The sequence below is a fragment of the Rhamphochromis longiceps genome, linkage group LG11 (assembly GCF_057381845.1).
Source record: "Rhamphochromis longiceps isolate RC_006_pf linkage group LG11, R_longiceps_female_GT1.1, whole genome shotgun sequence".
Taxonomy (NCBI): domain Eukaryota; kingdom Metazoa; phylum Chordata; class Actinopteri; order Cichliformes; family Cichlidae; genus Rhamphochromis; species Rhamphochromis longiceps.
Window position 1 is genome coordinate 26535462 of NC_140567.1, and position 207264 is coordinate 26742725.

At 39.2% G+C, this 207264-nt stretch overlaps 19 protein-coding genes and 1 long non-coding RNA gene across 27 annotated transcripts; 13 read left to right on the plus strand and 7 right to left on the minus strand.

Annotated features, from left to right (window-relative positions):
* The first annotated feature begins 10680 nt into the window (after nt 1-10680).
* Nucleotides 10681-27041, plus strand: LOC146659352 (cell adhesion molecule CEACAM1-like). Its single transcript, XM_085424188.1, has 10 exons — nt 10681-10726; nt 11054-11380; nt 11902-12180; nt 12362-12628; nt 23695-23967; nt 24103-24360; nt 24763-24868; nt 25057-25103; nt 25192-25217; nt 25632-27041. Exons 1-10 carry the CDS (start codon nt 10681-10683, stop codon nt 25857-25859), a joined length of 1857 nt encoding a protein of 618 aa, XP_085280314.1. The 3' UTR covers nt 25860-27041.
* Nucleotides 27042-43695: 16654 nt separating this feature from the next.
* LOC146659353 (uncharacterized) lies at nt 43696-45095 on the plus strand. The gene is made up of 3 exons (XR_014913689.1): nt 43696-43765; nt 44757-44875; nt 44958-45095. It is a non-coding gene; the product is annotated as an uncharacterized LOC146659353 (long non-coding RNA).
* Nucleotides 45096-52655: 7560 nt separating this feature from the next.
* On the plus strand, nt 52656-56891 carry LOC146659354 (uncharacterized). Its single transcript, XM_085421858.1, has 5 exons — nt 52656-52713; nt 54927-55184; nt 55709-55996; nt 56082-56357; nt 56439-56891. Exons 1-5 carry the CDS (start codon nt 52656-52658, stop codon nt 56558-56560), a joined length of 1002 nt encoding a protein of 333 aa, XP_085277984.1. The 3' UTR covers nt 56561-56891.
* An 8383-nt stretch (nt 56892-65274) lies between these two features.
* On the plus strand, nt 65275-74204 carry LOC146659355 (hemicentin-1-like). The gene is made up of 15 exons (XM_085423360.1): nt 65275-65484; nt 65701-65997; nt 66674-66955; nt 67060-67323; nt 67543-67815; nt 67943-68194; nt 68313-68588; nt 68703-68954; nt 69088-69372; nt 69704-69979; nt 70576-70851; nt 72156-72407; nt 72575-72859; nt 72982-73221; nt 73666-74204. The coding sequence occupies exons 1-15, from the start codon at nt 65433-65435 to the stop codon at nt 73752-73754; spliced, it is 3651 nt and encodes a 1216-aa protein (XP_085279486.1). The 5' UTR covers nt 65275-65432; the 3' UTR covers nt 73755-74204.
* A 150-nt stretch (nt 74205-74354) lies between these two features.
* Nucleotides 74355-75616, minus strand: LOC146659356 (uncharacterized). Its single transcript, XM_085423365.1, has 5 exons — nt 75249-75616; nt 75105-75155; nt 74886-74963; nt 74703-74756; nt 74355-74484 (listed from the first exon to the last, which is right to left on the minus strand). The coding sequence occupies exons 1-5, from the start codon at nt 75451-75453 to the stop codon at nt 74396-74398; spliced, it is 477 nt and encodes a 158-aa protein (XP_085279491.1). The 5' UTR covers nt 75454-75616; the 3' UTR covers nt 74355-74395.
* Nucleotides 75617-76144: 528 nt separating this feature from the next.
* On the minus strand, nt 76145-81782 carry pafah1b3 (platelet-activating factor acetylhydrolase, isoform Ib, gamma subunit). 2 transcript variants are annotated; one of them, XM_085423364.1, is made up of 6 exons: nt 81727-81782; nt 80693-80783; nt 79880-79969; nt 79628-79744; nt 79341-79463; nt 76145-78007 (listed from the first exon to the last, which is right to left on the minus strand). In XM_085423364.1, the coding sequence occupies exons 2-6, from the start codon at nt 80771-80773 to the stop codon at nt 77747-77749; spliced, it is 672 nt and encodes a 223-aa protein (XP_085279490.1). In that variant the 5' UTR covers nt 80774-80783; nt 81727-81782; the 3' UTR covers nt 76145-77746. The 2 variants fall into 2 exon arrangements, with proteins under 2 accessions (XP_085279490.1, XP_085279489.1); XM_085423363.1 differs by lacking the exon at nt 81727-81782 and adding an exon at nt 81061-81159.
* Nucleotides 81783-83152: 1370 nt separating this feature from the next.
* On the plus strand, nt 83153-87266 carry prr19 (proline rich 19). The gene is given in 4 exon segments (XM_085423362.1): nt 83153-83206; nt 83208-84462; nt 86165-86241; nt 86344-87266. Coding segments are annotated over 4 exon segments (2010 nt in total). The 3' UTR covers nt 86968-87266.
* Nucleotides 87267-87492: 226 nt separating this feature from the next.
* On the minus strand, nt 87493-91073 carry tlr21 (toll-like receptor 21). The gene has a single exon (XM_085423361.1). The coding sequence runs from the start codon at nt 90441-90443 to the stop codon at nt 87516-87518; it is 2928 nt and encodes a 975-aa protein (XP_085279487.1). The 5' UTR covers nt 90444-91073; the 3' UTR covers nt 87493-87515.
* A 9-nt stretch (nt 91074-91082) lies between these two features.
* cnfn (cornifelin) lies at nt 91083-94073 on the minus strand. The gene is made up of 4 exons (XM_085423366.1): nt 93659-94073; nt 93277-93402; nt 93049-93185; nt 91083-92834 (listed from the first exon to the last, which is right to left on the minus strand). Exons 2-4 carry the CDS (start codon nt 93398-93400, stop codon nt 92742-92744), a joined length of 354 nt encoding a protein of 117 aa, XP_085279492.1. The 5' UTR covers nt 93401-93402; nt 93659-94073; the 3' UTR covers nt 91083-92741.
* Nucleotides 94074-103571: 9498 nt separating this feature from the next.
* On the plus strand, nt 103572-105481 carry cxcr3.2 (chemokine (C-X-C motif) receptor 3, tandem duplicate 2). Its single transcript, XM_085421859.1, has 2 exons — nt 103572-103692; nt 103875-105481. Exons 1-2 carry the CDS (start codon nt 103669-103671, stop codon nt 104955-104957), a joined length of 1107 nt encoding a protein of 368 aa, XP_085277985.1. The 5' UTR covers nt 103572-103668; the 3' UTR covers nt 104958-105481.
* Nucleotides 105482-112422: 6941 nt separating this feature from the next.
* LOC146659362 (C-X-C chemokine receptor type 3-like) lies at nt 112423-113710 on the plus strand. Its single transcript, XM_085421861.1, has 2 exons — nt 112423-112661; nt 112958-113710. The coding sequence occupies exons 1-2, from the start codon at nt 112554-112556 to the stop codon at nt 113708-113710; spliced, it is 861 nt and encodes a 286-aa protein (XP_085277987.1). The 5' UTR covers nt 112423-112553.
* A 3919-nt stretch (nt 113711-117629) lies between these two features.
* On the plus strand, nt 117630-120071 carry LOC146659363 (C-X-C chemokine receptor type 3-like). Its single transcript, XM_085421862.1, has 3 exons — nt 117630-117731; nt 118400-118753; nt 119098-120071. The coding sequence occupies exons 2-3, from the start codon at nt 118403-118405 to the stop codon at nt 119845-119847; spliced, it is 1101 nt and encodes a 366-aa protein (XP_085277988.1). The 5' UTR covers nt 117630-117731; nt 118400-118402; the 3' UTR covers nt 119848-120071.
* Nucleotides 120072-126229: 6158 nt separating this feature from the next.
* On the plus strand, nt 126230-130106 carry LOC146659364 (C-X-C chemokine receptor type 3-like). 2 transcript variants are annotated; one of them, XM_085421864.1, is made up of 3 exons: nt 126230-126532; nt 127169-127603; nt 127868-130106. In XM_085421864.1, exons 2-3 carry the CDS (start codon nt 127172-127174, stop codon nt 128618-128620), a joined length of 1185 nt encoding a protein of 394 aa, XP_085277990.1. In that variant the 5' UTR covers nt 126230-126532; nt 127169-127171; the 3' UTR covers nt 128621-130106. The 2 variants fall into 2 exon arrangements, with proteins under 2 accessions (XP_085277990.1, XP_085277989.1); XM_085421863.1 differs by having other exon boundaries at nt 126253-126278.
* A 3286-nt stretch (nt 130107-133392) lies between these two features.
* On the plus strand, nt 133393-139116 carry LOC146659365 (C-X-C chemokine receptor type 3-like). 4 transcript variants are annotated; one of them, XM_085423369.1, is made up of 4 exons: nt 133397-133610; nt 133779-133975; nt 134510-134878; nt 135209-139116. In XM_085423369.1, exons 3-4 carry the CDS (start codon nt 134519-134521, stop codon nt 135953-135955), a joined length of 1107 nt encoding a protein of 368 aa, XP_085279495.1. In that variant the 5' UTR covers nt 133397-133610; nt 133779-133975; nt 134510-134518; the 3' UTR covers nt 135956-139116. The 4 variants fall into 4 exon arrangements, with proteins under 4 accessions (XP_085279496.1, XP_085279495.1, XP_085279493.1 ...); XM_085423370.1 differs by lacking the exon at nt 133779-133975 and having other exon boundaries at nt 133393-133610; XM_085423367.1 differs by having other exon boundaries at nt 133397-133975.
* Nucleotides 139117-139618: 502 nt separating this feature from the next.
* LOC146659366 (C-X-C chemokine receptor type 3-like) lies at nt 139619-140771 on the minus strand. Its single transcript, XM_085424189.1, has 2 exons — nt 140389-140771; nt 139619-140296 (listed from the first exon to the last, which is right to left on the minus strand). The coding sequence occupies exons 1-2, from the start codon at nt 140767-140769 to the stop codon at nt 139619-139621; spliced, it is 1059 nt and encodes a 352-aa protein (XP_085280315.1). The 5' UTR covers nt 140770-140771.
* A 5848-nt stretch (nt 140772-146619) lies between these two features.
* On the minus strand, nt 146620-150820 carry LOC146659367 (C-X-C chemokine receptor type 3-like). The gene is made up of 3 exons (XM_085421865.1): nt 150737-150820; nt 147868-148878; nt 146620-147761 (listed from the first exon to the last, which is right to left on the minus strand). Exons 2-3 carry the CDS (start codon nt 148246-148248, stop codon nt 147027-147029), a joined length of 1116 nt encoding a protein of 371 aa, XP_085277991.1. The 5' UTR covers nt 148249-148878; nt 150737-150820; the 3' UTR covers nt 146620-147026.
* Nucleotides 150821-151680: 860 nt separating this feature from the next.
* LOC146659368 (C-X-C chemokine receptor type 3-like) lies at nt 151681-156381 on the minus strand. Of its 3 annotated transcripts, none has more exons than XM_085423372.1 (3): nt 156269-156381; nt 152896-153282; nt 151681-152789 (listed from the first exon to the last, which is right to left on the minus strand). In XM_085423372.1, the coding sequence occupies exons 1-3, from the start codon at nt 156269-156271 to the stop codon at nt 152055-152057; spliced, it is 1125 nt and encodes a 374-aa protein (XP_085279498.1). In that variant the 5' UTR covers nt 156272-156381; the 3' UTR covers nt 151681-152054. The 3 variants fall into 3 exon arrangements, with proteins under 3 accessions (XP_085279498.1, XP_085279500.1, XP_085279499.1); XM_085423374.1 differs by lacking the exon at nt 156269-156381 and adding an exon at nt 154105-154310; XM_085423373.1 differs by lacking the exon at nt 156269-156381 and having other exon boundaries at nt 152896-154310.
* A 10070-nt stretch (nt 156382-166451) lies between these two features.
* On the plus strand, nt 166452-172075 carry trim35-28 (tripartite motif containing 35-28). Its single transcript, XM_085423375.1, has 6 exons — nt 166452-167104; nt 168193-168288; nt 168946-169176; nt 169284-169306; nt 169526-169644; nt 170180-172075. Exons 1-6 carry the CDS (start codon nt 166691-166693, stop codon nt 170752-170754), a joined length of 1458 nt encoding a protein of 485 aa, XP_085279501.1. The 5' UTR covers nt 166452-166690; the 3' UTR covers nt 170755-172075.
* A 337-nt stretch (nt 172076-172412) lies between these two features.
* Nucleotides 172413-197194, plus strand: megf8 (multiple EGF-like-domains 8). Its single transcript, XM_085423376.1, has 44 exons — nt 172413-172849; nt 173538-173727; nt 173814-173977; nt 174083-174292; nt 174449-174629; nt 174897-174985; nt 176270-176483; nt 176582-176765; nt 177226-177371; nt 177449-177553; nt 178048-178199; nt 178335-178436; nt 178604-178751; nt 179141-179304; nt 179635-179838; nt 180109-180306; nt 180584-180844; nt 180947-181065; nt 181159-181290; nt 185683-185796; nt 185951-186034; nt 186146-186385; nt 186490-186674; nt 186816-187029; nt 187131-187371; nt 187456-187588; nt 187694-187941; nt 188231-188341; nt 188440-188558; nt 189349-189574; nt 189661-189832; nt 190002-190165; nt 190261-190396; nt 190479-190710; nt 190809-190935; nt 191026-191236; nt 191349-191563; nt 192596-192791; nt 192912-193080; nt 193167-193359; nt 193462-193632; nt 193744-193874; nt 194069-194201; nt 194330-197194. The coding sequence occupies exons 1-44, from the start codon at nt 172826-172828 to the stop codon at nt 195818-195820; spliced, it is 8643 nt and encodes a 2880-aa protein (XP_085279502.1). The 5' UTR covers nt 172413-172825; the 3' UTR covers nt 195821-197194.
* Nucleotides 197195-198746: 1552 nt separating this feature from the next.
* Nucleotides 198747-204313, plus strand: LOC146659371 (uncharacterized). Its single transcript, XM_085423377.1, has 3 exons — nt 198747-198862; nt 199114-199574; nt 201788-204313. The coding sequence occupies exons 2-3, from the start codon at nt 199151-199153 to the stop codon at nt 203170-203172; spliced, it is 1809 nt and encodes a 602-aa protein (XP_085279503.1). The 5' UTR covers nt 198747-198862; nt 199114-199150; the 3' UTR covers nt 203173-204313.
* Nucleotides 204314-207264: the final 2951 nt, after the last annotated feature.

Consider the following 207264-nt stretch of genomic DNA (forward strand, 5'->3'; position numbering starts at 1 on the left):
CTCATGTGGTGTAACTGTGTTAGTGCAAGATATAAACTTTTTGAAGTTAATATAAAGATGTTGACGTGGAGTCACAGGATGTTTTTCCGAGTAATACAATTACTGTATGTGATCAGCACTTAATAACGGCCCAGCAGACTGTTACTGTTGTTCGCAGAATCCCAGATGAGCCATCAGGCTTTTCTGAAATGCTTATCCAACTAAGAGTCACACACATAAGAGGCTCAATAACAAGTTACACTAGTTCAGACTAGAAGTAATAAATAAAAATTCTAAATAAAAATACAAAGCTGCCTCTGGCTGCATCAGCTACAGAGGCCTGGCTAGCTATGGGTTGTTTTTTTTTTTTTAAATACTCTATAGAGTATTTAAAAGTAGAACGGGAGGGAGAGCCTTCAGCTTTCAGGCTCCTCTTCTATAGAACCAGCTTCCATAGAAGGGATTTGTTTACTTTTAAGATTAGGCTTAAAACTTTCCTTTTTGCTAAAGCATATAGTTAGGGCTGGATCAGGTTATCCAGAATCCTCCCTTAGTTATGCTGCAATAGGTTCAGGCTTCTAGGGGATTCCTACGATGCATTGAGTATTTCTTCTTCAGTCACCTTTCTTACTGACTATGTGTTAATAGACCTCTCTGCACTGAATCATTACTGGTTATTAATCTCTGGCTCTCTTCCACAGCATGTCTTTTATCCTGTCTTCCTTTTCTCACCCCAACCAGTCACAGCAGATTGCCACCCCTCTCTAAGCTTGGTTCTGCTGGAGGTTTCTTCCTTCCCACTGTCGCCAAGGTGCTTGCTTAAAGGGGTCATATGAGTGTTGGGGTTTACTGTAGGGTCTACCTTATAATATAAAGCGTCTTGAGGCTACTGTATAAATAAAATTGAGTAAAACTGAATTGAATTGAACTGAATTGAATTGAAGTTTTTATAAGGATTGTGGCTCAGAGTTTAAGTATACCATCAGTCTACAAACTGACTTCTTATCAAACTGATCCATGTTATCTGAGCAGGAAAAACGTATTCCTGTGTGCAATTTTCAGGTTACACATAGTTAAACATGAACTAGAAGTATTCAACAGATATATCAAAGACTGCAATATAATGTTATTCAAACAAATTATTTGAGGACATATTAAAAGTAAAAATTAGGAAGTAAAACTTTAAAGTAATATGAGCAGACAGAGTTTTTTCTGCTTCATCGAGCACTGAAAGCTCACCTGAGATGGAACCGAAAATGAAGAAGTATATCAGAAGTATATCAGAAAATGTTTCCATTTCTAAAGCAGTCCTTCACTCTTTGCCTTTCCCTTTGCTGATACCAGTACATGAATGTTCATTCAGTATATAGTGTCATAAGGAAGTAATGTTGTTATTCTGAAAGGTTAAACTTCCTGAACTTGTTAATCATTAACATAGCTTTCTACCAAATGTTTGTTGTTTGCTTCTGTACTGTAACAGCAGTCCAATATGGAGGTGTCACTTGGAAGAATTCAACATGATTTATTGTCAGACAGAATTTGCAAGAATGAAATCTATTTGCCAATTAGGCTCCAATGACCCATCATGGCAGAACAGAATCCCAGTAGTGATAGAATTCAAGACAGAGTCTAGACGCTGTTCGTGGTGAAGATCAACCAATATCATGGCAAAAAATACAATAGACACGCCGGTGCGCTGTGTCCATTCATGCTATGCCTCTTGTTGAGAACAATAGATTAATGAATATACATTAGAGTTAAAGAGACTATAGTTTGGGATTGCATGTAATATTGCAATATGGCAATTACTGTGTGAAATAATACAAGTAGAGGAGATTCCTGGAATTGGAACAAAGAACTGGGTTGCAGAACAGCCAACCCCCACCACCAGGACAGGAAGCCACAGGTACAAGCCTGGGGGAGGACAACCCCAGGGTGAAGCGCAGTGAGAGTAGTGGAAGACTACTGAGGAGGGCTGCCAAAGGGCAACACCCCCCCTTACTCTATAAAGGTGTGTGAGGAATAGGGCTGCCACAAACGATTATTTTGATAGTCGACTAGTCACCGATTATTTTTGCGATTAGTCGACTAATCAGATCATGCATCCATTGGACGTACAACGTACAGCTTATTGCACCAGCATGCATCTGCTCTTATATAACTATCATTAGCTTAAAGATTTAAGTGTTTAAGGTATGTGCTAACTAAAAATAAAGACAAGATGATAGTTTATTGAATTTAAATGAAATTTGCAGATTGTTTCAGTGCAGTTTAATAAATGCAGCTGTCTGCTCCTTGCTATCTAAAATATAACAGGACACCGGAGTATATTCTCAAGCATCTCACACTTCTGATAATCAGTTGTCTGCTTGACATTTATTCAGCTGTGTAAAAACCAGGGGCGATTCTAGGATCAGAGCTTTGGGGGTGCTGAGCACCCAGAGAGCTGCCCAGCCAGGCAAGATAAACTTTACACGTCACAATGAGACTTCTTCCCTGTCTCTGTTAGTCCCTGCATCCTTAAATGTCTCCAGTTGTCCCAAGTTCTCTCTGACTGTCTCCTTGGTGCATTTAAACCCCTGCATCCTCCCTGTCCTCATCGTCTGTTGTCTTCGTCTCCGTTATGAGTCATCATAATTTTACCATCTCTGTGCAAGTCTGCAAATTTCTTTCTTAAATCATGAGATTCTTAAATTCATCAAGTCTCTCTGTGCCTGGGTCCTCGTCACAAAACATGACATCACTGTTTTGTGCATTTTAACACAATTTAATCCCCACATTTGAGAAAGAAAGGCAAAACACTTTTTTGAAAAGTCTGTAACAAAACCATCAAATCTGATAAAGGTTATTTAAATGCTGCAAAAGAAGAATGGATTGGAATAAAAAAAAAATACTTATCCTAACCTTAATTACTGGGGGAGAATAATGAATGATGCTCATGGTAAAAAGTAAACTGACTGCATTTTTTGGACAGAGATTCACTTTTAATGTGTATGTATAATATAATACAGATGCATAAAAATACACTCCCAAAACGGAATAAATTGTTACAAATAAATTATTACAAAATATTAATAAAAACTATAAAAATGGAGGCAACTTTGCCTGTGGTAGAATGTATACAATGTATGAAAAAATCTTTAGTGCAGATACTAATTTTACTAATTTAATAAGACTAATTTTGTGTTGTAAGATTTATGAGTTTCATGCTTTCATAGTGGTACTTGGGAGAGCTTGACATTTTTTATCAGGTGGTACACACTGTAAAAAGTTTGAGAAACACTGATAAGCGTATGTGTGCTTTTGGAAAACATTTAAAGCTGCAGTACAGAATCTTTGAAACAAGCTTAAAACATTTTTAGAATATAAACAGAGCACTCTGCTTCTCTTTACAGCTCCTCACTCCACCAGGGCTGTTTGGCACTTTCTGATAGTGTGCAAATGTGATGTACGTACTGCAGCAGTCATACAGACAACTGGATGGTCCAAAAGTTGGCCTACCTATTACTGGCTGAGGTTTTAGTAGAGTTGTGGCTGAACCACATAAAAATATATCATTAATTTTAATCTCCCCAATAAATGATAATGTTATGTTGGAATGTTGTTAAAGAGGGTCAAAAATGTTTCAACCCAGTTTGTTTTGCAGATTCTGTATAGCAGCTTTAATATAGTGAGAACACAACTTCCAGATTGTGTGAGTAAGATCAGGTTTTTATTCTCTTTGTCAGTTTAATAGTTTCTGTTGTGCCTGTCACTGTTTCCTGTCTGTTTTCTTACCTGGTTCTTCCTGACCTTGCCCTTTCTCCTCACATTCCCCTCTTTCCTCTCTCCTTCTTTGGACTGACAGTCATACAGAAATAGATTGTATTCAATTAGATGAAAAATTACATTAATATGAAAAAATACTGTTAAGATCACTAACAAAAAGTCCTCTCTGTCTACTTTCAACCAAAAGACAAATAACCAAACCACATGAACATCTAATAAAAGATATAAATATTGAAACGCTGATCCAACATTATTCTTGATTGACGGATCATTTGATTTTACACTTTTACCTGAATGTGGTTCCTTTTTTGAAAAAACTTCCTTATATCCATTATGAACCTGGCTGTCTCTCTGTACACAAACACACACACACACACACACACACAACAGGAGTTATAAGGTTAATGGGCATTCAGTCAGTTAGCTAGTCCATTTCAAACAGGACAGTGGTAACAACAGTAGGCTATGGACAATTTTAAGTTTTAGATTTTAAATTGGCTATATACATTTCAATGGGAGCAACAGGACTGTCAAATGTTGCTGATTCTACTACAGAGTAGGACGGATTGTAGGGTAGCAAACCTCGTCAGAAAACATGTTTTCAACACTGCAGGTTACCTGGTGTAATGTTTTTCAGCTAAAAAGAAACATGGTCTGACTCCTACCTAACTATATAAAGATTAACTGAAGGTTAAATGCAGCTGATATGTCCTGTTTTAAGCCAGGCACTCACACCTCCCCTCTGCTGCGTCTCAGCCACTATCGCTCTGGCAGCAACAGCACTAGAGCCAGAGCAGGGGAGAGATGGAACTAACCATTTTGGGAGGGGGGGGTATCTATACTTTTGCTGTTAAAATATTACGTCTCAACCAAGTACTGTATGGTTTTTATATTTTTAGCAGTGTTTCACACAAACAGCAAATATTGTCCAAAAAAAGGAAGAAATCTTTGGGGGTGCGTTGATTCATTTTGGGGGTGCTTCAACCCCCAAAAATGGGCTAAAATCGCCCCTGGTAAAAACTATAACTTTAATCTTAGCCAAACCGATTTACTCAGGAACAAATAAAATACTGAAAAAAGCGAAACAATAACATTTTTAAGTTATCTAAGTGACTTATATATCATGTTTAACCTGAGTAGCGAAAGACGGCGGTGGGTTTGAAAACAATTTGCCGGGAGTCCGGTGTTCTCACCGGCTCTGGCTAGCTATCGAGCTGGTGGGCAACTATGGGCTCAAAATGTGGTCATAAATATTTTGTACTTGTAAAAAAGATTTGTATGTGTAAAAAAGATTTGTGTGTGCGTAAAAAAGATTTGTATGTGTAAAAAGAATTTGTGTGTGCGTAAAAAAGATTTGCATGTGTAAAAAAGATTTGTGTTTGCGTAAAAAAGATTTGTATGTGTAAAAAAGATTTGTGTGTGGGTTGTTAGATTTTGTATTGTTGATTGTCATGCATGTGTAAAAAAGATTTGTGTGTGCGTAAAAAAAGATTTGTATGTGTAAAAAAGATTTGTGTGTGGACTTAGAAAAAAAGACCCCTGCAAGTTACAAGTGCGAATTTTGACCCTATTTTTCTTCCTTTCATCTGATTGGTCAATGTCATGTCAATCACAAATGTAACAATCCAATCAGAGAACAGATGGGTTTGGCTATCGGAGGGGCGCTTTTTTTGAACTGCAGGTCTTTGAAGGGAATAAATGCCCTTTTACATGCCAACTCAGCGTTTTCCTTCATCACCACGAAGGAAAACAGTCTGTGGTCGTCCGAGTTTGGTGATTTTTGTGTCACAGGTCTACGTGTTTAATACAGGGACTTCCACAGCCTTTTCAACAGCGCTGCGGACTGCGGGGTGGGGGCGGGCAGTGTTTTGGAAATGACAGTCTTCATTACAAAGCTTTCTTCGTTATGAATTAGCATACATGTTTTTATTGAACATTTGAAGAACCAGCAAAAAAAAACAGAAACTCTTGTAGAGGACATAAAGTCAGAGATAGAAAAGACAAGGAGCAGGTGCATCTAGTACAGGTAGAGCTGCTGCAAAAACCCACAGAGCCCAGCAGCCAGCGTAACAAATTCTGGATCCTTTGCTTTTAGTTAGCAGTTAGCATTAGCAGCACATCCTGCGTCCGATGTGAAAGATAAGATAAGATAAGAGATAAGATAGAACTTTATTAATCCCTCGGGTGGGTTCCTCTGGGAAATTCGGTTTCCAAAAGCACAGCACCGACAGAAGTTACAGTAACAGAATGTTATATATATATATATATATATATATATATATATACACACACACACACACACACACACACACACACACAAAGGAGTTTTATGCTGCGCACTGTGACTCACAGCAATGGTCCTGGGTCAGCCCTGACTTTGTGTTAAACTAATCCTAAAGTAATAATGGTATTTCTAACCACTGATATACCACAACTTTTTCCTTTCAACAGCTACTGAAAGTTAGGGGACCTAGCTGCTATCGATTATTTATATAGAGATCCTCCAGCTTCAAACTGTATCATTTCATTTCATTTCATTTAAGTATTTATTGTCATTGTCACCCTTCAAGGACCTGCAGTTCAAAAAAAAGCGCCCCTCCGACAGCCAAACCCATCTGTTCTCTGATTGGATTGTTACATTTGTGATTGACATGACATTGACCAATCAGATGAAAGGAAGAAAAATAGGGTCAAAATTCGCACTTGTAACTTGCAGGGTTTTTTTTCTAAGTCAACACACAAATCTTTTTTACGCACACACAAATCTTTTTTACACATACAAATCTTTTTTATGCACACACAAATTCTTTTTACACATACAAATCTTTTTTTACACATACAAATCTTTTTTACGCACACACAAATTCTTTTTACACACACACAAATCTTTTTTACAAGTACAAAATATTTATGACCACATTTTGAGCCCATAGGCAACAGACGTTTCCAAAAATGTAGGGGGGCTTTTGAAAATATGTGGTGTCTTGATGAACTGAGCAGATATTTGAGGTTTACACAGCTACATTCTCGCCTGAAAATATGTTAAACGTTTATTTTGTGACCCAGTAAGAATAATAAGAGTAATTATAAAACTAACTAGCGGCCGCCATTGTTGGAAACTGAGCAGGGCCACGCAGTGTTGCCAACTCCTCAGTAAGGAAAATCGCTATTGCTAGAAGTAGCTAAATGACGTCATCGCCTAATTTGCGTTGTTGGAGAGAGAAATAACATCGTAGAAGAGACATAAAGTGAGTAAAAAACGTCCTAAATGCATTTCGTTTATTTAGAACAACAAATTAAATTTCTTTTAGCATTTTTTTTTAACTTCTCAAGTACAGCCCTGCTCCTTTATCCGGGCTGACCCAAAATAGGCACTCTGGTGGAATTACTTTGTGTGTGTGTGTGTGTGTGATTAAAAGTAGTTTTAAACCTTGTGATCCACAAAACAGCATAAGAGTAAAAGAAGAACTGACTGCGTTACAGTCAGTGCGGGAGCAGCGGCTTCGCTCATGCGCGATTCATTTGCAATTTGGACACATACAGTGGGGCAAAAAAGTATTTAGTCAGCCACCGATTGTGCAAGTTCCCCCACCTAAAATGATGACAGAGGTCAGTAATTTGCACCAGAGGTACACTTCAACTGTGAGAGACAGAATGTGAAAAAAAAAATCCATGAATTCACATGGTAGGATTTGTAAAGAATTTATTCGTAAATTAGGGTGGAAAATAAGTATTTGGTCACCTCAAACAAGGAAAATCTCTGGCTCTCACAGACCTGTAACGTCCTCTGTAAGAAGCTTTTCTGTCCCCCACTCGTTACCTGTATGAATGGCACCTGTTTGAACTCATCATCTGTATAAAAGACACCTGTCCACAGCCTCAAACAGTCAGACTCCAAACTCCGCCATGGCCAAGACCAAAGAGCTTTCGAAGGACACCAGGAAAAGTATTGTAGACCTGCACCAGACTGGGAAGAGTGAATCTACAATAGGCAAGCAGCTTGGTGTGAAAAAATCAACTGTGGGAGCAATCATCAGAAAATGGAAGACATACAATACCACTGATAATCTCCCTCGATCTGGGGCTCCACGCAAGATCTCATCCCGTGGGGTCAAAATGATCATGAGAACGGTGAGCAAAGATCCCAGAACCACACGGGGGGACCTGGTGAATGACCTGCAGAGAGCTGGGACCAAAGTAACAAAGGTCACCATCAGTAACACACTACAACGGCAGGGAATCAAATCCCGCAGTGCCAGACGTGTTCCGCTGCTGAAGCCAGTGCATGTCCAGGCCCGTCTGAAGTTTGCCAGAGAGCACATGGATGATACAGCAGAGGATTGGGAGAATGTCATGTGGTCAGATGAAACCAAAGTAGAACTTTTTGGTATAAACTCAACTCGTCGTGTTTGGAGGAAGAAGAATACTGAGTTGCATCCCAAGAACACCATACCTACTGTGAAGCATGGGGGTGGAAACATCATGCTATGGGGCTGTTTTTCTGCCAAGGGGACAGGACGACTGATCCGTGTTAAGGACAGAATGAATGGGGCCATGTATCGTGAGATTTTGAGCCAGAACCTCCTTCCATCAGTGAGAACTTTGAAGATGAAACGAGGCTGGGTCTTCCAACATGACAATGATCCAAAACACACCGCCCGGGCAACAAAGGAGTGGCTCCGTAAGAAGCATTTGAAAGTCCTGGAGTGGCCTAGCCAGTCTCCAGACCTCAACCCCATAGAAAATCTGTGGCGGGAGTTGAAAGTCCGTGTTGCTCTGCGACAGCCCCAAAACATCACTGCTCTCGAGAAGATCTGCATGGAGGAATGGGCCAAAATACCAGCTACTGTGTGTGCAAACCTGGTAAAGACCTATAGTAAACGTTTGACCTCTGTTATTGCCAACAAAGGTTATGTTACAAAGTATTGAGTTGTATTTTTGTTATTGACCAAATACTTATTTTCCACCCTGATTTACGAATAAATTCTTTACAAATCCTACCATGTGGATTCATGGATTTTTTTTCACATTCTGTCTCTCACAGTTGAAGTGTACCTCTGGTGCAAATTACTGACCTCTGTCATCATTTTAAGTGGGGGAACTTGCACAATCGGTGGCTGACTAAATACTTTTTTACCCCACTGTAGGTGTGAACATCTTCTGCCCTGATAGCAGCTGGGGGAGGACTATCCTCCGCCTGTGAGCGCTTTGGCACGGGCGAGGTGCCCATTCCAGCATCCGCTGCTTGATAAGAGTAGGAGCAATACGTGCTTTCACGTCAAAAAGTCGTCATAAATAAGGCTCCAATAACACCAGAAAAAGTCGCTAAGAGAGTCTGAAAACTTGCTAAATATAACGAAAAAGTCGCTAACTTGGCAACACAGCGACAACCACGATGGGCCGCTATGAATTCTGGGACACAGCTTCTTCTTCTTGGGGGTTTAACGGCAGCTGGCATCCTTGTACATGCAGTGCTGCCATCTTCTGTTTCAGTCAGTTATTACACTCTTAAATCCTACTACTTATTCCTGCGTGTTTTGGGATCTTACAAAGCTTCAAACGACGCGTCGACTATTGAATTAGCACCCACAGGCAGCTAATGGGTGCTAAGCTAAGCAGGCACACATCACATACTTACTTCGATCATTAACGCACACTTCTCAAGGAATGACCAACTCTCTGCAGGTAATCTGGAGCAGTAAAGCTCAAGTGCCGTGACCACGTTCCTCCCTCCCCATTGTCTCTGGCATACAAAGCGGTGGGGTGACCTCTACTTTCATTTATCTGTGTAGCCAATTTAATTAAAAACTTTTCCATAACATTTTGTTTCATAGTATAATCTTCACATCCTTTACCTAAAGCAGACTCTCTGTTGATTCATCTGCTAATTATATTCACAGTATTCATTCACTGTCTTTAGGGATTAACTTGCTCAGGATAGCTCAACGCACTAATACAATGGCCTCTTCACCAGTCCCTCCTGTACTTTCTTGCTCAGTGTGTCAGATGTTTAGTTACTCCTCAAACCCTTTAGTGATAACTATACTTGTAATAAATGTTTAGAGTCTGGAGGCTAGGATCACTGAATTGGAGACCCAGCTCCGCTCCCTTGAAAAACCCATAGCTAGCCAGGCCTCTGTAGCTGATGCAGCCAGAGGCAGCTTTGTATTTTTATTTAGAATTTTAATTTATTACTTCTAGTCTGAACTAGTGTAACTTGTTATTGTCACGATGTCCTCAAAACTCCCAGAACAACGTTCAGTTTATCCAAAATGCTGCAGTGAAAGTACCAACAGGGACTAGGAAAGAGAGAGCATATTTCACCTATATTGGCTTCCTTTCACTGGCTCCCTGTTAAATCCAGAATCAAATTTAAAATCCTTCTGCTCATGTACAAGGTCTTTAAAGTGTCAGTTGTGAAATAATGTTTCTGATCTTGTCTTCTGTAATAGTGTCTTGTTTTTGTTTCTCTGTCATATCACAACTTAGATTATTACACTTTTGAGCCTCTTATGTGTGTGACTCTTAGTTGGATAAGCATTTCAGAAAAGCCTGATGGCTCATCTGGGATTCTGCGAACAACAGTAACAGTCTGCTGGGCCGTTATTAAGTGCTGATCACATACAGTAATTGTATTACTCGGAAAAACATCCTGTGACTCCACGTCAACATCTTTATATTAACTTCAAAAAGTTTATATCTTGCACTAACACAGTTACACCACATGAGGGAGGCATCGTGCAAGTTTTCTAGTGGATCAGCTTATAAAAAAGTCTATGACTCTACTTGCATGTGAAACTGACACTGCACCTTGTTAATACTTAAGGGTTTAAAGGGTTAAGTAGAGTTTCATTTACCATATTGAGTCAGTAGGTTCGTGGTCAGTTTGATAGTTGAACATTCCTAGCTGCACTCTTCACAGATATTTAATTAATGGCTTTGTTACTACAGCTTCTTATTGTCTTAGTGGCATTTGCAGGTAAGTCTCAAAAATTATGATGTTCAGTAGAACTTATTGTCTCTTTACAAAAGGTTATATTTTCCTTTGGATGTTTGCCAAAGACTTAGAGCAGCAGCAATTCACTGAAAGCAACAGCTGGTTAACTGTTTTAATAACCACACGTTTACTGTGTGAGTTCCTGAAACTCGATCAGAAATATGTGCGGTATTATCTGGAAAAGCTCAACCTCTAATGAAAATAAGGTGAACTCCGCAGCTTTGCTGTATTTCATTGCATTTATTCCACAATTGTTTTATTTGTTTGACTGACATATGTTTTATGTACTTTTCTATTTGTCTCCTGCAGTTTTCACTGAAGGAGCTGGTGTGTTGCCTGATGGTCCACTGAATGCAGCTGTAGGAGAAAAGGTGATGTTCACCACAACACTGACTCCAACAGAAACACAGTTTCTAACTGTGGACTGGAAGTTAAATCTCTCTAAGCTTATAATCATCTCAACTAACTTAGCAAACAATACTGGACCAGAGTATGAAGGCAGGATCACCTTCTTCCCATCTACTGGGTCTCTGGAGCTCAGGAGTCTCACTCTGAATGACATTGGAGAATACAGTGTTAGCATTACACAAGCTGATGGCACAAACCATGTTGGACATACAACTTTGGAGATACACGGTGAGCAGATATTGAAATCCAACAGTGTAATTTTTTTCTGCAATATTTAAACAAGTTTACATTATATTAAACGTGCAAAAATACCTGGAATTATTAGTACATTTTTGTTATGTGTTGTTCTGCTTTCTTGCAATAATTTGTGATATTATTCAGATTGTGATATTACAAACTTTACAAAGTGGCTGTAAGAAACTGAATGGCTTATTTAAATGTAGTATTGACCAGCATATTGTAAAGATTAGTCTGAGGACTCCATTTGTCTAATTTACTCTGTGCAGAATAGTCACTTAAAGGCAGCAGATATTTAAATTATGAGAATGAAAGTATTTCAAGGTTTTGACAGTACTTCTTTAAATGTTTTAATGATAATTTTATTATTGCTATTCTGTCTTTTTCGGTTGGTTTTTATAGTATATACTCCTTGTCTTGACATGGTTTAGCTGGAGTCAGATTTTAATCACTTTAATGCTTATTTTCTATTGTTGATGCCAACAATGAAACTATTTTATTTTCTTTCACAGAGAAAGTCTCCAATGTGTTGGTAACTTCCAGCAGCACAGACTTGGTTGAGTTCAGTGGTTCTGTCTCTCTGTCCTGCTCTGCCTCTGGATCCTCTCTCTCTTTCCTCTGGTTGAACGGCAGCTCTGAGGTTACAGCAAGTGACAGAGTTCAGCTCACTGATGGAGACTCTAATCTGACTATAATCAATGTGACCCGCTTTGACCAGGGACCATTCAGGTGTAATGTGTCCAATCCTGTCAGTTTTGGTACCAGTGATCCAGTAAACCTCTCCATCAGCTGTGAGTTACTAAAGAAAATGCTCAGTCTGAAAACGTCTGCATCAGAGTTTTTTTCTGGTGACATGATGTGGAGTAATGTAGCTGTGTTAAATAATTTTACAAGTACACAAGAAAAACTGAATGTAATATACTTATACATTTTTTATACAATAAAATTTTTCTCTGTTCCTTCTATATTTAGATGGTCCAGAAAATATAAATTTTATATTATTTCCATCACAAGAATACTTTGCTGTGGGGTCAGACATCAGCCTCACCTGCTCAGTTGGATCCAGACCTCCTGCCCAGTTCAAGTGGTTTCTGAATGGAGATCAGCTGCCTGATATTGGATCAGATCTCAGACTGATGAACATTCAGATGAACCAGAGTGGAAACTACAGCTGCCAGGCCTTTAACAGCAAAACTCTGAGATATCAAGCATCTCAGCCTTCAGCCATCACTGTACTGGGTAAGTCTGTTTTTAAATAATTTATTATTTAAAATTTTATGATTCAAATTCATATTTCTCAAATTTTCTATACTCAGATAATACTTTCATATATATATATATATATATATATATATATATATATATATATATATATATATATATATATATATATATATATATATATGTATATATATATATATATATGTACATATATATATATATATATATATATATATATATATATATATACACCTACATACATACATTTGTGGAGAAAATAAAATACAAAAATCCAGTTTTTAAACACAAATGGTCTCTCAGATACTTTTGACTTTGGACATTTTTCCTTACGCAGAAGAGAAATGAAGCTGATAGAGAAAGCTTAAACAGAATGAAGATTTTAAAATACAGGCAAAGAAGTACCCTTTAAAAGAAAGAGTAATGCTTGTTGTTTGTTGACCATGTGGCTGTTATGATAACAAGGTTGGTTAGAATCTTATATTGTGAACTATAATGAGAAGCCTAACATCACTGGATGTTTTCATAGATTCTCTTTGTTTGAGTTTGTAAAGTATGAAAGTCTCCTTTCAAGATGGAAGGAAGGGATTTTATTTAGGCTATTTTGTAGAAACGATAAAGTGATGCACAAGTAAACTATTAAGCACTTCACCGTAAAACAAATTTGAACACATTTTCACTGTAGGACAAGTCCACATTAACTGTGATGATTTTACTATTTCATGTAAAGGTGGACGTTTGCCTATCAATTAACAAGTCAAGTAAGCTACTGACTTAAGAATTGGGGAAAGTGGCATTTTGTTGAGTTAACTTTGTGATTCAGGATTTTACAATTGTTGCTAAAACAGCAAAGCTAAAGTATCAACATGTTTATCGTAAATAATGACAGTTTGTTTGTTGTTTGAGTTGCCCTTCATAGCTCCCTGCTCATAATATGTTGACAGTTTGGGAATCATAAGTTGACCATATGGTGGCTAGTGGTCTTCAGTTTGAATAAATATTACCATAAAATGTAATAGAACCCTGTAACTGACTAGCGACCTGACCAGGGTTTACCCCCTTTAACCCTATGACAGCTAATATAGGCTACAGTCCCCCCTGTAACGCTGAACTAGATACCGTATTTTTCGGATTATAAGGCACACTTAAAATCCTTTAATTTTCTCAAAAATCGACAGTGCGCCTTGGGTATGAATTCTGGTTGTGCTGACTGACTTCGAACCGATTTTATGTGGTACATGGCTCTTAAAAATCTGTCAAAAAATGTTTTACTACAACTTTGGTAAGCTATGAAGCTGCACTGCTTGATAGATTGTCGGAGTTTTACAGCTACCATAGTCAGGAGCCTCCCCGAGAAATCTGGGCCCAAAACTCCATCCACTTCAGGTCCCAAAGTCAAACGAACACTGTGGCATCACTGAGAGTTTAAAACTGTCTAAATTCTTTCATCTTTAATAAAATGATCAGCGTTGCTGCTTTACCCGGTGTAACAATTAAGTTTAACATCCAGGCATCTATGAAAACAGAATTTATGAAATTTATGAGTTACAAGTTAGCAGGAAGTTAGCTCGCTAGTTTCCACCTAATCATGATGTACCATGTTCTGACTCAGGGATTTCTGAAAAATTAAAACGTACAGCTCTGCCATCGCTTCCAACATAAATGAAGACAGAAAACTAAACAACAGTGACTTTTGTAGGGTTACTGAAGTTGGACTAGCTGGTATATAAAGATGTGCTACGTGATCGCTAGCGACACAGCTATGTTAGCATAATATAAACACAGTGACGTTGGAGGATGAACGCTAACTTTTTTCCACTCGATAAATGTTAACGTGAGGGTTTCCGATGGTTAGGGACAAATGCAATCGCATGGCAGGATGCTGTAAATGGACCAAACTCCAGTCAGGAGAACAACGGAGATAATCCAGCAACAATATGAGGTTAGTCATTAATATACTGCAACAACATGAAAATAGTGCAGCTGTGAGATAATTCAACATTAATGAATCAATGGTACGGAAGTGGAGGAAGCAAGAAGAATGAGTTGAGTAAAGTTTGACTTATCTGACTGTTTTGTTTTGCTTAGTGCACCTTATAGTCCGGTGCGCCTTATGCATGAAAACAGACCCGTTCATCGTCAGTGCGCTTTATAATCCAGTGCGCCTTGTGGTCTGAAAAATACGGTAAGTGAAAGAGAATGGATGGATTGATAATTTGTTTTTGGCTTGTATGTGAATTTGGTTTTTAATTGTGTGAACCATAGATTCCATGGAATCTGATCTTTTCACAGGTCCCAAAGTAAATCAAAGATTTGATTTACTTTCATGGTATTACTGCTAGTCCTCTTCGTCCCATATGAGACATAGGGATGTCCATGGTCTGTCATCTTGCTTTTTGCTGCACTGCGTGGAGGGCCATGGGTGCCAAAATGAATTAAATAAGTACACAATTAAATAATTAATTAAATTATTTATTAATTATTTAAAATCTGAGTTATTTAATTAATTAAATATATACATGATTAGTTAAACTTCCATTCATTTCATTTATAACATTTAATAAATTATTTATTTATGTATTTCGTATTTTAATTTAGTTTAGTTTATTTATTTATATAGCACTTTTAATTACAACAGTGGTGCTGACTAAAGTGCTGTGCAAACATACAAATTTTATAATAAAATAACACAATAAAATAACAATATCAATTAACATCAATGCCAAATAGCTAATAACAAATAAATAAGTAAATAACTCTCATGCAGTATTAAAAGACAGTGAGTAGTGTTTTAAGATAGGATTTAAAAAGATTGAGGGTAGGAGCCTGTCTGATTTGGAGAGGCAAATCATTCCATAATTTAGGCACCACGACCACAAACGCATGATCACCTCTAAGAACCAGCGTCGATCTTGTGTGGCCAAGAGCAAAAGATCACCCGATTTAAGAGCTCTAGGGGGCATATAAGGCTGCAGTAGGTCTGACACATACCCTGGGGCCTGTCCATTCCGCACTTTATAAGTCACCAATAAGATTTTATAGTTGATTCTAAAACGTACAGGGAGCCACTGAAGCGAGGCAAGCACCGGGAAGATGTGTTCATTTCTCTTCATTCATGTCAAAAGACGAGCAGCAGCATTCTGGACCAGCTGGAGCCTTGCAAGAAAAAGTCTGACTTATGCCTACATATAAAGAAATACAGTAGTCCAGTTGGGATAGAATGAAAGCATGAATTGCCCGTTCTAGTTTTTTAAAAGACAAAAAAAATCTCACCTTGGATAAAAGCCTCGGTTTAAAGAAAGACTGCTGTACAAATAAACTAATCTGTTTCTAAAAGGCGAACTTATTGTCAAATATAACCCCCAAATGTTTAGCATGCAATTTGATAAAAGGTTTTAAACTGCGCAAATTAAAATGGTTCTGGAGGTTCTGGAATTGCAATTTGGTCCAAAAACAATCACCTCGGTTTTATTTTCATTGAAATTAAGGAAACTAGCAGCCATCCAGGCCTTAACTTCGCAGAGAAACTGAAATAAAGGTTCCAGCGAGGCAGAACTATTTCAGTGGCTAGTAAAAGACCGTTAAGAACTTTTAAAAGTGCAGTTTCGGTGTTATGAAAAGCTTTAAAACCAGACTGAAACCTCTCAAGAACATTGCGACCATATACAGGGAGTGCAGAATTATTAGGCAAATGAGTATTTTGTCCACATCATGCTCTTCATGCATGTTGTCTTACTCCAAGCTGTATAGGCTTGAAAGCCTACTACCAATTAAGCATATTAGGTGATGTGCATCTCTGTAATGAGAAGGGGTGTGGTCTAATGACATCAACACCCTATATCAGGTGTGGATAATTATTAGGCAACTTCCTTTCCTTTGGCAAAATGGGTCAAAAGAAGGACTTGGCAGGCTCAGAAAAGTCAAAAATAGTGAGATATCTTGCAGAGGGATGCAGCAGTCTCAAAATTGCAAAGCTTCTGAAGCGTGATCATCGAACAATCAAGCGTTTCATTCAAAATAGTCAACAGGGTCGCAAGAAGTGTGTGGAAAAACCAAGGTGCAAAATAACTGCCCATGAACTGAGAAAAGTCAAGCGTGCAGCTGCCAAGATGCCACTTGCCACCAGTTTGGCCATATTTCAGAGCTGCAACATCACTGGAGTGCCCAAAAGCACAAGGTGTGCAATACTCAGAGACATGGCCAAGGTAAGAAAGGCTGAAAGACGACCACCACTGAACAAGACACACAAGCTGAAGCGTCAAGACTGGGCCAAGAAATATCTCAAAACTGATTTTTCTAAGGTTTTATGGACTGATGAAATGAGAGTGAGCCTTGATGGGCCAGATGGATGGGCCCGTGGCTGGATTGGTAAAGGGCAGAGAGCTCCAGTCCGACTCAGACGCCAGCAAGGTGGAGGTGGAGTACTGGTTTGGGCTGGTATCATCAAAGATGAGCTTGTGGGGCCTTTTCGGGTTGAGGATGGAGTCAAGCTCAACTCCCAGTCCTACTGCCAGTTTCTGGAAGACACCTTCTTCAAGCAGTGGTACAGGAAGAAGTCTGCATCCTTCAAGAAAAACAGGATTTTCATGCAGGACAATGCTCCATCACACGCGTCCAAGTACTCCACAGCGTGGCTGGCAAGAAAGGGTATAAAAGAAGAAGAACTAATGACATGGCCTCCTTGTTCACCTGATCTGAACCCCATTGAGAACCTGTGGTCCATCATCAAATGTGAGATTTACAAGGAGGGAAAACAGTACACCTCTCTGAACAGTGTCTGGGAGGCTGTGGTTGCTGCTGCATGCAATGTTGATGGTGAACAGATCAAAACACTGACAGAATCCATGGATGGCAGGCTTTTGAGTGTCCTTGCAAAGAAAGGTGGCTATATTGGTCGCTGATTTGTTTTTGTTTTGTTTTTGAATGTCAGAAATGTATATTTGTGAATGTGGAGATGTTATATTGGTTTCACTGGTAAAAATAAATAATTGAAATGGGTATATATTGGTTTTTTGTTAAGTTGCCTAATAATTATGCACAGTAATAGTCACCTTCACACACAGATATCCCCCTAAAATAGCTAAAACTAAAAACAAACTAAAAACTACTTCCAAAAACATTCAGCTTTGATATTAATGAGTTTTTTGGGTTCATTGAGAACATGGTTGTTGTTCAATAATAAAATTATTCCTCAAAAATACAACTTGCCTAATAATTCTGCACTCCCTGTAGAAAAGATTGCAGCTGAACAAATACAATCTTTTCTAAAATTTTTGACAGAAAGGGAAGCTTTGAGATATGTTGTGTTATTTTTGTGCCACTATTCTGAGTGCACGTAAAAAAAAATTTAGCGCACATAAAAAAAACCAAACAACTGCATTTTGAGGAGAATTTTATTTTGAGCGAAGAAAAGCTAAATTGAAGTGAACAAAATTCATTGCTGCATGCAAAAAATGTATTTTAGTGTTTCCTATTATCCATATACATACACAATAGCAGCCCCTGTCGCTGAGTTGTTGCATTTGCGTTTGCTCGCAATGTGTTGCTTGCGCTCTCAACATTTCTGTCTGTGTGCGTTCAACTCTTTCTGTACACCGTTATATTTGCTCCACAAAACCAACCAATCAAACTTGGATGCAAAAAAATCTGATTGGCTATTTTGGTTTCCAATCAGCTCGAAATTAAGAAATGTAATATCCCAGATTGCATTTCGTCCAAAACTCAAACGAGGCAGTAGCGGAGGAGCGCAGAGTGGCGGAGTTTGAAATATTACTCTTTCTGGATCACAAAATAGACTTTTAAGATATTTTCAGGCGAGAATGGGGCTGTGTAAACTTCAAATATCTGCTCGATTTATCAAGACATCACATGTTTGCAAAAGTGCTCTATCGTTTTCGGAGATGCCTGTTACCCACCAGCTGACCGCACAGCTGGACTGGCCATTGGGCATACCGGGCATTTACCCGGTGGGCCAATGGTGATTTTTCATTTTTATGTTTGTTTGTTTGTTTTTGTAACGGCATAAACAATGAAAGGTGGTGGATTAGCCAATTGGTCATGATCAACTTTGGGCTGGACCAATTACAATACATCTGTATTTAGGTGAAAAGGAACGCGATTTGTTTATCGCCCATTTTGCGGCAGAAAGAACATCAGCTGATACTAGAAAGTAATATTAAATAAATTCTAACAACAGCTTAGCAAGCTTAAACGTGCTGGTGTTGTTTAGCGCAACATCTGCGCTAAACAACAGTTCCATGATTGAAGTAGCAACAGGAGAGAGAGGGGGATAGAATGAGAGAAGAAAAGGCAGCTGAGCAACATAAAGACACAGAATAACTCCAGCTCCAGCCAAAGTAGGAGCCCCACCTATCCCCACAATCCTATCTTTTTCAAAATATTTATTCAACTGTATTCCAAACACCATTGTTATGGAAATTTAATCAGCAAATATACAGATACAGTGAGCAGTAGTTAACACCTTTAATCCCGGGAGAGAGATGTTCAGCAGGGCACTGACGGCCATCGCTAAAAAATGAACAGCACAGCCCTCTTCTTTAACTACAGGGCCCCAAAGGGAGAGAGAGTTTAACAACCTTTATCTCCTCTTGCAGTGTTACAGTGGGGTAAAAAAGTATTTAGTCAGCCACCGATTGTGCAAGTTCCCCCACCTAAAATGATGACAGAGGTCAGTAATTTGCACCAGAGGTACACTTCAACTGTGAGAGACAGAATGTGAAAAAAAATCCATGAATCCACATGGTAGGATTTGTAAAGAATTTATTCGTAAATCAGGGTGGAAAATAAGTATTTGGTCAATAACAAAAATACAACTCAATACTTTGTAACATAACCTTTGTTGGCAATAACAGAGGTCAAACGTTTACTATAGGTCTTTACCAGGTTTGCACACACAGTAGCTGGTATTTTGGCCCATTCCTCCATGCAGATCTTCTCGAGAGCAGTGATGTTTTGGGGCTGTCGCCGAGCAACACGGACTTTCAACTCCCGCCACAGATTTTCTATGGGGTTGAGGTCTGGAGACTGGCTAGGCTACTCCAGGACTTTCAAATGCTTCTTACGGAGCCACTCCTTTGTTGCCCGGGCGGTGTGTTTTAGATCATTGTCATGTTGGAAGACCCAGCCTCGTTTCATCTTCAAAGTTCTCACTGATGGAAGGAGGTTTTGGCTCAAAATCTCACGATACATGGCCCCATTCATTCTGTCCTTAACACGGATCAGTCGTCCTGTCCCCTTGGCAGAAAAACAGCCCCATAGCATGATGTTTCCACCCCCATGCTTCACAGTAGGTATGGTGTTCTTGGGATGCAACTCAGTATTCTTCTTCCTCCAAACACGACGAGTTGAGTTTATACCAAAAAGTTCTACTTTGGTTTCATCTGACCACATGACATTCTCCCAATCCTCTGCTGTATCATTCATGTGCTCTCTGGCAAACTTCAGACGGGCCTGGACATGCACTGGCTTCAGCAGCGGAACACGTCTGGCACTGCGGGATTTGATTCCCTGCCGTTGTAGTGTGTTACTGATGGTGACCTTTGTTACTTTGGTCCCAGCTCTCTGCAGGTCATTCACCAGGTCCCCCCGTGTGGTTCTGGGATCTTTGCTCACCGTTCTCATGATCATTTTGACCCCACGGGATGAGATCTTGCGTGGAGCCCCAGATCGAGGGAGATTATCAGTGGTCTTGTATGTCTTCCATTTTCTGATGATTGCTCCCACAGTTGATTTTTTCACACCAAGCTGCTTGCCTATTGTAGATTCACTCTTCCCAGTCTGGTGCAGGTCTACAATACTTTTCCTGGTGTCCTTCGAAAGCTCTTTGGTCTTGGCCATGGCGGCGTTTGGAGTCTGACTGTTTGAGGCTGTGGACAGGTGTCTTTTATACAGATGATGAGTTCAAACAGGTGCCATTCATACAGGTAACGAGTGGGGGACAGAAAAGCTTCTTACAGGAGACGTTACAGGTCTGTGAGAGCCAGAGATTTTCCTTGTTTGAGGTGACCAAATACTTATTTTCCACCCTAATTTACGAATAAATTCTTTACAAATCCTACCATGTGGATTCATGGATTTTTTTTTCACATTCTGTCTCTCACAGTTGAAGTGTACCTCTGGTGCAAATTACTGACCTCTGTCATCATTTTAGGTGGGGGAACTTGCACAATCGGTGGCTGACTAAATACTTTTTTGCCCCACTGTAAGTAAAGAGTTCTCCCCTCTCTGAGAGATGTAAGAACTGGGTGTCTCTGCCCAACTGTGTGTGTGCAATGAAGTTGAAACTTTTGTGTCACTATTACCGTATTTTTTGGAGCATAAGGCGCACTAAGCGAAACAAAACAGTCAGGTCAAATTTTACTCAACTCATTCTTCTTGCTTCCTCCACTTCTGTACCATTGATTCATTAATGTTGAATTCTCTCGTAGCTGCTCTATTTCCATGTTGTTGCAGTATATTAATGACTGACCTCGTATTGTTGATTGGTTCTTCTCAGTTGTTCTCCTGACTGAAGTTTAATCCTCACGTTAACTTTTATTGAGAGGGAAAAAAGTTAGCATTCATTCTCCTGCTTCACTGTGTTTATGTTATGCTAACATAGCCACAAGGCCCACCACACTACCTGCCGGTGGCTGATGCCCTCAGCAGTTGACAAATAGGCTGTATTTTAACAAACTGACCAGATATGTGAATATTCTAGAACAACATTAAAAGTGTAGCTGGTGATAGACAAACAGGGTATTTTAAAACTTTACTTAGTTTAGAGCACCGCCACCATTGCCACGTGTGATTTGAAATGCATTCTTGGATATCTTGGCTGCCCCAGGTCCACACTACCACCAGTTCATAGAAATCAATTATCTGGGATTGACCTGTCTTGACTTACTGTGCATCGATACTGAATTTGATGGGTAATGAATTTGATGTAAGAAGGTAGACCATGCTCACCCCAACTAAGGAGTCGGCAACGAGTTAACCCCTTCCCGTAAAACAACACTGTGTTACAGAAATTGTTCTGTTTTCATATGTTGTCCTAAATAACATACTCTCTTATTTATTTCATATTTTGTAATGTGACCTCAGACTAAACTCTCAAATTAAAAATCATACAAACTTTATGTCACTTAAACACCTGTACATAGTTAAAACTTGCCATTCAGATCCCGATACTTTAGATGGGATCTTTTTCTCTAAAATCATTTATGTCATAATACCATAACACATGGGTAGGGATGGGTATCGAAAACCGGTTCTTGTTGAGAACCGGTTCCCACTGTTTCAATTCCTTGGAATCGTTTGCCACTTTTAAAAACGATTCCCTTATCGATTCCAGTCGCCCCGAATGACGTCATCACGTTGAGTGGCGTCTTTTACCCAGTAGGAAACACGGCGCCTGAGCGGCACAAACGCTCAAAAGTTTGGTTACACTTTATGAGAAAGGATGACAACAGGGCAACGTGCAATACTTGCAAAGTAGAGATTTCATCAAAGGGAGGAAACACTACGAACATGCAAAAGCATTTGCTCAAATAACACGCGATTGCTTTCAACGAATGTCGTGTTTTTGATCCGCTCCGGACTAGCGAAGCTCAACCCAGCAGCAGCGGTAGCGTTTCCACGTCCTCTCCCGTTAATACTGCAGGTAACTAATCAATTAGCATTGCATATTATGTTAGCGCGATCTGCCTTATTACAAAACCTGCTATTACTGTGCGTTGCATTTAGATAACCATGATGAGAGAGACAGAGTCTGGCTGGCTCAGATGCTGGCAGTTCTCGCTGCAGTCTACCGGTAGCGTCTCCTTTCAGGCCAGGATAGACAAATGTCACCGAGCAGTGTCTAAGTTTGTGGTCAAAGGCTTGCACCTATTTGCCACAGCAGATGCCCCCGATTTCACTTTGGTAAGTGAATGTGTTTAATTGTAGGCAGGACATTACTGGATATTCTTGTGTAATTGCTACAGAATAATTTATGTTAAACTTTGTTATTGCTACAGGAGAATATTTATTTTATTATTTTACATATACATTTTTTTTCCTGGGGACCCTGTGACACCCCATTGAAGAGCCGTAGGCTGGATCTCTTAAGATCTCACTGTTGGGTTTGTAAGGCCATGTTACTCCTAAATTTCTATCTTGTTCAAAGAGAAGATATAAAACACAGTTCTAAGCTAATCGACCTTAGTGTTCTCCTTTTAAAAAAAAAAAGAATCGATAAGAGAATCGATAAGGAATCGAATCGTTAAACAGAATCGAAAATGGAATCGGAATCGTTAAAATCTTATCAATACCCATCCCTACACATGGGTCCAAATTTGCATTTGCATTAACCTCCACATAGAAGTAGCACCACAAAAAGTTGTAAATAAACAAAAGTCAAAAATGAAAATCATCTTCTTGGAAATTTTTAGGTTATTGGTTGTATTCAAAAAATGTAGAAACGAAAAAATCAATTCAGCTTAAGTGTCTGCGTTATACTTGAGTCTTGAACTGGTAAACTGTTTCCACAAATTAATATCAGACACCTTTAAATATCATATCTTGACCTTAAAAGTCAATTGTGTGAAAATGTCATATATGTATATGCCTTACATTACTTTTAGTGTTGGCCATTAATCCTTTTGTTAGTCCAGAGAGAATTAACCCACATGTGAAGAGTTGAATTCAACTCTTAGGTTTTATTTGGTGTTTTTAATCTCATTATCTGCTGCGCAGATAGCTGCCCCTCCCTGAGCCTGGTTCTGCCGGAGGTTTCTTCCTGTTAAAAGGGAGTTTTTCCTTCCCACTGTCGCCAAAGTGCTTGCTCATATGATTGTTGGGTTTTTCTCTGGATGTACTGTACAATATAAAGCGCCTTGAGGCGACTTTTGTTGTGATTTGGTGCTATATAAATAAAATTGAATTGAATTATTTTATTTTTTTCAGCACTTTTTTTTAATCTCACCATCACTAAACTTAGTTTATGATTTTGGCCCTTAGTCACTTGTATATTTTTGTTTATATAAATATTATTTTTTCTTTTCAATCATTTATCTTTTGGCAAACAGAGAAAATATCAGACCCTTCTGTCAAACCATCACCAAACCTGCCAGTCGAGGGGATCTCTGTCAGCTTAACCTGTGAAGCTATTGGCTCAGCCTTTACAAGGAACTGGATGAAGAATAACTCTGAACTGACCCCGACTGACAACATGATCCTTTCTGACAATAACAGAGTGTTGACCTTTAACTCTGTGAATAGGAAAGACAATGGAGAATATTTTTGTAATATCAGCAACCCTGTCAACAGTGAAGGAGCTAAATACATCATGATTGTTAATTGTAAGTAATATGCTGTTCAGGCATACAGTTACAAAATATTGAAGAACAAATGACAGTACTGATATGTTTTCTTAGAAGCCATTTAATACCCATTTGATATTTTTATCATTTACTTTACAAATACCTGTTTTTCAGATGGACCAGAAAAAGTTCAGCTCAAAGGTCCAAATGAGATAAATTTCAAAAGCACCTTAAAACTGACCTGTTCTGCTGAATCCACACCATCTGCCAGATTTAGCTGGTTGCGTAATGGTGTAGAAATCCTCAGTAATTCTGCTGAGTACGTTAGAGAAGAGGTTGAACTTTCTGATAGTGGCAACTACACCTGTCAAGCATGGAATAATATAACTGAGAGAAACTCATCATCAGTGGTGCATGAATTGACTGTAACAGGTACCTGCATGTGTTGATTCTCTTGGATTTTCTAGTCAGCTGATAGACTTCTGGAGGTTTTTCCTTAAAGATCTTTTATACTTATAAATTGAAGATTAATTTCAAGCTCATGAGACAATTGTGTTTTAAATACAGGACTCCATTTAAAGATAGAAAGATGTTTGCCAAAGCCACATGGTGCCTTGATAGTTTTGCCATAACATTTAAACATTACAAAATATTCTCCATTCAATGATTTCTGCACCTCTTCTGTGTAATAAATTGTCCAATAAATTGACACTGAAACCTGTCCAATGACAAATCAAGCAAAGGAGGACGTTTTTACATGACTATGAGATGATGGAGAAAATCTATTCAAAACAATTGATATGGAAATATTTTTTCGTATTTATACAGTCCCAGAACCATCATCAGGATTATCTGCTGGTGCCATCGCTGGAATAGTAATCGCATGTTTTGTCCTCGTGGCTGCAGCTGCTGGTGGTGGATACTTCTTTTATAAGAAAAAGTATGTTGGATATTTTTCTCATTTGTGAATGTGTGCTATCTGTGTATTTCTAGCCATGACACTAGTGGTTATTTAACAAGTCTTTGTTGTTGTTTTCCAGGGGAACATTACCTTGTATTACGTTATTACATTATTGTTTTTATGTGGACATTAAATGCAAACTAATGACTCATTATCCCTCTCAACAGAGGACCTCTGAAGAAATCTACAAATAGAGACACTTCCACTACAACAGGTTTGTGTGTTTGTGTGTGTGAGTGCACATCTGCATGTTTATATTTACTCCCTAAATTCAATTACAAATCTTCTTTTTATTTTTTAAGGAGGCAATGCAGCTTCCTCGAGTCAGGTAAATTTTTTTAGTCCTTTGCAATGATCATAGATTCATAATCTTTGAGTTTTATACATGCAAGATACTTTTATAACTGTTGATATGTATTAGTGGCTACATGGTTTGTGAAAAGGACAGTTTGGGCTGATATACAGAGCCTTCCTCCCCCATCTTTCTATCTCAGCTAACACTTACTTACCATAGTGCTCAAATTCAGACTTTGAACCTTGTCAGACTCTAACTTAAATGTCATGTAATGGATTGATATCAGTAATGTTTTTTGATAATATTAACCAAAATACTGTATATGTTTAATAAATACATTTCATTTATTGTGATGTAACTGAATAAATGTTTGAACCTAAAGTATATAAAACAAAAAGATAAGATACCCTGTATTTCACAGTTTTCTACTCTCTGTTTTTTCTGTAGGAATTAAACTATGCAGATGTCCGTTTTTCCCCAAAGAGAAATGACGAAAGAGTTCAGATGGGGTTACAGAATGAATCCTCAAATCATGCCCAGGTTCAGGCAAACAACAGGGCTCCTGCAGCATCCTCCCTTCCTACATATGACGCTCATGTGCACCGAGTGAGGAGGCCCGCCCCTCAGCCTGATCCTAATGCTTCAGAAACCTATGCTCAGGTTCGTGTACGCTGAGTGTACTGGATCTGATAGATTCATATCCAAGCAGGCCAGAAGCAGTCAAACGTGCATGTTGCTCTCACTCCATTTATTGCGGGCTAGCTTGGACTTGAACTCCTGAGTCAAAGCACTTTAAAAGTAGTCAATAATCAACCAGCTCTGAAATTTATTGCCATGGGAACAATGTTTCCTTATTACTTTGAGTAAACAGCATATCATAGCTTCCCGTCCTTATGTTCAGGATTTTCTTTGTACAGTGCAAAGTTTAGTTATCTGAGCAGTGATATTCTTTTTATTTGATTCAGATATTTATCTGTAACAGGTTTGTTGTAATATATTATCATGTGATTTCATACAAGATTCTTATATGTGGCTAAAAGTAGTAGTGAAGTAGTAGTTCCAGCAGCACTCCTGGATGCTACTTAATGATCAGTTTGACAATTCATTAATATGTCAATGTGTGTTACCTTAGTTAGACTTAAGATTACTTACATAGATTGAAATAAAATCCACTTTCTCATCCCTGCAAATGAAAGGTCAGGAGTGACAATAACCAAAAATATTTCTGTTTTAAAATAATTGAAAAAGAGTTTGAATGATTCCAGACTTTCAAACTTTTTCTGGTGCTATTGAGCAGGTTTAGGGAAACCATCCATTGCACACTAGACAACAGCCTGGATCACATTTCAGAATGCTACTACGTCTTTGTTTAGTTACTCTGATAAATAATAATAAGTGCTTCAACATACTTCCATATCATTTATTATAAATGTCATGACTTTGGTACAAAATATAGGCACATTTTAAACACAATATTATCTTTATCAGGGGACTGTAGATATTTTCCTGGCACAAGTGAACGTGTGTGATGAGTATAGTTATTGATATGTATAATAAGAATGAGCTACTTCATCATTTGAATTCCTTCAAAGTGCCTAGATGACTTGTATCATCTTCAAAATCGTTCCCATGTTTCTCTTGTATAAAAAACAATAACAGATATAATAGATAACTCTGCCTAAATGCACAAAAACAGACAATCAACATTAGCTGTAACACAACAAGATTTAAATACATCATCTCTTTGATAAAAAACAAACAAACAAACAGCTTATTATTCTACAGTGGTCTTCCAAAAAACAAACAAACAAAAAAAACCTGAATGAATAAATAAAATCTAGAAGCAGGTCATACAAACTGCAATGTATATCTCATATTATTTCTAATGGGTAGCCAGTCTGTTCTCGTGTAATTATTCTTGCACTATTTCCCACTTGAGTTAAAAGTGTTAAGTGCAAATAAAGTACAAAAATAAAAAAAACTGTACTGTAACTGTTTGGAAACATGCTTTCACTTGCTTTTTTTTGCTGCTTAGCTGGAGTTATTTTTATTTTTTTAATAGAGAAGAAATGTATTATCTTAAAAGCTGCATATTAAGAGGTTTGCTAAATTCTTAAAAAATGAAAATGTAATGTATAATGTGCTATGTGGGAATTGCAGGGATTTTTTTTCTGTTCCTTTTGTTCCTGTTTTCCATTCTTTTCTGTCCGTGTATTTCCATTTGTGTCTGAAGTGTTCCTGCCATTTAATTCTGAAAAACCCAGGAAGTAATTTTCTACACAAAATTGTCTACTAGTTGTTCCTCGCTAATTGCTTCCTCTGCCAATATATATATCTCAAAAGTGCAAACATAAACAGTGCTTAATGATACTATAGCGTGTAATGTGACAGTAAAGGCATTAGATGCAGTAGAATTGCACTGACACATTTTAAAGTGTCTTTTTAATAAAGCAGAATATCCCACTTGAGAGTAATATATGATTAGAGAGTTTTACTACAGATTTAAAGTTCTTTCCTGTTTTTTAATGTTGAATGAATTGAAAACAACAGTCAACAACTAGACTTCAGGTTTAGGAATTGTAAATGAAGTGACGAAATCATATAACAGAACATATTTTACTTTGTGCTGTGGCTGCTGTGGAAATATATAATAATTTTTTCCTAATAGTGTGTTTCATACACTAAACTGAGTCATTTGCAAGTAGGCACTGGATCCTAGCAGGTGTTGATAAGGATTTTGTTTGAAATCATGCAAGCAATAAACGTGTGACGGAGATGACATTTGTCCTTTTCTTTAGTTAACAAATAAGAGTAGTTTGCCTTAACTCTGGCCTTAAACTCATTCATTTTTTAACTCTGGACCAACAGAGTTTTTCACCTTTTCTATTCAATTCAGTTAAAATCAAATGTATTAATTCTGACTGTATGTGCAATCTGTCATTGTTGGTCCTCTGTGTGAAATAATAACTTAAGTTTAGAGGACATGAAATCATGAGAGAAGACCCCCCTCCTATCTTGAGTGTTTGTCTAGTGGTTAACTGAGTTAGCCCTCCCCCCATTAGTTACCCATTACTGAAGATCAAGCTACATTTGCATTTTCCCTGTAAGCGTTTTACATCCATTGAAAGCTTATGTCTTTTTTTTTCTGCCCCATGCTGAAATTAAAGTGTAATAAATGTGTGACCAGTTTGCACCTGTTCACTAAGCAGTGCAATGATGATAGCTGCAGGTTATTTTTTTATGTATCTGTAATAATATATTTGCTTCTTCAACTGAATAAAATACTTTTTCAATTACTGAAGTTTACAGAGCATGTTCTGCTTTAGTGACCCTTTTGCTTCTTTCTTAAAATTCATGCATAAGTCACATGTGTCTCTTTGTTTGTTTTTGTTTTTCCAGAGATGAAATGACACAGTAGTTGTGGATATCTGTTGTTTAAAATTTCACAAGAAAGGAACTGTAACTGAAAAAATAAAGAAGTTCAGAACAGGAACATAAATATCTTCTTGTTCGCAAGACCCAAAGAGGGCTGCAAATGAAGAGCCAAGTTAAAAGCGTGACTATACTGTTTCTCTGATGTTTGTGTACTTAGTTAAAAGTTATAAAACAAAAGACAGAGAATATATTAGAAGTGTAACTGAAGGAGGAAGTAGTTGTAGCCTAATTATACAAAATTACAGTTCCAGGAATGACACTTTGTTTTTCCTGCAGCAATAAATTCAAAGGTCATTCTGTGTAAAATACGTTGCCTTGCCAACTAATGTCATTACAGCAATAAAATCAAATAACAGTGCAGTAAAAGTACCTGTTAATGAACACATGATGTTGGTTACATATTACACATGTACACATGTGTTTTTACTTAAATTTGAAAGTTGAATTATACCACAAACTGACAGATTACTGAGTATTTCATGGTTAGCCCTTTGTGTTTTCTGAAAAGTGCTACCTATTTGAACACATATGATATTTAACAACTTATCTTAGTGTCTGACAGCTGGGAAAACTTCTCTACTAGCAACAGAGAACTTTTACTTTTAATTAGATGAGTTTCCTAGTTTGTAGTTTATTTTTTTTGTAATTAGACTTAAAATTTAAAGTCATGGAGGGAAATGATACCTCACACATACGGACACACACAGTGAGGTTCAGAGAAGAAAAAATTGAGCAAGATTTGCAAAAAGAGGATATACAATGTGGAGTTGCTTCATTAACGTATCATCACCAGTGTCGGGCTTACTGATAACTCTTTATAGCCAGAAATTCAGGTCATTTTCTGGTCATACATTTTATGAAGACCTTATTTAGAACTAGAGGGAACCAAAAGTAATAAAAGACTCATGTGAGACAGTGCCATCTGGTGTTTTGAGGAATGTGAATAGCAATTGTGCGCTTTTTGCTGGTTCATACTATCCTTTTAATAATATTGGCAAATCCATACATTCATAGAACAACAATGAGCACAGCATCATCTCAAAACTAACTGTAACTAACTCAATGAAATATGCACATTTGCTCTATCTCATCATCAAGGACATTAGGTAGAAAAATAAAAACATTTGGGAAATGTGGGTGTGACTGTAATGTGCACTGTGTTAAAAACTTTATATGAGAACATTAATAACTGATAAACACATTAATGTGCTGCTATCATTGTGGAAATATTTAACACATTCAGCTCATATTAAACAAATAAATAATAAATAAACATTAATAACAAATAAGCTGACAGGAGGATTAAAATGCAACATAAATAATAATGCTGCACGCAAGAAGACGGAATGCGCTGTAAATTTTATCTGTTAATTAATAACCCGGCCAAAAGAAAGAATATAGATACTTCCCTGTTTCTATTAATTATTTAAAAACCACAGGTATTTATTTACTTATTTTTCCTGCAATTTTATACTTCATATATTTTTGCACGATCAAGTAAAGTAACAAGTTTGTGGACAGTTAAAAATCATATTAGACGTAATGGTTTAGTTTTACAATTTAAGTCAAATCAGTGTCATTAGGTGCTGATAGTGTCTCAGTAGAGCCAAAATGCTAAGGCTATAATAAAACAAGCTTTAACAAAATAGCCTGTTGTTTTCATTTTGTATGTTAAATGAACTTCTCAGTTTATATCACAGAGGTTACAGTATCAGAATCCAAGTCAGGACCCCTCAAACCCTCCCAAGAGGAGGACATTCAGTGCTGCATTTGTGGTGGCCATTGTGCTCAACTTAACTTTGTCTAAGTAAATTAGCTTATATGCCACAAATGTTTGTTTAACTAAATATGGTTTCTACTGTAAATAATTTACTAACAGGAACAAGAACTGAAGGAGCCAATGAGCATGGACAATCCAGCAGCAGCACATGAGGAAGTATCAGTGGAATATGGAAGGTAACATTAACTGAATGACTTTGGCCACAAACTTTTGACCAATTTAATAATGAGTGAATGTGTTTTGTCAGTGAAGTCTTCTGGTGCTTCCTCCACATGAGGTGAAAATAAACAGAGTGAGTGATAATGGTACAGATGAACACTGTGCTCATGTCTCTTGTTTTTCCTACAGACGCTTTATAACACAGAGAACCGTGGCAGCAAGTGTCGCTTTTGCTGTGGCTGCTGCACCCCTGTATCTGCAGAATTTGCTGCAAATTCTGAGGCTTCCTCCTCCAACAACCAATAAATATTAACTTGTTAAGCTTTTTCTTATTATCAACATACTGTATTTATGGAACAAAGTCTAAGACCGTATATCTGGATCTGGTGACAAATTCATGGTACTGCTTAGCATTGCAATGTTATAATAAGTAGTGATAATATTGAAGGAACAGAGGATACTCTGTTTATTTAAAAATAAATACTTGTGGATTCTAAAGTTTAAAACTTTATTTCTTTGCCTGCATCGATGTTGTTGTCATTTCAATTCAGTTTTATTTATAGCTCACCAATACACAATAACAGCTGCCTCGAGGCACTTTATATTGTAAGGTAAAGATCCTATAACAATACATAGATAACCTCCAGAATCACACGACTCCTTTGAGTAAGCACTTGGTGACAGTGGGAATCAAAAACTCCAGCAGAACCAGCCTCAAGACCACTACTATGTCATAGTAAGACATATTAGTGGTGGACAAGCCGAGGAAGACGGCCATACTGATATATGTAGCGATACCGAATGACGATCATAACATCAGGAAGAAGGAAGACGAAAAGCTGGAGAAGTACCAAGGGCTCAATGAAGAGCTTAAAAAGATGTGGAGGGTGAAGGTAACAGAGTGGTAATCAGAGCACTGGGTGCAGTTACCCCCAAATTAGGCGAGTGGCCCCAGCAGATCCCAGGAACAACATCCGAGATCTCTGTCGAGAAGAGTGCATCTACCAAGGTGATGCTCTGTCCCCACTGCTGTTCTGCATAGGCCTGAACCCCCTCAGTGAGATCATTAACAAGACTGGCTACGGATACCGACTACGGAACGGAGCAGTTGTCAGCCACCTCCTGTACATGGATGACATCAAGCTATATGCCAAGAGTGAACGAGACATCGATTCACTGATCCACACTACCAGGCTATACAGCAATGACATTGGAATGTCGTTCGGACTGGAGAAGTGTAGTCGGATGGTAACAAAGAGAGGGAAGGTAGTCAGAACTGAGGGGATTGAACTACCAGAAGGCAACATTGCAGACATAGAGGACAGTTACAAGTACCTGGGGATCCCGCAGGCGAATGGGAACCATGAAGAGGCCGCTAGAAAAGCTGCAACCACCAAGTACCTGCAGAGGGTCAGGCAAGTCCTAAGGAGTCAGCTGAATGGTAAGAACAAAATCTGGGCCATCAACACGTACGCCCTGCCCGTGATCAGGTACCCTGCTGGGGTAATAGGCTGGCCAAAGGAGGAGATAGAAGCCACTGACATAAAGACAAGAAAGCTCCTTACCATGCATGGAGGGTTTCACCCCAAGTCCAGCACCCTGAGGCTGTATGCTAAGTGGAAGGAAGGGGGCCGGGGACTGGTGAGTGTCAGCACCACAGTCCAGGATGAGACAACGAACATCCAAGAATACATTGGGAAGATGGCCCCAACTGACCGAGTGCTCAGTGAATACCTCAGGCAGCAGAAACCCAAGAAAGAGGAGGGAGACGAGGAACCATCATGGAAGGACAGGCCCCTGCACGGTATGTACCACCGGCAGATAGAGGAGGTGGCTGATATCCAGAAATCCTACCAGTGGCTGGACAAAGCTGGACTGAAAGACAGCACAGAGGCACTAATCATGGCAGCACAAGAACAAGCTCTGAGCACAAGATCCATAGAGGCTGGGGTCTATCACACCAGGCAAGATCCCAGGTGCAGGCTGTGTAAAGATGCCCCAGAGACAATCCAGCACATAACAGCAGGGTGCAAGATGGTAGCAGGCAAGGCATACATGGAACGCCATAACCAAGTGGCCGGCATAGTGTACAGGAACATCTGTGCCGAGTATAACCTGGAAGTCCCGAGGTCAAAATGGGAGATGCCCCCAAGGGTGGTGGAGAATGACCGAGCTAAGATCCTGTGGGACTTCCAGATACAGACGGACAAAATGGTGGTGGCTAACCAACCGGACATAGTGGTGGTAGACAAACAGAAGAAGACGGCCGTAGTGATCGATGTAGCGGTTCCGAATGACAGCAATATCAGGAAGAAGGAACACGAGAAGCTGGAGAAATACCAAGGGCTCAGAGAAGAGCTCGAGAGGATGTGGAGGGTGAAGGTAACGGTGGTCCCCGTGGTAATCGGAGCACTAGGTGCGGTGACTCCCAAGCTAGGCGAGTGGCTCCAGCAGATCCCGGGAATAACATCGGAGATCTCTGTCCAGAAGAGCGCAGTCCTGGGAACAGCTAAGATACTGCGCAGGACCCTCAAGCTCCCAGGCCTCTGGTAGAGGACCCGAGCTTGAAGGATAAAACCGCCCGCATGGGCGTGCTGGGTGTTTTTTATATATATATAATAGTTCACTTGAAATAATTGAACGTGATGAATTGCAATAGAGAAATTAGTTTATCATGTGAGCTCAGTTAATTAGTAAAATTTCAATTTTCTTTGAGAGTGTTTGTACAAACACATTTTCACCACAGGAGGGACACCTGTTCCAGGTTTTCAGGGGAAAACTGTGGCCTGCAGTAGGCTTGTAAATATTCACTTATGATAGGGAGTGTCAGGTTAGGGGTCAGTCTGACCTTTGAAAATTCATCTTCTGTGCACCTCATGAAACTTTTTTAACTTTTTATCTATTAAAGTTTTCATCATTTTCATCATCACTTTATCCTGTTGTTGGCCAACAGACCTTCAGTCTGGAGCACATACTGTGTCACTTCAACCCACAGTTATTTATTGTCTTTTGAAACATTTTTATTTTAAATACTTTAAATTTATCTGCCTCAAAGGTGAAGACGAAGACTGATGCTTTGATGATTTTTATTAAAAGAAGCTGGTGTGTTGTGATGGTCCTCTGAATCCAGGAGTAGGAGACACAGTGACACCATTTGTGTGTGTGACCTGAAGATTATAGATACTGTAAACATAATTAAATAAGACCATCAAGGCAGGATCACCCTTTTAACATCTGTTGGCTCTCTGGAGCTAAGTCTCTTAATAACACTGGAGAACAAACTGTTTGCATTTTACCTGCTCGTAAACAAGATAAGACAATTAAGTGCTTTGCCACTTTCTAAGATCATCAGCAAATCAGTTGATTGTTTACTGCAGCCTTTACATTACTTTCTGCATTTTTTTTATAGTTAAGCATTTTGCCAAAGTGCTTATAAATTTTCAGTAGCCTATTTTTTAAGAATATTGGTAATTGGTAATATTAAGCACATGCTTGAGTTGAGCTTAGCCATGATGTCAACAAGTACACAATGGTGTCTGCTGCATCCTCCTGTCCTCCGAAAGCTGTAATCTAGTTACTTTGCAAACTGTGAACTAACAATTTTGCAAGAACAACCTTGTTGTGGTTGTGTATGGGATTCAATGAGTCCTCTTTTTATCAAGACTATTCAAACAGCAGATTTAAAGCAAATCAACACAGCTGTTATTCACTGTGAGAATAACACCCCCGTTACCTTACAAGCAATACATTGTAATACAAATGTTATGGTGATGACTGACAGGCATCATGGGAAGTTTGTTAGACTTGCTACTGTAACAAAAAAAAGGTGACCTATTTGATTAAAAGTGTAATGTTTTGTTAAATGTTGCTTCGAAAGTATCGTTGTAAAAGATTGTGCTCTCAGCTTGAGATTTTTTTAATGCAAGTTTCTATAAAATATAGATGAAAATGAATGAATAGGCTTCTTTCAGTGCTTGTTGGACCGGTGTACAACGGGCCTTCAATTGACTTCAATAGATCTGTCCAAAACTTTGTCGGTCCACTGAGCAAATGCCCGCCATGCCAGATGTCCAGCCCTGGAACAGAATGATCCCTGCTGGACACATGACTTTCGAAATGCACTACACTGTTATATATTATTTACTCCAGGTGTAATGTAGTGACCACTAAGCTTTTGGACACAATGATCCCCAACTTCAATTCAGGTCTGCAACTTTTATTTTCTGCTGTATTGTTTTGCCAGCTTAAAATAAGATAGTCGGTGGTAACTGATAAGGATGTGTTGAAATTTCATTTGAATGGTAAGAGAAGTGAACTTTAATTTTGTATATTTCTTATATTTTCTCCAATATTAGTAAACAGACCCTTTTCATTTTAAATAGTCTGTCTGTTTAAGAGCATTTGCTTGGTGTAGTTTGGTTACAGGTTTGTCATTAACCCTAATTTATTCTCAATTTGTGTTGATTGTCTGGGGGTACTTTGGTGGAAATAGTGGAAATTTTCACTATTATCTGTTATTTGCTTGTAGTGCTATTCCTCAGTGAAATATGATACTGACTTTACATGTCTGTTTTTCCAGACATGTGGAGGACCCACCCTCTCCAACGGTCAATTTGAGGTGATTCAAGTTCAAGATTCAGCTTGGCACTATGTTCATATTTTTGGTTTGTTTATTTATTTATTTTTTATGATGTGTTCTACAATATGTGTCAATTTATTCACTTCTGCAGTAAAATATTTTATACAAGAATTAATTTCATATATGAGAGACCTTAGAGAATGTGAAATAAACCCCAAACAGTTGTACTTTTTTTCTACCACCGAAGTGGTATCTCCTGGACAAAAACATTTTTATAGGGTCATCCCTATATAGCCTATTTCTCCCTTCTTGACACTGTTTGTTTGTCTTTAATTTTTTGAGAATAAAATGACACAAGTAAATGCACTGAGGAATAAAGGAGATCAGAGCAGGAGTTCGAATATGTCTTTGTTAGTTTCTTAGAAATGCAGCAGTCACACAGAATATCTTATTTGTGGGAAGAGCAGAGGGAACAAAAGTACATAGGGCTGTCAACGTTAACAAGTTAACACTGCACGCTCTCATCAAGATTAAAGCGATTAAATAATTTAACGCAATTAACCCATCTGGAGTGCAGAATGGACAAACTTTGGACAAACTGCACAAAATGCGTTGACAGAGACATTTCAGATATTTTGAGTCATTCTGCGATCCAGATGGGTTAATTGCGTAAAAACTTTTAATCGCGTTATATGTGATTCCTGACCATGATTCTGGTCATGATCAGGTGCTTCCTGAACATGCATGGAAGGTTGTCCCAGCAAATAAAAACACTGGGTCAAATGACCCAGAACCTTGATGGGTATGTGTCCGTTTCTTTACACGGTAAATGTATAAAAAGAAGTGTATCAAAAGTTCTGCTGCTCAATGGCCAAACTATCCTGTATTTATAAAACAATACAGTTTTTGTTAATTCAAGGACTTTGTTTTTAACTTTGGACCTACTATAATAAAAATACTTTCCATAGGAAATAGTGGACAAACAAGATCTTTTCTGTCTTTTAATTGTTTATATATTATGTCACTACTTTGGTGCAGTATGAATGGCAATCCAGGGAAGTCTTTATCAATAGAAAAAGCTGCAAAACTTGCATGTCTGAAAACACAGCTAAAAGTTCAAACTCTTTGCACTCCTTCACATTTTCCAGAGCTTTCCAGTGGACCAGATTGGTCACTATCTTTATGTGGGAAATTTGCAATACACCTTGTAGGTAGAGCTTTAGTTTAGGGCTCTTGATCACCTTCTGAACAACTCAATAAACAAATGTCTGTGTTACTGTTGATTGTCATCTGTGCGACTTTTACAGGTAAAAATCTTAAAATTAAGCTGTTCGTTCAAAACTTTGTGTCATAATCGTTGTGAAATTCACTTCACATGACTGTTTCTTTGTTGGCCAACGGGAGTCATTAATAAAAGTAAAAAGCCACAGAAATCACAGTTGGTTAACAGTTATTATGATCACCAATCATTTATTCAGTGCTGTTTGCCAAAAACAGACATTAAGTCTTGAGTACAGACTTCATGTGATTTTCCTACCACTAAGGCAGACAGTATGAGGTCATCTTCATGTCAGAGTTATTTTGACTACCACATGTTCATGACCCCCTCCTCCAGGTTTTATAGGGGGAAATGATGCGGTCTCACCAGATGAACCAACTATGGCAGGACATACAAGTGTGAACATAAACGGTGAGCAGGTGTTGAAGTATAATATCATCATTTTGTTTTGTATGTGACTCTTTTTGAATTTTTTTTTTAACAATTTTATATTACATTTTTTATTATGTCAGCAATCAAACCATTTTGTTTTTCTTTCACAGAGTCAGTCTCAAATATATTGATAACCAGCAGCAAGACAGACTTGGTTGAGTTCAACAGTTCTGTCACTCTGTCCTGCGCCTCCTCTGGATCTCCCACCTCTTTTCTCTGGTACAACGGCAGCTCTGAGGTTACAGCAAATGACAGAGTTCAGTTCACTGATGGAGGCTCCAATCTGACTATAATCAATGTGACCCAGTTTGACCAGGGGCTGTTCAGGTGTCTTGTGTCCAATCTTCTCAGTAATGGCACCAGTGATCCACTGAAGCTCTCCATCAGCTGTGAGTTACTAATCAGTAACTTATCTGAAAGCATCTGGATGCAAACAACAGAGAGAGTTTAGAAAGTAGTTTAGATTTCAGAACATTAGATATTCCAAAACACATTTCTCAGTTTAATGGGAATACATTTAAAAATGGCTTCTCTAACAACACCAACTAGAGCCACCCCATGACTGTGGTTAAGAAACTGGATGGCTTGATGGGACATTATCACAAGTTACATCAGAGTGCCAGCTAAACTGCATGGCAAAGTTTAATTTATAAGGTTTTCTTTGAATGTATTAAATTGTACAGAGATTTGTTTTCCTGGTAACTTGATATGAAGTATTATTATTTACTAATGATCTTACACCAAACTGAATACAACATACTGGCAAACTTTTCTATTTTCCCCTTTACATTTAGATGGTCCTGAAAATATAAAATTGAGAGTAAACCCATCAAAGGAATATTATACAGTAGGGTCAGACATCTTCTTCAGTTGCAAAGCTGATTCCAAACCTCCTGCAAGGTATCACTGGCTTGTGAATGGAGCCCCGGGGTTTACAGGTGGAATAGGTTTTGGTGTGATTGATGCTCGCACAAGTCAGAGTGGAAACTACATTTGTCAGGCCTTTAACAGCAGAACTCTGAGATATGAAACATCTCCACCTTTATCCATCACTATAGTGGCTATAGACCCAGTGGGTAAGTTGGTATATACATTATAATTACATTTATGAAAATGGATGTAATTTCTGACCAGTTGATGCAATTATTGGTTCAGAATTAAAGCTGAATGTTTACATTTTTCTACACATTTCAGTTGTTTGATTTAAAATCTGCTTCTCTGCATCACCACAGTCGAACTACAAAAACTGTGTCTTGGATGCAAAAATCAAATAAATCTTTTTTGCATATATCTTGTTTAATGATATATATCTTGCATATATCTTGTTTATGTTGTTTAATGATACACCCCACAGAACCTAAGCTTTTCAGTTGTTATTCAGTAAACTTTTATTGTACAACCTGATTTAAAAAAAAAAAAAAAGGTTATACTCTGTGTAAAACGAGAATATTTCTGTATGTGTTGTTAACTGTGAGTTTCACAATATTCAGCTTACACTACCTGTTTACATGGACGTAGCACTATGCAGAATACATACATTTATTTTTTGTTTATTTTCAGATTATATATTTATATTGTCAGTGCCTATGCTGAAAGCTGAGTCACCCTCTGACCTCTGTATGACCTCTGTAGGATCCTGGGCACACATGGGTTTACAGTTTCACAGTTTCAAGACTCCCTGACCCAACTTTCTTTGACTTGACTCACACTGGTGAATCTCGTAGCCATCTGAACAGATAACTGTCTAATTTGACTCTGAAGGTTTAAAATTTAGAATCAGCTGTACAACAGTATAATATATAGAGTCACCAAATTACAATTACAGGGTAAAAGTCAGGTATTTAGGGTATTTTTACTGGTATCAACCTTTAAAATGCATCTAATATGACCCGAACAGTATGTAAAGGTTAAAAGCGTTGATTTATCTGACTGTGGTCAGATTCAATGATTGTGGTTGTATTATTTATTTTGTAAAAACATTGAGGCTCTATAGCTGTTTTTATTATGTGACAAAAGGTCAGAGAATGCTTGTGTTGTAATGAATAGTAATGACCTTTTAACTCTCTCAGCAGAAGACATCTGAACCAGTCCACACACACAGAAACTACCACTGCAACAGGTAAGATTCAAATAAATAAATAAATAACATGTGATCATATAAATACCAGTACGGTTTTTGGTGGAGCTGCTTTAATTTAAATGCAAAGGAAAACACAAAATCAGATGGTGTGTAATACAGGTAGCGTCCCATTTGTTCTGTGATGTTTCCACATAATTCCTCTCCAATTTTCACTGTTAGTATGTCTGACAGCCAAGATTTACTTTTCTGGCCTGTTTGTTATGTTTGGCTGCTGAGAGAGAACGTGTAGCAAGTTGACAGCTTTGCTTTTTTGTGTTTCTGTGCGTGTTAGTATTGTTTCCCTAAATTATTTGTTTATTTTTAAAGCCGCTGAAGGCCAGGATAATCCAGCTTCCTCCATTCAGGTAAAAGTTTTCACTTCTTTTATGTTCACCTATGTTTGCAAACTGTTTGGCAAAATCATGGTCTTTATAGTTTTGTGTGAGTGGCTACAGGGTATTTGACCAGGACTGCATGGGCTGATTAATGATTATGCTAACTCCATATCAGTTCAATATTTTATCCAATACGATGGAACAAAATAGAAGTTATCCCCATATGTTAGTTCTGTTCATCTGGACGTAGCGTTTTCAGTGGGAGAAACATTATGTCACCCACTCAAAACGCTATGTCCAGATGAACAGAATCAACTCTTGGGGATTTACTTACCTGGATGATTGAGGATGCATCAAGACATAAATGGAAGTTACATCTTATAAAATCTAACACAAAGACAATAAAATCCTGTGTACTTTACATCTGTAATGTTTCTGTCGTCTCTTTTTCATTTGTAGGAGCTGAACTTTACAAATTTGAGGTTTTTCCCAAACAAAAATATACATAGTGACTCTGCACATTATGCATCCTCCCCTCCTTCTTATGATGAAGTCATGCAGGAAGTGAATAGATTCAAATAATACCAAAAGCAGTGAAACCTGAACTTCTCTCGTAGTTCATTCATTGTGAGCTTGTCTGAACATGGCTTTCCGACTTTCCTTTAAAATGTGATTAACAACCAACCAGCTCTGAAATTTACTGTCACTGGAAAACTGTTTCTATTTATTACTTTGATATTTCTTTAAATAACTGTATATCGTGTTTTACAGCCCATGTAAAATGCAGTTATCTAAGCAGTAATATTCTTTATATTTGATTCAAATGTTAATCTAGCTAATGTTTGTCACAGGTGTGACATAATGTAATATCATGGGATTTCATATGAGATTCTAGTGTTTATTTGTTAAAGGTAACACTCCTGGATACTACTTAATTATCAGTTTGATGAATGATTAATGTGCCATTACCTTAGTGAACTGTAAAGGCGCTGCACTGTTTGAAAATTTTGAATTAAATGAAATGTCACAACAAAGAAAATGCTAATGGTGAGTTTTTAAACTTTCAAAAATTCTCAGTTATTAGGTTGTCAAGTTTAGAGCGAACATGCATTGCTCACTAGATAATACCCTGCACTGCATTTCAAGGTGTTACATCTCCATTTACTAAAAATCTGTATTCAGATTTTTTGCTGCTTAAAACTGCTTAAAAATACCATTTGTCATTTTAGGGTGGGGGGAATATTATTAGTTTGTTTTAAAATATATATATATATAGTCACACAAAAACCTTTGATTTTTTTTTTCCTGGGAGAAATAATTTCCACACACAAAGTAATTAGTAAAGTTATAGTTTTATTATCCCTTCAAAATGCTTATTGAAATGAATTATAAATATATTTTTAGGCCATTCTGGATTAACTTTTCTACAGTAAAGAACAGACATTGCACTTACAAAATAACAACATGCTCCCTTCCCTCTGTCAGCATATTTCAGTAGTGTAACTAGAAGGTATCAGTACGCAGTCTGTGTCTGTGTAATACAACCGAATACAAGTTGTCAAGCCTGGAATTCTGTAACAATATCAATTCATTAAATTGCAACACTTTTTGTACCAATAAAGGTATTAATTACATCGAATCCATTTATCGAATCCCGTATATACATTAGTATCAAAGAATGGTCTTTGAACATCCTGATTGAGAGAGTCGTTCATTATAATTATTTATAATTCACTAAAATGTATTTTTCTTAATGTTGAGCAAATTGAAGTGTTGACAACCAACAACCCAGAAAACCCTCGAAGGCTCTGAAGGGAAGTGGATAAACTTTTGCCCTCTGTGTAAAGTAATAACTTTAGTTTATAGCACATGAAGCTCTGGGAAACGACTTTCCTATCTCATGCACTTGAGTGCTCGTCTACATGCTGAGATGAATGTGTCATAAGTGTGTCACCAGTTTACATTGTTCTTCTAAGGAGTGCAAAGAATGCAACCTCAGAAACTGTGTTTGTAATAATATGCATCATTTTTCTAATCAACTTTTTGTTTCTTCTGCTTATTGACATTTCTGACTTCTTCACACCTGATAAATCACATGGGCCCTTTTTTTAAATACAGACTTACACATTTATTTGTCTTTGATTTTTCTGAGAATTAGATGTTGCAAAGAGGAAACGTAAATGCACTGGGGAATAAGGAAGAGGAATAAATATAAGAAATATCAATATATTTCTGTCACTCCATGTTTCTCAGAAATGCAGCAATCATAAAGCATATCTGTGGTAACACCCAGAGAGGAGGAAATGAAAGAAAACATGTTACTCCTCCTCTTGCAAAAAGAACTTAGAAGGATGTAGTTCAGGTATATTGCTAAATTTTTATGCTTTTTTGTTTTTCTGATGTTAGTGTATTTGATATACACTCAACATAAGGTTATAGCCAAACAATGCAAGATTTAGAGGAATGACACAGCATGAAACTGCAGCAATAAATTCAAAGTTCAGCCAATAAATTATATTCCGGTTATCCAACCTGTTATCACAACAATGCAATAAGACAACACTGTACCAAAAGTACCGGTAATGTGTTGTGACAAAGCCTGCTAAATTTACTAACCACATTGCCAAATATATACTGTCAAGGCAAAAGTGACAGTTCACCAAGCAAACAGACTCAGAGATGTTCTTTTGGAAAGTTTTCTAAAATGGATGACTCAGCTTTTCTTGTGCTCTTCTGAATAGAGACCTCTGACGTTGTGCCTGGAATCTGCTGGAGCTAGTCCCTCGAGTTTAATGGTCACAGCTCACAGTATTCCTTTTACCTCTGGTACCACTGTGGACACACATCCCACTACAATGTGCTGGATAGTCTCCAGGACATCTTTGCACAGTCAGCCTATTTAGTTCTGTCAGTTGTGTTAGACTCCTGCCTCCATGGATCTGGTGCTTAGGGCCCATCATTGTGCTGCCGTGATTAGTGCCTCTGTGCTGTCCTTTAGGCCAACCTTTTTTAGCCACTGCTTGGATTTCCTGATGTCAGCTACATCCTATGTTATCATTGGTACATCATATCCAGGGACTTGATCATCCATGATTGTTTCTCCTCATGTTCCTCATCACCATTTGCCTTCAGCCACCTAAAGTACTTTTGGAGAAAAATTCTCAGGGAACCAGATGAACTTCTTTAAGAACATCATCCTGATCATAGAGCCTCAAGGTGCTGGACTTCAGCTGGACACCCCAGTTGTGTCCAGCCCCATTGTGAGGAGTTTTTGTTTGTTGACATAAGTGACATATATCCTCTTCTGTGCCCATCTCTGACCATTAGGATGTATGTATTCACTGTAAAAAATCAAACTTGCAGTTGTTGAGCTTACAGTCATTTCTTTCACAATTCAACAATAAAAGTTCAGTTGGCCCATAAACTCAAATACATTAAGGGTTTCAACTAATCATTTAACGTTTTGGAGCAAAAGTTGGTCTCAGATGAAATTTATTGCTGGCAAAATGAATGAATTCAAGTTTTACATGAGTTGAAGCTGTTGGCGCCTTTCTGTGCCTGAGTACGCATGCGCATCTCATATTTTTGGATGCTACGGGGTCTACTTTGCGCTTTTGCAAGGACTGAAAGCCACCTGCCCGTCTGCCTTAATGAGAACGTGAGGCTTTTTATACCAGGAGCTGGATAGATCGTTCGTCTCAAGTTTCTAAAGGCAAGTAATGTTTCTTTTATTATATCAGACAGTATATGTTTGAACAGTCTCAATTTGTCTTTTAGAAATATCACAACTGAAGTTCTTCGTATTTTTCCGAAACTTAGCATAGCATTACTTTCTTGGCTAAGAAGCCTTGTGGCTTATGGGTATGTGTTTACTATATCATTTAAGATTCCATGTCACAAACTACGTGCCATGTCACAAAACAATGAAAATCCGACAAACTTCGCTACTGAAGAGGTGCGCTCATATCTGACAAGCCTCCGCGACACCCCCTATGCGTATTTCATGAAGTGCAGTCTGTGGCCGCCATACCACCGAACGAAACAAAATAGGCTGGCTCACTCATGACCAACGGCAGCAACCTCCCGCCGCTATTTAAATAAAATAAAATAAAATAAAATAAAGTTCGGGGGCGCCTGCTGCCATGTCGTTTAATTTGTTCAAATCACATTTAGCCAATAAAATGTGTGCTTTAGTTTCTGTGTGAACGGGGTGGTGGAGTCCTCATGGCCAGCGAGCTCTACTAAATGAAATATGAGATGTGACAATATCGTTTATATCGATATAGTCTATGTTACATTATAATTATACTCGTGGAGCCGCAAGTTTGCCTCTCTTTCGTCCACTTTTGTCTCTACGCTGTGTTACTCCGCCTCTCTCCTTCACTGAACACAACTCCCCCTCCCCCATCGCTTCACCTGCAGGCAACGACAAGATGGACACGGCAGCTATCAAAGAGGAGCTGGTCGGTAAAAAGAAAACATTTGAAGATTACTATTTTAGTGCTGTCAGCGTAAAGTCAATGCCATAACTGCATTAACGGGGCACTAGTTACCGCGGATCACCCCGTGCGTGGGGCTGGGTGGCGTTAGTGAGCTAACCGGGCTAACGCGTTGACACACGGCCTAAAATCCTTTCATCTCAAAAATCGACAGTCTGCCTTATGTATGAATTCTGGTTGTGCTTACTGACCTCGAACCAATTTTATGTGGTACACAGCTTAAAAAAATATGTCAAAAAATGTTTTGGTACGACTTTGGTAAGCTATGAAGCTGCACTGCTTGATGGATTGTTGGAGCATTACGGCTACCGAGGAGCCTCGCAGAGTGATACTACTCTGCTTCAACGTAATATTACCATATTATGTGTGTAAGGACCATAAATGGCACCTGTAAGAGACATGGTTACAAAGAGGATTTCAAACTCCAGGCTGTCAGTTGCGCAGTAGAACTTGGAAACAGAGCAGCTGCAAAATCTGTCTTTGTTATTATGCTCAGCATCTTTTATTTTACATTTTGACTGCACAATTGTGAGCTTTTTGTTATGCACAAAACAACATTGTTTTGGTTTATTTATGGAGCACCATTAATAAATGCACTGATAATTTAAACAGATGCTTCAGGAGTTTTATCCCACTCATACTCTCAATCCAATGTTTGTCATTCTAAGTTGTAAAACCAATCACACAAAATTATCCTTGGCTTACATAATACATCCCAGTATACTGTTGGTGCATTCCATGTAGAATACAATTTGTTAATAATAAATTAAACATTTGATGTAATGTATGTTTTGTAAATTATTTGTTTTACTGTGTTTCACATGGCATTTTACAAGGCAGAATCATTTCACTTTAGTGAGCCAAAAAAATTAGGACAGGAGAAAAAAATTCTTAAGTAATGTCAGGAAGCTAGTATTTTATTTTAAAACTAATTGCTATTTTTTTATTTATTTAGAGAATTAAAAGCCAACTCCAGACCACTGCTTGTCCTGATTTATGAGGGACTGATGAGGAGTTGGTAAGGAGAGGAATCAGAACAGGAGTGCCTGCCCCCCGCCCCAAACACATTATCAGGTAATGTAACTTTGGTAATTTGAGATTAATTCAGGTTTCTTTTGAATTGTTGACACTGTCCTCTCCTCTCTTCTCATTATAGCTTTTGTATGCAGTGCCAGTTCTGCTCTTTTGTCTGTTCAAGCCAAGAAGTACTCTTAAGACATCACCAGCTACGACATAGAAGAGGATTTCATTTGCCCTGTGTTTACAGTGACTGCGTCTGTTCGTTTAGGACACGAGGGGCGTTGAAGTCTCACCTCAGCAGATCACACAACAGGGCTAAGAAAAGGCAGGAGATCTCAACATTTTTTTGTGAATTTAAGGAAAACTGCTCACAGCATACATTTATTTCACATATTTTAAGGCACTTAAAAAAAAAAAAATCAGACTGTATCCTGTCCTTTCCAAAAATGTGACTATGCTACCAACAATTTATCAACCTTTACGGCACACACAAGCAGAAAGAACAAAAACTCAAAAGATATAAAAAAACTGTATTAGACTGATTTCTCATGCAAATGCATGTCCTAGTGAAAGTAGCTCCCCTGATAAATCCTTAAATACCTCTCAGGAGCCAGAGACATTACCAAGTGGTTCAGGTGTAGCATCAAGTGATAAAGAGGACAATGAGTTTGTAGATTACCAATGTCTTGAACATAAAATAGCTAGACTTTTTCTATGCATGCAAACATTGTTACATGTTTCTAAAAGTGCTTTGCAGAGAATTATTGAGGAAATTAGTGACATTTTAAAATTTTCTCAGGTTCATTCATTTCAAAGAATCAAACAGGTGCTTGCTAGAAACCATTCAAACACCATTAGATTCCTCATCTTTTGGTCATTACTGCTTCTATTTTTCTCATTTTTAACATTTATATTTTTAATTTTATTCAACTTTTTTCAACAAAAATTTCCCATGTATTTCAATGGGGAGACCCTTCAAATTCTCATTCAATTTACTCATTTTTAAACTCTTACTACTTCCACATACATTGACATAGAGCCACCATTCAAACTTTAAAACGAAGACAAGACATTCAACTATTGAACTTGTATTTATCTTTTCAATATCTATTATACTTTTTCTTCAGTTCCAGTTTAAGTTTCATGATGTTTTTTCACCCGTTTCAGAGTTTATAATGGGTGTGTATGGGACGGAATGTTGGGGCTAGAGTGAGGCAGCTCAACTGCTAGAGTGAGAGGAGCAAAAAAATTAATCTTAAAATCTTTTTTAAAACTGCTGCTGTGTCCACAGCGTTTGCTCTACAGGTATGATTTTACCCTCAAAACGTAGCCATCGTTGTCCTCTTTCATCCAATGTGTTTACTATTGTACTAGGTGTTATGGTTCTTTCATAAATGTCACCAATGCACAGCCTCCTCCCTCCAACTCTTCCATAGACTCTAATGTTAAAATGGCTCAGAAGGTTCGTTTGAAAATCAGAAGAGCATGGTGTCTTTACACTGTCACCACGTCCATATAATAAACTCCACAGGCATGAAAACTGAGAATTTGGTAGACTGGACATTGCTGCCGCTCACGGTGAAAGAATTTTGTCAATACGACCTATACTTTTCATTTGGGAACGATTTGTTTAGGGCTGACTTTTCTGTTCATTTTAAGCAGCAAAAGTGAGGCGCATGTCTGTGTACGTGTGTATGGAGCCATTGGGTGCAGTCACTATAGCAACCAGGCTCACACCTGCCTGCTTAACGAGCTCTGCCTGCCACTGTGCCAAGATTCATCTTAAACACTTCTCTTTCAACTGCTGCTGTGTCCACAGTTTGCTCTACAGCCATCATTTTACCCTCAAAACGTATCCATCGTTCTTCTCCTTCCAACACCGTGTCTTTCAAAGCTCAGACATTTAAACTTTTTAAACTGTGTGGATCAAAGTGGAGGGATCAGATTTGAGTCATTTAGTGATTCAAAGAATATGAACTTTTAATATTAATTCAGATGTTTTATTTTTTGTTTTTCTTAGTCTAAATTTCTTTTCTCATTTCTTAGATTTTTCTAATTTACAATTAAAACATTTTCAGCTATTTTCCAACTTCTGTGTGGTTGTCAGCTTGTAGCAGTTCACCACTTTTGTTTTCAGGTGAAAATTTCTGTATTTTTCATCTCATTCAAAATTTTTAACTTAAATTCAGCAATTAATTCATTTCAGTGAATACATTCAGATTCAAGCATTCACACTGCAGTTTCTTCAGAAAATGCACTTTCTAGTTCTTACTTCATTCCTACATAACTATAAAATTAATGGAATTTTTTCAATGAATTTAAAATACAATTTATTGATTTATTTCTTTTCTGCAATGCATCCTGTAACAATTGAAACCATTATTTTGCCTTATCAACATTTGATTAGGTATTCTATAGACTTACTGTAAAATCTGCCGATCAGATTTTTCTTTTTGTTTTTTTTAATACGTCAGTTATAATTTGTACCACCACTACCACTAAAAGAAAAAAAAAAATCCAATCAAGGCCTGACCAATAGATCAACCGACGAACCATCAGTTTGGAAGGGTTACCGATATTTGTTCGCGACGACGAGACCAAACTCTTCTTAACATGTCTGGTGAGTATGCAAATCTACTCAATCTTCAGTTTTGGTTTTCAGAGACTTATATGTACTGTTGTTTTTTATTTTGCATAGGATACAGATCCAGTTGAGAGGGCAACCCGAGGTGTTACGGTGGGCATCCTCACTGTTCTGGAGGACTACGTGGGACCCAACTCGCAGTCCACAGTGGTCAACACTGCCATTGTTTTGGAAGAGGACATTATTCTTGATGATCTGCCAGACCTTCCCACTGCCTTTGCCTACTTGTTTGGCCTACTTTATGGGCTCAACATGGAGTTTCCCAAAGAACTCAAGTACACATTTGAAGCTGTGCAACACATTTTTATGGAGTTGACATCTACCTGTTCCCAGAGGATAAGAAGCTTCAAAACCAAGCTCTTAACCAAAGTCTAACCTATTTGACAACATGTTCAACTCAAATGCAACTTGTGTCAAACAGAATGGCAATTTGTTTTGATTTACAGTTTTTGGGTTTCGTGGCAAGTTGCTCTGAAAATTAATTTCTGTCTTTAAGAAAACGGTAAGGTGCAGAAAGTTCTGAATCAATGTCTTCTGTTCTAACTTTACTTAATGTAGCTTGCATGGCTGATTGCAGATTTCATGTATAACATGTTATTATAAAATGTTGAAAGGTTTTATTCTATTATTATTATTTTTTTTTTTTTGCCTGTCCCATTTGGTTCTTTAGCCATCAGAATTGTTGTCTGAAGACCAACAAGGATACCCAATGGATTTACTTTGCCAAATGGATCATCGTGGCATTGCCGTATTGGTCCATTTGGTCGATCTTTGTTTTTATTATTTATTATATTCTATTTTCAGATGTTACAGACGGGACAGACATGAGTGAGGGATAGGAAAGGGAGAAAGAAAGAGGAAGGAAAGGAAAAACAGAAGGGGAGAGGGACAGTGAGAAAGGGGGGGAGAAAAAAAATAAAAATCTCCTGGATCACCTGTTGAGAGAAAAATAGAAAACAAGCAAAAAAAACAAAGCAACATACTAAACACAACACCATCGCATTAATCTAGCTAAGTGTAAACAGCAGTAAATACTAAATATTCAATGTTGTTGTGCAGCACGCAGGACAGATGTGCTTCGAAGTAGCGGCCAAGAAAGGTGTAATTTTGGTCTACGAGCAGTGAACACCCGTGTGCATACCTGTGTGGATCAGCGCGCTTGTATTCCAAAGGTTTCTCCATGTAACGATCTGCTAGGGAGTGTGGGGGGGCCACAGCCCCGTCCTCCAGGGTGTGAAGCGGGTATGGAGGAGATCAAAACTCCAGACATCCAGAGGCCCCCAGAACACAAGAGACCATGGAAGACCAACAGAGGGGCAGCCGCGCCACTGTTCCAGTAAGAGCTGAGGAGAGTCCCAGATGAGGGCTCACTCAGCAGCCGCGGAGCAGAAGCCAGGGGGAGTTGCAGTGACGCGCCCATGAGCTCCGCCGGCCCCCAGCTGTGCCTGAGTGACCGAGCCCCAGGCCAAGAGGCCGGGGGCACCCCACCTCCGAAGGGGCCCGAGCGAGCCCCAGGCTCCAGGCCCCGATAAGCAGCCGCAAATTAGTGAGCCGGTGTGTACCCGGACGCCCACCCCCAGACACAAAGAACCACCAACGCACCGACACCTGAGGGAGTCCGCCACCGGCAGGGGAAGTGGTGGTGGGTGGAGATAGGCCTCCAAACCTTGGAGGGCCTGAGGTGTCCCCAGAGAGGTGGCGTCTGATACCCAACCTGACATATAGACACAGACATACAGGCACACACAGACACAAACATCCATTCCCACCCTCATGCTCTCATGTGCACATACTCCACACTCAACCAACGTGGAGACAGACATAAAGAGACGCTGTACACACGATCACACTCCCCAAGCGTACTCTACAAACCGGGTCTAGGTACCCTTGCCCCTGGAGGGGGGAACTGCACCCAGACCCAGGTGGTGTTACCCTTTTCCCTGCGGTGGGGAGAGGCAGACCACCCCGACTCCGTAGCAGCAGGGAGGCCCCACACCCCAGACCGCAGTCGGACGGCCAACTCCTCCTAGCCCTCCCGCTCCAGCAGGCCGCAGAGAACGGGGGTGGGAGAAGACTCCAAACCTCCCTCCACCCGCTCATTGTAGTGTTGATGCATGTGTGTTCTAAGGTGCAATTAAAACCCAGGAGGGCTTGGAGCTACCTGCCAAGGAGCAGCAGGTAAGCGCATAGTCCCTCCTGCTAGCCCTTAATGTCTAAGTGTATTTAAAATTGAGAGGTGGGCAACGACGCCAGGGGTGAGGTGTACACCCTGATGGTAATTTGGACTCCGTGATTGTGCCCACCCCCAAGATCCTATATGTATGTGTAATGAGAGTGTGAATAATGTGAAAGGTTTTATTCTAACTTGAGCTGTTTTAAACAATTTTTATAATCTGGTTTTAGGTACATTTGTACTAGTTTTATAACAAATGTGGCACGATACTGAACTTCACAGGAAATTGGAGTGTTGATACCATTACTATTAAAAGACAAGTGGTGGAAAAATTTGTTTGAAAGTTGTTTGCTGTATGGAAACCAGATAGAAGTTGTTCACATCCTGCCATCTGATGTTTTGAATCTGTTTGTTAGTGACTATCTATCAAGATAGGTTTGATATTCTGTCTGACAACACCACCTTTAAAATTGGATGAGTAACATTTGTTACAAAAATTTGACTTTTTTTGTGTTTTTGGAAGGACTTTATTTGTGGCTGAATGTTGTCAGTATGTTAAAAATGGCTAATCTCAAAAGTCAACATTGTCAGTGGTGCAGTTGTTGTCACGGCGAGTGAGGTGAGCCGTGTGGAGGCAATGAAGGAGGATCCAAACGCAGGCAGTCGTGAAGGTGGTTTATTGAGCATGAAAGTAAATACAAACGGCAAAGGGAGCTATGACTAACTAGACTGGGAACAAACTAACTACAGAACACGAACCTGAACATGAGCAGAAACACTTGGCGGTTGACAGCAGGGAAACACACAGATGACGCAGGGTGGAATACACAGACGGACCAGCAACTACAATGACGGCAGACATGACTTAAATACACAGAGAATCACAGGGGAATTACACACAGGTGGTGGACACAGCTGGGAATAATCAACAAGACGAGACAAAGGTAAAACTGAACACACTCACATGAGACGCAGACCATCACAATAAAACAGGAACAAGCAACCATCACACTAAGACACAAACTCGACATAGAGAGACAGACAGAAAATGGCACATGGAGCTAGACAAATACTAAGCAGACACAACTGAAGGACAAATCCTAAACACCACAGAAACATGAAACTCAAATAATAAACATCATCATAATCAACACTACAAGAGAACAAGAAAACAATCCCTGATGCAAACTAAAACCAAAACATAATAAAACTCAAACTACTGGGTCCGACGGACCCAGAACCGTGACAGTTGTGTTTGAACACAAAGTTATTTGAAAATCAACTGTGTAAACATTCATTGGTACAACAGGGAGCACCTCATGAAAACTATGAAAGATACTTTTTCTAAACTTGAGGAAATTGATTGGCAAAACAAAATATGTTGTGTAAACTTTAGGAAATACGTTGCAAAAACAATAAAATATGAGTTGAGAAAAAGGACAATTATTAATTTTGTCAACACAAAAACATTAGCTAAAGCAACTTATCTCCTAAACTTGAAATTATAAGTTATCCATCAGAACCTAAAAACGTAAATGCAGTCGGTTGCCTTGAGTTTTTAAGTTTTAGCAACTTTTTTTTTTTTTTTTTTTTACAGTGTTGAAGGCTTGCATCTTATCCCTACCATTCCACTGATTTTTGTGTATTTTATATACTGTATTTTGTTGTGGTGTTTTTCCAGACTTGTGCTGTCAGGCCTTCATTGAATAATATTACTGTAGCTTCTTCATGCCTGAAAGTCAGTGTTAGATATCTGCCTTTGTGATGTTGTGATTGTAAAACTTGTTATTTTTGACATTTTTCCTAGATTCAACTAAAGAAATGGGAAGAAATTATGGGTTTTTGACTAAGTGTCTAAAAATAGAATTTCTGATTGGTTCTTTGCTAAGTGTAGTCAGCACTGGGTCATCCTTTGAGTTAGGTGCTTCGTAATGCTGAATGGTTTTTAATTCGGTGGATTAAAAAGTAAACACTCCTTTTAAAAAAAAAAGGTCAGGTACAAGAATTGAAGAGCTCTAAAAGACTTTCAGAAAGCCTGGACCAAGACCACTTTTTAAAAAAGGACAAGACAGTTTGGCTTCTTTGGAAACAAACTATAAAGACGTGAGGGATGACTCAAGATATTGGCACAGTACTGTCTACATGGCATAGATTACAATGTTTTTTTTCTATTGTACTTATACCAGTAACAGACTGACAGCAACTTTTACTGCTTGTCTTTGCCCTTGTTTCAAAAGCCCCACCTCTCTGAGCAATGATAATTACTGAATTATCTTAGTGTGTGACAGCAGGGAAGACTCAACCCCTATGTCATCTGACATAATAAAAAGCTTATCGTTGTGCTGCCATCAGAAGTTAAATTAGGTATATTTCATAATTCATACTCTATCTTCTATGTAATCACATTCAAAGTGTCAATCACAGGACTAATGTTTTAGATTCACGAGGGCTAGAAAAGATAAGATAAATATAATATTAGCTGAGAACAGAAATATATAGTTGGATGTTGCATTATTACTGTGTTACTACCCATCTGCAGGCTTGTTGAGAGAAACCAAAAGGTCCAGGTAATTCTTGGTGAATATTTTTTAATACAGAGGTTATTTAGAGGCAGAAGGAACCAGAATTAAAAGACTCCTGTGAGACAGTGCCATTTAGTGCTTTGAGGAGTGCACTATAAACATCTTCAATTTCACGCAGCTTTTGACTAGTCCATGCATTAATACAAATAAAAACCAAACAAAAAAATAATACATGCAAACAACAACAACAAAATCTAACCCATTCTTTGAACTCTATTTGACCTCTTTCCTCACTTGTTTCAGGGAACTTCCACCTTCTGCTGATTTCATCATCACGGGAATTCCAGTATTAAACAACATCAGTTGTGAAATCAAAGTGTGACTGTAATCTGCACTGTTTTAACAGATTTAGTAAATGATTTAAAACTTCCTCCCAGTAACTCACAGCTGTTATAAAAACAAAGAAGGTAAAGCAACCCTACAGCAGAGTCAAACATGGCGAGTGTTACTGTGACATCCTGTTGGAAGAGTCTTCTGCTGGTGGCACTTATGGGTGAGAACATTTCATTTGTGTTCACTGTTATTATTCTTTTAAATGCTGACTATGAACATGAATGACAATAGTAACAAAGTAACTGATACATAAGGCCCAAGAATAAGGGTCTCTGTGCTTTGATTCATGTTTTATTTTAGCAGATGTTTATCACATTTATCCATACATAACGTCTTCTGAGTGTAAAGATTTTGGATATTGATTTAAAAATACATGGAATGAATTAACTGAGTAAGGACTGAAAAGTAGCTTTTTCTTCATATTATGTGATCCTGTTTTTGAGGTTGTTGTGCCCAAACTGTGCAACAGCCTTCCTCGGTCACTCAGGTCGGCTGACTACGTTAATTAAGTTAAGTGACTGCTGAAAGACAGTTGCTTCTTTAACTTCTGTTTTCATGTAAATTATCATTATTATTTGTATGTTAACAAAGTTTATATTTAACCATACATCTGTGGAAGCAGCAAAACCTTTTTTTTCAAATGTGCTCTTAGAAAAAACGTTTGAATACTGTCGTTCCTTCTATCACATACATGTAGGTTAAGAACTACACTTGACAGCTTTGAGTACCTGCTGATTCTAATATATGTCTTACATCATCTTTTTCTCGCACTTAAACCCACTGAGACCCTGGGACCATTTTTGTACATTTTAGTTTTTCAGTTACAAGCCATTTGCACTGTGCTGAATGGAATATAGCCAAATTCTCTAAAAACAAGTTTGGCATAATTTCATTTCAAAATTCAGGTCTGACTTCCTTAAATTAGCTTCAGTGGCTAAGCTAACAATACACATCCTCTTAAGGCCCTAGGGGCCGTTTGCGGCCCCATTGACTTCCATTATAAACGCTATTTTTCACTGCAGAATTATTACCGTTAACGTCTTGGTGATTACTTAAATTTCGGTTCCGTTTTGGACTAGGGGCCTTAGAATTGTAATTTTTTTATTTGTCCACCGGGTGGCGCCCTTGCTTCACATTTGACCCCTGCTGGAAAACAGCGGGCTGCTTAGACAGACCTGCGGGAAAGGAAGCCTCATTTCCGGCGTGCAGCAGCGGCTTCGCCCGCTGATCGAGCGGGACCATTTTCGGTCCCTAGGGCCGTGAGAGGGTGCATTTTTTTTTTAGTCAACAGGAAATGACGTATTTGTTGTCACGTGGTATCGGACGTGTGTGCTGTAGAAAGGAGTCCCCGGTGATCGTGCCCCGGTGATCGTCGCGACTTACCCCGGGAAGATGCACTTCTTTCGGCCTAGAGGAGCAGCATTGCCTGCCTGGGGACCATTTTCTGGTCCTGAAAAAAAAAAAAAAAGGCGATCGAAATGAATGTTGGTGCCAATCTTTAGTCCATCTAAAGGCCTAATTATAATAACAATTGAATATTACCTCAAATGTTTTTTTTGGAAAATATTCAAGTTTTTTGTTTTTTGGGGCAAAAAAAGCAGTGCGCTCATGTGACGAAACCGGGATATAAAGGGTTAAAATCCGCGAAATGTAATTAAAACTTTATATGAATATTTCAGGGAGAAGTGGTTTTAAAAGACTGACCAATTTAAAGTGGAAAAAAATATGAATATATAAAGTTTTTATAGCACTTTTTGGGGAATTGTCCTTAGGCATAAAGGTGGATGCATTTTTTAAAATCTGCTCCTGCAAAAAAAATAAAAGTGGATCGAAATGAATGTTGGTGCCAATCTTTGGTCCATCTAAAGGCCTAATTATAATAACAAACAAATATTACTTCAAATGGTTTTTTTTGGAAAATATTTAGTTTTTTGTTTTTTGGGGCTAAAAAAACAGGGCGCTCATGTAATAAAACTGGGATTTAAATGGTTAAAACAACGAAAATATAATTAAAACTTTATATGAATATTTCAGGGAGAAGTAGTTTTAAAAGACTGACCAATTTAAAGTGGAAAAAAATATGAATATATAATCTTTCTATTGCACTTTTGGGGCGGGACCATTTTTGGTCCCCAGGGCCTTAAAAGGATGCATTTTTAAGGGCCAGCCAAGTTTGTCTGGACACACGTCTGAACTCCTGTTTAGTTAACTGATACTTATGCAGATAGATATCCATTATGGAGTAATGAATTATATATTATTTAATTCTCAGATTGAGTTATTTTGTGCTTTTAACCAGTATTGTACCAGTATTGACACAGAGTGGCTTTTACTGGTATGTGTTACAGCCATCCTGACTGCTCTGTCCCTCAGGTTTACCAGGTTTGGGGACCAAGGTGCAGATTTCTTGGACTGGCAGGGTGACAGCTGGTTCCCCCACTACTTTCACATGCTCATCTAATTGTTTTCCAAACTGCATCTACACCTGGTCCTTTAAGGCCAGCACAGTCGACGGGAGCACATTAACTTGGACACCAGATGGACTGGATGATACAGTGAAACTGCACTGCACTGTCTTCAACCCACAAACAGGAGTCTACACAAGTACTGACACCATTGTAGAAATTACAAGTGAGTACATCAAGTTAAATGTCACATTAAATAGTGGAAAGTAACAAAGGTACCTTTTATTCTGTACTTCTAAAATGTTTGCCTTGATGACAGGAACAAGGTGAGTGTATGAGTTACACATAATTAGGACACACTACATGGACAAAACTACTTTGCTACCTACAGATTACACCTACCCTGTCATGAGGCCCTGGGCACGTGGTTTTTCAGCTGATGCTAATGCCAAAGGAGGTTTAAAACTCTGCAGCTATTGAGTCAGGAGGGAATATCTAAGAGGAAGGAAATTCCACATACTGATTTTTATCAATGGTGGCATGTTATTACATCTCATTCAAATTCAGTGATGTTTATAGAACAACAGATTCTTCCACAAATATTTGTAAAGGCAGACTGCATGGCTAGGTGCTTGACTTTACACACCTGGGACAACTGAATGCAAAGATTAAGAGGTGTGGCTTAACACTACTGTCCATATTTTTATTCTCACTTTATGAATTAAAAACGTATTTTTTCTTTTTGTACAGATCAAATATCTGTACAAGTCAGTCCGCTGAACACTGTACCATCTCTCAACCAGTCATTAAATCTCATCTGCCATGATGCCAGATTTGGTGATCCACAAGGTCTATCAGACCTGGTCTGGTATAAAGATGGACAAGAGGTGACCCTGCGTGAAAATATGTGGCTTCAGCAAAACAACCTCACACTTCATTTTGACTCCCTGCTGCCCTCTGATGCTGGTTTCTACCAGTGTCAAACGTATCTGCCTACATCACAGACAACAGTTGTCAGCCTGGGCTATCTACTCAGCTGTAAGTACAAGGATACAGAGGTTAAACCAGAACAAGAAAGGCTGTGTTTTGTCATAACTGCAACAAGCTTTCTAATCTTTTGCAGATGATCAGTGGAACGTCAGCATTAGCGGACCTGACACTGTGTTTCCTGGTCAGTTAAGTGAGTTCACCTGCCTGACTAGCTGCACCTTAAATGTGGAATGCACCGTCAGGTGGGAGTTCAGGGGAGGTTTCCCTGTTGGAACCTACTTTTCAGTTCATAAAAATGAGGTCAGGTGGACTCCTTCACTACCTGGGACTTTTCAAAATTTCACCTGCATTGCAGAGAATAAAGCTGCTGGACGTTCTGCTGAGGCCACCAAGATGGTAAAAGTTAAAGGTACGCACAACTTTTTAGCACTTGCTTGTTTCTATTCTTATTGCTAAATCAATTTCAATTACTTTCTTTTTCTCTCAACAGATATCCCAATCTCTGGATCGGAGGCGATGCAGCTTAGTGGACTTTTTGCAGGAATCCTCAGTCTGGGAATGTGGGTCCTCTTGGGTTGGGCTCTAGAAACAGTATACTTATATTCACTTTAAAGAGACAGTTCACCCCAGTATCAGCTTTATGCCCAAATAAACACATGACTACACCATGGATTATCATAGAATAGTTACTACAACTAAATGCAGCTGATATCTACAAAACTTTTCAACTCAGACTTACACTCCAGAGAAAAACAACATAAATTTGATTTGGGGGTTTTAGTGTGAATATTTTCCACGCTATTTATTTCTGCAGCAGCTTATTCTGTTTATTATTATTTGTGCAAAAGAAACATATGTGATGTCAAATGTTAGAAAAGTAGAAGCAGTGTTTTTTCTTATGAATTTTTGTAAAACATCTGAACTCGCATATGAAAAATAAATTATGTGCATTAAGTCACAGTTGGAGTTGATTCCTATTTAACAATTAAAGTTGACACATGATTTTCTTTATGCTCCTTTATAGTGTACGTTTTAATTACAAGCCATTTGTAATTAAAACGTACACTGTAATTAATTTAATTTAACCACAAGGTGTCACTAACAACACAGAAGAACTGGATTTCAAGGACAGTGGAACATAAAATGTAAAATATTTCTGTGAATGATATTGCAATAAGTACTCTGACTGTTTTGTCTTTTTCAAAAACAAACCTCAAGATTTATTAAAAATTCTTTCACTGGGATGTAACTCCTTCAGTGAAAAATTACTTTTGTAAAGTCAGCTTGATAAACAAATTGTGTGACGTCAATTCTGCGCATGTGGTCAGTGATTCAACAATCTGTTTCATGTTCCTTTGAAAGTGAACAATTAATGCAGAGAAGACAACCACACTAAGCAAACTGAGAGCGACTGAGGTTTTTACCTTTGTTTTTCTCTTTTCTTCTTTTGTCATATCTCAGTTGCTTTGTCAGGCGTAAGAATGGGTGGGAAAAATGAAACTAAAACATCTGCTTTCATTTTGTTGTAAAAGAAACCAACATTTGCATGTTAACCTCATTGTAGTTTCAGTTGAAATGCTGCAATCTCTGTAGTATATGTATATATATCCTGTGTTTAATTATAAACTAGAAAATGTAGGTTGGTGTTTTATGTTATGTCTGTTATGTACTTTCTCTTTTAAATTATTGAAACAAAAAGATATTCAAAAAAAGATTAATTCCAAAATGGACCAAAATGGAACTTTGTGGCCAAAATGCAAAACGCTATGTGTGGCGGAAAACTAACGCTGCACATCACTCTGAACACACCATCCCCACTGTCAAATATGGTGGTGGCAGCATCATGCTCTGGGGGTGCTTCTCTTCAGCAGGGACAGGGAAGCTGGTCAGAGTTGATGGGAAGATGGATGGAGCCAAATACAGGGCAGTCTTGGAAGAAAACCTCTTGGAGTCTGCAAAAGACTTGAGGCTGGGGCGGAGGTTCACCTTCCAGCAGGACAACGACCCTAAACATAAAGCCAGGGCAACAATGGAGTGGTTTAAAACAAAACATATCCATGTGTTAGACTGGCCCAGATCTAAATCCAATCGAGAATCTGTGGCAAGATCTGAAAACTGCTGTTCACAAACGCTGTCCATCTAATCTGACTGAGCTGGAGCTGTTTTGCAAAGAAGAACGAGCAAGGATTTCAGTCTGTAGATATGCAAAGCTGGTAGAGACATACCCTAAAAGACTGGCAGCTGTAATTGCAGCCAAAGGTGGTTCTACAAAGTATTGACTCAGGGGGCTGAATAATTACGCACACCCCACTTTGCAGTTATTGATTTGTAAAAAAATGTTTGGAATCATGTATGATTTTCGTTCCACTTCTCACGTGTACACCACTTTGTGTTGGTCTTTCACGTGGAATTCCAATAAAATTGATTCATGTTTGTGGCTGTAATGTGACAAAATGTGGAAAAGTTCAAGGGGGCTGAATACTTTTGCCCCACAGGGAACGGTTCTGGCTCTGTTTGTCTTCACCATCTACACTGCAGACTTCTCCCACAACTCCATCTTTTACGGTGTAGTCTGCTGAGGTGGCAAGATCTCTGCCGGGGACAGGAAGAGACTGAACAGGTTGATCCGCAGGGCCAGCTCTGTTCTAGGATGCCCTCTGGACCCAGTGGAGGTGGTGAGTGACAGGAGAATGGTGGCTAAGTTGTCATCCCTGTTGGACAACATCTCCCACCCCATGCAGCAGACTGTGACAGCACTGAGCAGCTCCTTCAGTGGGAGACTGCGGCACCCACGGTGTGGGACGGAGAGATTTCGCAGGTCTTTCTTCCCCACTGCTGTCAGACTCCACAATAAAGACTTTTGCAGCTGATCAAACACACAAACCCACACATGTGCAATAACACCAAGTGTAATACTCTTTTCTGACGAAGTTGTATTTTTACTCAGTTGTAGGGGAGACCGGGGATAGTTGTAACATTTTTGACATTTCTGTCTGTAAATTGGAGCTCGTTTAAGGTAGTGGATTCAAAATGTAATGCAAAGTATTTACATGTCTCTGCTATTAAATAGTGCAGCTATTTTCTCTGCAGCACAATTACCCATTGCATGGTATGGTCTCAAACACAAAGAGTGAAATGTTACAATTAACCCCATAGTCTGGGTTAGTTGTAACATATCCTGGGGTGAAATGTAACACAATGAAATAAGGGTACTGACAAAATATTAACATGTAATCTTTGTTTATTCAACACATGAATGCACTTAGAGCCATTTATGTAGCTGTGTGTGTGTGTGTGTGTGTGACAGAATGCAGAAATCTAGCTTTTGAACATATTCCAACCCCCCAAAAAAGACAAATTATGGAATTTTCTGCAACTGAATATTTCATTAATTTTGGTTGGTCTTCCTTGAGTTTGGCCTCATTGGCTCAGTGGGCATTATAACCTACAACTCTTGCACCAATTTTGAACATAACAATGAAGCTGAAAAAATGTAGTTGTTCACCAGCATCGCAATTCCATTACTTTTTATCATGGCTTACCTTGGTGTGGTTTGCAAAGTGCTTCAGAAAGATGAGGAAATCTGTTTCTTGCACCCATCCTGATTTATTTCCACTACCAGTACTTCCTACTGGTCCATCTCTGACACAGTGGTCTGCATAATGTATGTGTGGGAACACAAACAGTGGAGGAATTGTGTTGCCAATGGCATTAACCGCATATACAAAAGTGACCAGTGAACCTCTCTCTGCTGATGTCGTTGCCCCAACTTGTTTAATATAAGTTAAAGTAATAGTGTGGTAAGTTGTAACATCTGCATTATTGTTACAACTAACCCAGACTGTTGCTGTTACAACTGACCCAGACTCCTATAGCCATGAACTAGCTAACATTACAGCTAGTTCATGGCACAGAAGTCTGACAGGTAGTTCATACTTTATTCAAACCAAATAGTGAAACATGATTAAGTACCTAGCTTAGCTTTTAATTCCATTACATTTGATTGATTAGCTAGCTAACTATTGGCTATTGGTTATGTCAAAAATTTGTAGATTAAACTACAAAGTATTGCATTCACTGGCTGAAATTAGACCCACCATTTCACCCTTAGCATTAAAATGATGTGTACAAAAACCATTATCAAATGCAGGATGCAGCTATACTACATCATATTTGTTTGTAAAAAAAAAACATAAGGTTTTTTATAAAACTCTGCCATGGCTCATCAAATGTTGTTTTTTCTTTTCTAGGACTGTGAATAGTGATCAGCAATAGGGAACTAAAGAGTTAAGACTATAATTTCATGTCAACAGGGCCCCTCACACTTACCTTTAAAATCTACAAATGACCTATACATCAATCACATCTTCTGTTTGGCCAGTATACACAGCACAGGTTTGCTCAGATGCTGAACTTCGTCCCGTCATAGCTCAAACAATACACCCGCTGTTTACTCAGTGCTATTGAGAGGGGCATAATGGTTTGCCTGTGCTTCACATCCAACGTGGGAAAGAGTATTTCTTAGTGTGTGAAAACAATTGGTTGTCTGAAATAATACAGTTTTCTAAAAATTGTATCACCTTTCTGAGAAGTTTGACAAGCATGAAACCCAGATGATCTATACCACCTGCAGATAAGAAGCAAGTGGAAGCAAGCAGGAAAGTTCCTCATCCTTACTTGGCTTGGCCAGGTTGCGGTTTTTACAAATCACAGTAGGAGGGCGTCTGTCAACATCCTCATTGGAGCGCTCACCCTTAGATCCGTCACATCTGTCCCACAACTTAGGGTCAACACTACCCTTACAGTTTTAGGTGAGAACAGATAAGTAAGAGCTGATGTTCAAGGTTGGGAGAACCATTTTTGTAGAATTTCAACTTGTTTATTAATAATGGTTTGAAGTTGGTAGTTTCTCACCAAACATTATAACTGAAACACAAGCATTTAAGGTAAATGTGAAAGCATAAAGTCTCAGGGAAAGGTTGGGAAAAAATATAAGAGCTTTTCCTAAAGTGTTTTTTTATTTGTACTTTTTAGTATTAGCATAATTTAAAAAAAAAAAAGTTTATCATTTATTCTGAAACATTTCAGCAAGTCACTCTGACACTTGAACCCTTCACCCTGGCTTTCATGCATTATATTTATTACTCACTTTTTATTTTGGGAATGCTGAAGTATGCTTTGAATAAACTGTGATCAGTGTTGAGTAAATACTATGAGATGAAATGCATGTGGGTGTTTTACAAAAAATGAAATCATCTTTTGTGGAAGTCCAGTTTCTGATAATGTTACGTAAGGAAAAAAAAAAGAAAAGTTATCTAACCTTAAATGACTTTAAATGACGCAGCAAATTGTGTAATGTGAGGCAGAACAAAGATAAATCCCATGAGCAAATAAAGGCACCATAATGAATGACATATTCAAAAAGCCAAAGCAAACTTAAAAGAAACTGTGAACACTGGCCATAAATTCTTACAGTTCTGTAAGGTGACCAAAAACATTTCGACACACTGAGGGTAAGCGGGATGGAAAAACTTTAAAAATATGCTGATGAATTGTTTGCACTAAACACTTTACTGGAACAGGTTTCTGTTGTAATGAAAAATGATCCCAAAATAATATTGGAAAAGGTTTAATGGAATTCAGGAGGCCCCTGTCTCGTGGTATTTGGACTAACAACCAGCAAAGAGAAAAACAGCCTGTTCCTTACTGTATGTCTACGTGCTTTTGCCGTTTGTTGTTTTTGGTGTGCTGTTCGTCACGTTGCAGTGTCATCTAGTTTCTGCCTGCCCCCGTGTCTGTCCAAAGTAAGTAAGTATGTTAGTATGCTTCTTTTATCCCAATCGTCATTTCCAGTGTTGAGGAAGTTATATTGAAAAAATAATTAATTATAGTTACTAGTTATTTCTTCAAAAAAGTAACTGAGTTAGTAACTGAGTTACAAGATTCTAAAAGTAAGTAATTACTTGAAAAGTAACTATTGCTTTACTTTAAAAAATGTTTAACCCCCTGGGATCCAGGGTATAATTGGCCATTTTTAACCACATTTTACCTTTAAAAACTGTTTACTTTGCCTTGTTTGGTATCATCCTTTTCAGCACAACCTCACGTGTCTGAATTTACAGTTATGTTTTCATTTTGACATACTGTATTAACACAATTGATATGCAGTAAGCCGAACACAGCTTCAACCGTCTGTTTGTTGACAAATAGTAACGGACCGCATTTTCTTGTTAGCAACTGTAACGGCGTTGTAACGATACTCGTTACTGAAAAAAATAACGCCGTTGCTTGTAACGCATTCCCATCACTGGTCATTTCCATGCAACAAGGTTAATGATACGAATCTGCTCAGACCGCACCTTTTATTTGAATTTACATGTTGTTTGCATCTGGTTATTTGCAGGTGCTCTGGCTTCGTCCCTCAGTCCAAAGATGCCTATTTGGTTAATTGGTAATTTTAAGCATGGGAGGGTGTGGTTGTCTGCGTTGTTATGTTAGCTCTGTCATGACCGAGGGTGTAACCCACCTCTAAGTGAGCTGGGATAGGCACCAGCCAGAACATGGATGAATAAAGCAGAGAACTTCAGCTTGTCACATTGTTTCTGGCTTTTTGTCGTAGTTTAAATGTTCAGATAAAGCAATTTGAGAAACAATGTAGGGTATTTAGACCAAAATATTTTGATACTTATGGCAGGGATTATATATAATATTTTTTTATTAATTATTTTAAGGTAATTAAAGCACAAAAACAAATAATCAAATAATAAAAGAAATATGGCTAAATTCGTGCGTAAAGTTTTTGCTTTGTCTGTATTGTATACTGTCCTAAAACGTCATGGCTAATGATGGTATTAGTTTAGGAAACAATGATGGTGTAAAGCACAGTCATCGTTTAGTTATATTAGTTATATATTCAGATATATTCAGATATTTATAAGTACTGTTTGTAAGTACTGATGTATTTTATCATATTTAATAATTAAAATTAAGAATAACTAGAATTAATATTCATTACAATTAATACACTTTAACTGTATGCTTACTGCAAAAACTCATTGTTATGAAGTACATTTGTAAACATTTATTTTCATCTGTTTGGCTACCACAGAATGAATTATGTGCTGATCAGTGTGAACCTAAGAGTCTGAATGAATTCCGCAGCTCATCAATCATCAAGTGCTCAATTTTATTCTCCTTCCAATCTCTTTCTTTTGGATGAACAGCAGCTTTGAGGTTACTTCCAGTTACAGAGCTCAGCTCACTGATGAAAACGCTCTCTGTGATCAGTGTGACCTGCTGTGACCATGTAGTAAACTTTACCATCAGCTGTGAGTTGGGCAATAGCATATTCACTACTACTGCAGTTTTATATACTAATATAATCATTGAGCTTCAATACACAGTTCTTATTTTTCTGTATGTCTCTCGTCTGCCTAATTGTCATTGCTTTTCTGAGATGGACGAGATAACATAGCGCTCAAAATGAACGGACCGAACATTTTTCCTTTTTAGCTGGATCCAATCTGTCTGCGGTCTGTTCTGCATTCTCCAATCATCCAGCTCAGTTTTAGTGGGTTCAAAGCTGTTACATGTCAGCAAGTGGTCCATATTGCTGTCTGGCCTTCAACAATCACGCCAACATAAGAAACGACATCACCGCAAATGTGCTCATAGCAAGTGCATTTGTTACTATTACAACAGCAACATCAGTACTTCTTGGTTTTGTTCCAAACTAACTTTGTTTTGTTTTTTCTCAACACAAACTGTGTTCACTGTGGAGCACTGCCTCCCTTTGCTTTTCACAGATGATAGCACGTTCACTGTGATGGACCAAGCAGCGAAGGAAACTTAGGCACAGGTTAAAGGGGAAAAAAAAAAAAAAAAAGGATTTTTTTATTGAACCCCAATAAATAATTGGTTAAATCATGTAAAAAGAATCAAAAATCTTGGGCCCATAAAAGAGGTCAAAATAACAGAACTCTACTCAAAGTTGACAAACCATACTGATAACTGAAACAAACTGAACTAACTTAACGAGACAAAGGGGAAACTTAACAATGGCTGATCACCCACAAAAGCACAAAAAGGGGTAAAACACACAAAACCTAACTCCAATTACCCCACATGGTCCTAAATTATGAAATGAGCCAATTTGCAGCTTTCCATCAAGGCTTGTTCTGCCCCTTTTCCACCTGTTGGCTTCTCAATCAAGGGACGGGAGCAGCTCCAACTAAAGTAACTCAGAAAACAAAGATTAAATCATACATAACAGTGTAAACTAAAATGTGCACACTTATTTTAGAATACTGTGTTATGTGGATATGTGAACTAATTCTAAACCAAATCCAGTTATTCATTGTCCTGTAAATTAATTCCTATTTGAAGAAAGACAAATGTGAATGTGATGTTATGTATAAGCCTCTACACTAATATGGTGGCTATTACCACTGTGTGGCTGTAAGTGCAGCCATCACCATTATCTACTAGAAATACTGTCATACCTAAATTAGGATGTGACCTCAGCTAGTGAATGCAACACCCTTGTTTTTTATGTGTAGCGTGATCATGTCTTTGTTTGCCATTTCCTTGCTCTATCAACCCTATTATTGGTTTATTTTCGCTTAAAATCGATTCAATGTTTATAGCCTTTAACACCACATGTTATTAGGTGCTCCAAAAAAAGAAAAGCAGATATCGTGTATATTGAAAATAAAAAATTGAGCTGATTGTGAGAGGTATTTGTGAAACTTATTTATTTATTTATTTTTATTCTAGTCTTATGGGGGAAAGAAAATTGTAATTTTGTTTACAGATGAATAGTGCATTTATCCCGTGTCTCTTTGGTTACTGTAAACAAAGTAGGAGAAGGAGACGATCCAGTATAGTGGGACAGAGAGTCCATTGTCCTCTACAAATTCTTTAAGTTTTGATATTCTGGGTGCAACTCATAACCAAATAATCCAATAAGAAGGCATTTACAGATTTGGATGGATCATCATAGCTGAATCTGCAAATGCCTAACCCCAAATTTGTTTTTATTTTGTCCAATTCAGTGGTTTCCATCTCTATTGTGGGAGGAAGTGACTCATCTTTTTTATGAGAATACTAAAATGACGTTCAGAGACCAAGATTCCACAGATTTGGTTTGCATTCTAGGTACAGAGTCACGTGTTAAAATTATAAACGCTCTCCACATGTTTCCTTGGTTGGAAAAAGTTGCAGAACAACAGTATACAGTAAATGGACACTCATAGGTGTGCACCTGTAAAGCATCAATATAAAAGGGTAAAACAAGGTGTGGTCATGACTTTGAGGTGGTATGATGATGGTGAAGGCAGGGGAAGGCATTTGCATCAAGAACACAGAGAGCTGCAGTGTTACAGAGTAAATATTAGCTGATTTGAAGGCAGGTAGCAGAGAATATCACAGGATTTTATTCATCAAAGCCAGATTCAAGTTTAGGGAAAGGATACCAAGGAGCTTAATGGAGTCTCCAGTGGTGTTCATCCTATTCTTGGCTGCAGTAACTTTCACAGGTAAAACTGAATGATAAGTGAAGTTCAATGAGTTTTATTGCCTATTACAATAACTACAGGGTCAGAGAATTAGACAATTTATAGATCCTAATATCAATTAAAATTCTTTAAATATACTACTTTGACATATATCAGTACTTTTGTAACTACTTCTGTCCCAGTGTGTGGATGACAACTACGTGGCGACTGAATATTTTACTTGCTTTCTCTTTCTAGATGTGACATGCAGTCAGACATTATATGCCTCTGAGAACCCCGTCGCAGTGGGAAACAATGTTACCCTTAGCAGCAATTACACTGTCAGCTCAGGCGGATGGCTATTCAACACCCGCCAAATTGTGATAATACTAAATGGGGGTTTTGCTATTTCCAAAACTTGGCGTGACAGAGTATCTTTTAACCAAAGTACTTCATCACTGACCATACACTCAGTAAAATTGGAAGACTCTGGAAACTACGCACTACAGGATCTAATCAATGAAATTTCTTCTCAGTTAACACTTTCAGTTGAAGGTAAGCGCTCTCTCATTTTTCTTGTTTAGTCACCAGCACAGATTTCAAGAAGATTTCACTTCCTACATTATACTTCTTGCACGATTTCTGTATCATTGTCATTATTATTATTATTATTATTATTGTTGTTGTTGTTGTTGTTGTTGTTATAATTAATTAACTTTGTTATGATTTATGAAAAGAGGCATTGTCAGAGTCTCTTGGTTCCATTATGTTAAGGAGAAAAACAACTCACACTATCACATTGTAGACATATCTATCTAGAAAAAAAGGGAAAACAATTACACTATAAATTTAAATAACACTATCAAAAATATGTTGATCTTGATTTTCAACAATTGTTACAACAAAGGTTTTACATCAAACTGATAAAAGTCAGGGTAAATACCAACTCAGAACACGACATCACACCAAGTCATTGTTTAACAAAAATTTTAAGAGGTAAATGCAAATTAAAGTATATCCTTGATGAACCAAAGAATTGGACTGACAAATCAACAGACCAATACTGTCACCCAAGGAGGCCATTTTGTATAAGACTGTTTTGTTTTTATTTGTTTTTATCTTGAACCTGACTTTATTTCAACATATGGGTCACATTTTCATATATATTTGGTGGAGGACACATTTGCTTAAATAAAACATGACAAATGCCTTGCTGTTTTATTCTCCGCAGAGTCTGTTTCAAATGTGACCGTTCAGACAAGCACAACCAACCTGGTGGAGTTCAATGACACAGCAGTACTTATGTGCAGTGTGTCCAAAGGTACATCCCTGTCTTATCAGTGGTTCAATGGGAGCTCAATGATCACGGCCAATGAAAAAGTTCAACTCAGCAGTGGAAACACCATTCTCACTATCATGAACGTGACCCGCTATGATCAAGGACTATACAAGTGTAATGTGTCTAATAATGTCAGTAATGACATCAGCGCCCCTGTGAATCTGACTATCAGCTGTGAGTTCTAACCAAAAGACACCAATACATGCATACAATCTATAAAACAATCTGCTGTCCCAACAATAACCTCTAAAACAATTTATGCCCTGTTCTGTCACCAGACGGCCCAAGTAACACGGAGATGACAGTCATGCCCCTTATGAGTATATACAAAGGCGGATCTAATATCACACTGTCATGCTCAGCGGTGTCCAGTCCTCCAGCAATGTTCCAGTGGATGGTTAATGGAGTGTACCTAAACAAAATTGAACCAAAGCTTGAACTAGAGAAAGTTAACGAGAGCATGTCAGGAAATTACACATGCCTAATTCACAATAATGTCACGTTCAGATTCAGCAGCCACACAGCAACGATCCTGATTGTGGGTAAGTTTGGTTTGGTATCTGTTTAAAAATTTATTTTGTTTTATTTTTTACTTTGCTGCTTAGATCTGCTGAGCTGGTAGACCATTAAGACCAAAGAGAAAGAGTTGTGATTTGTGCCTTTTCCTTTGTACAGTGCAGAGGAATTATCTAGTTGAACATGCCATATTTTTTCAGGTCAAATATTTGAGTGAATTTAAATTACTTACTAAACTCCAACAGATCCTGTGACAGCAGTCGTGGTGAATCTTGCCAAACCAGCAATATTTGGTGAGACATTCTCTTTGAGCTGTGAAGTGATGGGACCTGTTGACATCATTCATTGGTGGAAAAACGATCAACTTATTTCTGCTGACAATAAAACAACGTTTGGCACGGGCAACAGGACACTGACTATTAGTTCAACCCAGCATTCAGATGGTGGAGATTATCAGTGTGAGGCTTTTAATTCTGTAAGCAACCAAACCAGCGACCCCTTCACAGTCACAGTTTACTGTAAGTATTTGTATCATTATTAACATAACGATTATCACTGTGATGTCAGTTCTGTATTATCTGAATGTTTGTAGTCACATAAGCATTTTTCAGTGAAAGTAATTTGTGGTGTTCTTTATGTGTTTAGATGGACCAGAGATAGCAAATGTCATGGGACCAAATTTGGCAAAGGCAGGAGACTACGTCACATTCACCTGCAATGCAACATCTAATCCTCCCAGCATCTATGAATGGTACCACGAAAATGTTCTGGTCTCCAACAAGTCAGAGTATGTCACACCATCTCTGACAACCAGCATGAGTGGAAAGTACCTCTGTGTGGCCTTCAACAGCATCAGTGGCAAAAACAGCACTGCAGACATAATGCTTACTGTTATCGGTAAGACTTACGTGACCATTTTTTTTGGTGTACACAAAATAACTTTTCATTCATAAAAAGGAGACAGGTGCCTCGGGGGAGAACTAAAGAGCTATTTTGTGATTTGCTTTGTTTGCAGAGCCGCTGCAAAACATAATAGTAGAAGCACCAATGATGCCTGCCAAAGAAGGTTACTCCTATAATTTAACATGCAACACAAATGTACCTGCTGATTACATTTACTGGATGAAGAAGGGGGAGCCACTGGATGAAAACAACAGAATAGTTTTCTACAATGATAACAAAACACTTCACATCAGAATGGTGCAGCGCTATGATAATGCCAATTATGAGTGTATGGCTATTAATGCCGTTTCAGAGAACATGAGCACTCCTTACATGCTCTTTGTCAACTGTGAGTATAATATTTAGAGATTTTATGCAGTTGAGTGTCATGTTTAAATGAACAATTTTTAAGTTTTACATTTATAGTTGTTTAGATATTCATCTATCTCCTCTTCTGTTACAGATGGACCAGAAACACCTTCTGTTTATGGGCCAGCTTTTGCTGAAACAGGACATCAAGCTGTCTTCAGCTGTTCTGCCGAGTCAGTGCCTCCCAGTACGTTCTGCTGGTGGTTCAATGGATCCATCGTGGCCAATACATCAGACTATACAACTGATGTGTTGTCATTAAGCATGAGCGGAGAGTACAAATGCATGGCCATTAATAATGTGACAGGAAAGAACAGCACAAACTCCACGACACTCACCGTGATTGGTATGAAAACTTTAGGATTCAGAGGAATTAGATGAAACATTTTTAACATATGACTCTGGCTGCTATTGTGTTCCAAGAATAAAGAACACTAAAGACATCTTACCCTCTCAACTCTCATGTTCTGTGTCTACAGAGGCCATAGAGTCAGTGATGATCAAAAGCACGACAATTCCAATCAACACTAAGAACTTTACTCTCACCTGTGATGTTACTGGGCCCTATGACACAATCTACTGGATGAAAGATAACGTGACGCTCAACATGGACCCCTCTAATGACTCACATATGTCCTATAACATTGAAAACAACATGCTGAACTTCATCCCAGTGACAACGTACAATGAAGGGATATATCAGTGTGTTGCTACCAATAAGGCTGGCCAGCGAAAAAGCCCCCAGTACAGACTACTGGTGAATTGTGAGCATGACAGAAAGCAATGAAATGTGTTTTTTCTATTTTTTTGAAAACTAGTTTTATTTAATTTTGTACTCATTTTCAAATGCTAGACACAAATTGTTTTAATATCTACATCCCTGAGAAAATGTTTGCTGTAAGGAAGATCCAAATGAAGAGTCATGATATGTTTTTTAGCAGTATTTAGACATTTTGGGGATTTAAATACTTAACAAAACAGCCAACATGTTTTTGGGTTGATGCAAAAAGTGTATTTAATTTATTTTCCTTCTTAGAAAGAGGAATGGCAGCTAAATAGAGAAATTAAGTGTTATGTGGTTTGCTTTGTTTGCAGATCCAATCCAAAATGTAAAACTAAATGCACCAGTGACCTTTGTCAAAGAAGGTTACGCCTATAATTTAACATGCAATGTAACTGGACCTGCTGACTACATTTACTGGATGAAGAATGGGCAGAGACTGCATGAAGACAACAGGACTTTTTTCCACAAGGATAACGAGACAGTTGAGATTAATCCAGTAAAGCGATATGACACTGGAAACTACTACTGTTTGGCTATTAATGCTGCTGGAAACATGCCCAGCGCTATTTACATGCTCGTTGTCATCTGTGAGTTTGATATTTTAAAGATTTACGCAACTGAGTGATATGATTTTAACATTTCAAGATAATTGTTGCAAGTCAATTATCTGGAGTTCAGATCATTTCAGTTATGTGAAATACCAAAAGTTCAGGCACAGAAAAATTAATTACAAATACATAAAACATATCAATATCGTATGAAACTTTACAGAAGGCAGTAAATAAAAGACAATGCACAGATGTTAAATTATACTTGCATATCTATGTGCATGTGTGTTGTGTGTTTGTCTCATTTCTTCATGCTTTGCGGGTTTTGGAAAAAAAAGAAAGTGTTCCATAGCGTGCCAGTGTGTGATTTATCAATGTTATGTCTATAACCAGAGGGCATCAGGGACAATAGGCTGTTGTGTGGCTGCCGTGGGCCATTTAAAACTCACCGAGATGCGCTAAAGGATGGTGTTGCCTTTGCTAGTGCGGTTAACATACCAGTTTTGGAGTATTTGAGGGCTCATACTAAAGGTTAAATGTGGGCACTGCTGGACCTTTTTAACAACAGCTTTGATGTAAGTTACCTTTGTCATGTCTTTCTGACTAAATGACTGTTGTGTTTGTTTTGTTTGCAGATCAAATAGAAAATGTGGAAGTAAAAGCACCAATGATGCCGGCCATAGAAGGTTATTCATATAACTTAACATGCAATGTAACTGGACCTGCTGAATACATTTACTGGATGAAGAATGGGGAGATACTGCATGATGAAAACAGAACTGTTTTCTACATGGAAAATAAGACGCTCCACCTCAGTATGGTGGAGCGCTATGATAATGGAAACTACTGCTGTATGGCTATTAATGCTTTTGGAAACAAGGCCAGCCCTGCTTATAACCTCATTATCAATTGTGAGTATATTAGAATGTATAGAATGTATGCTACTAAATGGTTCAATGTCAATGGTGCATCACCTTAAATTAGGTAAATCCATTGTATTTCGGTTCTTCAGTTGGGGTGGCTGTAGCTCAGGTGGCAGAGCCACTAATCAGAAGGTCGGTGGTTCGATCCCAGGCTGCCTCCTGGCTGCATGCCAAATATCCTTGGGCAAGATACTAACCCCATGTTTGCCTACTGGCGGTGGTCAGAGGGCCCGGTGGCGCCAGTGTCCGGCAGCCTCGCCTCTGTCAGTGCGCCCCAGGGCAGCTGTGGCTACAATGTAGCTTGCCATTGCCAGTGTTTGAATGGGTGAATGACTGAATGTAGTGTAAAGCGCTATACAAATGCAGGCCATTTACCATTCTAAAACATGGATTCTACAAAAAGGGTCATAATGTTCATAATGTGCAGACTTGCTTCTCATATGCCTAACTACTATTGCCTGATTGATCACTTTTACAAAAAGTGCACCTCAATTTGTATTAGCTTCACATTAATTATAGATTAGTAATTTACTTAATGCAGCAATTTTACAAAGTCAGCTTTCATTGAGAAAGCACTGGTGTTACATGCTCTGGTGTGGATAGCAATCACACTACATGCTGAACCGTACCCACACAGCTGTGAAAAACATGATGACTTGACACACAGGTGACCAATTTCATGATAAAACTATCAAAGAGTATTTTAGTGTTGCAACTACAATGTCTCTTAAGACACAGGAGTCAACACAATAAATATACAATGAACTGCACAGCTGACCAGAACCTATCCAAATTTGGATAATACTTTACCCAGCTCAAAAGACAAATTTGCATGCTATATAGTCAGGTAGGCTACTCTTTTGCATTAAAGGTAGGACTATGAAATTGCTTCATAATGTTAAATTGCTCGGTTGTAGCTCATACTAACTCAAAGTGTTATCTTTGCCTTATAATACTTATTACTTACTAAATTACTTACTTATTACTTACTTACTAAGTATTATACTTACTTATAATACTCCAGTGTTGCTTGTTGCTCAAAAGTTTAGACAATAAATTTCCTCAGGAGCGGCACAGATATTCAAAACGTCTGTAAGAACATTCATCAGGGACAGGTGTGTCAGTCTCTTTTGCATCATGCTGATCCATCACCACATTTTTAACCGCAAGTTGAAGAAGGATACTTGCACGAGTCCAACATGGGCACAATTTAAAGAACTTTGTAGTTAACAAAAAAGTTAACACTCTAGATTCTTACTGTTAGAGTCACCTATCCTCTTTTGCTGTTACAGATGGTCCAGAAAAGCCCATTATTTATGGGCCAGCTTTTGCTGAAACAGGACGTCAAGCCGCCTTCAGCTGTTCTGCCATGTCAGAGCCACTCAGCCAATTCTGCTGGTGGTTCAATGGATCAATTGTGTCCAACACGTCAGTGTATGCAACTAGCCTCTTGTCTTTCAACATGAGTGGAGAATACACATGTATGGCCATTAATAATGTGACAGGAAAGAACAGCACAAACTCCACTACGCTCACAGTTGTTGGTATGAACACTTTAAGATTTTTGGGAAATTTGTTGCACATGTGGCTCTGAAACTGATCAAATACAAATTCTTATTGTGTTCTTAAAGTCTAAATATTTCATGGGGATGTACTCCAGTCAAGATGTCATGCTCTTTTGTGTTTAACACCTTGTAATTTGTGTCTACAGAGGCCATAGAGTCAGTGATGATCAAAAACAAGACAATTCCAATCGACACTAAAAACTTTACTCTCACCTGTGAGGTTATTGGGCCCTATGACACGATCTACTGGATGAAAGACAACATGAAGCTTAACACTAATCCCTCTAATAACTCATATGCGTCCTATAATACTGAAAACAACATGCTGCATTTCACCCCAGTGACACTGGACAGTGAAGGGACATATCAGTGTGTTGCTACCAATAAGGCTGGTGATCATGTGAGCCCCCAGTACAGACTGTTGGTGAACTGTGAGTGTTTATTGAGAACTAGTTCTGAGTAATCTGCCCAATATTCTTTTGAATTGTGTGCCAAGGAAACACTATTCATAATTTTGCAGTACATTATTCAAACGAAATCTTTCTTTTTCCAGATGGCCCAGTCAGACTGACCATTTCCCGTGCAAGTATGTTCATGCACGTGTCCCTGATATGCCAGGCTGATTCTCGACCAGCGTGTGACTTCTCCTGGTTCTTCAACAATCTGTCAACACCTCTACAGAACACATCTACTATTGTATTCCCTGCAACCAGCCAGAATTTTGGGAATTACATATGCAAGGCATGGAACCCCGTGACTGATATCACAATGTACCAAAATCTTACAGTCACAGGTGAATAAACCACACATCTTATCTCTACTCATTTTTCTTTAACAAGTTCTTTAGTGTTGTTGAGCAACGGGTATGCAACGGGTATTTTACTATAACCTATGACCTCATAAGAAAATTACGGAAGCGTAGAGCTGCCACCCAGGCAAAAGAAAAATAGAAGTATGTCACGTTATAACGTGACATACTTCTATTTTTCTTTTGCCTGGGTGGCAGCTCTACGCTTCCGTAGAAAAATAGAGGTGAAATGTACAAAAGATTTTGAGACGTTAATGCCAAACGACGTCTTTGTAGTGTGGAGCATTTAAAGAAACTATGATGATCGCACCCATCTTTTAAAATTGGCCACAGGCAGTGCTATAAATTTGCAAATATGCTTTAAGCGTTTTTCTTTTTCAGTCCTAACCTCAAACGTGTCTCTTTGCTTGTCATATTTTCCACCCCCAGCTCACGCCCCTGCCATCCACTTCCCATACCAAGGCAGCCTGATGATGATGGTTCTGTTTGCCTTTTCTGCGCCTGTGTTGTTCAACTGAGTTCTCCACACTCTTAAGTCTTCTGAGAATGAAAGGCTTCTTTCTCGCTCCCTGTTTTTTGACAACAATCTTCCTGCACAATGATTAAGAAAACATAGCGCAGTCCATAATCCTAATGTTAGACATACACATTATTTAATTAGTGCAATGCCTATTTTTTTTTTATGTTCAATATTATATCTATTAACAGTAAAATGTAGTTTCGCTAGTTTTAATACTGTCATTGTAATCACTCCCCTGGAGCTAGTTCAGTGAGTACACTTGAATAGTTTCATAAAAGGAAAGCAGGGAAAGTGTACTCCTTACAAATTATAATCACTGTGAGCATTTAACCATGTTAATAATATATATACGTAGATGTTTTATTATACCTTGATTCACCTTATTTGATTGATTGATTACTTTTTTAAAAAATGAATAAAAAAAGACAACATAATATATTTTTTGGAGATTTTATTAAGTGGGATATTTAAAATAATAATGGTCCCATTCAGAAAGTTATAGTGAGTTCAAATTCCAGTGATAAAGTTTCTTTTACACTGCATTTGTAAAAAGTATCATGTGTATGCATAGAAAATATGATTGGCAATGAGTCTTACAAAAGCATGCATGTGTAAGAATAGAGGGCTTCTTTATATTGCTCATATGGGCACGGAGGGGTTGAAGGATTTATTAATCCTTTGGCATATCTTCATGTTCTTGAACTTTTCCTTCTTGCAGTGTTTTTTCCCTTGTGGTTTGAATGAATCCAGAAAGATAAAGCAATTGGACACAAAAAAGAAAATTAATGAAAAAATGAAATGAAAAAAAAATGTGTAACTTCTATCTGTAATCACTCTTCAAAGCCATGATAATAAAGAGAATACAATAATTGATTTTATCACTGATTTTTCTCATCATTTTATTCCTTCCCTATTCCAAAAATCTTAGAAGTTATAGGCAACTTACACTTTCCAGTATTCAAGCAGTGGCAGGCTTTGTTCATCACACCCATTTCCTTCCCTGAGTGACATATAATAAAAGAAGAAGAATAGGTTAGAAATACTGTATTTTTCTAAGAGAGAGGATGTACTTACATAAAAGCGATACATGTAAATATCTATACATTCTTTGGTAAAATTCTCATGTCACCTTTACAGGTGCAAGGTCTTTTGTCCTGTCTTTGGATGACTGGACGTGCAGTTGTAAGTAGTTCTTCAACAGCAGATCCTGTAGCACAGTTTATTGTAGAAATAACTTTAAAAGATTTATAATAACAATTTTAATAAAGTAAGTATTTAGATACAAACCTGTAACTATCATTAAGGAGCTGGTCTTGTCGAAATGTGTTTAGAAAATAATCTCACATACCGTCAGTGAATGCGCTGACAACCAGGCTCTGTTTCTTTGTCTCATGAACACCTTTAACAAATGAAAAGGAAAATAATAGAGAAGGAGACTTCAGAATAGGGTGCACAGGATACAAAAAGATTTTTACGAAGTATCATACTATACCTTGGATGCAATCAGTTAATATTACCAGCCCAAGAGCCAGCGGCAAAAGCACCCTGGGTCCCATGTTGGAGAAAAGGCAATTCAGTGAACTCGGGGAAAGAAATCCTGCTTGTACACTGACTTCAGTCCCAGAGAAGAAATGATGGGGTTGGTGTTCCGGCTCTTTATAAAGGATGATGGTGATGAAATCATGGCTGCAGCACATTAATCAACTGGCTGAAAAAACAATTTTACGATATGTGGCAGTGACTGACAGAATGATGTACACTTGCCAACAGATAGTGGTTTTGAGTAATGGCTTTTTGCTTTTAGAGAGATTCACAGGGTTACTGAGATGCGGTAAAAGAGCACTTGAATGTCAGATGTGCCCATTTGATAGCCTCTAGTTAAACTTTCCTGATGGGAACCTAATACATCAATAATCTTTTATATGCATTTTATCTTTTTGCTGCCTTTCACTAATTTGATAAAAATTGGGATCAAATTCTGTCTTCAGGATATATCTGTTACTCTCGTTAAAAAACTGGCTGGCGGTTATCACTTCTGTCAGCATGACTGCAACTGATACATCACTGTCAATATTAAATCGTGTTTGCTAATGTCAAGAAGAGCTGTAAGTGCTCTGCTTTTGTTTCATGTGTGATGACAGTTGGAGAAAGGATCAGATTCGTGGTAAAACTCACAAATGGGTGGTATGGACAAAGTTAGACTTGTTCACCTTCCTCAAGTTTCTGAAACGTGCCTCTGCTCACAAAATATGCGTGAGAGAGGAACAAAACCAGTCAAGCAAACGTAATAAATCTCTTTTACACATCTAACAATCTATATGTACTCTTGATGAACCCAAGGCCTAAACATGTAGCTCTGCATCAGTGGTACTCAACACACAGATCCAATCTTGTTTTGATATTTAATGCATATCTTTCATCACTTACACAGTTGGCCATCCAATTGTTCATGTAATGTAGCACAGTCGTCACACAAGAGGCCCAGAAGCAGGTTAGTGTGAAGTAAAGCCTTTAAATATTTGAAGGAGCCATTACAAAAGACTTATCTCAATTCACAGACATCTAGATATATCACCACAGCTTCTCGACCTACTCAAACACATCTATCCTTGCAACAAAACAGTCTCTCATATGAATACTCTGTTGCTGTTATGGATAAAGGAAAAGATACAAGGGCATTAATGAGATAACATGATATGCTGAAAAGCAAGTAAACTGTAACGGTCAATTGTTTGCAAGTGCAGACAAGCAAAAAAAAAAACAAAAAACAAAAAACCCCAAAACACTTTGGTCCTTCAAATGAACAGGTACAAAAAAAAAAAAAAAGAAACCAAACACATCAGACATCGCAATAAAGCTATTGCCAAATAAAGGTAACCTGAAGAACAGTGAAATCGAGATGATTTACAAGGATCTTCTAAGAAGGGCAGTTGTTCTATCTTGTATACAGGCATATTTTGGCTTAAACCTGATATATCCTGCATCCTTTTCCAACAAGCTCCTGTTCCTAAAGTTCAAGAAAGTGCAACCTGTTTTTGTGTGTGAAGGATTCATGAGCTATAGCCAAAGGGATAAGATCTGCAGCACAGCAAGCCTTTAACAAGGTGCTGCATTCAGCGGTTTGACCTACAGAATGTCTTCCTTAGAATATAAAGCTGCTGCCTACTTTTGAAATTTATTCATGACCACTGAACATCTGGACTGATGTGTGCTCTAACAGCCATCTCTTCACGTATCGTTAAAGGGTGCTTTATGGTCAGCGCATTAGTCGTGTCATTTGCAAACAGTGATATCACCACAGCAGTCACCATTAATACTGGTGCTTAGGGCTCAGTTACCCGCTACAGCATTTTCGAAAACAAACTGTCATCACTGAGATAAAACCTCCACATCAGCCCTCTTTAAGAGTAGAAGAAGCTCAAACCAGAAGCTGAGTTTTTAAGAAGTCTTTTTGTCAAGCTGTTGCAGCATCTCCCTCTGTATAATTTGGGAATTACCGGCCATGGTGCCAATGCCACCCACACACAGGTAAAAAAAATTGAGAGGTGTGCGACCGGCTAAAATGACACAAAAACTTGCACCGGTGGATATGACATCACTTTTAGTGAGCGGTGCCAATCATGAGGGTGATAATGGACAGTATAATTAGCTCATTATTATTCTCTTAAACCAGAGGGTCCCTGGATGACAAACAAAATTGTCCAATTGTATTGATTCTTTGTGTCAGAGAAGCTAATGGAACAGGTGCAATATTGGGAATGGAAGTAGGGATTTGTCAATTCATATAAACAAAAACCGTATGGTCACATTGTCTTTAACAGTGGTCACCAACCAAGGCCTTGAAGAGGTCTTCCACAAATAGTTTATGCAGCTCTTAGCCCTCAATAACTGATTCTATCCATCATTACACATCTTAATAATATAAGTGCAATGGTTTCTTGAAACAGGGACAAGGACCACTGTGGTAGTGTACTTTTGTGACCTAGATGCTCAGTTGTCAGTAGGTTCACCTAGCAGGGCCTTGAGATGGGCATGCAAAGGTTCACATACAGCTTGATATCCTTTCGGGGTCAGGTGAAGGTAGTCGTACATGTCCTGGTGGGAGATGCTACCATTGGAGTGAACAAAGCCGGGGTCTACATTGAAGAAGGAGGCACGGGGAAGGGATGTTAAGGTGTCCTTTACTAGCTCGTTCACCTTGGCATTTCTCTCCCGTAGAGGGTTTGGCATTTTTCCTCTGGGCAGTAAACTCTGGAAAACAAACATTAGCATACTTATTTTTAAATGTTTCATATTCCTTATTTCATATGCGTGTTAGCTGAATTTCCAATTAAGTTTCTGCCCCTAGTACATATACAGTAAATTAATACAGTTAAACTTCAGACCTGTCTGAAACAAGTACAGCTTTTTGGCCCCCTAACATTCACCTGACCAGGCAGAGACTCCTCTGGTTTACTTTTAACTACATATCATATAGCACAAAACCTTCTGATCCAAACAATCTAAGATATCCATTTACATACAATACAATATAGCATCAGTTGATTTTCAAGCAGATTTTCTAAGCCGTTGCCGTTTCAGTTTAGTTTTTATTGTCTGAAAATCTCAGTCTTTTTTTTAATTACCAGAGTTAACCAGGTTTGCAGCACTTTTTCTAATTCTTCTTTCTGTATTTAGTGGTGACTTGAACAAAATTCTACTGCGGATCCAATTTTCTTAAACCATTAACTTACATATAGGTGACATACATTGAAGATAGCACATGAAACAAACGAAAACTATTAAGTCTTTTTAAAAAAAAACCCATAGATGTTAGTGATCTGATGTTAGTTTTGTTCAGACTGGCCAACCCCGTTAAAGAGATCATTATAGCAAGATAAAAAATTCAAGAATTTTGGAATAGTTATTAGAATACATATAACATGTCCTAAATACACATAACTCATCCCAGTCTCAATAAACATATTCACCACAGGATCATCAGACAACTTGCATTGATAGATTCTACAAAATTGGCAAAGACTCAAGCTGAAGAGAGTTCCTCTGTATTTTCATTTGATATTAGTTTCCAAGGTTCACCAAAAAAGGTTGTTCCAGTTAGCATTAAATTTTCAAAAGTCTCGTTTTATTCTAAGTACCTAAAATATTTCAGTTTCAGTCTCTAACTTTAGTTGCAACAGCATCAGCAGCGATTGCAGCTTCTACACAGCTCCCATCAAGCTGCTATTCTCTGCAGACTCGTTGAAGAGCATGTCTGTAGAGTGTGTGCTGCACTGTTTTTCCAAATGGGCCTCAGAACAAAATACTTCCAAGCCCTTATTCTTATGAGCAATGTCTGCAGTGTATATTTAAAATCCTTGAATATACTACGTGAAATGGCTCACAGATAATCAAAGTTCCAGCCTATGAAGAAGCATCCATAACTTTACACTTCACCTCATTTCAGATAGCTAAGATGCTGCTAAAAGGGGTGACATCGCACTGTACTTTGATGGTTGAATTAACTTCATTAGTCATTTTCAAAAAACATGCGGGTGAGCAGATTAACACCTGATACAAGGAATGCTTTAGGAAAAACACGTACAAGTACAAGCGTGTGGGCATTGGGAAGCTTGTTCTTGATAACTTGGATAATAGCCAAGATGCCTCCACAGATCTGTTCAGGAGTGTGACCGTGATTGTTAGTTCCTACCCACAGCACTACGACCTGCAACAACAAACGACAAAGCAATGCATGACTGAACACATGTCGCTGATATTTTGACCCAATGTACCTGGAAGTGGGATTTTAACACAGAGTTGAGCACAATCAGTCTTTTGTGTGAATAAACAAGCATGATCATGTTATCTATTTCTGGCACTGTTTTGAACCTTTGGGCTGATGTTATCCAGTTCACCGTTGCTCAGTCGCCACAGCACATGTTGTGTTGCATCACCACCCACCCCAAAATTAAGGCAATGGAGAGGTGAGAACAACTGACGCCATATCTGCAGACAAACCACAATAATATTGCATTCACATGTTCCACAACAAGTTTTCACACTTTGAAAACATTTATGAGAAAACGTAAATCAGTTACATAATGGACAGAGGCACACATATCAATGCAATCTTTGTTTTACCCCAAACTCGTGCATGAGCTGAACAAGAGAGTCTCCAACAAACAGGACATCAGGTTCTTTGTCTTTGCTGTCGGACACAAACCGATTGTGCTACAAAAAGAAAATGTAAAAGATGTATATATATTTTTACTACAGTACCAACCATTGCACAACATCCGCACATATTGCAAGACAAACTTTTTAAAACCTTGTGTTTTTTTTAAGAATCAGCATGGTATGTTTCTTTTGGTTTTCTGGTGACTACTGACATTTGTGTTCATTTAGAGACATCCTTTAAAATAACTACCCAAATGAATGCCCGATGGCAACGCCAAAAGGCTAACGAGTGGCGAGTCTACTTTCTAGAAGCACTTTGATATCATCACAGTGCAGTATTGAATGTAACACCAGCAATTTCATTTTTACATGGCAAGTCCAGGTACAAAAATGTATTTAGAATGCGCTGTTATGTGGATAGAGAAAACATTTTCTAATGGGTTTTTTTTAATCAATTAATGAAATATCTATGCATATCCCCATGTGTCTGAAAAAATACTAATTTGCCAAGACTTTTCTCCTTTCTTTCACAATCAATTGCAAAACTGCACACCCCTCACAAGCCATTGCATTTTCATTTATTAGACAGGTTTAAATAATTTATGAAGGCCATTATTGCAACAATATGTACTACAATATGTTAGTAGCTGGCTCTTTTCAACTATGAAGCTTCCCTTTATCTTCACTGATTGCAGAACTAAACATCAGCAACGATGCAAACGGAATAATATAACACCGTACTTTATAAAACCTATAAATAATATAAAAGTCACACACCATAGACATCCATCGTCCATCTCCCTGCGTGTCTTCACAGGGAGTGGGTGTGGCGGCTGGGTTTGGTTCTCCTGCACTCATTCTGCTTTACCTGTGTTGGGAAAACAGTCGCATTGAGTTCTTCACACTTTCAGCAATGTATACAAACCAATTCATAAATAGCCCATAGCTCTGTTCGCTTGAGAGATCTGTGGAAGCTAACAAAGTTAGCTACAATAGCTAGCTCAACATGCTGGAACACATAAGAGATGTAGTTGAACAAAGATAAGAGAAATTGTGAAATGAAATAGGCCTGTGCTCTGCAGAATGGAAAAGGGTAGAGATTAACATAATGACTGCATTAAGAGGTATAACTTATCATAGCATACCACTAAATCAAAAACACTGTTGTCCCCCCGAATCACTTTCCGGAAGTGAGGTTCAGCACAGCAGAGCGTACCATTATCATGAGTAGTCAGCAACATGTATGGTTTTAGATATTTTAATTTTCCGACGTTTGAACATATAAAATTGTAGTGTGCAAAATATGATATGAGAATGTAAATAATAAAGGATTACATAAGTAGAGAAATGGAGCAGAGTTGATACTGTGTAACCCCTCGTTTTGTGAGGGTAGTTTCGTCCAACTCGTGGGCTTTCTTGGGCGTTATCACTGCGTGTAAAAAACGCAACGGCTGCGTGTTGCCGTGCAACGACACATTCGGTGTGCGATAAAATTAAGCGGTTGTTAACGACTTTGGTAAGTAGACACTATGTTTATTAACTATTTTTCCTTTTCATTTATTTTTTTCTCATGTATTTACGGTTTTAACTGATTTACAGTTTGCTAAAGTTGGAAATACTTTTCGCTTCTAAGCAGCTACAGCTTGGACTTCATGCACCGCGTGTCACCTTAACTTAAATTACACCTGGGGATAGTAGGTGCTTGCTAATCTCCAAGTTAGTTTGCTGACATAATTCAGTTAGTTTGCTCGTTTTAGTTAAGTTTTCATTAAGTTTCAGTATTAGTTCGAGCTGATTTGTGTTCAAAATACCTGGGGGTCAACCATCCAAAGCAACGAACAGTCCACACAGGAAGTGGTGAAGAGGTTGTGGACGAGGTGGAGTGAGTGGGCACTAGTGTCAGGTGTGATTGGCGACATAAGCATAGAAGAATGCAAAAGGAAAGTTAAGATGTTAGTAAGACTTGCGATGATGTATGGTTTGGAGACGGTGGCACTGACAAAAAGACGGGAGGTGGCGCTGAAGATTCTAAATTTTTAGTTGCGAGTGACTAGGAGGGACATTGAAGCAAAGTTGAAATGGCTTGGACATATGGTGAGGATGGATAGTGGACACAACGGGCAAAGCATGTTAAAGATAAAGCTGCCAGGCAGAAGGAAAAAGAGGATGATTGCAGAGGAGGTTTATGGATGTAATGAAAGTAGCAGGTTGGTGTTACAGAAGTGGGATGGGGTGAGATGGAGGCAGATGACAGACTGTAGGAATGCCCAACAGGGCAAACAGAAGTATAAGTTCTAACTTTTTTGTGTGCATACAGGATATTGTCCGGGGCTTTCCCCCCCCCCAGACATTCAGAGTAGAAATAAGTACATTCACATATATTATAAGCAGTACTTTTGACTTGCAGTCATCTCAATACTGCACATATTTTTATTATTATATTTTTTTAATGTTTTTATTTTTATTATTATTATTTTTTTACACAGGGTTAACAGCAGACCATATGAACTTGACAGGCAACTTTGATGGGTGTAGTCAGCTCAACTCACCTTACTATTCAGTATCTATACAATTACAAACGTTATAAATAATTACAACCATGCATGCACAGAGAAATGTAACCACAGCTATAAAACTGCAAAAATATCTGAAGGGGTACTTAAAGTGCTCAAAGTCTGACTGCAGTTGGCCCATCTGCTCAGTGTCTCTTTTTCGCCCATTTATGTGAAATGTTTTTCTCGAAACCTAGTTTTTAGTGTGTACAGCTGCACATATATGGTGAAACTCTTGTGATTGTGGAACAGGTCAAATAATACATTATATATTGGAATGATTTTGTGTCTGTAGTTTAATATGATTTTAAATGTCATGCAAATTAATTTCCTTACAATTTGTACTGTACATGAAATGATCCTCACTTCAGGGTTTAATTGCACAAATAATGTTAAGGTAAAGGAGACATTTTTCATACTTTATCTATCTCTGCTAAACTATGGCAAGTATGTTACATGCTTTCTTATTATTTTTATGAAGTGCTTAGAAAGTTGTATTATGTGTGGTCTACATGTTCAAGTCAAAGCCCACATTCAAATTTATATTTAGTCAGTTTCACTGAATCATTGGTAAGTTGCTCTTAATTTTAATACTAGAGTCGACCTCAATGAGGTACAACCACATCCTGTATTATCAAGCCTGCTTTACTAACTGTGGTTATTTTTCTACAGAATAGAATGCAGCATGAGCCATGTGTGTGGCAGGACCTCTATAAGAAGGAAAAGTCAACAATTTTCAACAAGAAACAAAAACAACAGATAAAAAGTGTTGCTTTGCAAAAAGATTCAGTGCTCTTCCCAGATATTCAACCCACTACAGTAAGGCAAATGAGGAGAAAAAAATGAAACGACTGAAGACCCGCAAGGAGAGGAGTCAAATAAGAGGTGGCTGGAAAGAGATTTCAAAGATCAAGTCAAATCACCATCATCATCACTATCGTCATTGCCAAAGCAACATAGACATGGCACATTTGCATAACTGCTGTTGTGCTAGTTGCCATTGTTCTTCGAGGAGAAATCCACCATTTCCAAGTGTTGTGCGCTCTGTGCAGGAGCCCAGTATCATCACAGACGGCCGCCTGACAGGACACCATGGCCTGTTTAACCATGAGGTGAAGTCTATTGATTTTGAACGCTTGCTAAGTGAACAGCCAAAACTGGAGGAACAAAGAAAAGAAAAGAACACTGTAATTTCACATTCATCTTCAGCATTGCACAATTCTGCTTCACTGTCCACTGATGCTTTGTTGGGAGCTGATACAGATGTTGGGAGCTGTGTGCCATTCAGAAAAAATACAGACCCTGCTTCAAAAGCCCACACTGACTGCCAAGAGAAGGAAAAGAACAACATCCAGTTTGAGTCAAAGCAGTCAGATGTCACAACAGAAGAGAAACCACAACAACAACTCCCTCTTTCATGTGAAAGTTTTCAAAGCAGCCACTGGTCTAAACACAGCTTCCTCGATGTACTAACAACAGAAACCAAGTGGGCATGTGTCATGTCTGAAAACAGCAGAGAATCACTGCTGACTCCGGTTGTTGACAGAGACAATATTAAGTCTTTCAACACAAATGTAAAGAAACGTGTGATTTCTACTCTTGTGCAAACCCCAAAGAACCAGGAGCCCCCTGTTCAGCAGATACAAACTCATGGTCTCACCTCAAGCCCACTTAAACTCTCCAGTTCAGCCACTACTAACAGCTGTGAGATACAGGACAGAACACAAGATCCAGAGTATGTAACGAAGTTTGTCAGTGCAGTAGCAGCACGTTTGTGTCAACGTTTGAAGCTTCCGTCGATCAGTAGGAGAAACCTGCTGTCAGAGAGCAGGGAGGTCCTGTTAAACTCTCTGAGGGAAACACATGGACCGTGGCTTCAAGAGAACCTCCTTAGACTTCAGCAACATCGTAGCTTTGCTGTGCATCCCACAAAGAAAGACCAAGATCATGATCAAGAGCCAACCAGGAAAAATGAAGAGAATCTCTTTGCCGCAGGTGAGCATTAACCTCTTGAGACTTGAACTCTTCCATGGCATGCATTTTTATTTCTTTTTGATATTTGGGCTCATTGGGACCTGATGAGTGTAAAAACAAAGAATTGCCAGATTTTCTTTACCTGATTTTTGTTTCTGACAAAAATGAGACGCACATATGAGGATATTCGTTTAAAATTTCAATTGAACTGTGGCACTATAATGTCATCGTAAGTGGATATCAGGCCCTTGTAGAGCAAAATTTAGTATTTTGGTCTAGAGCTTAAAATACATGTCCCCCATAATATAAAGGAAAGCGCAGATTTGTTCAAGCTCAACGTTTTGTTTTTTTTTAAAGTAACAACTACTTGTTATACTTTATCTATCACTATCATAGGGGAGATATTCTGGTGCAAGTTTTTAACTGATTATGTCTAATGATCTCTGTTTGACCACAGCCATGCTGGTTGACATGGTAATAATTTCAACTGTGTAACTTCCAGCTGATCAAACATCTGTTTGATAGATGTTATTACATTGTGATACAGATTATATGCTCAAAATTCGTTATTTTAAAAGTGTTTATGGACTATCTTTGCATTCATTGTTACTTATAAGTACTTAGTATAAAAGTGATTGTTAGTAATATATTGCCAAGCTGATTGGTAAGAAATATTTAAGTTCTTACATTTACTTTTGTTTGATAGCTTGAAACTTCTACACTGTCTTTTTATGTTGGTGTATTTTAACCATTTAGTCATTCAGATTAAATTGAACTAGTAATAGTGCATGCTGCATCCTGTAAGCTCACACACATTATTTTGTTCTTATGCACACAATACAAACACAACTTAAATACACTAATTGCGAATTCTGCACAAAGTGTTTCCCTTAGAGACTGACCATGACCTCCACCTACATCACGTTTACCTGTTGTCACTTTTTCTTCCCGTGTCTTTGTGCTGTCATGTACTATAGAATTTACCGTTGCAGTAATTGTTACTCCCCCTCAGCCTTGTAGACCTTGTGTATTTGGTTCAGATTTAACTTTGGCAGAGAGTTATTGGTACTCCAGCTAGGACCAGCTTCTCTACTATCAGACTTACAGATGTTTAGTGTAAATCTGCATCTGTCTATCTATGGTTTTAGAATAATTAACATTTCTTGCACTTCAATCAGTTGTCATTAACTCACCACTGTCCTCTCTTATACTTGTCTGTCTTTGCGCCACCTCTTCCTTCTGTCAAACACGTGCAAAAACAGTTACGGAAGAGAAGTGAAACACTGAAAAAAACCTTTTTCCTCTTAAAGAATGACTGGATAATGCCTTCTGTGCTAAAATAGTTTTAAAGGTTTATTTACTGTTAAATATCTTTAAACCAACATTTCTGCTGTTTTTTTGTTTTGTTTTGGGTTTTTTTAAAAAGAGAAAACATTGATCTTAACTCCATGTATTGCATGATGAGGAAGATTTTTTTTTTTTTAAAAAAAAATACTTTTTTTTTTAATAGGCATCCATTGTGTGAAGATAGGTTTGGATTTTTTGACCTATCCTAAAAAGTGTTTTGTGTTTGTTTTATGTCAGGAGATTAATTTGTGTAAAGAATACAGAAAAGACACAAACCATCAATTTGGTTTTACATCATTTTATGTGGTTATTTAAAAAAAAACAGAAGTAGGCATGACATACCTACATTTTTTCAGTTTTGTTTCCTTATTTTTAGATATCTCTTTTAATATGCCAGCAAATAGCCATTCCAGCTGGAAGACCAGTCTGCAGCAACACTGCAGTCAAAAACAGGTGAGGCCCTCAGTTTACATTGTCACTCTTAAGTTATTTTCAGATTTCTATAATATAAGATTCTCTGATAATAAATAATGATTCCTTATGTTAATTGTCAAGGTTACTGAGTGGCTGGCGAGCCCTGCGGATATGGCTGACAGTGTTTTGGATGATATCCTCAGACCAAGTCTCTCTCCTCCATTGTTCATGAACCTTCAGACCTGTGAAGCTCCAGAAAGCATTTTGTTTGCTCCTTCTACCACTTTATGCCAGAGAGAAGTGGCTTCTGTACCTGAGAACTGGCAAGATGGTTTAAACTGGTCAAAGAGCAAAAATTCAGCTACATTTGGTTCTTTTGAAAATGGCTTCATGGACCAATCCAGCTTACTTGGAAATCAGAGCCTACAGTACTCTGACAGCAACTCCCAGCCCTCTTTTCCTTACCAATCGCAGCTGCCAGATACATACGCAGGAGAGCCAATGCACTTTGCCCAGCAGGAAGACCCATTTGGAACTGATATGTACTCTTGTGTTCCCTCTTTTGCTGCCCCAGTTCACCATCAGAGCAGCCATTTCCAACCTTCAAACCAGTTCAGTCACGCTTCAGCTTGTTCTCTGAAGTCCCAGCACACTGATATTATGCACTACCCTCCGTCATTCATTCTTGAGAGAGACCCTTCACCTTCCCTTTCTGCTTTCCTTAGCCCTGAGCCGTGGTCCTTCCCTCCTATGAGACTGTACTAATGTGTGGTAAAGCTCTCCATACAAGCATGTGGATCAATATTTCTATGACTGATTAAAGTACAATTCTCCCTTAATTTATGCACTCCAAGGTTTTTGTTTAGTGAGTGATAAACATGTTATGTTCCCATATTAATATAACCATAGCATTAAGCATAGATGCAATAGCTATCCTCTGAAGAGTAACCTGTCTTTTTCTATTGTCCTGTTTTTGCTGAGTTAAGTAGCCTTTGATTATGCATCATTTTCAACCTTTTTAAGCATTTATGTTTATTTTGGACTTCTGTACAATTAAAAACACATGTCATAATGGAATATTATTTGTTTGTGAAAGTTGCGCATCCCTTTAAATGCAAAACAGTAATTTAAAAGACATTTTTAGAAATTGCATATATACATAAACACTGCAAAACATAAAATTAACAAAAGCTGCTCTTACATTTATTACACATTATATTGCATATTTACAACATAACTTCATCACAGATAAACACATTTAGACTGAAAGGTTAATTGAGTAAAACCACAAATCACACATTCTTATTTTCTTTCTAAGGTTGCAAGTAAAAGTTTTCATCAGATCTCTCATCCGTAAAGTCTTCAGCTTCTTTGCTCTCACGAGTTGCAGAATATTCTTCTGTCTCTAGTCTGGTCCCTGTTTTTATTCCTCTACGCAGCTGATTCCAGAACAGTTCCTGCGCCTGTGTTGGGTTAGTACAGTCTGAACCAGGCCACTGCAGGTAAGTCTTTTTTAACATAACTTTCCTCATGCGATGATACGAAGACAGCTGCCTCTCAGAGATTGGCTCCAGAAAAACGAGCAGGAGAACATCTCTGTGCTCATCAAAGAGTCTGTAACTGGCAAGCTGGATTTCCAGAGAACACCACTCACTTTGCAGAAAATTCCTGCTCACCACACAAATGGTTTTCCGGCTGCTGTATACAGCAGAAACAATATTGTCCACAATATCACGGCCCAACTCAAAGTCCCTGTGGTGCAGGCAAAGCTTAAAAGATGATCCGCCTCCCTCCAAGTTGGGTAACAATTGGTCCATGACCCATTGTTCATCAGATGAGTTATAGGAAATAAATGCATCATATTTACAATTCTCCTCCTCCTCATGGAATCTGCTCCACTGCTCACTAAACCAGGCCCGAAACACATAGTAGCTGTACTTCATTTTCCAGTAGAGTTTAACATAGAATAAGGGAATGATTGTAAACAAGAAGATTGCAGCTGATGTGCTAAAAAACAGGTACATTCCTATATCTCCGCGACAAACTTTAGTGTCAAAATTGTAAAATTTGAGTTTTGGATTGTGTTGGCATGACAGGTTGTACAGGTACACCACCTGAACATCTGTGTTATTCTTTGTATAATTTTGCAAAGGCCCGTTGTTGCAGGTGCAGCTTACAGGATTATCTCGTATGTCAAGGTAACGAAGCATAGGTAGACTCATTAATGCGTCTACAGAAAGAGTCTGCATGGCATTGCGGTTGAGCTGCAGTAAACGTAACTGTGTAAGATTCCCAAAAACCTCTTTAGAGAAGTTCTGAATGCCCATATTTTCTGCAGCCAATCTGGTCAAATTTCTTAAATTTTTAAAGACCCCTGGTTCTAATTTTTTCACCCCAACACAGCAGTTATCCAGTGTGAGGAAACTTAAGTCTGTTAGGTCATCAAAGGTATCAGGAGCAAGATGGTATATGTTATTGTTGGTGAGATACAAAGATTTCAGTGAGTAGAGGCCACGTAGTAAAGTGCGTGGTAAAACGGTGAGTCCGTTAGGTCGCTGCCGATCTAATTTCAGATCAGTCAGTCTGCTGAGATTCATGAATGGTGACTCATGAGTTTCTGTTATGAAGCAAATCTGATTACTCTGTAAATCTAGCACAGTGAGGGTGTCTTGAAATGCACGATATAAGAAAGGGTCAATTTGTTTTAGCTGGTTTCCATCTAGATAGAGCTTGGACAGGCTTTTTAGTCCATCAAGACCCGATCGCTGAAAATGGGTAATCTTATTACCTCCAAGATCCAGTGTATTTAAAAATGTCAGGTTGAAAAAAGTCCTATTGAAAATGACAGAAATGCGGTTGTTGCGAATGTTAAGAATTTGCAAACTGACCAGATCTTCAAATGTGACACTGAACAAATCAGTTAAGAGGTTATTGTCTAAACGAAGTGTCTCGAGCTTTTTTAGTCCCTTGAGAGCGTGTATATGGAGAAATGCAATACTGTTTATGTTAAGTTGTAGCGTCCTGATATTTGGTGTATGATAAAAAGCATGAGAGTCAACTTTTAAGATGCGATTGTAACGATAACTCAGATTTTCCATTTTTTTAAATTGAAACATTTTTTTACAGTATATTAGGGAGCTGAGATGGTTGTGCTCTGCTTTGAAGTCTTCTATGTATACATGTCTTCTAAGAAACTCAAGGCAATATGCACTCTTTAGGTTGTTGCGGGATAGATCCAAAGCCCCTGTGATATTAGGACAATAGGACAGTGTGTTATTTGTAAGTTGCCTAATTGCATTATTACCCAGGTTCATATTTTTAAGATTTTTCTCTTTCAGCCTTTTTTTCAACAGTATGCATAATTCTTTGAGCATGCTGTCATTGTTCAGTCCTGTACCAGAGAAATCAACATGACTTGGATTGATGTTGCTAATGTTTAAAAACTCCACTATTGTTACATTTGTTGAACGCAAATGCAAATAATTTATAGTGCTCAAATCAATTTGATCAAAGGCTTTTGTAGGCAGCTGAGAATTGTATGACAAATCTAAAATGTTGATAAAGCTGAGAAATGAAGGCTTACATCCCAGCGTTAATAGATTATTATGGCAAACATACAAAACAGTGAGGGACTGGGGCAGTGACACATTTGAGTGTCTGAGGGAGGTCAAATTGTTAAAGCAAAGATCCAGTGTCGTCAGATTTGTCAGATGTGCCACAGACTTAGCAATGCCTGAGAAATCTGACAGAAAGTTTTGTCTCAGGATTAAAGTGTGTAGCTTGAGAACAGATGAAAAAATATCCTCGGGCAGCCGCTCCAATGCATTGTTGGCCAAAAAGAGGGAGGTGAGATTCTGCAGGTCCTTAAACAGAGAAGGGTTGAGCGCTGATATTTTGTTTAATGACATGTTTAGATTCTTCAGTTGATACAAGCCTTGGAAAGCTAACTGACGGATGGTTGTCAAGGAATTATTATCAATTCTGAGGTGCTGAAGGTCTACTAGGTTACTAAAGCTGTTGTTAGGAAGGTCCGTCAGAGGAGTTCTTAAAATGGTGAGATTGATGGCAGATGGTGGCAGGTCACTGACAATATCAGAAATATGCATTGCATTCCGATGCATGCAGTTGAAAGTTTTCCCATCAGAATCTGCTTCTGCAATGCAGTTCCTGAAACTGTAACTACTGGTGAGTTGAACAGCTGCAAGAACAACTGTAACTGACAGCAGCTGATGGTTTCCCATTTTGTCTTCTTGCAGTGCAAAGAAATAGTCCTTTAAATAACTTCTGTCGGCTCCTTTTTTTTCGTTTCGTTTGTTTAAATATTAAGTTGAAAACGTCTAAAGGCCTCTGTGTTTTTTCATCAGGTGAATGCAGGGATCTGAAAAGAGAATACTTTCAAATCAGAAAAAAATTCTAATATCAGATTGCAAATTCTCGCTTTAGGTATATCATTGATGTTTTCAGCTGTCTCTTAAAATCTGACAATAATAATAATGTGCTTTTTAAGACCCTCAAAAGCGCTTTACAATTCCACTATTCATTTACACACTGGTGGAGGTAAGCTACAGTTGTAGCCACAGCTGCCCTGGGGCACACTGACAGAAGCGAGGCTGCCATATCGCACCATCAACCCCTCTGGCCATCGCCAGTAGGCGGTAGATGAAGTTGCCCAAGGACACAACGACCGGTTTGAGCTGACTGTCCGAGCTCAAACCGGCAACCTTACAATTCGAAGACAAACTACCAACTCTTGAGCCACGATCGCCCCAAGTACAAGTACATTTAAACATTATAAAGACGTAAATTGACAAACTAGCATTGTATATCTGATAGATTTTTAATCATTTTTAAAATATTGTAGAAACAGTATACAGGACTAAATATTTTTATAATTACTTTACTAACCCAAGCTCAGATTCTTACCTTTTCTTGTTGCTGTTACCGTTTCTTATTAGAAGCAGTTGCGAGTCTCTAGGAATAGTCTCAGCATAAAAGAATCTTCTAATCCTGAGGTGTGAGGAGCGTGTCCCCGAAGAAATTTATACGATGAGAAAAACTTTGTTCCTCTTTTCTTATGTTTTCACATCCACTTTCAATATAAATGAATGTTTGCCCTTCTCCTCCTCTTTAGGGTTTCTCACACGTCATTGCGGTCCACACAATGCACAATGTTGAAAAGCAACGAATTCCTAATTGAATACTACAGGAATACAATATATGGCAAAAATCACGATATCAATAATTTTAGAACGATAAAAGAAATGCATAGAAAGAGTTGAGAAATAATTTGGTTCTTTCCTATGTATAATGTTTAATTTTCACCCTTTACAAACATAAATTCTTATGATTTTGCAAATAAGATAACGTTTATTTCCTATCCTTAGACGATCCCAAGAAAACTGAAAATGTCATGATGTGTGAAGTTAATCTAATTTGTACTTACTTAAATTAATGCTGTTTATCCTGCCTTCTCAGACAGCTTTGTTTTTGGTGGCTGCAAAAACATTGAGTCAGAAAGAGGAAGCTGTCTATAAAAATAAAATGTATAGAAAGAGTTGCGAAATAGTTTTCAGAGAGTTTTTTATATAATACGTGCCACTTTTAAGATTCACCCTTTATGAGCATAACTTTATAATATTGATGTCATTCCTCAAACTTCCCCAGGAAAACTGAAAACATGTCCTGATAGTTTAAAGTTATAAGGTACCCTAATTTGTACTTACTCAGATTAATGCTTTTCGCCTCACCCTGTGCCTTTAGACAGCTCTGAAGTACATGGTCAGCCAAAAATAAAACAGTCAGTCAGAAAGGGGAAGATGTCTCCAACGTATTCTTCTTCTTTCATAATCCTTTACAGCTGTGTTCAACTATTTAATCACAACACATTAATTCCAATAGTTTTATTGAAATATTGTTTTTGAGTGGATATACAATTTGCATTCACACATCTATAACTCACGTATTTTTAACACAATTATGTTAAACATTAAAAAAAGAAAAATATAAAATTGTGAACATTATTGAATTGTATTGTAGGTAGTAAAAAAGTTCTCAGAAATGATGATGATAGTTATTTGAGTTTACCACCATAAACTGGTTGATTCTTTTTGTTTTGTTTTGTTTTGGGGGTTTTAAGGGTGGTTAAGAGTTACTCGTGCTGCAAATTCCCACATATCCGTCAGATTTTTTCGCTGATTTGTTGCACAAACTTGGTGTCAGCACAATGAGTCGCTGTTGAACTTCGAGTGAAAGATACGGGGGTTTTAAGCCTTATTCTAAGACTCAGAGCTCACATTTAAAATATAACAGATATACTATGTAATCCTATTAAACTATAGAATAAACAAGGAAAAACAAGAAGAAATTGTCAGTTTAGTCCAGTTATCTGACTTTATTTCTTATCAAATCCTTTAGCTTTACTACAATATGTCTATGCCATTTTTTTAACATTTTAATTTAAGATACAGAAACTGAAGAAATACACTTTCACATATTATATTACTTTGATACTTTGAGGATATCATATATTGTATAAATTTTCAGTTTCCTCTTATCTTCTGCTCACGTGCCATCTGACATAATCCACATGCTGGAATGCAGGCCATGACTAACCAGTCGTCACACACAGAGCCCTGAGGAAAAGCACAGTCACAGTAAACTGGTGACAAACATCATAGTTTGTTTTTTTTACAGAACCATATTTAGAGTGCTGGGATTTCAAAAATGTAATATAAAACACCATCTAGATTAGAATTCTAGAGAATTTTCTGACTTCATGATTGAATTCATGATTAGAATTCTAGTCTTCTTGTTTAATAAATGATTAGAAATCTGCACCACACTTACACCAATATTGTATCTGTTGCGTATGCTTGTCCGTAAAGCAATCAGGGCGCCGGGAAGGCAGGCCAGACAGCAGCTTTCATCGCTGTCCTGAGCCACCTGACAAGCCAGGATGCAGGGAACGAATGTTCCACAAAGACCTGGAGGTGAGAGATGTTTTATCATATTTCTGTTATGTTACACTGTTGGTAAACTTCAGCATGTTCCCATAGAACTTATATAGACACGTACAGATGCCGCAGTCTTCACAGCAGTCGCATGCATTTGTACTCCACTCTGACGACCCACGGGAGACCGTGTACTGTGTCACAGTCACCTGAGGTTGTGCATTTATCACATTTGTCTGGTATTCCATGGCTGCAAGAAGAAGAAAAATAACTTGGAGCAAATTAAACATGAAGGTCACTTACTTTACCAATTTACTTTCTTGTTTATAGAACCTTTGAGACACTTTTACACAGTTTCTTTATAGCAAATGTTATATATCCAAATCTGTGTTGTGAAAGCTTCTTAAGATTTTATTCCAACCAAAAATTATTAGATCTTTCTTGATTAAGAGTTTACCCCAAATCAGATATGAAGAAAATCAGTTAGTAGGATGAGTTTAAACTACCTTGATTTGTAGGAAAATTTGCAGTCCCTTTCAACTCTTGAAGTTAGTATCTGGCTCCTGAAAGCAAGGTCTGAAATTGAAGACTAGGATAGGGTTTACAACCACAGCTCTTATACCCAATGACACAGTATGCATAGGTTGTAGTTCAGTTTCTATGCTGATATGAGATGGCAAACAATGACCAAGTAAACAGGGCTGAATGCCTTGTAAAGGAAAAAAGGAAAAAATGTTTGGTTTTGGGGCGTATCACACACCTAAAATGGTGCACCTAGAATTATGTGTGTGTACATAACAGGGGACAAGCTGAAAAAATTTAATGAACTGTGACGCTCAAGCGCATACTCTGTTGACTTTATAAAGTGGCACTCCGTATGTAAATACCAGTGACTCAAGAAAATACTCAGCGCAGAAACATTATACTTGTTTAATACAATTTAGCAAAGTATTTCTGACTTCTAGGCCGTTCAAATACCACTTTTGTTGTTATTTATGGCTTTTTCAGTTAAAAAAAGGTAACAAATCATCAGTTCAAATGTATAGTGCATTACATTCAGTTTTAAATATGACTAACTTATCTCTGTTAATCAACTCTATACCACAGGCCTTCAATCTGGCAGTAATTAAACCACTACTTAAAAAGCCATCACTTGACCAGCTTTCTTGGCTACTTATCTCCAACCTTCCTTTTATCTCAATAATTCTTGAAAGAGTGGTTTAATGGTAATGCTAAATGGCTGATTTGAAGAGTTTCTGTCAGGTTTCATAACTTGGCAAAGTACAAAAATAGTGTTAGGGAAGGTTACAGAGGCGGAGGTGTAAGTGCCTGCCTCAAAACAGGACAATTTAGCTGCATTTAACCTTCAGTTAATCTTTATATAGTTAGGTAGGAGTCAGAACATGTTTCTTTTTAGCTGAAAAACATTACACCAGGTAACCTGCAGTTTTGAAAACGTGTTTTCCGACGATGTTTGCTACCCTACAATCCGTCCTACTCTGTAGTAAAATCAGTGACATTTGACAGTCCTGTTGCTCCCATTGAAATTTCTATAGCCTATTTAAAATCTAAAACTTAAAATTGTCCGTAGCCTACTGTTGTTACCACTGTCCTGGATGCCCATTAACCTTATAACTCCTGTTGTGTGTGTGTGTGTGTGTGTGTGTGTGTGTGTGTGTGTGTGTGTGTGTGTGTGTGTGTGTGTGTGTGTGTGTGTGTGTGTGTGTTGTGTACAGAGAGACAGCCAGGTTCATAATGGATATAAGGAGGTTTTTCAAAAAAAGGTGTAAGATCAAATGATCCGTCAATAAAGGATAATGTTGGATCAATGTTTCAATATTTATATCTTTTATTAGTGGTACATGTGGTTTGGTTATTTTCCTTTTAGTTGAAAGTACACTGAGAGAGGGCTTTTTTCATATTAATGTAATTTTTTCATCTAATTGAATACAATCTATTTGTGTATGATTGTCAGTCCAAAGAGGGAGAGAGGAAAGAGGGGAACGTGAGGAGAATGGTCAGGAAGAACCAGGTAAGAAAATGGACAGGGAATAGTGACAGGCAAAACTGAAACAGATAAACTGCTTGAGAGAGTTGATCACCAAAAAGTGACAGACAGATTTGCCAACCTCAAGGTGAGGTGACATCTGCAGAGCCATACTAGTATTTGCAGTAAAGATCGTCTTGATGCATTCTCAATCATCCAGGAAAGTAAATCTCCAAAAGTCGATTCTGTTCATCTGGACGTAGCGTTTTGTGGGAGAAACATTTCGTCACTCACCCAAGTGACTTCTTTAGTCTCAGCTGACTGCAGGTTTCCCCAATCTTATAAATTTGCAATTCATTATGCAAATGTACTATAAGATTGGGGAAACTTGCAGTCAGCTAAGACTAAAGAAGTCACTTGGGTGAGTGACAAAACCTTTCTTCCACAAAACGTTACGTCCAGATGAACAGAATCGACTTTTGGAGATGCAGTAAAGATCGTTTCATACATAGTATACATTGTACCATAGGCAAAGTTGCCTCCATTTTTAAGATTTAAGTTTGTTTTTTTTTATTAATATTTTGTACATTTGTACATGTGAAATGCACTTCACACACGTACACACACACACACAGTTGTTTGTCGCCAGATGGCACGTTTATTTCTAGTTTTCATTTGTTATGACCGTCCACAGTCTGACAGCTCCAGTCTCAGCTGATTTCCAGCTCTCCCTCTGCTCCTCTCCCGTCTCACTATAAAAGGGGAAGGAAACCATCATCAGTCCAAACGCCATCAGCTGTTCTCACCTGCGTCTCCAACACCGCCCCTTTGAGCTCACTGCACCACTCCTCCCCTGCAGCCGCGCCCGGGACCACACCTCCGCCACAGTACATTTCAAGGACTCTTCTATTTTTGGAGTGTATTTTTGTGTATCTGTAATATATTATACATACACATTAAAAGTGAATCTCTGTCCACTCAGTTTACTTCTTGCTCACTATGAACATCATTCATTTTTCTTCCCCAGTAATTAAGGTTAGGATATGTAATTTTTTTTTAAATTCCAATCCTTTCTTCTTTTGCAGCATTTAAATAACCTTTATCAGATTTGATGGTTTTGTTACAGACTTTTCAAAAAAGTATTTTCCTTTTTCACAAATGTGGGGATTAAATTGTGTTAAAATGTACAAAACAGTCATGTTTTGTGATGAGGACCCAGGCACAGAGAGACTTGATGAATTTAAGAATCTTATGATTTAATAAAGAAATTTGCAGACTTGCACAGAGATGGTAAAATTATGATGACTGATAACGGAGACGAAGACAACAGATGACGAGGACAGGGAGGAACAGAGGTATAAATGCACCAAGGAGACAGTCAGAGAGAACCTGGGATAACTGGAGACATTAAAGGATGCAGGGACTGACAGAGACAGGGAAGAAGTCTCATCGTGACGAGTAAAGTTTATCTTGTCTGGCTGGGCAGCTCTCTGGGTGCTCCACACCCCCAAAGCTCTGATCCTAGAATCCCCCCTGGTTAAAAATGATCTTCTTATGGCACCTGACAGTAACATCATCCTTTTGCTGTCAGAGGCTATACTTCAGTGCATCATTCATTGTTGACCACAATATTTTATTAGAGACATTGGGGCAAGCATTAGGTATTTAAGGCACTGCTATGCAGTGGTTTGAATTTTATCTAGACTCCAACAGATTTTATGCTAGGACCAGTTCTGTTTACTTTGTATATGCTATCATTAGAAGGCATAGCATACATTTTCACTGCTATGCAGATGATCCCCAGCTTTATCTAGCTCTGAAGCTAGATAACACACACCAGTTAGTTAAACTGAATGAATATCTTAAACACATAACTACCTGAATGACTTCTAACTTTCTGCTTCTAAATTCAGGTAAAACTGAGCATATTGTACTCAGCCCTAAAAATCCTAGAAATATGGTCTCTAACCAGACGCTTTCTCTGGATGACAGTGCCTTAGTCTCCTGTATTACTGTGAGGAATCTTGCAACTGTTCTTGGTGAGAATGTGTCCTTCAATGCGCATATTGAACAAATATGTAGGACTGCTTCCCTCTCCTTTTGTGCAATATCTTTCAAATTAGAAACGTCTGATCGTGATGCTAAAAAATGAGTTAGTTGAGAATTACTTTCTGGCTGGACTATTGGATATCATTATTATCAGGCTGTCCTAAAAACTTACTGAAAAGTCTTGAGTTTATCCAAAATTCAGCAAATAGAAAGAGAGAGTGTATTTTTCCTATATTATCTTCTCTTCATTGGCTCCCTGTTAAATCCAGAATCAAATTTAAACTCTGTCTCCTCACATACAAGGTCTTGAATAATCGGGGCCCATCTTACCTTAATGACCTCATTCATACACCACTCTGCATTTAATTATTAGCTGTTATTAATCTCAGGTTCTCTTCTACACTCTGTCTTTGGCCTGTTTTTCCCCTTCTCCCTCCCAGCCAGTCGAGGTAAGTGGTTGCCCCTCCATGAGCTTGGTTCTGCCAGTTGTTTCTTTCCATTAAAAGGACATTTTTCCTTCCCACCATGTGTAAGTGCTTGCTCATATGGGGCCATCAAATTCTTGGGGGTTTCCCTGTATTATCATACGGTCTTTGCTATCTTACAATATAAAGTGCCTTAAGGCAACTGTTTTTGTAATTTTGCACTATATACATACATTAAATTGAACTGAATACATTAGTTGACTTGATGATTCAATGTGGAAATACTGAAACAATATTGTCTCTTCATCACTGACAAGTTTATTTTTAGCACTTTGTAAAGTCATTGATCTGCACTTGGACCAAGAGGTTTTTGTCAAACCCCTCTCATCACATCAAATTTTTCCCCATACATCCTCATCCATTACACTGAACATTGAATCTCTTTGAGGTTGCTTCTTTACATAGCGCACACCAGTGACTGTACAGCTGTCCACTCATCCAACATCATTGTTTAATCTGCTGATGATGCAATTGTTGTTGAGCTAATATCAGGTGAAGGTAAGTCAGCATACAGAGATGAGATGTGCCCATCAGCAGTAGCGGTTTTTGATAGGGGCGACATGGGCGGTTGCCCAGGGTGGCATCGTGGTGGGAGCAGCATCACGGGCATCTCCAATAAAAAAAAAGTTGCTCGTACTCATGCTGCCAGACATCAGCCAGTGCATTTTGGAGATGGCATAGGCACCGGTCGGTTTTCTGCCGCCCATTTGCTGGGAGTAAAGGCGCCCTCCGTTTGCGACGTGCGCCTGCTGCTTGCGGCACATGGAGGAGAGGGCGGGGCGGCGGAGGATTCACTGCCTGGAGCAGCATCTAATAACCAGCTCGCAGAATATAACAAAATAAAAACAAACCAACAAACACGAAACACCAGACATTATGATACAGTCTTATAATTTGTTTGAAAAAGGTTTTTTTGGGTTTTTTTTTTCGAAATTCTATAAAGTGAACGTGAGAGCCCTCGGTGCGCCCGTTTGCTGCTGTGCTGAAATCAAAGTAAACTTTATTGTCATCTCCACTACATGCAGTACAGTATACAGAAAGACGAGACGACGAGGCTCCAGTTACAACAGTGCAAGTAAAAAAACAATAAATATAAAAAGAGTAAAATATATATATATACTTTAGGACTAGCAGTAAAGGGATCAATAACAATTTATAATTTACAGTTTGATGATTTAAAGTCTGGCACACAAAGTGTCGATAGGGGAGGGGGCGGCTGCTTCCAAATAGAGCACATTTCATTCATAATGTGGAAATCCAAGCCCATTTTGTATTCCTGGTCTGACTCCTGGGTTGTGCGAAATCCCAGAAATAAACCCTAGACAAAGCATATCTGTGAACTAAGGTGTAGGTCTATTAGGTTATGTTGTGGTGATCCTCGGGTTGGGGGGTGGATGTTCATACTGGAGTGCAAAATTAAAACCAATGGAAGGTGGACAAGAAAAGTTCAAAGCCATCAGGTGCTCAGTTTAGGAAAAAAGAGAAAAGAAGAGGAGGAGAAACGAGCAAAAGATACAGGTAAGCAGATGTGTCATTGGATAATGGCAGGTCATGTGTCCTGAAACAATCAGAATCAGAATACTTTATTAATCCCTATGGAAATTATGTGGGTTACAGTTGGTCCAAGAAGAAATTCTAAAAATAGTAACAGTAACAGACTAAACTCCAAACAATACATTGTGTTACAGATTTTACACATTTGGGAAATAGCACTAATATATACAGATCACTCAGTTATAAATATCAAGAATTAACAGAGGTGATTATAAATAAATATCAACAAAATTGACAAGAATATTCCAGAGTAAAAAAGAGCGTGTGTAAAAAGGGTGTAACTATTGCAGCATTTACAGTGTATTAGATGGAGGAGTTGTACAGGGAGATGGCCACGGGCAGGAATGATTTCCTGTGTCATTCAGTGGTGCATTTGGTAATCTCAGTCTCTCACTGAACGTGCTCCTGTAACTAGCCAGTACTTCATGGAGTGGGTGGGAGGTATTATTCATGATTGTCCTTATCTTGGACAACATCTGCCTCTCAGACACCACCCTGACAGAGTCCAGCTCCATCCCCACAACATTACTGGCCTTGTGGATCAGTTTATTTAGTCTGTGGGCATCTGTGACCCTCAACCTGCTGTCCCAGCATGCAACAGCATAGAAGATAGCACTGACCACAACAGAGATACGACAAGATAACATTAATTAGTAGGGATAGTGAAAATGTCTGTTTACGTTTGTTAGCCACTTGGCTATAGTAAACAGTAGACACTGATGTAGCTTACTGAATCTTTTGGATTGTGTTCAGCACAATATTAAGGTGCATTAGTCATCGTCAGTTATTGATTTGTTCCAATAACAGTAAAATATGTTATTGTACAATCTTTAATATATTGAATGTGTGATTGAGGGGTGTGGGGTGGGGCGGGGTGGAGGGTGCGGGGGGCGGGGTGGGCGGGTGCCAGAGGGGGTGTTCCAGGGCACCAAACAGGCTAAGACCGCCACTGCCCATCAGTGTGGTGTTCAGTGAACATAGTAGCTTAGAATACCTTTAGGACTAAAGAGTTGATACTGAAATACAGGAAAAGCTTGACTCAAACCAAGCGTCATTTTGTATTGACTGTGGAGAGCTTGTGAGTTCCTCAGTGAGACTCCACTTTCTGCTGTTATAACATAATTCACATCAGTGTGGTAGGCATGCTGCTCTGTGGCAGAAAAAAATGGTGCTGCAAGCACTGGTGGAGAAAAAACCAGCGGTTGCTATCTGTCAACCCTAGAGAACATTGCCACCTCAGACCACAAAACATCATCAGGGGACTGCTCTCTTTCCAGTTAGGGACTTATTCTTCGTCTAAAACATGCACCTCTAGATTGTGACACCCTTTCTTTCCAAAAGCTATCTGTGTTCTGAACACTTGCATCCACCAATAAATAAATGTGCCGATAACTGACTCATGCTGCAACTTTTTTATTTCAATAAAGCTACAAAATGCAAGTGTAAAATGTCACATTAATAAAACACTAGGGTTGAGTTTTTGTTCACATTGGGTAACATAAGAAAAAGTCTGAATTTAAACATGGGAGCATAGTGTTTGAGGGGCTGTCAGAAGACACAAAAACATGTATGATGTTACACAATAGCTTAATTTTCCAGGAGACCTTCGGTTGAGACAGATGTAACCACAACAGTATTCAGTTCCTCTCAAACGAACTGCTTTTCAAAAATAACACTTGTACCGTGAGGGGATATGGCTCACTCAGACTATCCAGCCTCTGTCTAGTTTATGACTCATTTTTTAACTGAATTTTTCAATTTGCATTTGAATGTTCTTGAACCTCACTATGCAATTATCTACTGCTTAAACATACCTTTTTTTTATGTGTTCACCTTAGTTTCAAACTTGTGGACTGACTGTCTTTTGGTGTCATTGGTGCCCAAACCTCATAAACTTTTAAAGTTTTTTAAAGTCTGCATAGAGACATCGTCTGCAGGAAATCCTATCTACCACATTTCAAGCAAACGATATATTCTGATGTCATCCTCTTAAACCTATGTTTAATTTAACCACAAAGATAAACGGAATTAATGTCATATCCTGTCTTCTTTAAAGCCTGCACAATCATAAAGCCTTCAGTATCTCTTTCACCAGCCTTCATCAGCTTGTATCCTGTTTTTATAAAAGTTCAGAAGGTAAGTCTTGTTTGCTCTATTTATACATATATATATATAATATTTTAGTGAGTTGACATGGCTCACTCAGTTAATCCAGCTTTAGTAGTTTTAACTGAGTGACTTTAATTAAGTCGCCCACTGCTTGCTAACACGCTTTTTAAAAATTTTTCATCTTACCTCAATTTAAAATTTAAAATCTTTTAGTATTTAGTACACTAATTTAGTAAAACAGTTTTAGCATTTACTTTTAATTCACTTCCGAGAGCCTTTGAAGTACCTCTAACATTGCTTCTGCACACAGCTTATATCCTGTTGTCATCCTTTAAACCAGGGGTGGGGGAACTCGAGGCCTTAATGGCCAGTGTCCTGCAGGTTTCAGATGTGTCCTTGATCCAACACAGCTGATTGTAATGGCTAAATTACTTCAACATGTCTTGAAGTTCTCCAGACTTCTGGTAATGAACTAATCATTTGATTCAGGTGTGTTGATCCAGGGTGATATCTAAAACCTGCAGTACGCCGCCCTTGAGTAATATGTAATGCATGTTTATAGAGAGATCTTTTGTTTTCAGTGAGGGATGTTTTTTTTTTTTCCCCCAGAAATCTTTTATGTATTTTTTCATTGCCTCCCTACAGGTTTACATTTTGCCAGGAATGTCATTGCTAAAATAAAAGAAAAAAAAAAGAGCACAATTATTAATCTCACTGAGGAAAACACTAAATGGATTTAACCTCTATAATCTAGCATGAAAATACTGAAAATACCACAAAGCTAATAAACTTTGTTTTATGCAAGAACGCACTCTTGGCTGAAAACCTGAAGGTTGACATAGCTCACTTCCAGGTGCAAAGTTCCAGGAAGACAGCTCTCTGTTTTTCTTGCTTATTTTTTTATTATAGAAAACTGCATGTGGCACCATGGTGAAGTGGTTCACACATACTGGTGGTGGTCAGAGGGCCCGGTGGCGCCAGTGTCCGGCAGCCTCGCCTCTGTCAATGCGCCCCAGGGCAGCTGTGGCTACAATGTAGCTTGCCATCACCAGTGTGTGAATGGGTGAATGACTGAATGTAGTGTAAAGCGCTTTGGGGTCCTTAAGGACTTGAAAAAGCGCTATACAAATGCAGGCCATTTACCATTTGCCTGACATGCAAAACCTGCTCAGTATGTGCCTAGATAAATGGTAGTGCATCAGGAAGGTTATTTGCCATAAAAAAAAAACCTCTGCCATATCAAATATCACATATGCAGACCCACTTTTTGTGATGAATCTTTCAGAAATAAGGGAGCAGCTGAAAGTCAGATCTGTTTTACAGGGAACTTCAGTGGCACACAGTTTGGAGCCAGGTGGTCCGAGTTTGACGACAGAAAGAATTTTCACAAATGAGTGACTCATTAGCTCTAAGCCATTGCAACACAGCTGCACTTGCAACATTTACTTGAGGCACACTGTCAAGTTTAACGCAAGATTATCTGTCAAGATAAGAACCTTAACCTTCTTAAACCTCACTGGTTGCTAAATGTAAAAATGCACTTAGAGGTAACCATGCATAAGTCAACAAATATAGAAACTGTAACTAAGACATCAACTCTGATATTTCATGAGCGAAATCCAAAGTCACCAATGTTTGAAATCACTTAATAAATCTTGTAATGCAGTCCTGCTGAGCTCTAAACTGTTTTATATTTTCACATTCTATAAATTGACAAAAACAGGAAAAAAAATACTCCTGAAGAAACAAACAAACAAGTTCCTACATTGTAGGTTGAGTGAAATGCTTGATATGTCAAAGCAAGTTGAACTTGCAGCAGTGGCGAGTGTAAAATTTGTGCCAACAAAGCACTTTCACTTCTCCTTAGTTGTGGAGGATTTCTTTGCAAAAACAACTTTCTGCTTTTTAAAACCTGACAACTTACAGTTTTTTACTTTATGATGTGTAATCAATTTGTGTTTTCAAAGAGGATGCATTTTCTTCTAAGTTTTCTTGCAATGGAATATTTTTCATTTTTCCGCACAGTAGTCATGCTCTGTCTGTCTGGCTGACGCTTACAACTAGGTGGAGACACAGATTAAAAATATGTGTAAAAAATTTCCTGAAACAGTCATCAATTCCCACTTTAGCTATGTTTTCATCTGTCTAAAACTGAAAAAAAAAACAATCAGTTCCTGAAATTCTTACTTCTTCTTTCTGATCCTCTGTCATCTGGCTAAGGCAAGATGTGAAAAGGGATGTTTGGCAAACGTGTTTATGAGAACAGTACTCTCATCTCCCTTGGAAGGTTTTAGGTCTTCTGCTGGCTCGCCGTCCAATCCCAGATTCAGCCATGTCAACCACAGACAATATCTGGGTGAGTGGATATTTTTAAAATTTAGTTATTAATTTAAATTAGTTATTTAGTTGTTATGCATAATTGTTCATTAGGAAACACAAAGTGTTACCTGAACCTTATCCAAAAGCAAGTCTTTTTTTTTTTTAATTACCCAGACATTGAAAGACATTGATGAGTTCTGTATCTCTGTCTTCTCACAGGACTATGATTATTATGGAAATATGACAGAAGCTGTTGCAGCCCCGTGCTTAGAGGAAGACATCTATGGTTTTGCAGAAAAGTACTCCCCTGTAGTATACAGCCTGGTGTTCGTCTTGGCAGTTGTTGGCAACGTGCTGGTGCTGTGTGTGATCAGACGCTACAGAATCTCTCAGAGTAGTGGAGCTTGTGCCTTTTCCTTAACAGACACCTTCCTCCTTCACCTGGCCATTTCAGACCTTCTTCTGGCCTTCACTCTGCCCCTGTTTGCAGTGCAATGGGCTCACCACTGGATGTTCGGCTTGGCTGTTTGTAAGATCTCTGGTGCTCTCTTCTCCCTAAACCGGTACAGTGGCATCCTCTTCCTGGCCTGCATCAGCTTTGACAGATACCTGGCAATCGTTCATGCCATCAGCTCAAGTTGGAAACGAAGCACATGCCATGCTCAGTTTGCATGTGCCATCATCTGGGCAGTCTGTCTGGGCTTGAGTGGAATTGACATTTACTTTAAACAAGTGGTGATGATAGACCTTGTCGGTCAGCAGAGGGGGCCCGTGTGCCAGGTGTGGTTCACTGAAAACACTTTACAGTGGCAGGTGGGGCTGAAGTTTGTCAGTGTAGTGCTGGGCTTTGGGGTTCCCCTCCTAGTTATGCTCTACTGCTACATCCGGATCTTCAGGTCTCTGTGCAATGCCTCTCGCCGCCAAAAGCGCAAGTCTCTCCGCCTCATCATCTCCTTAGTGTCTGTATTTGTAATCTGTTGGGCTCCATACACCTGCTTCCAGCTGGCAGATAGTCTGCTAAGGCTGGGTGTGTTAAGTGCATCCTGTGAGCTTGGCTATGTGCTTGACGTTGGAACTCTGATCACTGAAAGTCTGGGGCTGTCACACTGTGCCCTCAATCCTCTGCTGTACGGCTTTGTAGGAGTGAAATTCAGGCGGGAGCTAGTCAGAATGTGTAAGGGGCTACTGGGACAGAGGAGCTGGCTGGCAATGGAAGGGTGGCGAGAGCGAAGGCTTAGAAAAGCCACGGGATCGTTCAGTTCTGCAGAGAGTGAAAACACCTCGTATTCTGTCATGGTGTGATTTTAGTCAGAGATACATAAAGAGAAAGGAAGATGAAAATATATTTTTGTGGTTTTGGGTGTGAAGCTTGTATAGTAAAGTGAGGTGAAAACTGAAATAAAATGTTCTCAAAAATATTTGCTACATGTTATTGGTGCTTTTTTGGAAGTGTGCAGTTTGTATTCTTTTGATTTCTTTTGTGTGTGACACGAGCCATGGAGTAAAACGATTGCAAAATGCTGATGTTGTCACAAAATATTTCTTGCTAACTTACTGTGAAAATTTTTGATTTCCACATTTCTAAAAAGCTTGATCAGCAGTATTGGGTAACGTTTACGTAAGTACTCAGAGTCAGATCTCATGTATTTATTCCCAGTAGATTGTAAATTTTTAAAAGATTTTAAATCTGTATATGTTATAATTTATGTTGTAACATGTATAAATCAATCATCCTATTTGTGTCCTTTAAAATGTTTTGTGCTGCAAAAGATGAAATGGCTATAGTGCTTCTTAAATTTTCTATGTATCATTGAAACGCAACCTTTATTTTGACCGATACTGAATATTTTTGTATTAAATGTTTTAAAGAAAATGATTATTCAGTTGTCTTTTATGTATTTTTTCATTGCCTCCCTACAGGTTTACATTTTGCCAGGAATGTCATTGCTAAAAAAAAAGAAAAAAAAAAGAGCACAATTATTAATCTCACTGAGGAAAACACTAAATGGATTTAACCTCTATAATCTAGCATGAAAATACTGAAAATACCACAAAGCTGATAAACTTTGTTTTGTGCAAGAACGCACTCTTGGCTGGAAACCTGAAGGTTGACATAGCTCACTTCCAGGTGCAAAGTTCCAGGAAGACAGCTCTCTGTTTTTCTTGTTTATTTTTTTATTATAGAAAACTGCATGTGGCACCATGGTGAAGTGGTTCACACATTTGCCTGACATGCAAAACCTGCTCAGTATGTGCCTAGATAAATGGTAGTGCATCAGGAAGGTTATTTGCCATAAAAAAAACTCTGCCATATCACATATGCAGACCCACTTTTTGTGATGAGTCTTTCAGAAATAAGGGAGCAGCTGAAAGTCAGATCTGTTTTACAGGGAACTTCAGTGGCACACAGTTTGGAGCCAGGTGGTCCGAGTTTGACGACAGAAAGAATTTTCACAAATGAGTGACTCATTAGCTCTAAGCCATTGCAACACAGCTGCACTTGCAACATTTACTTGAGGCACACTGTCAAGTTTAACGCAAGATTATCTGTCAAGATTAGAACCTTAACCTTCATAAACCTCACTGGTTGCTAAATGTAAAAATGCACTTAGAGGTAACCATGCATAAGTCAACAAATATAGAAACTGTAACTAAGACATCAATTCTGATATTTCATGAGCGAAATCCAAAGAGCCGTTATTAGACCCAACATTTGTTTTTATAAGAAGCAAAAGTACCAAAAGGTTTGGAAGCTCATTATGTTTGATAACATCATTAATTAAAAAACCTATTTATGTCAAAAGTATTCATGTAGTTGAGGTTTAAATGTGGACAGATCTGACCTTAAAGTAGCTTACTGCAATGAAAATACTTTGAAGTAAATAAAAATTGGACAAAAAAACAAAAACATTAGAATCTACTTGAGAATTACACATTTCAAAGTCAGCAAACTTTATAGTGGTATTTAGTATACTGTCTTTATGTCTATTATTTGAAGTTAATTTAAATACTTAAAAAATAAGAGCTGAGTTGTGAGACCTGCTTGTTTCTACGAAGACAGGTGGGCTCATATTACATTACATTGATCAACTGAAATGAAACACAACACATGAGTGCTACATTAAGTTTAACTGTATGTTTACAATAGATGTCAGACATGTCAGACAATGTCTAATGTAAAATAATACAATAGAAAAAACACATGTAAAGTCTGATTACATGTAAGAGGATTGCCCTCTGGTGGAATCTGATTAAAAGACAGTGTAGATTAAAATAATTTGCCTGGAGATTCAATAATATAAACAGTGGTGATTATAGAGTCTTATGGAGACCTAAAAAAAAATCACAGCACGTCCTTTCATCACCTTTACATTACTGTGTAAAATTCTTGAGCCTTTGCTTCCAAGGAGTCAGATTTTGGACATGTTTACTCATTTTTCATTTTTCCGTACAGTCCTTGTACCTGTGTCATGGTCTCCTGGTCCTTCTCCAGGTGCAATGCAATGATTTGGCAATCTCTGTTGGGCTCACTATGGTGAGCAGGCTACTACTGAAGAGGTGATTTCAGATTTACCTGCGCTTTCTCTTTTCACATGCCCACTGCTGTCAACAGAAAGAGTTGTTTACGAGGGTGAAGTCAGGAATCAGCTGTTTCGATAGAATTTGGAAACAGAGTTTCAGAGGAGACAGACCCACCAAGAGAAGATCACTCACCTGCCCCACTGACAAAAGCCTGACGTATGCTAAATTACACAAGAACTGGACTGAAAATCAGTGGCAATAGGTCATATTGAGTAGGGAATCCAAATTTTAAAACTGTGGTTCAAATTACCATAAAGTAGCACAGTCCAGCTTTCAGGTAAGATGAAGCACATTTACTATCATATCACTCAGATTTGTTTTTCAAAATCAATGCCTTTTGAAATTTCCAATGTGAAAGCCTTCAAAAGTCTTCAGGTCTTTGAGTGTGGAAGAACTGCAATATTTACTGACTTTTATAAAGTATTTTAAACTTCTGTTAAAATACTTTATAAATGTTTTATTTGCAGCAAGGTAAGTCTTTTTGCAGTCTTTTTGTATCCGTTTGGATTCCTATGCGTGCACATTTACTGGAAACAGTTGCCCTGAACACTTCTGATTTTATAGAACCTTTGATAATTACTTCACAAAGAATAAATAGAAAACCTGTGAGACTGTTTTATAGATTATGAATGCCTATATTCTACCTAATCCTGCCTCACAGTGCCATCATCAACACATTCTGTTGGGTTTATCAAGAACTCACTTGTGTCATAGGACACACAATGTGATGTCAAAATTATAAAAATTGCATATGGTTGTAGGGATGAGCAATTAATGTCCCATGGGGCTACATGAGAAAATGGGGCTGCTATGAAGAGCTGCTTGAGTAAGCTGAACTCTGTTCTGCGCATTATTAAGTTTATCCTTTATAAGTTTATTCGTGTGGCCTTGCACAGCAGTTATGTAACACTTGGGGAAAATCAATTGCTGAGCCCTGTTGGCACTGCAGAAGTTACATTTTTACGTTTATATTTTACAGGCAATTATTGTATTTCTTGGATTATAAGGCGCACTTAAAATCCTTTAATTTTCTCGAAAATGACAGCGCACCTTATAATCTGGTGCGCCTTATATGAATTAATTCTGGTTAACGTGTTATCCGTGGATATCTGCATTTTAGCATTCCTCTTTCAGATGCTGCCTTTAGTAGTCACCACAGCAGAACATTTCCCTCCAGCTCACCCTGTCCTCTGCATCCTCCTCCGTCACACCAGGCCTCTGCATGTCCTTCTCACTACATCTATGAACCCCACATTTCTCTTTTCCTCCTGCCTGACAGCTCCATATTCACCATTGTTTGTCTAATACATCCACTGTCCTCCCCTTTTGTGGACCTTAGTTTGCCCACTGGTGTGCAGTCATGTTGGAACAGGAAGGGGCCATCTCCAAATTATTCCCAGAAGGTTGGGAGCAGGAAATTGTCAAAATGTCTTTGGATGCTGAATTATTAAGATTTCCTTTCACTCGACTTAAGTGGCTGAGCCCTGAAAAACAGCTCCACACCATAATCCTCCCTTTACCTAACTTTACACTTGGCACAACACAATCAGACAAGTACCACTGTCCTGGCAACCGCCAAATACATCCATTGGATTGCCAGGTGGAGAAGCGTGATTTATGATTCCAGAAAAGACATCCCCACTGCTCTAGAGTCCAGCGGTGGTGTGCTTTACTGTACTTTGCGTTCACTTTGCCTATGCTGAGTGTGTGAAGAGTTTTTAAAAAAAATTAATTATAAGAATTTTGTAGCAAGAAAAATCTAAGGGTGTTTTTTTTAAGAAGTTTTCTAGGAAAAAGGGTGTAGCCATGGGTAGGATCAACATCCTCAGGAAATCCTGTTATTTTCAAAAGCAGTCTGGATGTTTACATATTAACAAATCCAACTTAATACACTTGGATTACCACATAAGACAGATGGAGACATGTAGCATTCCTATTCAAACGATCACTTTCAGTCAGAAATCTCTGTAACTGTAACATTAAATTCTGTACCAATGACTTCCTGACTATGTTGTTTTCTGCTGACTCTGAGTTTGGTATTTATATTTCTTAATTTCTTGTTTTAGTATGTTAGGTCCATGTCCTCTTTCCATGTCACTGACATCTATCTTTGTGTGGACCTCCGCTCTTTTCTACAGTGTCTTTTTTCATGCCACTCTTCCATAAAAGCCAGATTTGTAGAGTGCATGAACAGAGTGCTCCCGCCATGAATAATTGTCCTGTGAACAGATTCTCCCACTGCTCAGGTGGATCTCTGCAGCTCCTCCACAGTCACCATGCTTCTTGACTTGTTCTCTTCGCCCTCCTGGCTGCCAAATTAGGTTGACAACCATGTGTCGGCAGGTTTGGAGATGTGTCACACTCTTCTTCAGATTAATAAAACAGTACTCAGTAAAATTTGGGATATGTTTCCATAACCTAACTCTGTTTTAAACTTTTCCACAACTTCATCTCTGTCCTGTCTGGTGCTTTCCTTGATCTTCACGATGCTGTTTGTTCACCAGTGATCTCTAACAAACCTCTGAGGGCTTCAAAGAGCAGCTGTACTTAAGCTGACATTAAAGTTCACACAAGTGGACTCTTATTTACTAATTACATGACTTCTGAAGGCAATTGGTAGCACTGGATTTTATTAAGGGATATCGGAATAAAGGGGGTATAAATAGTTTTTTAAGAAGCTGCTTACTCACCATTTCTTCTGCTTTCCATGTTTTCCTTGCTTGTTTGTTTGTTTCTCACTTTGAAACTCACTAGAATTGTACAAACTCTGTTTTTGCCTTGTATGCTGTATTTACATTGACATGTCTGCACAGGATTCAATTTATCGCTGTTTACCTTTACTTCAGCTCCTACATTGGTCTTTGACTGTGAACTTAATGTAATTAGGTTTACTTAAACAGCATCTTGCACCCCACTTGAAAAGGGATTGAGTGGAGTCAGGATTCTGCTTCAGTTTTAGGTTTGTCAGTCCTGACCCGCCTCCCCATCTCACAATTTTACAATATCAACAGCTCCCTCTAGTGTTAGCGGCTCTTATTGTAGTGCTTTGTCAGTTTTGTGCCCCTCAGTTTGCCAGGTACAGGTTGTTAGAAAGAAGCAACACTGAAGTGGGTTAACAATAAAGACATAGGTCTCAGAGACTGAGCCTGTATAGAGCCCTCTCTTTTTTCAGATTATCTTTAGTGTTTTTAGTTGAAGCTGTTGCAGCAAGATCTTTTCAGTGAAGCAGTGAAGTTGTTTTTGACTTTAAGTTAAGTTTGATTAAGATTAAGTTTGACTGTGCTCCAGTATTTCCGGTTGAATCCAGATCCTTGGCTGAACATGCAGAACAGGGTCATTGTATTTAATGGGACGATAGCAACATCCTCTGAGCATTAAGACACTCATAGGAAGACGAGGGGATAGCACAATATTTTATCTATAAAAATTAATTTAGTCTTTAAGATTGAAAGTAAAATCCTCGTCTAGGGGTCCTTTTGAAAGTATTATAAAATCAAGGCTATAGCCTCGTGTGGGAGAAAACCTGTTTTGGTTTTGTTTGGTTTTTTGTTTTCAAAAACAGCCTGGATGTCTAAACGGGAACAAACTTAACTTAGTTAACCTGGTTCGACACATAACTGGATGAATATAGCATTCCTACTCAAGGAACGGCTTTCAGTCAGTCAGAATTCTCTGTAAAAGCACCTGAAGCATGAAGTTTTTAACTGCTGTTCAAGTTAACTACTTAACTTGAACATTAAAAATTCTTCTGCAGCCCCCACCTCCTCCTTTGTTTTACTTCATCAATTTCTACTATGGATTTTGAGTTATGTTTTTCATTATGTTCATCTGTAGATATTGTCAAAGGTTTGTGTTTTATGCTTGTGTTTTCTTTTCTTGGTAAATTTAACATTATTTTCACCACAAAGATGATGACAAATCATTTTTCTGCCAACTCATGTCATCTTACCTCTATTACAACACTTTCCAGAAATCAGAAATATTATAACCTGCCAACAAATGCAGGTGTGAGCCCGAAATAGACAAAATTATTTTTGTCCTATCACGTTCAACTACTGATGCACTAGGAAGTACAGAAAACAACAAAATAAACGGTGCTTATTGCAGATTATCTCTAATACAAGCATACTTTGTATGTGTGGATGTTAATGTTTTTCTCTTCATGTCCATTTACATGCTATTTATTACAGCCATCCTCAGATAACAAGGGAGTTGCAAGTTTCTATGTTTGCTTGAGGCTCCCTGTCAAGCTTAATGGAAGAGTAATTGCCAAAAACCACTGATTGCTAAAATGTAAAAACACACAGCTGGGAAATAATGAACAGAAAGTTTTGGAAACACCGGGTTAATCTTGTGTTTAATAACTGCATTATTTTTATCTAAAACACTGATGTAGTGCCATGGTCCTTGGTCTTTGACCCAGTGTTTCGAGTTTGTTTTTCTTTGTCCTTAGTTAAGAGTAGTCTTATTTAAGATTTCCTGTGTTTTCCCAGGCTAATTCCTCTCTCCTTTTTTATTTCATGTGTTTTTAAGCTCTCGGATTTCCTCAGTACTTGGTTGGTTTTACTTCTGTCTCCCATGCTCTGCTCTAGTCCTGCTGCCAAACAACTGCATATTACATAAAGAAAACAAAGGATAACACAATGGAGAGCTGAAACTAAAATAAAATAAAGCTTCACTTTCTGTTTTGGACCTTGTTAGAAATTCCAGAATTTTGTGTCACTATGGCAATTTCTGACATAAAATAATGAATTACATGAATGACAAATAACAAATATTAATAATTGGCAATGAAGTGGCAATTTTGAGAAGAAGTTAAAGTGGTTATAACTCTTTCTGTGCCTGAGGGGCTTTAAGCTACCAATCTGCAAATGGGGTGTGTCTGTGTTAGGGGTTTCCTATGGGGAGATTTCAGCGAACTGGCTTCACTTTCTCATATACAGCTTCTGAGGCACTGATGTATTTTTGTTTGTTCTGTTTTTGTCTCCACAGTATATGGACATGGCACAGCTGCATGTGGATACTGGCGGAATCTTAAAGGAGTCGGATGACTATTTGGAATATGGCAGGAACAACACCCGTGATTATGATTACGATGCAGCAAATACAGTGAATAACACTACAGTGTTTACAGTGTTTAACAGCACAGTGGATAATGTTCCTGTGGAAAGAGGCAGTGAGGCAGTGTGGGTCCCTGCTCTGTATGCTGTAGTGTTTTTTGTTGGAATCCTGGGAAATATTATTCTCCTGAGAGTTCTGGTTCAAAAAAGGAGACAGTGGAGCCTATCGGACACCTTTATTCTCCACCTGAGTTTTATGGACATCCTCCTCCTGTTAATGCTGCCCTTCTGGGCTGCACAGACAACTCAGCTTTGTGACTGGTTCTTTGGCACTTTCAGCCATATGTTTGGGGTTGTTTTCAAGGTAAAAACCAGATGTTATGTGAAACAGAGACTGAAAGTGAAAACAAGACATTTTCAGTGAAGCTGTGAGAAAGCTGAACAGAGTCATTGTATTCAACAGTATGATAGTGACATCCACTGAGTATGAACAGAGTCATTGTACTCAATAGACAGTGAGTATTTAACATTTTCAAAGAGAACACGCTTAGAACAGCAGTTTAGAGTAGGACAGAAGTGAAAGGGAAGAAATGAAGTGTAATTTTTATAGATGTTAGAGGTTTGTGTCTTACACTAAAAGTTCTCCCTGTCTTCTTCTAGCTCAACTACTACTGTGGGATCTTTCTGCTGGTTTGCATCAGTCTTCAAAACTACCTCTCTGTCATCCGTGACATCCAGTTATATTCCCACGGGAGGCGCTGGTTAGTTCATATCAGCTGCCTGTCAGTCTGGCTTATCTCTGTCCTCCTCACTGCACCTGACTGGATTTTCCTGGTGGGTAAAAATAATTACACAGAAGTTAATACTTGTGTTAATATCTACCCTCAATCTGGAACTGACTGGCAGTTGTGGTCACGCCTGCTCCACCACATATTTGGCTTGGTGCTACCTGGACTCATGTTGATGATCTTTTGCTCACATATGCTACGGCGGCAGTGCAGCTGTAATGGCCTCCCAATCCCGAGAAATGTCACCATCATCCTGTCTCTGGTGGTCGTATTCTGTCTGTGTTGGATGCCGTACAACTTCATACTTGTTTTGGACACTCTCCAGAACAGACTTCGGGATCCTGCTAACGATTCACAGGAAGGTTCTGAAAGTTTATTAAAAACCTTTCTCATGGTCACCTCTGCGTTAGGCTGCCTTCACGCCAGCCTGAGGCCTCTGCTGTATCTCGGCCTGTGTGGAAACTTCAGGCAACACTTACTGGCCATGCTGAGATGTAGTAAAACTGAACCAAAAGGCTCACTCTGGGATCTTGGTGTAGGCCAGAGACAGCAGCCTGATCACGGTCAGGATCAACAGGAAGAGCTGGAACGGATGATGGCTGTAGAGAATCTGTTAGCTTGTTGAAGATGAACAGACATAAATACCCTCTTGTGACTCAGATGTGAGCAAAATATTGTTACACTCCTGACTATGGATTGACAATTAATGAATTAACACTTTAATGGCCACACCAAGAAAAACCATTGAAACTGTTTTTCTTTGTATTTTTTATTCCTTTGACCAAGAATAACAATAATTCAAACTGAATTTAAATAGACGCCTCTCCCAAATGGTTACCTCTAATCAACATAATCGATGTAACACATACTCACCCTATCTATGTTTTCATCTTCTTTTACTTTTCCTTTCAGCTGGGTCGCCAGAGCAGATTATCTGCTTTCATTTTCACCTATCCTCAGCATCCATCACTGTCACACCAACCCTCTTCATCGTCTTTTTCACTATATCCGTAAATCTCTTCTGTGGATTGCTCCTGATTGGCATCTCCACATTCAGCATCCTTTGTCCACTATATCTCCAATCTCTCCTCTGCATATGTCCAAAGCATGTCAGCCATGTCTCTCTAACTTTGTCTACAAACTGTTGAACCTGGGCCATCCCTCTGATGTACTCATTTCTAGTCTTGTTCACTCGAATGAAAATAGGAACATCTCCAGCTCCTTTCCTTTAGTCAGTGCTGCGGAGTAGCCTTCAGACTGAAAGTAAAATCACCATAAAGGAACATTTTGACTTATTTAATTGTTAATTTGTTATTTTAATTTTATTTTTGCTTTTAAGATTTTTGCTTAAAATGTGTGTTTATGTCTAAAACATTTTTTATAATGTTCCACATGTTCTTTATACAGCTAAAACTTTTACATCAGCAAAAGTGCCATTTATTATTCCCTCATCAACAATATACAGTATTTCCAAACTATGTACATTATTTTCCACCAATTATCCATATAGTTGAATTTTTTTAAGAGTTGGTTTTAAATGTGGCAATTTTAAGAAGTGTTTGAACATGCTAAATGAACTGTGTAAATCTCTGTAGATTGTAAATTTAAAACTTTCTTAAAAACTCTTTAAGAAATTTTGTGAGGAAAAAACTGCAATGAATTTAATTATTTCATTAATTAGCAAAAATGTATTTATCTCTTAAAATTGAAAGTAAAAATCCTCATTTAAGAGTGCTTTGGGATCCACATCGTCTGGAAATCCTGCTATTTCCAAAAGCAGCATGGATACAAACTCGGTGTAATACACTTGAGTCCCCGAATAAAACAGATGGAGTTGTATACCAGTCTTATTTAAAGGACTGCTTTTATTCAGTCACAGTTCTGTGTAACAGAAAGCATTACAACATTAAAACATTCAATTTTGTACCAGTCACTAGGAAACTGTTACTTACTCTGTACTCTACTCTAACTTTGTACTGTCCACTTTCTGTTGTAGCAAAACAAATTTCCCACACGTGGGACTAATAAAGGTTATCTTATCTTATCTTACTCTCATACTGATCAGTTGGCCAAACAATAATCAAGCCTGAAAGTTACAGTGTCTTGAAAAAGTATTCATACTCTTTGAACTTTTCCACATTTTCTCACATTACAATCACAAACCAAAATGTATTTTATTCAGATTTTATCTAATAGACCAACATAAAGTGGTGCAAAATTATGAAGTGGGAGTAAAATGATACATGGTGTTAAACATTTTTTACAAATTTGAAACACGTGGCATGTATTTGTATTCAGTCCCCTGAATCAATACTTTATCAAACCACCTTTACAGCTGCAAGTCTTTTCAGGTATGTCTCTACAGACTATATTTTTTGCTCATTCCTTTTTTCCAAAATAGCTTCAGTTCGGTCAGACTGCATGGAGAGCCTCTGTTAACGGCAATTTTCTAGTCTCACCAGAGATTCACAATAATGATTACATCTGGACCCCTGTTTGAGTCATAATCCTTTTGCAGCCTTGAACAGGTTGAACATCATGTGGCTGCCACCACCATGTTTGATGGTGGGGATGGGGTGCAGTGTTAGTTTTCCACCACACAGCATTTTGCAAGTAGGCATGTCAAGCCTGTCAGTTTAGGTGGATGAGCATGCCTTGGTAGTTTGCAGTTGTGCCACACTCTTTCCATTTTCAGATGAGGCATTAAACATTGCTTTGTGAGATGTTCAGAGTTTGGGAAATGTTTCTATAACCTATCCCTGCTTTAAACTTTTTCATAACTTCATCCCCGTCCTGTCTGGTGCATCCCTTAATCTTCATGATGCTTTTTATTCACTGATGATCACCAACAAATCTCTGAGACCTTCACAGAACACCTGTATTTAAAGTGAGATTAAAGTTCCTACACTCTTTTCATTGATTACAAAACTCCTGAAGGCAAGGATTTTATTAAGCAGTAACAGCATAACGGGGATATGAATGCTTTTTTATACCACTGCTTAGTCACCATTTGTTCTGCTTTCCTTGTTTTTACTTTTTGTTCTTAAATGTTTGTGCTGTTGATGTTGTTGTATAGATGTTTTTAATTATGTTTGTTTACATTCTTTGCCAGGTTTGAGTTTTAGGCTTTATGTTTTATCTTTATGCATGTAATAATAAGGCTCTCTTTTTTCAAATCTAAGAATTTTTTTCACTGCAAAGATAATTAAAGACTAATTTTTCTGTCAAAAGAAGAAAATTGAGCAAACCAGTAGACAGGCTTCAAGTTGCAACTGAAACCTGGAGACCAGTAGACCTCATCAACGAAATTTACCGGCTGTAAGATGTTTTAAATGGCTTGTTTCTAAAGCTCTTTGCGCATCTTTAACAACAAGTAAAGTAATTTAATTAAATACTTTTGGTCCTGTGGGTGTATTGTAATATTGGACACAGAATTTCTGATTATAATTAAAAATATTACTCTGGTCTCGGTGTGTCCCTAAAAAGCCTGAAGAAAGTGTACAAGAGAAGGCCTAAAAAAATCTAAATCAAATGAATATTATCCATGGAATTATATTTGTCATGATTTTTTTTTTTTTTTACGCCAGTGAAATTATTTCTGTTCTCGGCCGCAATTTAATTCCTCACGTGTAACTCAGTTTCCGCAGTACCCTGAAGTGGCCATTAAAGTGACCAATCACATTAGGACCCCGTCCTCCTTTGGGCTTCGCGTCCACACAGTCAAAAGTTGTTTTTTCGCGAAAGCAGGATTTCTCGCAGAGAGCTATGCGAAAGCATAAAACTGGCGTAGCGCATGCAAATCAGACAGTCTCCCGTGCGCAATGGCTTCTTTCTGCACGTGGCTGCTGAGTACTAAACGTTAAATTTACACGCAAGGGATTTAATTGCACCCGTGAAATGAAATTATTTGCTTGGTTTATTTGTTTTGGGATAAATATAATTCCATAGAAGGTCTGGAGAGAGAAACAACAGTGAATATCTACAGCCACCTGTAACATATATTTATCATATTGGTACATCAAACAGCTAGACAAATGATACGTGATATGGGAGAAAATCCGCAACGGATATCCATCATGTAATGTATTTTGTTGTTTTACTGTAGCTTTGTGTGACATATAGTGTTGTGGAAAAGTCTTCAACCACATCTCATTTCGTATATTTTGCTGCCAGGGAGCAACAGAATTGTGTTTTTTGAAATGTTCTTATCTCTTAGTTCTCGCATTTTGCAACATATTTCTCTTTGTATCGATCAAAGTTTGTCTTTGAAACTTTTTTCAAAGGAATGCATTTTTTTTAAAATTCAATTAATCCAAATTTGACAATCTTGATTAAAATTCAATTCCTGGAACGGGTGAAGTCAAGTGGCTGTTAAAACGACTGTGCCCTTGCCCTGCATCCCATCTCACAAAGTCATGTTGTCAACAGCTCCCTCTAGTGTTAGAAGCTCTTTATGTGCGGTTTTGACGGTTTTTTTGCCCTGCATTCTACGTCAACCCAGGCAAAGCGAGAAACATCCGACCAGTACTGATCCTTTAACACTGGTTTACTTGGAGTTGAAGCGGTAGGACATACTGAGGTCCTGCTTTTAGTATCATACGCGCAGAAAGCTTCTCAAACTCTGCAGCTGAAGCTCTTTATGTGAAGTAAGTGCATTTGTTTGCATATATCAGCCCTCCTACAATATGTCTTTTAACATTATGAACATTTTACTGGCAGCCAAAGAAGTTACTGATAATTCTGTCTACTTTCTGTTTGCAATAACTGTGTGCGCAAGCTTAGCTGGTTTTGTAGAAGCTTTATTTTAACAACGGTAAAAAGGAAAGCTGGGAGGCAGTTTTATAGATTAAAAATGTGTGTGTGTGTTTGTGTGTGTGTGTGTGTGTGTGTGTGAGAGAGAGAGAGAGAGAGAGAGAGAGAGAGTGTGTGAGAGTGTGAGAGACTAAGGAGAACTGTACTTTCTGTCTATGTCAGCCGCACAATTGCTAAATCACAACATGTGAGTTGTTGTATGTTTTGCATTCACTATAAGCTGGGCTTACCAAAGGGAAACGGAGTACTGTACTTTCCTTTTATGTCCACTCCACGATTGCTACATCACACCATATGAGTTGTGATGTGTTTGTGTATGTGTTATAAAGGCTCATCTGGGCTTCCCAAAGGGAAATGTCAGGGAACTGACTTCACTTTTACCCAGAGAGAAAGAAAGAGAGAGGAATCTATTCTGACATAGAGCTTCTGAGGCACTGCAGCACTTTTGTCTTCTCTCTGTGTTTCAACACATGTGTTTTAACTTTTTGTTTTGGTTCAACAGAACATGAATATGAGTACAGATGATCTGGATGTGTACAGTGGAATTGACTATGACCCTAACATCACCTATGACTATCCAGGGGATGAGTCTTTTGTGAAAAGAGGCAGTGAGGCAGTGTGGGTCCCTGCTCTGTACTCCATAGTGTTTTTTGTTGGAATCCTGGGAAATATTATTCTCCTGACAGTTCTGGTTCAAAAGAGGAGACTGTGGAGCATATCGGACACCTTTATTCTCCACCTGAGTATCGCGGACATCCTCCTCCTGTTAATGCTGCCCTTCTGGGCTGCACAGACAACTGAGCTTTGTGACTGGTTTTGGGGGATTTTCAGCTGGGTCTTTGGGGTCGTTTTCAAGGTAAGGACCAGATGTTGTGTGGAACAGATAGAGACTGAAAGTGAAAGTAATACATTTTCTGTGAAGCTGTGAGAAAGTTGTTTTGGCTTGGATTATATTTGGCTGCACTCTGTCATTTCCAGCTCTTTTGCAGATTCTTGGCAGAACATGCAGAACAGAATCATTATACTCAACAGGATGACACGTGACATCCTCTGAGTACTTAAAACATGTTTAAGATGAGAACAAGATTAGATACAGAGGTTTAGAGTAGGACAGAAGTGAAAGTGAAGAAGTCGAGTGTAATTTTTATAGATGTTAGAGGTTTGTGTCTTACACTAAAAGTTCTCCCTGTCTTCTTCTAGCTCAACTACTACTGTGGGGTCCTTCTGCTGGTTTGCATCAGTCTTCAAAACTATCTGTCATCCATCCGTGGAATCCAGTTATATTCCCACGGGAGGCACTGGTTAGTTCACATCAGCTGCCTGTTAGTCTGGCTTATCTCTGTCCTCCTCACTGCACCTGACTGGATTTTCCTGGTGGGTAAAAATAATTACACAGAAGATAATACTTGTGTTAATATCTACCCTCAATCTGGAACTGACTGGCAGTTGTGGTCACGCCTGCTCCACCACATATTTGGCTTGGTGGTACCTGCATTCATGCTGATGATCTTCTCACATATGCTATGGCGGCAGTGCAGCTCTAATGGGGCCCGAATCCAGAGAAATGTCACCGTCATCCTGTCTCTGGTGGTCGTATTCTGTCTGTGTTGGATGCCGTACAACTTCATACTTGTTTTGGACACTCTCCAGAACAGACTTCAGAAACATCCTAACAATTCACATGAAAGTTCTGAAAGTTCACTAAAAACCCTTCTCACGGTCACCTCTGCGTTAGGCTGCCTTCACGCCAGCCTGAGGCCTCTGCTGTATCTCGGCCTGTGTGGAAACTTCAGGCAACACTTACTGGCCATGCTGAGATGTAGTAAAACTGAACCAAAAGGCTCACTCTGGGATCTTGGTGTAGGCCAGAGACAGCAGCCTGACCACGGTCAGGATCAACAGCAAGAGCTGAAACAGGTGACGGTTGTAGAGAATCCGTTAGCTTATTGAAGATGAAAAGAGAAATATGCTCTCTTCTGACTCAGATGTGAGCAGCATGTTGTTTCACTCCTGAGAGGATATGAATTCAATCTCATGTCAACGCATGGAGGACTTTATTCTGTGTAACTGACAAGTAGATATTTATCTACAAAAACTACTTTCACATTTCACTATAATGCTAAGGTTTTGGAGATCCATCATGGTGACTCATACTAATCCAAAAGCACAAAATGTAGCTCTTTCTTATTATTTTAAATAAAAATATATAGTTTTTTTTTAATCAATAGTGAAATATCTGTGCTGTTAGTGAACTGATTTTAACACATTTATCATTAAGCTAACGCTGTATTCATTGAAAGTTGATATACTGCAAACTGTTATCTGTGATAGTATTACTGACTTCTTACATTAAACAACACATAAACACTTTTTGTAACTTTATTGCCATAAACATAGTTTCATGTTTCTTTTTATGTCATTGGTGGGCAACTCCAGGCGTCGAGGGCCGGTGTCCTGCAGGTTTTAGATATCATCCAGGGTCAACACACCTGAAATTAATGATTAGTTCATTACCAGGCCTGTGGAGAATTTAGCCATTTAAATCAGCTGTGTTGGATCAAGGACACATCTTAAACCTGCAGGACACCAGCCCCTCGAAGCCTGGAGTTGCCCATCCCTGTGCTCTGTTTTGACTCTGCTTGAAACGGTGAAGATGTCAATTACTTTTTATTCAGCAACATTATTTATTTACATTGTTTTTTTGCACCCAAACACACACAAATACTTTGGAACAGCCTTTTAACTAAAAGTAAACTTAGCATTTAAAACCATATTTACTCATTTAAATGTTAATTTTACATTTTTATCAGATTTTTTTTTTGTTTTTGCTGAAGTTTGTACAAGATGTGTGTTTTATATTTAAAACTGCATTGTTTTTATGATGTTACAGATGTGTCAACAAACGTTTTTCACTTTTTTCAAACTGCTAAATTTGTTAATACAGCTCATCAGAATTTAACAATTAAAAAATCACTAACATGCACCATAAACACTTTTTAGATCAGCATCAATGCTTTTTCAATAAGGAGAGATCACTTGTAAGGATTAAGCATGATTTATTGAGATGGAGAAAATAATGTATTTGGTGATTAGAGTCCAATGACTCATCATGGCAGAACCGAATCCCAGTGATTGAGTTTTTAACAGGATCCCCTCAGATTCTAGACACTGGTGGAGGTGGTGAAGATGAAAACTGAGGGTTGAGTAGAGCTCTGGCTAAGGTGTCTGAGGTGTAGCTGGGGAGGAGGTGAGTTGCATAAAAGAGAGTCTGAAAGGGAGAATGATGGAGTGGACAGATTTAAACCGAAGCAGAGGCTGATTGGCTCAAAGAAGGCAAGTGCGAAGATGATTGGACTAGAATAATGATGTCACTTGTGAGATTAGCAGTGTGGAAAAGCAGTAGACACACCCAGGAAAGCAGGCAAGTGTGTGATTACAGATCTTCTGTATTGAATTTACACATAAGCTTTATTACTACAGCCCTAATGGTGGTCTTCATTATCACCAGCAATACACAGCATTTCCAGAATACATGCATTTGTTATTATGCCACAAATTAAATAGAAAAGCTTTTACAGCTTTCAGCCCTGCAGCCTGTGTTTTTCAATTTTCATATTCATAAAAAACCCTAAAAATCTCTGGGAGATTAATAAAATAGAACTGTGCATATGTGCTTATTTACTACGCTGAGAGCTAAGGAGAAAAAACTGATCATGGTTAAAATACAGAATTCAGCTACTTGGTGAATACTTTGACCCAGGATGAGTGAATACAGATCTTCGTTATTGAACTTGCACATAAGCTTCATTTGTATAAACTAGTGACAGAGGAAAAAGTGGCCATAATTTCACCACACGTCATTTACTTTCTTGCAGTATGCACTGTAAAAAAAAATCTCTCTGCATGACTTATATACCTCTAATATATCTTCTGCAGATTTGTTTTGTTGTTGTTTCCATATATACCAAAATGTAGCAAATATCCATATTGCTTTTTTATCCATAGTTATTTTGTCGTAGTTTGTTTTAAATAAAGCATTTTTGAAGCACAATAGAGACATGTTAAAATGAACTGCGCATAGTAAATTTGAATTTTGAAAGATGTTTTCACTTTTACGATGCTGACTGTATGAAGAGTTTTTTTTAAGACAAAATTTAATTATATGAAAAATAAGCATTTTGTCTATGAAAATGAATTTAGCCTTTAGTATTGTAAGTAAAATCCTCACCTGATGACTATAAAGGGTATAGTCCAGGGTGGGATCGACATCCCCTGGAAATCCTGTTATTTTTAAAAGGATGTCTAAAAATGAACAGACCTTAACTGAACTCACCTAAATAACACAAGTGGAGATGTACACCTCCACTTGTGTTATTTGGAGACGTTCAAAGGCTTGCTTTCAGTCACTTAGAATTACAGCAAACCCCAATTTGTACTTTTCTTCATCAGTTTCTACTCTGGATTTTGTTATATGTTTTTAATTATGTTTGTTTGTACATATTTTTACAGGTTTGAGTTTTAGGTTCGATGTCTTACATATATGTGTATTATCAAGTTATTTTTTGTAAGTTTTAGGTTTTTTTCAACAAAAAGGTGAATGAAAGCTAATTCATCTGCCGTCATTCCTCCAAATAAAGTAAATCAAACAAACTAGAGGCTTCAAACGGGACCTGAATCATGGAGTACACAGAGGAATTTACCAACTGTTCTGTGTTTTTTCAACTGTTGTGCACTGTTTTGATAGCTGTTTCCAACGCAATGGTTTTATCAGCAAGTGAGTCCAATTTCATAGAATGATCACCAAAGATTCCTTTAATTAGTCTGTTGGCTGTGTGGGTGTACTTTAATGCTGCAAACAGACTTGATTGTGCTAGGTTTATGTTACACTGCTAATAAATGCAGTGTAACATACAGAAAACAAAGTAGCCACTTCTTTCAGGTTATATAACACAAAAAATATACAAACATACAATGGATGTGCTGATGTTTTTGGCTTCGTGTCCATTCATGTCCGTTTTGTAGACTTGATAAGATTTGTTTGACATCAAGGAAGGGGATGGGGGGTCAGATTGACCAGAACACAGAGACCTGGGAATGCTCAGGAGCCGATACCGGAATTCCACACCCACGAAGGCATACAGAATCAGATGCTGTGACTGAACAAGCTTTGTTGCTTGTGTCAAAATGAAATGTTTTCAGCGTGTGATATTGTACAGCTTCCAACAGAGGAAGAAAACCACAATGGCTGCCATAATAATCTTAAAAGCTTTCTGCTTTTTAAATCCCTGGGCACCACGCCACAGCTGATCCATGCTGCAGGAATAACAGAAGATCATGATGGCCGAAGAAAGCATTTAGACCACTATTTCATAAATCAATGTGATTCAAGCTTCCAAGAATCTACTGCCTGTTGGCCAAACTTGGGATAGCTGTGAACACACTCTTCTCTACCTCGTCTTTCATCCAACACATCTTCTAAAAAATCCAGTCAGAGAAAGGAAGAAGCATCGACTGGCCTGAATGACCCAAGGCTTCTTTGGAAATACATCTAGTGTGGATGATCGACAGGTAGCAGTCAGGACTGTTTCAAACCAGGAAACTCATAATAGAAACTGATCTAAATGTACCAAGAAATAAACGCACCCTCTGCTAAATGATACAGGTACAGATCCAGGCACTTTCAAAGCATCTTCACTCCAGCACAATACTTACTGTAAAAATTGTTCCAATGACATGTTTCCTATTGCTACCCTGCAAGTTTACTCCAGGAAACCCTCACACAGTACAGTATGCAGATGACAAGGTCATTTACCATAAAATGTCATTGACAGAAAAACACAATTATTCATTTCACTAATAAAATGTAGGAAGAAGCAGTAAGGTGTTGTTAGTGAATGGCATCTATTTTGCTGTTGTCTACTTGGGGGGAGGGGCAGCATCGGTGACAGAGATGCCATCAGGATCAAGAAACTAATCTGCAAGGCCGCAGTCATCATTGGTCTGAAATTGGAGGTGTTTGGAGTGAGGGACACGAGGTCACTGAACAAACTGCCCTCCATCATGGACAGCCCATCACAACAGCTCCACTCCTCACTTCTGAGGCAGCAGAGCTCCTTCCCCCTCAGACTGATTCAACCTCGTTGCCATAAAGAACTCTACAGGAAATCACTCCTACCGTTCTCTATGAAGCTCTTCATTCTGTGACACGTGATCACACCTGCCAGGCACAAAAGCCCAAACATATTTTATATTTTACTTTCATTCAGCTGTTCTTCTAATATTTACTGTATAAATATTTTTTATTAATGAAATTTGCACTTCTCTCTTACACTCTGTCAGTCTTACCTTCACTGTTTTTTACTAACTTAATTTTTACTGTTCTTTGGTTTTTATCTCTGTTGTAAATGTATTAATTCCTACTCTTATCTCACAGTATAAGCCTGTTACCAAGAGGCACTTTTCTATAACTGTGTTGTTTATTTCTTGTGAATTGTAGACTGTACTATTATTTACTTTTTATCATGTTGCTGTAACACAGCAAATTCCCGTGTGGGATCAAAAAAACATCTGTCTGTCTGTGCAAATAAAAAAACATTGTTTAAGCTGAAAACTGAGCTCACTTGCAGGTGTGACAATAAATCCCAGGTGTTGTTGGATTCTTTATTATAGATAACTGCATGTGTCGCCATACTGTAGTGGTTACCAATTTACCTGACATTCAAAAGATTTCCAGTTTTTTGTCTGTCCCCAGCCTGTATGGGACAGGAGCATCAGGAAAGGCATTTAGAATTTTATTAAAATAAATAAACCAAACAAAACTGCCATATCAAATATGCAGATGCACTCGTCGTGATGACCCTTAAGGAAATAAGACAGTGTGTGAAAGTACCGTCTATATTATAGAAAATTTCACTGACACATACACTGTAAAATTTCATTAGTTCCCAGAACTTAAAAAACTATGCAAACTCGTTGCCTCAAAAAATTTGAGTAAAACTTACTTAAGATGACTAAGTTAGGGCAACTAATTGGTTTTGAGCAGTTTGGCGCTGAGACGGTGTGGGTATAATGATGGAAAGAGAAACCTTTTAGTCAAGAGTGACTCATGACTAAGCCACTGCAACACAGCTGCACGCTTACTTGAAGCATCCTGTCAAGTGAAACGAAGGATTAACTGTCAAGATAAAAAAAAAAATCGTAACCGTCAAAAACAATACAATGATTGCTAAATGTGAAAACACAGACTTGGAGGTAACCATGCATGAATCAGCAAATAGGGGAATCTGTAACGTCTTTCTGCCTCACATAGTTCATGAAAGAAATGATTCAAACTCCAAAGAGCAGTTAATAGAAGAAGTAACAATCCAGAAAGGTTTAAAAAGACCTGGTTTATTCCGTTTAATAACATCGTAATTTGTATGGAAAATATTTATTTTAAAAAAATCTGCATGTAGTTGCTGTTACGATATTGCTTCAGGGAGCAGACATGACAGTCTTTTAGGTTTTGCCATCACTTTTTATTATGCGCTCAACACCACCCTCCTGTGGCTTCCACATGAACTGCACCTTAAACAACAACTTCACGCATATCATGACAGTTGTCAGGTCTAAAATATCTGACTTAAAAGTGTTTTAAACTAAATAAAAATACTTTGAAGTACATCAAAAAGTTCCAGAGACATTATAATGACTACCTAATAATTCCTGAAATGAAATCTATAAGAGAAGTTCAAAGGACAAAGTCTGCAGACTTTTTAAGGGGTCCCTAACATGCTTTTTTTGTCGATGGCCATTATTTAAGGTTGAATTTAAATAATACTTCAAGATAAGTGCCCAAATAAATCAAATGATAACTGATTTATGATAATTACTTTATTAACAGATGTCTTTGAGCCAGTGTTTCCTTAGGACTTTTCTTATTTATGATTTCTTGTGTCTAGTTAGATCTCCCAACTGCCCACCCCATCTCACAATATCACAATATCAACAGCTCCCTCTAGTTTAGTAGCTCTTTATTCGATTATCTTTGTTTGCTGAAATCTAGTGGATCAAGCCAGGCATATAAACTAGTAACACGGAAGTGACGTTACGTGGTTTTTCGAAACAAACCACCTGTTTTTTCTTATTAAAGCCGGATGTCACAGAGGCTGAGCCAGTGTAACGCGTCTGTATAAGCGCTACTAAACCGCAGAGCCTCGTCTTTTTGAAAACGCATCTTTCTTTGAGATTTTTAGTCGTAGGCCTATCTGTTGCAGTTAAATTGTTATAATGCAATATTTTATTGTGAAAAACAACGAGGTGAGGCGTGATGAACCACAATATCCCAGTGGAATAGAAGTTAAGGTGTTTATAAGTCCTTTCTGTGCATGAGAGGCTTTAAGGTACGAGTCCGCATCGTCTGCATGATTGTGAGTGAAGATTCTTTGCTGAGCTCAGCTTTTCTTATCGTCTCGTTTACCATGACCCTTGTTTTTTATAGATTGAGTACTCAGCACGTGCGAGTTTTCTGTATTACAGTTTTATGATTCCTAAATTTTGAGCGCAAACGCAGCTTCTTAAGAGATTTCAGAGAAATAATGTATCTCTTCACCTGAAAAAGCTTCCCAAACTCTGCAGCTGAAGCTCTTTATGTGACGTAAGTGCATTTGTTTGCATAGATTAGCCCTCATGCAATATGAATATATTTTGACTTTTGTGAAGTGTTTTAACGTTACGCACATTTTCTTGCAGCAATTGAAGCTGCTGATAATTATCAGGCATGTCCCTTTCAGTTTCTTTTTGTATCAGCTTGCAAAAACTGTGTTGGCTGGCTTAACGTTCCTAATCTTTAACTCCTGACTGTCCATTTCAACATCACTTAATAACAAAGCTGCGAGACTTTCTTGTAGATTTTAAGTGTGTGTGTGTGTGTGTGTGTGTGTGTGTGTGTGTGTGTGTGTGTGTGTGTGTGTGTGTGACAGAGAGAGAGAGAGAAAGGGGGGGAGCGACAACTGAGTACTGTACATCACACAGAACGAGAGACAGAGGAATCTATTCTGACATACAGCTTTTGAGGCACTGCAGCGCTTTTATCTTCTCTCTGTGTTTTGACTTTTTGTTTTGGTTCAACAGAACACGAATATGAGTACAGATGGTCTGGATGTGAACAGTGGAATTGACTATGACCCTAACATTAACTATCACTATCAGATGAGCCTTTTGTGAAAAGAGGCAGTGAGGCAGTGTGGGTGGCACTGATGTATTTTCTTCTGTCCTGTTTATGTCTCCACAGTATATGGACATGGCACAGCTGCATGTGGAAACCGACGGAATCTTAAAGTCTGATGACTATTTGGAATATGGCCAGAACAACACCCGTGATTATGATTATGATTACGATGCAGCAAATACAGTGAATAACACTACAGTGTTTACAGTGTTTAACAGCACAGTGGATAATGTTCCTGTGGAAAGAGGCAGTGAGGCAGTGTGGGTCCCTGCTCTGTATGCTGTAGTGTTTTTTGTTGGAATCCTGGGAAATATTATTCTCCTGAGAGTTCTGGTTCAAAAAAGGAGACAGTGGAGCCTATCGGACACCTTTATTCTCCACCTGAGTTTTATGGACATCCTCCTCCTGTTGATGCTGCCCTTCTGGGCTGCACAGACAACTCAGCTTTGTGACTCGTTTTGGGGGATTTTCAGCCGGGTCTTTGGAGTCGTTTTCAAGGTAAGGACCAGATGTTGTGTGAAACAGAGACTGAAAGTGAAAACAAGACATTTTCAGTGAAGCTGTGAGAAAGCTGAACAGAGTCATTGTACTCAACAGGATGACAGTGACATCCACTGAGTATTTAAAATTTATATGGAAGAGAACAAGCTTAGAACAGCAGTTTAGAGTAGGACAGATGTGAAAGGGAAGAAATGAAGTGTAATTTTTATAGATGTTAGAGGTTTGTGTCTTACACTAAAAGTTCTCCCTGTCTTCTTCTAGCTCAACTACTATTGTGGGATCTTTCTGCTGGTTTGCATCAGTCTTCAAAACTACCTCTCTGCCATCCGTGACATCCAGTTATATTCCCACGGGAGGCACTGGTTAGTTCACATCAGCTGCCTGTTAGTCTGGCTTATCTCTGTCCTCCTCACTGCACCTGACTGGATTTTCCTGGTGGGTAAAAATAATTACACAGAAGTTAATACTTGTGTTAATATCTACCCTCAATCTGGAACTGACTGGCAGTTGTGGTCACGCCTGCTCCACCACATATTTGGCTTGGTGCTACCTGGACTCATGTTGATGATCTTTTGCTCACATATGCTACGGCGGCAGTGCAGCTGTAATGGCCTCCCAATCCCGAGAAATGTCACCGTCATCCTGTCTCTGGTGGTCGTATTCTGTCTGTGTTGGATGCCGTACAACTTCATACTTGTTTTGGACACTCTCCAGAACAGACTTCGGGATCCTCCTAATGATTCACAGGAAGGTTCTGAAAGTTCACTAAAAACCCTTCTCACGGTCACCTCTGCGTTAGGCTGCCTTCACGCCAGCCTGAGGCCTCTGCTGTATCTCGGCCTGTGTGGAAACTTCAGGCAACACTTACTGGCCATGCTGAGATGTAGTAAAACTGAACCAAAAGGCTCACTCTGGGATCTTGGTGTAGGCCAGAGACAGCAGCCTGATCACGGTCAGGATCAACAGGAAGAGCTGGAACGGATGATGGCTGTAGAGAATCTGTTAGCTTGTTGAAGATGAACAGATTTTGACTCAGATGTAAGTAGAACAACTTTACACTCCTGAGAGGAAGTGAATTCAGTTTCATGTCATGAGTTCAAGGGCTGGAGGATGTTATTCTGTGTAACTGACAAACAGATGTTTATATATAAAAATGACTCTCACATTCCACACATGCATCATAGTGACATATGCTCACCCAAAAGGGTTAAAAGTAGATATCTGTAAGTATCTGTATGATGAAGACGACGAGCTGAAACAGATGATGGGTGTAGAGAACCAGTCAGTTTAGGGAAGATGAACAGAGAAACATACTCTTTCGTGAGAAAGCTCAGATGTGATCATGATGATGTTACTGTCATGGTACTGGTTCATTGACCCACAGCTTTGAGTTTATTTAGGTCCATGACGTATTTTGTAGAATGTGTTTTTGCAGTGTTTGGTCTTGTTCTTTCTTTATAGAGTTATTGCTATTCTTATGTTCAGTTTGAAGCCCTGATGTCTATTGATTTTTTTTTTTTCCTTTCGGGTCCTGTTTGCCTTGGTATTGCCTCTGCGTGTCCTCCTCAGTATCTCCTGCGTCATTTTGCCACCCAGTGGAGTCTGTCTTGTCTTGTTTATTTGCCCGTTTCCACAGGCATGTGGGCATCTGTGTGTGTGTCTGGTTTCCCTCACCCTCTCTGTCCCTCACTCTCTCACCCTCGTTCTGTGTCTCCCTAGTCGTGTCTCTGAGTTTCGTCTCCCTTTGCTTACATGTTCTTGCCTGGGTCTCTATGTGAGTGTCACTTGTTGTTTTATTTTGACAGTACCTTATCTCATGTGTGTTATGTTCAGTTTGGCTTCCCTTGTTTTGTCAGATTTGTTCCTGATGTCTTTCCACCTGTTGTCCATCCTCTCCTAATCTGGTGTATTTAAGTCCTCAGATTGTTTCTGTTTGTTGTCCGTCTTTGTGTTGGTCCTCCTGTCATGGAGCCTGAGGGGCAGCACTGATAGTCGCCAGTATTTTTACATCTTGATTTCACTGTTGTAGCATGAGTACTGGGAATGTCCAGACAGGAGACCGGATGACAACAGCATGTAGTGTTGTTTGTTTTTGTTGGCAGATTTTAATCCTGCTCTAAATGTGTCTTATGCTTAAAACTGATTCACAAATATTTTAAAAAGAATTATAGTGGAATAGTCTTTAACCTGACTAGCAATAAAATAAGTTTGCATTTAAAATGTTTACTTTTCTTTTGTTTACATAGCAGATTTTTGCTCAAAATGTGTGCTTATGTCTAAAACATTTTTTCTAATTTTGCACATATTACAGTGCACATTTCTAAGATTTTATATTTTTTTTAAAGTGTTAAGTCTTTTGTTTGTTTGGGGTTTTTTTTGTTTGTTTGTTTGTTTGTTTGTTTGTTTTGTTTTTTACAGCTCAGCAAATTAAGATTCAGAAACTCACTAACATACAACCAAAACACCTTTTAGATCAATAATGGCATTTTCAAATTACATGCATTATTATTATTATTATTATTATTATTATTATTATTATTATTATTATTATTATGTCACTTAAAGTAAGTGGAAACGCTGTTATGTGCTTTGTGTTTTACAACCCTACATTCTTGTTTAAGATAACCTCAGAGAAGCTATAAGTCAGGGAAGGTAGCTGTCGTAGCTGTGTTTGCACGCTGCAAAGTGGCTCTACTTTTAGCATCACACCTGCCACCATTTCCTTCAGAATGCACTGTCAAGATTCTTTCTGTGTCTCTAATATATCTCTTATATCTTCTGCAGATATGCTTTGATGTTAATTATTTTCTATATACCAAAATGTATCAAATAATAATAATTGTGAAATAAAAGGAAAAGGATACATAATGTTCAATGTGTAATGTGTATTTCTTTTCAGGGTCCACAACCAGCCTGATAAAACTGTGTTCTTTTAGCTGGAAACAAAGTAAAGCTCTTTGTTTTTCTTGGTGAATTTTTTATTTTAGAAAATTGCATGCGTGCAAAAGAGCCCCAGGTTGGTACTGTCCCATGCCTAGACACGATGGGACAAGTGCATCAGGGTATTTGGCATTTAAACAAAACAAACAAGTTTAAAAACAAAAACAAAAAACAGCCATATCAAATACGCAGATACACTTGCTGTTATGGCCCTTTAGGAAATAAGAGTGTGGGAAAATACCATATATAGTGTAAAAAAAACTCCCTGACACAAAGTTTGGAGCTGAGATGTTCTGGGTATGATGATGGAAAGAGAAACCTCAGAAGAGGTTGTTATTTTTTTTAAATCTTCTGTACCTTGTAGCTGACATCAGGTCTGGCTTGATTACAGAATTATGTCATTTTCTTACACCTCAAATTATTTTTGAGGGGATTTCCTTACTCTTTTACTTAGAATGGTGAAAGTGTAGTCATACAAACGAGGTGGAGGAGGGTCAAACATTACAGTAAGAAAGTAAAGGCTCAGACGAGGACGTACCAGCTTTTGAGCCTGAAAAGAGGGAACACGATGGCCTCCAAAGTCCATTGTGGGTAAGAAGTGGTGTACAAGCTAGGGCTCTGAAGTTGTGAAATTTGGTTTCTCAACTGGCATATACGCACTGACCTGTGCAGGGAGTCAATCCGGTTTAAGTGTTGTTGAAAGTTAACTGACAAAGACGGGAGGCTCACAATTCAAAGCATTTTTATCATATATCCTATTAATCAAAAAGGATAAAGAAAGCGTGTGTGTGTGTGTGTGTGTGTGCGCGCGCACGTGCCTGCGTATGCGTGCATGTGAGCCGTACAATTAATACTTGTTATTATGGATGGTATGGGTGGCAGCACATTGTTCATGCTAAGGCACCTTAAAAGCTTATATGTCTTCCTCTGAGCTTTCACCTTCCTGTTCTAATGTCTTGCCTTCCTCTACCTCATGACAGCAGTGAGTCTGACTTCCCTTCCACACTTTCAAGTAAGATCTGCTTCACCCTGCCCTCTGCTTTCTGAAGTGAGGACATATAGGTTGGAAATGGTGGTACATTTCTGAAATCCTACACATAACCACTAAGAGTTTCAAATTGAAACAATTTGAGTTTTGGCAATAGAATCATAATATCAGCAAAACAAGGTATCTGTTTCCATTCTGGACATAAAATGTGCATGCTGCAATTCCCATCCTTTTGAAAAGAAAGTCTATGTAGTCTGTTAGCTCAACCCCCACAAATGTGTTGTTAATTGAAAGCCCTAGATATCACATTGACAGTGCAGCAGGACTCATAAATCATATAAATGTCCCCAACAGAGGACAAAAATTAAATTCTGGGTTTCAGAGGATAATAAATGTGAGCATAATTTATTCTCAGAAGCCACTATAAAGTTAAGAAGACAAAGGACCACACATTGAACAACTGAGATGAAACACACTGAGTGCTGCATTGAGTTAAACTTAATATTTACAGTTAAGCTGGGATTCCTGTTTAGGACCTTTCTTTTAGAAAAAAAACAGACCTTTGTGTCAAAATAGCAAAGTCAGATATAAATCCTGTAAAGACCATGATACTACATACGTACTTACATGTATGGAACGCCACATGCACATCATCACGCATCGTTTGATTGCAATGGAGCGCCCTCTGCTGGATTTGGGTTAAACGGCAGACATCTAAACTTTTTGTTTTTAACCTTACACGTTGTATAAGTACGGAAGAGGATTAGGGCCACTGGGGGAAAAAAAAGAATTCTGACTTTAATCTCAGAATTCTGACTTTTTTCTCAGAATTCTGACTTTAATCTCAGAATTCTGACTTTTTTCTCAGAATTCTGACTTTAATCTCAGAATTCTGACTTTTTTCTCAGAATTCTGACTTTAATCTCAGAATTCTGACTTTAATCTCAGAATTCTGACTTTAATCTCAGAATTCTGACTTTTTTCTCAGAATTCTGACTTTAATCTCAGAATTCTGACTTTTTTCTCAGAATTCTGACTTTAATCTCAGAATTCTGACTTTAATCTCAGAATTCTGAGATTCTTCATATAAAAAAAGAATTCTGACTTTAATCTCAGAATTCTGACGAGATTAAAGTCAGAGTTCTTTTTTTCCCCCAGTGGCCCTAATCCTCTTCCGTATATAAGCATGTTTACACATTGACTTATTTCCTATTTTTCCAGAAAAAAAATTAAAAACGAAGGACGGCTTGAAACTTTTTCAAAGTATTGCATGTTATAAATATTCTGACACCTGCACCAACAAACAACAGCTGCATTCGTCTTGGCCACAGACTGCGGTAAACGACTTTTGAGCAGGTCATGTTAAAAATCAGTTTAATTAAAATAACTAATATGAAACTTACATTAGTGTCTCTTTCACAATTAAAGTTAGATTGGCATCATTTTGATATTTAGCTCTCTACTTCATTCTAATTATCTGCTACACTCTTAGGTTTGTTTAAATAGCAACATCATCACTTTATGAGTGGAGTTAGGTAACTCCAGCCGGCCAACCCATCTCACAATCTCAACAGCTCCCTCTAGTTTAGCAGCTATTTATGCGACGCTTTGTCTGTTTTGTTTCCTTCTTTTCAGAAGTCCGAATCAAGCCAGACGTCTAAAGGCGAGACACGGAAGTGAGTTGGGGGCCACCTTCAAAACAAACCACCTGTTTTTCCACATTAAACACGGAGGTCACAGAGAATTAGCCAGTGTCGCCACTGGAAGGTGTCTGTCTGAGCGCCGCAAAACCACAGAGCCTAGTCTTTTTCTTAAATTCTCTTTCTTTTGGATTTTCAGTCGTATCCGCTGTAGTGTAATTATTATGCAGTATTTTATTTTGAAAAATAAAATATTGTATTTTCGTGTATTGTATTATTTGACTGAAGTGGCAATTTGCGAGCGAGGTGACGTGTGATGAACCAAAACAAGTCAGTGGAGTAAAAATTAAAATGTTTATAATTCCTTTATGTGCGTGACACGTTTAAAGGTAGCAGTTTGTGTGCGGGGCGTGTCTCCGATAAGCGAACTACTGTGGTGAGCTCAGCTTTTTTTTTCACCGTCTCCTTCTAAGTTACGTCTGCTCGCCGGAGCGCTTATGTTTGTGGATCTACTTTCAGCGTATTGTTCTGTAATTACAGTTTCATGGTTCTATAATTTAACTGTGTTTGGTAGCTGTAAAGAACGCTATCGCACCTTTTTCAGTTGTACTTGACAGGCGTCGGACAGCTGCGGGAGTTCGTCTGTGCTCCCTCCAAAAACACCCGACCGGTAGTCACCCTATAAAACTGAGTGACCCGAGGTTGAAGCGGTAGGCTATGTGCGGGTCCTGTTTTTATTAACATCGACCTACAGCGCGCAGAAAGCTGCTCAAACTCTACAGCCGAAGCTCTTTATGTGAAGTACGTACATTTATTTGCATATATCAGCCCTCCTACAATATGTATTTTAACATATGAACATTTTACTGGCAGCCATGAAAGTTACTGATAATTCTGTCTACTTTCTGTTTGCAATAACTGTGTGCGCAAACTTAGCGTTCCCTATCCTTAACTCTTGACTCTTCTGGTTTTGTAGAAGCTTTATTTTAACAACGGTAAAAAGCAAAGCTGGGAGGCAGTTTTATAGATTAAAATGTGTGTGTGTGTGTGTGTGTGTGTGTGTGTGTGTGTGTGTGTGTGTGTGTGTGTGTGTGTGTGACTAAGGAGAACTGTACTTTCCGTTTGTCAGCCCCACAATTGCTACATCACAACATGTGAGTTGTTGTATGTTTGTGCATTTACTATAAGCTGGGTTTACCAACGGGAAATTTCAGGGAACTAACATGACTTTTACCCAGAGAGAAAGAAAGAGAGGAATCTATTCTGACATAGAGCTTCTGAGGCACTGCAGCATTTTTGTCTGGTCTCAGTGTTTCAACATTTTTGTCTTCACAGTTCACGAACATGGGTGATCTAGATGTGGATCTCGATGGAATATTTAAAGAGAATGACACATTTCCTGAGGAGGACTATGAGTATGAGTATCCAGGGGATGAGTCTTTTGTGAAAAGAGGCAGTGAGGCAGTGTGGGTCCCTGCTCTGTACTCCATAGTGTTTGTTGTTGGAATCCTGGGAAATATTATTCTCCTGACAGTTCTGGTTCAAAAGAGGAGACTGTGGAGCATATCGGACACCTTTATTCTCCACCTGAGTATCGCGGACATCCTCCTCCTGTTAATGCTGCCCTTCTGGGCTGCACAGACAAGTCAGCCTTGTGACTGGTCCTTGGGCATTTTCAGCCAGATCTTTGGAGTCGTTTTCAAGGTAAGGACTAGATGTTGTATGGATCAGATAGAGACTGAAAATAAAAGCAAGACATTTTCAGTGAAGCTGTGAGAAAGTTTTTTTTGTTTTGCTGTACTCCATCATTTTTCTGCTGAATTTAGTTTCTTGGCAGAACGTGCAGAACAGAGTCATTGTACTCAACAGGATGACAGTGACATCCACTGAGTATTTAACATTTTTAAGGAAGAGAACAAGCTTAGAACAGCAGTTTAGAGTAGGACAGATGTGAAAGGGAAGAAATGAAGTGTAATTTTTATAGAAGTTAGAGGTTTGTGTCTTACGCTAAAAGTTCTCCCTGTCTTCTTCTAGCTCAACTACTACTGTGGAATCTTTCTGCTGTTTTGCATCAGTCTTCAAAACTACCTCTCTGCCATCCATGGCATCCAGTTGTATTCCCACGAGAAGCCCTTCTTTGTTCACATCAGCTGCCTGTCAGTCTGGCTTATCTCTGTCATCCTCACCGTACCTGACTGGATTTCCCCAGGGGCTAAAAAGGACTCCACAGAAGAGAAAACATGTGTTCACATCTACCCTCAATCTGGAACTGACTGGCAGTTGTGGTCACGCCTGTTCCACCACATATTTGGCTTGGTGCTACCTGCATTCATGCTGATGATCTTCTCACATATGCTATGGTGGCAGTGCAGCTCTAATGGGGCCCGAAGGCAGAGAAATGTCACCGTCATCCTGCCTCTGGTGGTCGTATTCTGTGTGTGTTGGATGCCGTACAACTTCATATTTTTTTTGGACACTGTCCAGAACAGACTTCAGAAACATCCTGATGATTTACATAAAAGCTCTGAAGGTTCACTAAAAATACTTCTTATGGGCACCTCTGCGTTAGGCTGCCTTCACGCCAGCCTGAGGCCTCTGCTGTATCTCGGCCTGTGTGGAAACTTCAGGCAACACTTACTGGCCATGCTGAGATGTAGTAAAACTGAACCAAAAGGCTCACTCTGGGATCTTGGTGTAGGCCAGAGACAGCAGCCTGATCACGGTCAGGATCAACAGCAAGAGCTGGAACAGATGACGGATGCAGAGAATCCGTTAGCTTAGTGAAGATGAACATACTCTCTTGCGACTCAAGTGTGAGATGAGCAACTTTACACTCCTGAGACGAAGTGAATTCAGTTTCATGTCATGAGTTGATGGGGTGGAGGACTTGTTTCTGCGTAACTGACAAGCAGATTTTTATATATAAAAATGACTCTCACATTCCACACATGCATCATAGTGACATATGCTCACCCAAAAGGGTTAAAACGGATGTCTGTATTTTATTTTTGAATTATTTAAAATAAAGGTATTTAGTTTTTTATGATTAGTAAAACATTTGTGTTGCCAATTAACAGTTTTCAACACAGTTTTCGTAAAGCTAATATCATAATCTTTGAAATTCAGTGTAATGCAAGTTGTTACCTTTGGCAGTGTTATTGACATCGTATGTTAAACAGTCCCAAACAGTTTATAACTTTAACACCATTAAAACAATTCGGTGTTTAAGCTTTCTCTCTTGTGCTCTCTTTGACTTGTCTTGAAGCAGTAAATCCCGAGATTGCGTAATGACATGTCAGCGTGTGATTGCTTTGCAGTTAAGGGATTTTCCCTCAGGCCAGTTTACTTAACTTTAAAAATCGTTGTTTCTGGGAATGTACAAATGTGACACAGGAAGAAAAGAAAAAAGTGGTGATGTCATCAGTCAGGTGACAGAGCGCGGTGGAGGAGGGGTGCTGCACCCTTTTCGTAGCTTTCTATTTACAGTCATCTGAAGACGTGTCTGTGTTTAGTAGGAAGAACTGTGTGAGGCTTTGTGAACAGAGCCAGCTGACAGAAAACCAGCAGACCAGTATGTGGGAGAAGAACGCACGTTAGAGAAGATAAAAACTTATTGTGATGATAATAGTCTGTGTTGTGCTGCACACACACACAAAAGCCTGTGGTTTTATGCTTTCACACTGCTCAGCACGTCGTGACCTGCCATGCTTGCCTGGTTTCAAATCCTAACAATCTTGAGAAATGTAACTATGTTCAGAAATAAATGTACTTTCGGTACTGAGTGTTCTTCTGAAAACTCGCTGTGCAGTAATTTCACACTTGAAAATATTCAGTTTCCTCGTTTCGACGCACTCCTTCCTCTGTTTAGTGTTTTGTGACTCCAGAGAGTCTGTAAGAGCGCATGATGCAATAAAAGAAATGGTGGCTGTCGAAAGCAGCAGAAACATTCTTCGTGTTTAAGATGTGGTTTACAGTTTTCAGCTGCACCTCAAGCATTATTTCCTGCTTCAGCTTATCTGGCAACTAAGATAGAGAAAACCAGCTAATCAGGTCTTTTGTTTAATGAGTAACAAATCTGGTATGAGCAAAGAGAAAGTCTTTGTATACAACTCGATCAAATGTAAGCACATTTAGCAAAAATACTAAATGATTAACACAAATCCAGGGCTAGTTGACCCTGTTTGGCTGTGTTTGCAGACAGTGTCTTTAATCCACCTTACTCTCTGTTGCTTTACTGAAATGTTTATAGTGTAGACATCCTGACTGTGGTTGGGATGATCTAAGCACTGCTGTCATCAGCCTGCTATTGTCAGATATTTGCCTTTCACGTAATTATGAAAACAAAAGCAGTCATGTCATTGTCCACATGTTTTTCTGAATGTCGATCATGTGGATGTCATTTGTTTTGGAGAAGTGAGTCACATGTCATATTATATCTCATTGTTTCCATCTGTTACGTAAGATCTCTGTCACCGAGCCAGTGCGTCTACCTTTCATTTTTATGGTTTCAGTTTCCAGTTAAAAGCATGTAAGCTGTTTTTACAAAAACTGCTGGATGTGAGTTTAAAATTTTCTCTATCATTCTTACATCCATTCTTCATCTGTTTGCCAAAATCGGTCGTGAACTTAACTTCTGCTCGGTTTACACAGGCCATTATAAAAATTTTATATATACAGAAAAAAAGAGGGAAGAAATAGACCAAAATGTTGCGCTGTCTTCTGTCACGTCAGTCGACATGTACTGAGTAAAGACTTCATGAGCAGAAGACAAACAAGTCACACAGTGGTTTCATAACGTGATTTGAAAGCTGCTTTTTTTGTTTAGATAATGTTTAAAGCAGGTAGAAATAAGCAAATAATGCATGTAATAATGCAGCTTTTTTATCTTTGCAGGCTCCTCTCCTGCACTGAACTCTATACTGTAAACATTAAATATTGGGAGTCGTTATAATAAGTAGAGTTATGGTATGTTGTAAACAGGAAAGTTCCCTTCAGCTCAATAAGATTGTAGAGCAGCATCTATACTGACAACCAATAAACTAACCAAAACAATAACTTACTCATTTTTTTTGTTCTTTTAAAAAATGTTTTTTACACGTTTATTTTGTCAGCAATTGTAACAGTTATTTCTCTGGTTTTACTTTTTATTTATTTAGCAACAAAATTGTTATTACCACAAATATAAACTCTGGGAAATAAAATTCCTCAAAAAAGAGCCAAAAGCTTTTACTGAGGAGTAGAATTTTTGATTTAACTACCTATAAACTCACCAACAAACATGTTCACTCATTTAAGTGTTCATTTTACATTTTTATTTTACTTTTGCTTTTAAGTTTTGTTAAAAATGTGTGTTTTATGTCTAAAATTGCTTTTTAGAAACATGTTCTAACATACCTCAGATTTTGAATTTTCCAAACTGTTAAGTATTTTTTATACAGCTCAGAAAAACAGTTTGTTTAACATAAAAACATTAAAATAATAGAACGTTGTATAACAGTAAGAGTAATGGTGGCCTTCATTATGGTTTTAAAATCACCAGCGATAGACAACATTTCCAAACTGCATGCATTATAGGCCACAGAAATTATGCAATCCCACACACAAAAAAAGCTGAAGTAATTCTGGGAAGTAATTATAAACCTATGCATACATTAATTATACTTGTATAGGAGAGCCACAGAGAGTCAAGTCAGCAAAAGTAGCAGTGTCAATGCCTGTAATTTAAGCCTCACACCTCATCTTTCTTGCGGTGTGGACTGGAAAGAATCTCTCTGCATGTCTAATATATCTCTTTAAATCCACTACAGATTTGCTTTCTTATTAATTAATTCCATATATTTCAAAATGTAGTAAATATCCATATTGTTTACAGTAATTTTGTTGGTTGGTTTTAAAATGCCATTTTGAAGTAATGTAAATAAAGTGTGTGTAGTAAATTTGAATTTTGAAAGATGTGGTGGCTGAATATTCATTGGGTTGACTTTTGCTTTGTCAACTATGTGAAGTTTTTAAAACAAAATTTCATTACTTTAAACATTTTTTGCGCAAATTAAAAAAATATTTGTCTGTAAAAGTGAATTTAGCCTTTAATCCTGAGAGTAAAATCCTCATCTAATGGTGCTTTCCAGAAGTATTCCAAGAGAATATATATCCCTGGGTATAAATCCTGATATTTTCAAAAGCAGCCTATATAAACAGGAACAAACCCAGCTTAAAACGACTGGGCCCCCGCATAACACCAGTGGGTCCTTCCTATTTAAAGAACTGCTTTCAGTCAGTCAGAATTCTCTGTAACATCAACTAAAACTTTACACTTTGTACCAGAGAAGGTGGGGTGCTGCTGCCTTCAACTGAGGACATAGCCAGACTGTGGAAGAAATACTTAGAGGAGCTCCTTAATCTGGCTGACTGTTCTTTAGAGGAAGCACGGTCAGGGGGAAGAATTCACCTATGATTTGTTTGATGACTTGAAACATTTAAGTCTGACATGAACACTGTTTCCCTGCTCAGGAGCCGACGCCGGAACTTCTCACTCACAAAAGCATACAGGATGGGATTGAGGCAGCAGTGAAAGAAGCCCAGAGAGGTGGTCACTGTCTTTGCTTTCTCCAGAGATATTGTGTCTGAACAAGTTTGATTACTGATATCAAAATTAAACGTTTCCACTAACAGTGTGATGTTGTACGGGGTCCAGCAGATAAAGAAAACCACCACCACAGCCACAATGACTTTGAAAGCTCTCTGCTTTTGATGGCTCTGGGCACCACACCTCAGCTGATGCAAAATGCAGGAGTAGCAGAACATCATGATGGCGAAAGGAAGCACAAAACCCACTATGAGATAAATCATGCGTGATCCCAACCTCCAATAATATACTGCATTCTCACCAAATTTGCTATAGTTGTGAATACACTCTCTCCTGCCTCGTCTATCATCAAATATTTCTTCCAAAAAGATCCAGTCAGTGATAGAGAGAAGCAGTGAAAAGCACCACACCATCAGGCAGCTGGCCTGAACAACCCAAGGCTTCTTTCTTGAGTACATCTGTGTAGCATGGACGATGGACAGGTAGCGGTCCAGACTGATGCAGGCCAGGAGAAGGATCCCACTGTAGAAGTTAATCTAAAGAAATCAATGAGAGACAAGACACCTCTGCTAAATTAATTGAAAGTACAGATATTTTCACTGCATCTTTACTTCAGCACAATACTTACTGTAAAAACACTTCCAGCGATCTTGCAAAGGGGAGTACCAAATGTCCATCCATCACTTTTGGCATACTGTGCAGCCCAGATGGGCAGCGTCACCAGCATCAGGATATCTGCCACTCCCAGATGGAGGATGAAGGTATCTGTTACGCTCCAGGTCTTTCTACTCCGAGCCAGTATCCTCAACAGCAATCCGTTCCCAGTTAGACCAACAGCAAACACCACAGAGTACAGAACTGGTATGAACACAGCTTCAAAGTCCACAGTCTCAGTCAGGCTGCAAATATCACTCCCCTCATAAGAGATGTTCCCGTCTGAATAGTTATAGTTTTCATACAAATCAGACCAGTCAAGGTCCTCCCCTGTAAACTTTTTATATTCCATCATCTGTGGACAGAAAGAGGAATGGCCATTAATTTTATTTTCACTTAGACTCTGACTTGTGAAGTGGCTTTCAACCACATGGTCGCTCAGTCAGCCGGTCTGTAAAGTATTGGATGGATTGTTGGATTGTTCATGTTGAAATGCAAAAATAATGTTTTTTGTGTTCTGTATTTAGTCTTTTGTTTGTTTATTTGTTTGTTTGTTTGTTTTTAATGCATGCATTTTTTTTAAACTGCTGCATTAGATATTCAGTGCCTTCCAAGTATTTGGAAACACTACTATTATTTTCCAGGTAAAGAACACAGTGTTTATTATTATTTTTATTTTTTTTGTTAACTGAATTACTTGTACCAATCAACATAAGGCAGTGTCAACCATTTCAGTCATACTATTGGTTTATTTTTTAATTTCTTAATTTGTTTTAACTGTTTTGTATTCAATCTTCTTCTTCTTTTATTTATGTTGGTAAAATTTAGGGAAGAGAAACTGAAATACATCAACAAAGAGGAAGCATGTAAATTCACATTTTACAACAAATTAAGAGTCAGGAGGCTGTAGACATTAGTGTGTCATAAACATAATGTCATAAACTTAATGAATGTTAAAAAAAATATGTAACAGGAAAATATCACCCTTCACAACATCACAGTTTAATATACTGTAGTTTGTCACTGAGAGCTAAAGGTGTGTATACAAACAGAAAAACAAACAGTAAAGAAAACAACACAAAACATCCTTTCTGCATCAAAATTTCATTTGTGATTATTTAGTAAATTCTTAAACTCATAATTAATTAATGTATAAAGAGAGTGGTCAGTGTACTTCAAATACATAATATGATGTTAACCCAAATTTTACAATAATGACATACTCGAGAAAAATGAGAAATAGCCAGCATAGGATTATATATATATATATATATATATATATATATATATATATATATATATATATATATATATATATATATATATATATATATATATATATATATATAGGAATAACATAAAAACATACCAAACATACCAAAGAAGTCTCTGATATCGTAGATCATAAGAATCTGACCAGTAAAAGAGCTCTACCTCCAGAAGTGCTGATAAAAAGCATCCGATAAAAGCATGTAAAGCAGTTAAAGAGGAAGCTTGCACAAACACTAAAGACAAAAACAAAACATTACCTCCTCTACCTTGTGCTGTGTAAGAGGTTTGATGGGGTTTTTATTATAGAAAATTGTTCATGTTGTTTTGAAACAGTATTTTTGTGAAAAAATATAACAATAACTTTAAAATTTCAGCTTTACTTTTTAATTTACTCTTTTTTCCAAGACGCTGAGAATTAGGTTTCAGGCCTCATTTAAAAATGTAGCTTACATTTTTACAGAGCTATAAAATAATCCAAATATATGAAATGTAACTGCACTTCATATATTTAAATTGTGTGTTTAAGATGTCTGGAATTAACTACAGCAGAGATAACTGAACCCATTTATAAATTTGCTGTAAAACTACAATTTTCTTTCTCCTTGTTGACCTTCCATTTTTGTTAATAATGTGAAGATAAATATATGATATAAACTTTTATGGAATCTGTGTGCAAGTTGCGGTTCCACTTTAGATTTACACATTTCATAACCCTGTCAAATAAAGAAAAGTTAACAAATTACTCAACTGGTGTCAAATGGAAACTGAAACCTAGGAACCAGTAGTGCCAATCAAAGTAAAGTAGCAACTGTTTGATGGGGGTTTTTTCCTAATCTATCTTTCGGTTTTGATAGCTGCCCTTGTATAACTTTAACGATCATTAAGTCAGTGTCAGTAAGATTTCTTTACCTGGCTTTTTGGTCCTGTGAGTGTACTGTATTAAAATGGACTTGTTTGTATTAATTTTAATAATGCATGTTGTATGTTCTGATGTTTTTTTTTTACTTCATGTTTGTCTATTTTCATTTGTAAGCTCAGTCAAGATTTGTTATTTTTGTCTTTTTTAGAGACATATTGCCAAAAGTATTCCCTCACCCATCTAATTTATTGAATTCAGCTGTTCTGCTCACTTCCACGGTCACAGGTGTACGAAATCAGGCAGCTAGGCCTGCAGACTGCTTCTACAAATATTTGTGAGAGAATGGCTCGCTCTCAGGAGCTCAGTGGATATCAGTGTGGTATTGTGATAGGATGCCACCTGTGCAACTTGTACAGTTGTGAAATTTCCTCACTAATAAATATTCCACAGTCAGTTGTTAGTGGTATTATAACAAAGTGGATGTGTTTGGGAACAACAGCCACAAATAAGTAGCCAACCTAAAATCACAAAGTTGGCTCAGCGGTTGGGTATGGGGTTGTGAACCTTCTGCAGAGCCAGTCAGTATAGACCTCCAAACTTCATGTGGCCTTCAGATTAGCCCAAGAACAGTGTGTAGAAAGCTTCATGGAATGCATTTACACTAGTGTGAAAATATGTATATGATGAAAAACGTTACTGAATAAGCATGTAAGTAAGGTAGTCACACTTTCTGTAAATATTCCTGTGAAATCAAAGACTAAACCTGAAAATAATCATCAGTTTAATTTAGTTGTAAGTCGTGCTTCTGAATTTTTTAATCTTTTTTTTTTCAAAAAAACAAATATAGCATTTTTAACCCTAGAACACTATCGCTGGGTGATTTACACCCGAGAAAATACATTTACATGATTTCTCTCTCCTGAAGCTGTTTGCGTGTCGAGGAGCCTGTGCCATCACCAGGGAAGTCTCAAATGTCCCAGGAATGGGTGGACCAAAGACCAGCTTTCCAGAGTCATTATTTTGTTTTAGGAGTTTTATTTTTCATTTTGTTAGACATGGCACAGTTGAAAGTAAAAGAAGACCACTCTAATTTGTCATGTGTTGTCATATTTTGATATATTTGATTACTTTTCATTGGTTATATTATACCGGGTATAAATCACCCGGCATTAGTGATCGTGTTACTATTTATAGCGATAGTGTTCTAGGGTTAATATATGCCAGTGTCCCCTTATTATTTTAGTCCATTGCAATTAATGGGTAAACAAATAAATGAATGAGCCATAATCTTTCTGAGCTTAATGCTGAAAAACAGAAATAATCATTTTTGGTTCCAAAAATTAAAGTAAATGAAATTCAATACTACAGATCAATTTTTAAAAAAAATAGCATAGTTATGGATGCTGATTTAAATTTTAATAGTTATACAAAGACCATTACAAAATCCGTTTCCATCTTAAGGATATTAGAATTACAATTAAGAGATACTAAAATGCTTATTATGCATTTATTTTTTGTAAGCAAAATTACTGTAATTCAATGTATATCCAAAATCCTGTTGCTAGGACCGACACCAGGAAAAATTTATCATATTGAAATAAATTTAATCATTCTACTGGCTTCCTGTCTGTAAAGGGACTGATTGTAAAATACTGTTAATGGTTTATAAAGTATTGAGGGCACTGGACCTAAATATACTGGTGATCTACTTGAAGTCTGTGAGGCTCTTAGGTCTGTTAGGCTTACTTAATATCCTTAGCTTGCCTCCACCAGTGTATGAATGTGAGAGTGAATGAATAGTGGTATTGTAAAGCGCTTTGGGTGCCTTGAAAAGCGCTATATAAATCCAATCCATTATTATTATTATTATTATTATTAGGTCTAGAACCAAAACAGGTGAGGTAGCATTTAGTATTTATGTTTCTCAGTTGAGGAATAAACTTCCTGTGGTGTGCAGAATCTTTTTAAAATTTGGGTTAAACGTTGTTTTGTTTTCTGAAGCTTTTATATTGAATATTTACTTCATTTTCATTTAAATATTGTCTTCCTATTTTTTTTTTATATAATGTTTGCCTTTTTATGTCATTTTTTTGTCTTTGTAAACAATGTTGGATTCTTTTTGTATGAAAGATGCTATATGAATAAATTTGACTTGAAAAGAGGTTTTCGATTTTAGTCTAGACGTGTTTTCTGTGTGTCAGTAACTTTTGTAGTAACTTGTATTCATATTTTAAGTTTTTGTAGTTTCCGGCACAAAGTCAAATTTAAAACAAATTTTATGCCATTTCTATATAAAATAAAGTAAATTAAACTAATTAGTCACCAGGCTTCAAATGGAAACTGAAACTTGGAGACCAAACTCATCAAAGGAAGGTCTCAACTGTTTGATGAACTGCTTGTAGTTTTGACACGTTTCCAATTTTGCCTTCATAGTTTAGTGATTTTAGTGAATAATCATCAAAGTTCCATTGATTGGCATTTTGGTGCTGTGGGGATTGTTATATTGGAAACAGACTTTATTATGGTTTAAAATTATATAGTCTTCATTTTAATATTTTTTACAAAATATAAATCAAGATACAAAAAAATAGTATGAAATATAAGCTGTTGAAAACATGTTAATCTGTTTAAACTAATGATTCTCATGTTGTTGTGACTTATTTCTATTACAATACTGCCCGGCAATTAGAAAAAAGAAATATTATTAGCTGTCATGTTCAACTACAGAAGATACCAAAATAACCAATGCCCATTTCAGGTTATCTAACACAACAATATACAAAAGCACACTGTACATTCTGACGTTTATGTATTTCCCTGGTCTTGTCTTTGTCAGATAGCAAGGGAGTTGGAGGTCTCAGCAGATTCAAAAATGGTGCATCTGTTGCTGACAAAAGACTGGATTTTTGCACTAGTCACCTTGCAGGCAAGAGACCTGAGGATGCTCAGGAATTAACAGCAAAACTTCACACCCACAAAAGCATACAGGATGGGATTGAGGCAGCAGTGAATGAAACCCACACAGGTGGTCACTGTCTTTGCTTTCTCCAGAGATGTTGTGCCTGAACAAGTTTCTGTGTTGTTCTAAAAATGAAAGGCTTCCACCAAAATCATGATGTTGTACGGTGTCCAGCAAATAAAGAAAACCACCACCACAGCCACAATAAATTTAAAAGCTCTCTGCTTTTGAAGGCTCTGGGCACCACACCTCAGGATGCGGGAGTAGGAGAACATCATAATGACTGAAGGGAGCGCAAAGCCCACTATGAGATAAATCATGCGTGATGCCAACCTCCAATTATATACGGCATTCTCACCAAATTTATAATAGATGCGAACACATTCTCTTCTGCCTTGTCTATCATCATCCATTAAACCCTCATCTTTGAGAAAATGTCAACAACTTCTTGAGTGAAAAAAAAAATGCTAGCAAGCTATCACACTTCAAACCACAGCAGATTTTAACACACAGTGGTCTGCTACCTTCAATTAAAGGTGTGTCTACAAACTGGAAAAACAAATGATTAAATAATACAAAGTAAAGCAAGTGTTCATCCTCAAAAGTAGGGCTGGGTATCGTCACTGATTTCTAGAATCGATTTGATTCCAATTCACAAGGTCCCGAATCGATTCGATCCACGATTCGATTCAATTCGATTTGAATCTGGGAAATTTTGACAGTCAGAAATATTATAATTCAGATCAGTACATTTACATATTTTTGTATGTATAAAAAGGAAGCTGACACACGCAAGTCTTTATAAAAGGTGTGCGTCCACCATATGATGGGCCACACAGGGTTCTTAAGCCAGACGAAAAACATTTCATTTTGGACTTTGGCGGTCGGCAGGAGGTTGTCTCTGTTGACAGACTTGTGTCATGTGAGGAGAAAAGACACAGGCACACTATGCTGACAGAATGTGATGAGACGATGCTCGTCAAATATTATTATATAATATATTTGTTAAAAGCATATTTCTTTGTTGTGGAATAAGATAAATAAAAGGAATTGTAATAGCTAGAACTCCATGTATATAATAATCCAAAAATAAAATAAACAAATGCATTTCATTTAGCTGATGGTTTATTTGAACATTTTGCACAAAACATAAATCAATATACCCAAAGAATTTGTATAAAATACAAGCTATTGAAAACAGATTAATCTCAAACATATAAATCTCTTTACACTTATAATTCTCATGCTCTCGTGGCTTATTTCTATTACAATGCTGCCCGGCAATCAGAAAAAAGGAATAAATTTTAGCTGCTAACAAAAACGTATGAGTGGCGGATTGACAAAATCATTTCTGTCTTGTCACGTACAACTACAGAAAACAACACAATAACCACTGCCCATTTCAGCAATTAAACAAAACAATATACAAAAACATACTGTATGCTCTGATATTCATGTATTTGTCTTAATGTCCATTCAGCTTAGTTGGTCAGCTGGATCAGATTTGTTGTTTTTGTCTTTCTCAGATAGCAAGGGAGTGGGAAGTTTCAGCAGACTCGGACCACATGGAGCTTCTCCTGTTGCTGACAAAAGACTGGATTTTTGCACTTGCCACTTTGCAGCCCAGAGACCTGAGGATGCTCATGAGCTGACGGCGGAACTTCACACCCACAAAAGCATACAGGATGGGATTGAGGCAGCAGTGAATGAAACACACACACTTGGTCACTGTTTCAGCTTTTGCCACAGATTTTGTGACAGAACAAGTCACATTATTTTTGGAGCAATTTATTGTATCCACCAAAATCATAATGTTGTATGGCATCCAGCAGATAAAGAAAACCACCACCACAGCCACAATAACTTTAAAAGCTCTCTGCTTTTGAAGGCTCTGGGCACCATACCTCAGCTGATCCAGGATACGGGCGTAGCAGAAAATCATGCTGGCTGAAGGAAGCACAAAACCCACTATGAGATAAATCATGCGTGATGCCAACCTCCAATTATATACAGCCTTCTCACCAAATTTGTAATAATTGGGAACACACTCTCTCCTGCCTTGTCTAGCATCAAATAGTTCTTCTAAAAAAATCCAGTCAATGATAGAGAGAAGCAGGGAAAAGCACCACACCATCAGGCAGCTGGTCTGAGCAACCCAAGGCTTCTTTCTTGAGTACATCTGTGTAGCATGGACGATGGACAGGTAGCGGTCCAGACTGATGCAGGCCAGGAGAAGGATCCCACTGTAGAAGTTAATCTAAAGAGATAAACGAGAGATGAGAAAGGCATACTTTGAAACCTCTGCTAAATTAATTGAAAATACAGATATTTTCACTGCATTTTTACTTCAGGACAATACTTACTGTAAAAACACTTCCAATGATCTTGCAAAGGGGAGTACCAAATGTCCATCCATCACTTTGGGCATACTGTACTGCCCATATGGGCAGCGTCACCAGCATCAGGATATCTGCCACTCCCAGATGGAGGATGAAAATATCTGTCACACTCCAGGTCTTCCTACTCCGAGCCAGTATTCCCAACAGCACGCCATTCCCAAGCAGACCAACAACAAACACCACAGAGTACAGAACTGGTATGAACACAGCTTCAAAGTTCACAACCTTAGTCAGGTCATAAATATCACCCCCTTCATAAGAGCTGTTCCAGTATGAAACGTTTTCAAATAAATCAGACCAGTCAAGGTCCTCCCCTGTCACTGTAATCTTTCCATCTTCCATCATCTGTGGACAAACAGAGAAAAGGCCGTTAGTTTGGTTTTCACTTAGATTTAATTATCTGGCTTGTGAAGTGTCTTTGAACCACATGGTCAATCAGCCATCAGTCTAAGTACTGTGTTTTGAAGATTGTTTGCTTTTGTTGAAAAGCAAAAATGATGTTTTCCTTCAGGCCTTTTTTAAAAACATTTACATTATAAAAAGGTTGCATGTGAGCTAAGGGCTTTATAAAAAAAAAAAAAAAAGTAAAGCTGCTGCATTATCTATTTAGTGCCTTCCAACTAAAGTAGTAAACTTTTTCCAGGTAAAGAACACAGTGTTTTTTAATAGATAACATTTTAACTGTGAGAACAGAGTGAGATACCACAGAAACTGGATACATAACACTTCGCTTTGTAAGGTTTATAATTTTATTTTTGATGAACTGAATTATTTGTACCAATCAACATGAGGCAGTGTCAAGCATTTCAGTCATACTATTGGTTTATTTTTTAATTTATTAATTTATTTTAACTGTTTTGTATTCAATCTTCCTCTTCTTTTATTTTGTGGTACAACCTGAGTTAGGTCATATATATCACTCCCCTCATAAGAAATGTTGTCCCCTGTCCCTGTAATCTTTTCATCTTCCATCATCTGTGGACAGACAGAGAAAAGGACATTAATTTGGTTTGATCATCTGACGTGTCAAATGTTTTTCAACCACATGGTGGTGCCATCAAACTATACATCTGCAGTGCTTTTGCTTGGTTGTTTTTGGTGACACAAACTAAATGCAAAAAATAATGTACTATTTTTCTGTATTTAGCTTAATGAATTCAACAAAATTTTCACAGTAATTTTATTTATACACTGCCAAATTTACAACAATGGTTCCTATTAAGGCACTTTAAATTGTAAGGTAAAGACCCTACAATAATATAAAGAACCCAGAAGAATCAGACAATCTAACACGATGAAGCTTCTGGCAGAACCGGGCTTAGGTAGTGGCTGCCATCTGCTGCAAACAGGTGGAGGTGACGAGAGGAAGACAAGACAAAACACAGAACATTTAGGTTTTTTTAAAATCTCAGCTATCAGATTTATTGTATCAAGACAAAACTGCTCTATTAGACATCCAGTGCATTTCAGAGAACGTTAGAAACACTTTCCAAATGTTTTCCAGGTAAAGAACTAATACCAACTACAAACCATAAGGACAGCATGGAAAACCACAGAACCTGCATATATCACATTTGAATGTGTGGAAGCCAGATTGTAAACTCAAGAAGCAGGAGATAAGCACAAACATCAATTTTAATACTGTTAGTATTACAAAACACTTGCAGAGAATGGCACATGACATTAGGAACCTCCTAGGAAACCACGCAGCAAGGAGCACACAACCATGTGGGACAACACAACAAATGACAAAGGGAGACCGAAACAATATTTACACACACAGGCTAATGAAGGGAGAGGTAACAGGCGGGAGGAGTGCTGACACTGATCGGGAAAACAAGAAAATGTTTCTGATGTACAAACTTGACACAGAAAGACAAAACAACAAATACAGAGACATGACTGAAGGAACAGAATGGGTTCACAAAAGGGAACTAACAAACCTTTCGGCAACTTAAATCTAAGCAAGGAACTAAGAATGTAGATTTTAAAAAAACTCATCAGCACAGAGAATACAAAATTACTTAAGTAACAAAAGGCTAGAAAGCCTGTACATAAATCCCATCTCAAAACCAAAAAGAAATCATCAACACACACACACCATCATACCATCACAGGATCCATAATATTTTGCTCTGTAAAGTTTTCAGGCATCTGAAATGTTAATTTATTCTTTATGGTTTTTTTGTCCCTTTAATTTGTTTTACATTCATTTTTTTAAAAAAAATCTAGTGTTAAAATTTTGGGAGGACAAATTAATGTGCACATTCAAGAGGAAGCACATTTAAATTCAGTTTTCAAAAAATTAAGAGCCAGAAGGCTCTAAACATTAATCTGAATTTTAATTCTCTGTGACTCAATGGTATATCATGAAAAAATAATCATTCTTTTGTTAAAATAAAGGATCCAAAGAGTAGTATCACATCCATTAAACCCTCATGTTTGAGAAAATGTCAGCAACTTCTTGAATGCTAAAAAATATATATTGTAACAAACTATCACACTTCAAACCACAGCGCATTTTAACACGCCGTGGTCTGTTACTGTGAACTAAAGGTGTGTCTACAAACTGAAAAAGAAATAAGCAAATAATACAAATTAAAGCAAGTGTTCATCCTCAAAAGTCAATTTGTGCTCATTTTGTAAATTGATAACCACATTTATTTGTCCAGAGAGGAGAAAGTGCAATTTAATCCATAATGTGATGTGTGTAAAGAAAGGTGAACAAAAATTCTATAATAATGAACTGCAAGAGGAATCAAAACTAACTAGTATACAATGATAAAACAGTAAATACATTAAAAAAAAAGATAGGCATGAAATAAAAACATACCAAAGCAGAAGTCGTTGATATTTTAGATCACAGAAATATGCTCAGTGAAAAACACCTCTACCTCCAGCAGCACCGATAAAAGCATGTATTACCACTGAAGAGGAAGCTGACATAAGACAGACTCAGACAAAAGCCAAAAAACCCCTCCTCCACCTTGCAGAGCACATTATACATAAAAACTCCATCAAGATGTTTGGTAGTTTTACACAGTCTTAGAGACACCATAACTAAAGTGAAGATAATCTCACTATTAATATTTATTCTATTTCTTTTTTCTTTTTTTTTCAAGACAGTGAGAATAAATTTGATCCCTTATTTAAAATGTCATATGTATTTTTAACTATCTATAAAATAATCCCAATCTGTAATTGTTGCCCCTCTGTTTATGTTAGACCCTTTCACCAACATGAAGATTTGCATATGATAAGAACGTTTACGGGGTAAGTCTGTAAGTAAGGTGGTTACACTTTCTGCAAATGTTTCTGTCAAATCAGAGACTAAACCTGAAAACGCACATCAGTTTCATTTGTTTTAAGTTTTGTTTCAGATTCTTTTGACATTTAAAAGAGGTTTTGATTTTAGTCGATATGTGTAATCTGTATGTGAATAATATGTGTCCTTTTTTATTCATATTTTAGGTTGTTGTTTTAAGTACAAAGATGAAAGAAAATTATTTTTTTAATGCAATTTCTTTCATCAAATTAGTCACCAGGGCTCAAATAGAAACTGGAACCCGGAGACCAGTTCACCTCATCAAAGGACTGTACACACTGTCTGATGAACTGTCTTGTAGTTTTGATATGTTTCCAAAACTCCTCCCAAAGTTGTAACAATAAGTAAGTTTACTTCAGTGAAAATACATCCAATATTCCTTTAATAAACCTGTTGGTCCTAATATTGAAAACAGACTTTATTATGATAATAAAGATTTATTGTGCATTTGAACATTTTACACATAAAACATTAATCAATATACAAAAGCAAATGTCGCATAAAATACATTCTGTTCAAAACATTTTAAGATAAAATAGTAGCTCTTTACGTTAATAATTCTCGTGCTGTCATAACTTATTTCTATTACAATACTGCCCAGAAAACAGACAAAGGAAATCTCATACACTGCCAACAAATGCAGGTGTGAGTTATTTCTGTCCTGTCACATTCAACTACTGGTGCACTAAGAACTGTAGCAAATAACCAGTGCTGATTTCAGGTAATGTAACACAAAAAATATACAAACACAAGTTGTATGTGCTGATGTTCATGTATTTGTCTCCATGTTTGTTTAGGTCAGTCAGATTTGTTGTTTTTGTCTTTCTCAGATAGCAAGCGAGTGGGAGGTGTCTGCAGACTCGGACCACATGGAGCTTCTCCTGTTGCTGACAAAAGACTGGATTTTTGCACTTGCCACTTTGCAGCCCAGAGACCTGAGGATGCTCATGAGCTGACGGCGGAACTTCACACCCACAAAAGCATACAGGATGGGATTGAGGCAGCAGTGAATGAAACCCACACAGGTGGTCACTGTCTTAATTTTCTCCAGAGATGTTGTGCCTGAACAAGTTTCTGTTTTGTTGTCAAAATGAATTGTTTCCACTAAGAGTGTGAAGTTGTACGGAGTCCAGCAGATAAAGAAAACCACCACCACAGCCACAATAACTTTAAAAGCTCTCTGCTTTTGAAGGCTCTGGGCACCACACCTCAGCTGATCCAAGATGCGGGAGTAGCAGAAAATCATTACACCAGAAGGAAGTACAAAGCCCACTATGAGATAAATCATGCGTGATGCCAACCTCCAATTATATACAGCCTTCTCACCAAATTTGTAATAATTGGGAACACACTCTCTTCTGCCTCGTCTATCATCAAACACATCTTCTAAAAAGATCCAGTCAATGATAGAGAGAAGCAGGGAAAAGCACCACACCATCAGGCAGCTGGCCTGAACAACCCAAGGCTTCTTCCTTGAGTACATCTGTGTAGCATGGACGATGGACAGGTAGCGGTCCAGACTGATGCAGGCCAGGAGAAGGATCCCACTGTAGAAGTTAATCTAAAGAAATCAATGAGAGATGAGCAAGACATATTTTGAAACCTCTGCTAAATTAATTGAAAGTACAGATTTTTTCACTGCATCTTTACTTCAGCACAATACTTACTGTAAAAACACTTCCAGCGATCTTGCAAAGGGGAGTACCAAAAGTCCATCCATCACTTTGGGCATACTGTACTGCCCAGATGGGCAGCGTCACCAGCATCAGGATATCTGCCACTCCCAGATGGAGGATGAAGGTATCTGTTACGCTCCAGGTCTTCCTACTCCGAGCCAGTATTCCCAACAGCAATCCGTTCCCAAGTAGACCAACAACAAACACCACAGAGTACAGAACTGGTATGAACACAGCTTCAAAATTCACATTCTCAGTCAGGTCGCAAATATCACCCCCTTCATAAGAGCCATTCGAGTCTGAATAGTTATAGTTTTCATAGAAATCAGACCAGTCAAGGTCCTCCCCTGTCACTGTAATCTTTTCATCTTCCATCATCTGTGGACAGACAGAGAAAAGGCCGTTAATTTGGTTTCAGCACAAATGTTTTCTACCACATGGTGGTGCTATCTATCATCTATCTATCTATCTATCTATCTATCTATCTATCTATCTATCTATCTATCTATCTATCTATCTATCTATCTATCTATCTATCTATCTATCTATCTATCTAGCATTTAGTTTGGTCATTTAGATATTCTTGATGATCACATTATAAGCAGGTAAAAAACACCGTGTTTTGTAAATAATGTCATAACTGTAAGGACAGAGTAACACCACATGAACATACATACATATATACAAGTTTTGTGATATTTTTTTTTAATAAATGGAATTTATTATATCAATAAACATAAAAGTAAAGGATTCAAAAGAGCTCTATCACATCTCATCTTTACAAAACCTGGAAACTTACTCAGTGACAAAAATATAATAGCAAACTATAACACTTCACACCACATCAGAGTTTAATATGCTGTGGTCTGTCACTGTGAGCTAAAGGTGTGCGTACAAACAGAAAAACAAATGAGCACAATGAAAGCAATGCAAACATCAAAATTCAATCATACGCAAATTGAATTTTTATGCAGAATTCATCGTTTGCATTGTTTTCAATACAAACCGATTTTAATTATTTCTTAATTACATACTTAACTGCATGCATTTGTGCAGAGAGGGGAGAGTGCAGTTTAAATGTTCAATGTAATGTGTGTACTCTTATGTAAGCACAACTGAAATTTTACAACAAGGAATGACAAATGCATGAAATTTAACTAGTATAGCCTGATTGAAAACAGCATAAAATAAAAAACATACCAAACTAGGAGTCTCTGATATTGTAGATCACATAAATCTGCCCTGCGAAAAAGAGCTCTACCTCTAGCAGTCCCGATAAAAGCATCTAAAGCTACTACAAAGGAAGCTGACATAAGACAAAGGCTCAGGCACACAAACCAAAAAAAAAACCCTCCTCCACCTCACAGGGTACGTTATGACAGTATGAAAACTCTCATAAGCTGTAAATAAGAAGTCTGATGATTTACAGAAATTTAATGAAATAATTGCTAAGACAGTTTTAAGAAACGTCTTACTTTTAAAAAGTTTTATTTTTTATTTCCTCTTTTTTCCGAGACGCTAAGAATAAAGTTTTATCCTTTAATTTAAAAAAAAACAATTAACAAACTTAAAATGTTAAACTATGTGTTTCAGATGTCTGAAACAAGCCTACAATAGAAACAACTTAACATATTTATAAATTCTCAAAAAAATTGTAAAATTTTCTTTCTCCTTGTCGCCCTTCTGTTTATGTTAAAGTAGTAGTAAAGGGCCTTTACACCAATATGGAGATATGAATACGTAAAAACACTTTCGGGGTCACTGTGTGAGTAACGTAGTCGCACTTTCCGTGAACGTTTCTGTGAAATCAGAGACTAAAAATGAAAACACTCATCAGTTTCATTTGGTTTGGAAGTTGTGTTTCAGAATTTGTTGCCATTTAAGAGAAACACACGATTTAAAAGAAATGCATTGTGTTGAGTGCTGAATTTGTCATATGTATTTGACATATATTACATGCAAATATGCTCTGATCCTGGACAAGCTCGGGCACATTGTTTCTGGCCACTGATCACAAATGTTGATGGGGTTCTTTTTTTTAAGCTTTTTTGGGGGGGGGGGGTAGACATGAGCTTAAGCTCTCTGTCACCACCAAAGATCAACCATCATCATGCAGTTTGACCAGATTTATTTCAGTGAGTAGTGTCTGATTGTCTTATTTGTATATTTTGCAGTGTTTAACTTGTTATGTATTATTCATGCATGTGCACATGTCCTCACACATCAGTTGAAAGCTGTAAAACGCTCTCTGGAATATGTTAAATTTATAAACTGCAAATTTAGATTAGATGACAATGTCATAGCACACAAGTAATGGACTTTGCATACATCCATTTAGTTTTGCCACAAAATTGAAAGACAGTGTCATAAAAGTTGATCAAATATACGTTTCTGTATTGCTTTAACTGAATTGTGCACCAGTGTTTTGTTGCATTTGTTTGCTTCAGGCCTGAAAACTTAAAAACAATTCTAAAATGTGCTCAAGCAATCAAGAAAAACTGCAATAAGGACAAGAAATGCATATAAAATAAACAACATACATGAAATCCAAATTTTAAAACAGTTTTCACAGCAAGAAATTACAACACAAATATTGTTGTAAATGCACTCTTCTTGTTACTCATGTCAGGGCGACACATTCACACTTATTTCTAATTTAGAAAAGAAAAAGTTCTCTAAAGTGGCAACGGAAGATATGCACACATAGAAATGCCTTTGGAGACCACTGATGTTCAAACCAGAAACCTTCGTGCAGTGAGGTGACAGTGCTAACCACTGCCCTACAGCACCCTTTTATAGGTCTAATTTATGTTACTATCATATTTTTCAAAAGCAGACTCTATGCAGAGAACATAAAACTGACTGAACGTGCAGTGAAATAATAGTGTAGTCATGCTGTGCATCTTTTTGTCTTACATGTCTGTTTACACAAACAAATCACACTCTGGTTTTATTAGAACAGTAGTAGTGAAGAATATTGGTGCAGAATGCATGCCCAGAGACACAGCAGCAATTCACACCATTCATATAAAGCTCCTGGACTACACAGTCTCGTCAAAATGAATGAAAAAAACAAACTGAAATTATGAATGAACAGCTACATGTTGATAGATAAGCTCCTGGCATGTCTTAACAAACCAAAAAAAAAGATAGCGTTTTATGACACTCATATCAGTGTTAAATCTCACTTTATATCATTTTCAAGATCAGCATTTCAAAGATTTAGTTACCTTCCCCCAAAACCTCAAGATATTTCTCACACCTTTTTTTTTCACTGTATTGCTCATGCTTTGTATGCAGCCACCAAACATGCAAAGATGACACCTGTGACAGAACTTGGTTTCAAATGTCTGTTTCCCCTTACCATTTACAAAAGCTTCAGATCGTGTTCCTGTTGTTTTTCACACCTTTCCTCGGCTGGTTGTGCAGCTCTTATGCAATTCATCTTAGAGGCAAATGGAAATGTAGGTACCTGTCAGAGAAAGAGAGAAAAGCACAGCTAGAAAACAGTTCTGTTGTGACCCAGATTATACATTTTACAAAGCAGCATGCATGTCTGGCTTTTTGGTTCATTCTGCAGTGGGATGCAGCACGCTGGAAACAGTGGGATTTAAACACAAGTCATTCAAATCTAACATAACATGACAACATTCTGATACAAACAAAAATATATAATATAAACACACGAATACTACTTTTTTGTCTCTAAGAAACTAATTAAAACTTGTTTGTTCACCATAAAATCTGTGCTTCTAAACTGAGGTTTGTTTTTTTTAAGCTACAGTGAAACCATTGAGATGTTGTTTTGGGCAGTTTGAGGAACTGAGAGAAGAAAACTGGCAGTTTTAATTCCTAAAATCGTTTTTGTATTGCTAAGTTTTAGCAGTAGTGAATCATTTCCTATAGCACATAGGAATCACAGTTCCAGTTTACAGGTTCAATCACATCTGCTCACTGATGTAATACCATCGGCTTCGTGTGATGTTGATGGTGTGATTGGATGTAAGATAAGATTCACAGAAGATGAATAAGCCTCTTGGCAAGATTTTTCTTTAGCAACTGTTTGAACATTTGCAGAATGGCTTCAACTTGAACCACCTCTTCCTTTTGCTTAGGCGGTTAATTTGACCACATTGTAGGTTAGTGTGCCACTAACCTGTGCCACTTGCTGAAAAAGGTTTCCGTTGTAATGCATGACTATCTATGATTGACAGAAGGGTCGGGAAGGAAAGACATAGTTCATATTGGGAAATCTATTTGATAGCGTGCTTGTTTCGACACTTCATTGGTAAGGGGACAGGCTTAGGTACACACTCGCACTCTATACAACTTACATTTAACGATGAAAAGACTTCCTCGGATATAATTCGTCATAGGTGTGAATGCTACTTTGTTTTGTTTTTGCGAAACTGCTACCATTATATAATGCACCCAGAATAAACTATTAAAACAGTACTTGATTTTAAATCCCTGAGTGATGGCAAAACAAACAGCAACAACAACAAAAAAATGTCACTTGTGCAGGTTCAACTTGTAAACAGAAGGAACTCACAGCACCTCTGTGGATTTCCTGTGTGACATTCAGTCTCAAAAAATATATTCACCCTTTCAGCTGTAGTTAAGTAAAACAGAGCTCAACAACAGTGCTGATGTCACAACAAATATGTACAGTTTATTTTGCAGATGGAAGCGTGCAAAATCCACCACCCTGTCACAGTCATGATGTATTCAGAAGTGAATTATTAATGAATCTCATTGCTAAATGTGTGGTTTTAAAGCTGCACCCTTAAAAACGCCCAACATTACAGTTACCATCAAATCAGTGCCATACACCCTACGTGATTGTCCATGATCATATGAACCATCTGGGCTGGCTGTCAGGGAACAATCATTAAACCTTAGTACCATCAGTCTAAGACACAGTACTAGACAACAGACAAAAAGAGTTGTAATGACCAAACAGTTAAAACTGGTTTGGTGTGACAGATAAGCCTCTTCTGAGCATTAATCACTTAGTTCTTCCATGGTGCACACAGGAAAATCAGTCCATCACACTTTACTACTCTATTGTGAGCAGAGTAACAAAGCTAAGTTGAGGAACTCCTCCATAACCTGGTGTTTGGTAGAGCACAGCACATTACTCTTGCTGTCTGCTCTTACTGATAGTCAGGCTTCAGCCTAATTGAGGAAGGCATCCTTCACCTGTCTGTGAACTTGGGATTACACGGAAGACAAAGTTTTGCAATGTCTCAAAGTATCATTTTCACAGTGAATAGTGGGAGGAGGTGTTCTATGTGCAAGCTGCACGCTCAGCTCTGGGGCATCCCAGGCAGGAAATACAAGGCGCTGAAAGGTCAGGTTGAGCTGTTTTCCTCTTCCCGAGCAGCAGGCAGCAGATTGGCAGGATTTTATAAAATTGCAGTGATGTTTGTTCTATATTTGACCATAAGGGCCAAAATCCTCTCATCTGTCACTGCCGTGCTTTGAGAGCAGCACATAAGGATCAGATTTGGTGCATTAAGCTGTGTGGCTGCTTCACGGCCACAACAGATTTCTAAAGTCTCAATAAGCATGTGCATCAAAGCCTCATGAGGCAGAATGTGATATCAAATATTACCAAACTGGGGAGTGCTAAAAGTAAGAAGTTTTTCTCTTTATTTTTTGGTTTATTTTAGTTTTCCAAACAAACAAAATCATTTCAGGAGTTATAATTTTTTCCCTCAGAATCTATTTTTCATGTTTTTTCCTTAATTGACTGAAAAAACTAAATATTTCACATCTAGTTTTAATTCATGTTAAAAACCTTGCTGTCTATATAGTGTGCATTCCCAGTTCCTATTATTTCACCACATATTCAGTCAGCGCTAAAAGTTGGAAACTACTTTTGGTCTTTTCAAATTATGAGAGTTTTTATTAATACCAGCCAATCAGGACTGACACTGTGAGATTTAGGCTCAAACCCTTCAGGTTTAACTACTCTGAGGGCTTTCAAAAATGACAAACAACACTTTAGATAACAGTCTAAAAAAGTTGTTTAAAAACAGACAGACAGTAAAATTGCCTGTTTAAAAGTTAGATTTTCTCCAGTTCATCAAGTGATAAAGTAAAATGTTCTCTCTCAACTTACTCCCACACACTGATAGGGTGAACTTAGTTGCCACTAACTTGTGAAGGAGTTACTCAAGTGTGAGCTCAGGCTGGTATACTATCATGTGCATGTGCCAAAGGCGTGGTACCGTCAACTTCAGGTATCAGATGAGTCAGAATAGTTGCACGTCTCTCGTTGTCATTTCTTGTGGCAATGCTGTCCCGGTTGAGGCATTCCTTCTGATAGCACTTGAAACAGGTCATATCATCCTCATCCTCTGGAGTTCTGGCAAAGAGGCTGTAGCTTGAACTGATCGGTACAGGGTTTGGATCATCAGGTGGAGCACTTTGTCCATTTTCTCCTTTTTTCTTCTTCTGCTGGGTTTTGATGGTATTCTCAGTGTGAACGAGATGGTGTCTTGCATTACATGGCTGCTATGGCCTCCCTGTATGCCCTCTCTCAATGCCCTGCCCCGATCTCATCATCGCCTCAATCACAATCTTGATGTTTATGTAGGAAATTTGCTAGGACCTTTTGCAAGTGATGAGTCAAGACTTTTCTCTTGAGCTTCTCCTTTCCCTCTGTTCCAGCATTCTGCTTCATATTTCCACAGATGTAATGTCTTTTCAGTTTCTTTTCTTCTTTATTCTATGATCTATTTTTTTCCTTCCAAATAAATTAGCTCATGCTGAGTGTTCCTCTCTGTGGAGCCCCAAAGTTTTTTACCCAAACATACGTAACACTTATAGCACCATCACCATATTTTCCCCTCATATAAACAGCATCCACCTCTTCAGTCTTCAGTGGGATTTTCTTTACCAGACCTATCCCCATGCTCACAAATGCTTAATTGTATCTATCTGGCACATTAATTTCTATCAATGTCACCTCAAATCCAAACTGTCTTTCGCTACAACCAGGCAAAACAGTCACAACAGACTTAAACGTTCGGAAAACCCTTGTCCTCAATTTACTTTCCCATTGAGAAAGTACTCTTTGTTCCCTGAGCACTGAATTTACTCAGCCTTGTGATGACAAATCTCTAGACCAAAAGCGGGCAATCAGTTTTTGTGTGGGGGTTTTGTTTGTTTGTTGTCTTTTCCCCAAAGAATTATCACAATTTATTTCACATATCTGACCTCTGAGAACAACATTTCTGGATACACAATGGGAATACATCTAGGGTCTACACTGTTTGGCCTTTTTGTGTCTCAACTATGGAAGGTAAAGCTAAAAAAAATAGATTATTCCAGTATGATCTGTCTCTGTCCATCTCACACCCCTCATTCAATCAACCAAGGCGTCAATGCTGAAGCTTGTTATGGAAATCTGAAATAAACCTCAAACAGTCAGTTTGAGTTTGAATTTACTTTGCAAAGGGATCAGCCAACAGCACAGCATGCATAATCCTGTCATGCATACATGACAGGATTATGCATGCTATACAAAGAGGTATCGTAAGTCTAGATTATGTGTCTATCTGCCATGATCACAGTATAAAGTCAGTGTGCAAAAGATACTTTACAGCTCAACATGTGGTATATCTGAAAGATCACGCTGAGAAAGAATAAGACTGTAGGGAGCTTCTCACTGAGTAGGTTCAGCTTTACACAGGGAAAAAGAGAATCGTAAAATTTTCCATCACAGTATGCATTGGGGTATTAATAAAGTCTGTATGACTAAGCCCAGTAGCCCCTGGTTACAGTGGCTTAATATAACATACAGCAAACAAAACACTTTCTGAAGTTGCATCAGAAAGTGCTCGGACTCTTTCACTTTCTGCATAACTTGTCTTACAGTTTCTAAATGTCTCAAATGACTTGCATAAATGGCCTAAAATTCATGAACCATAAATAACAATGAGAATATTTTTTGTGTTTTTTATAGAATTGATTAAAAGTCAAAATATGAAATTGCTCACTTAATAAAAACTTAAGACCTTTAAATTCGCATATCTCAGAAATGCACACGTAGATTTGTGCAGTTTATCCCCACTCAGTGTGGTGCATGCTCTCGAGCCCTGTCAGAAATGTGTGAACTGGACTCTTCACAGATACTCTGGGGGGTGGAAACCTTATCTGAACCAAGTTCCTGAGGTTACTTCAGTAATATCTTTTGCTTTGGGTCATTAAAATGCTGAAAGCTAAACCATTGCCCTATTCTCAGATCACATGCACTGTGGGAAAGGTTTTCTTTGAGTACCTCTGTGTGGGACTACATTCATCTTTTCTTTAGTTCTGGGCAGCCTCCCTGTGCCTCTGCCGAGAAGCGCTGCCATACTACAGTGCTAAGGCTCGAGGATGGTGCTAGTCCAGGGGATTTTTTCCTTATGCGCTCACTTTACATTTAAGTCAAACCCTCACCACGGTCTCCAAGTAGCTGATTGCCAGAGGAAGCAGAGAAATACTGAACCTCTATTACAGCGATGCGTTGGGCTCTTGATCACCTCCCTGACTCAGGCCCTTCTTGCTTTATTTCCCATTTTAGCCAAATGGTCAACTCTAGATGGAGTCCAGTCCAGACACAGTGATTTGGTTATGCTTTTGTAAAATAATGTAATTTTCCACTGCATTCGGGTTCTGCCATCTGTTCACAGCTTTATTAACAGTAAAAAGTATTTTTTAATGTTGAGGTTGTCAGAAAAAGAGCATTAGTTTCACAGCAAATGCATGTTTGTTTGTTGGTTGGTTAAATGAGGACTTTCTGAAGCCTCTTTACAGTTTGTTGTCCAAAATACCAAACTTGCACTGAATTGTTGCTACTGGGAGCTTCACTGTTTTGGTTCCTTTTTAAAACGTTACCAAGATTGTTCAAAAGACACACATACAAACCAAACCACACATTTTCCACACGCTGTCACTGTCCTTCTAAAAGGAATTTTTCTCTTTTATTTGTTTTCTTTTACTTGTTGTTGCAGAATTCACAGTGTCTCTGAGTTTGGTAACTTTACCGTGCTCAGTGGTTTTCAAGTATTTTGAGGCAAAAACACACTAAAGGTTAAACTGGATTATTCACACCTGCCAAAAACAAAAAAACATATCTTACCCACAGAAGAACAGTGTCATCAGTTCTTCTCTTAACTGTAAACACTTTTCTTAAAGCAACACCATCATCATCACTCCATCATCAAATTTTCTACATTTCTGGTAACGGTCTCTTTGTCGCAAACAGATGTTAAAGGCTGAGTTTAATTCATTTACTGACAAAGAGAGAAAACACACATTAATAAAAGTCAAAGATGTTTTCATTGGAAAAACTCTCCTTGTTATTTTTATTCAAATTTCCAGTGGATAATGCAGGAATATTCATTTCACCATGATGGAAATGTAGTAAAAATCAGATAAAGTGAAAGCTTTTGTTCAGCTCAAGCCTTTCCTTTGAGAAGCCAAGTTTCTCTCAGAAAGGATGGGTTAGGTTTCCTTTTCAGCTTGCTTGGCACCATGTCAGCCAACTTCTCCCCACAGTGGAGGCATTTAGGCTGAAACTATGGCCAAGCTAAAAACTCTGTAGTTAGTAGATTGTGTTGGCTGCTTGTGTTTTGCTTTAAAACAAAAGCAGTCCCCCACCACCACCACCACCCTCGCAGATTTTTGTTTTCCTCATCGACACCAGTGAGGGCCTTTGATGTGCACTAATGGTAAATGCAACTGCAGTTAAAGGGAAAGTTTACAAGATGTTGGTGATGGTTTGGAGATGATGGCACACATAAAACAGAAAGGAGGCAGAGCTGGAGTTGACAACTCCTTTTAAGCATTTTGGAGACAAAGTAAGAAAAGCAAGACTGAGATGATTTGAACTTGTGCAGAGGAGGAATAGTGGATATATTGGGGAAATTATCTTAAATATGGAGCTGCCAGGCAGGAGGAAAAGAGGAAGACCACAGAGAAGATTCATGGATGTAGCAACCCCTAAGGGGACCAGCTGAAGAAAGAAAGGTTTATGGTCAGTTGCAACGACAATTTATGGTTGAAGCCACATTTCAAGGGGCACACCTTTGGGGAACCACTCTTTAACAATCACCACTCAGAGTACGTCACGCAGTAGTGCTGCAGTGCCATCTGTTGGATACCCCGCTATCATCTCTCAGAACAGTGTTTTGTAAAACAAATCTACTGTATGATTGCATCAGTGACTAAAGGATTGATGTTCCAAATAACGCAAAGACTGTTTAATAAACTAAGATAAACAGAGGAAACCAGATTAAGTGCAAAATCCTGCTCCAGCTCTTTTATAAACTCTAAGCAGCAAACAGGAAAATGTTTTAGATTCTTCACTGGCAAGTAAAAATAAAGAGAAAATATACAAAAACAATGTGCTTGTGTGCTGCAGTTATGTATCTTCATAGATTATGCTTGCCTGGTTTAAGAATTGGTTAAGTCACCTTAAGTTATTTCTACTGCACAATGACAGCTGCTGTGTTATCTGAGCTTCCAGGGAGACGTGTTGGTACTCCATGATGTACATCAAAATATGAGGCAAAAGTAAAGGAAACACAAAAAGTAATAAAACCATCTCAAATAATATTTATTCATTGTGACAGCCTCAAGCGGCCTAAATGTACAAAAACTGTCATTCATTTGGGAAATGCATAGTGGGCATGCCTTTTTATAAATCTATGCCGTAGTTCATAGGTTTCATTTCTCCTTTCACTGGGGTGAAAACACCTTCTGTTTTATATGGGACCGCAACACATTTTTGTCCTTTGCTCTCCCCATACTGAAAAAATGTTCTACATTTTGATTACCTTTAATTTTTGAAAATCAACACCCACCGTAAGGGAAGATAGTTTTCTAAAATCTGCCTGCAAAAGCACCAAAACGTTTCACTGTGGGTCTCCTGCAGGCTAAAGTGTTATTTAGTTTCCACGCTGCAGCAAAGTGGAAAAATGTTTGTCACTGCAGATTTCAAAGGTTGTGCAGATTTCTTTGGAATAGGCTTTAAAAAAAAAAATAACCACAAAGAGAAAGAAAGACAGCCACAAGAATTGCAAACATCCAGTGGGTGAAACTTGCTTGACAGTACCTGGCACAGGGTTTTCCCCTGTGGTGACACCTATCTGTCAGTGTCATGAGAAAGCTGTCGCTCTGAAAAAAATGTGCTAGCAGATGGATGGATGGCACCATCTCTGAAACCTGAACTGAAATAACAGCAAGGAGCTCATATAAATGTTACTGGGACAAAATGGAGAATGCATGAAAGTAAAACTATGATCGAAGGAAAAGAAGAAACCTCATGTTCCTTTAATCGCTGGTCTGTTTCAGACCACAAAAGGAACATCGAGTCCCACCTGTCCAGCAACAACACACGAGAGGTGTGGCAGGGAATGCAAGACATCATCAACCACAGAGGCAGCACTGCGAAAACAGAAAACCCGAATGGGCAGCTGGCAGAGGAAATAAACAGCTTCTTCGCCCGCTTTGAAACACCACAACAGCAACACTCATCTGCTTCAGCCCTGCTCCCATCCTCATCCTCACCTGGTTCCTGCACCGCTCCACTCACTGTAACGGAGCACGATGTCAGACGTGTGCTCCTAAAAGTGAACCCCAGGAAGGCGGCCGGTGCAGATGGAGTACCTAGCAAGGTACTAAGAGCATGCGCACACCAGCTCACCCTCATCTTCACCAGACTCTTCAACCTCTCACTGGATCAGGCAGCCATCCCATCCTGTCTAAAATCAGCCACAATCATCCCAGTGCCGAAGAAGTCTCCCATCTCCAGCCTGAATGATTACCGCCCTGTGGCCCTCACACCGGTAATCATGAAATGCTTTGAGAGACTAGTCCTTCAGCACATCAAGGAATACCTCCCCCCAGAATTCGACCCCCACCAGTTTGCATACCGTGCAAACAGATCCACAGAAGACGCCATCGCCACAGCCCTCCACGCTGTGCTGAGTCACCTACAGTAGAGCAGCGGCAATGCTACGTCCGAATGCTCTTTGTGGACTACAGCTCAGCCTTTAATACAATCATCCCGGACATCCTCATCACCAAACTGGTCACTCTTGGCCTCCCTCCTCTCACATGTGCCTGGATAAAGGATTTCCTCACAAACCGGCCCCAGACTGTAAGACTCGGCCCTCATCTCTCCTCCACTCGCACACTGAGCACCGGCTCCCCACAGGGCTGTGTGCTGAGCCCCCTCTTGTGTTCTCTCTACACCCACGACTGCAGTTCGACCCACAACAACACTCTCATCATCAAGTTTGCTGATGACACCACGGTAGTCGGACTCATCTCGAAGGGAGACAAGGCAGAGTACAGAGAGGAAGTCCTGAAGCTGGCAGCATGGTGTTCAAAAAACAACCTGGCACTGAACACTAAGAAAACCAAAGAGCTCATTGTTGACTTCAGGAGACACAGCACTGACTTGGCCCCCCTCTACATCAACGGGGAGTGTGTGGAGAGGGTCCACACTTTCCGGTTCCTTGGTGTCCTTATCTCTGCTGACATCTCCTGGACAGGAAACATCTCAGTGGTCATCAAGAAGGCTCAACAGCGGCTGCACTTCCTGAGAGTCCTCAGGAAGTACAAGCTGAACTCCAACCTGCTGCTGACCTTCTACCGCTCATTCAATGAGAGCCTGCTAACCTACTGCATCACGGTATGGTACGGCAGCTGCACCAAAGCAGATAGAGTGAGGCTTCAGAGTGTGGTCAAGACAGCACAAACGATCATCGGCTGCCCTCTCCCCTCCCTGATGGACATTTATTCCTCCCGCTGCCTCACCAAAGCAGCAAACATTATCAAGGACAGCTCCCACCCTGGCTTCAACATGTTCAGCCTGCTTCCCTCAGGGAAGCGCTACAGGTGCATCAGCACCAAAACCCACAGACTCAAAAACAGTTTCTTCCCCAAAGCGATAACCACCCTGAACTCACACATGCACAGATAACACAGCCCCCCACTCCCCACTTCCTCTATATGGACCACCACTGTGCAATACCAATTCTACGTGCAACAACTCAACTGTATATACAAAACACTATTTATACTATTTATACCAATTCCATGTGCAATACTCAACTGTATATACATAACGCTATTTATTACATATTACTTACATATTACCTATATATTGTACATTATATATATATATATATGGTTTTTTCCCTATGTTAATACTGTCCATATGTACATAATGCTGCAGAACTGTATCCCCCCCCCCCAGCATGTTTAGACTGAGTAGGAGATGCTCTATATCTCATTGTACAACTGTATAGTGACAATAAAGGCATTCTATTCTATTCTATTATGGAATTTTTGAATGTCAAATTTCAGAAAAAATAAATTTCTTCACATCCTTTTCAGCACTAGAAGCGTGTCCCTCATTTTCCCACAAACAAACTCTTTGTCCTATATTGGGTTTGTTGGGATCAGCTCATCCTGCTCCCCACCAGATATTTATTGTTCCCTCCAGGACCACTAGAGGGCAGTGCTTCAAAAAACAGTGAGTAGATCTGCTTCCTGTATCACAAACACGGAAAAGGAGTTGCGGGAAGAAGTTGTTGAACTTTGTCAACGCAATGATAGTAAATCTTCGTTATTTTTTGCTTTCTGTTCTAATCTAACCAACATTTCGCCAGTTGATTTCGCCTAACCCACGGAGGCGGGTGGATACGTGTCTGTCTGCCTTTATTTGTCGATTTTCGCTGTTTTTGAAAGCGAAAGCAAATTGAAGCGGGCCTGTGAAGCCATGTCTGACAACATGGAAGAGGATGAGCCTTTACCTCTCCAGCAGGAGCTGACCTGCCCTGTATGCCAGGGCATATTCCGGGACCCGATGCTGCTGCCCTGCACCCACAGCTTCTGTCGGCAGTGTCTGGAGGAAAATTTTAAGTACAGCAAAAAGTGTCCCGTCTGCAGGGAGGAGTGTGAGAAAGACAAGGCCATCGCCAATCGTGCGCTCAATAGCACCTGCGAGTCCTTCCTTAAACAGACGAACAAACGACCGAAAACCATTCAGCCCAGTGACGCAGTCTGCAACCTGCACCTGAAACCCCTGGAGCTGTACTGCGAGAAGGACGAGGAGCCGGTGTGCGTGGAATGCGTCACTCTGCACAGCACCCACAGGCTGTACACACTGAGCGATGGGGCGCCCATGTGCAAGGTAAGAGTTCCCCTAACCAGTTTGTCAGATTCTTCTTGAGAAAGAAAAAAAGTGCTATGCAATCCTGTTTCCACCAGCAGGAACTGGTTTGTTTGAGATTTCTTAAAAGCTGACAAACTGTAGTTGCAGCTGCTCATTTAGTAATATGTTATGTAAAGGTGTTAACAGTAAGTTTACCAAACTTGGTTTAAGGCCAGTGCCAGACTAAAAAAGAAAAACTGAATGTGGATTCAAATTGGGGGCAGGGATAGCTCAGTAGGTAAAGTGGTCGCCCCATGATCGGAAGGTCGGTGGTTCGAATCCACTTAACGGCTACCCTGAGGTACCCCTGAGCAAGGTACCGTCCCTACACACTGCTCCCCGGGCGCCTGCTTAGTGGGCTGCCCACTGCTTCACTGAGTGAATGGGTCAAATGCAGAGAAAAACAAGTAATTTCCCCATGGGGATCAATAAAGTATCCATTATTATTATTATTATTATTATTATTATTATTATTAAATTACAAATGCGTTTTTAGTTAGCGTTAATGTCCTTTCTATCAGCTATGTAGGCTCTGATATAATGTCATCAGCAGCAACGGTGGCAATTTTGGATCTTCTGTAAAAGGAGATAATCAAGAAGTATATCAGATGCCCGTTATCTGCCATCAAAGACAGAAAATTGTTCACAGGATTGTTATTGCAGTCTGTACAACCACCTGAAGCACCACAGTGAATGCTTGTGAATATCTTGGCCTGCAATAAACGTTGTCACCCTTTTTTGGTAACAGCTCTCTGGTAACTCTATCCCCCTACAACAATTGTTTTAAAGCACAATCTTTTGGGCAGCAGTGGCTCTGGTAGCAGAAAGGGTCAATCCCCAGATCCTACAGTCTGTTGAAGTATCCTTGAGCAAGATACTGATAGATGGATAGACATAGTAGGAAGAACTTTGAATGCTCATATTAAATAGAAGGCACTATATAAGTATCTCCTATAAGTACCAGACCATTTACAATTTGATATCCTGTTATCTGTCTAACATGTGTATATTTGTGTTGTGTGTGTAACCCTTGTCACTGGCCTAAAACATTTTGTGCTTTTTTGCAGAAGGAGCTGAGCGAGAGAGTCCACATTTTTGAAAAGAAAGTGGACTCGTACAAGAAAACATCTCGCAATCTCAAAAACGCAGTGACCTATATCAAGGTAAGGTGACTGACATGTCTCACGGTGTTCTTATTACACGAATAGTGATTAAGCTGGTTATTAATAGCAGCAGGACTGTTATTTTGAATTCAGACATCTTCAGTTTCTAAAGCGTGGCTTCCTGGGGCGATCTGTAAAGTACTTTGCCCCCTTATGTTAAACTGATCCGGTGCAGATTAAATAAATTAGAGAGAAATATGACTCAGAAACATCGCAAATACGTACAATGTTATCCACAGGCAAAAAGTAAGATACACAATTGTGTACAGTGATTCATGTGTAACTTCTGTGGACTCACAAATACATGCTTCAATCCACGCACTAATACAAAGCAATTTGACCACACGTGCACGGTTCTGTCTATTGAGAACAAGAAAAGACTTTTTCATTAAAAAAAAAAAGGTAATACATTAAAAAAAGACAAATACAGAGAGAAAGCCCAGATGTCTCCATTTCAGTCTGTGACATGAAACAAAAGTTACACACAAATCACTGTACACAATTGTACGCTTGTGGATCATATCGTTCATATTTGCAACGCTTTTAAAGCATATTTCTGTCCATAGGTTATGGGGTATTAATTTCACTGCTTCACGTTAATATTTTTCTGGCATACAGCACAAATGTACAGTACAAATCTGCTCTGTCTTAATACAGTATCAGGCTGAAGAAGCAGAAAAGCAGATCAAAGCAGAGTTTCAGAGGCTTCACGACGTGCTCACCGCAGAAGAAGCGATGCGTCTTAAAGCTCTGTCTGATGAGGAGGGGGAGAAGATCGCTGGCATACAGAAACAGATTGAAAGCACAGAAAAGGATGTTGTCGCTATGAAGGAGCTCATTGATACAATTAAGAAGGAGATGGGCAATGAGGATCTACCACTCCTCCGGGTAAAAAAAACAAAAAAAAAAGTCTGTTATCACAATGTCGTTTTGTGTCTCACGAGCGCTTTACATGACTTGAATCAAACTGATTTCGGTCACTTTTTTTGTTTCAGAATTTCCAGAATTTAAAAAGACAGTAAGTCCCTGCAAAACTTGCTGTAATCAGAAATAATCTTTGCAAAAACAATCTCTGTTATAGATTAAATACATCTAAAAAATTCATTACAATGATGTTTTTGATAAATATTTGCACAATCGTCACATTACAGTTTTTTCTTTTATTTAGCTCTCTGCTGTCTTTTGCTAAGTTACAACTGTCTCTCATTAACTTTCCACATTGCCGTCTCTTGTCTAGAGCTCACTGGTCTCGTTCAGAGCCTCGCCTTCCCTACGGATCCCTTTTGAACGTGGCCAAACACGTTGGTGGTCTGGGCTTCAACGTATGGAAGAAAATGCAGTCTCATGTGAAATATTGTGAGTACGTTACACGGTGGGATTTTGGAACAGTGGAACTGCCTTTATTGCCCGAAATATACACAAATTTTAGAAGACACACGTGCACTAGAGTGCATCTGATAGGCTAAACTTTATTATAAGAATTGTGAATGTAGATCAGTATTGCACTTCAGTCATTGCCTGAAAACCAGTGTTGTATGGACTGAGCTGTTCATCATGTATTTGTTATCATTTGACAGTGATCCAGATCCTCCATGAAAACTAAGCTTGAGCTTGAGGATGGCTATACTACAGTATTTCAGGACCGAATACAAAAATAACTAGTCTGTTTATTTATTTCAGACAGAAAAAAATGCCACTGAACCTTGGAATCAGTACATTTTAATACTAGTTAGTCTTTTCCTGCCAGCACTTAATAGTGGATGTTTGTAGTCTTGAGCTCTAGAACAGTACATGGAGATTGTACATGACTTTCCTACATTTAGTACATTTAGCATATCTCTTCACAAGAAATTTGACCCCCATTGTGGCTTTTCTCACCCTGTGTGTGCAGATCCAGTGCTGTTGAACCCGAACACAGCCTCGCCTTGGCTGTCTTTGAGTTCAGACCTGGTCAGTGTGAAGGAAAGCTCAGAGCGGCTGACCATCCCCGATAACCCACAGCGCTTTGATCCCTGCGTCTTTGTCCTAGGTGCTGAAGCTTACACCTCCGGGAAACACAAATGGGATGTCTTTGTAGGTGACAACCCCAAGTGGATAGTGGGAGTGTGCAGAGAGTCATTGCAGCGTAAAAAGAAGTTTACAGTTGCAACAAACCGCGGTGTGTGGGCCTTAGGACTGAGCAAAGGGGTGTATAATGTAATGACGACTAAGCGTGAAGAGCTGCAGCTTCAGCAGCGACCTGAAAAGATTCGAGTCAAGCTTAATATAGAAAAGGGAGAGGTGTCATTTTGGGATGGAGGGTTAGGGAAGCACCTGGTCACACTTACACACAAGTTTGAAGGTGCGATATTTCCTATTTTTGGTCCCGGCCTCCATAGCTCGCCCATGGCTCTGGTTCCAGGAAAAATAGCTATACACATGTCAACAACCCAAGATAAGGTTATTGACGTGAAGATGCAAGATTGAAAATCAATGATGAAAAACTTTTAAAAGCAAGAGAAACTCGACAAGCCTTTATCAGTCGATCAGGGGCAACGAGAACATCAAATAAAAGTTTAAAAGATTAAATCTGCCAGTAGATGAAACATCAGTTTAAGTATAAAGATGAAAATAATGACACTGACATAATGTTCGAAGCGTGTGATAAAACACAATGTCAGAAACACAATTTAGAGTGAAATGCCTAAACTTTAAAACATGCAAACCAGCCTGCAAAAGACAGTCAAGATGAAATGTGTTGACGGCGTGCAGAAGACAGAAACCAAGAAGTGATCAAAGGATGACACTTTGTGCCGTAGTGCCTTTGCTGAGGGAAACCGAATCCACTGATCTTTTGGCACCTTGCTAGTGACCGACCAAAGGAGGAAAAAGTAAACTGAATTTGGGATGTCACGCTATGTTGTATCGAAGATGATCGCCATGATCGAAAGGTTCTTGCTGTGTTAATATTACTGATATGATAGTCTCATAAATAATTAACAGTGACTGTGACATATGACACCACCAACATAGGTGGTGATATTACAGCTTAATGCGGGCTGCCGTTCAGGCTGTGATTTACAACCACAGTAAGGATGTGGTTATTTATATCAGAGCGATGAAATATCAGCCTGTGGTCCACACATAGACACTCACGCTTTCTGTCTCGTCTCTACTCATAGGTGTATTTTGTTATTTCTTTCTTTTTTCTTTGTTTTCACCTTGCATTGCAATGATGGAAGATTTCAGGCTGTATTGATTTGTTTATGAGTTCACAGCGTTGCCTTTACAGTGTTTATTTTGCACAACTGTTTTCTGGCCCTCTGCACCTCCCTACCCTCGTGTTTTGAGCGTAGTTAATGTGGCCAAACAGAAACAAAACACATGACAAAAACAAAGGATTGGACTGAGAGCTTTATTTTTTTTTAACCCTTCAATGAAATAAAGGCGATGATGGTGATTAAGTTTGAAACTTCACTGTTATAAAGTCACTTGCTTCTGGGTTTTAGGGGATGATATTGTAGTTGTTGTTAGCCTTTGATTCATTTGATTTCTGTGAGTAATAGGAATATTTCTTGAAATATACACTTAAATGCGCTTCAAATGTTTTTGGTAATGCTGATGTTTTGGATTAAAATGCAAAATGAAACTGCTGATTGTTGGGATAGTTAGACTGCTATGCTGGCTATCATTCACTATACTAAGTTCATGCTTAGCAACACTTTGTGATATAAAATATGCTACTACAGTGTGTGTAAACATTAACACTTGTGTGTAAGTCTTCAATTAAAAACTGTTTCAAATTAAATGTGTGTTGAGTTCTTTTCAAAACGTTTGCAAACAGTATGGGGAACTTTATTCGGCAGGGAGCAGATGAGTTCAGCAGTGGTGAAAATAATACTTTAACTTGTTAATTTGCAGAAAATCAATAAGTGCTTACAGATACCCAAACAAACAAAAAGCAAGAACATAAGAATGCAAATAGATGATCCGCTGCTGAACCTCTAAAGGCATTCACTTTATCCACAAATAAGTGATATAAATAATGAACAAAATATTTCATAAACAACCCTCCGTTTATGGCTTACACAAGATCCAAGTGTAAATCTTGATTGTCTCCGCTGGGTGGCAGTAGTGGGATGGGTCTTTGTGTTGGTCACCGTTGGTTATTGCTCGCCTGCCAAAAAGCACCAAAACACTGGCTTCTCACCACAACATGGTCCGCAGGAGTAGCGTCGATGCTTTTAAAACGTGTCGCTGATAGCTGCAAGCAGTTCCCCGAGGTGTACCATCATTTTGTTATTACATAATGAAGAATTACTCTCAAGAATGACTGATTCTTTTAGGGTCTGCAGCAACCAACGATTGCGCATCTGGATTTGGCCGAGCCGCTACCACTAGCTAGCGGACAGGCTAGCAGAGCAGAATGCTGTAGCGCTCTCCTCTGCAGTGAATCCAATTTAGTATCGACTGGATAGCCAGCTGTCAGTTTGCAGCCCTCACTAGTTAGCTCGTGCAGTAACTGACGTTTAAAGGCCTGCCGAAAATGTAAACCACCATGCGAACAAAGAGACGGGAAATGGTAAGTGTTATTTTGTATCCAGACCAACTGATGAGCTCAGATTAACTGTATTCCGTTTGCTACCTTAGCTTAGCTACCCTTTCGTTAGCTTTGTTGTGATAGCCTGCAGAGACCCTTGCTGCTAATTGTCGTAGGTTCATCCTTTGGCTAGTTTTTTGTAAGAAACCCAGATAATAAAAGTTAAACTGTGTTGTGTGCTATTCTAATGTAACACTGCAGATGTGGATTATCGTCGTTTCACCTTGACGTTTGTGTGGTATGATTTCTGGAGTCGTAATGTTTACGAGCTACTTCCCTGTACACGTTAGCAACATCAGCATAAGAATTTTTGCAATAGCTTTTCTTGAGTCTGGCAATTTGTAGTAATCCTTGTAATCTGATCATTAAGCCTGATTGGTTGTTGCTGCAGGGTTAATGGCATTGCAGTTGACATATGACTCATAGCGCTTTAAATTGGACCCTTTCAGTGGCATAAGACTGAACAGCGAGACCTGAGAACAACTAGGGGGACTTTGATGTCCATAAGGCGTTCCCTTGTATCCAGATCGGATCGTTCAGTTGTTATATGTAGTCGATAAACGAACCTTAAGAGATTGGTCTTCATATGTGCTGAAAATGTTCAAGGTTTGTTATTAGGACACCAACACCAATCGATTCCCACCTTGCTCTTTCCCTTTCCATCTTTCAGGCAGTGCCAGTGATGGCCTCCCCCCTCCCTGTCTCCTTCATACTGGTGGTTCTCCTGTTGGCCAAGTCGCCTTTGTGCCAGGCAGGGGACTGCAAGGGCCACAGGCAGGTTTTGAGGGGACCACCTGGCTATGTGACAGATGGAGCAGGAAACTACTCTGTCAATGGGAATTGCGAGTGGCTCATCAAAGGTGGAGAAAATGGTTTTTGTCATTATTTTTTGTTGTTTTCTGTGATTATTCAAAGTGATATTTATCGAATTCTTCATATTTTCCAGCTCCCAACAACAGTCACCGCATTGTCTTGAATTTCACCTTCATGAACACAGAGTGCACTTATGACTACCTTTTTGTGTATGATGGGGACTCCTACCAAAGCCCCCTGCTAGCCAGTCTGAGTGGCCACACGTTGCCCCAGCCCGTTGAAGCAAAGTCTGGCAAGGTAACCAAGAAAAGATACCACAGCTGAAAGGCCAGGATGATTCTTGAAACTTCATTAGCATTGAATTCTAACTTAATTTGTGTTCACTCTTAAACTGTGTTCCAGATGCTGCTTCACCTCTTCAGTGACGCTAATTACAACCTCCTGGGTTTCAATGCAACTTACACCTTCTCTTTGTGCCCTGGAGCGTGTGGCGGTCATGGTCGTTGTGATTCCTCTACATCAAAGTGCCATTGTCATCAGGGTTGGGGTGGGCCCTCATGTACAACCCCTCTGTGCACTCAAGCTTGTTCTGTGAACGGCCAGTGTGACAAGGTAAGAGTAGGGATAGGGACGATTAAATGAACACACACAAAAAATATATACTATAGTCGCACAGTAACGCGTTTCTCAACCTGATTAGGTTATTCATTTGTGTGCCGTGATGAAACTTTTCATATTTGCCTTCATTCATTTATTGATTTTTTTCAGAAAGGAGAGCGTTGTCTGTGTAAGCCAGGCTTTGTGGGTCAAAACTGCCAGCTTGGTCTCTATAATGACAGCGGTGCAGGGAAGTGGTGGCGTGTGAGTGAAGAAAACCCCTACACACCTCCCAGGACAGGTTCTGCAGGCGTGTACCTCTCCTCCACAGGAGCCATGTACCTGTTTGGCGGTAAGAGCAACACACAGTTAAATTCCACTGATACAATTTTTCTGCTTAGAAAAACATTTTTAACACACAAGACAACGGCAAGGTTTTTGACTTTGATTCTTTGGTATATGTTAATAATCATAACTCAACACAATTTGTTGCTGTGTTACATATTAACCATCAGTGATGTTGATGTCTTTGTTAGAGCTGAATGTCAATGTCTGAGTCATCAGTCTCATATCTCATTATTGGCTTGTTTGAATTATATTTTGCTTATCTTCTTTGCAGGATTTGATCTGAACAGAGCTCTTGGTGACTTGATCAAATACAATTTTACATCCAACCAATGGGAAAGCAGGTCTTATGGTCATTCACCTGTAAGTGAACATACACTCAAACATGTGCTGTTTTTCTTTCCTTCTGCTATTGCATTTGCTTTGTCATTCTCTATGCAAACAAGTGTCCAAGTTACTGTCAGCACTTTACAATAAATTGATCCTCAAAATGTCATGTAGGCAAGAAATGTAGTTTCCTTAATCAGGAGAATGGATTCAAAGATATCCATTCCAAGATTTTCTCTCAATGACTTGTCAGGCCCCAACTTATCCTCTGACAACCAGGAACTCAGGAACAACTCTGGAATCAGGATTTCTTTTTAAAATAACTTTAAAAGACAATATTAAAACTATAGAGAAGGATTAAAGCCAAAACATATTACTATTACTTATAACTTATACTAGTTTAACCATTTACTTATGGCCATTTATTGCAATAGCCTAAATGCAAAATCTTAAAAAACAGAAACATATTACTAGCTAATGCAGGACTATACCAGTCTCACAAAGTTGGTCTCTACAGCTGTTTAATATCATTTGTAAAATTTTAATACAAATGCTCAATTTTTTCACTCCAACAACTCAGTTAATGCAGTCCATTATTCACACTTTTTAAACATTTTATTTTATGCTTCTCTCTGGTTACTGTCCAAACGTACGATCTAATCTCAACATGGCACAGCTGTTTAACCAGTTTCTGACAGTTAGCACCTCTTACACTTATTTGAAGTGTGGCTGAAGGGCACATGGTAGCTAGTGCTCTGTGATGCAGTCATCCAGTAGCAAAAGACTGGCAGACATGCAGACATCTGCACAGATCCTTAAGGTCACCATCTAGTGTTAAAATTTCCATCACTTGAATTTAAGTAGATCCTAGCATACTTGTGGATATCAAAACTTTTAACATGCCTTTCTTGCTTTCATTTATTTATTTATTTATTTTTGTTGTTCAGTGCTGATTGACCGTATTTATTTAATGCCACTTTGTGGTGATAGAGTATTACATTCTACTGATTGCTTGTTAAAAACAAGGTAAATCGATAAAGTCAAGAATATTTGCTTATTTTTTTTGTAAATAATGTTGTAACTGTTTAAGAATTTATTTTTTAATTTATCGAACCTGTTTATGACAAATGTGCATTTTTAGTTTTTATAGAAATCAGTTTATTGCAGTGTATACTCTGCTCACTCATTTTTTTTTATATATCCTATTTGTTTGCACATGTAAACATAGTCGATGGGAATTCTAGCATTCTCATTTTTTGGTTTAACATCTCAATCGTATTCCTTTCCTTCGTGCTCTCTTTGGCTCTCCTACTCTGTCAGGTGGCTCGTCATTCCCACACAGCAGTAGAGTATATGGGTAAAATGGTTGTCTTTGGAGGAGAGCTAGCCAACGGCTCCCTGGCCAATGATGTGTGGATGTACCGGCCTCTCAATGATGACTGGCAACAGCTTGGCTTTTCCACTTCACGTGGTGCTCCTAAACTGGCTAATCACGCTGCGGCTATAGTAGACAGTTATCTCTATGTGTTTGGAGGTGGGTTCGCATGTATACTGTCACGTTGCACTTTGTCTTTTTTTATATCAGCATTTTTAATCCACTAAGAAACGAACAAACCCAAATTTGTTTCCCAGGTCGTACTGAGGAGGATATGTTTTCCTCGACTCTGTATCGGTTTGGCCTGCATGGCTCTGGACGGTGGGAGACGGTTCAGCCCACAGGTGGGAAGCCACCTGCCACTGCTGGGCACTCCATGGTCTTCCACGGCCCTTCCAGGACATTGCTTGTCTATGGAGGGCACAGGCCTACCACTGCCAGGTGTGTACCTTCTCATACATTAGAAGGTAGAGGTTGAGAGGAGAGTGGGAATCTGTCTTTTATGTAGAAGACCACATCACACTCACTTAAACATTGATTTCCTAAGTTTATTAATTATACTATTAGTTTAGTCTATGTTATTTTATCAATCCCTCCTGCTAGTGATGCACTAGCATCACTGACATTTGCTGACATTTTGTGTAAGCAACACACAATCTGTTCCCTAGACAGGCTCATTGTCATCGATGTCCACTTGAGCTTTTTAAGTCAGTATTGGACCAATATCTCACCAGTGGATCCCAACATAATAAGATATATTTTATCCCAAGATTTAATTCTTTTGTGATAACTTGCTACACAAAGTTAGTTAAGTGCTTCAGAAAAATCCAGGAAGTGGGGACTTTTAAAAAACGGCATCTTTATAGACAATAGAAATATACATACTGTATATGTTTCTTAGGTTTAGTGTCAGGGTGAACAAAACAGACGTGTTCCATGTGGATCGACGATTTTGGACATCCTTCCGTTCGCGTTTCGCAGCAACTGGCCCAAGAGAGCGAGCTTTCCATTCAGCCACTGTCATCGGAAACTACATGGTTGTCTACGGTGAGTCCTGAGATAATTAGCAGTTTGTTTCGTAATCAGTCCAGCCATGTTTATATTTATCTCTGTTTGTCTTGCAGGAGGAAATGTGCACATTCATTTCCATGAGGAAAAGTGCTATGATGAGGAAATCTTTTTCTACCATCTGGGTTGTCACCAGTGGGTCTCGGCAAAGGAGAAACTCAGTGAGTATGAAAGTGAACAAAACAGCCGACTTCTAGATTGCACCTTCCTTGTTTTATTTATTTTTCTAACACATTATATTTTATTTGGTCTTGAAATGGTTGTGATTAGACAGCCAAATAAAGTCCACTTTGTATATGTAGATGAAATAAGCACTAAATGTCTTTATGCTCCACTGTGAGTATATTTGTACAAACCTAAGGGACAATCAGAAGATTTGGGGCTAAAATCTGTTTGAGATCTGAGCAGGTTGCACAAATGCACACGTTTATTTTCACTTCTCCTTTTTACTTCAACTTTTTTTATTTTCACCATCTTCAGTTTTTTCCTGAGTGGGTAGCCTTATGCCAGAACTCTGAAATGCAAAGGCACATGCAGTTTTTTCTTGTTGTTTTACATTTGTTTTTTTATTTAAGGTCCATTTTAAACACCATCCATCTTAGTGATTGTTACCTCTGCATGTGAAGTGGTCACAGAGCTTTCATATTTTTCCAAGGTGGTGATGCTGTGAGGGGGCGTTACTCACATGTTGCTGCAGTGATGGAGGGACGAGTGTTGCTGGTTGCTGGAGGTTACAGTGGCATTGCGCGTGGAGACCTTGTGGCTTACAAAGTTCCCCTTTTTGTCAGTAGCGACCAAGGTGACAGGGTGAGTGAAAGCGCTGTAAACCAATAGTATTTGGAAGACTGTCTGTGGCTGGAAGAATCTCAGTGGTTGAAAATTATGTTGACTAAGAGCATCTAATGGTAATGAAATTGTTGTGTTTGTTTGTTTCATCATCAGGATGCTGTTTGTGCTGAGGCAGTAGATGAAAATATGTGCCTGAAGAACCCAGAGTGCAGCTGGTGTGAAGGCCGCTGTCGAGAGTACCAGCCCACTAACCCGGTAACGCTTCTCTCAGACTTTGTGTTAAATTGTAACAATGCCTGTTTTTTTTGTTTGTTTTTTTTGGGGGGGGGATCCATTTCTACGTTTTCAGAAATCTAATCCTTTCCTTTTCAGACTGTTTGTTTAGGTATAGCTAAAGTGCAAATTCTGTTTTCTGGTCGCAGTGTGGAAGTACTGGTTGCTTGGGCCTTGCTCGCTTCCTGTCTGACTGCCAGTCCTGTCTGGTGTTCAGTGGCACTCCAGCTTCTCTGGCCCGTGCCCCTGGTGAATTTGGCTGGTGTGTTCAGAATGAGTCCTGCCTACCAGTGTCAGGTGAGTCCCAGGGAGGGAGGAATGAGGGCAGACGAAAAGGGTCAAGACTGGAAAATGATGTTGGGAGTTGACATGGGAGGGACGTAATTGACTCGTGTTTGGTGTGTTTCAGAGGTGAAGTACAGTGACTTGGCTATACCCAGCTGAGACTGGACAGGTTCCTCAAACCACAGTTTGACTCGCCTGTCTAGTCACATACTTCTGGTGCAGTGAGGTCATTTTACTCCTTCAGAACACACGTCAAACAAGACTCACCAATTACATTCATTTCAGTACAGTAGTGCACAGTAGAAAGCTGCTGTAATATGAGATTTAAGAGGCCCGATGTGTGGGGGTATTTTAGGGTTTTTTTTTGTGCATGTGCTGACCTTTCCCTCTCGGTCTCACAGAGCGAAGTGCGTGCCGTGTGGACCAGATCTCAGGGGCGTACGGCTGGTGGGGGGAGCGTACCCTTTTCCTAACCTCCCTCCACTCCTGTCGCACCGAGAACTATGTCCCGGGACTGCACCTGCTCACCTTCCAGCACCCCCGCAACGACTCCCAGCCTGACCAGGTACGGAGTCCAAATGTTTTGACTTTACCAGTTGAGCCTGTAACTACTTCCCTCTCTGCTTATACTTACTCCTCCTTCCTGCCACCAATATTGCATTCGAGCTTGGATATAATGATTCTATTTTTGTTAGTTTTTCTTTGTGCTTTATGCTTTTTAACCTCGTCATGTCTCTTTTTCTTTTTCTCTGTTTGCTTTGGGTAGAAAGGATATTTTTGTTCAAGTTGTTTGTGAAACTTTGTGGAGCAGTTAGTAGAGAATAGTGCCTCTGTTGATGTGTTTCCACTTCCATCATCCTCCACTGTCCTCCATCCTCCTCACCCCTCACATTAGGTAACCATCCTCCGCAGCGCCACCATCATGCTTGGCCCCACCACAGAAATGGACGTAGCCTTACAGTTTAGGGGGTTTGTCCACCCATTGTGGGGCGGGCCTCCACCTGCACCCCCTCCTACAGAGACAGTCTCCATGTGGGCTCGCATCCAGAGGCTTCACTTTGAGGCTCGAATGGCAACAGGACCCAACTCCAGCCAGATGGTGAGGAGAAGTGCATGTCAGCTGGAATTTCTTTGTCTCTTTCTTTACAGCATAATTCTTTAGAGGATTATTTGTAGTAGATTTGATAATAAATTAAAATAATTTCAATTTCATATGGCCAAACATTGGAACTGTTGGAATGCTTAAGAATTGTCGGCGAAAGCCAATATCCTTGTCCCCAGGGCTCAATATTGTTATGAAACACTATTGTTTTATCCATATTTTCTTCATGTCCATATTTTGTGCATTGTGAACCCATTTGCTGATCAGGAGGTGGTGGGTCACTGGGCAGCTCAGCAGGAAAAGGAGCTGAAGCTCCTGACTCGACCAGATGGGAGTCGACTTTTCTCTAACCTCACTCGGGGAAACCATTACCTTGTTCAGGCGGAGGGCTACCTGAACAACTCGGGCTCAGGACAAACAAGTGAGATGGCCTTGATCTGGAACAGAACGTTGCCTGGAGGAAGTGTGAGTTTAACTTTAGCAGCAAAACTAATTTATGCAAAATTCTTTTGTGATTTTTCTTAGATCATGAAACAAAAGCATAGTTTTAATACCCTTTCCTTTATATCAGAATCAGAATACTTTATTGATCCCTGGGGGAAATTATTTTTTGTTACAGTGCTCCATTATAAACCAACATTAAGACAAGACAGACAATACACTAACTAAGAATAGTACAATATATACATATATATACATACATACATAAGTCACTCAAATATCTTGTGATATCTCCTTCTAGGAGATCTCCTTCCTATTCTCGGAGCCGTACCGCTCAGGTTCCTGCTCAGGGTACATGTCCTGTCTGGCCTGCCTGTCAGACCAGTCTTGTGGCTGGTGCCCGTCTTTGTCCCGCTGTCTGCTGCGTGACAGCCCAGACCTCGAACCCTGCCCTGAGGGGCTGAACAGTGAAGGGAAGATGGAAGGTCAGCTCCATCTGCTGTTAGCACCCCAGCACTGCACCATGTGTGAAGAATACAGAGACTGCTCTGCTTGTACTCAGGTATAACACAGATGCACATAAAAACTGACATTATCTGTCATTATTCTGACTTGTATACCATAACTGTATTCTTGACTCATGCTGTGCTAACTTTGATTGTAGGACCCTTATTGTGAGTGGCAGATAAACTCCAGCAAGAAAGGCGACTACCAGTGCAGTCGGCGAGGAAGAGTAGATGGATCCATACGTGATCCAAGGGGGTGTCCTAAAGTGTGCAACCAGTAAGTTGAAAAATAATATTCATTTTACATATTTTCGGTCATACAAACATCTCCAGCTCATCTTTTCTACTCTACTTTCACTTTCTTTTACAGGAGAAAGACATGTGGTGAATGCCTTTCCAACTCCAGCCAGTGTGCGTGGTGTGAATCTGCTCAAGCCTGCTTCTATTTTGCTGCCTACCTCACAAAGTACCCCTATGGAGAGTGTAGGGATTGGTATGACAGGTAAGATGAGAACATTGTTAAGATATTTTTGTTTTTTCCTTTTGTTTTATTTATAATCATTATAAATACTATAATAATATAGTCATCATGTCTATAATGCTGTAATGACTATAATCATTTTCTTTTTTACATTTTAAATGTAAAGTCATGCTTAACATAATCAAATGACTCATGAATACCTAAGAGTAAGTAAGTCAGTAAAGTCATCATATTAAATATTTTGTAAGATAAGATAACCGTTATTAGTCCCAGCAGAAAGTGGACAGTGCAAAGTTATATAGCAAAAATTAAAAACCCATAGTCATCAGCATTTAAGCGGTTTCCCTGGTTACGCGCTCTCATCTCTTTATTTGTCCAAAGGTTTCTTTGCCTTTTTCTGGGTGTTAGCAACTGCACAGTTGGACTGGCATTACATAATTGGCTCTGACATTTCAAGACTGTTCCTACTGTATTTTTATCCTGTGAAATGATGAAATGTGTTTGACTGCCTCTAAAAATTCAAGTTTTGTTCTTATGCTCATCCCTAAGACTACTGCTGGTCAGGGCTCCTGCTTGTACCTGTCTTATTTATAATTTACTTCTTACTATGTCTAATGGAAAATAAGTTCATATTGCTTTTTCTGAGCCTTATTATTATGATTTGTAGTACTACTACTAGTAGTAGTAGTATTTCCCTTGCATGGCCAGGTCAACACAGACTAACAACTCCACTTCAATTTAAATTGCAACTTTCACCTCATAATCAGCTGTGAGTGTAATTTCTGCTAATAGCAGCAAGCACCCTTTCATTTGGTCACTGTATTCATCCATCCATCCATCCATCCATCCATCTTCATCCGCTTTATCTGAGGCTGGGTCGCGGGGGCAGCAGCCTAAGCAAAGAGGCCCAGACCTCCCTCTCCCCAGCCACCTCCTCCAGCTTATCCAAGGGAACACCAAGGCTTTCCCAGGCCAGCCGAGAGATATAATCTCTCCAGCGTGTCCTGGGTCTGCCCCGGGGCCTCCTCCCGGTGGGACATGCCCGGAACACCTCACCCAGGAGGCGCCCAGGAGGTATCCTTGTCAGATGCCTGAACCACCTCAGCTGGCTCCTTTCGATGTGGAGCAGCAGCTGCTCTACTCTGAGCCCCTCCCGGATGGCCGAACTTCTCACCCTATCTCTAAGGGAGAGGCCAGCCACCCTTCGGAGGAAGCTCATTTCTGCCGCTTGTATCCGCGATCTCGTTCTTTCGGTCACTACCCACAGCTCATGGCCATAGGGTAGGGACGTAGATTGACCGGTAAATTGAGAGCTTCGCTTTTACACTCAGCTCCCTCTTCACCACGACGGACCGGTGCAGCGTCCACATCGCCTCTGTCAGTGTGCCCCAGGGCAGCTGTGGCTACAATGTAGCTTGCTATCGCCAGTGTGTGAATGTGTGTGTGAATGGGTGAATGACTGAATGTGGTGTAAAGCGCTTTGGGGTCCTATGGACTAGAAAAGCGCTATACAAATGCAGGCCATTTACCATTTACCATTTACATCACTGCAGCCGCAGCCCCAATCCGTCTGTCGATCTCCTGCTCCCTTCTCCCATCACTCGCGCACAAAACCCCGAGATATTTGAACTCCTCCACTTGGGGCAGGAACTCATCCCCGACCCGGAGTGGGCACTCCACCCTTTTCCAGCTGAGAACCATGGCCTCAGATTTGGAGGTGCTGATCCTCATTCCCGCTGCTTCACACTCGGCTGCGAACCGTTTCAGTGCGAGCTGGAGGCCCTCACCCGATGAAGTCAACAGAACCACATCATCCGCAAAAAGCAGAGATGAGATTCTGAGGCCACCAAAGTGAAAGCCCTCAGCCACTTGGCTGCGCCTAGAAATCCTGTCCATAAAAATTATGAACAGAACCGGTGACAAAGGGCAGCCACGGCAGAGCCCATCACCCACCGGGAACGAGTCCGACTTATTGCCGGCAATGCAAACCAAGCTCTTGCAACAGTTGTATAGGGATCGAATGGCCTGTAGCAATGGGCCAGACACCCCATACTCCTGCAACACCTCCCACAGGACACCCAGGGGGACACGGTCGAATGCCTTCTCCAAGTCCACAAAACACATGTAGACTGGTTTGGCAAACTCCCATGCACCCTCAAGTATCCTTGAGAGGATAAAGAGCTGGTCCTGTGTTCTGCGACCAGGACGAAAACCGCATTGTTCCTCCTGTATCCGAGGTTCGACTAGCGGACGAACTCTCCTTTCCAGCACCCTGGCATAGACTTTCCCAGGGAGGCTGAGGAGTGTGATTCCCCCTGTAGTTGGAACACACCCTCCGGTCTCCCTTCTTAAAGATGGGGACCACCACCCCGGTCTGCCAGTCCAGGGGTACGGCCCTGATCTCCACGCAACATTGTAGAGGCGTGTCAACCAGGACAGCCCTACAACGTCCAGAGCCTTCATGAATTCGGGGAGGACCTCATCAACACCAGGGGCTCTGCCACCAAGGAGTTGTTTAACTGCCTCACTGACCTCGCCCCTGGAAATTGGCAGGTCATTCCCCTCATCCCCAGACTCTGCTTCCTCCTCGGAAGACGTGTCAGTGGGATTAAAGAGGTCCTCGAAGTATTCCTTCCACCGCCTGACAATTTTCTCAGTCGACATCAGCAGCGCTCCGCCAGCACTATACACAGTGCAGGTAGAGCACCGCTTTCCCCTCCTGAGACGCCTGACAGTTTGCCAGAATCTCTTCGAGGCAGTCCGAAAGTCTTTTTCCATGGCCTCTCCGAGCTCCTCCCACACCCGAGTTTTTGCTTCAGCCACTGCCCGAGCCACATTCCGCTTGGCTTGTCGATAGCTGTCGGCTGCCTCCGGAGTCCCACAGGCTAACCAAGCCCGATAGGACTCCTTCTTCAGCCTGGTGGCTCCCTTCACCTCTGGTGTCCACCATTTGGTTCGGGGATTACCACCACGGCAGGCACCAACCACCTTGCGGCCGCAGCTCAGTGCAGCAGTTTCAGCAATGGAGACGCTGAACATGGTCCATTCGGACTCAATGTCCCCAGTCTCCCTCGGAATGCTGTTGAAGCTCTGCCGGAGGTGTGCGTTGAAGATCTCGCGGACTGGGGCCTCTGCTAGACGTTCCCAGCACACCCTCACTATGCGTTTAGGTGCACCGGGTCTGTCCAGCATCCTCCCCCGCCACATGATCCAACTCACCACCAGGTGGTGATCAGTTGACAGCTCAGCCCCTCTCTTTACCCGAGTGTCCAAAACATATGGTCGCAGGTCTGGTGATACGATTACAACGGCCTACGGCCTAGAGCGTCCTGGTGCCACGTGCACTTATGGACACTCTTATGTTCGAACAAGGTGTTCGTTATGGCCAAACTGTGATTTGCACAGAAGTCCAATAACAAAACACCGCTCAGGTTCAGATCAGGGAGGCCGTTCCTCCCAATCACACCCCTCCAGGTCTCGCTGTCGTTACCCACGTGAGCATTGAAGTCTCCCAGCAGGACAACAGAGACTCCAGGTGGAGCACCTTCCAGCACCCCGCCGCGTCTCACCAGGGGCAACTCCAGACTGAGACAGAGTCCAGCCCATCTCCAGGAGACTGGTTCCAGAGCCCAAGAGGTGAGCCCGACTATATCTAGCCGGTACCTCTCAACCTCACGCACTAACTCAGGCTCCTTCCCCACCAGAGAGGTGACATTCCATGTCCCTATTACCAATCTTGGTAGCCGGGGATCAGTCCGCCAGGGCCTCCGCTCCTGGCCGCCATCCGGCACACAATGCACCCGACCCCTATGGCGCCTGCGGGAGGATGGGCCCATGTCTCCTCTTCGGGCTGTGCCCGGCCGGGCCCCATGGACTAAGGCCCAGACGCTCGCCCTCGGGCACCCTCCCCGGGCCTGGCTCCAGGGCGGGGCCCCGGTAACCCTATCCCGGGCAGGGTAAACTGTTCCCTCGATGTTCTCTTCATAAGGGTCTTCTGAATCGCTCTTTGTCTGGTCCCTCACCCACAACCAATTTGCCATGGGAGACCCTACCAGGGGGCAAAAGCCCCCAGTCAACATAGCCCCTGGGATCCCTGGGACACACAAACCCCTCCACCACGATAAGGTAGCGATTCACGGAGAGGCTGTATTCATGTAAACTCAATTTAAAACAAGGATTTTGGATTTGGTATCAAAAGCAGTTGCCAGTATTTGATTAAAAGTGGAAGGTACTGAAGCGTCAGCCCTGAAGAGAGAATTTTTTTTCTTAACTTTCCAAATGCTTTCACATGCAGTAATATACTCGCATTAGATGAGCAAAAACACAAGAAACAACACATTTAGATTTTGCCAGACAGTTGAATTGACCCTTTAATGGCAATCAATAATAAAATATTATTTTTTTGCTTGTCAGTGTTCACTCAGTTCCCCAGTGTAAGCAGTGTTCAGCTTTAAACACATGTACAGAGTGCCTGAAGACTTTTCAGTGTGGCTGGTGTGGTGACTACAATAATCCCACAATTGGAAAGTAAGTACAGCAAACCCATAACAACACAAAAAAGTATACAGATTCCCAGAACTGCATATAAGGCAAATGCAATCTTTATAGTATCAGGTTGCTGATAAGTTAACACTCATTGTGATTTCTGTGTGTATTTCGTATTTTCTGCCCTTCTTTTCAGATGCTTGAGGGGAGACTGGGCAGGAATGGATGATCCATCAGTGTATAACTGTAGTGTGGCTGTGGCTGAAGCTCGGGCTGCAAAGTGAGATATCGCTCATCATGTTTCTTGTACATATATCCTGAACAAACTGATAGCCAGATGTGTGTGTAGTATATCAGTCCAAGTTTACATTTGTCTTTCTTGCTTCTCTAGCCCTGAACCCCAAACTTCAGCCCCACCTCGCCCCTTAGAAATGGAGATGGAGTTGGAGCATTTGAGTGATGAAGAGCAAGATGCAATCTGGGCCTATCCCACATGTCCTGATGTAGAGGAATGCAGGCTGGGCCTCCACAACTGTCACCCCTCTGCTACCTGCATCAACACTCCCACTTCATATGAGTGCCATTGTGAGAGAGGATTCACAGGGGATGGCACACTGCACTGCAACCAAACGTAAGTGCATTAAAATACAGTAATCCACGAATTCCTTCTTTAAATCTCTTAATAAAATCTTTTTATTCGTCTTGCTCATTGAGTTATCTTCCTTCGTCCCACAGCTGTTACAATGAGTGTCGTGAGGGCCAGTGTAGCGGCAGCCCACGGTTTGAGTGTGAATGCGCCCTGGGCTGGACATCTGATCCCGCTACTCTGGTTCTGAGTGGCGTAGAATGTGATGTTGACTGTGGCTGCAACTTCCACTCCACCTGTATTACTGCTCCAGGGATCTGTGATGAATGCCAAGGTCAGATTTTGATAAAGGGATTATAGTGATTTGATTTCAGTCACTATTCATAAAACTGAAACTGTGGGAGGCATTTTGGTGTTTGATAGATAAAGGCTGTCGTGTTGTTTATTGGTTAACATTCACTTGCTTCACTTTCAGACTGGACTACAGGGCCTCACTGTGAGCACTGCCGTCCAGGTAGCTTTGGCTCAGCCCTGGCTGGTGGCAGCGGCTGTGTTCCCTGTGAGTGTAACGGACACGGCGACTCTCTCCAGGGATACTGTCACAACCAGACAGGCCAGTGTTACTGCACCCACAACACTCAGGGACTACACTGCGAGTCCTGTCTGCCTGGCTACTATGGAGATCCCAGGTAAAGATCTTCACTATTTTGCTGAGTAGGAATAATTTCCTTGAATGATTTTCAGTGTATTCTGTGATCGTGACTTGTCTATGCTATCCTGTACCATCTAGGAACAATGGAACATGTTACCGCCAGTGCCAGGGCCGCTCTGTCCTGCTGTCCTCCACTTCCTCCACCACCATTCCCCTGTCCTCTTCTTTGGGGTGGCGGAGTGGCACAGAGGGGAAAGGTGGACTTTCTCATTGCCTGTGGGTCCTCTCTGTGACTGAAAACTTGGCACCCTGTCTGCCCAGACAGTTTTGTCCCCCAGTAGCTCTCACACTACACCCAGACTCTCATACCCATTGTAAAGTGAGTTCAAATAAACACAAATTACTTAACAGCTCACTGTACCTGAAATTGTGTTCATGACATTCAGGATGCTTTATTTTTCAGAGTTCGTATGTCTATGTGTTCGATGGCCTGCCTCGTTTTCTGGGTAACGGAGTCATACATTCTGATCACAATCTAATTGGAGCATTTTGTGGCACCACGAGGACTCAGCCTATCACAGTGGAGGCCACTTCAGGTTTATCTTTAACTCATTGATTAATAAATACACAGTTTAGACTACAAAACCAGTTTACATATACACAATCACTCAGCATCGTATAATCGTCTCTTCTACCTCCAGGTGTGATCTCAGTCTACTTTGAAGCCAACGTCACTTCAGACAGACCTCAAGGCTTCAATGCATCTTTCTGGGTACGACGGTGTCAGCAGAGCTCTGATGAGGATGAAGATGGATCTGTATGTCCAGGTGGAGCCCAGTGCCAGGGTGGGCTCTGCCAGTGCCCTCAGGGATATGGGGGACCACATTGTGACCGGCTAGTGTGCCCACAGGATTGTGGAATAGCAGAAGGAAGAGGAACTTGTAATATAGTAAGAGCTGTGAACTTTTTTTTTTTTTTAAGTTTGCTTTTCTTAAATTTCCAAGTGTCTCTTTTTTCAAAAGTAAAACTTAATTAAATATACTGTGACATTTTTATTTTTATTTTGTTTGTAACGCTCATAAAAACATATTTCTAGTTGTGTACTTGATAATTTTGGTGTTTTTCTTTTTTTGTTTGTTTGGTTGGTTTTTGAGGGTTTTTTTGTTTAGGAAGTCAGTTTTAAAAAAATTATAAAATAAAACACAGAACATTAACCAGCATAACTCTGTTTGTCTTAGTCTCTGGGAGTGTGCGTGTGCTCAGAGAGCTGGGTTGGGTCAGACTGCTCTATTCCTCGAGACTTCAACAGCTTGGTGTGGGAAACCTTACTGGACACACAGATGACTGTGGTAAGGACCAAAGAAAAACAAACGAGAACAATACTGAAGTGTGCATGGCTGACACAATGCAGCACACACAAATAAACATTGTGCTTTCCCCCCAACAGAACCAGGCCCACAGGTTCCTCCACAGGATGGGACACTCTCTGGTGTCTGGACCACAGGGCAACCTCTGGATGTATGGAGGGCTTTCTCTGACAGAAGGAATTCTGGGAAATGTCTATAGGTAAGAAAGTGCACCAACAGTCTATAAATGCTTAGACAAAGAGCTTGTAAGAATCAATTTTCAGTAGTATTCATGTTTCAGGTTGGGGCACATGTGACTCAGGAGCTAAAGTAGGTTGTCTATTGGAAGGTGAGAGGTTTGATACCTGGCTACTCTAGTCTTCATGTCAAAGTATCTTTGGGTAAAATACTGAAGCCCAAGTTGCACTTGATGAATCTATCAGAGTGAGTGTGTATGAATGCTAGGTTATATGCACTCAAATGCATGTGTGTTTGAATGGGTGAATGGGTATGGTAGTAGAAATGCATTTGGAGTGCTCAGAGTAGAAAAATGCCATTTCAGGCAACAAGCCCATCCATTTGTGAAAACTACTGAAAACCTTCTGTCTTATTACTGTGAAAGTGTCATGTGTTTAACTCCTTGAAGGAGTTTGTTCATATTTGGGACAAACCTTTGTTCAACTTGTAACTCCGAATAAGTTACATTTTGATTTTGGTTTTATGGAATTGGTAACACGAATGTTGAATCTTGAAATGCATTGCTTTCTTTGCAGCAGCATCTTAAACATTTTGAAATATAATCTTCAACATTTTAATCTATCACAATCACCTTTATTGGCATAATAATAATAATATTCTGAGACTGTAGCATAGGAACAATAAAACTTACATAACCCTTTTGCACATAGCTTGGCGTAGGCATCCAGCAACAAGTTGGTTAGGTAATCTCACAGTCACGTAGTGCAGTGTTGCCTCTGTATGTGTGTAATAATTCCTTCTGGTTGGTTTAGATATTCTGTGTTGGAACGTCGTTGGACACAAATGTTGACAAGCTCTGTGGAAGAAGGGTCGATGCCAAACCCTCGCTACCATCACGCCTCTGCAATGCTGAGTCATGAGTCTGGCGCTGGAGCCAATCATAACTTTATGTTGGTAGTAGGTGGGGTCACACAAGATGGCGTTTCCATGGATACCTGGACTCTCAATCTCAGCAGTTTAGTCTGGAGAGAGCACAAGGTTGGTATCTGACTTGATATGGAAATAAAGAATATGTGAAAAATCTTTTTTCTTTCTTTAACTAATGAATTTTGTTCTGCTGACAGAGCACAGTGCTTCCTCCAGTGGCAGGTCACACTTTAACTGTACGGCGAGACTGCTCTGTGCTGTTGATTGGCGGTTACTCTCCTGAAAATGGTTTCAATCACCATTTACTTGAGTTCAACCCTCAGTCTGGAAACTGGACCATTGCCCCCCACACTGGCACACCACCTACAGGTTTTTGAAGCCTTTCATAATGTCAATAACTCACTGATGCACCGCTTATTGTTATAACAATACAGAATCACATTGTGAAAAAAATTTTTTTTTTAAAGAGACAAATATAGCTCTAAACACTCTTTTCATTGCACATAAACCTATTTTACTTGCTTTGTTCTTGAATCAGGTTTGTATGGCCACACGGCAGTCTACCATGAACAGACTGATGCCATCTATGTCTTTGGAGGCTACCGCTTTCACGTGGAAAGTGTAGAGCCATCTGCTGAGCTCTACAGCCTGTATTACCCCAACCTCACCTGGTCTTTGCTGGCCACCTCTCAGGGTATTAAGGTAAGAAGTTGGAAAATCCAAGCAGTTGACATCCATCCATCCACTTTAGAAAGATAACTTCTGGATTCCTGCTGTGTCATCTCTCTCCTGTGTAGCCCCTGTCCCGTTTCTTCCATGCTGCTGCACTGATTAAAGACACTATGGTGATTGTGGGCGGCAGGACAGAAGCAGAAGACTACAGTAACTCTGTCTCTCTGTACCAGATCAACTGTAACACCTGGATACAACCAGGTAACTATACATTTCTAGCTGCAGGTTAATTTGTAAATCATAAAACATCATAGGCTAATCTCTTCTCGTGTTTTTGTTTTAGTGTCAGCTGTTGGAGATCCAGTTAATGGTTCGGTATCCCTTGCTATGACGAGCTGGGGCGGTCGTCTCTTCCTGTCAGGAGGCTTCAATGGCGTCACCCTTGGCAGACTCCTAACCCTGTCTGTGCCCTCTGACCCCTGCGCCCTTCTTCCCACACCAGAGGCTTGCAACACCACCACAGGCAGCTGCATATGGTGTAGAGGGAGCTGTGCTTCTTCTGACACTGCTGAGAGGTAACACGTTGTTTGACAGCAATTCTGAGCTTGAAGTTATGTGCAGCTATGAAATAAAATGCATATGACATTCACTTCTGTTCCTTGTTCTCCATCAGAATGGGATGCTTCACTGGACAGTCTCCCTGTTCTCCAACCCCTCGTGAGCCAGACCAATGTCGCAGACTCAAGACATGCAGTGAATGCCTTGCACGACACCCTAAAACATTTTCCAGTCAATCCCAGGTAACATGTAATGCCCCTTCTCAAACACAGTTAATCACTCAAAGAGAGACCGTTACTGTGAACTAAAGTCTGTTCTTAATAAATTCCCAGCCTGTTTTACAGTGTAAGTGGTGCACAAATTGTCCAGAGGGGGCTTGTATCAGCAGCTCTCTCAGCTGTACAGCTGTACATGACTGTCGAATCAACCAGAGAGAGATCTTCCTGTCCAGCAACTGCACTGAGACTAGCTGTGAGGCTTCTGACTGCCCCAAGTGTACAGCTTCTGGAAAATGCATGTGGACTCGCCAGTTCAAACGCACAGGTACCCAGGTTCAGATGATGTGTTGGTGTTACAGAAAATGAATTTTATGATTAATAAATATTTTCCAATAAGAAATGTCGACCCCCTTCTCTTCTTTTTTTCCCTTCTCCAGGCGAAACGAGGCGCATCTTGAGTGTGAATCCCACTTATGACTGGACATGTTTCAGCTACGCTCTGCTCAACGTCTCACCCATGCAGGTGGAGTCATCCCCTCCTCTGCCGTGCCCTCCGCCATGCCACAGTCTCCATAACTGCAGCCTTTGTCTGAGCTCCAATGGCTCTGATGGGGGCTGGCAGCACTGTGTGTGGAGCATGGCCCTGCAGCGGGTAAGATTGTCATCATCATATGATCATGTCACAATATCACAGCTATAGCAATGCAATTAAAGAATAACTTAAAAAAGAGCTACTTCAACAACCTCTAACAAAGCTCAATATGCAAGAAAATAGTTCCAACTGAAGGTGGAAACGACCAGTTGAAGCCAAAAAACCCACTAACAAGTGCAAACAGGATGTGAAGGGGGCAATATTAGCGATCGGTGTTGTGCTGTCAATGTGTGAAAGACCCGCTCTACCCAGTGTCGCCGTAGCACTCGCTAATTTCACTCGCAGGTTGTACATGACAGAAAGACCAAACAGTGGATGTAGTTGTCTTTTATTTGGCTAAAGATATGATGCAATACAGATTGTGGTGAAAGGGGCTTTGACCAGCTGGTTAAGACTTTACTCAAGAAATGATATCCCAGGTAGAAAACATTTTTCAGTTTCTCATGTAACAAAGTAGTGGTTTACATGTTCTCCTAACAAGTAGCAGATCTCTATCCCAATTCTGGGTGGATAGTTTTATGGTTGCATCAGGAAGAGTGTCTAATGTAAAAAATCTACCAGATCAAACATGATGAGCCACTGTGGCGACTCCTTGTAAGTGAGGGAGCAGTTGAAATTAGCTCTGATAATGCATTATTTAACAGTAGCTAAGCTAAATTTTTGTGCTTAGGTTTTACTTTACTCTCACTGGATGTGGTGCTGTGTCACTACTATTGTACTATGTTGCTGCTACCTCTGGCACCTTGTTTTAGTAGATTGCTAAGGTTAGCATCAGTGATAGTAGCTCATTGGAAGGAAGGATAGAAAATGCAGTTCATTTACTTACACTTATAAATGTTGCTGTGCGCAACCATCATTAAAATGTTCCTATATTTTTTATGTTGTAGTGTTATCATTAAAACATATGTTTTCTGAAAATATTGTGACATAACTTTGAGGCCGTATCACCCACCCCTGATTGGAATGTTGGACTTTAAGTTAATTTATTTTCTTTTTAATTTAACTGAGCAAATCTCTTTCCCCTTCCTGTAGTGCATGAGCCGATCTTTTCTGCCCCTCCGGTGTGAGGCAGGCCAGTGCGGTCGACTGCTTTCTAGGGGAGACTCCTGCTCTCCCCAGTGCTCCCAGCTCACTCAGTGCTCCCAGTGCATTGCTAGGCCTCAGTGTGGTTGGTGTTCTTCTCGCGGGGGCAATGGAGCTGGACGCTGCCTACAGGGAGGACTTGATGGTGAGAACAATGTTAAATTTATGGTTTTGAAGAAGCTGAGCATCTTGGCATGTTATGAGTGGATTGTTTTGTTATTTATCAGCATACCTCTGTGTCTTTCTCTCTCCCCCCCCTCCACAGGTGTGAGTGAGGGTGTCTGCCCTTTGACAAACAGCAGCTGGTCTTTTCTCCATTGTCCAGAGGAGGATGAATGCGCCAACGGTCATCACAACTGTAACAGCACTCAGGACTGCCACGATCTGCCACAAGGATACCACTGCACCTGCAAACAGGGTTACATACTTAGCAGGTAATATAAGAGGATAGTTTGAACTTTATTGTGTAGTGACTGAAGAAGTTCACTGAAATCTCCGCTTTTTGCGTCCTTCTGTGCAGTATTTCTGGTCAGTGTGAGCCAGTGTGTGCACAAGGCTGTGTGAATGGGACATGCACATCCCCTGGAGTTTGCCAGTGTCACTTTGGCTTTGTAGGGGATAACTGCTCCTCTCAGTGCAGCTGCAACAAACACAGCAACTGTGCTGGTGTTAACAAACCAGATGTTTGTTTGGAGTGTCACAATAACACCATGGTAAGTGCTTATAATAATCTACATTCACGTGCCTTAAACGTTTTTTTTTTTTTTTTTTCATATTCAGTAATCCACTTTGTTTCCTCTATGCCCCAAATCTAGGGTAAACATTGTGAGAAGTGTAAGCCTCTGTTTGTGGGCTCTGCCAAGGGGGGTGGCACTTGCCATCCATGTCGGGAATTTTGCAAGGGAAACAGCGCTGTGTGTCTATCCCGGGATGAACTTAAGAAGGCACAGGAAACTCTACAATTATATCCTCTTGACCCTAACAGTGTAAGTAACTGAAATCCGTGAGGGTTTGTGTATGTGAATATATTTATATTAAAAAAACAAACACAAACCACTTTAGTTTTAAAGTTCTGTCACTTTTTGTCCTCCTATTAGATTCAGTCCTGGGTGTCTGAGGGTCCAACAGAGGAGAATGCTGTATGTGTAAATTGTCAGAACAACAGCGTAGGGGATCGGTGTGAGAGCTGCCTTAGTGGCTACTTCCTGCTGCAGGGGAAGTGTGAGAAGTGAGTAAAATCTGCTGCTGAGCTGTCACTGGAGTGTTATTATATAAAGTTATTATATAAAGTTTTAATGTGTGATTTTGATTACTCAGTACCTGGTCTGTCAGTTATAATCAGCAGATGTGTCTTTTACTATTAAGAGAAATGCTTATACATGCACAGTTGTAGTGAATGTTAATTTCTCCTCTTCATCACAGGTGTCAGTGTAATGGCCACGCAGACACATGCAATGAACACGATGGCACAGGCTGCCCCTGCCAAAACAACACAGAGACCTCCTCCTGCCTCAGCAGCCCCCAGAGTGATCGCAAAGATTGCTACAGACAACAGGTATGTGCATGCTGGAGTTCACAGTTTCCACTTTTTACAGTTTTGACTTGTTGAAATCCACATTTTTCTTTTTTTTTTTGTCAGTGAATGAAACATGCTTAAATTCTGTGTTTTACTCTTTCATTTAGTGTGCAAAGTGCAAGGATTCTTTCAATGGTACACCAGTGAATGGGCGTCAGTGCTACCGTCAGTTTAATGTGGACACAGAGTGCTGCTTTGACCCCACATCGCAGACCAACTGCTTTCATGATCCCACCATTCGCAACCTGCCCAAGGGGCGCACTGTATTCTTTGCTGCCCAGCCAAAGTTCACCAATGTGGACATTCGGGTCACCATTGATGTCACTTTTGGTGAGGTGGAGGTGTACGTGTCCAACTCTCATGACACCTTCATTGTGGACGTAGATCGATACACGGGGATTCACACCATCAAGATCGAGGAGGAATCTGTAGTTCCAGGGAAAACTGCCGGGACAGAAAAGGATTCACCTCCATCCCCTATAAAGGTGTTTGCCAACACCTCATCCAACTTTGCAGGTTCTGTGCTTTCCCAAAGCCTGCAAGCAAAACCTCCAGGAGCGGAAAGGGAAATTAGAGAGGAACGTGCTGAAGGACTCATCACCTATATCACCGTGTGGAAACCCCAGACGGTGCTGATTGTCCGTGGTGTTCGAGATCGTGTGGTGATCACCTTCCCCCATGAGGTGCACTCCTTGAAATCTAGTCGCTTTTACATCGCTCTGAGAGGTGTTGGAACTGAAGAGAGACAAGGAGAGTCCCAGGGCCTGCTGTTTCTGCGACAGGACCAAGCCCACATTGACCTTTTTGTCTTCTTCTCTGTCTTCTTCTCCTGCTTTTTCCTCTTCCTGTCTGTCTGCGTCCTCCTGTGGAAGGTTAAGCAGTTCCTGGACTTCCGTCGGGAGCAGCGTCGCCACATTCAGGAGATGACAAAGATGGCATCAAGGCCTTTTGCTAAGCTCACTATATACCTTGAGCCGGAGGAGCCTCAGCTCATCTACTTGCCTTCATCTGGTGGAGGGGTAGGGGGCAGCACTGTGTCGCTTGCTCATGCCCGCACAAGCAAGTTAAGTGGAGTGGTGGTTGGCCAGAGGGGCAGAGCAGGACCTGTCTCCTATAAACATGACCCATCCTCCGGACCCACAGCCCATCACCACCATCACCTCACCTTGGGTGGAGGAGGCAACAGCGGCCAGCATTTACCACTGCACTACTTGAACACCCATCATTATGCCAGTACCACAGCTGGCAACCCAGCCTCACATCATCACCACCCATCCACATACAGCGCTTACCAGCACTTTTGCCGTCCTGACCCTTTCCTCTCTCAGCTTATGGGCTTTTCCTATTCCTCCTTCAAGGTGGGGCCCATTACCCTGGAGCCCACAGATGATGGTATGGCTGGAGTGGCTACAGTCCTCTTCCAGCTGCCGGGGGGTGTCTTGGCTCCGAACCGCGCCTGTCTGGGCTCCGCACTGGTTACTTTGCGACAGAACCTGCAGGAATACTGTGGCCACGGCAATGGAGGCGGGCATCCAGGAGCGGGTGCAGGCCGCAAGGGGCTGCTGGGGCATCAGCACCTGACCACTATGGCTATGTAGAGAAACAAGTAACATTTTTATGAGAGATAGAATAAGTCTTTAAAGGGTTTGGTATATAATAAATTAATTTTGAAAGAAACAGCCACAAGGCAATGACAATATCCAGAAGTAAGAGCAACTTGAGCATTTTGAAGAGATGTACATATACTGTATAATGAATTTAAAGTGTCTTTTATTCTATTATGTGTTGCTATACTGTATTTCAGTGCTTCACATGACCAAGCCAGCTGTCTCTAGAATACACTACAACTGCTATACGTATCAGCAAAATGCGTCACATCGTGTCTGTGATCACTAAAGAGGTATGAGTGCACTCGACAGATTATGCGACTGAAGACTGAAGCTGGACTCATTGACCAACAGAGGTGTAAAACCATGTGCTTGCTTTGAACCAACATGTGCTTTATACCCCCCTCCCCCAAAAAGTGACAATCAGAATTGCCATTGAGAACAAAAGACTTGATTTCGGCATAATGTGCAACATTTTGATTGTCAGCGCAGGAAAAAAGTCTGAGTTACTTGTGAGATGGTTTTTATATCATAGTCGATATGAATGATTTATTAATTGTAGCTAAGTATATGGCAGGCTTCTAAGCTACACGTTTATGTTAAACAGACTCAGTATGTTTCCGCATATGCATTCACCTGCTCTGTTACGTTATACATCTTTTTGCTCGTCTGCCTTCACTTCTTGCCTTGTCTGTGTGTCAGATGGCTTACACTGAATACTTGTGTTAATGGAAATGTGTTTGGTGCAGCTCCTGGAAGATGTTAAAGTGACATTTAGAGTTTTCTTTCATGAGTTGTTTTGAATTGAGAAGTTGTGAAGGATAATGTTTTCAGTATCGTTTTTGCACTCACGACACTACACTAACTTAACAGAACTCGTCCATTAAAATGAAGAAATTGTCCTTTTTTATGATTATTTTTTGTTCACATTAAATGTGTGTCGGTGTTGAGATGGTTCATTAAGCTGCCTTTTTTATGGCAGCTTGCCTTCTTAGGTGATTGTATGCACCAATCAAACTATGGTCTAACTAAAAATAAATAAATACAGTATGAACAGTTACATTTCATTAACAGTGGAAAGTGTTACATTAGAAAGTTCTCCTGGTGAGAGGTTTGTAAAGGTTTTGCAGCATTATTTTAATTGAATTACATGTTCACTGGTTTGTGTTAACGGGAGTATTTTGATTTACTTTTTTGCACTGCACAGAGCCATGGGGCTTTAAAATTCATGTGAAACACAAGAGCGGGGTGTCATCCATGCTCGGATGGCAAACATTGTCGTGGACGAACTCAGAATGGTGCTACTGGCGTTTTGTTTTTCTTTTCTTTTTTTTCCATTTTTTTTGGGTAGTTCAGCAAAATAAAGCTCATATGAATACTGTCACTATTTATAGCAGCCATGCCCAAATGAGCATTAAAATTGTTGTGTCTTGTATCTCTGTAATTTTTTTTAACATGCTTTATTTTTGTACATAACTTTTATTGTGTTTGTATTTTCGTTTTCAAAGAAGGGAACAGTGTTGTACAGAGGATTGTGTGAGGAGTCTGTCTTGAGTCAGCTGAAATAAAGTCTGTGGAACCTGATTATGCGCTTTTTTTTTCTGTTACAAGTAAAAATACTTTAATATTTAAAAGCTGTAAAATTCTGGTGTTTGTGGCTCAGACATTAATCTTGTCACGTTGACCACAAGAAACCTAGCAATGGCTTACAACTGAAGTTTTAGTAAAAATAAGCGTGCTGTAATGGTAACATTTTAATGTTGAGGTAAAAGTAATTTACAGTGATTTTAAATTTTTAAATCTGACAGTTAAGAGTTCAAAACTGCAAATGACTTGCCCAGAAGGTACTGCCTAATACATCGGTGTAACTTTGTGCTGAACATTGGGGGGTCAAGATCTGTCTAAATAAATAAATCTGGGTAAATTCCTAGATGATTAAACATGCAACTAATTTGCTGTTAAAACCTGAAAGGAGTAAAGAAAACAGCCTATTTATGCAAGATAATTCATAATTTTATTAGGGGGTTATATTGGTTGGGTCTTTTTATGGGGGGTCATAACACCCCCCCCCCCCCCCCCCCCCCCCCCTGGAAATTACCCCCCTGGCCCAATATGATATTTTGGAGGAGAGCTGGAAAACCCTACAACATATTTATACCTGGTACAGACTAATGTGCTTCTAATTGAGAAGCCTAAGTATTTCAAGTTCTTGCATACATTTTCTGATGCAACACATCAACAGTGATGCAATCTGGTTTCAGTGAGTGTTTCGGGTCGTTCAACGTCATACACCCTCACCCGTGCAACCCAGGCACTGACTGTCCAAGTAGCAATTGTCATCCATGGATTGGTCCGCTTGATCCATAGGCTGCTTGGCACCTTTTCTGCTGCATCTGTGTCGTTCTTGATTGCTCTATGGTTTTGGAGTCCTCTAGTGCCCAGACACTTTAGTGCCTGCAGAGACTGGCCTGCAAAGCCTCTGCATCTTTACCTCCCCTGGCCCTGCTTTGGCATTCAAGGCAACAGCAAATCAAATAACCACTTGCCATCAAGGATATGTATCTGACAAATCTACAGCAACTGTGTAATGCTCTCATGTCAATATGTAATGTTCCCAAAACTTTGTTGATTCTATACCATGAATAATTAGGACAAAGGAGGTTGTAACGCAGTATTATCAAGGTGAACTTAACGAATTGACCAGTGAGAATTTGTTAAAACTGAGGATATTTTTCTTTTTGTAGTTTTTCTTTTTCTTTTTTATCTTTCTTAACCCATCTACATCACGTATAGCATGACAGATAAGTTATGATGCAGGATGGCGTGATTTGTTGTGACGCTTGTTTTTTGTAGCTGTCACTTTAAAAGCGGGTTCAAGGTAAACAAGGCTGGTGTGCTCTGGTTGGCCAGCACCAGAGGAAGTGTACGGTGCTCTTCCTGTGTTTTTATCCATTTATAACTGATGCAGGCTGCCAGTAAATGGTCGCTTAAATGTGAAGAAGCTGCTGCGGCTTAAGCGCCCGATTTAACACTGTGAGTCTCTTCTTTGTGGCGGAATATAAGCGAAACGGTGACAGTTGCACAGCTGTAGGAAAGTAAACGGCGTTAGCCTATTGCTAGGCTAATGCTTCTTAGCTAATGTGAGCTAACAAAGATCAGATAACCAGAGTCAGGGAATATTTAGATGACGCTTGCTTCTGTTCCCTGTGTTTTTCGGACTGCCTTTTTAAATCTAAGTGTCCATCGAGATATTCGACATAACGGTGTTTTCCTCTGCTCCACAGCACGCCACGACGAAACCCTAATGGTGATTACGTGAAGATGAAATCCACAAAAGGGGAGGCAAAGACAGAAGAGACACAAAGCGATGCGGTCACTATTAAAGCTGAGCATAAATTAGAGCAGGGGAGTGATGGCGAGGAAGGCTTCAGTGAAGTATACACTAATGGGCACGGCCTCAATATCCAGATAAAGGAGGAGCCACATTCGCAGGAGATCAGCGAGGAGCACAGTGAAGGCACAGAAGACACTAAGCCTGACACTATTACAGATGCTTATATTTCACAAGGACACATAAAGGAGGAGTTTGACTCCTACCGTCCACCACATTATGAATTCACTGAAGCTGCTGTCAAGGAGGAGCCGGAGTCGTGGGTCAAAGAAGAGAGAGAGAGTGAAGAAGAGGTGGAGGATGCAAGCAGCGCCCGAGAGGGGTTTGAAGAGGGAGAGGAGGAGGCTTGCAGAGGTAGAGACCGGCCTTAAGTCTGGGTCTTTTTGCTTTTAGTTGTTATTCACCTTTTCCAAATTTTACAAATAGCCAGTTTTAGCTTGAAAAGTATGTATAAGAAACACATTAATGCAAGCTCTAGAGGTGTATCTGCATTTACATTTTTTTAATCAGCTGAGGGTTAAATACATATGTTTTAAAAAAAGTTAAGAAATAACAGGAGCACTGTTAGTGATCCTTAAGCTAGACACCCTCATTGAAGGGAATAGCAAGACAAGAAAATGGAAAGATTCTGACCAAAAACTACATTACATTAAAAAATCCAGATCCAGCCACTGAATATATACAGTGGGGCAAAAAAGTATTTAGTCAGCCACCGATTGTGCAAGTTCCCCCACTTAAAATGATGACAGAGGTCAGTAATTTGCACCAGAGGTACACTTCAACTGTGAGAGACAGAATGTGAAAAAAAAATCCATGAATTCACATGGTAGGATTTGTAAAGAATTTATTCGTAAATTAGGGTGGAAAATAAGTATTTGGTCACCTCAAACAAGGAAAATCTCTGGCTCTCACAGACCTGTAACATCTTCTGTAAGAAGCTTTTCTGTCCCCCACTCGTTACCTGTATGAATGGCACCTGTTTGAACCCATCATCTGTATAAATGACACCTGTCCACAGCCTCAAACAGTCAGACTCCAAACTCCGCCATGGCCAAGACCAAAGAGCTTTCGAAGGACACCAGGAAAAGTATTGTAGACCTGCACCAGACTGGGAAGAGTGAATCTACAATAGGCAAGCAGCTTGGTGTGAAAAAAATCAACTGTGGGAGCAATCATCAGAAAATGGAAGACATACAAGACCACTGATAATCTCCCACGATCTGGGGCTCCACGCAAGATCTCATCCCGTGGGGTCAAAATGATCATGAGAACGGTGAGCAAAGATCCCAGAACCACACGGGGGGACCTGGTGAATGACCTGCAGAGAGCTGGGACCAAAGTAACAAAGGTCACCATCAGTAACACACTACAACGGCAGGGAATCAAATCCCGCAGTGCCAGACGTGTTCCGCTGCTGAAGCCAGTGCGTGTCCAGGCCCGTCTGAAGTTTGCCAGAGAGCACATGGATGATACAGCAGAGGATTGGGAGAATGTCATGTGGTCAGATGAAACCAAAGTAGAACTTTTTGGTATAAACTCAACTCGTCGTGTTTGGAGGACGAAGAATACTGAGTTGCATCCCAAGAACACCATACCTACTGTGAAGCATGGGGGTGGAAACATCATGCTATGGGGCTGTTTTTCTGCCAAGGGGACAGGACGACTGATCCGTGTTAAGGACAGAATGAATGGGGCCATGTATCGTGAGATTTTGAGCCAAAACCTCCTTCCATCAGTGAGAACTTTGAAGATGAAACGAGGCTGGGTCTTCCAGCATGACAATGATCTAAAACACACCGCCCGGGCAACAAAGGAGTGGCTCCGTAAGAAGCATTTGAAAGTCCTGGAGTGGCCTAGCCAGTCTCCAGACCTCAACCCCATAGAAAATCTGCGGCGGGAGTTGAAAGTCTGTGTTGCTCGGCGACAGCCCCAAAACATCACTGCTCTCGAGAAGATCTGCATGGAGGAATGGGCCAAAATACCAGCTACTGTGTGTGCAAACCTGGTAAAGACCTATAGTAAACGTTTGACCTCTGTTATTGCCAACAAAGGTTATGTTACAAAGTATTGAGTTGTATTTTTGTTATTGACCAAATACTTATTTTCCACCCTGATTTACGAATAAATTCTTTACAAATCCTACCATGTGGATTCATGGATTTTTTTTTTCACATTCTGTCTCTCACAGTTGAAGTGTACCTCTGGTGCAAATTACTGACCTCTGTCATGATTTTAGGTGGGGGAACTTGCACAATCGGTGGCTGACTAAATACTTTTTTGCCCCACTGTAGTTATAGTCAGAAGTTTACATAGTCTCATCATGGGCATGAATTTAGGGCTTTAAATTATTTATTTGAACTGCTCTTTTTCAAGAGTGGAATTATCTTACAGCATACATCTTTAATAACTTTAAAAACAAAAATTGGGTGCAAATTGGGTGACACAGCTTAAATGTCTTTATTATAAATCAAGAGAGTTTCCTATTACTGTAACAGGAAAAGTCTAATCATACATTCTTACCTTTGCTTGATGTGACTCCTGTCTATTTTTTTGTCACTCCTATGTAGAGTCGTCATCTGAGTTTTTTCCATGTCCGCACTGCACTGTCTCCTTTACTGACTTGGACTTCCTGGAGAAGCATGTTAAGTGGGTCCATCAGAAACAGTACCTTGCGAAACTCAACACGTGCTTCTCAAGCCGCACACTAAATCTCATCCCCAAATACAGCTGCGGTGCATGCAGCAGTACCTTTAACTCTAAAGTACACCTCAGGGTCCACGTACGTGAAGTCCACCCTTCTGCCCCTCCCCGCAGGCTTCACCCTTGCCCAACCTGTGCTCGCAGCTTCCAGTACCTGAAGAACCTAAAAAATCACTGTCAGCGCTGGCACAACATGTCTGTGGTTACTAGAGGAGGATATCTCAGTTGTGCTGATTGTGGGAAGAGTTTCAAAACTACCTGGGGTCAAGGACCTCATTTGTGTCATGAACTAGATAGCACGGAGCCTGAAGATAAACCAATCTGTCTGGACACTGGTGTGGAGTGTCCAGAATGTGGTAAGAAAGTGCGCACACCTCAAAGCCTGGAAGACCACATGCGCACCCACACAGGCGACCGGCCGTTTGTCTGCAAGGATTGCGGCAGGAGGTTTGTAGAGCGCAGCGGCTGGCGACAACACATGAAAATACACACAGGGGAGAAGCCCTACAAATGTCAGGTGTGTGAGAAAGCCTTTTTAAGGTCCCACCATCTTAAGTGCCATTTAACCACACACTCTGGCAAGAAGGAATATTCCTGCTCGGAATGTGGAAAGGAGTTTGGATTGAAGTCTAGCCTGGATCTACACCTGAGGACACATTCAAGTGAAAGACCCTTCCACTGCAATGTGTGCGGGAAAAATTTTAACACTCAGAGAAACCTGAGGGTTCACACTAAACTTCATACCAACGAGAAAGCTCATCAGTGCGGAGACTGCGGGTTGAAGATCGGAGATCTTGGCGCTTTAAAAATACACTTACGAACACACACTGGTGAAAGGCCTTACCACTGCACTGTCTGTGGCAGTAGGTTCATTCGCCTTGCCCATTTAAGAAATCACCAACGCACCCACACTGGTGAGAGACCCTACAAATGTACTGAATGCGATAAGAGTTTCACACAGTCCGGTGACTTGGTGAAACACAAACGGATACACTCTGGGGAAAAGCCCTTTGAATGTCCCGAGTGCCACCGCTGTTACACTTCATCTGGTGATCTGGGGAAGCACAGGAGGAGTCACACTAACCTGCGCCCCTACACATGTCAAGAATGTGGGAAAAGCTTTCGCCTGTCGGGCCATTTGAAAACTCACATGTTAACTCACACGGGCGAGAAGCCGTATTCTTGCCCTAAATGCCTCCGCAGGTTTGCCCGCTCTCACCATCTTTCCGGTCACGTTGCCAAATGCCGCTAAGCTTTAAAGAGAAGATTGTAAATAGGACAGTGCTGACTTTAAGTTGCAAGTAAAAGTACACTACCCAGTCTGTTTTTGTTTGGTTTTTTTAAATGAATGTGTTAAAGCAAACTCTTACCTGTAAATGTAATGCATGACATTTTTTACCCATCAAAAGTAAAAGGCTGTTGTCACGCTGCTGGAGCGGCGTGGGGAACCAAGTTTGTGTAAAAACCTAAGTTCAAATCTCAGTGAGCTTGATGTAAAGGTCAGAGGTCAGCATTTCTGAAAATCATCTAGTATTTTCAAATGTATAGCATAGGTCCATCTACAAGGAGGCTGCTGGGTAGAACTGGTGGTTGCCAGTAGTTTTTCTTTTAACGGCACTGTCGCAACAATAATCTGTTTTTGCAAAACACTATAAAGATAGCTTGAACAAATCATATGAAATTCTGCTAATGGATTGTTTTTGTTCTTCCACTTGTTGATTACTAAATTATCTGTAATACATCAATGAAAGTTTGAAGTGCAAGGTGTATCCCTGTATTTATTGCTTTTATATATTTATTTTTAGTATTATATTTTATTGTCTATAATTTATATAATTAATGTTGTGAATGGTTTTAATGTCATTCTGTGTCGTTTTGGTTTTGCTGTGTGAAGCGCTTTAAGCTGCATGTTTGTCTGAATGTTTGTGTGTAAATAAAGTGAAGTTGAGTCAGTTTATGTGACGAATGCATTAACACTGAGTCACGTGTGAGATCTAGCATCAACCTAACACACGCAGAACAGATCATCTTACAAATGCAGAATTAGCTTATGATTGGTGTTTTTGCCCCCCCCCCCGACTTGGCAGTAAATGGGTTATGTTAGGTTGGTTTTTTTGCACTGAAAAAAGAAGGAATCTAATTACTTCACCACCTTAAAAATAATAAGCAGAAGTAGAAGTAAGAGTGTAGACTGTTATTTTTTTTTAGTAGCTGGCTAATTAATTGGCCAGAATTGTGTAATTATTTTGGGAGATGATTATATTCTTGAAAACTTATTGTGCATGTAGGACACATACAAAAATTCTGGATATTCTTCCTGTACAGTTGGATTATTATTAAATCAGTCTTGCATTTTAATGCCTTAATACAGTTTCTTTTATCCTTATACTGCAATGTTGTGTGGGCAGCCACTTGTCCCACCAATCTTAATAAAATTAAAAGAATTTTGAGAATAATTTGTTGTGCTAATACTTTTTAAGACATTTTTTTTGGTTTTAGTTGAATGTTCCTCAGTCTGACTGTATTGAAGCTTCCTCTGAGGTATGTAAGAAATTTCTGAATTTCTTTGTGGAAAAGGTGAATAACACCAGGGCTCAGAAAACACCACCTGCTCTTGACCCTTCAGTCCCTGTTTCTTGCTGTGCTGTTTTCTACCAGTTTAAGCCTGTAACTTTCTCTTTATTCTATGAGGTTGTTAGTCATCTGAAGCCCTCAGGTTCCCCTACTGATGTTGTTCTACTTCAATTATTTAAAGAGGTCGTTTCTACTCTTGGGCTATTCATTCTTGTTATTGTTATTACCAGTTTCTCATCTGGTATTTTTCCTAAAATTTTGAAGCATGCTATAGTTCAGCCTCTGCTTTAGAAAACTAGCCTGGGTCCCTCTGTTTTATCAAATTTTAGGCCTATTTCCAAGCTTCCTTTTTCTCTAAAATTCTGGAGAAAATTACATATAATCAGCTGAAAACCTTTTTAAATGAAAATAATGTCCTTGAGATTTTTCAGTCTGGTTTTAAATCTCTGCATAGCACCAAATCTGCATTGCTTACAGTTGTTAACGACGTCCTCCTGGCTACAAATAGGGGATCATGTGATCTTGGTTCTCCGAGACTTAACAGTTGCCTTTGACACAGTGGATCACAATATTTTACTATGATTCTTGGTACACTGTGTAGGCATTCATGGTACTGCTCTGAAGTGATTTAGGTCTTACCTGGCTGAGAGAACATTTTGTGTCAGCCTTTCAGATTTTAGATCCTCCCCAGCTCTAGTCTCATGTGGGGTACCACAGAGATCAATACTTGGACCTCTGCTTTTCTCCCCTTTTTTTTTAGAAGGCAAAAAATTGCTTTCCATTTATATGCAGATGATACGCAGGTTTATATGCCCCTAAAAAAGACAAATTGTGGAACGCATTGCCATTACAAATTAGAAAGGCCTCCTCAAGCGATCAAAGATCCACCTTTTCAGTTTGTCTTTTAACCCAGTATAGAAATGTTAAATTTATTTGGATTTTATTTTTGATGTTAGTGTTCTATTTGTTTACTGTATTTTTATTTTTAGTATTTATATTTATTTTGATATTTTTTCTTATTTTATGTTCAGCACTTTGGTCAGTGCTCGCTGTTTTTAAAGTACATTATAGAGGCACTTTAAGTGGGGCAGAGGCAGGATTTAGTGCAGATGAACTTTTGTTATTTTTATTTACCAAAGTGAAAACAGGTGAATAAATGTTAGACCACAAATCCACCCCTGCATTAAAATCCGCACTTCTCCGGAATACATTGCATAACATAATATTATTTTCGGTTAATATTGTCTTTTTATCTTATAGCATCTGTCCACCACAAACGTAGCTGCCTGGAAGACCGATCCACAGCAATCAGTAAAATGCTCAGTAAATAATTCATATTTAAGGGTTTTCATGTGCAAGTTTATGCGTCATAATGTTTTTTTTTTCTGTCATTAATCTCTATAATCTTCTCAAATAATGTGAAACTAAAGTAAGTTTGTGCTTTTCTCCACCAACCTTCAAGTGTTCAACATAAACGCCACGCCTCTGCGGTGCTGGAGGGAATTTAAAACGACCGCTTCCTTTTCCGCTTAGCCGAGAGCTCCGGCAGGTAGAGTTTGGATAAAAAACAATAACACAAGCCAGTGTAGCTTACAAGTGAAATGACGCTCCTTCCGAGATATTCCAGCTTCAATAACCAGGCTCAAGAATACCGTGTCCAGATGCGAGTTCATTTTAGGTATGTACGAAGTACTGCACCCATCATTAAAGGTTCAAGGAAAACCAAAAAACCAAGTCCGGAGTAATAAGCAATATAGTGAATGACGCAGTAGGTCAGTTAAGTGGGTTTAGTTTTATGTGAAGTTAAGTCTATCAGTTTTATTGCTGAGAAAAGTAGCATTTAATACCTTTAATCCACATTTCTATTCATATAATCTAATTTAAAATACAAACAAAATATAAAAATTATTAACCAGAAAAAAATATTTTCATAACCAAATGTGTTATGTATTGCAAAATTGGTAGATAGACAAGCTGGCTTTTATAAGCTAACGTTAGCTGAAAACACGTCCATGTAAAGTAATAGATGCCTCCACTGTGGATTGCAGATTGCTGTAGACATTAGATGGCTGTTGTACTTTTCTCCCAACTTTCTCTGGACCTGAGATGATTTAAACCATAATTTTTCTAAACTGGATTAACTCCACTCCATAAGACCTATTGCACCTAATTTTCAGTCCAGTTCTAGTGTGATTTGGCATACTGGAGCATTTTCTTCAGTGTAGCAGAGAAAATGCTTGTTTAAGAATGGCTTTGTGACAGCTACACATCCACTGAGACCATTTCTGACAAGAAAACAGATCAATTGAATAGCCAGATTTATCTCTCAGGTCCTGTGTTGCTGGAGCTTTACCTATTAAGGGCATGACTTATAGAAAGTGTTCATCTGATGTAGGTAGACCAGCCCCTAAAGTTGTTGGCTAATAGCTCTTTGGGAATCAACATGCTGATGTAAAAAACACGACTTTTTTCCAGTCTGTGTTGTCTTTGGCATTTTTTGGTTCTTTGCTAGGTTGTCTGTTATGCATAGACAAAATACTCGTTCATCCCCCTTTTTTCTTTTTATTTAGTGTCAATCACAACAGCAATCAAGGGGCTTTATATTGCAACCCCAACAATCAAATGACCCCCTTTGAGCAAGCACGTAGTGACAGTGGGAGGGAAAAACTCACTTTTAACAGGAAGAAACCTTCAGCAGAACCAGGCTCAGAGAAAGGCAGACATTTGCCACGACTGGTTGAGGGCTAGGGGAGAAAGACAGGCCCAAATA

What these genes read in the sequence shown, in the direction of transcription:
- LOC146659352 (XM_085424188.1), top strand. Translation starts at nt 10,681, where the DNA reads ATGGCTTTGTTACTACAGCTTCTTATTGTCTTAGTGGCATTTGCAG. An exon ending in AGTAAACCTCTCCATCAGCT is followed by an intron (nt 12,181 to 12,361) that starts GTGAGTTACTAA and finishes TTCTATATTTAG; the next exon opens with ATGGTCCAGAAAATATAAAT. An exon ending in TACTTCTTTTATAAGAAAAA is followed by an intron (nt 24,869 to 25,056) that starts GTATGTTGGATA and finishes CCCTCTCAACAG; the next exon opens with AGGACCTCTGAAGAAATCTA.
- LOC146659354 (XM_085421858.1), top strand. Translation starts at nt 52,656, where the DNA reads ATGGCGAGTGTTACTGTGACATCCTGTTGGAAGAGTCTTCTGCTGGTG. An exon ending in CACCATTGTAGAAATTACAA is followed by an intron (nt 55,185 to 55,708) that starts GTGAGTACATCA and finishes CTTTTTGTACAG; the next exon opens with ATCAAATATCTGTACAAGTC. An exon ending in CCTGGGCTATCTACTCAGCT is followed by an intron (nt 55,997 to 56,081) that starts GTAAGTACAAGG and finishes AATCTTTTGCAG; the next exon opens with ATGATCAGTGGAACGTCAGC.
- LOC146659355 (XM_085423360.1), top strand. Translation starts at nt 65,433, where the DNA reads ATGGAGTCTCCAGTGGTGTTCATCCTATTCTTGGCTGCAGTAACTTTC. An exon ending in GGCTGCAGTAACTTTCACAG is followed by an intron (nt 65,485 to 65,700) that starts GTAAAACTGAAT and finishes TTCTCTTTCTAG; the next exon opens with ATGTGACATGCAGTCAGACA. An exon ending in GTTAACACTTTCAGTTGAAG is followed by an intron (nt 65,998 to 66,673) that starts GTAAGCGCTCTC and finishes TATTCTCCGCAG; the next exon opens with AGTCTGTTTCAAATGTGACC.
- LOC146659356 (XM_085423365.1), bottom strand. Translation starts at nt 75,453, where the DNA reads ATGTGCTGCAGCCATGATTTCATCACCATCATCCTTTATAAAGAGCCG. An exon ending in ATTAACTGATTGCATCCAAG is followed by an intron (nt 75,156 to 75,248) that starts GTATAGTATGAT and finishes CATTTGTTAAAG; the next exon opens with GTGTTCATGAGACAAAGAAA. An exon ending in CTGCTTGAATACTGGAAAGT is followed by an intron (nt 74,485 to 74,702) that starts GTAAGTTGCCTA and finishes TCAAACCACAAG; the next exon opens with GGAAAAAACACTGCAAGAAG.
- pafah1b3 (XM_085423364.1), bottom strand. Translation starts at nt 80,773, where the DNA reads ATGAGTGCAGGAGAACCAAACCCAGCCGCCACACCCACTCCCTGTGAA. An exon ending in AGCTCATGCACGAGTTTGGG is followed by an intron (nt 79,745 to 79,879) that starts GTAAAACAAAGA and finishes GTTTGTCTGCAG; the next exon opens with ATATGGCGTCAGTTGTTCTC. An exon ending in ATGCCCACACGCTTGTACTT is followed by an intron (nt 78,008 to 79,340) that starts GTACGTGTTTTT and finishes TTTGTTTTCCAG; the next exon opens with AGTTTACTGCCCAGAGGAAA.
- tlr21 (XM_085423361.1), bottom strand. Translation starts at nt 90,443, where the DNA reads ATGGGAAACCATCAGCTGCTGTCAGTTACAGTTGTTCTTGCAGCTGTT.
- cnfn (XM_085423366.1), bottom strand. Translation starts at nt 93,400, where the DNA reads ATGGAATACCAGACAAATGTGATAAATGCACAACCTCAGGTGACTGTG. An exon ending in CTGTGAAGACTGCGGCATCT is followed by an intron (nt 93,186 to 93,276) that starts GTACGTGTCTAT and finishes TCTCACCTCCAG; the next exon opens with GTCTTTGTGGAACATTCGTT. An exon ending in GCAACAGATACAATATTGGT is followed by an intron (nt 92,835 to 93,048) that starts GTAAGTGTGGTG and finishes GCTTTTCCTCAG; the next exon opens with GGCTCTGTGTGTGACGACTG.
- cxcr3.2 (XM_085421859.1), top strand. Translation starts at nt 103,669, where the DNA reads ATGTCAACCACAGACAATATCTGG. An exon ending in CAACCACAGACAATATCTGG is followed by an intron (nt 103,693 to 103,874) that starts GTGAGTGGATAT and finishes GTCTTCTCACAG; the next exon opens with GACTATGATTATTATGGAAA.
- LOC146659362 (XM_085421861.1), top strand. Translation starts at nt 112,554, where the DNA reads ATGGACATCCTCCTCCTGTTAATGCTGCCCTTCTGGGCTGCACAGACA. An exon ending in TGTTTGGGGTTGTTTTCAAG is followed by an intron (nt 112,662 to 112,957) that starts GTAAAAACCAGA and finishes GTCTTCTTCTAG; the next exon opens with CTCAACTACTACTGTGGGAT.
- LOC146659363 (XM_085421862.1), top strand. Translation starts at nt 118,403, where the DNA reads ATGAATATGAGTACAGATGATCTGGATGTGTACAGTGGAATTGACTAT. An exon ending in TCTTTGGGGTCGTTTTCAAG is followed by an intron (nt 118,754 to 119,097) that starts GTAAGGACCAGA and finishes GTCTTCTTCTAG; the next exon opens with CTCAACTACTACTGTGGGGT.
- LOC146659364 (XM_085421863.1), top strand. An exon ending in TCTTTGGAGTCGTTTTCAAG is followed by an intron (nt 127,604 to 127,867) that starts GTAAGGACCAGA and finishes GTCTTCTTCTAG; the next exon opens with CTCAACTACTATTGTGGGAT.
- LOC146659365 (XM_085423370.1), top strand. Translation starts at nt 134,519, where the DNA reads ATGGGTGATCTAGATGTGGATCTCGATGGAATATTTAAAGAGAATGAC. An exon ending in TCTTTGGAGTCGTTTTCAAG is followed by an intron (nt 134,879 to 135,208) that starts GTAAGGACTAGA and finishes GTCTTCTTCTAG; the next exon opens with CTCAACTACTACTGTGGAAT.
- LOC146659366 (XM_085424189.1), bottom strand. Translation starts at nt 140,769, where the DNA reads ATGATGGAATATAAAAAGTTTACAGGGGAGGACCTTGACTGGTCTGAT. An exon ending in TCGCTGGAAGTGTTTTTACA is followed by an intron (nt 140,297 to 140,388) that starts GTAAGTATTGTG and finishes TGATTTCTTTAG; the next exon opens with ATTAACTTCTACAGTGGGAT.
- LOC146659367 (XM_085421865.1), bottom strand. Translation starts at nt 148,248, where the DNA reads ATGATGGAAGATGGAAAGATTACAGTGACAGGGGAGGACCTTGACTGG. An exon ending in TCATTGGAAGTGTTTTTACA is followed by an intron (nt 147,762 to 147,867) that starts GTAAGTATTGTC and finishes TTATCTCTTTAG; the next exon opens with ATTAACTTCTACAGTGGGAT.
- LOC146659368 (XM_085423372.1), bottom strand. An exon ending in TCGCTGGAAGTGTTTTTACA is followed by an intron (nt 152,790 to 152,895) that starts GTAAGTATTGTG and finishes TGATTTCTTTAG; the next exon opens with ATTAACTTCTACAGTGGGAT.
- trim35-28 (XM_085423375.1), top strand. Translation starts at nt 166,691, where the DNA reads ATGTCTGACAACATGGAAGAGGATGAGCCTTTACCTCTCCAGCAGGAG. An exon ending in ACGCAGTGACCTATATCAAG is followed by an intron (nt 168,289 to 168,945) that starts GTAAGGTGACTG and finishes GTCTTAATACAG; the next exon opens with TATCAGGCTGAAGAAGCAGA. An exon ending in TTCCAGAATTTAAAAAGACA is followed by an intron (nt 169,307 to 169,525) that starts GTAAGTCCCTGC and finishes TCTCTTGTCTAG; the next exon opens with AGCTCACTGGTCTCGTTCAG.
- megf8 (XM_085423376.1), top strand. Translation starts at nt 172,826, where the DNA reads ATGCGAACAAAGAGACGGGAAATG. An exon ending in TCTTCTGACACTGCTGAGAG is followed by an intron (nt 190,711 to 190,808) that starts GTAACACGTTGT and finishes GTTCTCCATCAG; the next exon opens with AATGGGATGCTTCACTGGAC. An exon ending in ATCCTCTTGACCCTAACAGT is followed by an intron (nt 193,633 to 193,743) that starts GTAAGTAACTGA and finishes TCCTCCTATTAG; the next exon opens with ATTCAGTCCTGGGTGTCTGA.
- LOC146659371 (XM_085423377.1), top strand. Translation starts at nt 199,151, where the DNA reads ATGAAATCCACAAAAGGGGAGGCAAAGACAGAAGAGACACAAAGCGAT. An exon ending in AGAGGAGGAGGCTTGCAGAG is followed by an intron (nt 199,575 to 201,787) that starts GTAGAGACCGGC and finishes ACTCCTATGTAG; the next exon opens with AGTCGTCATCTGAGTTTTTT.